This window comes from Macaca thibetana, chromosome 8 (assembly GCF_024542745.1).
Source record: "Macaca thibetana thibetana isolate TM-01 chromosome 8, ASM2454274v1, whole genome shotgun sequence".
NCBI lineage: Eukaryota > Metazoa > Chordata > Mammalia > Primates > Cercopithecidae > Macaca > Macaca thibetana.
This window is the reverse complement of record NC_065585.1, coordinates 122,532,853-122,821,210: the sequence shown is the minus strand read 5'-3', so window position 1 is coordinate 122,821,210 and position 288,358 is coordinate 122,532,853. Positions and strand designations below refer to the sequence as shown.

The following is a 288,358-nucleotide window of genomic DNA, read 5'->3' as shown; positions in this document are numbered from 1 at the left end:
TTAATTAAGGTAGTCTCAGGCTGGGCACGGTGGCTCACGCCTGTAATCACAGTACTTTGGGAGGCCAAGGTGGGTGGATCATGAGGTCAGGAGTTTGAGACCAGCCTGACCAATATGGTGAAACTCCACCTCTACTAAAAATGCAAAAATTAGTCAGGTGTGGTGGCACCCGGCAGTAATCCCAGCTACTCAGGAGGTTGAAGCAAGAGAATCGCTTGAATCTGTGAGGCGGAGGTTGCAGTGAGCTGAGATCACGCCACTATACTCCAGCCTGAGCGATGGAACAAGGCTCTGTCTCAAAAAAAAAAAAAAAAGAAAAAAAAAGTGGTCTCTTCCTCTTTTATCTTGAAGCTAAGTGTCACCATTCTTAAACAAACAAAAACTCTCTTGTCTTTAAGGCTTGGTTTCAACCTCCTTAGCATCCTGGTCACCCTTCCCTATACACATTACATGCTATTCATAAGCAACTAATACTTATTACAGTCTTACAGTTGGCCAAGTATTATGGTAAAGATGTTAAATGAGTTATGTTATTTAAAGATCACAATAGTCCTATAAGAGAGATGTCATTTTAGCCCCATTTTACAAATGGGAAATCTGCAGTTTACAGAGGTTAAGTTGCCCAAGGTTAGTGAGTGTCAGAGGTAGAATTCAAACCTACGCTTTCTACATGCAAAGCCAGGCTCCTAAAAACTACACTGCCCTCTCCCACCAGCCCCCCACTGCCCAATAACAAAAGAGGCTCTGTGGAACCTCCAGACCACCAAGCAACCTTTCTTTTTCTGAACCTCAGTTTCCATACCACTAAATAAAGAGTTTGGACTAGAACCTCTCAAAAGTCCAGTTCTGATATACCAGTAAAAGAGTTTTGTTTGTTTATGTGAATAATTGCAGTCTAATAGGGTCAGGGTAGTAGTAACTACATTCATTGAACTACTCAAGAGTGGCTGAGGACTGAATTCTAAACACTATCCATTCTTAGGATAACCCTAGGAAAAATCTCATTTACCCTCCAGTAGCTTATTTTATACAAACAAAGATAGAAAATAGATCTTGTGGGATAATATGTGTAGCATATTTGAAGCATACCTTAAATTAGATATAATCTTGGACCTACATATACTTTTCTTTTCATGATAATAGTAATAACAATAATAATAATAATAATAATAATTTATTGATGGCTGAGACGAAGGGAAAGGGAAATATGCTTCTGACGGGTACAGAGGAAGAGAAATCCAATAACGTCTTTTACCTTTCAGCACTAAAAGCCTGAATTAAAATGATTGAGTGTAGCACTATAAATAGAAATATAAAAGGGTATGGAAATGTGAGAAAATAATCCCAGCCATGCTGAAAGCAATGCAGTGTAGGGACTGGTTGTGACCAGATAGGACAGGCAGGCACCTCTGGAGACTGTCTGGCTCACTCCCATCTACCTCTGTCATCTGCCAGGGTGAAACGGCCAGTGTGGAAAAGTAAGGCAGGACGGCAAGGTCCCTGCCACAATGTGGTCTCTCATAATCTTTACCCTTGCCCCTGCCTTGGCCAGATCAGTTCCCCTGTAGCCATACCAGCCTAACCCACTGGGTAATATGGTGGAACTCCCAGTCCTGTTTCATGGGTGCCATGCCTAGTCTTCTAGTCTTCCAGAATCTGGATCCAGCCTTCTGACTCTTGGTTCTTGCCTGCACATAAGTATGACAGATCATACTGCTCTTGCAGAATCTGCTGAATTGTATTTTCTATCCTGGCTTCAGCCCTACCCCATTGTTTCATGACCCAAAACCCTTTTGACCATACATAAAGGTTGTCGATTTAGTTGTCGATGTGCTAAATACTCTGCGTAGAATCTGAGTTTGAGTTGAGCTTGTAACTCTGTTTAAGATCTCTCATCCCTGAACTAGATGAATGAGAGAGGAGCCAGGCCAGGAGCAATTTTATAGGCAAGAAAGCTTCTTACATAAGACCAAAAAGTGTGTTCGGACTAAAGAGATAATCCTAGAAGTTGCATCTCAGAGATGATGCTGAAACTGAACATGGAAAATGATCTCAAATTGAGCTGTGTTTCAGGGCTAGATGAAGAGTAGGAGTCAAGGCATAGAACTAAACAAAAGCTTTCAGATAAATAAGAGGTAAAATAAGGAACTGTGAGTAACTTAGAGGTACTATAGATAAATCGCGAGGCTGAGAGCCATTGCCTGAAGCCCTTGGCAGGTACTTGCAGCTGGGGACTTGGGCAGAGGTTCATTCATATTTGATGGGGTCTCTAATTCAGTGGCTGAGATACAGGGCTCTGAGTCAAAAAGATGGATTTGGATCTCAGCTCTACTGTTAGCTATGCTGTGGTTATTCCAGAATTTTTACAACAGAGTGCTTGAGGGAAGCCATCTGGTTGGAATAAGAGGTTGAGAACTTGTCTTGAAGAGACCACTGTAAGTAATATTGAAAAGAATTAAATGTCTATATCTGAGAATGCCTGAGGATGGAGTGGTAGAGCAGTGCTAGTCAGCCATTGTTACAATAATGCTACATAACAAACAACCACAGAATGCCAGTGGCATATAACCATAAGATTTTAACTCCATGCACACCAGTACACGGTCAGCTGGGGTATATCTCATTCAGGTTCAGGATTTGTGGGTCCCTGGAGACACTGCAGGTCACCGTGGCTCAACTCATCTGTGTTGTGCTTGGTCAACTCTCATTTCAAGCAGAGAACTGGGTCCAGGTTTGCTCTACCTGTCTTACAACTTCTTAGAACAAGTGGCTAGCTGGATTATATTCTACTCATGGAGAAAGGCAGCACAAGTGAGTGTGCTGAACCACACAAGCACATTTCAGCCCTTTGCTGAAGTCATGTCCATTAACATCCCATCGGCCAACACAAGCCACAGGGCCAAGCCCAAAGCTGCATGATAGGGAAGCATACACATGCCTTCTGTAGCCAAGTCCAGAGCTCGTACTATGTGCTACATGACAGTGAATAAATCGAGAGACAAGGTATTGGGGCATGGAAAGTGACTGTATTTCAGAGAGCCAGCAGACTGAGAAGATGGTAGACTAGTGTCCTAAAGAACCATAGCTAATTTGGGGCTCCTCTTATGTTAGGGGAAAGGGGAAGAGGGGAGGGGGGTTAATTTCAAAAGGTGACTGATGACCACACACACCTGAGCAGCAGTGAGGGTAAACTTCTTTATCCTTGGTCTGATCACAATGCTCCTATGAAATTTTAACATAAAATTGTTATGTGTGTGTACACCCTTATTTCTCCAAGAGTTAGTTTCAGGGAAAGGACTATTATCATCCTTGCTTTAAAGTTAAACTACAAACTAAATTCCTCCCATAGTTAGCTTGGCCTACGTGCAGAGATAAGCAAAAGGAGTTCACCTAAAAGATATGATGGTTGATGGTTAGAAGCAAAATGAAGTTAGGCTAGGTCTCCTTTTCACTGTTACACTTCCACTCTGATGACGTGGGAAGAAGGCTATGGACAGAAGACAGTGCTGGCAGTGAAGAGTTGAGACCAAGTCATCCTTGGGTAGAGTTGCATAGTATGTGGCCTTGGATAAGTCTTAAAGTTTCTCATGTAAACTTCCATTTTCTCCTTTGTAAATTTAGACTGCTAAAACTTAGAGGAGCACAGAATGCAACCGAGTGGACCCAGGAGCCGTTCTTACTGGGTTCCATTTTTAGTCCCAGTGCCAACTAGCTGTGTGTCCCTGTGCAAATCACTTAATTTGGTTTGTGCTTCAGTTTCCTCATTGGTAAAATAGGCATCATGATAGTGGTAATGATTATTTCATAGGATTATTGAGACATTAAGGGAGTAAATGTGTATAAAGTACCTAGAAAATCGCCTGGCACAGAACCTGCTAGAAGTGGATGTCACATCCGAAATGCTCAGCCACCCTCTGGACCTTCCTGTAGAACACATTTGCTATCCCTCTTGTCCTTTGCTCTTGCCTTTCCTTCTGTCCCACCCAGTAGAATCCTTGCTGTATAGTTTCTGCTTACACATTCCTGCCTGACTCTGCCCTTTCAAGGGAACACATTCCCAGTGAGCTCTATCCTTCTCAAATCTGAGTTTCCTCATCATTTCTCGACTTTGGGACTCCTTCAAGGCTTGCCAAGATAAAAGGGCCTATATGATTTGGGAGCATATAGTAAAGATGAGGAGAGAGCCTGGACTCCCAGAAAGAAGGGAAGGTAGAGGAAGTCTGGAAGTCCAGTGCTAATGTGGGTATATTCAGAGTTCTGTGACCCACTATAGGTCCTACATATGGAGCCAGGGGCTGGGTGGCACCTGGAGCCCCATGAGCTATTGGGGCCTACAAAGCTTCAATCTTGTGCGTAGTGATCTTTGTCTTCATGTTCCTAGTCTCAGTCCTTTACAGTTTTACCAACAATTTTTAAACTAGAGTCAGTATTTTGCATCTAATAACTACTGTTTGTCCAGATCACAAACCCCCACAAAGGGCTAGGAATTCATCTTATATATGTTTGTAGCCACCACCCTTTCCTTTCCTTTCAAACCATCCCCTTCTCCATGCCTACCACAAAGGTTGGGGCATGGGAGATGCTCTCTATTTACTGAATAAAATATTGCACCAACTGGCAGGGAAATCACTGCCAGGGTTACTGACAGAGATGAGTTATCCAAGTCCACTTCTCTACTTCCTAGAATGCCTTCAGTATCCAGAATTGCAGAATAAAACCACACACACACATCCCCATGCTGAAACACACACACACAAACACACACACACCCCACCACACACACACTTAAAGTTTAATCATCCTATTTATTCTCTGGGTTACCAGAATTTGGAAGAAGTAAAATGTGAAAGAGAAAGACTGACAAAAAAATTTCTCATTTTAAACATTGCAGCTAATTCCATTAATTGTGTTGTGATGCAATTAAGCATTTCATTTCAGAGCTATTAAAGTTTAAATTATTTATTAACAATTACAGATCATTACGTGATACTGTTCACTCTGCAGAACAGGTGATGAATAATTTAGCAGCTTTGACATGGTTTTCTCCTTACAGCCCTCTTTGGATGGTGTCTATATTTGTACATGTCAGCTTGCTGATATATGTCCCTGTTTGTGTGAACCTACGTGTTCCTTCTGTTTATGCAGGATCTTCCTAATTTCTGAATATAGCTTAAAACTTTTCACTCCTAAAGTTTTATGACATAGATTGCAGGTGAGATAGCAATAATGGAATGTTTTATAGGTAAAATGTGCATTTTCTTCTTATGGTTGAAATGGACTTCAATTCTAAGAGTAAATGGGAATTACACTTATTCATTACAGAAACGTTTTCCTATTCCTCTCTCCTTCCTTTCAGGATCTTTAATCATTGTTATCGTTGCATTGTTACTATATACAGGCATGAGCACAAATTAATTCTTTTGCTTCAGTACTGTTTAAAGATTGTTTTTAATAAAAATGAAAACAAAATTATTTAATTTTAAATATACAAAAGAATCTCATGATGGAATCAATGCAAGCTGTAATTGACAAGTGGATACTGATGTTGCACAGAGATAAAGACGAAAGTCCAGTTACTATGGAACCTAACCAATCAATTTTAACAGCATGCAGAGGGGTTCACCCCCTGACATTCTACCTGGGAAGGATTCTAACTGGGGTCACCCATTTCCTACATTAGGAAATTATTCAAGACACATATACCAAGAACACAGCTACACTTAAGTGACTTAATAAAATACTATCTATATGGGCATAAATATATTATTATCTATTTTAGGAGTTTAAAGTGGAAGCCATTTCTTCATTCAAGAGATATTTTTTGAGTCTCTAAGTGGTGCCAACATTCTGCCAGATGCTGGAGATACGGCCGTAAATAGGCCGAGGTGGGAAGGTTTACTGGATTCAAAAACCATTTCTAACAGCTTTATAACTCACTCTTTTCCGGTTGATCTTCCATCATTCCTCTATCTTTTGGTGACTTGTCCAGGAATGGGGACAAGACTTTCCATTCCACACTAAAATTGATTTTTGTATCAAAAATCAATTTATCAGAGCATGTTCTCTACCGTTAACTTGTGTATAGATTTGCTGTGGGCTCTTCGAAGCATAGTGTCATCATTATTGTATGTTGTGGATGGATCCAGATTAAGAGTGTTTTTGTAAACATTCTGCCAGGATCTGGTCAGGGATGGTAAGGAGGACTTTTGTTTTCTAAGCAATTATAATGTTTTCTCAAACTCCACCTGCCTCAGACCTTTTATTTCCCACCTCAGGGGTGATCCGCTTATGCTGTGAGGCCGTCTCTTCTGCTCCTGAGTTGTCTCCAGAGACACCTTTTTGAAAAAAACAATGGTGGTAAAATATATATAACATACTGTTTATTATTTTATATAACATAACATACTATTTATCACTGTAACCATTCATAAGCATAAAATTTGGTACTTTTAAGTACATTCATAATGTTGTATAATCATCCCCACTATTTACATTCAGAAATGTTTCATCATCCTCAACAAAAAATGCTTTGTTTTTTCAAAGTCCCCGTTCTCTCTCCCCCCAGTCCCTGATAACCATGATTCTACTTTTGCCTCTATAAATTTTCCTACTCTGTGTACCTCATGTAAGTGGGATTGTACAATATTTGTCCTGTGTCTGACTTATTTTGCTAAGCACAGTGTTTTCAGGGTGTATTCATGTTGTAGCATATATCAGAATTTCATGCCTTTTTAAAAGCTGAATAATATTCCATTTTGTGTTTGTATATGTGTGTGTGTATATATATATAAAACACACATTTTGTTTATTCATTTGTTAATGGACATTTGGGTTATTTACTATTATGAATAATGCTGTTATGAATATTAGCATATAAATATCTGCTTGAGTCCCTACTTTCAATTATTTTAGAGATCTCTCTCTATCTTAGATATATATATATTTTGGAGATATATCTTTATACACATACACATACACATACATACACACACCTAGGAGCACAATTGCTGGTGTTACTGGTGGAGATTCTTGACTACGAATTGTCCAGGTTCTTGGCATGCTGAGCAAAGAATTGTACAAAATGCACAAACAAAGCAACAGAAGAATGAAGCAAGGAAAGCACAGATTTATTGAAATGAAAGTACGCTCCACAGAGTGGGAGTGGGCTTGAGCAAGTGGGTCAAGAAGGCTGGTTACCGAATTTTCCTGGGTTTAAATACCCTCTAGAGGTTTCCCATTGGTTACGTTGTTACACCCTTTGTAAGTAAAGACTTGGCCCATGACCAAGTCTGATTGGTTGTGGAAGGGGACTGATTAGAGTTGCTTTCCATTTTTCATTTGTGACACAGTGGAAAGGTGGCGGTTACAAAAGGAGTAGCCTCTGATTCTTTCCTTCCTTAGGTGGGGAGAGATGGGGATTTCCTTTCCATTCAGTTCTAGGAAGTGAGTGCAAATCGGCTTTAGGTTCTCTGCCTCCAGACCCTATTCTCCTGCCTCCCTGGGTCAAATAGTTCTGTGTTTAATCATTCGTAAAACTGTCAAACTTTTTTACAGTGGCTGTACCATTTTATATTCCCATGAGCAGTGCAAGAAGGTTCCAATTTCTTCACATCCTGTTATTAGGTCCATAAATATTTATAATTGTGATATCTTCCTGCTGTATTGAACCTTTTGTTACTATATGACTTTTTTGTGTCTGTTGTTACCTCATTTGATTTAAACTCTATCTTATTTAATTTTTTTTTTGAAACAGTCTCGCTCTGTTGCCAGTCTGGAGGGCAGTGGTGCGATCTCAGCTCACTGCAACCACCTCCTGGGTTCAAGCAATTCTCCTGCCTCAGCCTCCTGAGTAGCTGGAACTACAGGCATGCACCACCATGCTCAACTAATTTTTGTGTTTTTAGTAGAGGCATAGTTTTACCATGTTGGCCAGGATGGTCTTGATCTCTTGACTTCGTGATCTGCCTGCCTCAGCCTCCCAATATTTTATTTAATATTAGTATTACTACCCCAACTCTCTTTTGGTGACAATTTGCATGGACTAGATTTTTGCATCTTTTCAGTTTCAACCTATTTATGTCTTCAGATGTAAATTGATCCTCTTATAGATAGCATAGAGTGAGGTCATGTTCTTTTTTACTCCATTCTGAAAATCTCTGTCTTTTGATTGGACAGTTTAATCCATTTACACTTAAAGTAGTTACTGATGAAGAAGGACTTCTGCCATTTTGCTATTTTATACATGTCTTAAAGCATTTTTATCCCTTATTTCCTCTATACTGCGTTATTTTGTGTTTAATTTTTTAATGTTGAAACATTTTTATTCTCTTATTTCTTTTTGTGTATGCTTTATGGATATTTTCTTTGTGATTACCATAGAGATTCCATTTAACATCCTAAAGTTATAATACTGATTTGTTTGTGCAACTTTAATAGTATACAAAAACTCTGCCCTTATACAGTTTTACTCTTCACCTCCTCCTGTTATTGGTGTCACAGATTGTGTCTTTACGTATTGTGTGCTCTGTAACAGATTAACAGCTGTTTTTATGAATTTATCTTTCAAAGAATGTAGAATACAAAAAGTGGATTTGTAAACCAAAATTACCATAATAGTAGCTTATGCCCTAACTGCTCGCACTTATTTTTTACCAGAGATCTTTATTTCATCACACAGTTTCCAGTTGCTGTCTAGCTTCCCTTCATTTCAACTTGATGGACTACTTTTATAATTTTTTGAAGGGCAGGCCTAGTAGTAATGTACTCTCTCAGACTTTTTATTAAAATCTGAGAATGTCTTGATTTTTTCTTTATTTTTGAATGACAGTTTTGTCATATATAACATTCTTGATTGATAGTTGTTTTTTTTTTTTTTTCTTTTAAAGCTCTGAATGTATCAACCCACCGTCTTCTGGCTTCCAAGGTTTCTTGGATGATAAATGAATAATAATTTTATTAAAAATTATTTAGATGTAATGAGTGGCTTTCTTCTTGCTTCCTTTAAGATTCTCTCTTTGTCTTTGGTTATCGAGAGTTTGATTAAAATGTGCCTTGATGTGAGTGATTCTGAGTTTATCCTACTTGTAGTTTGTTGGGCTTGTCCAATTTGGGAGTTTTCATCCATTATATATTTAAATATTCTTTTTGCCCCTTTCCCCTTCTGTTTTTCTCCAGTTCACATAATGAGTATGTTCATTCATGAGATGGAGTCTCATAGGTCTTTAGGCTCTGTTCATTTATTTTTCTATTCTTTTCCTTCTGTTTCTCAGACTCAATAATTTCAATTGTCCTCTCTTCAGATTTGCTATTTTTTCTGCTTACCCAAATTGACTTTTGAATCAGTATATTTTTATAACAGTTTTTGTAATTTTCACCTCCAGAATTTTTTGATTCCCTTTTATAGTTTCTATATCTTTATTGACATTTATATTTTGTTAACAGATTGTTTTCCTGTCTTTGTCCAACTCTTTCTTTAGCTCTTTGATATTTTTAAGATCATTGTTTTAAAATCTCTGTCTAGTAAATCCAACATCCAGGCTTCCTTGGATGCATTTTCTGTCAATTTATTTTGTTCCTTTGAATGGAGCATATTTTCACGCTTTTTTGTATGCCTTAACGTTGTTATTGTTGTTGTTATTGTTGAAAGAAAAATATTTGAACCTTATATTGTGGTAAGACTGGAAATACATTTCTCCCCCTCACCCCAGGGTTTGTTATTTCTTTGTTTTTGTTTTTAATTGTTACAGATTGTGTCAGCCTGAGGTGAAAGTTTGTGGTCTTATTTGTATTTTCTGAGCCCGTATCCTTCCTTGGCCATGCACAGTGGCTTTCTGTATTTTCCCATATAAGCAGATGTTTTTGAATCATCAAATTAAAAAATCAGGTTCCTTTACATTCTTTGGAAACCACTTCATCTCGTGGAGATTGAAACCAGGTCCAGCCAGCCACTACATCTGCATCTCAGTAATCAAAACACAGAATCCCAATACTAGGGGGCAAGGTCCTTTTTGCCCACCCTTGCTTCAGTTAGCCACACCAGGAATGTGGGTTGCTGGGCCTAGAGCTATCTACTCTGGGGCTAGGAGTTGGGATGGCTAACCACTATAGAACTGGAGGCTTAACTTGATGGATATTAATTGCAATTTCCCGGCCAAGCTTTCCCCTGGATGCTGTAAGCATTCAAATAGACGCCATCTTTGCAAAATAGTTCAAACAGTTTTTGTCAGTACAATTTTTGTTTATTGCAATGATGGATTCTTGGTGCTTCTTATTATGCCATCTTCCCTGACATCATTACTCTAGAGAGTTATTTTCCAGAAGGACCAAGCACAGAAGGACAAAATGGAGCCAAGCAACCCCAGGAAGCTTCCTTTTTATTCATTTATTTATTTGTTTGAGATAGAGTCTAGCTTTGTCACCCAGGCTGGAGTGTAGTGTTACCATCTCTACTGACTGCAACCTCCGCCTCCTGGGTTCAAGCAATTGTCCTGCCTTAGCCTACCAAGTAGCTGGGATTACAGGTGCCCACCACCACGCCCAGCTAATATTTGTATTTTTAGTAGAGACAGGGTTTCATTGTGTTGACCAGGCTGGTCTCCAACTTTTGACCTCATGATCTGCCCGCCTTGGCCTCCCAAGTGCTGGGATTACAAGCGTGAGCCACCACGCCTGGCCAAGCTTCTTTTGCACAGGGACTATTCCTTCAAGAGATCATCTCCTGAGGACCGTATGCAACAACTGGGCTTCTGTGAACATCTGCAGCCCTTGAAGACTTGGCTGTACCAAACCCATTGAACCAAGGGGAGGGGACCAAAGCCATAATCTAATGAGATTTTAAACACTTGTGGAATATCTATTAAACTATTGTTCTCCTCCGAGGATCCAAAATCTAAGAGTCATTATGGGAGTTACCGACATGTGCAACATAGAGCCCATTCTTTTGAAAAGTTTATCATCTATAGCTTCTTTGCTAGGAGCCTAATGTTGCCTTAGAGAACAGGCATGATAGGTGCTCAAAAAAAAAAAAAAAAGAACAATTTTTGTGTGCTGGGAATGCCATGAAATATGCAAAACATTAGGGATAGGAAGAGGATAAGGGAAAAGTTTGCAGATTGGATAGCAGTGTTAGGAAAACTGCCAGAGAAGAATCCTCTAAGTGGAAATAAGGAATAGTTTAAGCTTATAGGTTAGCATGGCTGAGGTAGAGCGTGCCAGGAAATGAGACTGGAAGAGTTTATAGATGGCCAGCAGTGAATTTTAAGAAGGGCAGGAAGAAGAAAAACTATCAGTGGCCTAGATTAGAGGTCACAAAATACGTTATGTAAAGGTCCAGATACCAAATAATTTAGGTTTTGTGGGTCGTACAGTCTCTATTGTGGCCACTTGACTCTGACATAGTGTGGAAAGCAGCCATAGATAATATGTAAACAACTGGGTGTAGCTATGTTCTAATAAAACTTTATAAAAATAGGCATGGAGGTAGATTTGGATTGCTGGTTGAAGTTTGCTGACCCTTGGCCTATAAAAATGTATTTCAGAGTGAGACTGAGACAGTGGAGTCAAGGATTTCTCAATGAACTTGAACTGATTCTTACCATTTTTATGCTCCAGCTCCTGTTGTTCAATGGAATAACTAATACTGGTCTTTCTTCACATGAGTTATGTGGAGATCCATTACCAGTGAATGACACCTAAAGTCCTTGACTACCATAACACCAACTATCTAATTCTCTTTCTTCTCAAATTGTTTATTTTTGTTCATTAGAAGTTTGACTAAAATGCCAGCTGTGTGTAAATTAGAAATAAAATTCTAAGCTCTGTAGCTGACTGAATGGATTCCCCTCTGAGCCAAAGGGATTCCAAAGAAACCTGAAAAAGTAGTTCAGGCCATGACAGGAAACAATGAGGGGATGGGGTGATCAGACATGCTTCATTATAATCTCTTCTCTTTCGGGGTTCAGACACAACTGACTAGCTTTAACATTAAAACAGAGATCCTAAGATTGACTAAATAGCGTTAAGATACCAACTCAAACCTGACTCTGGTATAACATCACATAGGCTCTAAAGGAAATCAAAGTATTTTACCCCAAAATATATTTATTTGACATTTTTTGGAACAGCCCTGAAAAATCATTTCTGGAGTGGGGGAAAACTGCATTTCGTAGAGAATCCCCTCCCTTTCCAGATCTTTTCCTGATCCAAGATTGATTTAACTAAGTCTCTGGCACCTTTTAAGATCTGATAGGAGACATGTACCATCTATTCTCTCTGAAGCCTGTTATCTGGAGGCTTCATCTACATGACAAGAGCCTAAGAGTCCACAACCCCCTTTATCTTCACCTGAAGCATTTCTTTATGCTGACTTCAACTCTTTAGGCAAAACTTAACTCTCTCAACTGTTTGCCAGTCAGGAAATCTTTGAACCCACCCATGACCTGAAGCCCTTGCTTTGAGATATCTCACCTTCGTGGGCCAAACTAATGTATATCTTATATGTGTCGATTTGTGTCTCTATAACTTCTGTCTTCCAAAAATTTATAGAATCAAGCTGTAACCCAACTACCTTAAGGTCTTGTTTTCATGATCTCCTGAGGCTGGGTTACAGGTCCTCACATTTGGCTCAGAATACACCTCTTCAAATATTTTTTTGAATTTAGCTTTTCTTGTCAACATATGTATAATGCATTTTCCTTATCAGTATACCTAAAGGAGCTATTTTACTTCTGAACATTATACAAATTAACGATTACTTTCAACAGCATAAATACATATAATGTTAGTTTCCCCTGGGTCATATCAGTTGAGAGCATAATCATGGGAAATTGGTCACAATGACAATATTCTCTGGTTTATAGTCCTTTCGAGCAAAAGAGCTGGAGAAACAGCTCTACAGATGTTAATTTTTATATTTACAGAGTGCTGGGCTTGTCTGCAAGGTACCCCTGAGTACCTATTACAATTGTCCAACTGGCCGCCAGGTCGCCTCTTGTTTTCTTTTCTTACTCACCTCTGATAATATACCTTTTCATATTAGAGCCCTATGTCCATCTCTCCAAGAGAGCTTGGTTCAAGACCCAGAGGGGCAGAATGAGAAGATAATGTCGGCAACACTGAACAGTGCTACTTTTGAAATCTTCCTTCCTCTAAACCTCTAGGCAAGGTTCCTGGATGTGGTAGGTAAACCTTAAGACCTACCCAGTGTCACAGTGGAAGGCAGTTGACACATTCAAAGGGGAGAAGGGAGTTTAATAAAGGCATTGTATTAAAATGTACAAAGGGGTAGGGTTAAGGGACCCACGAGGGATAGTACAATACTGTCAGAACTAGCTCCCAAGCATGCGACTTAAGGAGCAGAGGTAGAGAGTGGTTACCAGGTCCTGGAGCAGGTAGCTGTATGACAGAGCTGCCAGGCAGGAGCACAGACCTTCTAGAGGGGATGCAACCAATCCACAATGACCCAACAAAGGGGGAACTGCAAACCTCCCCTTGTTACCACTGTTGAAATTTGGGTGCCTTTCATTGGTAATAAATCCATATGCAGTTTAATTTGGCCTCCCCTTGGCCAAATCTAAACAGAAAGCCGGAGGACAAGAAACTTGTTGCAGTTCATACATGTCAGCTCTCTGGTGACCCTGGGGAAGCTAACATTATCTGTATTTATGCTGTTGAAAGTAATTGTTAATTTGTATAATGTTCAGAAGTGAAATAGCTCCTTTAGGGAATATGTACTGATAAGGAAAATGGGTTATACGTAGCTGGTCTTGTAGTCAAAATTTTGACGAACCAGGATAAACAATTTGAGAAGAAAGAAAATTAGACAGTTAGTGTTGTGGTAGTCAAGGAATCGAGGTGCCTTTTATTGGTAACAAATTCCCACATTGCTTCATTTGGCCTACTGTTTACCAAGTCCAACAAGAAGCTGAGATGAGAGAGAAAGTTGTTGCACTTCATACCATTCAGTTTTCCAGAGCACAGAGCTGGGTGGATAAGGGCAGAGAGCAGATCTGGAGAAGCAATAGAAGTCCAACCTATCCTCCCTCTAGGTTTCCCAAAGGGTGAGCTCTTCTCTTGTCTTTTACACCGTCTGGAAAGCTAAGCAGTGTCCTTCATTTACAGCCTTCAGCTCCTTTATTCACCACTCCACAAAGAGGTTCATCAGAAACGTATCTCAGCATAGTTTTAGCAGCATGAATTCCAAAGCTGCACATGTATAAATCCTGGCCATACCCTGGTCACCCTAGCTGGGTGCTTGGGCAAGTTATTTAAAGTTTCCATGCCTCAATTTCCTCATTTGCATTGTGAGGATAATAATTGGATCTGCCTCATGAGGTCACTGATGATACGTAAAGTCCTTGAACGACTGCCTGGCACATAGTAGGCATTTACACACAGGTTAGCTCTTTTTTAATATCATACCCAGGGTAATATAATAGATTGCTGTTGAGATACTCACCTCATGGTAAACAGACATTACAGTTTGGTTTTGGGATTCTTGCTATATGAACCACACACTTTAATTGATAATTAGACATAAGTATAGTGATACTCTGGTTTTATTTCTAATTCTTCTCACTTAAGATTTTCTGGAATTTTGTTTGAATCCTTTCCTTTTGCTTCATTTTTCAGCCTTAGATCATGTCAATACATACTTAGCCTTGGATTGGGGCTGTTTAATTGTAGAGAATTCAGTATTTCTGTTTTCTGTGGTACACGGGCCAAACTCAGCAATGCCCATGATGTTAAATATATACATTTTCATAGCTCTATATATTTCCTTCTTTTTTGAGACAGAATCTCACTCTGTCATCCGGGCTGGAGTGCATTAGCACATCTAGCTCTCTGAAGCCTCTACCTCCTGGGCTCAGGTGATCCTCCCACCTTAGCCTCCTAAGTAGCTGGGACCATAAGCATGTGCCACCATGCTTAGCTAATATTTTTAAATTATTTTTGTAGAGATGGGGTCTCTCTATGTTACTTAAAGGTGTGAATACTAGGAGTTGGGGATCACTTGAGACCATTTTAGAGGCTGTCCACTAGAAGTAGTATAAAGTTTCATATGGATTTCCATGTCTTTTGGTGGAAGAGAACCCCTTCCAGGTTGAGTTCTACTAGAAAGAGTTCTCTGATGATTGAAAGGTAATTTCTCCATGGCTACCTCTTATTTTATATTGAACACTGTCTGGCTAAATGCAGTCATTTGGGGTTCTGTTGCTTAACCATTTTATGGTCTCTTATATGTGGGTCACAAATACAGTTTGCAAGCTATAAACTATCAATGTTGGTTTTGTCAGCACTGGAAAGTTGAACAACTCCTACAACTTTAGTTATCACTTCTGTAAACAACTCTGAAAGTCTTCCACAGTTTCCAAGCTCATGCTCACCTCAAGCCATAACTTTCAAAGGTTTAGTCAGAATCGGAAAGTGCTAAGTCCAGAATCACCTCTTCTACACCCTATCCTTGTTAACCTCACTACCTCCACCAGGGGCATTACCGTTTCCTGATTTCACTCCATGTGAAGATTCTGAAGCGACCATCAAACTGGTCTTTTCTCCCACTACCCGTGACTAGTTGTCAAGTTATACTGATTTGGGGAGCTGGGTAGTATGGTAGAAACCATCTAAGCTTTAGAGACTGGCAGGGTTGGGTTAAAATCCTGGATCCATCAATTATTACTTATTACCATTTAAGTGTTTGTGTAGGGGGTTGGGGAGCAGTGTGAGGGAATGTAACAGAAGAACAAGTTGGAAAACTTTGAATGCCATCTAAGTTATTAAATATTGTGTAGTGGAGGATCAGGAGCGGTGGCTCACGCCTGTAATCCCAGCACTTTGGGAGGCCGAGATGGGTGGATCACCTGAGATCAGGAGTTTGAGACAAGCCTGGCCAACACGATGAAACCCCATCTCTACTAAAAATGAAAAAATTAGCTGGGCATGGAGGCAGATGCCTCTAATCCCAGCTACTCTGGAGGCTGAGGCAGGAGAATTGCTTGAACCCAGGAGGTGGAGGTTGCAGTGAGCTGAGATCACACCATTGCACTCCAGCCTGGGCAACAAGAGTGAAACTCTGTCTCAAAAAAAAAAAAAAAAAAAAAAAAAAAAAAAAAAAAATTATATATATAAAAAATGTAGTGGAGAGTCACTAAAATACTTTTATGAAAAAAGTATGAATCTAAAAAGCTAAAGTTGGCACAATTTTCTTTTGTCTCCCTTTCTGCCTGCACTCCTACCTTCCTTCGCCTTTTTCTTTCTTTCTATCTTTCCTTTCTTCCCTCCATTCTTTCTTCCTCTCTTCTTGTTTGTGAAATGGAAAGAGTGAAGGACGGTTTCCCTCCTCCAAAGAATCCCTTCATTCCTAGGGTCACTGGGGCACCGTGTGTTCCTCTGCTGAGCACTCAGACTAATTTTGGGATGCTTGTGGACAGACTCATCCTTTCTCACCCATACACTTGGGCCCCGTCAGGGAAGTAAGGAGCTCTGTTATTAAGTGTGGAATTTCCCATGGTACTTACCGCAAGCATTATGTGTGGTAGATGTTCCATAAATTACTGTTAAATTAGTTAATTAAGGAAAGAAAAAAATAAGAGGGTAAAATCCAGAGGTCCATTGAGTTCTTGAAGGTCACTATGGTGGGCAGCCTCTAAGGGTTCTCCCAGTGGTCCCACCTCCGGATATTCACGTCCTTGTTCAAGCCCCTCCCTCTGAGTGTGGGCAGGAGCCGGTGACTGGCTTCTAACAAATAGACAATGGGAAAAGTGATGGGGTATCACTTCTGAGGTTGGGTGACAAAGTGAATGTGGGTTCTTTCTTGGGCACCCTCTCTTATTCTCTTCCTTATTGCTCAGCTTAGGAAGTCAGCTGACCTCTTGTGAGGCAGTCCAGAGAGAAGACCCTAGAACGAGGTACCAGGGTTGACCACATGCCCACCTCCACATGAGTGAACTTAGAAGTAGGTGCCCTGAACTCAGTCAATCTTCCATGAGTCTGCAGCCTCCAAGAGCTTGACTTCAACCTCAGCCTCCTAAGTACTGAGCCAAAGACACTCAACCAAATTACCATATTTCCCTAACACATAGCAACAATGAGATAATACATGTTTGTTGTTTTAAGATGCTAAATGTTGGAGAAATTTGTGACACAGAAATAGTGAATAGAGTCGGCAAAAAGAACCAACCCATTCCCACTACCATTTGTCCTTGTCTTCCTTGCTAATTCTCATACTGTCAGCTTCTACATGTACCAAGCATTTTACTGGCTCTTTGGGAGTGAGGGCTGTGGGTGGTGGGGTAGAGAGAACAGAGGACCTTGTGATTCAACCAGGCAGTTTCCCAGTGACTCACAAAGGCAGTGGGTGGGAGAAAAAGCATTGGTTTTAGCACTTGATACCAAATTAATAGTAGCTCTCTCAGACCACAAATTCCTCTTAGCCCCATCACCAAGGCAAGGAAATAGTTGCAGTTCTTACAGGTATCACTGCAGAGTGCACTTTGTGACCCCTGTCCTCTCTAGGGCTGTCTTCAAGGAACATCTGACATAATTGCACTTGAAAGCAGGTACTGTAGGCAAAAAGCTTGGTGAGAATTGCTTAATGCCACCCCTTCCCTTGCAAAACTGCCTGCTCCTGACTGTTTTCTGCTTGCACTAATGTTCCTCTGCAGCCCACATCTGTGTCCCTAGTGATAAGAACCATGTCTATGGCATTCTTGGGCATGAATGCCATGAGCGATTGAGTGCTGGAGAAAATGTCTTTTGAAGTAGGGACACAATCTTGGTGTAAGCGGAGAGAGCAGACTGAGAAAGCTGGCATGTGGAATGCTCACGTCCACATCTTTCCAAGCTATTTAGTAGAAGCTGGCCTGCCAGGTGACCCAATTCCAGGGGTGGTAGATATACATGCCAACTCCAAGCTCCCTGCTGGGGCCATCCCTCCCATGAGAAACAGCTCGCTGTAGTAGCTAATGAGAGAGCCAATGGGAGATAAATACCCATTAGGCAGATTTCCTCTGGGCCCTGACCTTTCCTGCAGAAGCTGCTGCAGACTAGTGGGACTGGGAAGAGGGGAGGAGGGAAGGAGTTAGTGGCTGAAAATGCCTAAATAAGTGGGCCTGGCTTCTGCAAAGAGTACCCTGTGATGCCATGCCTTGGCAAACAATTTGATGCTGTTTAAATTTGCAAACTAATGATAAAAAATAATTACTAAATAGCTCAATAACTGACAGGAAATTACCCTTGTTTCTCCATAACAATGCAGCAAGACAATTCAATTAGGGCTACTGTAGATTTTTTTAAAAAAAAAGTTTGTTTACAGGATTCACTTCCAACAATGACAATAGATGAGAAAGATAGGAGGACTGGGGAGAGGAGGGGCTGGAAGGGTTTCAAACCTTCCCTGGTTGCAGATGTCTATCGACACAGGAGGGGCAGGCACCGTGAAAGCTGTTGGATGGAATTCTCCATTCAGGCGGTTGAGCTGGGAGCGTCCCTCACGATAATGTCCCATTGGATTGCTTGATGAGAACAAGCTGAGGTCAGCTGGAAACCAGAGAGAGGAGTCATCCTATTTCACCCTGCCCCACCTGCACCCAGTTGCTCCAGATGGGTAGCCAAGGGCTGCTGGGAAGAGTCCACTGGCCCTGGGACACCAACAGGTAACTGGAGCTGAATGGCATTCCCTTTGGGCATTTGCCCAGACCCTTGTTATTAGTGCATTGTTTCCAAATTTGAGTGTCAAGCTCCCCAGAACCACGCCTTGGTCCTGGGTTTCATTTCTCAGGGACCCAGAATTAACCAAGAAAGGTTTACAGTTTTTGCTTTTTCTAGAGATGTTTGCCATCTGAAAAACAATTCTTCCAAACCAAAAATTATTTTAAACTCCAGGGAATGGTGCTCTTATGATAGAACTATTCACAGTGGTGGGGACATAACTTTGTGCAAGGGGTTTTTCAAGACCTCAGTCTCCAGCCGCTCTGCCTCAGTGCAATGAAGAAGAGCAGTGAATCCAGGAGTGGGGGAGAAGAGAGGATTCTAGAGCTCACTGCAGAAGCCATGGGTCTGAATCTCCTCAATATATCTGAGTCTGACTCTCCCTCCTGGTATATACCCAATTCAACAACAACGACAACAAAGTACCCTTATAGGTTAGGCAATTCTCTGTGGGCAAAATTGTCTGCAGAAATCAGAATTTATTCTTCAATCTCTCCTGGTGAATTACCCCAGTACTTAAAAGGCAGGAGAAAAATGGGGAGGCAGTACAGTCTCGGTAGGGAGATTAGCTTTTTAAGGCAAATATCTGCTCAGAATCACCCTCTGGTCCCTTAGTGCTTTGGACGTCAGATGCCAGGAGCCCTCCTCAGCCCCGTGGTTTAGGGGTATCCCCCCTACCAGTAAGACCCAGAGGTTCCAAGGAAATGAGAGGCAGGCAAGAAGCTGTACAAATGTTGTCATCTTTAATATGGTCAGTTTCCCTGAGTGATCCGGTGCACAATTTTCTTCCCCTTATAAATAAACCCAGCTGAGCCTGCGTTTGCAGCTCCTCATCACTTACAGAAGCAAATCAGCATTGCAATGTATTGTTTCTTACTGCAGGAGTTTTCAGAGCAGAAAGTTAAACTTTTATCTGCACATTCAAGCGAGGTTCCATCCATTCTCCCTTCCCACCTCCCTCTACTCCCTCCCTGCTATGTCCCCTCCTCCACCCAACCCCACACCAGAAAGGCAAAATCTGTAGACGAGAGGGCTCTGTTTTTCTGCCTGGGAACCCAATTACAGTTGGCTGTTGTGAAATTAACGTTCACAGCCATGAAATTATGCTATAGACGCTTTATAGAAATCACTCAATCAAACAGAGTGAAACCTTTTTTATATGGTAATCATTTCCCACCATCAAATTTCATAGGAAAGAACAGTTTGATTGAACCACCTAGTTAAACTGTGTATGAAATTAGTCATTCTCACCATAAACAGTGTTCTGCTGCCTTCCCAGACAAAAGCTAACAGAATCAAGGTAGTAATTGGTTAGGAAACGACAGGTCCTGATTCTGCCTGAGTGGTATTCCTGCTCTTTTTATCATTTAACTGGAAATCCTGAAGTCGTATGCTGCTGCTTCCAGAGTGGCCCAACCTAGTGGGCAAAAACCTAGTTGTTGAACCCTTTTCCTATTAACTGGCAATGTGACCATGGGCAAGTGACTAGACCTCTTTGAACCCATGAAATCAGGAATCAGACTTAGTCTCACTTTGGTCTAAAGTAATGTTAGTTGATGGAATCTGCTTCTAATTCTGCTCCATGAAAAGGTTTGCTGTACGGGAACACTTGAATGAGCCTGTTCTCTCAGATCAAAGATAAAGAATAGAGCGGGAGAAAAAAATAAAGATATGATGATGAAATCAGCTCCTTTCTAATAAGCCAGTATTGTGGGTTAGTCAGTGGAAAAAATTAAGGTCTCAAAAATGAGTGATCTCTAATTTTGCATTAAAGAAACACTGAACCGTTTCATATGCGTGATATCCGCAGTCCTTTCCATTTCAAATAGCTGTTTTGATGTTTACTAATTTTTAATCATAAGGGTCTCCTTTCTCTCTCCTGCTGAATTTCAGTGGTTTCTCTCTGTCTCACCTGAAAGTTATAAACCCTCGCTTACCCTGCTGACCACAGGGCATTTCCTGGAGAGGGTCTTAGGTTGTACCGAATCATGCATAAAAGCCTGTAATTTTGATGTGTTAAGGATTTAGACATAATAGCTCCTGGCTGTGAGCTCTCTTTATTTTCCCTTCAGTAGTGCTGTCAGTTAGTTTACGAAAAACTCTTATAAATTCTGATCATGTGATCTTAGTGTCCTGTGGTAGTGCCAGGCTTTTCATTTCTATATGGTTTAATAGTTTATAAATCATTTCCATGTGGATTATCTCATCATATGTTCAAAACTATCCCATGAGGTAGATAATATTATCGGCCACAATCTACAAGTAAGAGAGTAAAGGCCCAAGGAGCTGAATTGGCTTTGTTGACTCCCTCGACTAGACAATGGCAGTGCCAGCATGAGGACTCAGGAAAGGGTAGATGCAAAGTAAGGCCTGACGTATGCTTGTCAAAAAGCTTAAAATAGCAAAAATCATAATAACAATAAAAAGCAGGATATAAGTCAACTGAGGTTGGTCTGTGCTCATCTCAGATGGCTTTACCTACAGGCCTGGGGACTCAGCTGGACCTTTCTGTCTCTATGGTCTGTCTCGGTCAATGGGTCTCTTGTCCTTCAGACATCCTCTCATCCTTCTTCAGAGCATGGTGGCCTCGGGTTACAGGAAGGTAGAGATTGTAAGGCCCCATGATGCCTTGGTTCTGGGGCTTCTATAACATCACCTCCACCACATTCTATGGGTCAAAGTCACAAGGACGACTTAGATTCAAGGAGTGGGAAAACAGACATTACTTCTTGATAGTAGGAGCTGCAGAAGACTGTGGCCATGGTTTTCAATCTACCACAAATGGTTACCAAGCGGTAGAAATTGGACACATTTAATATATAGGCACTGTACCTGCTGAGACCTGGATATTTTGAGTAGACAGATGAGCCTTTGTAGGACAGGAATGAGTTCACTGGACATGTGCTAAAATGCAAGGCAGGGCTTTTGAAACATTCCAGATTAGTGGAAAGAGCTCTGGATTAGGATATCAGAGACTTGGGTTCTTGCCTTGTGTTTATTATAAACCAGCTGAATTAGCCTGGGAAGTTGAGTGCTAGCCTGTTTTCTGTAATGACAGCGTAATGCTCCTCCCAATCTTGGTATGTCCAGGTGAAATACTCAATGGGCAATCTATAGAGGGCATAAAGCTCCTTATCAAGATCTACAAATTGCAGGGTGCTGGGAGGGAGGAATGGGACAGGGCCTGGTGAGGAAACCAAGGCAGGAGTAATTAAGAATCACACTCAGTGACTTGTTTACGGGATTATCTATGAAGTTCTCATGCTTCCTATGTATGTGCTCAGCTAGATTTTTCTATCCTGTTCGTTTCTTTAGACTCACAAATTGCTTGGCACTTCCTTAAATACTGCTCAGGATTGGCTAGAATGTTCTCCAGGTTTTGATATCAGGCAGGTTTTGGTTGGCTTTGCTCGCTCCCCTCTTATTAGCTGGGTGTCTTACATCGGTTTTCACCTCTTGGAATAACAGTTTATGTCTCGGGAAGGTGTAGACACTTGTCAGGTGAAGGTTATGACACCATTAGCAGCGGCTGGCACAGAATGAGTGTTCAGTGACTTCCTTTCCTTGATTAAACTGTAAGCTTCCTGAGGGATTTGAATCGCCAGAACCAGAGACACAGGAAGAGACCCAGTGCTGCCACCCAGTGCTTTGTTCACCACTGTACCTAGCCAAGTGCTGGCACGACGTTGACACCTAATAAATATTTGTGGAAGGAACAAGATCCAGAGCTCCGATCTCCTGTCCTGTGCCCTCTCTCACACCTGGCACCAAATCTCTTTCCCCTGGGTCTCTCTGTCTCTGGTGCCTGAGACACAAGTGCAGTGTCTAGTAGTTTTCTTCATGTTGTAGGAAGTGGTGCTTTGTCCCTCAGTAAAACTGCCTTGTGAGCTCTCCAGGTGTCAAAAGCAGGAAAGAGCACACCAGCTGGGTGGCCAGGACCTCCCTATTCCTCTCTCTGCTGCTAAGCAACACTCAGTCTCTGGCATATCATCTTACTCCTGTGCTTGGATTTCTGACGGGTATGATCAGGAGCCATATCCCATGCTCTTTTCAGATTTCCCATTCCTTGAACCCACAAAACACCACACATTGTCATCTTCAAAGGGTGTATGTGGGGAAGGGCATGGGGAGGATGGCAGGGGTGAGGTGGGCAGGGGTCATCCCAGAACAGTTGCCATCACAGCCTGAGCCCAGAAGCCAGACGTTTTCTCCAAAGTTTGACATTCTCTTGGCAGCTCCAACCTGCCGTCCTGAGACCCCCAGCCACCCAGCTTCCAGGAGGGAGGCTGCATTCAAACCCTTCCAATTCTCCCACTTGATCAAACAGCCCAGGGCCCTGGAGACTTTTTCTCCTGTTTGAAAAAGCATCCCCAAATCTGGTCTCATCCCCTGTTTGAAAAAATATTCGCAAGTCTGACAGTGCCCTCCCCAGTTTGGTCCCAGTTTCCCAGAACTGTCACGGTGGCTGCTGACATGCCAAGAGGGAGCAGTGGTGCGATGGTCATCCCTGCTCCATGGGCGTCTTTTGGGGAATTAACATTCAGGGCCTCTGGTCACTTCTGGCTGCTGAGGTGAGGACATGGCAGGTCTGAGGGAGGAATGGAGGTGGGGCAGGAGTAGCAGTTGAGAGTCAAGGGGGCCAGAGAATAAAGAGAAAGAAAGATATAAGCACTGAAAAGCATTTCGTTTAGAGCAGCAGTGACCACAATCTCTTGTCTTCCCCGGAGAATCATGGCTTTCCAGAGTCATGTAGCCTCTGTGTTTCTGCGAAGCCCCTGCCTGCTCCAACCACAACAGAGGGAAGCAAGCTGTCAGCTCACAGGACAGTGAAGTGTGGCATGACGTGAGGTTGCAGCAGAGGCAGGGTCAGCTCTGGTCACTGGGAGGGTGATTGGGAGGGCGGTGGGCAGGATGTGCTCCTGTCCAGATGCATCTTCCCTGCACAGAAGAGCAGTACCTGCTGCTAGTGCTCTTGGATTATCACGCCCTTGATGCCTACAGATGCTGCTTCTAATGGGAGACAGATGGGTGACTGGAAGCCTGCAAAGAAAGATTCTTATTCATTGGTGCCCTGATGATATAACATTGAACATGAGAGAGTTAATAAGAAATTTCCTTACGGCCTTCCCAAATGGGAGGACTAGAGAACTGGCCTCCCTATTAGGTGGAAACTACAGTGAGAGTATACTGCAAATGGTGAATGAGCGCCATGTTTCTTTTAAGCCCCCTTGTGATTAGAATTAAGCCAGATGCATAGGAGTTCCTAATAAAATTCTTGAGGGACAAGAGGGATGAGGAGGTCTGTAGGGTTTCCTTCAGAAGTGCTGCCGGCCTCACTCTCCTTAGCATGAAGACACCACTCTTTCTTAAAAGTGTCAGTTTCAGGCCAGGCACAGGGGCTCAAACCTGTAATCCCAGCACTTTGGGAAGCCAAGGCAGGCTGATCACTTGAGGTCAGGGGTTTGAGACCAGCCTGGAAAACATGGCAAAATCCTGCCTCTAATAAAAATACAAAAATTAGCCGAGCGTGGTGGCATGCACCAGTAATTCCACCTGCTTGGGAGGCTGAAGCAGGAGAATCTCTTGGACCCGAGAGGCAGAGGTTGCAGTGACTGGAGATCGCAGAACTGCACTCCAGCCTGGGTAATGGAGTGAGACTCTGTCTCAAAAAAAGAAAACAAAAACAAAAAACCAAAAAACCTATTTCTTCATTCTGGACACTCTCAAATGGAATTCCTACTTCTCTTCACCTTGGAGCGAGCCACTGTAATATGACTGAGACCTTGGAATTGACTCCGTGGTAATTTCCCCTGCCTTTTTTACTGTCTTAGCTATTCAACCTCAGCCACTTCCATCTTCAGCAGGAGCACCCAGTGACCCCCCTCCTCACCCTCATATTAACTTTGGCCCTAGAGTACCCATAATCTATGCAAAAGGATTTTCATGAGCTTGCCCTTCTACGTCTACTGCTAAAAGGAACTCTTGTGAATGTGCCACGGGAGGCATGGACAAGAATAGTCATAACAGCACCATTCACAAAAGAAATACTTGGAGACAACCAAATGCTCATCTGTGGGACAATGGGTAAGATGTGCATTCAGTGAAATATTCTATAGCTGTGACACATAACAATATGCATGCATCTCAGTAATCTAGTGTTAACCAAAAATAAATCCCAATTAAACATAGCACAACATCCATATAAAGCTATCAACAAGTAATTACTGTTTAGGAAAATATAGAGATACAATAAAACCCTATAAAAAGAAAACCAAAAGAGAAAAAAAAATGATTCAGAATGATGGTCACTTCTAGTGTGGAATGGGAATGGGGGCCCCACATAGCTGCAGCTAAGTTATTGGTTGTTTTGGGTAGAGGATTTGTAAGTGCTTGTCAGGCTATGAAACAGAACTAGCTAACTAAATAAAAACATGTAATGAGAACGATAGAGTAAAGGTTGCTGCCGACACGTTAGAAGGGGAACATACACAAATGGTTCCAGCTGGTGGCCAGAGAGAATTCAGAGGCATGTTTCTCACCCAGCAAACTGGGTGCTCTCTCTCTCTCTCACTCTTTCTTTGTCTCTCTGACTCTTCATTCTTGCATTTCGTGACCCAGAAATGGACCCTCTTAGTTCATTGTACCCTCCCCAGGTCTGTAAGTAATAATAAATTATTGAACTTATTTCCTACTGTACATTGAATTTGCACCTTCAATCTGAAGAACCAGGGAGTACCCTAGCCAGGGGTTAATTGGGACACCAGGGAGAAAACATGGTCAGGCTCCCAGTGCCAGAGCGATGGTCCGACAGGCATAAACTGGATACCAGTCACCCAAGAACTACAAGGGAGTCTGTCAGTATGAAGAAGTTTCCTGTGTGAGGGACCTCCTGGTCACAAGTTGGACTAGGAAGCATTAGGGCATCTGTTAGGTAAAAGAAATAGCCTATGAAATGCACACTGTAAACATTACGCCCAGCTTTACATCATTTTCTGTTGGACCAGGGTTCCTAGCCACTCTAATATTGAAATCCTAGTTTAGAAAATAAAGAAACTGGCCGGGTGCAGTGGTGCACACCTGTAATCCCAGCACTCTGGGAGGCCAAGGCAGGCAGATCACGAGGTCAGGAGATTAAAACCATTCTGGATAACATGGTGAAACCCCATCTCTACTGAAAATACAAAAAAAAAAAAAAATAAAATAAAATAAATTAGCCAGGCGTGGCGGCACACACCTGTGGTACCAGCTACTCAGGAGGCTGAGGCAGGAGAATGGCGTGAACCCGGGGGGTGGAGCTTGCAGTCAGCCAAGATGGTGCCACTGCACTCCAGTCTGGGAGACAGAGCGAGACTCCGTCTCAAAAAAAAGAAACCACGCATAGGCCAAAAATGAGTGTTCCACGAACTAAGATTATGATTAATTCAATTCTGTGCAGTTTTTTGGGGGAAAATCTCTCTGGAGAGGAGTCTTAAAACATTGCCAAGAAAATAACAGAGCTGGCTGAGTGGCAGACAACTTCCTTTCCACTCCTAAGCCAATAGCAGAATGAGGGCATAGCCCAACACTTACTTTAAATCTTGTGCAAGAGTTGAAGTCGTTGCTTCCTGTCTTACTTTCCTATTGCTGTTGTAACAAATTATCACAAAGTTGGTAGTTTAAAGCCACACAAGTTCATGACTGTACAATTATCTTAATGTGAGACTTAAAATAGTACAAGTTGATTACCATACAATAGGTCAGATTTTTGACTTGGGTTTCGCTGGGATAACACTGATACATTTGCAGGGCTGTATTCTTTCTTGAGGCTCTAGGGGAGAATCTTTTTCTTTGTGTTTTCCCACTTCTAGAGACTGTCCACATGACTTGGCTCATGGCCCCTTCCTCTGGCATCAAAGCCAGCAACGGCAGCTCCAGTCTATTCTCATTGTATCATTCTGACCTTCTGCTTCCCCTCCCACTTATAAGGACCCCTATGTTACATTAGGCCTCTGGTAATCCAGGATAATCTCCCCATCTCAAGACTCTTAATTTCACCTGCACAGTCTCTTTTGCCATGTAAGGTAACACATTCATAGCTTCCAGGAATCAGAAACAGCCACCTCGGGGGAACAATTATTCTGCCTGTCTCTTTCCAGTGAGGACACATCCAATCAGCTCCTTTAAACTAACTCTTCCCTCTCTCCTCCCTCTCACTCCAGTTCTTTTGCAACCAGCTGTGTCGAGGGCACAGTACTGGAGGAAAAGAAAGAGGAATTAATAGACTGGGAAAGCAGGAGCAGGATACATTAAGGGCTTGACTCCATCTCAGAAATCACCAGCCCCTGAATGAAGTCAGTCTGAATCAGTCTCTAACTCATTTCATCTAGCAGGGTATTGGAAGTCTGGGCCATAGTAGCTGGGTGCAGCGAGGCATGCAGTCCTGCTTTGGAGTCAGGAAGCCCTGACAATGTAGGTTTAAGAGGAGAGTCAAGAAATTCAAACTCTCTTATAGAGATATAATATTGGAGCCTGGAAAGCCAGATATCGAGCCTAGATCAATGTGCAGAATCAATAGCCTCTGGCCAAAAACTGGCAGGGACTCCTGTTTTCCCATCATCCTCTGCTTAGTAAGATTCTTAGAGTCCATTTGAGGACAGTGCAACTTAGAGACCTAAAGAGAAGTATGGAAAATACATGGAGGCTGGCAGAGTTCCCAAACTATATAGAAACTATAAAAAGGCTCTTAAAAACCTCCTGAGATTTTTTAGTATGAAGAGACCAAAAAAAAAAAAAAAAAAGAAAAAAGAAAAAAAGAAAAGAAATCCCTGGTAAGTAACATACTCATTTGCTCCAAGTCAAGCTTTATCACACAAAGTACCTGGACAAGTCATTTCCTCTGTCTGGACCTCAGTTTCTCCTCTAAATAATGAGGGTTTTATATAGATCCCTGTGTCTGTGTTTGACAATTGCTGTTTTCTTGGCATACAGTGTGTTTAGCCTGTTCTCCATGGGGGTTCAGGCTGATGCCAGACATCGCCTTTTCCTACAGCACCAGCCTCTTTTCTGCTGACACCCACTGCCTGTGCAGAGCTTTTCAGGGTGTGCCATTAGGGCCACATGACACAGTGACAGGCAGGAGCTGGCTCAGAGAGTTAGTTGAATGTGCTGTTGACTCCACATTCACATTGGTAGCTAGATAATGGCCATGGTGGCCTATGTACACCACAGAAATGGGGAAACACTGCAAAGCAGGGATTTCCCTACCACCACCTGAGCCCATTTAGCAGAACCCACCCACTGGATAGCACTTCTGCTTCTGCTGGTCCCACTCCTGGAAGCAGGAGAGCAGCATCAAGAATACAGGCCATAGAGTCCATCACCCAGTGTTCAAATCTTGATTTGCTATTTTCTACCTGGACTACATTAGACCTTATGTAACAGTGCTTTCTATTTGATAAGGTTGCTGTGAGGATCAAATGTATGTAAACACTCGGCCCGATACCTAGTGCATCGCAACCTCTCAGTAAGTGTGCTCCGTCTGTTCTGTTAAGATCAGCGAGATTATTGAGGAGTTTTACCAACACTGTCGTGAAAGAGGGAAAATACCTCCCTTCCATTTGTATTTTGCATGTCTCATGGGGGAATCAATGAAGAACTCCTGTGTGCCAGTAATTTATAGAGTTTGAAGGGAAACCCTGATTTCACAAATCAAATTTTTTTGTTCCCCTGCCATCAGGATTCAGACAACAGTCTACGGTGGACTGTGTTGGGAGACAGATGTAAAGGGAAGTATCATGTGGTTCTCAGAGTCATTCCTACTCAACAACCTCTAAGGCTTTCTTACTAGACTAAGCTTGTTTGTCCCTTTGTCTCTTTCCTTAGGATCACTTTTTTCCCCAAAGCCTCCTCAGTCCTATAAGAAAAGAGACATCTAAGTGGACAACCCTACCAAGATTTATACAGGCAGCTCCCAAAATGTGCTGGAGATCCTGACACTAACACTGGGATTTTGAGCCCGTAAATAAATAAAACAATCTCTGTGTAAAACAATCTCTGTTCTCATGAGGCATATGTGCCCAGGGATACTCCATCCTCACCGAGAATTATGCAAGAGAAATTCAGGTTAAATGTATCTTAATGGACTGAAGTTTTACATAAAGAGGCATCTTCTCAAAATGAAAGCCATACAATAGGAATTCTAGAGGGAAACAGGGTCTTTTCAAGAGTAACTTTACAGTCAGAAAAATAATTCTTGTTTTGCAGAATAGTGATGTTGGAGAACGGCAAAGATATGGCCTGAGCGCTTAATCTTCCCATGGGTGCTCATGGGAGACACACCTAATTGGTCACAGCCATCTCTCTCCTGGAGCTCATAAGCAGCCTCAAAACACTTCTCAATGAAACACTCTAGGCAGCCAGCGTCAATCAATCAGAGTGGCATGTGATATTAAAATATATTTGCCATCCTGAGTTTAGATGAAATGGGGGAATGGACGAGATGTTATTATGAGGCCCTTTCTAATCCTAGGGTTCCATAACAGTCGGTGGTAGCATCAATCTAACACTGTATCCTCAAACTGCTATTGCCAGATCTGGATGACTATCACAATTAATTGGTGAAATACGCTTGCAATGTCTAGTAAAGATAGCCTGTTCTGTCTAGTAGAGTTTTTATTTTCCTCTGTATATCATGAGATCTCTATTTGCCCCATATTTTCTGCTGATGAAATATTATTGATGGTGGCGGAGATGGTGATTATTATTAAGACTATCAATAATAGTAAGAAGAAGGTACCCTATACTTCCTGGTAATAAAATGAGGATGATTGGTTAGCTTGCTAACGTATGCCATTCATCTTCTACCTCTCTCTTCTTGACCTCCCTAAGGCACCACACCCATTAAGGTAGCTTTTTAAAGTGATATTTCAGTTCGTCGCATGTGTCAATCAGAAAGGTAAGGACCCATTTTTGCACTGATGTCTGTCAATTCAGTTATGAGAGAAAGATACTCTTCCCCATTACCAGTGGGTAAACACATGTAAAGAAGCACTAACCATTCATTCTCTGCATTCATATTGACCTATCTTTGCTAGATACCTTCTTTTCTCTGTTGAACTTTCAGCTCATGACCTTTCTAGTGTTTGCGTCTTTATTTCACAGCTGACAAAACCAAAACCCAAACTGAGAAAGTGAGGCTGAGTCTGTACAGGAAGTCAGTGTCAGAGCACAACTAAAACCCAGATCTCCTGGCTGCTGTGTGCAACTTTAACCACAGGCCGATTGTTTTTCATTACATCACACTTACCAGTGAGATGCAGTCTACCTTTGGATTGAAAAGTTGGGTGTTCTGATTAAATCAGATCTAGTTCTCAGTTACGAATTGAGTTCATCTCTTTTGAAAAAGTCCCTGTGTGTTAGCTGACTCGAGGCTGTGCAGGTCAGGGCGTTTTCAGTGTGGAGCAGATCCCCAGCTATAGATGGGCGTCTACATGTCTGTATTTGCATTCCCTCCCACACACAAATACCCAGCACAGCACACACTTGTTAATTTAATTTATTTATAAACATAACCTGCCAAATTTTGAGATGATGGATGATTTGGGGCTTTAATAAATCCAACATTGAATGAGCCCAAGAAATTGTCTAGTGTCAGCTTTTCACTAAATGCAATTAGTCATGTGGAAATATTACAGATATAAAAAATAATCTTCAGCAGAATTTCATAAATTTGGTAGAGTACACAGAATCTAGGAAAGCTGCTTGTTTAGAAAGTGAAAAAAGAAAAAACATGGGAGAAAGCAAAGAAGGAAGAGAGTGAGGAAGAAGAAAAAGGAAGAGGAGGAAGAGAAGGAGAAAGGAAGAGGGGAGAGAGAAATAAATATTGACGAGAGAGAGAGAAAGACAATGTCACCTGCTCTTGCAATTCCATGACTCTTTTCTGTATACACAAGGCAAGCATTGCTATTCTTTGCAGATCCTTTGCCCTGCATACATTTGGCAGTGAAGATGGAATGGCAGCTCCTCATTTTGGTGTTTGCACTGCCTTACTTTCACACTTATTCATTTTCCCTGCAGTCATCCTTGAGGAGGTTCAGACAAGTTCCCAAAAGAGACAAAGCAAACAATGAGTAGGGTTGGCCCCTGGAGCTTTAGGATCCACATTGGCAAACTGCACTCACTACTAGAAGTCATCCTCCTCTTCTCAGATGGTTCCTGTTCTTGTCGTCTTCTTCTCCAGTATTGGTCCAGCTTCCAGAGTGTTGGTTTCAGGTCCTGGACAGAGCCAGGACTGGGAGAAATAATCCCAGCCATAGGATCTTCTTGAGAACAGGGGATGTGTCTTATACATGACCTGGTCACCAGTGGCTGGCCCAGGACTTGGCAGGTAATAGGTTCTCAATGAATATCTGTTGGATGAATGAATGGTTTTGACTTTCCTTATCTCATCTAAGTTGAGAAAAGATTCACTAGGATCTTATAAATAAGTTCTTAAGGAGGTGTATTCCATCCCTGCCAGAAAGTGCTCTATTCTTAAAGAGTAAACAGAAAGAGAGTAACTTAATTCAGAACCTTTATTTTCTAATAATGAAACTATAAGCTCTGGTGGAGCATGTTCTTGAGCTCATTCTTGAGGTTGACCTGCAAAGTAAAGTGAACTCTAAGCTAAGGTGATTAGAGTTTGTGCTTTACTGTGTGATGTTTGTTTTCATTGCTTGGTCCTGTGATACAAATGTGCCTGAAAGACAATACGGCACAGTGGTTAACATAGAAACCAGCCTAACTCATTTAACCTTTTGTGCCTCAGTTTCCTCATAGAGGGCAATAATACTTACATTATATGATTGTGGGTGAAGATTAACTGAACTGATCTTGGCAGAGCACTTTGAACAGAGCCTAGAACGTAGTAACTACTGTGTAAGAAGGATCTATTATGATGTTTTGATTGAAGAAAAGACAAAAAAGAATGAGCTATTATTTTTCTTAGACTTCATCCTATAAGACTATGAAATGCAAATAGTAAACAACCTCCCTGCCCCATTTCTTATTTGTGTGATATTGATACTAAGCACAACATAGTAAGTGCTGTATCTGAAATAGGGGCCCTATTTAGTGGTTTAGGGAGATGCTGACATTTGTGTTTTTTAAATCTACCACTGGAAATTAGCATAATGGGGAAGACCGTGTGAGGAACATTCGCATCAGGAGACAGACTGCCGTCAAAAAGGAAACAGAGATGCCCATGCAGTCATCCAGATTCTGAGTCATTGAGTGTGGGGGAGAAAATCTCAATAGGAATAAATAGAATTTGATGCATAAACTGTGATTTGAGCAGCAAGTCCTGCAGTATAGTTGGGGCTGGCTTTTCAACTTAATTATGCACATGTGTCTCCGGCAGAGTTTATTGAATCATATGGTGTAAACCATAAACAAACACTAAAAACCTGGCTGGGTTGACGGCTACAAGCTACAAAATGATCTTTAAAGATCAAATATTTATTCCAAAATCCCAGGAGCCAACCTCTCTGCATTAAAGTCAAAAGCAAGTGATCCATTCTTCCTCAACAGTAGTTTATGAATCTTCTTCCTGATTGGAACATGCACAAACAAATTACGGTTCCCTGAGTGCCACGCCGCACGGAGGAGCCAATTTGGGTGACACACAAAATGCATAATCTAAAGGATTAGTAAATTGCCTTGGCAGTGAATTATCTCTGCAGAGCTTGACATAAATCAACCTCGTGATGCGCCATTGAGGGAATGTAAAAGCCTGGGCTCCCCAATAGTTTTCTGGATTCCCTCTGGCAGGGCCTCATTAGGCCTGGGAAGGCTGATACACTCAGCAGGGTGGCTTCTGAGGGTGGCTAATGGGAAAAAAAATGCAGACATTCCATCCTCTGCCTACTACAAACAATCTCATGATTAGCTGCAAAACCCAGGCCGCCTCCTCATTTCTCAGGGAAGAGAGGCCTATATTGTGTTTCCCAACCCCACTCCAAGGCTGCTGCCTCATTGCTAATTTCCATTCCATTTGGGATCTGAAATGCAAGCTGATATCACCAGGCTTTGCTGCAATTCTGGGTTACCCCTCAGAACGTTTGTTCCTTTTTCTTTTCTTTTTATGGAGCAATTCACAAGCCAGCTCAAAGGTCATAACTCTGCCTGTGGCTGGCTGGTGGCTTTGCCTGTGTGTTTTTACAATAGTTATATATGTATGCACATATACATATTGAAGCATAAGTATAAATATCTGTGTGTTATGGCCCATGCGAGGGAAGCCTCCTTCCTGCAGGGAGTTTGAGCTATCTGCAAATGACCACCTGGTCCTGTTCATCTTCCAAGACATTGCAAGTCCAATCAAGCCTCCCAGATAAGGAATGTATTATAAAGATACATACATGTCAAGATGCTGATGCAAGCTATATCAGGGACAGCAAAAATAAAGAATAAATAAATAAAAAGTCATTGGAAGATTCTGTTTGAGGAAGTTGTCTATGATGGCTTTCCAGCATATTTGCTGGATGTCCTCTGCTTATATACTGAACCAATAATCGTATTTTTATTGCTGATGTTGTTAAGACCATCGTTTCCTCGACCCTAATCCTGGTTTGGTTTGTTTCCTTCAATATGACTTTGTGTTCTCTAAATAGATATTGCCAGCTGAGGTCCTGGGGGCCGTGTGCACTTGGAAAACAGATTTTGTTTACCACCACCTATAAATTTTTGTGAAGAGTCAATATTCCAACTTAAAAAAGAAAGATTTGTTACTTCTCTTGCAAAATAAATCAGAAGATTGGGTCTTCGTTGCACCAAGGAATACTGCTGTCCCACCGTGTGGCAGGAGCGAGGTCACTCTGAGAGGAATCTCAGCTTCAGAACATCCAGATATCCTCACATCTCCCTCTGCCCCAGATCAGCTCCTGTTCTCCAGTGGAGCTACTCACTCCAGGTCATCTTTGAGGTTTGTGGGAGTTACTTCAACTCTCATACCTCTGCAGCCAAGGAAGACTTGGGACAAAGAAGATCTGAGACCTCTTGTCTTTCCAGGCCCAGTGGCCATCCTTTAGGCCTCCTGGACTTTGACAGTTCTTTGGCACAAGGCAACCCAAACTAACTAGATAATATCCAGACCCAGGAGCCAGAATGTGCTGGTCCATTTTTGTATTACTATAAAGGAATAGTTGAGACTGGGTAACTTATAAGGAAAATAGGTTTAGTTTACTCACGGTTCTGCAGGCTGTACAGAAAGCGTGGCAACAGCATCTGCTCCTGTTGAGGGTCTCAGAAAGCTACAATCATGGCAGAAGGCAAAGCGGGGGAGCAGGTGCATCATGTGGCAAGGGACAACAAGCAAGAGAGGAGGTGCCATGCTCTTTTAAACAACCAGATCTCATCTCACCACCAAGGAGACAGCATTAAGCCATTTATGAGAGATCCACCACCATGATCCAATTACCTCCCACTAGGCCCCACCTCCAACACTGGAAATTACATTTCAACGTGAGATTTGGAGAAGACAAACATCCAAACTATATCACAGAGTAAGAGGATGGAGGAGAAATACCAGCTCTGGGAACTTCTTCCCCTAGAGAGATTCAGGAGACCTAGCAACCGTAACAAAGGAGATCCTGCACGGGCTCAGGTAAGCACCTGAGTACAATGTTACCTTTATGCGGCATAGAGACACCTTGGAGGATTCGGGGAAGCAGGGATGCTAAAGATTTCTGATGTCAGGGAGGGGCCTTGCCCAAGAGCCTGAGGGTCCCACACTTCGCCATGTATGGTCATGGGCAGTCCACCAGCAGTCTACAAGGCCTATAGTGACTTTGTGGATTCTCTGTATTTTTCCACCAGAAGAGTTTCCTTAAACACAAGGTAAAATTGCACTCTTTTCCCAGTTCCTAAACATCCAGGACATGGTTTCCTGTTCCTTGCCTACCTCCCCTTGCCTGCCCCACAACTTATGTGGATGTGAGAATATTCTGTAAGATGTCCTCCTGGAAATGCTATGCTTAACCTGCACGCTGGTCCTCGTTCATTCCTTCTGCTGCAACCCTTTATAGATGAGGCCCCTTGTCTCCAAGCACTGTCAAGCTGCCTGACAGTAGATTGAAGCCTTGAGTGTGGACACTGGTTTGGGAGAATATTAACCAGAGTCCTTGAGGTTTTTATCTACAACTTAACACTCAGAGAGAGATGAGCACTAGAGTTTGTTTATATGGTTCTAATAAAATACCCTTGGCACTAAGCCTTTACATCACTGATGGCATCGTCTCGCTCACTGCATTCTGGCATGGTACATACCTTTCGTAGCAACAGTGCTCTGCCTCATTGCCGCCTCTCCATTTTCTACCACCATAGGGCACTTTGTTCTGGAAGTTTGTCAGTACCAAAATGATCTGAGTGCTGTTCAGAGAGTCCTGCAGAATAACAGTTGGTGGCTGAAGGCCAGGAGGAGTTGTACTATGATAGGCTATAGCCATGCTGAAGAGCATCTGGGCAAGAGATGCTGCCTGACTCTCAGTCTCATGCTAAAGAAGTAAAGAGATGAAGAAACTCATCACTGCCTCCTGAAGGGACTGCCACTTGGGCTTCTTTGAGATGATGGCACCTGTGCCCTTCGACCCTGGCCCTATAAGCTTAGTATATAAAGCTTATATATAAAGCTTAGTATATAAAGCTCCATAAAGCTTAGTTCAGAGACTCTTATTCCTGGCCAAGACCCTGAAGAATCTGAATATGCGGTGGAAGAGATGCTGGATTCCTACTGGTGGCTAGCCAGGTCCAGCAACTGGTTTCCCCAGGAATAAAACAGGCCAGAACCAGAGCTCTGGAAGTCTTCCTCGCACAGCCATAACATGCCAGAGTGCACTAGAGGTTTTCATGGAGCAAACCTGAAAAAATTGAATTCTGCCCTATCCAGGGGAACTGGTGAAGTGCTGGGAGACGTGGTCGTGGCAATATCATTTGTATCTGAGCATGAGCAGTTGTATTTGTGTTTACATTGCTCAAGAAGCTTCTCCAGTGTTCACATTTCAACTTTCACCTTTACACAACCACCTTTTACCTGGTTTCCCCAACACAGCTTATCCCAACCAGCATAAGCTCATTTGCGATAACAAGTCACTGAAAGGAATGTTTACCAGCTCTGTTTTGGTTAGTCGCGGTGGTAGGAGGATCCATCCTTGCTCCCCAAGCCCTGTCTTGGCAGGCAAGTACCCTTGCCTTGCTCCTTGCCATTCTTTTGTTAATTGAAGCCACTAATGGCTTGATGTTGAGTGCCCTCTCAGCCCCTTACCCACTGTCTGGCCAGGGTGCTAAAGGAAAGAGAAAGCCCCTGCAGCAGGTCACAGGCGGAATCAACTGCTGCGTCGAGGAAGTGGGTAATCCACAAATGATTGCGAGCCAGTGAATAAGCACACATTGATTATGCTCATTTCACTACTAGTGGAACTGCCTATGGGGAGGATGGGCTGGGGAAAAATTGATGAGCTGGTTAATGTGGCTTATTGGCGAGACAGTTTTAACACCATGTGGCTTTAAGAGTCCTGTTTAAAAAAAATTAATGTGGAGATTGCATTCTAATGGGTCTGAGTTCATACGCAGCGAGTTCCAAATATGTGTCTCTAGGGGCAGTTCTTGCATTAGGCTCTTTGTTCCGAAATCCCTTGGGGTGGAAGAGGGTAACGTATCATATTGAACATTTGTTAAGTGTCACTGGTGTTGCGCACACACCATGTAGAGGATGCAGTCGGGTGGGATGTGTGGATGTGTGTCTCCCTAGTGCTGAGCACGTAACAGTAATGAGATGTCCTAACTTGGAAGATGAGATGTCGGGGAGACAAGGGTTGATGAATGAGATGGATGCTAAATGGAACTCTGAAGGGGAAATCAAACCCTAATGGAGTTAGAGAAGACTTAGATGATATTGAATGTATCAAGAGCAAAAGAGACTGAGGGCAAGAGGAAAGAATGTAAAGAAGGAAGGAAGGAAAGGAAGGGAGGGAGGGAGGGAAGGAAGGAAGGGAAGGAAAAAGAAAAGAAAGAGTGAGAAAGAGAAAGGAAAGGAAAAGAGGGAAGGGAAGAAAGAAAAGAGGGAGAGAAAGAGAGATAGGGAGGGAAGGAAGAAAGGCAGGCAAGTGAGCTAGAGAGAAGCTAGACAGAAGAAAAGGATGGATGGATGGAAAGAAGGAAAGAAAGAGAAAGGAAAGGAAAAGAGAGAAGGGAAAGAGAGATAGGGAAGGAGGGAAGGAGAGGGAGGAGGGAGGAAAGGAAAGAAAGGCAAGCAGGCGAGCTAGAGAGAAGAAAAGGATGGATGGATGGATGGAAGGAAGTAATGAAGGAGGGAAGGAAGTAATGAAGGAGGGAAGGATGGATGGATGGATGGATGGATGGAAGGAAGTAATGAAGAAGTTTAGTTGAGAGAGGGGGAGAGATAGGGAGGAAAGAAGGGGAAGGAAGGTACTAATGATTCTCATCTATTCTTCTATCACTAAAATGCATCGTGGCCTCCACCTCATTGCTCACTCCATTGTTCACACTGGATTTAACTCTAAACCTTACTCAAGTCCTTTAGTAAATCATTCCTGGGCCATTCTAGCTCACAAAGATTTCTATCACTGATGATCTCATTAAGTAGCATTTCATGTGTTATAATAGAAATTTACTTTTGCTTTAAAATGCTGTTTAATTAAGCTCTTTCTCCACTGTAAAAAAATTAAAAAATAAAAATGTGGCTCAAATATTTAATTTGCTCAAATATTTTATCAGCTCCTTTAGAGCACATTTTATCACTTACTCATCTCTGCACCTGCCATAGTTTTTGGTACAACATTGGAACATAGAGGAGGCAAAGTTGGTGATTATGGACTGCACTTGATTTGAAATTTGAGTCATGCAAATTAAGAATTCTCCCCACCACCTTGAAAAGGCTAAAGCCCTTTGCTGTTTTTGCCCAATACCTAGCAGGTTGGTCCTGATGATATTCTTCTCCTTTTTCCCCTCTGCCTTAGTTTCTACTCCTTAGGATCCTCCTTTCCTTGATCTCCATGTCCCAACCCTGAAGAAAGTGAGCCAGTGAGAATGTCCCCCTCCTGCCATCTTGGCAATGATCTTAGCCAAGCCTGGTCACAGTGGCAAGTCTTGACCTCAAGACTCCCTTCCTACCCAACGGAAGCCCTCCACCACTCCATTGAAAGCCAATGCACAAGTTTTTCCTGGTCAGGAAGTCCTACTGGCTTTCTCTCCTGGTTTCCTTATTTTTGCACCATGTTCTCAAACCTGGAGACCCCTCGTTTCATGGTTCCTTCAAATGGTCAGCTCTGTGGGAAGCCCTGCCTGGTTCCGGTTTCTCACGGTGCTGCTACTCACTGGGATCATCCCTTCAGCTTCTTGTGCTGAGCTCACAAGCAAGTGATCCTCAACCTGGTGCCACATCCTCTTCTTAGACACCCTGCTTATCACAGAGGGAGATCTGGACAAGACTTGTCATTGAACTACTTGCCTGAGCAACATGATTCAGATTGTTTTCTCATGTGACCACCTTGCTTCTACTCAGGGACACCAAGGCATGAATGGCTGGTGCCCAGCATCTCATCTCATCTCAGGGATACCATTAGGAAGGTGCCCAGCATCTCATCTCATCTCATCTCATCTCAGGGATACCATTAGGAAGGTGCCCAGTGTCTCACCTCATCTCAGGGATACCATTAGGAAGGTGCCCAGTGTCTCACCTCATCTCAGGGACACCATTAGGAAGGTGCCCAGCGTCTCGTCTCGTCTCGTCTCGTCTCATCTCATCTCATCTCATCTCAGGGATACCATTAGGAAGGTGCCCAGCATCTCATCTCATCTCATCTCAGGGATACCATTAGGAAGGTGCCCAGCGTCTCACCTCACCTCATCTCATCTCATCTCATCTCATCTCATCTCATCTCATCTCAGGGATGCCATTAGGAAGGTGCCCAGCATCTCATCTCATTTCATCTCATCTCAGGGATACCATTAGGAAGGTGCCCAGCATCTCATCTCACCTCATCTCGTCTCATCTCATCTCTGGGATACCATTAGGAAGGTGCCCAGCATCTCATCTCACCTCATCTCGTCTCATCTCATCTCTGGGATACCATTAGGAAGGTGCCCAGCGTCTCATCTCATCTCATCTCAGGGATACCATTAGGAAGACCCACCTTGTTTCAGAGATATGGAAAACACTCGATTTCCTTTTTACCTCCAATTTCCCCTTTCCCTGAGTACTTTTTAAACCCTGAGTTCCTTTACATCTGGCTTAAAAGAAATCCCATTTAAACCTCCAGAGCTTTTAACTTTTCAAAACTTTTTCTTACTTTTAGTCTCATTTGATCGTTACGATATCCCTGCGAGGTAGGTAGAGCGAGCATTATTCAACCCATTTGAATAATGAGCAAAAGAGACCCAGGAAGATGAGTGTCTTGCTCCAAGTCCCCTGAGAAAGGACCTTTGTCTCCTGACTCCTGGGTCAGTGTTTTATTCGTCATTCTAAGGACCTAAGTGACTTGGCCATCCTCTTTTCAAGCTCACTAGTGTCCTGGGTCCATCCAGCAGGAGAGGGAGGGGGGATGAGGATGTGTGGGGACAGGGCTGGGGGTGGTGCAGCAAGGAAGAAGGTTCATAAGGGGAATAATGCTTACATGGCTTACATGTCAATGGCTACTCATTAGCAAGGAGAGGTCAGGGCACCTGCCGATAATGATGTCTGCATTATGGTACTTAATGGAAATGGTGCAGTATCTGCCCCATCAAAGTCTAATCTGCCCAAGAGACACCCAGGCCCAGCACAGCAAGAATGAGATCCCTGCTGGGGATAGCTCCTGGAACTGAATCCAAAGCCATTAGTATCAGAAGTCCCCGGCCGTGCATTTAGCAGGCCCTGCTGATGCAGATAGTGCAAAGACTACAGCCATTATTGAGGCCAGGCGGGGACTGGAAAAGCAGCCCTGGAGACTGGAGGCTTAGATTAATCTATCTGCCTTGAAGGATGCTGAGATGCCTGCAAGGAGGGGCTGAGGAAGAATGAATGGAGGGTCTTTGCTGTCCCCGGTTCCATGGGGGTCTTGGCATGAACACTCTGCCCGTTCTTTAAAACACAGCCAAGTAGTTCCTCTCCAGACTCTGTCCCAAGCACAACCATGCCCAGGTCTTACTCATGGCATCATGAAGGACTGCTTCCCTGTTCCTTGTCTAGCTTCCTCCAGGGAAGCCAGGGTGAGTGGCTCAGCCTCCAGGCCTTGCAGAGCCACCATCAGCAACATTCCTGGTAGCCATGTCTGAGACAAAGCAGGAAGGTTGCTGTGGTACCCCACGCTGCAGCACTGTGAGCACTGGACCAGGACTCTGGGCACTTGGAACGGGGGTTGCTAAACCTGTCTCTGCATTGGCCAATGTGTGGCCTTGGCAGAGGCTCTTCCCTCATGCATGACTGTTTTATCTGACAATGGAGGTACCAATGGCTGCCCACTGGGTGGCCATCAAGACTTGATTTCATTTTGGAAAAGAGGGAACAAGAGAGGTTTTAAAAGTAGAAAGAGACCAGGCATGGTGGCTCATCCCTGTAATCCCAGCACTTTGGGAAACCAAGACCTGTGGATCACCTGAGGTCAGGAGTTCGCGACCAGCCTGGCCAACACGGAGAAACTTCATCTCTACTAAAAATACAAAAAGTATTCAAGCAAGGTAGTGTGTGCCTGTAATCCCAGCTACTCGGAAGGCTGAGACAGGAGAATTGCTTGAACCCAGGAGGTAGAAGTTGCAGTGAGCCAAGATTACACCACTGCACTCCAGCCTCGGCAAAAAAGTGAGACTCCATTTCAAAAAAAAAAAAAAAAAAGTAGAACTCTAAAGGCAAAATATTGCTCTTCTGTAGATGAGAGCAGCCATTCCTTTTTTTCCTCCCTGAAGGTAGCACTGCCAGCTGGCATCCCCAGGGGATTATCAGGTGAGCAACAGGCTTGACACATTGGATATCTCTCGGGGTCCCATTGGTTCAGGCAGGGCACAGTCTCCAGCCATTAAAGGGGCCAAATATGCAAAAGAGAAAGCCCCTCAGGGCCTCTGCATTCACTTGTAGCCTGGCCCTCCAGGTGGCCTCAGAGACCATCCTGTGCAGGTAACATTTTTATTACTCTTCTCTTCCTCTGGCCCTGCCCTTCCCACAGTAACAGGTTTTTTTCTGACTCATGGCAGCCACAGCATCAACACCTAGCCCTCTAGCTTTCTCCTGATTTTGTGTGTGTGTGTGTGTGTGTGTGTGTGTGTGTGTGTGTGTGTGTGTGTGTGTGTGTTTTTCTTCCAAAGGCCTGTCTCTCATTCATCCATGTTTCCTTAGGGTCCACAGGTAGTTAAGATTGAAAGACCTCAGCAAAATTAAACAAGCCCCTGGCTTTTTATAGAGGAAGAAAATAAAGCCCGGAGAGGAGAAGCTGCACTCAGAGCCAATTAGAGATGAATTCCAGAGTAGAATCTCATTCTTCTAAAGTCAGGAGGCCTCATGTAGAACTAAGAGACAAAATGGAGAAGATGAGATCATATGACCTCTCAGTCCAGCCAAATATCTGCGCCTAAGTTATCATAAAACACCCTTCAGATGACCCATATAACCTTACAGATATAATTTAGTTATTTTATTCAACAAGAAGATCCAGATTGATGCCGTCCTGTATGGTAACCACCATATGGCATTTCAGTTGCATGTGTCATTTCAGTTATTAATTAACATTTAGTTCATCAATCTTATTTTAATTAATTAAAATAATTAATTAAAACAATTAATTAAAATTTAGTTCATCGATCTTATTAATCCCATTTTAAGTGATTCCAGGGTGCAGTGGCCACCATATTGGACAGTGCAGATACAAAACATTCCATTAATCAGGGAAGGTTCTACTGGACGGTGCTGGTATAGGGCTGGGATTCGTTCTCTCATTTTTCAGATGGAAAAATTAAGGCTTAGAGAAGGAAGAAGACAGTAACTTGTCTGATTCCTGTAGTCAGTAACAAGAGGGACTTTACTTTTTGTTACACCAATTTCCACACCTTTGCCTAGAAAAGGCAAAAATTGCATCCCATTTTGAGGTCCTTGGGAGTAGGGGCTCCTGAATTTCTACAGCAAGTGGTTTAGAGAAAACAGCTTGATTGGAATGAGGTTCTTGACACTGTTTTCATTTTAATTTATGTAAATAAGATTGAGAAAATGTTGTCTGTTCATAGCAAAGATTGGGACAGAATAGATAGAGATGTAGGATTTTGGCTGAACCCGTCCTTCATGGCATCCCCCTCTGTAAGCTGCGTTTCTCTTTGTTTTTATACAATAAAGATAATATTTATAGAGGCTTACTTCTCCTTCCCCCCAAATGATAAAAAGAAACAACTTTACTTAATATAGTAAAAATTGTCTTACCTTGTTTGGTAGAAATTATCCTATTTTGACCATATCAGTAAAAGCAGATACATGCTATGCTGTTATTAATAGAAGTCTAGTATTAAAGGAGAGAAATTAAAACCTCTATCTACAATAAATGGCCAGACTACATCTGTGTTATTCATGGGACCTCATTTGAGGAGGACTAGAGATAAGTAAATGCATATTGTAAATTAGGTCATGAGACCTGGAACAAGAGAATGGACATATTTAATAAAAAGGAAGACTCAAACGGAATATATATGGTCATTTCTAAATATATGAAGAGTTGTTGACTGAAAAAAATATATTTGTTATGTGTTTGCCTATTGGATGGAACATTGGCTTATTTTCAGCTTTTTTATTTTATGTTATCTCATTTTCTTGGCCAGGCATAGTGGTTCATGCCTGTAATCCCAGCACTTTGGGAGGTTGAGGCAGGAGGATCACTTGAGTCCAGCAGTTCAAGACCAACCTGGGCAAAATAACAAGACCCCACCTCTACAAAATTAAAAAATATATATATCAGGCATGGTTATGTGCTTCTGTAGTCCCAGTTATTTGAGAGGCTGAAGTGGGAGGATTGCTTGAGCCTAGGAGGTTGAGGCTGCAGTGAGCTGTGATTGTGCCACTGCACTCCAGCCTGGGAGACAGAGTGAGTCCCTGTCTCTAAACAAACAAATAAAGAAAAAACCCTTTCTGTCTTAAAAATAAAAATCATATTTTTAGAAGTTCCCTGGGAGCTGCATGTTAAAGAGAAGCTGATTTCATCATCATCATCATCATCATCATCATCATCATCATCATCATCATTATCATCACCATCATCACCAAGGTCAATAGGTCCACTTGCTCTAGACCACATTTCCAAATAGTGTGGGGGCTGAGCCAGAAGATCTCACTGCTGCCTCTTCATATCAAGGCATTTTCATGGGGCTGGGAGATATCAAAGAAGCAGTGTCATAACCAGCATAAGAGCCCTGAACCAGTAATTGTTTCTCCTGAAAAGTCTCCCAGATTATCACAGGCATGAGACATTAATAGACAGTTCTAATCTGTTTACCCAGAAACAGCAGCCATCCAACATCACTTTGTGTTCATTATGTTATGTTGTCTTATTAATGTTGGTTTACAGTTCCCTCCCTCTTCTATATTAGGGTTTTCTCTTCTTAGCTTTTAGACTGAGTATCACCCTATCAGGGGTTATTTTGCCTTATAGAATATTTGCCCTTATGGGGAATCTCAGAGATCATGCAATGCAAAGCATACATGATCTGTGTCCACTGACAAGCCAGCTCTTATGACTTCCCAAAAATTGTTAGCTGGTAAGCTAAGAATTTCTCTATTTTCCGTTTAAGAAATGGGGTCCCTGGAAAACCATAAAGCCACCGAAAGTGGCCATAAAGGAGTGAATATATTTGAGCAGAAGAGAATGACCAGTAATCTTGAATTTCACTCAGTACATGATCACTCATGATATTCCCTTAAAAATCAACCAATAATCAGAGAATGTAATCACCATTTTTATGGGTTTGGGCTCTAATCTCATATGTTAACTGGCGTATTGGATCATTGCTGGAGACTTCATTAGAAGACCATTCTTCCAGTTGGTTTTGGGCAAAGACAATGAGGCTTCCCTGAAACTGTAGGTAACTAAACTACTTGAATAGAGTACAAGACTCTTTCACCATGTAACATAATCCCTAGTAGAAGTTTAAAGCCATTGTAATGTTCTCTACGTTTAGCAAAGAGGTGGAGTCTACTTCTGTCTCCTACACAGTGTAGTTAGAAATCTGAAATGCACAAGTGTTTCTTCAACATAATTCATCAACCCCTGAGATGAATCTACATTCATAACCTGGAGAGCTATTTTGAAGAGTATCTATATCCTTTAAGTTACTTGTGTTTTATTAAACATAACTTTCCATTACCTACCATACTATGTGTTCAAGTAACCATCCTTCCCCTGCAGTTTCTGCTAAATTGAGAGTTCTCTGTGTTCCTCAAGTTCTATTTCTTTTCCTACTGGGCACATAGCTAGACCTCATTTCCCAGTCTCTGCTGTGACTGAGTCTGGCCTATAGAACGTAGGCAGATCAAATGGATGTAACCTCCAGGCCTGGCTATGAAACACTCTGCACATCTCATCACACTTTTTCTTCACCCCCATCTGCTGGCTGGATATGAGCAAACAGCACAGGACTGCAAGAGATGGAAAGGTCACAGATTGCAAGGATTCTGGATCCCTGAATCACTGCATGGAGGAGAGCCACCCAGGAGAACTGCCTGACCAGAAACATGTACAATGGAGTATTTCATCAAACGGAACTAAAATTGTACAGTGTTAAGTCAGTGACCTTTGAAATTGTTATAGCAGTTAGCCTCCCCTTTACTAATACATTATTTCACATAAATTACAGTGTTTATGTCTAGATTGCAGTTTACACAAATGCTAGAAATCAGAGGATACATGTCTATAGTATACATACCATAACATACTTTGCTATAAAATACTAGAAGTGGGATGGATAGAGCAGAAAGATTTTCTGGTTCTGTGGAATTTGGTCAGTTGAGCTAATGCTAACTAGAGGTCAGACTGTAACTGAAGCACAGATGTGAGAGGTTTTGAGGCCAGGTTGTTGCAGAAAGGGATTTTACCCAAGTATCCTCTGGCTGTGTTATGAGGGTTATCAGAGGTGGACATACGTGTTCATGATAGACAAGACCGTAGTCGGGGAAACAACAGTGTGAGTCAAATCAGAAGACATAAATCAGCAGTAGGCCAGGTGTGATGGCTCACACCTGTAATCCCAGCACTTTGGGAGGCCACTGTGAGCAGATCACCTGAGATCAGGAGTTCGAGATCAGCCTGGCCAACGTGGTGAAACATCGTCTCTACTAAAAATACAAAAATTAGCTGGGTGTGGTGGAACACACCTGTAATCCTAGCTGCTTGAGAGGCTGAAGCAAGAGAATCACTTGAACCTGGGAGGCAGAGGTTGCAGTGAGCCGAGATCATGCCACTGCAATACAGCCTGGGTGACAGAGCAAGACTCGGTCTCAAAACAAAAAAAAACAAAAACAAACAAAAAATCCAGCAATGAAACTGATGAGTGTGATGAGATCAGCAATCAGTCCTAGTCAGGAATATTGAGGGTGGGGTGGGCTGGCTGCCAGGAGTAAGTTGAAGTAAATGGTTCAAGGTTGAGTATATACAGATGGCACATGTATGCTGGAGATTTATGGTTCTGGTTTTCTTTGGAGCCAGTCAACCTGGTGGCTTTGAGGGTAAGCTGTTTATGAGCCAATCAAGAAATAATCCCAGTTAAATATCACTTATGCTATAAGACTTATTTTCTGTACAGTTTTGAAGTAAAAAAAGTTTGAAATGCTTCATCATTCAATATAAAATTATTTACATCTTTGGGCCAAAGAAGCACATCATCCACTGAAAAAAATGTGTCACAGATAAGAAATCCACTTTAAAGAAGATATTCTAGAGAAAGAATTCTAGAGTGTGTATTAGATGTTCTAGAGAAGAAGAATTTTAGAAGGTATACTATAAAACATACTGGCCAAAAAGAGTTGGAAGCTCTGGGGTTGAATTTTAATTTGGCTACTAACATGCCGTGTAACCTTGGGCAAATCAGTCTTATTGGTTTCAGTTTCTTCATCGGTAAAACAAGCACATTATACCCATTACAAATCGCAAGTCATTTCCAACTCTGACATTCTACGAGTCTAAGATATTATCTTTCCTAAGTCTGTTTCTATGATGCTACAGAGGTGAAGGGAAGGGTGCCTGCCTTTCTACAGAAGACCGGACCCTGACTACAAATTTTGGTTGACTCTGGGCACAGATTGTCACCCATTAGAGGGTGCCCCTCATTCCAGTGATCTGGACAGTTCAGCCCTACCGTGCAAAGGGGACTCACACGGCAGGTGCCTCAGACAGTTTCTCCTGAAGCACATACGTCAGAGAAAAGATCGCAGGCTTTAGAAGTAGACAGAAGTGGCTGTGGATGTCCTTCCCTCCTCACCTTTTTGTATCTCGGACAAGTAATTCAACCTCTGTGATCCATTAGGGTTCTCATGTGTCAAATCGGGATATAACCAAAGTCTCTTAGGGTTTGAGAACAACACAAACCACATCCATGTTCTGACTCTCTTTGTTAATTAAGCAAATGAAAAAACGTTGAACAAGTTTAACAAAAATCAGACCATATTTTATATATCTACATTGAATAAACTAATATTTCAATTACGTAACACACAGGTAGAATATCATTTAGCAACACTGAGGTCTGTTATGAAAGTGATGGTCAGATAGAATGGCTCTTTTCTCCTTTAAACTCCTACCTACCTGTGTTCTCCTCTGCCGCACATCTTCTGTGTGATAAAGGATTCAATGAGAAAATGTTTGTAAACTGCTTGGCATGACACGGCGAGCAGGCACTCAATAAATAGTAGCTATTACACTGATGATGATGTATGGGCAAACCTGAAGTTCAGCAAGCCCTTGCAAGCACCTCTAAGTCACCCTGGGGAGTGTGGTGTAGACTGAGTATTTGCCTGGTGCAACCCCCTTCTTGAGTCTCCATCCTGCTCTCCTTTTAATCCTCCTGGCAGCCATAAAGCATCCTTAAACACAGCCTCTTTGAGCACAGATCTCTGGCTCTTTGGCTCTGGAGCCAGCCTCTACCTGCAAGGCCACTTGAGTCTTTAAGAAAGTATGCTAAGGATCCCTTCTGTTCCTCGGCATTTATTTACTGTGGATTATTTATTGTGGAAATATGAGATGGATGGTTAGGAAAGGAGAGAACAAACAAACTTACCTTCCTCGCTTGCCTTAACGTGTTTGAGTTCCTACTTGTATGCACTGAAATATCTATAATTTACTTTTCAGTTTTGCAATGTTTATGGCTTTCATGTCATTTGAAGGTTATTTATAACAATTATATAAGGAAGCAAAGTGCCATAAACTGAAGTAATTTACTGTAAAATATCTGAAATGCTAAAATATCAAATGGTGCATTACTGGAGTGCTAGCATTGCTCTTGGAAAAAGGAAAAGGAAAAAAAAACTCTAAAAATATAGCCTGTACCCCATCAGCCAGTCTGTTAAATTCATCTTGCAGATTTATAAACTAAAGAGCAACTGGCAAGTATTAATTTAATTGCTTTGAGGGAGGGGTTGAAGTTGAGAGAACATGGCTCCCAATCCAGTGCTTATAAACTTAGATGGATTATTTTGGAGCAAAGGGATACAAAGGTGAAGTCAAGCACTGTTGGCATCAAGCTGGCCATGACCTTCTGCTCCTTCTGCTAAATCCTGACATCCTGAATCCAGATGACAGGCATCATATTGCTGGTAGCAGAGAGAGAATTAGGGAGCAATGAGCCTGAGTCTAGTTTCTACTTCCAGAAAGCCAATTAAGTAACTTGAGGACATCAGGTCAGTGAGTGATTCAAGTCTGGCCTGTGGTCACTCCAGGGAAATGCAGGAGCCTCTCCTACCAGGGGAAAGGCCTTTAGTCCTTCTCAAGGCTATGTCCTAATAAAATGACTTTTTTCTCATCTCTCCTTTTATTCATTGATTCAAGAAAGGTTGAATACCTACTATGGGTCAGGTTTTGGAAACACAATGGTGAGCAAGACAGTAGGATCCTTCATGGAACTGAAAATCTGGAGCCTCAATATTAAGAACTATGGAGATATGTTCACTGTAAATCTGATAATCCTACAGATTCTAGTCTGAGTGCAGAGGGAGTTAGCTTATTGAATACCCAAAGAGATGATGCCTGTGTTCTGGGAATATGGAAAGAGTGCTGCTTCTAGAACATGGCAGTGTGGCTTGCTTTCTGATTTGTTGCTGGAGACTGGGGTTGGTGAGGAGAGAACACTCCTTAGACAGCTGCCGCCTTACTTTGCTTCAGCTATGGGAAGAGTTGTTGTTGGGAGTAGTCTTGCAATTCTTTCCCGAAAGTAAAACTGCTTTGTGGGCATTTATCAACCTGAACTAGCCACAAGAGACTAATGAATTTCAGGTTAGTCTCCTCCAAGTGAACCAGGGCACGTGGGCTCTAGGGATCATCCCTCAGTTGTAAACCCTTTACTGGAACTATGGAGGTGGTAGAAACATGGAGATTTTCCCTGTTTCTCAAACAGGAGGGTAGGAAGCAGACATGGAGGCTTGGCCGTATATGCAGGCGACTTAGACTTTCTACTAAACATCATTTGGTGAATGATGAGGAAGGCAGCTCCTCTGCCCCCAAATCTTCCCCGTTTCTCTTGTGCTATAATTCCCCCAAATCCTCCCTTATCTGCATTCCATGAAGTCAATTTTAGCTCCTCCCTGTAGGGCCTTTTGGTGTTTGTTTGTTTTAAACATAAAAACTACATTAATAAATTTTTAAAAATTATTTTAATAAAATATTTAAGCATATTTAAATAAATAAAAGATTATTTATTAAAGTATATATCTAAAAAGGAACATACATGAAAATAGATTGAATTACCACAAAGTTAACACGCCCATTTAAGTACCACTCACATAAAAATAAATAGAACATTTCTAGCCCTCCTTCAGACCCCTCATGCTCCCTTCCAGTCATAACCCCACTTCCTTTCCACAGATCATTACTATCACAATAATTACAGTAGAGGACATACCTTTTTGTTTGGTTTCACTGATTCAACATTATGTTTAAAAATTGTGGTTGCTAGTAATAGTAGTTTACTCATTTTCATTGCTGTATAGTATTTCATTGTAAGATCGTATCACAATCTTTTTTTTTCCCCTCAGGAAAAGCTGATTTATTACTCAAAGATTGGCATCAAGGATGAACAGAAGCTTAAGATCCATGGTAAGCTACTCCCTCAAGGCCTAGGAAAGTGCCCAAGGTGGTTGGAATCTTGTCTGCATGTACTTCACAGTGGACCACAGCTGAGTGACCCTAAAAGTACTTTGCCCTGGGTTTTATATAGCCTGGGCACCACTTGTCTCGATGAGCACAAATGTTTCAGAATAAGGAGATAGCTTAGATTGTTTCAGACGCTTCCTCCTTATCTCAGGGTGTTAAATTCTTAGTGCATTTTTCAAGGAAGAATGGGAAGAACTGGGTTGGCCAAGGTCATCCTTGGGATGGAAAGGCCAAGGGGACCTTTCCTCCTACAACCTCTTTACCTCCATTTTTCCTCCTTAACTCAGTTGAGTAAGGCTTTGGGCCCTACCACGTTATGAAACAGCTTTTTTTAAGGCCACCAGTTGCCAAACCAATGGCCACATTTTTGTCTCCACTTATTCTTTCAGCAGCACTCAGCACAGTTGATCATTCCCTTTCTTGAAATGCTTTCTTCATTTGGTTTCTGTTAAACTTTAACCTTGGTGTACTTCTTCCTTCACTGGCTGCCTTCTCATTGTTTCCTTTGCTGGCTGGTTTGTCTTCTTGCATCTTTAAATGTTGGGTTTTCCCTGGGCTTAGTACCATGGAAAACTTCTCCTACGGTCCTCATTTCCCAGATGATCTCATTCAGACCCAGGGCTTTGAATTGTATCCATATATTCATGACCCCAAAATTTATTCTGGTGGGGACTCCCCCAAATTACAGACTTGTGTATCTAGCTGCCTGCATTTTACTTCCACTTGGATGCCTAATAGGCATGTCAAACTGAGCTTGTTCAAAACAGAACTCTTGATACACCTCCCATGCAGAAACTGGTTCCAGTCCCAATGTTACATCTCCCTAAATGGTAGAACTAAGACTAAGAATGTTAAAATAGCTGCAGCACTTAGAACAATACTTGGCACATAGATGGTTAACAATAAATGTTAGTTGAATGAATTAATAAAATTAATCTCATAAACCAGTTTCTACCTGATGTGATGGAATGCAACCTTGCAGGATATAGAAGGTAGGAACAAACCTTCCTCCTACTCTAACAGCTAATACATTATATATGTATGTGTGTGTGTGTATGTATATATATATACATACACATATCAATACCCACACATATATATATACACACACATACATACACATACACAAACATATACACACAAATATATACACGTATAGCTATACACACACACACACACACACACAGAGAGAGAGAGAGGGGGAGGGAGAGGGAAGGAGTCCTTTCTATGTGAGTGGAGATCAGCAACCATTCTCATTCCATAGGCCATCTGCCAAGTCTGTGTATGGGCTGAGAACTGTTTTTTGCCATAGGCAGAGGGATTCTGCTAAGGAGACAAAAAAGTAGTAGAACTTTTAACAGCCTTGTGGGCTGATATGAAGGATCAGAATTTGGAGGAGCCTCAAACTTGCAGTCAGGTCTCACCTGGGTTTCTCCCCATTGGCTTTTCTTGAGCACTGGAGTGGCATTGGAGCCTAACAGGCTGGGCTGGAAAGTCGGAGATAAATCTCCTGCAGTCTTTTGATTTATCAGAGACACAGTCTGGGTAGAGACAAGGTTCTCTACCAAAAGGGAAGAATCTGTTTTTCCAATTTTGTGCTAAAGACTTACAGTTAGAACTGAATGAAACTAAACCCACAGCCCAGTGCCAACTTAGCTCAATGTCTAGTTGGTTTGAAGTGATTACTCCTCACCCATATTCATGACAAAAAAGAGCATGAACCACCTCACCTGGCTCTGACTACTTTTACGTTTTTCCTTTTATTGTCCTTTGACCAGGATATGCCTAGGGATGGCTTTCTTATTTTTATCCTGCTTGGGATTTTCTGAGATTGTTGGATCTATGGGTTGCTGTTTGTCGCTGCTTTTGGGAAATTATCAGCCATTATCCCTTTGAACAGGTTTTTTTTCCTGCCTTATTTTCTTGCTCTTTTTCTTCTGAGATTTTAATTACACAAATTTCATATTGGCTGACAGTCTCCTACATAATTCTCGTGCTTTTTTCTCTTTTTTCCATTATTTTTTTCTTTATGTACTTTATTCAATTGGATAGTTTCTACTGCACTGTCTTTGAGTTTCCTATTCTTCTCTTCTACTGTGTTCATCCCACTATCAAACCAATTCAAGGAATTATTTTTAAGTCAAAGTGAAATACACAAACATAAAAATAATTTTAAAGTGTACAATTCAGTGGCATTTAGTCCCATCACAGTGTTGTCCAACCACCACCTCTAGTTTTACATTTTCATCACTGCAAAAGTAAACCCTAATCCATTAACTATTCATTCCCTATTTCCTTCTATCCATAGAGTTACCCTGACAACCACCAGTCTGCCTTCTGTCTGTATAGATTTGTCTATTCTGGGTATTTCATATAAGCAAAATAAAAAATAAATGACATTTTGTGCCTGGCTTCTTTCACTTAGCATAATGTTTTTGAGGTACAACCATGCTGCATCATGTATTAGTACATTCACTATCTGGACCACTAGACGGTCTACTTCTACTGACTGTTTTCCTTTTCATTATAGGTCATGTTCATTTTCCTGTGTCTTCATTTGTCTCATAATCTTTTTCTTTGCTTGTTTTGTCATGGGCAGGGCTATGCAAACCTGCCCCAAAGTTTCAAGGCTGAAAAAAAAATGGTTGACAAATCCAGTTTCTTAGAAAGAAACATTTAACAGGGACTTATGAACAGAAGCTATCTCTGTGTCTCAGGTGGCAGTGAGACAAGATGGTGAATCCCTATGCCACTACCCCCCAGGACTTGGGGCTTATATACCACAGGGGAGGGGTCATTCAGAAGGGATGTGTAAGACAATGGAAGCATAATAACATCTAGGTTGTTTAACCTAAGGGTGAGATTTATGGTAAGTACCTGCTCTTATACAAGGCACAGCAGATAAACAAGAAATCTTGGAGGCCTTCCTGGAACATCGGTTAATCAGAAGCCAACAGGGCAGATTAGCATCCAAGGTGGAGTTGCTTTAGCCTCCACAATGCTAAAAATTGTGTATAAAATGACTATAGAGTCTGATATACCACAATCTTTATCCATTCTACTGTTGATGGTCTGTAGAATGATTCTTGATCTGTAGTTATGATGAACAATGCTGCTATAAGCATTTTTGTATATATCTTCTGGTCTAGATGCATTTCTGACAGGTATACATGTAGAAATGAAGTTGCTGAACCATTAGGTGTGCATATGATCAGCTTCATTACATACTGCCAGACAGACGGCATGCTGTCCCAAGTGGATCGTCCTGCCTTTTATCCCCCACAATTCTGAATGAGCATTGTTGGCTTCATATCTTTGTTGACCTTTGATATTGTCAGTCTTTTACATTTTATCAATTATGGTGGATGTGTATTGGTATTAATATCTCCCAGTATTATTTTAAAAAAATCAACTTTCTGAGAAATAATTTACATAAATGTTATATTATTTTAAATATGCAATTTGATAAATTATTGACAAATATAGTATATACTTCTTGGTAGCCATCACCCCAATCAAGATAGAAAACATTTTATTATCTCAGAAAGTTGTTTCCCCTTGCAGCCAATCTTTACCCCTTGACATCCAGATACCCTTCCCAAGACAACCACAGGTCTGATTTCTATGACCACATGCTAGTTTTGCTGTTTCAGAATTTCATAAAGATGAAACCGTGACAGTCTGTACACTGTTGGGTGTTGTATTAATCTGTTCTTACGCTGCCAATAAAGACATACCCAAGACTGGGTAATTTATAAAGGAAAGAGGTTCAATGGAGTCACAGTTCCACGTAGCTGGGGAAGCCTAACAATCATGGCAGAAGTGCAAGGGACGGGACATCTTACATGGTGGCAGGCAAGAGAGACCTTGTGCAGGGACACTCCCCTTTATAAAAACATCACATCTTGTGAGATTTATTCACTATCACAAGAACAGCACAGGAAAGACCCACCCCCATGATTGAATTACCTCCCACCAGGTTCCTCCCACAATACGTGGGAATTGTGGAAGCTACAATTCAAGATGAGATCTGGGTGGTGACACAGTCAAACCATATCAGGTGTGGATTATTCAACTCAGCTATTACTTTTGAGATTCATCCATATCATTGTTATGTGTATCAGTAGTTTGCTCCTTTCTACTGCGGACGAATATTCCCTTGTTCATATATCACAATTTGTTTATCTATTCATCCATTGACAGACGTTTGGGTTGTTTCTTATTTGGGGCTATTATGCATAAAGCTGCTATAAATATTTTTGTTGAAGTCGTTTTTTGTGAGCTTATGTTTTCATTTCTCCTGGATAAATATCTGAGAGTGGGATTGCTGAGTTTTAGGTGAGGCGAATGTTTAACTTTACAAAACACTGAAAATTGTTTTTCAAAGTGCTTCTGCCATTCGGCATTTTACCACCAATGTATGAGAATCCCGGTTGCTCCTCACCCACCTTTTATATTGTAATTTTAAGCATTTAGGTCACTGTGGAGGGTTATCGCCTTGGGGGTTTACTTTGTATTTTCCTGATGACCTATTCATTTGAGTGTCTTTTTAGTCTGCTTGTTGTCCATTTGGATATCTTGTTTGGTAACGTGCCTGTTGTGCCTTTTCCCATTTTTGAATTTTGGGTTGTCTGTCTTTTCACCTATTGAATTTTAGGAATTACTTACACATCTTGGATACTTGCCCTTTGTTGACTGTACATTACAAATATTTTCTATCAAACATCTTTTAAAAGGCAAATCCCATGGAAATAGAGACCCTGCTGAGTCACGGCCACCTAAGTTAATGTTTAAAATTCATTCTGTTCTTAGTGGAGGAATTGTAGGATTTACTGAGCAATGAAGAAAGGAGGAGGAGGAGGAGCAGATCTTACCTGAGCCATAGAGATAAAAGAGCAAACATGACACCGCAGAGGAAAGGCTTTGGGTGTCGCCATGGCAAAATACTCCAACTCACATGCAACCATCTGTGGTTGCCTATGCTCTGAAGATTAAAGTTGAATTTGGGTTTAATAGGAATTAGTCTTGAAATTGATTAGTAAAATCTGTCATTGACTTTGTAGTGGTGAAGTGTGTGTCATTTGACAAACTAGTAAAGAACTTAGAATTTCAGAACCCCCCAAAAGCTGGGAATTGTCTATTCCCATCCCCCACATTTTGCAGATGACAAATTGAAAATCCAGAGCAATGTGCCCAATGTCGCAACATCAGGTTTGTATTCTAAAGACTGATGTAATCTACTTTGTGTCTGAAAGATTGGAAAATACCACAAGTGCTTAGCATCTTGATGGATAATTTGTGACAATTATCAGAGAAATGTCATATGCAATCTTCAAGAAAATTCCAGTTGAATGAGGAGGTAACATCCTTCCCCAGAATGATATAAGAACAGTGAAAGGGGCTTTATTTCAAGTGTAAACACAGAGAGTTGGACTCAGTTCAGAGAGCTCTGACAGTGACCAGCTTTGATAGTCTTGGGGAAGGCCATGGCAGGTTTGAGCATCAGAGTCTCGGCCCATCAATGATCTTCAGAGCCAAACATACTACTTCTTTTCAGAGGTCAAAATATGTATTCACCTGTTGATCAGCCAAGTTCTTGAAGACCTGCCCTGGAAGTGGGTTTGCAGGCAATTTAACAGGAGCAAGTGCTTGATAAACATGTCCATTGATAGATGGATTGTGTTTGCTGAGAAAAGAGGCTGGTAAAGAAAGTTCATTTGGCTTCAACTCTATTCCCAAGGGCTGTTAGTCTAGGAGACCCCATCCTGGAACTTGGAGGAGAGGAGGATGTACTGAGACAGGTCATTATCAAGGGGCACCAATGCTGCAGGTCAGCACTCAATAAATATTTCCAGCACTGCTAGCAGGTTTGCAAGAAGAGCAAATACTCCTGAAGAACAAGCAATAAAATGGATATTTTTATACTACTTTATTTTTATTAATGATCATAATAACAGGTGCTGCTTGTGAAGCAAATTTTGTTATAGGCAGAATTCTAGATACTTTGTAGTTAACAAAACACATTCACAAGCTTTCCTCATTTCATTCCACAAATACCCTGTGACTTAGGCAGAAAAAATAATAATGTTTTTGTATAACAGATAATGAAATGGAGGCAATGGTTTTCTTTTATAAATGGCATAGAATTTGGAAGCAGACAAGCCCATGCTTAAATATTAGTAAGTTCTTGTTTTTTTCCATAGTTCATTTCACTTAATACTCTGTTGGCTTAAGAAATAGGTATTCTCAGGAATAGAATGTGTCATTTCCAGAATGAAAAGGGAAACTGAGGCTCAAAAAGCTTAAAAGCTTAAGGGTGTATAAGAGCAAGTTTATAGCAAGGCTTGAGCTAAACCTAGGCCCCTAACTTTCATGCAGCCCACCGTCCTGATATTGTGTATTATTATCATTATTTTGATATCTTTAATCCATTTTTTTTAGTGTGTATACTTTTCATACTTGTAATCCAGCTGTGTATATGGGAGTAGAGTAGGGTTAGGTCTGTGGGTATCTCTTATGCACACTCAGACTAAAGGACAGCAATATATCCATGTATCAAAACTGCACTTGTACCCCCCAAATTTACACAAAAACATAGAAAGCATTCCTGAGTGTAGAGAGGAAATAGTTAAGTCAGCTCTATTTTGGATGAACCCTGTCCACCACTTGACTCTCTGAGATTCTCTTTCCTATTATAAAAAATAGGATTTGTTCATTTTCTGAAGGGATTGGAGTAATGAAACTGAAGGAGAAACAGCACCTATTGTGTGTTGGTCACTAGGGAAGTCCAGAGACAGGCCAAGCACCACTTTTGCCTTGGAGGAGAGCTCTTCATTGCAGATGCCTGAGTCCAATATCCTGTTAATCCTCTGCCCCTCAAGTTGCTCAGGATTCCCTACTGTGCATTCCTCAACACTAACATCTCTATCTCCTTTTCTCTGGGAGCCTTGCATCTGTTGGGCCAATCCAGTCTATTCACTGGTACCAAGTTATGGTAGACCAGTGGTTACTTGTGAGGTTGCCACAGTGCAGTGAAGACTGCATGGCCTTGAAAAGCCCAGCAGGAGAAGGTTTCCATCCAGCCTTATCATATTGTGTGTCTTTCAGCAAGTTATTTGGCTTCACAAAGTCACCATTTCCCCACTCATTATCACACAGATAATCATTTCTAAGTCTCGGTGTTTTGAGGCACTTTGTAGGTACTAAAACAGACAGGATAATTATTGTTCTTGCACAAGATGACATTTGCAAAGATGGTCCTACGGAGCTGACTTAGCATCTGCAGCCAGCCAGGGGCACCTAGTGCCACTGACAAATTTAAGATAATGAGCTGGCTATAGGGCAGCCTCTTCTTGAGAAAGCAGTGCATGGTGACAATTCTCTCTCTCTCTCTTTTTTTTTTTAATTCAGTGGAATGTCAGTTTCTGCCTTTATGAATGGGAAAAGACATGGAATCATGGTAGAAACGGACATTCCACTAAGAACTTCAATCCTTGGATTGTTCAGACTTAGTACCTTTATGGGAAGCACAGGAAGTGAAATCTAAAGCATTACCACAGCCCTTCTTCTGGATCAGTTGTGATGAGAGGGAAAAGAGAGTATAGGTGTCCCGTAATTATATAGAGCGGGGCTGGAAGCTGAAGGGCTCTGTTCAAGCCAGCTGCTTGACTGAAGGACCCTGAGGCAAAGCACACCTCAGAGAGACCATATCCTAGCTCTGTTGCTCATACGGTGCACGCCTGTGTCACTCTGGGCAAATTATATCACATATTTAAGCTTACTTTGTCCCATCTATAAAATGGGGTTAACAACACCACCCCATCAGGGCTCTTGTAGGAAATTTTTTTTTTTTTGGGAGATGGAGTCTCACTGTGTCGCCCAAGCTGGAGTGCAGTGGCATGATCTCGGCTCACTGCAACCTCTGCTACCCGGGTTTAAGCGATTCTCCTGCCTCAGCCTTCCGAGTAGCTGGGATTACAGGTGCCTACCACTATGCCCAGCTAACTTTTGTATTTGTCGTAGAGACAGGGTTTCACCATGTGGTCTAGACTGGTCTCGAACTCCTGACCTCAGGTGATCCACCTGCTCGGCCTCCCGAAGTGCTGGGATTACAAGCATGAGCCACCACGCCCAGCTCTTGTAGCAAATTAAATGGGGAAAGATATAAAAACTTCTTTGCATATGCTTCAGTGTGCAGACCACCCACTGCCTTGCGCATGGAGGGAACGGAAGGAGGAGAAAGGGAATGCGATTCGTGATTCCTGCTTTGGAGGTGCCAATGCCTTGCTTCCTGGCTGCCTAGCTCTGCTGTCTGGGAATTCCCATCTTCCTCTAGGCACACCCATCATGGGCAGGTTCTTTTCTCTACAAAGAAAAGAACTCCCAGGCTTTATCCCTGAGCTCTCTTTCCAGCCTGTTATGATTAACGTGTGCCTGGTTTCCAGGAGGGAGCATCTCTTAAAAGAGCATTGTCTCCTCCTCTCCATATCATGAGTCACAGGCATCAAGGAAAGCCTGGCCTCAGGTAACTGGGGCTCAGCACCGGCTATGGCACCCAGCAGCCCTGTCCCAAAAGATCCCCTTCCCTTTCCTGAGTCTGTTTCTCCACTGTCAAACTAGGGTTGATGAGATGACGTCTGAGGGCCCCTCTGGCTTTAAAACTCTATGACTTCTTAAAGGCTAAGCAAAACAAAATAAAACCCCAGGAACAGATAAATTCATCAAAATGAAAAACTATAACTCAGTTATTAGACGCAGGCATTGGAGGGAAGCCAGAAAAGGCTGACACAGCTCTCGCTTGCAAAGGCAATCTCTCCGTCAACCTCCCCTCTCCCTCTCTGGCCCCAGCTCACTGCTCACTCACCATGCTCAGGAAGAACCAGTCGAAAGCACAGGCCCTCCACGGGGAAGCCAGACTGTGAGGTCTCCAAAGTAGAAGGGGTGCCTGTTTAATGCATTGCTGAGCTGCAGAGTTCCACCTTCCATGACAGTTGTAGGAAATTTTGTGGCCTGCCCACCTGCACCAATGGGTTCCTGAGTCAAGGGATTAATTTGATCCACCTCTGAGATGCAGCGTGATAGAAAAAAGAGCCTTGCCCTGCAATTGGAGAGGGAGCTGTGGAGAGTCAGTTTCATTACCTCCTAACTGCACGACCTTGAACGAGTTATGTAATCCTTTTCAGAATCTCACTGTCCATAATACTAAAATGGGAGCCTATCGCTCTGCTTATCTCCAATGCATTGTGCATGTCAACACTTTTTAAATGGACCTGAAAGTCCTCAGTTAGGGCTAAAGCACCATGCAAATGTCAGGTCTCATCACTACTGAGACCATGTCCATATTTAAGGGTTTGGCTAGGCTGCTCTGGTGCAACTACTTTGATATTGGCACTGATTCTAAATATTGTTAGAGTATCCTGTGCTTGGCAGTTGTTGGAAAGGACCTGGGTATCCTCGTTCCCTGAGACACCTGGGGGTAAAACTCCTGGATAGAAGGCTGCACAGGCAGTGCCATTCATCCCCAGGGCATCTCAGCACAGTCCTCAGAGCATCCTACAGCTGGGCACATGGTTCCTCTCCTGTGCTGCCCAGTGGGAGGAAACTGCATTTGGCAGTGCAGGTCAGGAAGCCAGGGAGGAAAAGGCAAAGCTCTCCCTGAAGATCCCATTGTTTCCTTTTCCTCCCTCCCCACCGACACCAGTGGGATCTCAGATCATCTCAAAGGTGGCATCCCATCTGTTCTTGTGCACAGGCTGGCTGCTTCCCTAGGGATGAGGGCTTTGCTAGAAAACAGGAGTACCTTTGCTCTCCCAGTTTCATATCCTCTGCCCAAATTATTCAGAAGCACAAATGATCCTGAGATGCAAATCAGGCTACATGCAGAAGCATACCCAGTTGCTCTGGGGGGTTTCAGGAGTCAGACAGTCATAGCCAGTGTCCTGAACCACAACCTATGTGGTGCACCCTGCAGTCTACTGAACAAGTGCCCCATAACAGTCTATTCAGTGTCAGGCATTTTGGTGGGTTCTGGGCAGAGGAATAGGGGCCATTAATATCTGCTAAGTTGACTTTGCTTGTCAGTGTCAAGCAACCAAATTATTCTCCATCTGAGAGGGTTCATTTCCGACACGGTGTTCATGGATGTCTCTCGATAAACTGAGAACATTTGAAGCCATTAAGAAAAATGATTTCCTAATTATTCCTGTAGTTAGAGGGCAGGAGCACACAGCAAGCTGATGAGCTGTCTCTCTCCATCTCTCTCCAAGTGCCCCACACTTGTAAAACTGGAACCACAGTCCAGCTACCTTGGAGGACGTTCAAGAGCTGAGTAGCCAATAAGAGGCTGTAGTTCTTATCCTGACCAGGTATTAAGAGGGTAGAATGTTGCTGTTTTCCCTTCCTTAGGGTCACGTGTGGCTCAAGGTCTTCCTCCATCCCTGGGGTGATTCTGCAGCTGCTGAGAGGCCATTGCTCTGGCTCTCGACAAGGGTTGCCACTGCTCTCCTGAGCCATCAGATCCAGCCCCCTAGGGCTTGCTGTGCAGAACTTTTTCTCCTCCTTTATTCTTTCAGACATTGCCAAGCTTCTGGTCAGAAAGTTGATGCAGGGTGGAGCTGTGGGGAGCTTTGGAGCAGTGGGGAGCGTTGGTATGGGTCTCTGACCCCAGAATGTAGGCTCAGGGAATACCACACCCAGGCAGCAGTGCAGTGTGGGAGCACAAGTGTTTGGTGGTTAAGGCATTGTCTCCCCAGGACAGCAACAGGTGTGGTACAAAATGCTGCATGTCAGTGCCGACCTTCCTGTATTCTCTCTCTCCTCTCACTTCAATCTCTTGCTAGCTCCTTTCTCAGACATCTTCGAACACACCCATCTCTTTATAACACCTGGTCATACACTCATCATTTCCCTCTCTGTTCCTCCCATCTCTACCTGTAAAATAAAGAACATGAACTAGAGTTTCTCAGAAGGACCTTTTGCTCTGAGAGCTCATGACTTGATGATTTCACATTTTCTTTCTTTAAACTTCCAGAATGGGAACTGAAAAGCATGTGAACCAAGTGCCGATGATCCTGGAAGCTCAAAATCCTTTCTTAAGAGGGCTTTTGCTGGGGAGGGTTTTCCAGGAAATAAAGTTTCCTTCCTCTTACTCCATGACAGGGTGACGGGTTTTCTTGGGAGGACAGTGCAGGCCCTGGAGCCAATTCGCTTGTGGAACTATTACTTTCAGCATGGCAGACAGCTGTCTTCCCTTTTTTTTTTCTTTTCTTTTTCTTTTTCTTTTTTTTTTTTTTTTTTGAGATAGGGTCTCACTCCATCACCCAGGCTGGAGTGCAGTGGTGTGATCTCAGCTCACTGCGACGTTTGCTTCCCAGGCTCAAGCGATTCTCTTGCCTCAGCCTCTCCAGTAGCTGAGATTATAGGCACCCACCTCCATGTCTGGCTAATTTTTTTTTTTTTTTTTTTTTTTTGTAATTTTAGTAGATACGGAGTTTCACCGTGTTGGCTAAACTGGTCTCGAACTCCTGGCCTCAGGTGATCTGCCCCCCTCAGAGTCACAAAGTGCTGGGATTGCAGGTCTGAGCCACCATGCCCTATGCTATCTTCACTTTTGAGTTATGGGGTCATTCTACTGTTTTCTTCCAGCAGGCTGGGTGGGCCTCTGTCGGTCGGTACTGCTTGTTAGAATTGTTCTGGAAGAACACAGCCAAGGCATGGTACCTTATGGCCTTGACAGAGAACACCAGCCGTGCTCGTCAGCTCATTTTGCTTCATGTTAGCTAGGAGCTAGGATAAGGATGGAACAAGGGTCTGGTCAGGAGATCGTTGTTCTCTACTCATGGAAGGAAGAGGAAAAACATCTCTTTCTGTTACCCAGCAGGTGCCAAATGAACAGGAACAAGACACTGAATGGAGAAGCATAGCTTGATTGCAGGCAGCACCTTGAAAATTCCCTTTGGCTGTATGCAGTGGTATTGGCAATGTGTATGTCTTTCATTGTCTATATGCCATTTTTAGACTAGACATAGAAAAAGCAAAGCTGTTAAAGGAAAGGGAGGCGGCAAATAAGCTATGCCCATTGACTAACATAGATAAAGGAATTATATGTCTAGAAGCTTCCTTTAAGGCAAAGCAAAAAGGGGAAGATGATGGGTTTGGATAACTTTTATTTGATAGGAGGAAAAAAATAGCATTTTTCTGGAGAGGCAAGTCACTTATCTCCCATGACAGAGCCAATGACTGATTGGAATGTATCTCGTAGCACATTTGCAGAAACAATAAATGGCCAGTGGGCAATGTCTTCCAATGAGATTGTGGATTATAGGAGCAGGAGGGTAAAATCTGGGGAACAGGGTGTTTGTACTGGGCAACAACGTGGAGGTTGCTGACAGGGGACGTGTTGGGGAGTAGGTTCTGTGTCCCCCGCCCTTCCTTCCTTCCCTCTCTATGCCTCCTCTGCTATCCCAGCTTTCTGGTCCCCAATGCTTAGTGGAGGGAGAGGGCTGGGTGTGGAACAAAGTCAGGTAGGTAGTGCAGAGGCTGAACCGAAACAGCTCGGAGATTTGAGAGAAGCTTGGAGAGAAGTAAACTGGATTTCTATTTCTTGTTTGTACTGTTAAAACATTCCTTTAATGTGAAAGCCTTTCTGTTAAATGAAGGGGAAAGGGAACTCTACGACAAGTAGCAGCCGTAAAACAAAGGGAACAAAAGGAGGAAACTGGTGAAATGGGTTTTGTTGCTATAGATATATGGAGACACATGGCTGGGCTGATGAATGGATTGAGGCAGCATTTGCAGCAAAGAGCCTGAAACAAGAAAACGGAGACAGCGAGTGAGAAGAGGAAAGGGGCTTGTCTCAAGAGCATCCACTGGGAGTTAAGCCAAGTGGCTGAAAATAAAATAGCCAGCTCAGATGCCCCTTACCTGGGAAGTGAGGGAGGAAAACAACTAAGAATAGATAAAAATTGAAAATAAATTTTGGCCTATCTCATTTAATTTGCAATTGCAAGTCCGCCTGGGTCAACCACAATGACAGCAGGCAGCAGGGACAGTCTAGAAGACAGGGCAGCCTTAAGTCACTGGATGAGAAATACAACAAACTTTCAGTGAATGGATCTGAGAACCGCTTTCCAGGTTCAGTCTAGGGTCTCAGACACACACGTACACTCACACATACAACTTACACACACAACTCACATCCCTTAGAAATGGAACAAATAAGTTACAATAGCAAGAGATGCTTAGAAGTAAACCTGTCTTGCTGCAGGTAGAGAGGAGTGTAAATTTCATGCAGGACCAATAAAATGAGGCCACTCTCCTCCAGGAACGGTACCAGTTATTGCATCACAGGTGACCTATAGGCACAGAAGGTCTATAAATTGCAGTGTTTATAGAGTCATTCCTCATTTGTGCTGGTGGTGATTAAATTGTGGGGGTATGCGTAAATTCCAGGGACTTCGCCATGAAGTCCACCAACCACCAGGTTAAGAGCAGAAAGATTCAGTCAATAACCCAGGGCCAGGGCTGAGGGACCTACTCCCCACTTTCGGCCTGCGACGAGGTTCTGTGTTCATTCACTCCCTAACTTCATGGGCACGCCTTAGTGCTGGGCTGCCTGGAAAACTGGGACAGACAGAGGGTGATGCTCATGTTTCTAGAGAATGGGATTTGGAATGGAAGTGAACCCTCCTGTTTCAACCCTTCTTCTCCTCTGTCCTCTGAATAAAATTCACATGCTTGGTGCACAAGCGTACTCTTAGACCAGCCTTAGTCCTGTTTCAAGGTAAAATCCACTCATCCTCTGCTGACCTCTCACAGCTTCCTGGACACCACCTGTGTCTTTGCCAATACATCTTCTCCTGGAACGTCCCCTTTGCCCAGATGTCCACTCATCTGGGCCGATTTGCTCAGTCCTCCACCTGATAGATCCAGTCTCCCCTTGGCTGATCCCAATCCCTCCCCTCAGTCTTATCACCTGGCATGGGAAGCAGAGGAGTATCTTCCCCTCTAAACTGGGAGGTGCTTCAGCACCGGGCAGTGTAGTTCCTCTCAGCAGCCTTGTATCTGGTGGCTCCCACAATGCCTAGAATACGGAAAGTGATCGCTAAGTGACTGAAAGAAGAGAGCAATGTCGGGAGCCCAGGAAAATCGAGAGCTTCACCTGCCTTCTGGGTCACATGGCCCCTCTACAGTGTCCCCATCACTATGGGCAGGAAAGAGAGGTGGTTCCAGCCAGTGTGGCTCAGGAGAGCCCCAGCTATCCCCATCCAATATTCACCGCTCACCTCCACCCTCTGCCTTGGTTCCATCAGGACAAAAGCCAAGTCTCCTTTATCCCTTTCTTCTTCTTTACATCAGCTTTTGGAGGAGGTCAGGATGCCAGGATGACCACTTCCTGTCAGGGATAATAATCCTCAAACAGCTCTCTGGGCCAAAGGACGTTCTCCCTGCACCCCCTGGCCCCTGTCATGCTACTCTGCCCTGCTTTTCTTTGCAGTGCTTGTCACTACCATGAGATGCTATGCAGCTTACGTATTTATTTTATCATTATCCTCTTGCTAAAAGGTTAGCTCCTTGAAGGCAGATAATTCTGGCCTATTGTTTACTGCCTTACACTGGGATATGGGAGGGGCCTAGTCAGGGATGCTGAAAGAGTGAGTAGATGCAGGTGGTTCTCAGATTGGAAGGTCATTAGTTCCTTCTGGGTTAGACCTGTAGCCCCATCTCCATGCAGCCAAACTGCTCTTATTTTTGAGACAGAGTGTCCCTCTGTCACCCAGGGTTACTGCAACCTCTGCCTCCCGGGTTCAAGCAATTCTCACGCCTCAGCCCCCTGAGTAGCTGGGATTACAGGCATGCACCACCACACCTGGCTAATTTTTGTATTTTTAGTAGAGACAGGGTTTCACCCTGTTGGCCATGCTGGTCTCGAACTCCTGGCTTTATGTAATCTGCCTCCTCACCTTGACTTCCCAAAGTGCTGGGATTACAGGTGTGAGCCACCGTGCCTAGTCAGCTCTTATTTATTGTGTATGGGGAGTATCTAACAATTCTCCCTTTGCTTTCTACCGATTGGTCCAGGCAACCCCGGCCCCCAGCCCACTAGGTTCTGATTCTTCAGCCTGCTCTGTGACGGCACCGGTTCTCATTGCTCAGCCTGCAGGGGCTGACCCTGGACCCTCCTCACACCAGGTGATGCAGCTGGGGGACAGGTGATTGGACCCGCCCTCACCCCAGTGCTCAGGATTCTCCTGGCTGACTTATATAAACAGCTTGCTTGCGGAAAAGAACGCTAAGCAGAAGGGTAGAAGCCAGCATACCTCGGAGCTAGGTGTTTCCATGCACCTTATCTCACTGACTCTTCACCGTGTTCTTCAGAGGTCAAAATGTCAACCATATTTTTAAAATCTGGTAAGTGAGGCCAATCAGATATTGTGCCCAAGGTCACACAGCTGGTAAGAAGCATAGCTTCAAATCTGGATCACTTCTGATGCCATAGGCCAGTCTCTTTAATGGAGTCATGATGGCAAGAGGCATCCTGAGGAATGGGAAAGACTATTGAGGGCATTTATTTTGATGTCTGTTTTGAGTGTGACTTACGGTGTGACAATTTTTGACATTCAATTCCTTTGGAGATAACAGTCTGGCTGAAATGACAAAGATATGACTCCCAAGAATCTTGAAACAGAACAGGGCCTCCTGAATGATCATGTATTGTCCAAGCCACCCACTAGATAGCTGGGGAAACTGAGGCCCAAGAGGAAAATGGTTGCATACAGATTCTTGCAAATAATAACTAGAACAGTGCCTGGAACCCCAGGCTTCAGTTTTCTAGATTGTGTGTTGACCACCTAAGGCTGCTTTTTTTGTGGTCTTAGCACAGCAAAGGGAGATAAGTCTCCAGCCTTTCCCTTTGGACCATTTTTAAGCCAGGAACTGTGCTCTTGACCAATGCATGGGTTGTGGAATTCTCTGAATCCAGACAGGTGGTGCCCAGAACGTCTGAGATGGGCTAGTCCACTGGAGACCTAGGGCCAGAGGCTGGCGGTGGGTGACACTTCCTGAAAGTAGAGGGAGGACAACCTGAAGACCACCCTGGGCCCAACCAGAATCCAGACTGAGTCTAGCTTTTTATCTTCCCTAAGGGATGTCTCACCTTCCAAAGAGGGGCAGTGACTTAATGGAATGTGTCTGGCAAAAATCATGCCATCTCGACCTCTTTAACTCCACCAGCCGGGACACAAATCAGGTGGTCTCCAGGGAACCAGCCTCGGGATGGGATATTTATGACCCTCCTTTGGAAATCTGGCTCTGGGATGGCATCTGCTTCATAAGCAGACCTGCCCACGTAAAGCCTAGACAGCTGTGAGGTTGATTTACGCCTTTAATACCACAAGCTTCATTTAGCCGATCTGAAAAACACATTTCGGCGTGTGAAGCTAGAGTCTTTCTCTCCTCGTCCATCCTCACTAGACATTAATTTCGACAGTGGGTTTTGTCGTCATTGTTCTTGCTGTTCCTTTTCAGACAGGTCTATTCTTCTGTCTTGGATGACATCCACGCTGATCGCAGCTCACCATGGGCTTCTGTGGAGCCAAGGGGGCTGGGAGCTAGAACTGGGCAGGGGGGAAAGGATCAGGCATCTTCCCTATTTTTGAATTTTCCATAAAAAAGAATTGTCGGAAGTAGTCATTACCTTCCTCTGCCCCAGATCAAAACTACAGCACCCTAAAATTTTTAACTATTTTCATTTATCCAAATAAACACACTGTTTACACATTTTCAATGAAGCTCCCATAAACTGTTGAAAACGGCTTTACTCAATATTGCCTCATTAGTGGAAAGGTACTGCTCTTGGTAGTGAAGTTCTTGGTCGTGAATTTTCTTGTTTGGTGGAAGGGCAGAGCAATAAGATTTTGTAGGTTTTTTAAATCTCTCAATACCTTTAATCGTTTGCCACAGGAACAGACAGCAGAATGGCACACGGGCTAGCTTGAGAGCATCATTATCTCCACGTATCCCCTGGGACCCTGTTCATTTTCTTTTCATGGATTCTCCATAAGTTATACATCAAACCACATTCTTCGGATGCTTTTAGATTTCCCACTTTCAAGTTGTTATGTCTTGGTTTCACTGTGTTTCTTCTATTCTTTTTTTTCTTTTTCATTGGTTCTTTTCATAAGACATTGCATCCCTCCTCCCTCCACACACAAACACACGCACTCAACTGCTCCAAAGCAGCCTTTTGTATCCATCTGTGCCGGTTTTTTCAGTAATGAAATCATTTATCCTGAAGGGGTTGTGTTCTTCGGTGTCCATGACACTTGGTGGGGATGAGGATGCTTGATTAGGCCAACACTCTGAGGGAGGAAAGTTCACTCCCTGTCTCATCCTAAACAAGAGGACATAATATCTGAGCAAGGCTGGGACTTGTTCAAGGTGACACATGGTAAGGCAGGCCACCAGTCAAAGCCTAGAGACTTCCTCGCTCCAGGCTCTGGCCCAGTCACCAGCATGGTTAGGTGGATGCCAGCGTCTCCAGGTGGAGCCCTCAGGGACTTTACAGGAATAAGAACGGTCTGAGGTTGATGAGAGGAGGAGTGAGCAGTGATGGGACAGGGACAGGGTAGACAGGATTTCTGAGATAGTCCAGGTAGATGTCTACATTTGGGTAACTGGGACCTCGTGTTTTCCTAGAGGCCTGAAGCCCGCTCTAGGTACTGTGAGAAATATATTCACCTGTCCAAACCCAAAGAATGGACTTGGAGACATGAAGAGCAGCCAAAGTGAGACTTTTGATGGCGGTCTTGCAAGATCGGGTGTCTGGAAGGCAGGCACACCCGGGGTAGTTACAGCAGGTAATTTATTTCCTAGGATGCAAGTCCCTCCCCCACTTCTTCACTGGTCAAGTACTATGGGGTAACAATCTTCCCAGACATTGCCTAAGTTTCATTATCCCCCTTATGAGGTTATACCCTGGTCCTCTTCCCCACTTAAGTTTTGATTTCCCAATAATGAAACTTTCTCCCCTTCCATGGGCTGACCACTCCTCTACATTCTGTTTACTTAGCGTGACTTTCTAGCTGCACGAGCCATGTGGCTTGTCACATCCGCAGGCTGGCTGCTGGTATTTAGATTTATCATGCCGTGAAAATGGACCATTTAAAATATTTTCTCACAGTACCAGCACGATGAAATATGCCTCCCATCCCCACACCTGAGCACAACCCTTTCACAGATTGAGGGTGAGTCCAGATATGAAGGCTTGCTGGTAAAGAAATTTCCAGGACTGAGATGTCTGCAGCAAGCAGCCCACTCCTCCAGGAAGAACCTCTGAGGGCATCAAGGGAATGGGGAAGTGGAGAAACTCTGGTAATTACCGTTCGCTCCCTGCCTCCTCCCCCATGCCCCTCCGGTCTACCAACCAGAAAGAAACTGGGCTGAGAAGGGCGAATTCTCTTACTCGTATTTCATGCGATGTGGGATTTTTCTTTCTTTTTCTCCTTTCTCTCTTTCAACTCTCTTATAAAGACAGAACAGTTCTCTTGTCAAGCAGGCACCCTCTCTGCCCCCATCCTGGTGCCCAATCACAGTGACAAATGACACTTTTGGGAGCCCCTGCTCAAGAGTTTCTGCTCCTAATGAGAAAAGGGATGGCAGAGTGGTCTGGGCCTGGAGTTGCGAAGGGGTGTCCTGCAGTCCAGATCCACCAAGCCTTTCTCACCTGCCACCCCAACCTCTGCCAGCTTCATTCCTTCTGAAGACCCCAGACAGCCCACCCTGTTTATTCCTAGGGGAAAAGGAGGTTTGAAATCATCTGTGACCAGGGCAGTGGGCATGGGGGGAAACCAGGTGGCTCAGAGGAGTGGGCCTCAGAGATAAGGAAGGAGTAAGGAAACGAGAGGACCCAAAAAAGAGAACACGTGGGAAGAGACACACGGAGGGATGAATATGAAGAGAGGCAGAAACAGGAGAGAAGACAAAGACAGAGGAGAGGAAAGAGCAGTGTGAGAATTTCTGCGCACGTTGGGTGCAATGGGAGGAGCGGGGAAGCTGACATTGCAGCTCACTCATCAAAAGGATTTGAGGGCCAGTCTCCTTTAAATCTTACTCTCAAGGGAGGAAGAGAAATACCCTTATCCCCCCTCAATTCCCAGCAGATCGCATTCCATTTCCTCTCCTCTCCAAAAACACTGCAATTGCTATTTTGCTTTTAGTCAAACGAAGTCTGTCTGATTAAAAATAGCTTTGTAAGTAAGTGTCAAGGGGGGAAAGTATGCGCTTGCCCTTGTGGGCCTGGGTACAGCCTCCAAACCCACCATGCCTCATTTGGGTAGGAAGGTCGTTTTTGTTTCCCCAAGGAAAAATGTCCTTTTTTTTTCTCCCCACTGTTTGCTTTGGCATGAAAGAGAGAGAATTATCTGGATGGAGACTCGGCAGGGAGTTGCCTTCTATCTGCTTTGCATGCTGTGCAATGTGAATTGATACTGTACTGATCATTTGGAGGAAGGGAGGGGAGTGTGTGGGGAGAAAGCATTCAGCATTGAGAGCATCTGCAAAAATCACTTTGCTAAGAAATGATCTTTTTCCTCTGCACGATGGCAAGATGTCACCCTCGGAATCTTCTGACAGTGGTGGTGGTGGCTGAGAGTGAGCATAATTTCCCATGTCTCTGTTGGGGTAGTTATTTATACAATTCTGCACTGAAGTCAAAGTCTTTTTTTTTTTTTTTCTTTAACTTTGCTGGTTGCTGTGGTGGCTTTTGCAACAAAACAATTACTTTTGTGCCAAGTACTTAGGTAACAAGATAAACAAGAGGCAACATAACTGCAGTGTAAATATGGAACAAGTGTCTGTGAAGGGAAAAGCAGCCTAGGGCAAGAAAGAGCTTAGGGCTGGGTGTGGTGGCTCACGCCAGTAATGCCAGAGCTTTGGAAGGCCAAGCTGGGAGGATAGGTTGAGCCCAAGAATGTGAGACCAGCTTGGGCAACATAGTGAGACCCATGTCTCTACAAAAAAAACAGCAAAAGATTAATTAACTGGGTGTGGTGGCACTTGCCTGTGGTCTCAGGGATGTGAGAGGCTGAGGCAAGAGGATAGCTTAGAGCCAGGGGGGTCGAGGCTATGGTGAGCTGTGATTGCACCACTATACTTCAGCGTGGGTGACAGAGTGAGATCCTGTCTTCCTCACTCCCACCAAAAAAGAAAGAGCTTGCCTTGGTTTTCTTCATCTCGTAAATCCCCAGGAACCTGCAGAAGCTTCCTTTCTGTGCCCTTCAGTGGGTCTGTGACTTCCCAGGGAAGGGCCCATGGCTAGTGCCCAAATCTCAGGGTGATAGGAACTTCTCTTTTGTGATATGGTAAGGGTTATTCATGGGGAGGGCTCGGGAAACAGGATTTGCTTTGTCTCGTGGACAAGATTTATGCAAAGCACAGTTTGTAAACCCAGAAAGCTGAATCTGGGTTCTGGCTCTGACCCCAGTATGTGAGTGACTTTGGGTCAGTCACTTCTCTTCTCTGGAGTTCTGCATACTCATTTCTAACATGGGGAGTGGAACTGGGTAAACTCATGGATTTCCCACCTCTATGTGACTTCTACCCAACATTTCTATGACTGAGTAGACTTTGGAATCCACAACTCGGGAGCTAGGAAATGTGGAATCTAAATTCTGAGTCTGAATCTTTACCTGGTCAGGCAATTGTTATTTGATAATACCATTTGTAGTAGGTTGACTAGTGATACCTTTATCGAGGTCCCCAAAGATGTGTCCTTTGAGAACCTCCTGTGATTGTCTTGTTAAAAGGGTCATTAAGTTAAAGATCTCAAGGTGAGATTATCCTGGATTAGGGTGGCCCCTAACTGCAATGACAAGCCTTTGTAGAAGCAGTGAAGAAGAAGCAGACACAGACACACAGGGCAGAGGCCATGTGAAGACAGAGGCTGAAATGGGAGTGATTCAGCCACAAGCCAAGGAATCCCCAGAGTCACCAGAACCAGGAAAAGGCAAGGAAGGGCTCTGCCCTGGAGCTCTTCCTAGGGCAGAGGGAGGGCATATGATCCTGGTAACACTTAGATTTCAATTTCTGGCCTCCAGAACTCACAAAGAATACATTTCTGCAGTTTTAAGCCACCCAGTTTGTAGTAATTGGTTACATCAGCCCTAGCAAGCTAATACACCATCAATAAGCCTAGAATGAGGACCCATCCTCTCTGTTGGGTTTCCACCCGTCTCTTAGATATCAGAAGATGATAACCTGTCTGAGTGGGTCTGATGGGGAAAGCAAAAAAGGAGAATGTATTAGTCTGTTTTCACAGTGCTGTGAAGAAATACGAAAGACTGGATAATTTATAAAGGAAAGAGGTTTAATTGACTCACAGTTCCACGTGGCTGGGGAGGTCTCAGGAAACTTATAATTAATGTGGAAGGCACCTCTTCACAGGGTGGCAGGGGAGAGAATGAGTGGCCAGTGAAGGGGAAAGCTCCTTATAAAACCTTTAGATCTTATGAGAACTAACTCACTCTCATGAGAACAGGGCAAAAATGCTCCCATGATCCAATCATCTCCACCTGGTCCCTCTCACAACACTTGGAGATTACAGGAACTACAATTCAGGATGAGATTTGGGTGGGGACACAGCTAAACGGTATCATTCCACCCCTTGCCCCTTCCAAATCTCATGTCCTCACAATTCAAAATATAGTCATGCCCTTCCAACAGTACCCCAAAGTCTTAACTCATTTCATCATTGACTTTAAAGTCCAAGTCCAAAGTTTCGTCTCAGACAAGGAAAGTTCCTTCTGTCTATGAGGCTATAAAATTAAAAGCAAGTCAGTTAATTCCAAGATACAATGGAGGTACAGATGTTAGGTAAATGTTTCCATTTCAAATTAGAGAAATTGGCCAAAACAAAGGGATTACAGGCCCCATACAAGCCCAAAATCCAAAAGAGCAGATATTAAACCTTAAAGTTCCAAAATAATCTCCTTTGACTCCATGTCTCACATCCAGGTCATGTTGATGCAAGAGGTGGGCTCAAGGGCCTTGGACAGCTCTGCACCTGTGGCTTTTCAGGGAACAGCCTCCCTCCTGGCTGCTTCCACATGCTGATGTTGAGTGTCTGCAGGTTTTCCAGGTGCACAGTGCAAACTCTCAGTGAATCTACCTTTCCGGGGTCTGGAGGACGGTGGACCTCTTCTCACAGTTCCACTAGGCAGTGCCCCAGTAGGGACTCTGTGTACAGTCTCTAACCCCACATATCCCTTCTGCACTGCCCTAACAGAGGTTCTCCATGAGTGCTCCATCCCTGCAGCAAACTTCTGCCTGAACATCCAGGCATTTCCACACATCCTCTAAAATCTAGGCAGAGGTTCCCAAACCTCAATTCTTGACTTCTGTGTACCTGCAGACCCAACACCATGTGTAAGCCAGCAAGGCTTGGGGCTTGCACCCTCTGAAGCAACAGCCTGAGCTGTACCTTGGCCCCTTTTAGCCATAGCTGGAGTGGCTGGACACAAGGCACCAAGTGCCAAGTCTGCACATGGCATGGGGTCTCTGGACACACCCCAGGAAACAATTTATTCCTCCTAGGCCTGTGATGGTAGGGGCTGCCGTGAAAGTCTCTGACATGCCCTGGAGACATTTTCCCCATTGTCTTAGTGATTGACATTTGGTTCTTCATTACTTATACAAATTTCTGCAATCAACTTGAGTTTCTCCCCAGAAAATGGAGTTTTCTTTTCTATGACATCGTCAGGCTGCAAATTTCCTAGACTTTTATGCTCTGCTTCCTCTTGAATGCCTTGCCACTTAGAAATTTCTTCTGTCAGATACTCTAAATCATCTCTCTCAAGTTCAAAGTTCCACAGATCTCTGGAGCAGATGCAAAATGCTGCCAGACTCTTTGCATACCAAGAGTCACACTTACTCCAGTTCCCAACAAGTTTCCCATCTCCATCTGAGAATACCACAGCCTGGACTTCACTGTTCATATCACTGTCAGCATTTTGATTGAAGCCATTCAACAAGTCTCTAGAAGTTCCAAAGTTTCTCACATCTTTCTGTCTTTTTCTGAGCCCTCCAAACTATTCCAACCTCTGCCTGTTACCAAGTTCCAAAGTCACTTCCACATTTTCAGGTATCTTTATAGCAACACACCGCTCTCTGTGATACCAATTTACTGTATTAGTCTGTTCTCATGTTGCTGTGAAGAAATTCCCAAGACTGAGTAATTTTAAAGGAAAGATGTTTAATTGACCCACAATTTCATGTGGCTGAGGAGGCCTCAGGAAACTTACAATCATGGCAGAAAGCACCTCTTCACAGGATGGCAGGAGAGTATGAGTGCCTAGTGAAGGGGAAAGCCCCTTATAAAACCATCAGATCTTATGAGAACTGTCATGAGAACAGGATGTGGAAAACTGCTCCCATGATTCAATGATCTCTACCTTGTCCCCCACCATGACACGTGGGGATTATGGGAACTACAATTCAAGATGAGATTTGGGTGGGGACATAGCCAAATCACATCATAGAAGATATGAGTTAGAAGAAGGTGAAGAGGTCTCACCAAGTCCTGTGCCTGCCTTGGCAGACATTGCTCAGAAGTATGGCACAAGGAGGGTTATAGTTATCGGAAAGGTGTTCTCGGTCACTTTGAGAGGTGAGACATTGTGACAAGTCCACTGAATCAGCAGTGAGGAGGCTTGGTTTCTAACCCTCTCTGTTCTAGCCCTCTCACTGTTTGACCTTGAATAAGTCTCTACCTTTTTGGACTTCAGATTATGTACGATGAATATGAGAGTATTGATCAGTGGCTTTTTACCATATTGTAGCAAATATTTTGCAATGCCCCATAATTATTCCAAACTGAAATTCAAAAACAAAACAACCTGTCTATACTTATAATTTGCAAAGTAAGTATAATGTACTATGAGTGATATAAAGGAAGAATAAGGAAAAAAGTGATTTATAGTAATGTAAGTTTTTCAATATATACGTGATCTGCATATTTATACTAGAAAGTACCATAAGGTAGAACTTAAAGGCTGTCACTATATCTCAGGTCACAGTGAAAGAGAAAAAAATGTGGACGGTACTAGGTGGGTTGTATTGATTCAAACAGCACAGACCACAGTGCCATCAATGACATGCTTTTCCCAAATGGTAAACAATTGGTAAACTTCTAAACAACACATTCTTTCCTTGATTTTCAAGGAAGTCATTTCTGGAAGATACAATCTATATTAAAACCATATTTTAAAACATACTATGGTTTTATGTCATGCAATGAAGTTAAGTTCTGGGCCTGGGTAATTGTAAGCAGGTTTTTCACCTATAGAACATTCAGATATCATGTGGGGTGCAGAACAGTTCCACCTTGGGAAGACTTCCCCACATGTTGCAGGGTTTCTAGCCTTCCATCTTACCTTGAATGCCAATAATCACCCCCCTCCCCATAACTGTGATAAATGATAATGTCTCCTCAGATTCCCAAACTTACCCCTGAGGAAGGCATCAACCCCTTGAGAGACACATTCCTCTAGGGCCCCTTCTAGCCCTAGGCTGAACCCCCATCAACTCATCTTCTTTTGTCAAGACCTATCCTGTCAGTCAAAACAATATTTATGGCGCCCCCATTCCTTGCTCTGTGTTGTGCTGAGGCTAGAGACGAGGTGAATTATGTATATTCTCAAGCAAGGCTTGGGATGATCTGATGGCTTGAACCGAGTTCCTCTTTCTCCCCTACCTCCCCTCCTTCTTTCCTTCCTTCCATTCTTCCTTCTTTTCAGTTTTTAAAAAAGTTTGATTAAAAAAATGCATTATTTTTACTAATGCATAATAATTGTATGTTGTTATGAGGTACATATGATATTTCGATATATGCATGCAATGTGTAAGGATCACATCAGGGTAAATAGGATGCTCATCACCTCAAACATTTGTTATTTCTTTGTGTTAGAACATGTCAAATCCTCTCTTCTTGTGTATCTTGAAATATACAATAAATTATTATTAACTGTCGTCACCCTACTGTGCTGTCGAACACTAGAACTTGTTTCTTCTATTAACTATATGTTTGTACCCTCCCTTCCTCCATCCTTGTTCTTCTTTTGTCTTTTGTTTCTGCTGCCAAGTGTTTCCTAAACATTAGGCTGGTTAAATAAGAAGGACCAGGGGTCGGGTTCACATTTAGATTGGTGGCTACTGCTCCCAGAGGCTCAGATTTGGAAGGTCTGTGGTATTCACACAAATGCTGTTTTCAGACACGACACAACAGAAGTGAGCACCTGTTGTCAGCTCATTTTTAGAGGACGACTCTCTGTTTTGGAGTCTATATCTGGAGATAATTTCAGCCAGACATTGCACCTAGAAGATGTTCAAATTATTCACTTGTAAAAATATCAGAGTCAAATAATGCAGCCTTGGTGCAAGAGCAGTTACAGAAAACTGCTCTCCAGGGAATGAACATCTGGGGCTGGATTTGCAATCAGTTGAGGCCACACGTGCGCTTAACCAGGCAGGACACAACAGTGTTCTGATCTGACGCACAAGGCTGTTTGCTTGTGTCAGCTACCAGGTCCCCCACAATAGTGATATGGCATTGAATAAGCAGTAAAGATCAGTTATAGAGGTAAATTATAAATTCTAGTGATTAAAAAGTAAAAGATAAGATGCATCCATCACAAATGGGTCTACGTGTGGGAGAGATGGTGACATGGACACACTTTTAACCAGACAGAAAGATGGAAGAAGGCAGCTTGTGGGGAATGAAGCTTGCCCTCAATGTGCAATTTTGCCGTGGTAACTGGCTTTTTAGGTGCTACTGAAGAGCTGAGCCCAGAAAGGTGGCTGGAGCAGTGGGGAGCAATTGAGACTGGCTCACTTGGGTTGGAATCCCAGACTTCCTCTTTCCTACTGCCGGGAATATAAGCAAATGACTCAACCTTTTTCATAAAATGAGAATAATAATGTGAACACTCTGAGGCTGCCAGGTGAGCAGTTGGGGTGATGCACATTGGAGACTTCTGACAGCTCTGGCAAGTTGCACATACTCAGTAAATATGAGTTCTGTCCACCTATCAACTCTACTTCACCAACAAAAGGCCAAGTAATAGGAGAGGAAATTACCAAACCAGAAGAGCCCAGAATTGCCTGGAAGAATGAGAATAAGCAAGGGTTTCTGAGAGCCATTTCGCGCCTGGCCTGGAATTGGATAGTGTGATCCTAAAGTCAAGTCAGGCAGAGCCTGGCATTAGGTGGGGGAAATAGAGTTTCTCTAGTCCAAGCTCCTCTCTTGGAAGGAAAGCTTGAGAAGAATTGAGCAATGTCTTACAAAGGTGCCTTGCAGCCCCAGAGCACCTGAGGTCATCGCTTTTAATTTGCCAGCCTGAACCCAGTGTGCTCAAAGGCAGAGATTCCCTCAGGAATCCTCTCTCTGCAGAAGAAGATGGATCAAGAAGGCCTTTTGCTTATCTTAGCCACAGCCTTCCAAGAACAAAGGGATCAGTATCGGCAACCTACAGTGATCACACCACAAGCACTTATTGGGTTTCTTCTAGGTGCTTTATCTTCCTAAATGCAAAGCTGATCATGTCACTTCCTTGCTTAGAGATGTCCATTGACTTCCCATCACCTACAGGACACAGCCTGAGTCTCATCGGTGGTAGAAAACGTCCTTCCATCTGACCACTTGCCACTGCCTGCCTCCAAATCCCTGGTCCCCAGATGGCCACAGAGGTGCCACATGCCCACACACCCTACAGTACTGTCACGATTCCTCGCACCTGGGAGATACCCTGCTTTCTCAAGTCTCTATGTCTTTAGGTATATTTTTCCTCTGCTTCCATTACTGTCCTTTCTTTGTCACGAAGCAGGTCTATATCAAACATCGCCACCTGTGTCGTGCCTGCTCTAGCAACCTCCAGGAGAGATGGGCCACCCTCTCAACCAGGGATGATTAATTATAGATCCCTCATCCTTTCTCATCTCTTCCCCTATGACTCTCACCATATGCATGTTAGACTTCCTCATTCTACCTTCATATCACGAAGTCTTTTCTATTTTTTATCTCTCTGTCTCTCTGTGCTATATTCTGGTATTCTTTAGATCTAGCTCCAAGTTTATGATTAAGTGAAATCTGCTATTTATTTTGTTTCTAATTAGGATGGTTTTAATTTTCAGAATTTTTTGGTTCTAGTAAAAATGAGGGGTTGATTTTATTTTAATAATATCTTGCTTAATAAGTCACACCTGCAAAACCCACTTTTATTTATTTAAACATGTTGTTACTGGTTTCCCAGGGCTGCCATAACAAAATACAACAGACTGTGGACTTAAATATTAGACATTTATTTTCTCAGAGTTCTGGAGGCTGGAAGTTCAAGATCAAGGCGGAGGCAGGGTTGGTTTCTCTTGAATTCTCTCTCCTCAGCTTGCAGATGGTCATAGGCTCTCTGTGTCCTCATACAGTCTTTTCTTGGTGCACATGCATCCCCTGGGTCTGTGTGACTCTACATTTCCTCTTCTTATAGAGACACCAGTCAGATTGGATTAAAGTCCACCGTGACAGCCTCATTTTACATTGATCATCTCTTTAATGATGACTCCAAATACAGTCATATTTTGGCCAGGTGTGGTAGCTCATGCCTGTAATCCCAGCACTTTGGGAAGCCGAGGTGGGCGGCTCACCTCAGGTCAAGAGTTTGAGAACAGTCTGGCCAACATGGTGAAACTCCATCTCTACTAAAAATACAAAAATTAGCTGGGCATGGTGGCGGGTATCTGTAATCCCAGCTATTTGGGAGGCTGAGGCAGGAGAATCACTTGAACCTGGGAGGTGGAGGTTGCAGTGAGCCGAGATCATGCCATTGCATTCCAGCCTGGGTGACAAGAGCAAAACTCTGTCTCAAAAAGCAACAACAAAAAACAAGTACAGTCATATTTTAATATGACTCCAAATGCAGTCATATTCTGAAGGACTAGTAGGTCTGCCTTCAAGATATGAATTTTGGGGGACACATTCAGTTCATAACAAAATTCAAATTGTATATTTCTGTTTGTTATAACTATATTCTTCACTTGTCTGACACTGCAGTTTGAATTTTTCTGCTGATTCTTGTTGTCTTGCAAAATGAGTGTTTTTCTGTTGGGAAAGTATGTTCTTTAGAACGTACATGTAGAGATTCTTCGTGGCCATACATCCCTCTAGAGAGAATTTTCCTTTGCTTCTGGGAGACATCTGGGGTGTTTCTAATTTGTGGCCACTTAATTAAACGTTGAGTTTGGATTTTGTGGGGTTTCTTTGGTGGGGGTGGAGGGGGTTATACTGCACAGAGTTTGCATGAATTTCAGCCCTTAACTCATAGGAAGGCAAGTTGGTAGTTAAAAATTCTCTGAAGAAATTTTGTTTTTTGTTCTAGCCAAATACAAGGTCAGGAAAGCCCCTGATCCTCACCATTGTTTCTGCTTAGCAAATTTGTATTTTTGAAGTTTACCCTCTGTGGCCAATTGATTGTATTCAGGGCCCCAGTTCTTCATCCTTACTGAATTAGTTTTCCCGGAACTATGGCAACAAATTATCACATAGCTGGTGGGTGAAAACAACAGAAATGTATTTTCTTATAGTTCTGGAGGCTGGGAGTCTGAATCGAGGCATTGGGAGAGCTGTGGTCCCTCCAAAGGCTCAGGGGAGAACCCTTCCTTGCCTTTTCTAGTGGATGCCTCTTCTGGTGGCTCTCGGCATCCTTAGGCTTGTGACTTCATCACTCTTACCTCTGCCTCATGTTTTTCCCTATGTGTCTGTCTGAATCCTCTTCTCTTATTATAGGGACACCAGTCATCGGCGTTAGCCTCTCCTTTCCCCAAATCTGGGATAATGTCACCTTGCAACCCCTCACTAATTATATCTGCAAAGATCCTGTGTCCACATAAGGTTCTGTTCTGAGGTTGCAAGTGAACATGAATTTTGAGGGGTGCTCATCAACCCCTCACACCTTTCCATATACATATCCTATGCCCTGGAACTTTGTAGTGACCTCCCCCTCTGGTGTTCATTCCAGCTGTGTGACTTTCTTTAAACAATAGAATGTCTCTTGCTATGGTACAAATAGAGACTTGAAGAAGAGCAAGGGCATCTCCACTCACTGTTCTTGACCTCTGCCACTGTCCTGAGAGGGACCTGCCCCCAGTTTCAGGCAGAGGCTGAAAGAAACATGGAGCTGAGCAGAGTCATCCCATCATTTCATCCATCAGCCATCAGTGTTCATGTGGATGGCCAGATGACGGGCACAGGTGCAGGTGAGCCCAGCCATGATCAGCTGAACTGCCTGGCTGCTTGGCTAGATGTGTGATTTAGGAGCAGTTAGTCTTGCATGTCACTGAGGAGCTGTGGTTGTTTCCCACACAGTAGTGCTGTGGCCATAGATACCTGACACCCCTGCTGATTGAGTGTCCTTTTGAGGGTCCTGGCTTTATGAGGGGTTGCCTATTGAACCTCCCACCATGCGCAGGCCCTAGTCTTTGTCTCCTGTGCCCTGGTGCTCCAGTGCCTATTAAAATGGATACTCTGAGGCTGGGCACGGTGGCTCACACCTGTAATCCTGGCACATTGGGAGGCCGAGGTGGGCAGATCACCAGAGGCTGGGAGTTCAAGACCAGCCTGGCCAACATGGTGAAACCCCTGGCTCTACTAAAAATACAAAAATTAGTCGGGTGTTGTGGCACATGCCAGTAATCCCAGCTACTTGGAGGCTGAGGTAGGAGAATTGCTTGAACCTGGAGGCAGAGGTTGCAATGAGTGGAGACCATACTACTGCATTCCAGTCTGGGCAACAGAGTGGGACTCTTGTCTCAAAATAAATAAATAAATAAAAATAAAAAAGTGAAATAGACACTCTGGGACAGCAGGGATCTGCCGGAGGAAAGGCCAATGCCAGGGCACACATACCTTCACTCTTTCTTTTCAACTTCTGGCCTCCAAGGAATTCCCTTCCTTTCCTGACAATCAACTATTTAAGAAGTATTTTAAATCTGGAATACACAGAAATGCACTGGTGTGAAGAGGCTACTGAGCCCCCAGAACTCTCTTTCCTAGCTAGTTATCTTATTATACCTGTTCATCAAGCTGTGGTCATCCAAATAGTAGAGACTCTGAAAAGTGCCTTGCTCCAAGTGTCTTTTTCTACTGACTCCTGAGGATGGGCCATGGGTCCTCACCTAGACAGGCATTGTTCTGTGGCCAGAACACTCTTTGGGATCTTACTGCAAGAGTATCTGCAATGACCCCGAGTGACATGCACCAGAATCTTACCTGCTTTGGTGCACACACATGAAAGTTCTCCTCTTGGCACCTCCTTCACCGGTTCCATAGCCACAAACTGTTCTGGAGCCCAGGGTCAGCGTTCCATAGCCCAAGGGGCACTTGTGATTTTTCCAGAGTCAAGGACGCTCATATCACTGAAACTGCCTCAATTCTTATCAGTGAAGTCCAGAACCATGATCATTCCCTGCCACCAACTCAGAGAGGATATTTTTCTATTTCAGCTCACACGGCAAATATTTTTCTTCCTTGTAAAGGTTTAGCATCTTCACAATATAGGCACTGATGTTTTATCATGAATAAATCTGTTGTAAGTACCACTGGCTGGGTTCTTCTGTTCAATCCTGAAGCAAAAGGAGGTGATAAGCCCTCCTTTCCAGTTCAGGGCTGCATCCTGCTCTTTCCAACTCTTATTTGCAACCACACTCTTTGCCTACCCCTGCTGCTCTTAAGCTGCCAGGAAGTAAACACAGTGATGAAACTGGAAGCAGGTTTATCCAGGAAATCCATAAGCCCCTAGCATTTACCACTGGGATTCTCATATTGGCTGAGTCTTTGCAGCGTTTCCCCGAGGGGTTGAAGTGGAATCTTCTTGGGGCTGCTATGTAGACTCAGTTGTGTTTTGGAGAATAGGGGGGAACAGCCACCTTCTACCTGGAAGTCAGGAGGCCTACAGGGCTGGACACTTTCTCTTTCTCCAATGTGACCTAATAAGCACTGACTGAAGGATAAAGTGCCTGGCCGTGTGTCTGAGAGTAGAACTGAAATTCATTGTGAAGAAAAAGGAGAAATCAAATGAATTTTTAAGTCAAGAGAGGATGCCTTAACAGAGGCCTTAACTGTAGTCAGTGCAGGATCCCATTACTGATTTGTTAGGGGTTCTCGGGGTAACAACAGAAGATTGCAAAGAGGAAAAACAGCAGCCAGCTTCGGAAGACAAGGCCTTTCAGATGCAGTCCCTTTGCCCAGCGTGCACAGTGTTGTCCTCATCCCTGTCCTCCTGAACCAGCATGTGTGGCTCATTTCCCATCACAGAGTGAGTGAGTCAGGCGTGACCCGTGGAAGGAGGATTCTTTCTAATATGCCATAGGCTTCACATCACCCTCATTTGAAAAGCAGTTGCATCCAATAAGCTGATATCTGTAACAAAAATCCCAAATGATTGACTTACAGTAGTACGAAGTCACGTTTCAGGGGACAGCAAATTACAATGTGACTGTAATTGTATTCATTTACGGCCAGAAATATAGTTGTTCCAGAAACTGCACCTGTTAGTAAACCTGCATGTGAAGTCAAATCAAAATAAAAATGTCTTGAGAGCTTAGAACCAGAGGAGAGAAGTTCATCAACAGGATGGTCCATTCAGTGGCTCAGGCGACTGCAATCTGATCACTGTCACCTGTTAAGCTTAATCAGGCCAATGCTCTGGGGAATACAGAGACTCCATTGAACTCAGCTCCTGGCACCCATTTCCACGTTAGGATGGCCTTGCCATTGGGAGGGGATACTCTATTGGCCTAGAATCCTCTGTCCCATTCACGGAACTGGCAGTGCCACTGCTAGATTTAAGGGATCTGGTTTCTCTGTGACTAATTTTCTTCAGATCGACATACTCTTTCTTTTGATTTGTTCAGGCCTCCACTGGAGTTACAACAGTCATTAGCCTATCATCATTAGGGAATGCTCTTAAGCTTAACACTGTCTCTCTATAACTCCTTCCCACCAGTCGCCCAGGTTCTGCTCTGCATGGATACACAGAAAAATTCTACACCATCTTCCACAAGGCAGCTCATCAAGAATTCAAGTCTTGCTATATTCAGGGTTGCCACATACAATTGTGTAAGTTGTGCACTGAACAAGGGAATATGGCCATGCAGAGTAGTGTGAGTGGAAAACCTGATGTGAGGCTTCCCCTACTTGTGGACAGCAGCTTTTCTCTTTTTACACAAAGGCTATATATGAACTAGCAAAGGGCATGGCTATTATGGTACTCCAATCTCAATATTTTTGGATCCCATAACGATTTTTCAACACTTGGTTTGAATCAAGCCAAGATTCAAACCCAATCCCATTTATTTTAAATACCAAGTTGTTTCATCTTTCAACTTGAAGCTCCTGAAGTCATTCTGTACAATGCCTCACCAACCAGGATGAGAGATATCTGGCATAACCTAGTGTTCTTGGTCAGAGAATGTTTAATGTCACTAGGATCAGGAAGCCACAAATTGGATTTCCATAACAGGAGATGCTCACCAGCTCAATGAAAAGATGGGCCCCCAAACTTTAGAACACAGAACTTAAGGTTTGCCAATGTCAGTATAGCCCCCTGATGCCTATTTTGAGTTCAGCTCTATTCTTTTCTCTATAATTGTTATGGTTGAACTCACACTAGCATTTATCTGTGTTCTCTCTTTGAGGAACTCAGCCAGAGAAAGCCGTAGACAAAATGGGATTTTTTTTTTTTTTTTTTTTTTTGCCTTATCCCATTCCCTTGTGAGCAATTCAGAACAAAATAGAATATGAGGGAACTTTAAAAAGTTTGTAGAAAAGTGGAATTAAAAGACAAAACTGAAAATATAAACTATTTTTCAACACAATCCCTATCAAGTTCAAGACACTTTTTTTTGTAAGTGATGAGATCAGTTATTTAGCCCATTCCTAGAGAATTGAGGCTCCTGGGAATTTAATCATGTCAGTGCAGTCTTTTTTACATTATTAATTATTAATAATGTAACTATAATAATATAATTATTTTATATTATTAAGAAAACCTAGTATGCTTTACATCTTCTAATTTTAGGAAACAAAATGAAGTCATAAAGAGCCAAATCAGGACTATAAGGAAGATGACTAATGATTTCCCATCAAAGCTCTCACAAAATTGCCTTTATTTGATGAAAGGAATCAGCGGAAGCATTGTAACAGTGGAGAAGGACTCTCTGGTGGAGCTTCCCAGGGGGTTTTCTGTGAAAGCTTTGGCTAACTTTTTCAAAGCACTCTCTTTCTAAGCAGATGTTATTATTCTTTGTCCCTCCAGAAAGTCAATGAGCAAAGTGCCTGAGTATCCCAAGAAACGGGTCCACTTTTGCTTTGACTGGACCATTCCACCTCTTGGTAGCCATTGCTTTGATTGTGCTTTCTTTTCAGGATGGTACTGGTACAGCCATGTTTTATCCCCTGTCACAATTCTTTGAAGAAATGCTTCACAGTCTTGATCCCACTTGTTTAAAATTTCCATTGAAAGCTCTGCTCTTGTTGGCAACTGACTGGGCACTCATCAAGTGAAAAGCTTGCTCAACCTTAATTTTCCAGTCAGAATTGTGTAAGCTGAACCAACGGAGGTGTCTATGGTGTTGGCTATTGTTTGTGCTGTTAATCATTGGTCTTCTTTAATTAGGGCATGAATAAGATGAATATTTTCCTCGCAAATCGATGAGGATGGTCTGCTGCTGTGGGCTTCATCTTCAACATCATCTCTTCTTAAAATGAGTTACCCATTTGTAAACTGCTGATTTCTTTTGAGATTTGCCCCCAGAAACTTTTCATAAAGCATCAGTGATTTCACTATTCTTTTACTCAAGCTTCACCATAAATTTGAGGTTCATTCTTGCTTCAATTTTAGCAAAATTCATGTTGCTCTGATAGAGATTCTTTACAAACTGATATTTTCTCCTCCTTGGTACCTCAAACTAGATCCTGTTCAGACACATTATAACAAATTAGTATGAGTTTGGGTGCAAAAAAATTTTTTTTAAATCCATGCATGGTGTGTGTGTGAATTTTTTTTTTAAGTGGTCAGCAGCTACCTTTATTTGGATTAGACATGTGAGTCAGACCAATATGGCTTGTGAGCAAAATGGGTGAAAATAGAGGAAACTGACCGGGATGTTTAAATGTTAAACTATTTAAATGTTAAACTGTTTAAATGTTAAACTATCGTCTAACATCATTTTAAGGTCAGACTTGAGTACAAACTTAGAGAAAGCTGATGGAATGCCAAGCACCAACGTGAAGACACCCTATATGTACACAGTGGCTATGTTATGCCTGGCAGCTGCCACCTTCCCTTCTTAGAACAAAACGGGAATGATTGAACTGTATTAGAAGAATGAAGTTAGTCACTAGGGAGCACACTTCCAGATGAGGCTTGAGATGCTAGACTTCAGATAAAGGGACTTATGTCAGGTAGCCTCTGCAAATGAGGAAGACTAAGATTTAGAAATAGAATAAACAAAGTAATTTTTTTTTTTTTTTTTTTTGAGATGGAGTCTTGCTCTGTCACCCAGGCTGGAGTGCAATGGCATGATCTCACTTCACTGCAACCTCTGCCTCCTGGGTTCAAGTGATTCTCCTACCTCAGCTTCCCAAGTAGCTGGGATTACAGGCACCTGCCATCATGCCCGGCTAATTTTTATATTTTTTAGTAGGGACAGGGTTTCACCATGTTGGTCAGGCTGGTCTTGAACTCCTGACATCAGGTGATCCACCCACCTTAGCCTCCCAAAGTGCTGGGATTACAGGTGTGAGCCACTGTGCCTGGCCAGCAAAGTAACTTTAATTAAAAAAAAAAAAAAAAGTATTCTGCTAGGATGATCTGTTTGCAACAGACACAAAAACATTTTCCAGTTTAACCCATTTCTGACTAAAAGTCATTGTAGGGCTGAACCTTAAGGAAAACTAAGTTTAAACTTCCTTTGCATAGTATTTTGTCTTTTCTCCTTGGGTTAGAGGTGCAGACAAGAAAACATGATACAGTTTTGAATTAATATGAAAGAGGCAAAATTTGACATTTTAAAATGGCCCAAGACATCCCAGTGTTCATTTTGCTGATAGGTGATATACTCTAGAGAACCGGGAGTGGAGGGTTTAGTCATAATAAGCCTATGTGCTGTGGGTCAGGTGACTCATGAACTTGTCAAGCAGGCCAAGTTCTTTAGCAGTTTCTGGTTTTGTCCTGCTTTTAGTAATGTTGCAGTGGAACTTCGGCACATAGGTATTTGGTACCTCTTCCCTATAACCTAGCCCACACCTCTTTGCCCATTCTGAAGTCGGTCAGTCCGTTCATCCCAGTGCCCTTAGAAGGTGAAGGTTTGGGCTGGGCCCAGGGATTCGCGTCTGTAATCCCAGCACTTAGGAAGACTGAGGTGGGTGGGTCACTTGAGCCTAGGTGTTTGAGACCAACCTGGGCAACATGGTGAAATCCCGTCTCCACAAAACAAAAACAAAAACTGAAAAAAATTAGCCATACATGGTGGTGCACGCCTGTAGTCCCAGCTTCTTGGGAGGCTAGGGAAGATCGTTTGAGCCCAGGAGGCAGAGGTTGCACTGAGCCAAGATCATGCCACTGCCCTTCACTCCAGCCTTGGCAACAGAGTGAGACAGTCTTAAAAAAAAAAAAAGAAGAAGAAGAAGAAGGTGAGGGTTTGATGTGGTTTCTGACACCGTCTTGCTCTTACTCATTACTGCCATTGTTTCAAATGCTGCTGAGGATGTGGGTTCTGAGCAGTGTTCCTTGTATTGTATCCAACAAACAACCTCCCTGCAGGCATCTCTTACCCTGGGGCCAGTGGTTGTTTCTCTCATTTTTTTTTTTCTTTTCTCCTCATACTTGTAGGGGCTCTGCAACATGAACATTAAAAGGACGAATGGTATGAGTAAGTAGAGGGCATAGACAGATACAGGGCTTAACCGTTCATGCAGAGTCTCAGGTCTTTGTCCTTTGAAACCACTGGCTTTGGAAAATCCTCAAACAGAAATGTGGAGAGTATTGGAATTAAAGTCGTCATGGTGGGAACTGAGTAGATGATTTGCAGGGGTTCAAATCCACTTGCAGCTTCCTTTGAGGAAGGCATAGGTTGCAATGGGAAAGAAAGGTAGCTGAAACACAAGCTTGTAAAATAGAAAGGACTTAAACCAGGCTGATGGCTCCCACAGCAGCGTGTCTTTGAACTCCTTAGCATACCACTTCAGGACGTTTCTAAACTCTACTGGGTAGAGCTCTTGCAGCAGCACCACCTGCAGGGCCATGAACAGGGTGATGGGGACGCGGGTGAGGAAGAAGAGGCCCAGCAGTGACTCCATGCCGTGGCATTGTCTGTCGGTCGGGCCTGGACCTGCCAATGTGAGAAGAGTCAGTGTTTTCTTAATACACATTTTTCATGAAGTTTTTGAGAACCCCTCATATTTGAGTTGGAATCCTGGAGATCATTTAGTCCAGTTCTATCGTTTTAGAGATGAAGATGCTAAAACCCAAGAAGTTAAGCGTCTCTTTAGCCTGCACCGTAGGTTACTAGAGGGTTCTTGTCTTTTAATTTTTAGCCAGGAAAACCTCCCATCACAGCACACTGCCTCTCTTTTTATCTCAAAATGACAGTGAATTTTCTAAATCAGTCTATAAATAAGAACATCTCTTTCACTTTTAACCACCTCTGGTAAACAGTGACTGCTTTGGCCCTAACTGGCATTCTAGAGTGTTTTCAGCGGCCTGGTTTTTATCCAGGCTGCAGTCCAAGCCCAGGCTCACCCCTGCCTTCCTCTCTGTGCCTGTGGTCCTCCACCCCTTTTTCTCACCTGGCGCTTGTGCAGTACTCCATGCATGACAGCAATCAATAACCTCCTTATTAATTAAATGACACTTTATAAAATCTCTCCTCCAGGGGCTTTGAGAAAGCCAGCTTTGGCTAGCCGTAAAGTTTTCAGTAATCATTTAAGAAAAAAAATGTTATTTATCATCTTTATGTCAGATCACGGCCGCCACATTCTCCCCAGGAGTTCAATCCATCAAGCTCCTCAATGCAAGAATGTCTAACAAGGTCCCTGTCACTTTTGGTGAAATATACAAGCCTCACCAGAGGCTCCTGACTCCCACCAGGATCAAAGTTGTAGGCACCACTCCAGCCCAGCGTCCTCCACCCCAGAAGCCAGCAAGACAGCGTTGCCTTCCTTCCTATCTTTATTTGTAGAATACCAGTGGAAAAGAAGGAATCCTTCAAAGTTTCATCCTTTCATGAAAATGGGTTCCTGTGGGCAAGATATCTGCCATTATGCACCTAACCTTTTATATCTGAGATTTTCAAGAGAAAATGGTTTGACTATGGTAATAGGTCAGCTTTTTGAGATTTCCAACTCTCTTGTGCACATTCCACATTTATAACAACTGTCATAACTACTAGCTATATAATATTTAGCAAAGCGATTTCAGTGATGCTATCTCACTTGATCCTCACCTCAACCTTATAAAATACACAAGGGGTTATTGACATTCTCATTTTGCAGATGAGTAAACTGAAGCATATGTATGGTCACTTGGGTTCTGGTGGCATTGTAGGGTTTGAGCTCAGATTTCGCTTCAAATCCCATGTGTTGCAAACTATTATATCACCTTGCTTTCTAGCCTCACCTCCCTTGCTGCTTTGTGTGTAGCACAATTGCATTTTGAATTAAGCTGTTGTTTGTAGTCCTTTCTGTTTACCTGTATCAGGAACACTTTACCTGAAACAAAATGCTCAAGACTGGCTGGGCGCGGTGGCTCACGACTATAATCCCAGCACTTTGGGAGGCCGAGGTGGGCAGATCACGAGGTCAGGAGATTGAGACCATCCTGGCTAACACAGAGAAACCCCGTCTCTACTAAAAATACAAAAAAGTTTGCCAGGCATGGTGGTGGGCGCCTGTAGTCCCAGCTACTCAGGAGGCTGAGGCAGGAGAATGGTGTGAACCCGGGAGGTGGAGCTTGCAGTGAGCCGAGATCACGCCACTTCACTCTAGCCTGGGAGACAGAGCGAGACTCCGTCTCAAAAAAAAAAAAAAAATCCTCAAGAACAAGACAAGATGCCATGTTTGGACTTTCCAATCAACTCAGAGTGGAAAGAAGACTTCATGTTGTTCCAGCTCCTATGCTGAAAGCTTCAGACTGGGTGGGGTCCACTCCCCTGAGCTCTGGGGCTACTGTGAACAAGGCTGAGCTTGTCTCTGACCACTGGTGTTTGGGCAGGGGTGAATCACACCATCATCTGAGGAGCAACTCATGCTGTCTGTTTCTCCAGCAACTAAAATGAGATTGGAGAATATCTGAACTGAATCCAGGTCACACCTAGAAGGTGTATGTGTTCGTGAGCTCATGTGTGTGTATACGTACACAGTCAATAGGACATATCCAGTTTCAATTCACACTCAGTACCTGCACTGTGTTGAGTGTTTTCACATGGGTTGCTTTTATTGAATTCGAATCCCTCGAAGTGAATACCATTGTCTTCATTTTTTTCAGACGAAGAGTTGAAACTCAGAGAGGCTGTGACTCGACATTTGATGTTGACATACCTTCCTTTCCCTTCCCCCACCATAGAGTCCCTGGGATTACGGGTCACACTGCTTCCTCCTGGATGGATGTTTTATCAGCATGTCCCTGTGAGCTGTCGCCTGATTCTTTTCTTATTACCATCAAGTCTAGTCCTGACCAACAGGACCCAGGCCATTGAAATTGTATGATGTTCACTCATTGCTCAAGAATGGGAATGGGAGGAAGGCTACAGTTCTGCCCTGAGTGAGGGCCTTGGCTTTTCCTTCCACGGATTTGGCTGCAGATCCAGAGACCTGAGAGCTGGAGGCTTCTGAGTGAGCATCCGTGATTTTCTGCTCTTTTTCTTGTTTTTTGACGACATGCTGAGCCACTGTGACTGATTTACTGGCTACCCCAAGGCTGAAAGCCAGTGTTAGAATTCCCTGCAATGGAAATGGTTTCTGCAGGCAAAAGTGGAGAAACATTAACTCATAAGAACAGGTGTTTGTTCAGAATGGTGGTTACTGGAGCCTGATGTGTTCCCCGGTACATCCTCCTGGGAGGTGGTGGGCAGAGAAGAAAAGGACCCAAGTGAGGTTAGAGAAAAACAAAGTAAGAACAAAGGAAAAAAAAAAAAAAAAAAAAAAAGGAACGAGAGCCTTGTAGGACTTGTAGGAAGGAACATACAGTTTTTTTTTCATCTGTCCAGTTTCCATTCCCTTTGAGTTCTTTCTATGCCCCAGAAACTTCCCTTTCCTCTCCTACAGATAGCCCATGGCTGTAACTACTGCCAAATTCACAGAGGCACACTAGTGCCCAGCTCTCACTCTCTTGAGCAATCTTGAAGAATTACAAAATCCCTTCCCTCTCAGCTCAGCTGGAATTGGTGAAACTCTCAAAAGAACATTAGATTAGGTAGATAGATAGACAGACAGAGAGACAGTTTAGATAGGTAGGTAGGTAGGTAGGTAGATAGATAGACAGACAGATAAAAGCATCAATGTCTACAGATACATAAAAATGAGCAAGTTGATGAGGTCCTGGTGCTTCAGTCAAATTTAACTAAAGACTAGCCACAGTAGAGAATGCAGGCTACGCAAGCCCAGCTACTTTGAAACTTCAAAGAGCTCCCCCTTTCCAAATCTTTCATATTTTTCCATCCCACTTTGTCCTTGGCACATTCACCCTTCCTAAGGGAGAGGAACCTTTTGAATGCTTACTATGTGAAACCACTTGTGTTCATCAAACACCTTCTTGTTACAAATGAAATACTAACTCAAAATAGCTCAGAAACAAAAAAGATAAACGTTGATCCTTCAGCTACAGCTTGAAAAGGCAGGAGGGATTGCAGCCTCCTGGCTCTGCATCTGTCCTCACACCTGAGTCCAGGTTGGGGCTCATTCTTTTGGGTTCCTTTGCAGGGAGAGCTGAAGCCACCAACAGTTCTGGAGGCCCTGGTTTTAGGAGTGGTGAACAAAGAGAAAAGGGGACAGGTTGTCAGCCCAGCTTCAGAATGAAGATCTTGGGGGAAGGACTCCAAGAGGCTGGACATGGACCATGTACTTTATCCTGGACCAGCATCACAGCCAAAGACCAGGATGAGTCAAGTATGTGAGTCCCTGCCCAGGTCTGCAACCAAGGAATGGATGGATGGATGGATGGATGGATAGATAGATAGATAGACAGACAGACAGACAGACAGACAGGTAGGTGTCAGATACATAGGTGATAGACAGGTGATAGATAGGTGTTGGGTGGGCAACTTTGCAAGCAATAATAATGAGTGTGGAGGTGGATTTACGCACAAGAGGAATTGGACATAATAGCACTCAGAAAATCGGAACATGAGCCCCACAAACGTAAAGCAACGGATGTTCACTGAAGTGCTGGAATGCATCATTTCATGTAATCCTCAGGCCAAGACTACCATTTAATAAGCTCGGTGAGGCAGGGCTCTGGGTGTGTTTCACATCGTATCCATGGTAGCTGGAATAGCACCTGGCTCATAGCAGATCCTCATATATGTGCTGAGTGAAAGTGAGCTTCCTGCTATTATGAAGCCCATTTTATGAGGCTTGGCGGGGTGAAAGAACGGGCAGAAGGAGAGGATTTGACCTCAGGGCTGTCTGGCCTGCTTCTCCCTCCTTGTACCCCATGGAACCGCCCCCTGCTGCGCAGTGCCATGAGCTCTCTGACCAGCACAGGTTTGCATTTTGCAGCCAGATACAGGCTTCACATGTGGGCCTGTCCAGTAGAGCCCTTCCTTGTCTCTGACAAGGCAAGGGAGAAAAGTGTGGCAGACGAGACCAGCTCAGATAGGAGGCAGGCCAGGCAGGAGATGGAGGATGGGGAAAAAAATTAGAACCAACCCTAGGGAAACCTGCCTGGTCTCCTGAGCAGGTGCCAGGCAGGCCAGGGCATGGCATCTGGGGCTGCTGTTGGATTCAGAAGGAGTCCAGGTAGCTGTCAGGATCCAAGTGACACAGGGAGGAGGATGGGTCAGCTGGTGACACTAGATGGCAGGTTGATGGAGGTGTGTTTGGAGCATAGGAGTTATCTGAGGGCAGGATTTTAGCCACATGAATAGGACCCAGGCATGGTGACCAGGCCCCAAGCAAGTCAGCCGGGGTCCAAGTAGGACTGGCCAATGTCAGTGAGACGCTGAGGTGCCGGGCAAGACTGCTGAGGCAGAGGCAGCATGGTAGGACAAAGCCATGGATTGTCTGTCAGTGGGTGCCCAGAGTGCACCCCGATATACTATTAGGAAAGTAACAACCAGACTCATTCCAGACTCTTCCCCCAACTACACACACACACACACACACCGCAGCTCCTGTTGGAAAGGCTGGGGAAAAAAGGGACTGACAGAAGAAAGCAACAAGAAAAAAAATTACCTTGGAGTCAAAGGAAGCAGGCAGGCTGGGCGTAGTGGTTCCTGCCTGTAATCTCAGCACTTTGGAAGGCCAAGGTGGGCAGATCATTTGAGGTCAGGAGTTCTAGACCAACCTGGTCAACATGATGAAACTCTGTCTCTACTAAAAATACAAAAATTAGCCAGGCATGGTGGTGTGTACCTGTGAGACTGAGGCAGAAGAATTGCTTAAACCAGGGAGTTGGAAGTTGCAGTGAGCTGAGATCGTGCCACTGCACTCCAGCCTAAATGACAGAGTAAGACGCTGTCTTAAAAAAAAAAAAAAAAAAAAAAAAAAAAAAAAAGGCAGGCAAAACCCACCCTTCTGGGTAGTGGGGTAGTTTTGGCTGCTTCTGTGTCTCTTTCTTCCCCCAGCCAGGCCTCTGTGGAACTGCCCCACCCCATCCCACCTTTTTCCTGTTGCCTACCTCATGGCTGACATTGCACATCTCAACTTTTAATTTTTCAAAGTCAGACACTGCGGTTGCCCTGCAGCTGCGCATCTGAATTCCCTCCTGTCCACAGCCAGCTCTGCCCAAGTATCAGTCTGGGGAAATCTGGAAACCGAGCCCCTGATGCTGTACTTTTTGGCCAAGCCCTCGCTGGCCCGAGACTGCCCCTGTGCAGGTGCACTCTTCACAGTGAGGAGTGCTCTGTTGATATCCTGGGGTGTTGTGGAATGGAAGAGTCTCTGAGGTCAGCTTTGGAAAAAAATCAAGAAGCTGAAATATCATTAGTGTTTAACTCCTCTCTCTCCACTACTAGCCGTTAAACCAGCGAGAGGACCCAGTGTCCATGTCGGCTCATACTTTAGAAACGATTCAGCCACCGAGAGTGGATAAGTGCTGATAATTGGCTGCCCCGGAGGAGCTGTGGACGCTGCTGCTTCCCAGGAGAGCTGCCCCATAGCTCTCAGGGCAGGAGGCCCTGGCCCTAGCCCTGTGCCTCCTGGCCTGCTGTCCCTAAGGGCCTGGCCTCTGGTTGACACAGAGCCGATGCTGGCCTCGCACAGCAGCGGACTCCCTTGCCTGCAGAGCTATGCCTGCTGAGCTAACAGAGAAGCAGGGGATGGGGAAGCAGAGCTATTAGCTCGTCTGGAGAATGCTCCCTCGATCAAATAAATGAACTGCACTGTTTACTGTGTAAACTTGGACTGAAGCAGCCGCAGTGAGGGGCTTCATCATAAGGACTGTTAATATTTATGGCCGACATCAGTGGCTCCTAGCGACACAATAATGAGCCCATTACCCCCTGAGCTGGCGTCGCCACCACCTTCCAGCAGACGCAGAGAGGAGGAGGGAGGGGTGGGGTGGTCGGATGGGTGATGGGTGCCCAGCAGTACTGAAGGCCTTCCTGATCTGCATCTTAGAGTCCATGCAAGATGTAGAAGTGTCTGCTGAGTACCCACTGTGCACAGATCATTGAGCCAGTGCTGAAGATGTAAGGGATTCTAGGAAACCACTGAGTAACCAGAGGAATGAGTGCTACCAGAGGTTTGACATTCAAGCTGCAGTTGGCCCCTTGTCCCTGGGTTAGGCAAGGCTTCCCAGAGTAGAAGGATATGGCTTCCCAGATGAACAGCCTCAGCTCTGGGAAGCTAGGGTGATCTTTACATAGAGAAAGTGGGCTCCCAGGACCAGGGGGCTCAGTGTCTCTCCTGCAAGACTGTCTCATTCTTCCCTAAAGGCCTCCCTGAGCTCTTCTCCAGCTCTCTCCTGGAGCAGGAGCTCCAATTTGAAGCCCTCAAAGCTGGTGAGAGTGGGCTGGCAGGAGAGGAGGCAGCAAAGGGAGACAGTGAGAAGACCCTGAGTGAGCTTAGTGGCTGCACACTGAGGCTTTGGTCCTCCCTTGAAGTGGTTGACTTAGAGCCCCCAGGGGCAGCTGCTCTCCCTGGGTGGGCCAGGCACTGATCCTTGGCACCCAGGACACTTCCTGGCCTAAATGATCCACCCTGGCTCTAGGCCTGCTCTGCCAGTCCCACTAACTGTGTGACGTTGGGCAAAGAACTTTCCTTCCCTGGCCTGATTCCATTTTTGCACAAGAAGGGATTTGGGCCAGAAAGGCATCATTAGCTTGCCCTAATCTAACCTGAACGGCTTGAAGAAGCCAGACCCAGGATGTGTACATGCATGGAGAAAAGCAGAAAGGGGGAGGGGGTGCCAGCCAAGGCACTTTGGTCCAAGGCTAGGCTTCTTGGGGTCCAAGAACCCCCAAATTGTAGGCCACAGTGTATGTGTGCGTATAGCATTCATTATTCTTAAGTAGCTCAGAAACAGTTCAGAATCACTGCATGCAGCCATAAGGTTCTTTCAAATTCTGAGATCCTCTAGTTCTAAAACTCCCACACCCCATGGAACTCTCTCCCTGAGTTACGTTATGGACGGGGTTGTCCGAGTCTCTCTGGATGCACAGTGGGGCAGCCTTCAGGAATGGAGAGATCACTGGGGCTGGCACCCATGTGGTGTATTCACATATCACAAGGGTGAGGGCACAGCTTTTGGAGTTGGACCTTATTTGGAATCTGAGCTCTCTGATTACAGTGATGCCTGTAAGTCTTAGTCTCTTCATCTGTGAAATTGGCATCATAATGCAGGGTGAGTCTAGGTCTGAAAACACAGGTGAATACATAATGAGCCATTTATAGATAGTACGTTACAGTCCATGATAAAATAATACTGTGTGTTAAGGTTGCATGGCCACTTCCTAGTAGCATCTACATCAGAGGGTGGTTTAGAGGATTCTATGCAATGATGAATATAAATTCCCTGGCACAATGCATGTGCCAATAAATGTTACCAATAATAATGATTATCACAACGTTTATCTCTGTGCCATGCAGATCAGTGTCCTGTGCTAATGTTCACCTCTGCCTCCGCCAGGTGGTGCCTCTGATTATGAGCACACCCTCGAGTTCACCCAAAGTGCAGTGTGGAGGGAGGATTCCTGAATTTGGAGGCCTCAGTGGGAGCAGATAGACCCAAGAGGAGACAAACTAGGAGTCCAGTCAAGCCACTGGAGGCGCAGAGGATCTTGCAAGGACAGCAGACATGTGGTTTAGAGGAACAAAGGGCAGGCAGGCAGCAGAGTCCAGCAGTAGCTGAGACAGTGGTACAAGGGAGGCTGTCTATTTATAGCACCCGATGGTCCCCAAGTGCTGATTGTGGCCCCAGAGGAGCCAGAGACCAGCAGGTGAGTTCTATTCTTGATTGCTGCGAGTTCGGGTTCGCAGATGCTGTGATTACTTCTCAGCAGGGCGGTGGGAGGGGTGGCCAAAGTAAAAGCAATGCAAATGGTGTGGGCAGCTGAGTAGCATTTTCCAGAGCAGAGAGGACCTGATTCTCTGCTAAACCTGGGTCTGCAGATGCTGCTCTTTCCCCATCATTCTTTCATTAAAGTGGAGCCAGGAACTTTGAGGGGGTGGGGCATAGTAGCTGTTGGGTAGAGATGCTTATAGCGAAGCTAGAAGGTCTCTCCTGAGTTCTTCAAATGAAAATCAGATCCCTAAGGGTTCAGGATGAAGCGTAGTTTGGAAGGAGGGGAGGCTGTTTGATGGATGGAAAGAACAAAAAAATCTATTAGCAGTGCTTTGAGCTCCTTAGAGAACAGTTCCTGAGGAAGCCAAGTAAATAACTTCCTGATACCCAAGATTTGTTAATTAAGCACTTTGAACAGGCTTTGGGAGGAGGGGCAGACAACTGTAGAATCCGACTTCTGAGTCTCCTGGCCTCAGGAGAGAGGGCATGTGTCTCAGTGGCCAGAGGTGTCTCCCAGCCTCCCTGTAAGGGATGGAGCTGCTTCACTACAGGAGGGAGAATTGGTGCATGGTGGAACCCCATGTAGAGAGGACAGGGCAGGGCCTGAGTGGCACGGTGGCACATGTGTTGTGCTGTCCTTCTTGACCCCGTGAGCTGTGTGTCATGCAGAGCTAGCAACACCTGACATGTCCAGGAGAAAAGCCACCCGGCCTCACCCAAGGGGACTCCGGGAGGAATGTCTGCCCGTGGATCCCAGCATCTCTGCAGCGGTGCATCATGAATCTGGTTTAAGCCCAGGAGACCCTGGGCTCCCCTTCTGATGTGCACATGCTCCTGGGAAAAGTAATGCATGGAATCGCTGTGTCTTCTTTAAGGGAGGTTGTTCAGATCTGAGAGTTCCTTGATTGGAAAAAGGGGGCCAAAGAGGAGAAAGAGAAGGCAGCACTAAGAGAAAGAGGAGGGGAGGGAGCTGGAGGCTGCTCCTCCACCCAGCCTGAGGGAAGCAGACACCAAACCTCACCCCAGAACTCCTTAGCCTGCTCAGGGGCCTGAAGCTTGCTCCAGAAGAGGCCCAAGGAAGAGAGGAAAGAGGATAAGGAGCTGGGGACAGAGAATAGAACTCCTGAGAGCTGATACCAAGAACTTGTTTGCTTTTTTCTCCCCAAGGGGTCTTCAGGCAAGTCTAATCTGGGTCACTGTCCTGGTTCTAGGGAGTAGACCTAAATGAGACGCTCATTCTCCTCCAACACCCCTCCCGTCTTCGTCAGGTGGTTTTCCTGTGTGACCTCATCCACTTGGTGTCATTCCTACAAAGGGCCTATGAAAAATAAATGTCTGGTCCATGGAATCTTCATCTGGAGGAGTCCTGGAGGGGGAAGGAATCCTAGGTGGGCCCCTTGTATGGGAGAGAAAAATCCTTCAAGTAAAGTGAATGTGTCCAGCTTGGCTGCTACCCCAAATCTCCCAGGTCTAATTCAGCCAGCCCTTCCCAGACAGTAGGCTGAGTCTCATCCCCATGCAAGAATCATGAGTTACCCTGACTCCAGGCTTGTGGGAAATTCCCCATGACAACCAGGTGGTAACCTAGCCTCTCTATCGCAGCCTGAGAAAGAGGCCTCACACCCAGCACCACATCCCACAGTTCTGCACAAAGCCAGCCCAGTTTGAAGACAAAGAGAAGGAACTCTCCTTTCTTCATGTGGAAGACACATGCACACACAAGTCTAGCTGAGGACATGATAAGGAAAAGCTCATGGACGTTCCAAGATGGGCTTGGCCATGTACAGCTGTGTCATGCTGAGTCCCTGGGCACTGAGGAGGGTGGTCGGTGGGAGAGGACTCTGGTAGCTGGGAAGACCTGGGTGAAATCTGAGTTGGCGATGGGCATTGTCCCCGTCTTTCCACACTCTGTGCAGCGTCGTCCCCAGTGAGGCCCAGGATGGAGTTCCCCCATAGCAGATGGGCAGAAGAAAAGTGCGGAGGAAGCACACAGAGCCAGGGGACTCAGGAGGGAGGGCGCCTATCACTGCCTCACCCATTCCTTTCTATGTGGTTCTAGTCCAGGCTGTTGATGCTGTCCTTTGTGTTTCTGGCTGAGAGGGAGGGGGTCTGTCTCCTGTCCCGCCTTTGCTTTCTGCACCTAACTTTCCCCCAGCCTCAGCTTCCTCCTTACCTCTGCCAGCTTATTTATTCCAGGTAGTGACTGAAAGCTACAGATGTTTATTTCCTTTTTATTTTTTTGAGAAGGATCTCGCTCTGTCACCCAGGCTAGAGTGCAGCGGCGTGATGTAGCTCACTGTAGCCTCTGCCTCCCGGGTTCAAGCTGTCCCTCCCGCCTCAGCCTCCCCAGTAGCTGGGATTACAGGCACGCACCAGCACCCTTGGCTAAGATGTTCATTTCCTTTGGAAAGATAAGGAAACAGGCGCGGGGTTGTGGAAGACCACTCTGCCTGGGAAGTGCAGAGCCTGGATGTGCACGCAGTTTCCTGACAGGGCAGCCCCCGTTGTTCTGCTGTTACGCACACTGCACTTGTTGGTACACTCTGGAAGATCCTGCCATTGCGCCTCATCTAAATTTGTCCTTCCACCACTGCTGCCCAGGTCTCAGACTCATAATTTCACTTTCCCTTAAAGGTAAGGCTGGCGTTTAGAGTAAGAAGCAAAGTGGTCCGGATGGGCAAGTTCCACTACCCTATCTGGGAGAGGAGGACCCTTTTGTGTGTGATGTGCCCAGGAGTACTGCAGAATCAATAACCATGGACTCCTCCAGACCTCCAAGACATAAGCCATTCCTGTTGTTTGAGGTACCATGGGCCATAAGGATGGGCAGAAGGGCAACCTCTTTAAAACCATTAAGAGCAACTACGTATCATTCCAAGACTGAAAGAGCAGTATGCCTAGGATGTAAACCCTCTCAAATTCATCTGTGGATTCCACACAATCACAATCACAATCACAATCAAAATTCAAGCAGAATTTTTTTAAAAATAGAATTTGACAAGCTGGTACTAAAATGTGTATAGCAATGCAAAACATCTAAAATAGCCCAAATGATTTTGAAAAAGAACTGGGTTGGAGAACCCACCCTCGCTGATTTTAAGACCTACTGAAGAGCTATTTTACTCATGACTGCATAGCGCTGGCATAGGGTGGACTTATATATCAATGAGGCAGAATAGAGAGTCAAGAAATAGACCCATACATGTATGTCTAATTTATTCTCAGAAGAGGAGGCAAGACAGTTTGTTGAATGAAAGGAAAATCTTTTCAACAAACTGTTCTGGAACAACTAAAAAGTCCATACAGAAAGGAAAAGAAAAAAAAACATGAACCTTTATCCTTACTTTATTCTCACCATACCGAAAACGTGACTTGAAGTGGATTTTAACCTAAATATGAAAGCCAACTGTAGACTTTTAGAAAAAGCTGTAGGAGAAAACCTTCACAATCTTGAGTTAGGCAGATATTTCTTAGGACACAAAAAGCATAAACCATTAACAAAAAACAGTGATAAATTGAACTTTATCAAAATTTAGAACTTCTGCTCTTTGAAAACTACCATTAGGAAAAGACAAGCTGCAGATCAGAAGAAAATATTTATAATAAGTATATCTGACAAAGAACTTACATCTGAAATATGTACAGAACTCTTACAACTTAAGAGTTCACAGACACCTTCCAAAAGAGAATATAGAAATGCAAAATAAGCCCATGAAAAAATGCTCAGCATCATTAGTTCATCAGAAGAAGTGTCAATTAAAACTGTGGATATTATTACACACTCCCTGGAATAGTTATAAAGACTAATAATCCTTAGTATTACTTAGTATCTGGAGCAATAAGCACACAAATGATGCTGCTATGGATGTAAAATGGTACAACTACTTTTGAAAACAGTTTGGTAGTTTCTAACAAGGTTAAACATAAATTTACCATATGAGATGCCAACTGGACACTGAAGTATTTAGCAAAGTAAAAGGAAAACAAATGTCCCCACAAAGACTTACACAGGGAGTACAAAACACACAGTAGCTCCAAACTGCTGTGTCGTAATAGCTTCAAACACATGTCAATCAACAGGTGAATGAATAAAAAACCTATAAGCTTCACAGCTTGACTTAAATACAGCCATGTCACGAATCATCTTTTTAAATTACAAACATAGGTTTGTAATGTCATACTAGCAGTTTAAAAAGATGAGCTCATGATGCATTCAGCAATATGGATTACTCACACCACATTCTGCTGTGTGAAATAACCAGCATAAAACAGTACACATCATAAGATTCTGTTCATATCAGTCTCTAGAAAAGACTGATCAACTGTTACAGCAATTATAAATAATGCTGCAATGAACATACATGTGCATGTATCTTTGTAATAGAATGATTTCTATTTCTTTGGGTATATACCCAGGAATGGGATTCCTGGATCAAATGTTATTACTGGTTTAGATGTTTGAGGAATCGCCATACTGTCTTCCACAATGGCTGAACTAATTTACATTCCCACCAATAGTGTAAAAGTGTTCTTATTTCTCTGCAGCCTCACCAGCATCTGTTGTTTCTTGACTTTTTAGTAATGGCCATTGTGTCTGGTGTGAGATGGTATCTCATTGTGGTTTTGATTTGCATTTCTCTAATGATCAGTGATGTTGAGCTTTTTTTCATGTTTGTTGGCTGCATGAATGTCTTCTTTTGAGAAATGTCTGTTCATGTCTTTTGCCCGCTTTTTGATGGGACTGTTTGTTTTTTTTCTTGTAAATTTGTTTAACTTCCTTGTAGACTCTGGATATTAGACCTTTGTCTGATAGATAGATTGCAAAAATTTTCTCCCACTCTGTGGCATACATACACATGGAATACTATGCAGCCATGCAAAGGAATGAGATCATACTCTTTGCAGGGATGTGGATGGAGCTGGAAGCCATTATCCTCAGCAAACTAAACACAGGAACAGAAAACCAAACACCACATGTTCTCACTTATAAGTGGGAGCTGAACAATGAGAACACATGGACACAGGGAGGGGAACAACACACACTGAGGTCTGTTGGGGGGCAGGGTGAGGGAGGGGAGAGCATTAGAAAAAAACAGCTAACGTATGCTGGGCTTGATACCTAGGTGATGTGTCCATAAGTGCAGCAAACCACTGTGGCACACGTTTACCTGTGTAACAAACCTGCACATATACCCTGGAACTTAAAAATAAAGTCACAGCAAATAGATCAGGGTTGTCTAGAGGCCAGGAGTGGAAACTGATTGTGTAAAGGCACAAGAAAACATTTTGATATGATAAAAATATCCTACACTTTTTTAAAATGTATTTTTATTTTTCATAGAGACAGAGTCTCACTGTATTGCTCAGGCTGGCCTCAAACTCCTAGGATCAGGCAATCCTCCCACCTCAACCTCCCAAAGTGTTAGGATTACAGACATGAGCCACTGTACCCAGCCCTGATATTTTATGTATCTTGATTGTAGTGGTGGCTATAAAGACATATACATTTGTGTGAGTGTATCCATGTATACATATATCTGAATATATATTTGTATTATGTACTCATCAAAATGAACATTTAAAGTGAGGGCATTTTATTGTATGTAAGCTATAACTCACTAAAGTTGCTGTAAAAAGACAACATATATCAGGTCTTTCTGACCTGCTTACTTCTAACCATTACAGTTCCCACTGCACTTAAAGCCCTGACTCCTCACCGCATTCTACAGGGCCCTGCATGCTCTGGTGCCATCTCTCACCACTGTTTCCAAGGTCATTGTCTTCTAGGCACACTGGCCTACTATTATTCCCTTCTGTGGCCCTCCGCACAGGTAGCCCCACTGCTCTACGCTCAGCTCTGTGTCCCTGTGCCTATAGGGTCTCCACCCCAATAGTTCTCTACTTAGCCTTTACTGCGAGTCATCATCATTAGCTCCCCAATTTAAATGTTGTCCCTCGACTATATTTGTCTATGACACTCTCTTCCTACCTAGGCCTTATCACAATTTATACGTACATGTGAATTAATGAGGTGTCCTCTTTTTAAACGTTTTTCCTACCCTAGACTGTAAGATCAAAACAGGATCAAGTTTGCTTTGTCCCCTACTGCATCCCTAGCATCTAGCAATGTCCCTGCAGATAGTCGAGTCTCCATAAATATTTGGTAGATAAAAGGATGGGCAAATTGATAAATCAACGAATCAATATTTTTCTTTAGGAAGTTGTTAGGAATCAGTGGATCACCATGGTGAGGGCTACATGTGGTGGAATAAAGGACTCAGCCTTGGGTGTGAGGCCCTGGCTCTCTCACTAATGCACAGACCAGACTGGATTCACTAGGTCAGGGTTGGGGCCCAGGAATTCTAACATTTAACAAGGGTCCCAGGGTAATTATGATGTAAGAATGTATGATAATAACTAGGTAAGCATATATATCTATAGCATATATATACACATATATTCCTATAAACACTTGCAAATCCATATGTAGAGATTTTTGAGCCATTGTTTCAAAAAATGCAATTCCTTACTCATTTAGCTGTATCTGTATTTTCTCATTCAACAATTCCTGGTAGAATCCCTCTAAGTTGCTTGACATGTTATTGTTCTTTCCTCTTTATTAATAGATAAAGATACAGTGCAGGGTATGTGGTGGTTGTTAGTGCTATTCACCAATATTGTCTTCTTTTCCAGACACATGTACATAGAATTGTACTTCCTGGCTCATCTTTGGCTGAATAGGGCCATGTGACTAGTCATAGCCAAGGAATTATGACTTCTGCATTGAAGCATTTAATCATCTGGTTCAAGGCCCTCCAGAACTCATTTCCCTGTGGCACAGCAACTGGAAATATTTAAGGTAATGTTCGTTCCATCAGCCTGGGTCCCTGAATGACCCCGGGGAACAGAGTCCTTTACTGGCTTGACTTGGACATATAGTATGAGCAATCAATCCATTGTTATTGTTTTAAGTTATTGAGCTTTTGGAGTTACTCCATATCAACACGCAGCCTAGCCTAACTGAAATATATTGTTGTACCAGAATTCATTCAATCATTCTTTGCCACTAACAACAGTACTCCAAGAACATCCTTTCACATATATCGTTAGACGCTGGTGTGAGTCTAGACAAATAGAGAAAAATATGGAAGGATACATAAAAGGCTGACATAGGTTCCATGGTTTTGTGGAGGATTTGTGGCTGAGAATTATTAGTATGGAGGAGGTTGGAGAGAGGAAGAAGACACAAAGAAAAGAAAGAAAGCAAAAAGCTATGTACAATGTAATCACATTTATGTAATTCTGTAAAAGTATAAATCTTTATGCAGTCCTACATAAACATATCTATATCTATGTTTGAATTTTTAAAAAATAAATACTTAAATTACTAATTTTTAAAAAGAAAGCCACCAGAGCATTTAAGACCCTAATGAAAATGCAAATGTTATTTTGGATGCTCAAATACTAGGGGATTATGGAGCAGTTATTTAGGCTTCTGCTCCGGTCACATTAAGGGATTAGTAACTGCGTGCTGATGGAGAAGTGAAAGCACAGCATTCAGGGCAGCCTGGTGTTGATGCTGGGGAAGAGGATGGGTGGCGTGGGGGAGGGAAAGGGCTGTGATGCCTTTCGATATCAGGTCAAAAAGGGTGCTTCAGAGGGAGAAGGAATAGCAAAAGGGCTTTGGGAAAGCAGGTGAGGATACTGATTTGAAGGAGGGAGGTGCATAAGCAGAGCTAGCAAGAAGAACCTAGTCATCAATATATACCTGTGAGATCACCTGGTCTGTCATCATTTGATAAGAAGGAGCTATTTTCTTTTCAGATTATCTCCTGTAACTAGCACAATGCCTGACTTGTCAGAGTAAGAACCCACAAGCATTTGATGAGAGAGTGTGTGTGTGTGTGAGAAAGAAAGAAGCAAGGAAGGGACTTGATTACATAGCTTATCGGTTGCAGAGCCAGGAGTAAAATTCAGATGCAGGCTCATTTTAGCTCCAGATTCTTCTAGGAGTACTTGAAAGAGATCCACAGAGAGATAAGAGGAAGGGAAAGAGAGAAGGGAGGGAGATAGTGCTCTCTTTCTCTCTCTCCCTCCCTCCGTCTCTGTTTTTCCCCCTTCCCCTCTCTCAGAAGTGGAGGTGCATTGTATTGAGGGGAACACCAGTAGGCCCTTCTCCAGTAATTCAGGTTGTGTAACAGAAGGACACCCCTCCCTCTGTATGTGCTCCCCAGTGTTAGGAGCCTCTTAACTCATCCATGAGCATTCGCCCCCTTTGGTTTTAACAGCCCACCAGCCATCTCTGCCTTAGTTTGTCACTTCCAATAGGCCCTGGAATCTGACCTCGTCAAGTACCCCGTGGGGTCAGGCAGTCTCCCAGTCCTCTCTGGACTCAACTATCTGAAAAGGATTGGCCTGTAATTCGAACAAAATAGACTGTGAATATGTTAATGAGGGAGTGCTTTTATTTTCTGTAGCCTTTCTGTAGCATGTGCATTTTCCTGAGAAAGAGGATCTTTGGAGCAATCCACATGTCTTTTCCCTGGAAAGAGATCCTCAGAGCTATCTTTTCTACAACTGACCACATCCTGAAGATAATATCTCCTGGTCTGGTTATGCTAACTCTTCATGAAATGTAGAGAACTGGCCAAGGATTCGAAAGTGGTTAAACAGAGGATCTGATAAACTCATCTATATCAAGGTGTTAGGGTCTGATAACCCCTTAATGTGTTATCTTTCCAAGCAGACTTGCATTATTATAGAGCACAGAAAAAGCAAATTGTTATGCATTAGCTGATAAGGCAGTAGACGCTGGCTCAATTTTCCAAACATGAATATGTTTGATGTAAGTGGATCATAGAAACTAGGTGGTTGAGTATTAGATGATTCGGGATGTGGTAAGATACGGTGGATACAGGTTATTAAGAATTGGGTTTGGATTGTGTATCAAATGGTATGCTTTTAACCAGAAATAATAGATTACTGAACTAAATGTGGCTGAAAGATTGAGGAAATTTTACTATATTATATAACAACTCCAGTTTGGTTAATTCAACAGCAGGAAATGTTTCCTCTTTCTGTTGAACCCCATATGACTGAAAGGTGCTGTAGTTGTTCTATGTACTATGTGAATATGACAATCTTAATTATAGAAAATATCTCTCCCTTCACTCCTTGGGCAACTTTTTTTCAATAGAGAGAAGAGCCTTTTTCAATAGAGAGAAGAGCCTTTACAGAATCCCTTTGTATTAATCAACATGGACTTACAGCCATAACAAATATCACCAAAATTCTAATGGTCAAATACAATTAAGGCTTATTTCTTGCTCAGGTCATTCTGGTTCAAGCAGACCAGAGTGAGGAGAACGTTCTGCTCCATGAAGACATTCAGGGATCCAGCCTCCTTCTATTTAGCAGCTTCAGCATCTTCTGGGATTTCAGAATAACATGCTGGGATCCTCTGCACCTGCCCTGTGGATGGAAGGAAATGTAAGACATCCTCTTAGTTCTCATTGGTGATGTATGAGTTACTGTCAAGAAAATGAAAATCATCAGACTGGTTTATGTTGTGCACAAACCCTAAGGTGGCCCCCAATATTCCCTGCCTTCTGGTATCCGTGCCCTTGTATAATCCCTTCTGCCTTGAATGTGAGTGAGATACGAGACTTTTTCCAACCAATGGAAGATGGCAAAGGTGTGTGAGTGAAAACATCCTTGAGTATGTTTTGTTAGAATGTCACGTTTGTGATTACATTATGTCACTTTATATAAGGCTCTGTCTCCCTGAGATTTCTGCTTGCTGGCTTGATGAATTAAGCCAGGTGGAAAGGTTTTAAGTGGGCAGCCTCAAGCCAACAGCCAGCAAGGAACAAAAACTCTATATTCCACAATCACCCTGTATTCTACAACCCCGAGAAAATAAGTAAGCTTGGAAGCAGATTCTTCTCCAGTCAAGCTCCCAGAAGAGAACACAGCCAGGCTGACTCTTGAGTCCAGCCTTGTGATGGCCCAGGTAAGCCATGGCCAGGCTCCTGACTGATAGAAACTGTGACATTACATGTGTTATTTTAAGCTACTAAGTTTGTGATAATTTGTTGTGCAATAATAGCTTAGTTAAATCATGATTAACCACTGGAAGAAGAAGGAAGCCAACATATCTGATGCACTGGAGAATGAACATCCATTCAAAATCAGGCTCTTCCAGAAAAGACAAGGGACACTTGGCTATAGGTAGACCACAGACAGTGTTTGGCATAGTGTCTGCATTCAAATATATATATATATATATTTACATATATAAATGGAGGATCTTATATACATTATTTTGTTTTAACAGAAGTACAGAGAAGTTTTCTGTAAAATGGAAATGAGTATCATGAAGTTTTCAATGAACAGTGTGAAACAGAAAAAAACATCAGCATTCATTAGGTCCCAGACCTCTTTGAGAATCTGATGAAATTCTGGACAACCTCTCCTCCCACAAGCAAGATGTACTTGAATACCTACACATAAAATGTTGCATTCAATTTTAGAATGTGAAGAGATCACTTGAGGCCTATCCAGAGGGCTCTAAGGTGGGTACGTACTACACAGGGCTTGGAGACCTGGACTGCTCTGGTCACGTAGATGTGAGAGGGTGATATCAGCGGAGAGTTGTAGTGAGTAAGAAAATGTTCTCAGGAAACCTCAGCTTGTCGTTATATGGCAGAAACATGTTCAGATGTGTGACTCAGGGATTACTTAAAATAGTTGGGGCTGAAGACAATGAAGAGAGTATCCCAGGCGCCAGGGCTGATGGGTAAGGATGTGAGTTAAGGAAGGCACTGACACACTGCAAGGAGGAGAAGGTGAGAAAGCAGAGGAATGAGGGTGGAAGGAGCAAGAACTGCACCTTCCAGGTGCACTAGGGTATTACCACCTCCGCTTTCCCTGTGCTGGGGTGAGGAGGAGGAAAAAGAAAGGACTAGTAGAAGCTGTTTCTAAGAGATCTCTGGCTTCTCCATGAGAATTGCTGAACTTTGTTTCCGATTCAATGGCAATCCAAAAAAATTAATATAAGCATTTTTCCGGACCATATAGATAACCACCTTAAAACCAGCCACTGATTTCATTGTCCCCATTTGCCTTGGCATTGTGGTCCTGTCTGTAACAATTAGCACTACAATAATTGACGCAGTCTAGATAGAAAAGAACAGAGGGGAAATTGCAATGTAAATGGCACACTCCTGCCAAGTGAAAACCAAATGACTTCATGGATGCTGATGTGTTCGTGGGAGAACTGAGTTGTCACAAGGCACGTGGAAGCAGAGGCAAGCCAAACTCAGAGGACCTGTTGGATGTGCTCATGTCCTGGGTGGTTGACTGAGTTTTAGCAAAGCAATACTGACTGTAATAGTTTGGATTCTGTCATCTTCTTTGTATTTAATCTGTAAATTTGTTTTGGGTTTGTGGCTGCCACAGACAGCCTGTTCTTCTCTTTCTGGACATGTGGTAAAATGGCACGGTGAGCAGGACACATGATTAGTTCTGGCCGGTGAGTTATGAGTACGAAGTGACGCTCCACAGTATTTAGCTGCAGTGTGAGTCTCTCCAGCACTGCCTTTGCCTCTCGCATTATCTCCCTGTGTGCTGCTCCAGGTGCGTCCCAACTCCTCTGTGCCTCCTCTGGAAGCGGGTCTGTAGAAACTGGGTCCATGGTCTCCCTTCCATTCTAACTTCCAGTTGGATTTGCCCCATGGAGTGTTCTGGCAGGAGACTGCAGGGCAGGAGGTGAATGGGGTCCAAAGAGTAGGAATAAGTCCCTTGGCTCCGTGTGCCAGGTCAGTCTGGGTTGGCTGCATCCCTCTGCCAGTCACTCTCCAGGTGCTGGTAACTGCTTCCCCACCTTGTGTCTTCATGGAAAGGCTGGCTAAGCATTTCTAGCCTTCTGGTAGTAAACTGTAACTTAACCGCTTTCCCTAACGCCTCCTTTGCCTTGTAAATAGTGCAAATAAATAACAGATAAACTGCTCCTCAAAGACTTCAGTTTAGGTGTCCTTTTTGTCTCTTGCCAGGACTTGACTGGTGCAGTATTGGTGGCTGCTGGGTCAGATGAGCTCCCTGCTACTCAGAGAAACAATCAATGTTTGCAACCACTAAGAGGGACTTTTGTTATTACTGCCTATCCTGACAGATTCAGGCTATGACTATTTAAGGGGGTAAGTATAATAAATTAATAACTAGTTTTATGTTTTCAGATGTCTTAAAACTATTTAAGGGGATCCATGCAAAATGTTGTTCCCTTAAAAGAGGGCACATTTCTCTCAAATGGAGAAACAGTGGTAAGAGGTAAAGACTTTGAAGTCAGCCAACTTGTTGTGGTGTGCAGGTGCTGCAATTTACTTCAGACAATGCATCTATAAAAGGAAGATAAGAGCTCAGCAGGCGATGACCAAATAGGAACAGCTCCCAGTGAGATCGTTGCAGAAGGCAGGTGATTTCTGCATTTCCAACTGAGGTACCTCAGTTCATCTCACTGGGACTGGTTAGACACTGGGTGCAACCCACAGAGGGCGAGCCAAAGCAGGGTGGGACATTGAGCATCAGGAACCATGCACTCCAGCCCAGATACTGTACTTTTCCCATGGTGTCTGCAACCGACAGACCAGGAGACCCCCTCCGGTGCCTACCCTACCACCCTGGGTTTCAAGCACAAAACTGGGAGGCCATCTGGGCAGAAAATGAACTAGTTGCAAGAGCTATTTTTTTGTTCATACCCCAGTGGCGTCTGGAACACCAGCATGGCAGAACTGTTCACTCCCCTGGAAAGGGGTGCTGAAGCCAGGGAGCCAAGTAGTCTGGCTAGGCAGGTCCTACCCCCGTGGAGCCAGCAAACTAAGATCCACTGGCTTGAAATTCTCACTGCCAGCACAGCAGCAGCCTGAGATCAACCTGGGACACTCCAGCTTGGTGGAGGGAGGGGTATCTGCCATTGCTAAGGCTTGAGTAGGTGGTTTTACCTCAACAGTGTAAACAAAGCCACCGGGAAGTTCAAACTGGGCGGAGCCCACTGCAGCTCAGCAAGGCTGCTGTGGCCAGACTGCCAGATTTCTCCTCTCTGGGTAGGGCATCTTTGAAAAAAAAAAAAGGCAGCGGCCCCAGGCAACTTATAGATAAAACCCCTATTTCCCTGGGACAGAACACCTGCAGGAAGGGACAGCTGTGAGCACAGCTTCAGCAAACTTAAACCTCCCTGTCTGATGGCTCTGAAGAGAGCAGTGGACCTCCCGGCACAGCATTCGAGCTGTGCTAAGGGTCAGAATGCCTCCTCAAGTTGGGTACCTGACTGGGAGCCACCTCCCATTAGGGGCTGACAGACACCTCATACAGGAAAGCTGTGGCTGGCATCTGGCAGGTGCCCCTCTGGGATGAAGCTTCCAGAGGAAAGAAAAGGCAGCAATCTTTGCTGTTCTGCAGCCTCTGCTGGTGATACCCAGGCAAACCGAATCTGGAGTGGACCTCCAGGAAACTCCAGCAGACCTGCAGCAGAGTGGCCTGATTATTAGAAGGAAAACTAACAAACAGAAAGGAATAGCACATCCACTCAAAGACCCCATCTGAAGGTCACCAACATCAAAGACCAAAGGTAGATAAATCCACAAAGGAGGGGAGAAACCAGAATACCTCTTCTCTGCCAAAGGATCACAACTCCTTGCCAGCAAGAGAACAAAACTGGATGGAGAATGAGTTTGATAAACTGACAGAAGTAGGCTTCAGAAGGTGGGTAATAACAAACTCCTCTGAGCTAAAGGAGCGTGTTCTAACCCAGTGCAAGGAAGCTAAGAACCTTGAAAAAAGGTTAGACAAATTGCTAACTAGAATAACCAGTTTAGAGAAGAACATAAATGACCTGATGGAGCTGAAAAAACACAACACGTGGACTTCATGAAGCATACACAAGTATCAATAGCCAAATTGATACTTGCCAATCTTCTACTTGAAGAAGTAGAAGATTGGATATCAGAAGTAGAAGAAAGGATATCAGAGATTGAAGATCAAGTTAATGAAATAAAGCAAGAAGACAAGATTAGAGAAAAAAAGAATAAAAAGGAACTAACAAAACCTCCAAGAAATATGGGACTATGTGAAAAGACCAAATCTACATTTTATTGGTGTAGCTGAATGTGACAGGGAGAATGGAACCAAGTTGGAAAACACTGAGGAGAATGTCCCCAACCTAGCAAGGCAGGCCAACATTCAAATTCAGGAAATATGCAGAACACTACAAACATATTCCTCAAGGAAAGCAACCCCAGAACACATAATCACCAAATTCACCAAGTTTGAAATGAAAAAATGTTAAGGGCAGCCAGAAAGAAACGTCAAGTTACCCACAAAGGGAAGCCTGTCAGGCTAACAGTGGATCTCTCTGAAACCCTACCAACAAGAAGACAGTGGGGGCCAATATTCAACATTCTTAAAGAAAAGAATTTTCAATCCAGAATTTCATATCCAGCCAAACTAAGCTTCAGAAGTGAAGGAGAAATAAAATCCTTTATAGACAAGCAAATGCTGAGAGATTTTTGTCACCACCAGGCCTACCTTACAAGAGCTCCTGAAGGAAGCACTAAACATGGAAAGGAACAACTGGTAACAGCTACTGCAAAAACATACCAAATTGTAGAAACCATTGACACTATGAAGAAACTGCATCAACTAACAGGCAAAATAAGCAGCTAGTATCATAATGACAGGATCAAATTCACACATAAAAATATTAACCTTAAATGTAAATGGGCTAAATGCCCCAGTGAAAAGACACAGACTGGCAAACTGGATAAAGAGTCATGACCCATTGGTGTGCTGTATTCAGGAGACCCATCTTACATGCAAAGACACACATATAGGCTCATTTACCAAGCAAATGGAAAGCAAAAAAAAAGCAGGAGTTGTAATCCTAATCTCTGATAAAACAGACTTTAAACCAACAAAGATCAAAAGAGACAAAGAAGGCCATTACATAATGGTAAAGTGATCTATGCACCAAGAAGAGCAAACTATCCTAAATATATATGTACCCAATATAGGAGCACCCAGATTCACAAAGCAAGTCCTTAGAGACCTACAAAGAGACTTAGACTCTAACACCCCACTGTCAACATTAGACAGATCAATGAGACAGAAAATTAACAGGGATATTCAGGACTTGAACTTAGCTCTGGACCAAGCAGACCTAATAGACATCTACAGAACTCTCCACCCCAAATCAACAGAATATACATTCTTCTCAGCACCACATCACACTTATTCTAAAATTGGTCACTTAATTGGAAGTAAAACACTCCTGGGCAAATGTGAATGAATGGAAATCACAACAAACAGTCTCTCAGACCACAGTGCAATCAAATTAGAACTAGGATTAAGAAACTCAAAACCACACAACTACATGGAAACTGAACAACCTGCTCCTGAATGACTACTGGGTACATAACAGAATGAAGGCAGAAATAAAGATGTTCTTTGAAACCAATGAGAACAAAGACACAATGTACCAGAATCTCTGGGACACATTTAAAGCAGTGTGTAGAGGGAAATTTATAGCACTAAATGCCCACTAGAGAAAGTAGGAAAGATCTAAAATTGACACCCGAACATCACAATTAAAAGAACTAGAGAAGCAAGAGCAAACATTCAAAAGCTAGCAGAAGGCAAGAAATAAACTAAGATCAGAGCAGAACTGAAGGACATAGAGACATGAAAAACCCTTCAAAAAATCAATGAATCCAGGAGCTGGTTTTTGGAAAAGAGCAACAAAACTGATAGACCACTAGACAGACTGAAAAAGAAGACGAGAGAAGAATCAAATAGATGCAATAAAAAATGATATAGGGGATATCACTGCTGACTGATCCCCCAGAAATACATACTACCATCAGAAAATACTATAAACACCTCTACACAAATAAATTAGAAAATCTAGAAGAACTGGATAAATTCCTGGACACATATACCCTCCCAAGACTAAACCAGGAAGAAGTCAAATCCCTGAATAGACCAAAAACAAGTTCTGAAATTGAGGCAGTAATATAATAGCCTACCAACCAAAAAAAGTCCAGGACCAGATGGATTCACAGCTGAATTCTACCAGAGGTACAAGGAGAAGCTGGTACCATTCCTTCTGAAACATTCCAATCAATAGAAAAATGAGGCCAGAGTCATCCGGATACCAAAACCTGGCAGAGAAGCAACAAAAAGAAAATTTCAGGCCAATATCCCTGATGAACATCAATGCCAAAATCCTTAATAAAATACAGGCAAAAGGAATCCAGCAGCACATCAAAAAGCTTATCCACGACGATCAAGTTGGCTTCATACCTGTGATGCAAGGCTGGTTCAACATACACAAATCAATAAATGTAATCCATCACATAAACAGAACCAATGACAAAAACCACATGATTATCTCAATAGATGCAGAAAGGCCTTCAACAAAATTCAACACCCCTTCATGCTAAAAACTCTCAATAAACTAGGTATCAATGGAACATATCTCAAAATAATAAGAGCTATTTATGACAAATCCACAGCCAGTATCATACTGAATGGGCAAAAACTGGAAGCATTCCCTTTGAAAACCAGCACGAGACAAGGATACCCTCTCTTACCACTCCTGTTCAACATAGTATTGGAAGTTCTGGCCAGGGCAATCAGGCAAGAGAAAGAAATAAAGGGTATTCAAATAGGAAGAGAGGAAGTCAAATTGTATCTGTTTGCAGATGACATGATTATATATTTAGAAAACCCCATTGTCTCAGGTCAAAATCTCCTTAGGCTGATAAGCAACTTCAGCAAAGTCTCAGGATACAAAATCAATGTGCAGAAATCACAAGCATTCCCATACACGAGTAACAGACAAACAGCCAAACCATGAGTGAACTCCCATTCACAATTGCTACAAAGAGAATAAAATACCTAGGAATCAAACTTACAAGGGATGTGAAGGACTTCTTCAAGGAGAACTACAAACTACTGCTTAAGGAAATAAGAGCAGACACAAACAAACGGAAAAATTTGGTACAAAGATAATAAAATACCTAGGACTCTAACTTACAGGGGATGTGAAGGACCTCTTCAAGGAGAACTACAAACCACTGCTCAACGAAATAAAAGAGGACACAAACAAATGGAAGAACATTCCATGCTCATGGATAGGAAGAATCAATATCGTGAAAATGGCCATACTGCCCAAGGTAATTTATAGATTCAATGCTATCCTCATTACACTACCATTGACTTTATTCACAGAATTGGAAAAAAGTACTTTAAAGTTCGTATGTAACCAAAAAAGAGCCTGCATAGCCAACACAATCCTAAGCAAAAAGAACAAAGCTGGACCCATCATGCTACCTGACTTCAAACTATACTACAAGGCTACAGTAACCAAAACAGCATGGTACTGGTATCAAAACAGATATATAGACCAATGCAACAGGACAGATGCCTCAGAAATAACACCACACATCTACAACCATCTGATCTTTGACAAACCTGAGAAAAACAAGCAATGGGGAAAAGATTCCCTATTTAATAAATGGTGTAGCAAAACTGGCTAGCCATATGAAGAAGACTGAAATTGGACCCATTCCTTACACCTTATACAAAAATCTACTCAAGATGGATTAAAGACTTAAACGTAAGACCTAAAATAATAAAAATCCTAGGAAAAAACCTAGGCAACACCCTTCAGGACATAGGCATGGGCAAAGACTTCAGGTCTAAAACACCAAAAGCAATGGCAACAAAAGCCAAAATTGACAAATGGGATCTAATCAAACTAAAGAACTTCTGCACAGCAAAAGAAACTATCAGAGTGAACAGGCAACCTACAGAATGGGAGAAAAGTTTTGCAATCTATCCATCTGACAAAGGGCTAATATCTAAAATCTACAAAGAACTTAAACAAATTTAGAAGAACAAAACAACCCCATCAAAAAGTGGGCAAAGGATATGGACAGACACTTTTCAAAAGAAGACATTTATGCAGCCCAGAAACATATGAAAAAATGCTCATTATCACTAGTCATTAGAGAAATGCAAATCAAAACCACAATGAGATACCATCTCTTGCCAGTTAGAAAGGCAATATTAAGTCAGGAAAGAACAGATGCTGGAAAGGATGTGGAGAAATAGGAATGCTTTTACACTGTTGGTGGGAGTGTAAAGTAGTCCAATCATTGTGGAAGACAGTGTGGCACTTCCTCAAAATACCATTTGACCCTGCAATCCCATTACTGGGTCAAAGGATTGTAAATTATTCTACTATAAAGACACATGCACGTGTATGTTTATTGTGGCGCTATTCACAATAGCAAAAACTTGGAACCAACCCAAATGTCCATCAATGATAGACTGGATAAAGAAAATGTGGCACATATACACCATGGAAAACTATGCAGTCATAAAAAAGAATGAGTTCATGTCCTTCGCAGGGACATGGATGACTCTAGAAACCATCATTCTCAGCAAACTAACACAAGAACAGAAAACCAAACATGACATGTTCTCACTCATAAGTGGGAGTTGAACAATGAGAAGACATGGATACAGGGAGGGGAACATCACACACTGGGGCCTGGTGGGGGATGGCTAGGGGAGGGATAGCATTAGAAGAAATACTTAATGTGGGGGACAGGTTGATGGGTGCAGCAAACCACCATGACACATGTATACCTATGTAACAAACCTGCACATTCTGCACATGTACCCCAGAACTTAAAGTATAATTTAAAAATCCAACTCTTAGGAATGTTGTAAAGTTTAGATAATGCATCTAAGATGCTCAGTGGATGACGTGGCATCTAGCATTTGCTCTATAAATGATGGCTAATATTAACTCATCAGTGATAGCTACAATTAAATTGTTACTAACAATAACCTAAAGGATTATTGCCTAGAAAGTAATGTATAGAGTAATCGGGCAAGGGATGAGGAAAAAGAAAGAGTTAGCCAGCAAGGAAGGGGTTGACTATGGAGCAAGTGATCAGGAGGCAGGAAGACCTTTGGAGAAACAGGAGGAGGGACTGTGATTAGGCCAGCAATGGCAGAGTGGAGTCAGGCCAGGCCCAGAGCTGATGGCTAAGGCACTCTAGAAGCTGCTAGAGTATCTGTGGGAAAGCCTGGGATATAGAGGTGAGGTAAGACTCCCAATTTTAAAAAATGTTTTTTAGTGACAGGATCTCACTCGGGCACCCAGACTGGAGTGCAGTGGCATGAACTCCTAGACTCAGATGTCCTCCCACCTCAACCTCCTGAGTAGCTGGAATTACAAGAATGAGTCATGATGCCCAGCTAATTTTTTTTTCTTTTGTAAAGACAAGGTCTCATTATGTTGCCCCGGCTAGTCTTAAACTCATGGCCTCAAGCAATTCTCCTCCTTCAGCTTCCCAAAATGCTGGAATTACAGGCATTAGCTGCCACACCCAGCCCACGGCTCCTCATTTTTGACCTTCATCCCCGTATCTTTGATGCAAGACACCCAAAAAAAGCAGCATGGCAACTATCCCAAAAATAGGCCACCCAGGACCAGTGCACAGCCCCTGCCTTTGTTAAGATCTGATAGAAAGAGCTCAAAGGCAGGCCTCCCTGGGCACTGCCAGCTACTGGGTCCTTCTAAGCTTTGGAATCCTCACACCTGCCAAATGCAGTGTGGAGCAGCTTAAGGGCCACCTATAGGTGAACTAGCCATGCATCATGGGCCTTAGTCTTTCTCTTTGACATCTCCATTGTTCCCAGGTAAGGCATGCTCAGAGCTGGCATTTCCTCTAATAAAGCTGCATCCACTGTCATATGGTGAAAAGAATTCTGGCACCCCACAGCCACTTTTCTTATTGATGATGATGGTAATAATAATAATTTTATGGTACTTTTATACAACATAAGCTACAAACAGAAAATAGTGTCTTCAATCAGGAAATGTGTCACACTTTTTTTCTGTCAGAGCCCCACACTTGCATATATACAATACACATATAGAGCTCACATTTAGTGTTCTCAATAATGCTGTAAGATAGTTGTCATTTTCCTCATTCTCAGGCAAGGCACCTGAGCCTCGGGGTGATGAAAGAGATTACTTAGATGATCAGAGACTGAGAAAGTGCTCATGTTGGGACACCCAGGGAGGTCTTATTGGAGCAGGGCTAGGCTCGAATCAGGGAAGGAAGCTGAGAACCTGGAATCCCAGGCTAAGCCTGGCCAAGTGTCCACCTACAGGGAGTTCCAGAGGTTAGGGCACTAAGTCCAAAAAGCTGTGAGCAGGAAACCAGAGTGAGAAGAGCTGGCCAAAATTGGTGAGGTGGGGAGAATACATGAAGGCCTGATTAGAGATAAAGCTGAATTTGAAAAGTTAAGGCAAAGAGAAAGTGAGATAACCAGAGACTGAGGAGACCCAGGACTTTCAGAGACGAGTTTCAGGCAGACTTCTCCCGAATGCCACTGGTAAGACACTCTCATTAGGATGGGTTTGGTCCCTAAAGCAGATTGACATCACTGGACACTTTGACTCTAATTCCAGGCCAGTGCTATATCCCAAGATCCTTATCCTGAGGTTCATGTGTGTACAGAATTTTGTGTCTGTGTGTTTGCAGATGTGTGTGCCCTTGGGAAGATGGTTCATAGCTTTTATTATATAGTCAATGGGATCTTTGTGCTCTCCCACATAAGCAACTCAGCTGCCTTCACCACATATGCTTGCCGCCAGCCCCTGAACAACTTTGTTCTGAAATTTAATGTCCTGCCCAATCATTTCTATGAGCCACTCTTCTAACTCACCTTCAATGAATTGATTAATTGATTGATAAGAACTTCTTTGGTGTCTAAACCAGGACTAGACACCACAATAAATATAGCAATTACTTAAGGCACAGTCCCACTCCCAAGATTCCCCTTAAGATCTGGGCTTGGAGACAAGAGACAGCATGAGGAGCTGACTAAAAGACAGCATAAAAGTCAGACATAGAGACATTACCAGTCAGAAGAGGAGAGATGAGTGAGAGGTGGGTTACCAGATGGCCACACGTGTTGGCTGTGGTCAGGTGGGAGAAAATTGTGACCTTGGACCCAGACCATCTGGGTTTTAGTTCTCACTACCACCTGCTGCACTGTTGGGTGAAGGATTAATGTCTCTCATTTGCAAAAATAGGGATCAGAGCATTCATGCTGTAGGTGTTGTTACGAACACAATGGAGGTTTATTTAAGTTCACGTGGGTGCAAATGCCACATGGGTGCAAGTGCCTAGGTCAGGCAAATAGTCCACGATGCTCCAAGCTCATCATGAGCACCACAGGTATTTATTTTAAAAGTATATATTGTTGGATTTTCCTATCTATGAATGTCTTATACATTGAATCACATTTTGCAATCTTTTTCCATCCCAAGTATATTGTAATGGTCACCTATGTTAATAGAGGGAGTTCTGGTTAATTCTTTTGCACTTACTATACATTGCAACACTGTATTTATACCTTATGTTGGTAGATTTTCCCCCAAAATATTTACTATTATAAATATTTCTGTTATAATCATACTTGCAGATGTGCAAGAGTTTCTCCTGAAGTGGATTTGCTGGCTGGTAGAGTATTTGCATTTTATGCTTTGTCAGAAAACCACATTATTTTCCAAGTACTTGTACTAATTTACACTGTCATCTCTGGTGTATGAAAATTCCATTGCCTTGCTGATATTTGATATTGTCAGACTCACGAAATTCTGCATCTGATTTTGATGGCACTAAATAGTAGATGGTTTTCATTTCCATTCCTCTAATAACTATTGTGAATAAGTATCTTTATTATAATTGTCTTGGCTGTACCAGTGTTGTTATGTTAAATGCCTCGTGATATCTTTGTCCTGATTTCTTATTGACTCATAAAAGTTCTTTATATATTCTGAATACTAACCCTTTCTGTTTGTGTAGCAAACATCTTCTCACAGTTTTGGCTTGTTGTTTGAATTTCTTTATGGTCTCTTGATGAACACCTGTAATTCTTGAAATGAATTACTATTTAAGGCAAGGCTATGAAGACCCAACTTGTTGGTTACCTAATAGACTTTGATAATAAATGAGAACATCAAGGATGGTAAGGGTGGGCTGAATACATATGACTTAGAGAAAGAAAATGACAAGCTCAGTCCTTTAAATTCTCATTCAAGGTAACGTCAAGAAACCAGATGTTTCTGTAATTGCACTAAAATATTATCTCATCGACCATAGCTATATAACCAAGGTACCTAAAAACTCATTGCAAAATTTGATCTTGTAGCTTGAGAATTGCTACACAAATTGAATTTATGACTGTCCTAAATTTCTTAAGTAAAAGTGAGGGCACTGATTAAGGAAGAATGGGATGTGAGCATTGGCAGGTGGATATTTTGGTAAATTTGGATGAACTTAAGCCAAGATGCTCACTCCTTAAAAATTTCCACTTACCAGCAGAAGCAGCCCATCTTCCTCTACCCAAAACATCAGCCTATCCTTGCTTAAAGGTCAGCTAAAAAACCCCGACTGAAGCAGTAAACTTGCATAGGTGGACTGATGTCTTTTAACACCCACCTTCACCACTCCCAATTGCCTACAGGGCTCAGGGAAATGGGTATTTTACATAGTGAAAGAATTGCAAGGTCTAGCTAATTCAAATGATAAAAAAAAAAAATAAAAGAGGAGTATGTGTGGCAATAGATTTCAGGAGTGCCAGATCAGAGAAAAAGAAACACTGTGTAGAATCGGGTCAAATGTATTGATACGAGTGCACTTAATGAAGATTATAGATTTGGTGTGTTAGTTAGAACAGCTGAGAAGTGCCCTTACAGTGTGCTTGGAAGGTTGATTGCAGCTTGAAATCAGTGAACTACAGTGAATGATGAAGCCACATTTCTTTGGTATAATGCAGAGGAAGAAATCCAACCTCTGCAAAGACGTGGGCAAACTGGAGTGGATGTGTTGTATGTGAGACCCACTCATCCTCACTCTAATATCTTCCTGGAGGGCTCAGAGGACACTTTCTTCACCAAAAAAAGCAAACAAATAAATAAAAACCAAATACCAACAATAAAACAAAACAAAACACACTGGGAAATAGATTGGTGAAGGGGAAGCCAGCCTCCTTGAAAAGCTCTATAGGGCTTGTTCTCTGTAGGAAGGATGGGTCATGGTAGATGGTTCTGTAATTTTGATGGAGATGATGGTACCCAGCAGTGGTAGAAGCCAAGGGGCAGCCCTTAACCAACAAAACCACAATGGGCACTTTTGCCAAAAAAAAAAAAAAAATGCAATAGGGCCTAATGAGCAGCTAATATCAATGAATATTTATTAAGCATTTATAATACACTAGGCATTGTAAAAAATGCTTTCTGTGCATCCTCATTGCATTGTCACAGTGACAATGAGAGGGAAGCACTATAGTATTTTCCCATTTTACAGATGAAGCTCTTGGGGCTCAGAGACGTTAAATAACTTGCCCTCTCTCACCAAAGAAGGTGGGAGAGGATATTTAACATCTCTAAGGTTGACTTATGGTAATCACAATGGGTAGACTTCAAAGGAGTCTTTGGTAGAACCTAATTCATTTGTGGAATGCTTAGTAATGAAATTAGTTTGTTACTAACTCAGTCTCTAGGGCTGAAAGTGATGTTTTACTTGATATAAATAATTGAAAAAGTTCCAAGACTGATGACCCAAATCTTGGCACCAAAAGTTGTGGCCCTTCGCCTAATTCTAAGAACTGAGGCAGTTCACCAACCCAGAGGCTCTTGATTAAAGGAGAGACTAGGTGACTCTAAAGAAGGACTCTACATCCCCAATGCGAGTTTATGCTGCATATTTGTTTTCCTAAACTTCACCCACAGAGACCTATAGCCCATTTATCATGATTCGTATGCCTGGAAGAAAGGGAATTAACCAGTCTTTGGTGAGGTAGATTACTAAATATTCGCTGAGACCTGACACTAATCCCTAATCCCCGAAGATCACAGACATTACTATGGTCTACCGATTAGAGCAAGGCCTGATGGAGATCAGAGGCCACCCCACACAGCATGGGTGTGGCCCATCTTACATTGAGGGAGAGATCACTCAATGTCTTGGCTCTGTGTGGAGGTCTCTAACTCAATTCCCCCAGCCCCTTGCATGGATCCAGATTTTGTCTCTTGCCTCTGTACAACTATGGAAATAGAGGTTCCAATCACTGGGGATTGGCAGAAGCCCAAGACTTGAGCATAGCTTCACAACTGCTGTAGGTGAGGTCTTTAGCTGGTCTTTAAGCAAGGATAAGTTGGTGTTTGGGATAGAGGAGAATGGGCTGCCTCTGCTGGCAAGTGGAATTTTTTAGGGAGGGAGCATCATTGTATTTACATTCATCCATATTGACCAAAGCGTCCTCCTTCCAATTCTCAGATTTGTGTTTTTACTTCATTTTTTACTTCTAGGGATTTCTCTTTTTCTCTTGTCAATTTAGCACATGTATTAAAAAATATGGTTACTTTTCTCAATTTTATCAGCACTTCTAGATGCTTACAAAGAGGAGGAATTATATTACCTACTCTGGGAGATTTTTTTTTAATCATAGTACCAACAGCACTTAGCACTTTTGATTTGTGCCGTAAGTAGATACATACATATGTTTTCCATTCTACCAGATGCTAAGTTCCTGGTGCAGGTCAGGGACTGACTGTCTCCTTTATTATTATTATTATTTTATGAGCTCAGTTCAACAAACACATAAGGAATGCTTACTCTGTGTTAGGCACCATGCTGGGTGCTGAGGAAGCAAGTTTGGGGTTCTTGTATTTAATGTTTTCTGTAAGAACAACTCTCTAGCCAGCACCCTCCATTTACTGGGATCTCTCTATGCTAAGTGCTGAAACATCCCATGTGCATTCTGTTTTTGCCTATGCTGCTTTTTCACACCTGAAATACCTTCTTCTCCACCCTTTTCCTAGCCTACTGCTACCTGCTTTTGAAGGATACTAAGCCCCACCGTTTTCATGAATCTTACTCGATCTTGAATATTAGAGAGGCTCTGTCTCTTCTCTTTCTTTGAATATAATATTGCCATTTGTGCTGATCGATGTAAAATGTGAGTACTTATTTCTTCATGTAATTTAATATTGTCAACTTCCCCACTCCAATCCCCTGCTAGATTTCAAGCTCCCTGAAGATGAAGGCTGAATCCTACACCTCACTTGTATCCTCCATGGCTCATTGAACAAGTGCTAGCTACATGGAGACTGCTCAATAAATATTGAATAATTCACGAGGGACTCAATAAATAACGATTGCTTAATTGATTAGCTCCATCAATAAATCTTGCTTTGAACAGAGGTACAGCCATTGAAGATACTCAAAAGGCAATCTGGGTCACTGTGCCTCCGGATAGGGGAAAGCTCCGTGAATATAAGGTCTGGTGGGAGAAGGCAAGTTATTTAACCTCTCTAAGCCCCAGGAGCTTCATCTGTGAAATGGGAAAATATTGTAGTGCTTCCCTCTCATTGTCACTGTGACACTGCAATGAGGATGATGCACAGAAGGCATTTATCACATTGCCTAGTCCATTATAAATGCTTAAAAATATTAATTGATATTAGCTACTCATTGATCTTAAGAACTGGATTGAAAGAAACACCATGAGAAAAATTTCTTTCCGTGGCCATAGTACCCAACAGCTTCATGTTTTAGAAGCATTGTACCACTTTACTCCCCTAATATTCTTGTGAGGTCACCAAGAGTGTAAGTAGTCTGTACAAGTGAGTGGGTCGTAGGGTCATTTGGAGACTGTCGTTGACTCCTGATACATGGTCCCTTCTGTGATCCTGACTGTGATGGGAAGGGTCAGGGAAGGAGTGGTAGATGCATTTACACATCTCATTGTTCCACACGCATGCCCTAAGAACTTACTAGGTACCAGGCACTGTGCTGGACACCAGGATTTCAGCTGTAAAAGTACAGTCAAAGTCCTTACAAACCATGGAAAGGGGCCATCAGGAGCTATGGATGCTCATGACCAGAGCCCGTTACTCAGTCTGTTGGAGGAGAGGCTGTCAGGAAAGACTTCCTAGAGGAAGTGACACTTGGGATGAGACCAAATAGATGAGATGGGAGTGATGTGGGACCCCCCACAGCAGCTGCCGTAGGGGTGTAAGATGGAGAAGACAGTGTGTCCATGGCTGTATTAGACCCAGCCCGGGGACTAAGCTACAGTCATGGATGTTCTGGCTGTGCCTCCTGTGCAATGGAATCAGGAGGTCAGCAGCTCAAAGAAATGCCTCCACTCAGGATCTCTGCATCCCCTCTCTCTCCTTCCTGGGCCACTCAGCCACCTCCTGGGAGAGAGAATACAGAAAGCTGATTTCTCCCCACCTGATGCTTGAAACGGGAGGAGGGAAGAAGAGAAGGTGACTGCCTGGATCTCTTACTTGGGATGGAGTGTTGTCATGGAAACAACTTTTCACCCTAGGATTTTTGGGGGCTGTCAAGAAGTGACAACCAGATCTGGGACACTGGCTGGAGAGGCCACGAAAGGCCATGAGAGGTGATTTCCCACCTGCCTTCTTCCTCCAGAGCTTACCACTTGCAGCAGTCTCTTCTACCCCACCCTCAACCCACATACATCCTCTTGTCACATAAACATCTCCTTCAGTGGTACCTACTGACTTTTAGCCTTCTAAACCAGAAAGAAAAACAGTGATGAGTTACCAGTCTACAGCATTTCACCCACATTTATCTCATTTAATACTCTTAACGACCTTGAAATTCATTCATTCATTCCTATAACAAATATGTATCAAGGACCAACTCTATACCAGGTGTAAGCTTTATTATGCTATTGTCATCTTATGAATGAGGGTATGCAGCCTCCGAAAGGTTAAGTGACCTACCTTGGGTCACACACTGAGTAAATAATAAAGTCAATGAACAGATTATAGAGATCAAGTCAGCTGAGCTAACTTCAAATACTTTTTCCGCTATAGTGGAAAACACTTTTCTAATTAATTGGTCTTTGGATTATTCCATATGGAGTTTTATGGAAAAAAAAAATAAATTCTGGGCATGCCAAGCAAACAATGGCTAAGTGCTTTCATCAAAGAGTTCATTGGCAAATTACATTCATTACCTATCTACCCTATTGGGAACCAAACAAAACAAAAACGTGAAGTCAAGTCCTTTGTCTTTCTCAATGCCTACTCCCATCACTCTTTCCAAGAAAGGCTCTGATACTTACACAGAGGTATAAGCAACAAAAATACCTTGATCAAGACCAGCCTGGCCAACATGGTGAAACTCCATCTTTACTAAAAATACAAAAATCAGCTGGGTGTGGTGACAGGTGCCTATAATCCCAGCTACTCAGGAGGCTGAGGCAGGAGAATCGCTTGAACCTGAAGGGCAGAGGTGCAGTGAGCCGAGATCACACCACTGCATTCCAGCCTGGGCGAGAGAGTGAGGCTCCATCTCAAAAAAAGAAAAAGCTTGAAATGCTACCCCATCGTGGATGAGAATTGTGAGTATTATATCCTGCAAGGGTGAGGCTAGAACACTTGCTGCCGTTCCCACAGTGGAGGTCTGCTTTTGCAAACTCAGCAATAATGGAAAGCACCTGTTCAGTCTTAGGCATAGTAGAAATTTGTGAGGGAGGGAGAAATGCAGAACCCACAAGCCATGTTGTGTTGGAAGAGAGAGAAAGTAAAAAGTTTGAAACACTGTGGTGTCATAAAACCAGCCAGAAGAACTGATTTTGGGGATTAAGAGTGACTAAATTGTTGGCCAGACACGGTGGCTCATGCTTGTAATCCCAGCACTTTGGGAGGCTGAGGTGGGTGGATCACGAGGTCAGGAGTTCAAGACCAGCCTGACCAACATGGTGAAACCCCGTCTCTCCTAAAAATACAAAAATTAGCCAACCGTGGTGGCACATGCCTGTAGTCCCAGCTACTCAAGAGACTGAGGCAAGAGAATTGCTTGAGCCCGGGAGGCAGAGGCTGCAGTGAGCTGAGATCACGCCACTGCACTCCATCCTGGGCCACAGAGCGAGACTTTGTCTCCAAAAAAAGAGTGACTACACTGTCACATTCGCTTTTTCGTTTTCTAACCCCCTCTGTGCATGTGCAAACCCATTAGAAAAGCAACAAGCAGGGCTGGTGAAGGAATCGGGGGAAGGCTTCTCTCATACTCTGTCTCCCACATAGGAGCATGGTCCCCAAGTTTTAAGTCTTACTGCTGCCACTTTCTGATTGAGTGTCTTTTAGCAATTTATACTCTGAGTCACAATTTTCTCATCTGCAGAATGAGTGTAATAATAGCAGCCTTGCAGAGTCATCATGAGGACCCAGTGTAACCATCTGCACATGAGACAGGAGCAGCCAGCACCATGGAACAAGGTAAGGTTTGGAGGGAAAGAGCCCCTGCTCAGGACATGCCTCTACACACTGAGCTATGTGACCATCAGAAACTCACCACACCTCCAGCCTCATCCACCTCACTTTTCACATGAGAAAAGTAACAAACTTATACTTTGTTGGAATCAAAGGCGATAACAAGTAAATGTAATAATGCTGTTAAACTGTCAAGTCCTATTCAGATGAAAAGATACACCAACACCTTTCTCCTAAGCAGGGCATTGTTCCTCCGTGAATACCTACAATCAAAGTTTTCCCAGGCCCCATGTATGCACTGCCAGTGCCAGTGCTGGGGTATTACAAAGGAGCAGAAGTTGTGGGCCCCTCCTGGCTGGAGAATAACATCAAGGTAACCCTAAGCAGGAAGTGAGGACGGTTTAGACTGCACTGTCTCAGTGACATGCTAGGGTAAGGAGGAGGCACAGGATGTCAGAAAGGCCTGTAGATGAGGCCATGGAGGATCTGAGGCTGCGACGGGTCCAGGAGGATGAGCATCCTGGGTGTCCCAGCCTGAATGCCTCCAGAGGCAGACAAAGGCTGGGCAAAAGGAGTTCGCATGAGAGATGTGCAGATGTTCTTATCAAGCCCAAGGGAGAGTAAGAATGTGAGTCAGGACAGGCAGCAAGGCCCAGAAAGCGTCCATTGTTGTGCAAGCCACCCCTGTTTGCAACTGGGCTCAACCCTGCCGAGGGGCCAGGAAGCTGCGGTGTATATCTGCCCATTCCAGTGCCGCAAAGAATTGACAGTGCTTCCTGCCAGGAGCTTTCTGACATTCCCTTGGCCAGAGAATGTCCTCAGGCCAAGAGACACAGAGAGCTGAGGACTGCGGGCTGGTAGGCCGAGGGGATACGAATGGGGCACCGGTAGCATCTGCTAGCTTTGGCAGATGGGAGCTAGGGCCACTCCATGCTAAGGGACAGCATGAACAAAAGGAAGAAGATGGGTTCAGTGAGGAGCTCGCCACGCTTGGCTCCAGAGGGAGAGAGTATTTGAAATTGGGACTATCCACAGAAATCACCAAATATATGAGGGGCAGCAAGGAAACTCTAAGAGGGTAAAGTGGGCAGCAGTGTGGAGCTGCTGGGCACCACTGACGGTGGGAGGTGTTACAGAGGGAAATGCCTCTTGTTCTGGGGTGATGAGCTTCTTGCAGCACTGGCTGGGGCCTGCAGTTGGACAGTGGTGACCGGATGAGTGGCCAGGCATGGTTCCACTCAATGCTGGTGAATGAGCTCTCCCCTGGCAGTTTGCAAAGCTCAGGCCCACAGCTCACTGTGGAACTGGAAGTGCCACAGCACCCACCCCTGCCGCCAAGCCATGCCCCACTTCTGCTGCTAAATGGAGAAAGGACGGAGCCTACATTAGAAACCAGAGACCTGACAAAGTGGGCGGGACAGGAGGTTCCTGGCAAGCAGACAGACAGAACTACAGAATGCCACGAGAGAAAGGAAGGTGGCTGGTCTTTCGGTCAGAAGTGCCGGCTGGATGTGGAGCACTGCTACAGTGACCGGCGCTGCCACCACTCTGAGCAGCAACTCTCCCAGACCCTCCTTCACCTGCAACTCATCCCAGTGGCTGCTCCTCTTGAATGGCCGGGGCGAGAGGGATACTGCATGCGATGGGACTGATAAACCGATTCAAATAGCAATAGACTCACTCACCGATACTGTCTCATTGAAACACATTGCTCATTTATTCCCCTTCATCAGCCTTTGAGACACAGTCATTATTTTCCAGATGAGCTAAGGGAAGCCCGGAGAGATCAAGTGACCTGCTCAAGGGTATTTGGCTGCTGGGGGCTGAACCCTCTCATTGCAACCAGGTTCATTTGGCTCCAAGTCCGTGTGTGCACTTTATGAAGTCATAGCAAGGCCTGGACTAGGGTGAGAAAGGACAGGTGTCTAAGAGGCGGGACTTAAGGAGGCGCTGGCCCTCAGGGGCATGCGAGGGCAGGGTGAGCACCTGAGAGTGAGGGCCTCCTTAAAGTCTGCGGTCCAGGGTCCTTTAGTCCCCTAATCCCAGAGCAGAACAGAAAACCTTCAAAGCCAGCTGCTGCCTGAAGAGCCTCAGACTTACTCCCCTGGGGCGGCAAAGCGGTTTTCTTTACCCACAGGGCCCTGGAGTGCTGACTGGGAGATGGGGCTGTCAGGGACTCATGGGGAAGAATAGCACATTTGCTACAAACTCATTCAGCTTAGTTTTACCCTGTGGCTGCCTCTGTAGTGTCATTTGTGACACCAGGAATGTGTTCCATACACACTGAATAGCTTCTCTTCCCATTCGTGCCTGTGCCTGGAACTATACAATCATTCATTCATTAATTCATTCATTTATTTGTAGCCTTCCTCTTTATATAGCCTTAGAGAGCCACAACTCCAAGTCAAGCCTTATGTCAGGCAGCAGAGATACTGAGGTGAGGTTGAAGAAAACACACGTGTTTCTCCTCTCATGGACTCCAATGACACGGTAATTAGAAGTCATTAGCAGATTGCTCCCAGCAAGTGGAAAGCAGTGAGAATTCTGAACCAAGCCTTCTCTGGACTTCAGGGAAGTCCCTCTAAGGAAGTGGCGTCTAAACTGGAACTCCACTGCCTCTTGTATGTCTACCCTGCAGTTCCTACATTTAAGGGTTTCTGGGAACATCAAAATATCTAGTGTGAGTGGATTTGGCCCTCTCTGAGCCTGAGAGAGTAGGTGTGCAGTAAAAGTTAAGGCTTGCTAGCTTGGAGTCTTATGGCTCCTTATAGGACTGAGACTTGACCCTGTGACTCCAGCCTAGGGTTATGTAAGGATGTGGCTGACCTCAGAGGAGTCCACGGGAACTGTAGCTGTGCATCTGGAACCCATTTATTTGCTGACACTTCTCATTTCCTTTCAGAACAAACCTACATTCCTAGGCCTATACTTTTCTTGAGAAAATGGTTTATTATAAGTCACTCGATAAAACACCCTACCTTGGCTTCCCAGTACAAACCCTAGTTTCAATTAAGTCTTATTTTCTTGTTTCCTGAACTGATGATCCCCAAATCTATCTATCTGTTCATTAGGATCACCTGAAGACCTATGAAAATGTCCAACGTCCAGGCCACACCCCAGACCAGTTAAATCAATCACTGAGGCTAAGATCAATATGTTTTTAAGCTTCCCAGTCGGAATTGGAATTTCAACCGCTGGTCAGTTTCTCCTGCGCACACAGGTTGATATGGGCGCGATTGTGGGGCTGGTGTTGCCGTCTCTCCCTCCCTATAAAACTTCTCCTACTAGAGCTACAATACTTTTAGGCCCTCGGATAGCTGTGCTTTTCGAATTCTTATCCTTCCACTGTTCTACCTCTTTTATTCAAGGCAGCCTTTCATACATGCATTTATTCTTTCATTCACTTACAAGAATATACTGAATGTGGATTCTAGGAACTAGGAATGAATTGTTGACCTTGGGCTAGGGTGAGAACATTTGAATGGTTCTTCATGGTGACCCCCTCCCCTGCCCCCATAAAAGCCTCTCTCCTTCCTTCCTTCCAGTCCATTGATGCATGGGCCCAGGCAGTGCCAACTGTTTCCTTGCTTGTAGTCAGTGTCCCGCCTACCAATGCCTGCCTTCCCCTCCTGTTGGAGGGTATAGTAGTCTGTTTTCACGCTGCCAATGAAGACATATCCCAGAGTGGGTAATTTATAAAGAAAAAGAGGTTTAATGGACTCACAGTTCCACATGGCTGGGGAGGCCTCACAATCATGGTGGAAGGTGAGGAGGAGCAAAGTCATGTCTTATATGGTGGCAAGCAAAAGAGAAAGACAGCCAAGTGAAAGGGGAAATCCCTTATAAAACCATCAGACCTCATCAGACTTACTCACTACCATGAGAGCAGTATGGGGGAAATTGCCCCCATGATTCAATTATCTCCACCAGGTCCCTCCCACAGCATATGGGAATTATGAGAGCTACAATTCAAGATGAGATTTGGGTGGGGCACAGCCAAACCGTATCAGAGGGTCCAAATGCAACTCTTCTAGAGTTAACTACCAATTCCCAAAACCTCCTGACTGTTTGTTTCACAGAGATATTTTTTTGAGGTCGTAGTAAAAAATAATTTTAGAAACATGCCCTGATAAGTCTGGGTTCCTGAAATTGAGGGGGTGAATCCTTCAGCCCTAGTAGCCCTGAATGAGTTCTGTCTTCTGAACTTGACTCCAAGCCTCCCTAACAGCAGCAGTGATGTCCTCAAATGACACAGTCAAAACTCTCACTAGATGCTTGTTGAGTGAAATTTAACAGATCATGTGATGATTGGAGAAAGGGAGGGAGGAAGAAAGGAGAAGAGAACAGGAGGGAGAGGAAAAGGGAGGAGACAGGCAGTAAGCCAGAGATGAGAGAGACAAAGAGACACAGAATGGAACCGATTTTGAGATCCTACCTGTCCTGCCCATGGCCTTGTGGAGGACAGAGGAATGGGGCATCTGAGCTCACTCACACTGCCAATTTGAACTGTTCTGCCCTAGCCTCCCTCCCTACCCACCTGAGAGCATTGGGAAGCTGCCCCATGAAGGCTTTATACAAAGCAACACCATAGTAACTGTTTTCTCCACTAAAAGATGCCTATGCAGTGAAGCTCTGCATTCTTGTCTTCCCTCTCCGCAACTGGGAGAGTCTTCCACTCTCTCCAGCAAACCACTCGCCAGCCACCGAGTGACTGTATCTCATATTGTCACGACTGTCTTTACCAGCATTAGTATTTTCTTTGTTCTTTCGCATTTCCCTGGCTCTGCTGGTCTAAAAGGGGCTTTCCGTGACTTTAATTGGCTATCATCAGCCTTGAGCTCAGTGAGGCAGTCACAGAGTTCATTTGACTAAGGCACAAGCAGAGACGAAGTCTGAACAACTTGCTCAGGGTCTCCAGCTCCAGAGTCCTGCAGATGAGGGCTCACACTCCCTAAGTTTACTATCCTTTCCTCAACCCCATCTTGTCCTTCCCCAAGGGGGAAATCTCCTCTATAGTTATCACAGTAGGAGAAATTATACCTCCCTGAATTGTAACCTGGGCATCTGTGTGTCAAAGCAGAGAGGAAGTCAAGGAGGTAGCTTGTGTCTTGGAGGGGTGTGAGGGGCTGGCCTGGGTGAGCAGATGGACAGAGCTGAGCTGCCGGGTTCCATGTCAACAATGGCAAGTCCATGAGGAATTTCTGTAGAATTAGATATATTGCTGGACGTGAATAATTAAGGATTCTGATGTGGTCAGGTAGATTAATGTCCCTCTGAAAGCTCTGGATCAATGTTGGAAGGGAAAAAAATAAAAGACATGCATAATTTAAAAAAAACCATCAGAAACTTTGCTTGACATGATGACATTACTGATTTTTTTATGATCTTCTCAAATATACTCTATAACCGTTATTAATTTAGTATCGTTAATAGCTCATCCTTCAAATGTCAGGCAAGAGCCAAAGCTGAAAAACAGAACTATTTAGGGCTGGAAAACGTCCAGGGAGGAGAGGCGGAAAGCTCTAGGAACATGAGGCCCTGGGCTGCCTCCAGCTTCCCGAGAAACTCCCAGCCCAGCTCTCTGTTGCTGTGACTTCTCCCTCTTGGGCTACTTTGTTTGTGGTTCACAAAGACGGCCAACTCTGGCCCATTCGCTAGGCATCTGCCACCTTGGCTTGCCTGACCTTATGCACAGTGTAATGCCAGGGATCCAGTGCGGGAGAATGTTGAGGTGCTCCAATAAGTCTCTCCTCTGAAATAAAGACCTCTTGATGGTGCCCGATACCCAAGTGCTCATGATCAGGTGTGGCATCCTGTTGGGTTAAGTATCACCTTCTCACAGCCAGATGTCTCTGAAAATGCAGGTGCTTCTGCAGAGGACAGTATACTAATACAATGTACTAGTATTATTTGTAAGGAATGTTTACAGGATGCTTACTATGTGCCACGCCCTGTTCTAAGTACTTTACATGCATTATTGCATTTAATCCTCATAGCAACCAAGAATATTATTACTTCCAATGTTATGTATAGAAAAATAGATTCAAAGATACTAAGTAACTTAACTGGGGTCACACGGCCAGTAAGTGTTGGGGCTAGAACTCAAACTGGGTCTGACACCAGCAGCTGCATCTTTAACCACTTTGTTACATCTGTCATCCTGGTAGATTCCTGATGTATTAATCAAGTGACACTGGATTTATCCACAAAGAAGAAAGCACCTTGCTCTTCCAGAAAAAAGGGGAGCGAAAAGTGGTGAAGTTGTGGGTGGGTAAGGAAGGAGTTACTGGACAGAGGTGAAAGAAACATTTTCCCCGGCAACAGTCTCATCTCCTCTAAACGACTCTGGAGGGGAGGGGCTCACATGTCACCCCACTGAGCCCCTGAAGTGGCTCAGAAGACCCAGCCTCCTGGATGATTCTTAGTAAGAAAGGTTGGAAGCATATGTTCTCCAAAGACTAGAGGAGACTGAAAAGTCCCCCCAAATTCCAAACCTTTCAACCTAGAGTGGACTTGACCCTAGAGAGCCAAGGTGGGGCATGCCAGGAACAGATTTCTTAAGGGACAGCAGCTTGGGAAACAGAGCTAGCTTGAAATCAGAAGCCTTAGATTGAGGTATTGATGTTGGACAAGCTTGCTTGCTCTCTCTCCCCTCAGTTTTTGCATCATAAAGTAAGAGTATGGCTCTGAAGGCTTCTACCAAGCCTGTGTTCCTGTGACATTGAGTTTTTCTTAAAAGGACAAAGCATGACCATATCCCCCAGAAGCCTGGACCCTCAGGAGCCAGGGTGCAGAGATGTCTGAGAGGGTGCAGAGATGTCTGAGAGGGTGCAGAGACGTCTGAGAGAGAGCAGAGTAGGAAGGTAGTGTCCTCACCATCGGGCCCTCAGCATGACTTGCCTCGCACAGTGGGATACCCAGCAGATTCTCCAAGGACCTCAGAGTGCTGTGTTCTTATTTCTTTAAGGACTGTCTTTTCTTAGACAGTCCTTAAAAGAAGGGAAGGGATGGCTACTCCTACATTGAGCCAAGATACAGATTTAATTTTTCTGCTCAGTTCAATGGCTCAGGAAAAGCAAATCCAGAGTTGTTTGACTGCTCTAATGAGTCTTCAACATAAATGAGCGAGCAGGGTTGCCCATGTAGACACAGGCTGAGCCAGCAGCCAACAGTTTGCTCAGCTGCCTGCGAAGGTGGCTGGATGTCTCCACAAATCACAGTGTACCTGTGCACGTACACACACACACAGGCACAGTTTCTTACTATTAAATTAGCCAAGTTGGATCTCAGCACTGGGAAATCTGCATTTTAATACCGAATCAGTAATTAATAGCCTAGACACTTAGTTCACTTTCCTTTGATTGGCTTTACGTAGATACAGAATGGACAGAGGTGTCCTTCCTTCCAACCAGCAAGCTGTCTCTCCCTCGCCACCCCTCCTGCCCCCCTCCTGAGAATGAATATGTTCCTGTCTCATTTGCATCCTATTATTACTGCATTGAAGCTATAGTCACGTACAACCTCTTTATATTCACTTGAAAATTAAATTATAAAAGTTTTTCTGGGTTGCAATTTATGTTCTGGTTGGAGCCAATTGTTTTTTGTATTCCGGCAAATATCACAGTCTCCAGGACTTAATGAATTCATAAGCATTGATTCCTAGGGGGAATAGTATGCATAGTATATTGGAAAATAGAGAAGCTCAGCCTAATGTCAAAATGTTTTACTTTCTCCCACCCAAGCCTTACATACACTTGGGAAATTCTTGTGGACGCCAGGCAGCTTATGTCTGCAGGCACCTGTCAATACTGCCTGCTGTACTGAGGGGTGCCTGCAAAAAGCTATGCCTTCTGAATATAGCAAGCAATGGATGCTATAGAATCTAGATGTTTTTATGCCATCTGTTATTTTAGGAAAATCAGTAATCAGCCTCAACTCCTACCTTGGCCACTCCCTAGTTCCTAAAAGCCACAGCCACTGCCTCTGTCCATGATGGAAGTCACACACTTGTAGCCGACTGACATATTTTGTATGTATTTTATGACTTTTTTTTTCTTAAAAGCCAACATTTAAATATTTGGAGATTTCACCTAAAAATCCAAATTTTGACCTTCTTAAAAACATCTGAAGGTCTGAGAGCATTGAGCCGACGTTCAACGTGATGGCAGTCTAGAGGTGTGGAGTAACAGCAGTCAGCTTCCTTTAAACAGTGTATGTCAGGAGACAGACTCTATAATTTGATCCTCACCACTTGTGGATAGCGGCCCAATAGGATTTGCCATTTTTTCAGAGAACGTGTATGCTTTTGTCTCCACAATCTCTATTAAAAGTGGGAAAACAAAAATAGACCTAGAAAGCAAAGATCTCAATCCAGGGGCAAGAATATATTTTTTTGAAGGAAGTGAAACAATGTTGCTGCTTAATTTCCAAATAGAGTACTCAGGAATTTTTCCTAAACCTAGCTTACTTTATGTAAGGACATCCTAGCCATTGTTTTATTACTTGCCTTGCCCCTGGAGACATTTGAATTTTAGACCCCTTGACCTTGGTGGTTTTTAGGGAAACTCTATATCAGGCAGACCCTTTCAAGCTGACATGGCTCCCCATCTAGGGGTCTCAGTGTCAGCCACCCTTCCAGACCCGGGAGCCTCTGCCCTACTCCTTTGATGCTCTCAGGCTGCTTTGGCACTTCCACTTCCCTAAGTCCAGACGCACCAGTGCTTGACGTCAGGCTGATATCTGGGCCTCCGCTGTCTGTAACGACTTGTCTGCCTCACCCCTGAGTCCCTTGGTGTGAAATAATAAATATATGTATATATTGGTCCCTGTCCAGTTCTTGACATAGAGCTCCTAAAACTCTTATGGGTAGGGAAATTGGAAGATCTTTTATTCTCATATTTGGCCTTTGGCCCCACATCCTGACACAGAGCTCCTAAGACGTTTGTAATTTCCCGAGAGACAGGAGCGTCTAACACAGAGCCCCTGCATCCCTCAGAATTTCCTGGGTGATAGGAACATCTCTTGTTTTAATGAGGTAACTTCCGGTGGGTTCCTGGATAGCTTTGGGAACCAGCCATGTGATTAGAGGGTTGGAACTTTCGATCCCACACCTCCAACCTCTGGGGAGGGAAGAAGGGCTGAATGTTGAATTGCTCACCAATGGCCAATGATTTACGCAATCATGCTCACATAATAAAGCCTCCATCAAAAACTAAAAGAACGAAGTTCAGATAGCTTCTGGATTGCTGAATGCATGGAAGTTCCTAGACGGTGGCACCCTTTGGATAGCTCCAAGGTGTGCAAGGAACTATTCATGTATCCATGGAAGCTCCATGCCCCTTCTCCCCTACCTCGCCCTGCGCATCTCTTCCACCTGACAGTCCATCTGTATCCTTTGTGATATCCTTTATAATAAATGAGTACACAGAAGTAAGGTGTTTCTTTACGTCTGTGAGCCATCCTAGCAAATTAATTGAACCTAAAGAGGAGAACTCTGATTTATAGCTGGTCAACCGGGGACTCACGACAGGCATGTGAAGTGGAGACAGTCTTGTGGAATTGAGCCCTTAACTTGTGGGAACGGATGCTGACTCCTGGTAGATAGTGTTAGAATTGGGCTAACTTTTAGGACACCCAGTTGAGGTCCATTGGAGAATTGCTTGGTAAACCCTGACACATCTGGTATCAGACTTGAAGTATTGTTTCCAGTGTTGAGTGCAAGAGTAGGAAAAATAGTTTAGTTATTCCTATCTCTTTCATTTGGCGACACCTTTAGATTGGCACTCACCACTTCCTCTTGGATTCAAAACCCTGCATTCTTGTCTCCTGGGTCATTACGGAGCTAATATTGCACATCTAACCTCTTAGCCTGTCCTAGTTCACTGTGCCTCCATTCCTCTACCTGTTGGGCATTGCCAAAAAATTATGTAAGGCAGAAATTCAGTGAGGGAAAGAAGGGCAATGTCCTGGAGACGGAAGGAAGCATCAAGGTCAAACCAGAGAGGCAAAGTTACTGGTATGGAGACTCTCACAGGTAACCTGCAGAGCTCAGACTTCCTCCCTCTCTTTATGGTGCTCTCTCCATTATCTGGCATCCATCTGTGCTCATGTGGACAATATTTGTGCATAAGCATTTTTAATGAGACCATCTGCTGCCCTTGAAACTCACATCACAGGGCCCATGTTGTAGAAAAGGCTCTTTAGCTAGCAATGATGGTGTCCAGGACAATTCTATGTTTTACCATACTTGGAGCCATTGAGAGGGACTTGCAGGACTGACCCATCTCATCTTTCTTTGCATCTTTCAAGAAATTGATGGGTAATCTAAAAGGTGTATGTTTACAGACCTGCAGTTATAGTATCAGAGTTTCCTCTATGTGGTGGAGATTATGGGTCTGAGACCTGAAAAGAAGTGATCCACTAAAAGGATAGGTTGTCTCAGCTCCTGGTGCTGACTCAGAGAGGAGCCTCTGGGCTGACTTAACCTCTTTGCTGTGCACTCTCATTCTGTCTCCACCCAAACAACATGGCAGACATCAGCAGTACTTCCCATAATTCCCGATGAGGAGGCTGTGTGCAACAGAGTCATCATAGGCTATTCTGAGAAATAAACCTGTCAAGGCATAATTGCTCACTCATCTTAGCCCCATGCATCGTGGAAAAGACCACGTGCCAGAATTGGTAGTCTCTTTTTCTTCCTGTCTAGCACCATCTTTTCAGGAGCAGCAATTCCAGAGACAAAACCTGGGGAGATTTCAGCACCACCGGGTGTGCCTTCTGAACAGCAGGAGTGGGCTTCCAGCTGGAGCCCAGATGAAGGTTAACTACAGGACAATTTACCAGTAAGTGGGAGTGGTATTAGCAATTACATTCTGGCTGAGAGTGACTAATTGCTTCCACCTGGGAAAGCAGATCCAGCCCCAAAGGAAGGTGAAGGTCATCGCTGCTCCAGGGTTAGAGCTACAGGAACGGCTGCTCCACAATGCCACACATGGTTCTTGCTGCAAGGTATTTCGCAAAGAACACTGACTGCCTACATCTCTTGTCTGGGATGCAGTTCTCTTTCTCCCCATTCTCCTAGTTTTGTTTTGTTTGCTTTTCCTGATTTCTAACATCTGACCTTGTCTGTGCTACTTTCTGCATCTCTCTTTGTCTTACTGAGTCCCCTGGCATATTTCCTCCCTCCTATCTGTCATGGACATGTGAACTAGTGCTGGCCAATGAGGCAGAAGTGAGTAGCTCCGGGCTGTACTTCCTGTAAGTCTGTTGTATTATATATGTACCTATCAATATATTTGTATATACAAATAGGTATACAACTGCTGACTCAGCTGACACATAGCTTTTGCTTTATTCTTACCCCTTCCTCCTGACCAGAATGGACAAGAGATTCCCAAGGATGCAGCATTCATATTCTGGCCTCCAAAGAGAGTCACACGAAAAGGATGCCAGGGCAGAATAATAAAAGGAACCAGGCCCCTACAGGGCATTATGGACGATTCAACCAGTTCTGGACTTTTCACCTGAGATTTACTGTAAGGTGAAAAAAATAGCCTCTATGTTGTTAAGCTACTGCTGTTGGCTTTCTGCTATTTGCAGCTAAACTCAGTCCTAACAGATACATAAATCCTTTTCATTTTTCCAGAGGGTCTTCAGAAATACTGCCTTGGGTATCTAACTATTACTGACTGAATTGTGCCCCTCTAGAATTCATATGTTGAAGTCCTAACCCCTGATAAGGGAATGTGACCATGTTTGGAGATAGGGTCTTTAAAAAGGAAATTACATTGAAATGAGCTCATGAGGGTGGTTCCTATTCCAGTGTGATTGGTGTCCTTATGAAATGAGGAAACTGGAGCACAGACACATCCAGAAAGGGAAAATGATATAAAGAGACATAGGGAGAAGATAGTCCCTGAGAAGAAACCAACCCTGCCAACACCTTTATCTCTGACTTCCAGCCTCCAGAATCACAAGGAAGGTAAATTTCTGTTGTTTAAGCCACACCCTCCATTGTAGCTTATTTTAATGGCAGCCCTGACAAACTAACATAAAGACCTATATTTCCTGACCATGGGATCCTCCATGGTCAGGAAGGGGCTTAGCAGTTGGACCACCTGTATTAAAAATGCGTGAGATTCCTGTTAAAAAATAGGGTAGAGTTCAGGAATCTTTATTTTAACCAGTTTCTCTGGTGATTCTTAAGTGCTCTATAGTTTGAGAATCACTAGTTCAGTTCTTTAAGGTCTTACAGAACACAAATGAGATAGAGGAGAAGTTGACAGGCCAGTGACAGGCTGGGGAATAAGAAGTATTTGAGGGACAGACAAAGACTGATCTGAGACCAGGAGAGAGAGAGACACTTCAGAGGAACAGTATGAGCTAAGACTCCAAGGTGGGAAAGAAATAGGTGTGTTTGGTGGCAATGATAATAGTAATAATGATAGTAATCTCAACTAGCATCTTCATGATGTCTTATAACTTACAAAGCAATTTTAATTATATTATCTAATTTAAATCTTCAACTGTAAGGTGAGATTTATAGGTAAGGATTACAGGTGGAGATTACCAGTGAAGTTGCATGTCACCTCAACCCAGTGAGGAAGTTAATATTTTATTATCTCCATTCTGCAGGGGGAGACGCCAAGTCTACATACTAGAAACAGTATATGCTAGTTGTCAAGGTCTCCATGGTTTTTTGGGGACAACCAGGAAGCCCTGATGTGAGCACGACTCCACTTCATGCTGCAAGTGGCCAGAAGCCATGATCCCCTAAAGCACTGCAGCTCTGCCTGCCTTGACAATGGAGTAGGGAACAGAATAAAATAATCCTATAAAATGATCTCTTGAGAGAGTGATTGGCTAGAGAGAAGATAGGAAACAAAGGAAGAGGGTAGCTTCCTCTCTTGCACTTGTGTATTTTGGACCTACTTTTAAAGGGTCTATACTGAAGAGAGCCCATCAAGCAGGTGGTGCTGATGAAAAGAGATGGGACTTATCACTCATTCTACCCCATTAAGGAGGTACCCTCTTTTCTTACCACCTTCAAACAAGCCCACTTGGGAATTTGGGGGTAAGGCAGGACTTCACCTTACAGACAAGCATTCTTCCCTTCCAGGTATGTACAACAGTAAAAAGGCAACTGGGGAATGATGATTGAGCACAAGGCATCCTTGTCACTGTGCTGAGGCCATGGCATTTGGACAGAATAGACCCCAACACTGCTCAAGGGATAAGTCCACTTGTCTTTCTGTTTGTCCATCTATATATCCATTCTTGATCCTTACTATAAGTATTTGATGTTGTGTATAAATGCCCACAATATAAAAGAATGAAATAAATACTCAAGGGAGTTATTAGTTAAGGAGACTATGAGAGGAAAATATGGCAATAAAAATAAAGGAAAAACTAACATACACACCATTGAATGCAGACCATTAGATATGGTACTGTGGCAATTGAGTGCTTCAAAATGTGACTGGGTTTTCCAAGAGCCAAAACAAAGACAGGATAAAACACATGGTTACAAGAAGCAAACTGCCTATAATAGGAAGAAATTTTATTAAAGAATGCCAGTTGTAAGCAGAAAAGCAGAACTCAGCTCTTCCTGATGATGAGGCCCAAGAGGAATTTCTCCCATGAGTCCTCATGAAGAGGACCCCATGCTCTAGAGGAAAACATTCTTAGCAAAATCCCCACAATGACATTTGTTAGACTATTAATCTGAGCCTCTCAATGGCATAATGCCAAAGCATAGTACAGGAGAGGCAAAGCGGCCTGCATGGGAAGCATGGTGATGGTGTTTTGAAAAAGGGTAACATTTACAGTTCCTAGAGCTGAGAGTCTTAACTTTGAGAAGCTATATGCCCTTGGAGACTCTTGTAAAAAGTTTATAACCTGTACAGATAAACACGTATATGCACGAACTACAAAACTTTATATATAATTTCAGAGGGAGGTTACAGACAACTCACACTCCAGAAGAAGAGCATTTATGGTGCATGAGTTAAGAGGCACTGAAAAACGAGGACTGCCTAAAAAGATGATGCCAGGAAGACAATTGAAAATGTTGCTGGGTTGATAGATTTGATCCTATATTTCCTGACACTATTTTATGCATTCCTAACGAAGTTTTCCTTTGAAAATTCACTTACCTAAATGGAATTTCCCTCTGATACAACAGCAGTGATAAAATATATATCTGGGATTTCCATGGACTAGCCATACTTTTCCTTATTCCTCCCACAAAGTAACTAAAAATCCTGCATGTTATATATAAAACAGATATAAGAAAACTCTGAAAAATGAAGAAAAGAAGGGAAACTGGCTAGGGACTTCAGAACCTAAGGAAGAACATGGGGGTAAGTTTCGTGAATTTCCTTTTTGCTTTGTACACTCCTATTTGGAACTGAAAAACCAGCAACCCAGAAATACCAATAGGTAGGCGAGGATTAAACAAAAGTCTTCTTTTTCTAGCCAAACAAGTAGGAAAAGAACAACCTAGAAAGACATAAAACTTTCAGACAATAACTGCTCTACTTCAGTCAAACACTACAAAAAAGACTGTAATCCCACCTCCACCCATGCCAGCAACAGTAGAGTAGGGAGCCTAGACTTACAGTCTTGTTAGAGTGAGGAACCCCAGCTTTTCTGCTGGGGTAATAGCAGAGAAGAGCAAGTAGGGGGCCTGAACATCAACTCAGCATTACCTACCAGGGGATAGTAAGCCACACTCTGCTGCCCACTTAGTGTCAGTATAGAATATAGAAGGAATAGTAATGAGTTGCTCCAACCCCTCCCAACCAGAGACTTATCAGTGGAGGCCTAGCAGGGAGCAGAACTCCCATCTCTGCAACAAGAACCACACTCCTTGGGTGTAGCAAAAGAACCCAAGTTGGAAACCTGGACTTTTATTTGTAGTCAGTAGCAGCAAGATGGCACAACCCCTTCTCTACCTGGATGGTATTAAAGAAAGCTGGCAAAAATAGGATGTTTAAACAAAATTCATAGTCTCATAACCCAAAATATCCAGGTTTCAATAGAAAATTACTTGTCATACCAATAATCAGGAAAACCTCAAACTAAATGAAAAAAGGCAACCAATGGATGCCAACAGCAAATGTGGGAGAGATGTTAGAATTATCTGACAATGATGTTAAAGCAGCCATCATAAAAATACTCAAATAAGCAATCATGAGCCCACTGGAAATGAAATTTACATAGAATGTCTCAGTAAAGAAATAGGAGCTATCAAAGAGAACCAAATTGAAATTTCAGAAATGCAAAATACAATAATTAAAATAAGCTTAATAAATGGGCTCAGAAGAATGAAAGAGTCCAAGGAAGGAATTCATGAAATGAAAGATAAAACAATAGAAATCATCCAATCTTGACTGGGCACAGTGGCTCATGCCTGTAATTACAGCACTTTGGGCGGCCAACATGGGCAGATCACTTGAGGTCAGGAGTTCAAAACCAGACTGGCCAACATGGTGAAACCCTGTCTCTACTAAAAATACAAAACTAAAAATTAGCCAGGCATGGTGGTGTGCACCTGTAATCCCAGCTACGTGGGAGGCTGAGGCAGAATTGTTTGAACCCAGGAGGTGGAGGTTGCAGTGAGCCGAGATTGCACCACTGCACTCCAGCCTAGGTGACAGAGCAAGACTCTGTCTCAAAAAAAAAAAAAAAAAAAAAAAAAAAAAGAAATCACCCAATCTTAACAACAAAGAAAAAAAAGTATACTGGAAGAAAAAATCTAACAAACAAACAAAAAACCTACAGATACTCAGGAACTTGTGGGACTATAGCAAAAATCTACATTTATGTAGGGAGGAAGAAAGAACATGGTAAACTATATATATTTATATATGGGCAAATACAATACAGTTTCATTTTCTTCTTGAGTTTTCTAAACTATATTTGATTGTTGAATGAAAAATTACCATCTGAAGTCGTTCTAAATGTAGAGAAAATATTTAAATTATATTTCAAACAAGGGAGGGTACAAGGATATAAAGAGAGATAAAGCTTTTTCATTTGGACTGATAAAGTGATTCAAGTAGACTGAGAAAAGTCTATTTAACTTATTACCTCAGACAACCTCCAAAGAGCCCATACATTTAAAAGCACCACAGATAAATGAAAAATGAATTCCATAAAATGTTCAATTAACACACAAGATGACAAGAAAAACAAAACAGGGAAATATAAACAAGGAACACAAGAAGAAAACATAGAATACAAGCAAAAATGCAGGCTTGAGCCCTAGCATATAAATAATTACATTACATGTAAGTGATCTAAATATACCAGTTAAAAGAGATTGGTACAATATATTAAAACATGACCCAACTATAGACTACCTATAAAATTTACTTCAAAAATAACTACATAAATAAGTAGAATGTAAAAGGATGGAAAAAGACATATCGTGAAAGCATTAACCAACAGAAACAAAGGATGACTATATTAATATCCAATGAAATAGGATTCAGAGCAAAGAAAATTACTAGAGTCTAATATATATAATAATAAAAGGGTCAATCCTGCAAGAAGACATATCAATCCTACATGTGTATGTACCAACAACAGAGCTGTAAAATATGTGAAGCAACAACTTATACAATTAAAAGTTGAACTAGTAAACCCACAATTATAGTTTGAGACTTCAATGCTCCTCTTTTAACAAATGATTTAAAAACTAGACAGAAAATCAGCAAGGATATAAAAGAAGTCAGCGATATCATCAACCAACAGAATGTAATCAACATTTTAACATTTATAACATTCCACCCAACAACAGTAGAATATGCATTCTTTTAAAGTTCTAATGGAATACACACCAAATGTAAATCATATCCTGGGCTGTAAGACAAACTTCAACAAACTTTAAGTATTGAGATTGTAAAGAGTACCTTCTGCTACAATGGAATCAAACTAGAAATCCATAGTAAAATTATAACCAGAAAATTTCCAAACACTTGGAAACTAAACAATGCACTTAACAATTTTTATTTTATTGTGTTTTTTGTAATTTTTTATTTTTCATTTTTGTGGGTACCTAGTAAATGTATATATTTGAAGGGTACATGAGATATTTTGATACAAGTATGTGATGCATAATAATCACATCATGGAAAATGGGGTATCCATCCTTTCAAGCATTTATCCTTTCTGTTACAAACAATCCAATTATACTTTTAGTTATTTTAAAATGTACAATTAAATTATTGACTGTAGTCACCCTGCTGAGCTATCAAATACCAGGCCTATTCATTCGTTCTATATTTTTTTGTGTGTGCCCACTAACCATTCCTACCTCCCCACCACCCCAAACTCCCCTTCCCAGCCTCTGTTAACTATCATTCTGCTCTCTATCTCTGTAAGTTCAACTGTTTTGATTTTGATTCCACAAATAAGTGAGAACATGCAATGTTTGCCTTTCTGTGCCTCGCTTATTTTACTTAACATGATGACCTCCAGTTCCATCCATGTTGTTGCAAATGATTGAATCTTATTCTTTATTATGGCTGAATAGTACTCCACTGTGTATATGTACCAGATTTTCTTTATCTGTTTATCTGCTGATGGACACTTAAGCCAGTTTCAAATCTTAGCTATTGTGAACAGTGATGCAACAAACATGGAAGTGCAGGTATCTCTTCAATATGCGTAGTTTCTTCCTTTTGAGTACAAACCCAGCACTGGGATTGCTGGATTGCATGGTAGCTCTATTTCTAGCTTTTTAAGGGACCTCCAAACTGTTCTCCATAGTGGTTATACTAATTTACATTCCCACCAACAGTGTACAAGGGGTCTTTTCTCTCCACATCCTCTCCAGCATTTGTTATTGCTTGTCTTTTGGATATAAGCCATTTTAACTAGGGTGAGATGATCTCTTATATTATAATTTTGATTTGCATTTCTCTGATGATCAGTGATGTTGAGCACCTTTTCATATGCCTGTTTGCCATCTGTATGTCTTTTTTTGAGAAATGTCCATTCAAATCTTTTGCCAATGTTTTTGATCAAATCATTTGATTTTTTCCTACAGAATTGTTTGAGCTCCTTATATATTCTGGCTATGAATCCCTCATCAGATGGGTAGGTTGCAAATATTTTCCCTCATTCTGTAGGTTGTCTCTTCACTTTGTTGACTGTTTCCTTTGCTGTGCAGACGCTTTTTCTTGAGACAGAGTCTGTGTCGCCAGGCTGGAGTACAGTGGCACGATCTTGGCTCACTGCAACCTCTGCCTTTTGGGTTCAAGCGATTCCCCTGCCTCAGCCTCCCAAGTAGCTGGGACAACAGGCACACACCACCACACCCAACTTTTTTTTTTTTTTTTTTTGTATTTTAGTAGAGACAGGGTCTCACCATGTTGGCCAAGTGGTCTCGATCTGCTGACCTTGTGATCCACCCGCCTGAGCCTCCCAAAGTGCTGGGATTACAGGCTTGAGCCACCGCGCCTGGCCCTGTGCAGAAGCTTTTTGATTTGATGTGATCCCATTTGTCCAGTTTTGCTTTGGTTGCCTGTGCTTATGGGGTATTACTCAAGAAATTTGTTGCCCACACTGATGTCCTAGAGAGTGTCCCCAGTGTTTTCTTGTGGTAGTTTCATTGTTTGGTGTCTTAGATTTAATTATTTAATCCATTTTGATTTAATATTTATATATGGCAAGAGATAGGTGTCTAGTTTCATTCTTCTGCATGTAGATATCCGATTTTTCCAGCACTGTTTATTAACAGGCTATCTTTTCCCCAGAGTATGTTCTTGGCACCTAGGTGTGCGGATTTGTTTCTGGATTTTCTATTCTGTTCCATTGGTCCAGTACCATGCTGTTTGGGTTACTACAGCTCTGTAGTACAATTTAAAGTCAGGTAATGTGATTTCTTCAGTTTTCTAAACAATGCACTTTTAAGTAACCCATGAGTCAAAGAGGAACTGTCACATGAAATTGAAAACATATATTGAGCTAAATGAAAACCAAAATACAACATACCAAAAATGTTTGGTACATAACTAAAGCAGTTCTGAGAAGGAAATTTATAGTACTAAATATATATATTGGGAAAGAGGAAAGCTCTCAAATCTATCATTTAAGCTCCCACCATAAGAACTTAGAAAAGGAAAAGCAAAAGAAATCCAAAGCAAGCAGAAGAAAATGAAATAACAAAGAGTAGAAATCAATAAAAACAAAAATAAGAAAAATCAATAAAACAAAGAAGTGATTCTTTGACAAAATGAGTAATATTGACAAACCTCTAGCTAGACTGACAAAGAAAATAGAGTGAAGACTCAAAGTGTCAATGTCAGGAGTGAAACATGGGCTATCACTATAGACTCTGCAGACCTCAGAAAATAATACAGAAATACTGTGGCCAACTCTACACATATTAATTTGATAATTTAGATGAAACTGACTGACTCCTGTAAAAAACCACAAATTACCACTACTCATCTAATAGGAAATAGGAAATTTAAATATCATGTAACTAGTAAATAAATCAAATTCATAATTGAAAAACTCGTAAAAATAAAATCTCTAGGCCTAGGTGGTTTTATTAAAATGTTCTACCAAATATTTAAGAAAGAATTAACATCAATTCTACAAAATATTTTCCAGAAAACAGGAGTGAAACAGTGAGGGGGAGTCATCCCAATTAATTTTATAAGGATAGTTTTACCCTGATAGTAAAACCATGCAAAGACAGTATAAGAAAGAAAGGGAGAGAGAGAACTGTATAATAATATCTTCTAGAAATGTAGACAAAAAATTCCTAGCAAAATATTAGCATATAGAGTTCAGCAATATATGAAAATTAATGCTACACCATGGCCAAGTGGGGTTTATTTCAAGGATACAAGATTGGTTCAATACTTTGAACCAGCCTTCTAAGCCAGCTAAAAAGGAACTACATTATTAGCCAGATAAAGAAGAAAAATCATATTATCACATAACTCAATGCAGAAAAAGAATTTGATAGAATATTTTAATAAAACAATCTGATAAAATAGAAGGAGACTTTCTCAGCTTCATAATGAGTATCTACAAAAATCCACAGGTAACATTATATTAGTGGTGAAAGACTGACATCTGCAAATAAGGTCAGTTTTATTTCTTCCTTTCTAATCTGTATGTCTTGTCTTTTCTTACCTTACTGTACTGGCTAGAACATCTAGCATTATGTCAAACAAGAATGGTGAGAGAATACATTTTTATCTTGTTCCCAATCTTGGGGTAAAAGACTGACCCTATTTGCAGATGACACAACTATCTACACAGAATTCCCAACTCCCCTTCAAAACAATAATGACAGAAAAACTTACAGAAGGTCCCAGAATATAAGATAAACACACAACATCAATTATATTTAATATACTAGCAATAAACACATGAACAACAAAATTAAAAATGCAATAGCATTTACAATCTCTCAGAAAACATGAAGCCCGTAAGTGTAAATCTAGCCAATCATGTTGAAGACCTGTATGCTGAAAACAACAAAATGCTGATGAAAGAAATCAAAGAAGATCTAAATAAATAATAAGGACATACAATGTTCATGGGTCAGAAGACTTCACAATGTAAGGATATTAATCCTCTGCAAAATGATATGCAGGTTTAATTCAATTCCTATCAAAATCCTAGCAAGATTTTTGTAGTTGTAGATGAGATTATTCTAAGATTTATAAGGAAAGGCAGAAGAGCTAGAATAGCTAAAACAATTTTGAGCATGGGAAGAAATTAGTCTACTCAATTTCAAGACTTGTTATATGGCTGTAATAACTAAGACTTGTGGCAGAATAGATGTATAAATAAATGAAACAGAATACAGAATGCAGAAATAGACCTACCCAGATAAAGCCAATTGATTTTTGACAAAAGTACAAGAGCAATTCAATGGAGGAATTATAGCCTTTTCAACAAATGGTGCTAGAGCAATTGGACTTCCACAGGCAAAAAGTAATAGTAATAAATTGAACATTATTAAAGTTGCTTTTGCTCTGCAATATGCCATGTTAATACAATAAAAATATGGGCTAGTGACTGGACAAGAGTATTTGCAAACCACACATCCAACAATGGTTATCTACAGTATATGAAAACATCTCAAAACCCCACGGTTAAAAAAAAAAAATCCAATTACAAAATGGGCAAAAGTCATGGGCCAGGCACCTTGGCTCACACCTGTAATCCCAGCACTTTGGGAGGCCAAGGCAGGTGGATCACCTGAGGTCAGGAGTCCAAGCACCAGCCTGGCCAGCATGGTGAAACCCTGTCTCTACCAAAAATACAAAAATTAGCTGGACGTGGTAGCACGCAAGTGTAATCCTAGCTACTCAGGAGGCTGAGGCAGGAGAATCGCTTGAACCCTGGAAATGGATGTTGCAGTAAGCTGAGATTGCGCCACTGCACTCCAGCCTGGGTGACAGAGTAAGACGCAATCTCAAAAAAAAAAAAAAAAAAAAAAAAGTCATGAAGAAACATTTCACCAAAGAGAGTATACAGGTTGCAGACAAGCACATGACATGTTCAACATCATTAGGCAATGGGGAATACAAATTAAAACCACAATGAGACATCACTAGATACCTAACAGAATGGCTAAAGAGAAAAATAGAGACAACACCAAGTGTTGACCATGACACAGAGAAACTGGATTATGCACACGTTGGTAATGAGAATATAAAAAGCAACATACAACTACTCTGGGAAATATTTAGGTAGTTTCTTAAAATAAAACATGCAACTACCATACTCCTGGACATTTATCCCAAAGAAATGAAGACTTCTGTTGACACAAAAACTTGTACATGAATGTTCATAGCAGCCATAGCCGTAATAGTCAATAACTGGAAACAACACAGATGTGAAAGACATCTGCAAATGATTGCTTAAACAAACTGATACGTCCATATCATGAAATACTCCTCAGCAGTAGAAAGGAACAAACTATTAATATATGCAAAAATCTGAATGAATTTCCAAAGAATTCTGTTGAGTGAAAAAAGGCAACCTCATTATGGAACATTCTTGAAAAACATTATGAAAATGGAGAACAGATTAGTGGTTGCCAGGAGTTAAGAGAAGGTCATTAGGAGGAAGTTAGTGTTTCTGTACAAAGGCATGATGGATCCTTGGGGTGATGCAAAGACTCTGTACTCTGCCTTTACCAATGTCAATACCCTGGTTTTACTATGTACTGTAGTTACATGCAGTGTTATCATTTGAGGAAACTGAGTAAAGGGAATCTCTGTATTAGTTCTTGCAACTGCATGTCACTCTATAAGAATCCCAAAATAAAATGTTTAAAACAGCAAAAAGATACGGCCAATTTGATGTGTAATGCATCTAATGTGATGATTACTAAAAGAACCTTGCCTGCAGGGGACAAGGCATGGGTATAAATTCCTTCTGTGTCTACAACAGGCCATGCTATCTTAAGCAGACCCCTGGCTTTTCTGGGTCTCAGTTTTCTCATCTGTTAAGTGACATATTTGAGCTAGATCATCTGTAAATGCTTTTCTATTTAAAGTAGAACTGTGTAGATGGGACAGAGAATAACTGATAGAGATTGATCTCAAAGTGACCAGAGTGCAAGGTGCTTTATGGCAGTGCACCACTTCCCTATGAAGCCATAAACATCTCACTGAGTAAGGAAGCAAGCTACCTGTGACTGAGATCCTGAAATGAACCAGGTACAACAGGAAGCAGGCCACACATGTGATACTACTTAGACAAAGCACCAATAATAAACATGTACATATTTTTATTTCCATTTTTTTCAGGGAAGAAACTGAGTCTTGAAGAGATTGTGTAACTTTGCAGTGAATGCAAGCACTGGTAATTACAAAGTGTGAATTAAAAACCCAAAATGCTGCCTGCTAGCAGAATGGTAAATTATTTAACCTCTGTAAGCCTATGTTTCCTTACTTGTAAAACAAATAAAACAGTTCCTGTTTTTCTGCGAAGAGTAGTTGGTATTATGCATGTAAAGCTTTAACATTAAATTTACTATATGATGAGTATTCAAAATTTTTTGAGATTATCATCATCATCATCATCATCATCATCACCACCACCACCAGAGTTTCAGCCTGGATGTTCTGTTTTCAAAGTTCACATTCTGGACCTTCAGTCCTGGCAGCTGCTGCGTTCTCCCTGGGCAACTCCGTGAAGTGCTTTCTGATGAGAAAGGAGAAGGTAGAAAAGAAAGCCCAGCTCTAGCTATGTCAGTTCTCAGCAGTTGTTTTAACTTACCTCAGAGATGATGCAATCCTAGAAATCAGCAGTTTTGCATAGCTTCTCCCATACCTCCTTCACCTACATCCCTGACTCTCAGTCATCCCCCACCACAGACAAAGCTACTTATTTCCTAGATGGGAAAACAGGACTGGTGGAGTGGAGAGCTTGATCCAGTTTACACAGCTGGTCAGAAATGATGCCCAGGACTAGAGCCCCAGCCTTCCATTTCATTTCCATGTTCCCTCCCTCAACCAGGAACTGGTGCCCAGACACATCTTTTCCTGGTGCAGAATGTCCCCGTGGTATCAATGATGTTCAGGAGAGTTCAAGAGAAAGGAAGATAAATGGACACCATGTAGTTGAGGAAGGCCTTTTGGAAACAAAGACTTGAGTTAGGCCCTGAATGAACAGAGGATGTCTGTAAGGGGAGGGGAGTGGGGAAAGCCATTCAGACCAAAGAGTGACTGGAGGGAAAGTATGGAAGTGGAGATGCCTATGCTAAGGATCAGACAAAAGAATCAGCAGATATGCATCTCAAGCCTGCTCCCTGCTCTTATTCTGATGACCTGACCTGAGCAGTCTCACCCCTTGAGCTTTCCCATCTTTAGAATGAGAGACTTGAATTCCTAGCGTGACTTCTCTCATGGTGGTGCTGAAGACAGAATGAGATCAGGACTAGGGTTCTCTATAAACTGTAAGGAGATAGGTCCAGGTACAGGGTCGCTGGCGGCAGTGGGGAACCTCAGGAGGTAAGTTTAGAGAATCCTGAGGATCAGGCTGTGGAGTTTGGACAGCAACCTCTAGAGCTGGGAGAGGAAACTGCTCCCTGTAGGCATGGCCAGCTCCATTCCTACCAGCAAGAACAGGGACATCAAATACAACGACCTGCAAAGTCATCAGTGGGTCCTAGAGGCTTTGATTTCCAAGCAAGCGAAGCACCAGCAGTTCTCCTGCCAGGTCCTCATGGAGAGCAAGACATGGAGGTGAAGGCCTGTGGGGAGCCCTGGCCCCTATACTCATTGTTGTATTTCCCACAGGCTCTCCAAGGCTCCCCTACTGGCCTTCCAAATAGGAATAAAGACCTGTGCCTTTGCAGCACATTTGAATGGACTTAGGAAACTGTAAAGTGCCGTCCCCACGGAAGAGCTGGCAACTTCTGGGAGCAGAGACATCTGGGCCTTTGACGGCAGGTATCTGCCCGTGCCAGCCCTCCTGGTGCTTCTCCTGGGCCCCATGCTTTCCCAAGTCTCAAAGGGGATTACACTGCAAAAGAAGGCAGAGTGCTGCTCAGGCTTAACTGAGCTCGCAGACTGGTATTCTCTCCCCATATCTTCTAATTAATAGTCAGGATTAACAGCTGCTGCTGCTGGGCCTAAGCCATCTAATCAGAGCCGCACAGGCTCCTGGGTGCTCAGACTTCCCCGCACTCTGCAGCCTCCCCCAACCCTTGGAGAAATGCGTTCAGAAATTAAAACAACAACAAAAAGTACAAGAAATCCATCCCCCCTCTCCAGCCCCAGCGCCTCCTGGAATTGGAATTGTGCCTGCCTCTCACCTCTCTGAGATGAAAGCAAAAAGTGTCACTTCCCTGGGGCCCCTCTGGGTTGGGAGGGCTTCTTGAAGCTTTGCTGAGAAGGGACAAGATGCCTGTCATTCCAGCCCACAGGCAAAACACAACCCATAAAAGCAAATCACCTGTATGATAATAATAATAATGTTATAATTTTTATGCTAACATTTGATTTCTAAGTGTTTTACATGAATTAAAATATTTCATATGTACAAAGCCTAAGTAATATATACCATTACCATTCCTCTTCTATAGACCAGTAAGGGAGGAACAAAGAGGCTATATCACTAGGCCCCAGTCACACAGCTTGTTAGTAATGGAGCTGAAATTTGAAAACCATGCAGCTCAAAGAAGAAAGCCTGTAAGCCCAGGTATACCCATGCTCTCAACCAACTCACAAAACCATACTACTGTGGAAGCAGAAGTTGGGAGTCCAGAGACCTGTCTTTCAACTTCCCTTTGTAGGGGTGACTCCAACAGCACCTGAGTCACCTCTACAAACCCTGGGGCTATGAGGCACACACTGAAAACTCTGGTAGAAAGCCCTCTGCTAGTCATGTTGGCAGGGCCCAGAGCTGGGTCCCAGGGTCAATGACTGACATCTCTGGAGACACAGAAGACCATGAATGAGTGGCCAGGGACCCTGGGAAGCTACTCAGCCTGCACTAGTACCTGCAGAGGCCTGCCCTTGGGGAAGGATTCCTGCCCTCTCCCATGGATCTGGCCCACTAGGGCCACACCTTCAGTGTGGGTCAGACTTTGATCTGCTCCCAATGGGCTCCACCTCCTTTTCTAACATACCTACAGCCCCTTCTCATTTTATGCATTTGTGTTTGCTCCCCAAACATGGAAGGACCATCTACTAGACAGTCTGCTTGGGGGCTGATGGTAAAAAGATAATGTAGTTTTCTGCCCTCAGTGGATACCCCTGTCAAAAGCTCCTCTTCCTACACTCTGCTGCCCAGAGCTCCCACTGGACCACTTCTCAGAGGAGGCTTTCATGCTTCTCATCTGGTACTTTCCATTTCTCAAGTGGCAATGATGCTCTAGAGTCATGTGACGCTGAAGCCCTGTTTCCAACCAGAACCAAATTCCAAGTCACACTCAGCAAACAGACCTGCGCTCTGCTGGATCAATTTGATAAGTTAAATGGAACTGAAGTGTTACCTGTCAATGGTGAATCCATGAGGGTGCTGAGAGCAGTAGAAAAACACATAATTTGGTGTTAAATGGAAAAAAGTTTAAAGCCTAGTGAAGGCACTTCCTAGCTCTGGAGCTCTGACAGGCAGCCTCTAAGAGGGCCCCCACTGGTATTCACACCCATCTGTAGCCCCTTCCCCTGGAGTGTAGGCTTTCCCTTAACTTGCTTTAATGGGTGGAAGGCAGTAGAGTAATGGGGTGTTACTTCCAAGATTAGGTTATAAAAAAGCTGTGGCTTTTATCTCAGGCATTCCGTTTCCTTGTCTCTAAGAGCCCCCACGTTACAGGAAGTTAGCTGCCATGCTGTAACATTATGGCAGTGATCATGTGGCAAAGAACTGATATCTCTGGACAACAGCCAGGGAGGCTCTGACATGCATGAGTTTACAAGCTGATCCTCACAACCCCACCTGAACCTGGAGATGACTGCAGCCCATGAGAGACCCTGAACACACAACATCCAGCTAAGCTGAGCCCAGATTTCTGATCCACAGAAACAGGGAGATAATCAAAGTGCAGTGTTTTAAGCGGCTAAGTTTTGGGGTCATTTGTCATGCTGCAATAGGTAACTAATACACTAGCTGAGTGATAGTGAGCAGCTTTTTTCCTCACTTTAATATAGAACAAACTGAAACATATTTAAAAATAGTATAATAAATCCTGTGATGGTTAATATTAAGTGTCAACTTGATCGGTTGAAGGATGCAAAGGATTGTTCCTGGGTGTGTCTGAGAGGGTGCTGCCAAAGGAGATTAACCTTTCAGTTAGTGGACTGGGAGAGGTAGACCCACCCTCAATCTGGGTGGGCACCATCTAATCAGCTGCCAGCAAGGCCAGAATAAAAGCAGACAGAAGGTGGAAAGATAAGACTGGCTAAGTCTTCTGGCCTTTATCTTTTTGCCATGCTGGATGCTTCCTGCCCTCGAACATCAGACTCCAAGCTCTTCAGCTTTTGGACTCTTGAGCCTACACCAGTGTTTCGCTGGGGACTCTCAGGCCTTTGGCCACAGACTGAAGGCTACACAGTCGGCTTCTCCACTTTGGAGGTTTTGAAACTCAGCCTGGCTTCCTTGCTCCTCAGCTTGCAGATGATCTATTGTGGGACTTCACCTTGTCATCGTGTGGGTCAATACTCCTTAATAAACTCCATTTCGTATATACATCTATCTTATTAGTTCTGTACCTCTAGAGAACCCTGATTAATACAAACCCCCATGTGCCCATCACCTAGTTTCAACAATTATGCACACATAGCCAATCTTGTTTTATCTCTATCCCCAATGTCCAAATTGCTTAACCTTCCTTGGCCTCTCTTTCCTCTTCTCTAAAATAATATGGTTTAAAACATTTGCCTATCAGTGATCGCCTGAGTGAATGCATACAGAGTGACTAGTATGGTGGCTCCTACACAGTACAAGATTGATGAATGTCTACTCTTGCCTTTCCTTCCTTTCACATCTTAGAAAACCCAATTTGTACTGCAGTTTAAAGATGTGACCCATTAAATTACAGGTTGGTGAAGACAACCTTACAATGACACGATGGCAAGGGCTTGGCATGAAGATTTTGTTCAGACTCCTTATGTAGGCATCAGCAGGAAATTACCATGGAAATGCCATTCTTCTGATCTTCCCTTCATTAAGTAACAACACATTTTCTGAATGCCTGTCTTACCAGAACTAAATACAAGGGTGACCAGGGTAGGGTCCCTTGCCTTCAAAGAACACAACATTCTAGAGAGTAGAACCACACTTGAGTAACCATGATAGCACTTTTTTGTTGTTGTTGAAGTATAGAGGTGCATACAAAGTCCTATAAGATCTCCAATCACATGTATGGGTGGTGGGGGGAGAAATAGTCTTTACTGATACACTTTGAAGGCATATGGAATATTTGACCTTCTACAAATAGTGTCTGCAGGTCAACAAGCAGATACGGGCTGGCCAAACAGCCCCATGGAGGTTGAGAGGGGGCAAAGTGGATGGCATTTTAGTGACATGGCAGGGATGGAAACAGGAAAGCAGAGGCAGTAGGCAAAAACCATTCCAGCAGAGGCTGGAGGCTGTGCTGAAGATCAAATAAGAGGGAGCCAGGATGGGGTGGGGATTTATTTCTAGGACGGGTGTGTAGACAGAGAAAGACCAGAGGAGAGAGAAAAATTCAAAGATGCAGGAGAAAGAAGATAACTGACAGAGCCAAGTCCCGAGGGGATGTGACAAATTAGGATGAGGTGTGAGGTGTGGCAGAGCAGGGGTCCTCTTCTCTGAGATTGGTGGGAGGACCATTGGCAGCACTGAGATCTTTCGAGCTTCTTGTTTAAAGAATTCTGTTTCTCGATTACTGAAAGTGAGGAAGCGGTTGGGCAAGGGTGGGGATATCACAGAGAAGTATTCACCATAGACAGAGAATGTGAATCACTTCATTAGCTTCCATTCTTCTGGAAGAGAATGGGCAAAGAGAAGTGGCAGAGAGACGTGGCAGATTCAGTGGACAAGGAAAAAGAAACACGTTATGCACTGAATGTGTGTGCCCTCTCAAAATTCATATGTCAAAACCGGGGATTACCCCAGTGTGACGGTATGTGCAGGTGGGGCTTTGGGAGGTAAGAAGGCTTAGATGAGGTCGCGAGGATAGAGCCCTCCTGATTGAGATTAGTGTCCTTATAAGAGGCACAGGAGAACCTACTTCTCCTCTCTATTCTCTGTCATGTGAGCGTACTATGAAAAGTAAGCAGTCTGCAACCTGAAAGAGGACCCACCAAAGTTCTATCATGCTGGATCCTTGATCTTGGACTTTTCAGCCTCCAGAACTATAAGACATAAGTTTCTGTTGCTTATAAGCCACCCAGTCTATGGTACTTTGTTACAGCAGCACAAACTAGGACAGAAAAGGTATGTTAGGAGCCTGAGAACTCCCAAGGAAAGGTATTTAGGGGAGAGTGACAAATTGGACATTGTTGGGGATGGGTAGCAAGAATAGTACTAGGTTGAAAGGAGAAAGATGGTGCTATGGCTGAATGTTTGTTTCTCATTCCAAAATTCATATGTTGAATTTTCGTATCTATGTTTATACGTTGAATATTCATATTTATATGTTGAAGCCCTAATCTCCCGTGTGAGGGTATGTGGAGGTGGGGCCTCTGGGACATCATTAGGCCATGAGGGTGGTGCCCTAATAAATAGGATTAGTGCCTTCTAAAAAAGGATTCTAGAGAGATCCTTCACCCCTTCTGCCATGTAAGGACACAGCAAGAAGGTGGCTATGTGCAAACAAGGAAGAGAACCCTCAACCAGAATCAGCTGACACTTTGATCTTAGACTTTCCAGCTTCTAGAACTGTGGGAAATGCATTCACATTGTTGAAGACACCCAGTCCCTGGTATTTTTCATAGCAGTGCCAACTGACTCATGCCCATGAGTAGAGATAAAGAGGCACTAAAGGCAAACTTTGTTTTCCCCAAAGAAAGGTGATGTGAAAACATGCTTTAAGAGTGAGCAAAAGGAAAAATATTTGACATTTCTGGAACTTATGAGCCCTGGGGAAAACAACCAATCCCAGGTGGGTAAGTTGTGTGCTACACGAGGAGGGGGTACGGGGTGCAGGACTGGGTTCATGTAGTCCCGGGCATTGACTCGTGGGTTGGAGACGGGTGCAGCCCATCTCCCACAATGCCTTTCCTCTAGCACTCTGGCACTGATGAGCCCAAGATGCTTTATAACTTTCAATCCTCTTTTTATGATCCTCGGAACTTGTCGCCATCTGCTATGCAGGGCTTTAATGCAAATCGGAGTTTGCTTTTATGGTTTCAATTAACCTAATAATAAAGCGGGGCAGGCAGGCTCCGAAGCATCTTCCCCTCCCACCCACTTCCAGGCAAGCTTCCCACCCTCCTCCCCCAAAAATAACAGACCATAATGCCTTCATCCTGCAGTTAGAAACCCTTTGCCACATTAACCATGTCCTGTCTGCACCAAATTAACCACCTCCTGATCGTACCATAGTTGCTGCTGGGAATCCCTTCAGAGGAAACAGATCTAGGGTCTTCTGTGACAGATGCTACTTGAGCACAGAGGCCACTCAGGACAGGAGGTCTTTCCCGGAGCCCAATATAAAGGGAAGACCATGACTCTGAGAACGAGAGACACTGATTCAGATCATCCCTGTTCCACAGCCGGTCACCTTGGGCATCTGATCTGTTTGAGCCTCACTTTCCTCACCCATAATAAGAGGGCAATTGCATACAGCATGCATGGTGCTATGAGGACAATGCATCTGCCTCCTAATAAGCCCCCTTTTGCTTTTGGTAGGAACCAGGAGCAGGTTAGGAAGATAAATCTAGGATCACCGAGGGGTGTCAAGACTTTCAAGACTTTCAAAGCTAAAACTTGGAAAGTCCTGGGCAAACAGGAAGGAGCTGGTCACCCTAAATGTGTCTTCTCTCCAAGGTCTCTTTAGTGGCACTCCACAGGTGGATAGGTAAGGCAAGGTAGGTACTTCACAGATAAGGTAGGTAAGGCAAGATAGGCGCTCCACAGGTGAGGTAGAATCCCAGTTCCCAGTTTTATTCTTTTGCTCATGACTTGCTTAGAAATTTCACAAAACCTTGGGGAGTCAAGTTTCAAAAATATAAGTATCACCATTAATTTATTCTTAAACTACGATTGAAAATAACATAAAGATTATTAGCATTTGCCTAGTAATGTATAGCATACAAGCTGCACTTAATACATAGACAATCTCTGCAAGGTAAGGAAGTTATCCAAGGCCATGTAGCAACAACATCATAGGGGTCCCTGGTCTTGAGCAGGTCACTTAATCACTCTTCCTCCCTTTTCTCAACTATAAAATGGAGTTAAAATATTTAGCTTGGTGAGAGTGAAAGATAAAGCATTTAAAGTGCCTAAATTTTGTAGGTGATCCATTAAATGGTGGCACTAGCTCATTGTTGTTTTAAACCTAACAAAATTGCTGTGTGTTTCTATAAAAAAGAAATCTGGCATGTGGCCTTAGGTGCTCACCCATCCTTTCTTTGGATGTGAATGTCCTATATTTTCTGAACTTGGTTGATAAGCTGGCATCAGTCGGCATTTTTTAAGTAAACACAGACTTTGATTATAATTTTTGGATTTTCTTCTCTTGAAGCAAAGGTGAAATGTACAATCCTATTTAAACCATTCACTCATTCATTCATTCATTAACTCTATGAATATTTTATTGGGCTTCTGGCTCCCAACTGGATTTTCCTAGGCTAGACATTCCTCTACTCACCCAGAATACATTTTAGTTTTCAAGCTGAAATCACCTTTAGGTTCAGAGGTTTCTCCTAGCTAGACAGACAACCCTTCTAGAAAGGTGAGTGGGAGTACTGTTTGGATCTGGGAGCAGAGATCAGCTTTAGGACTGTACTTCTACTATAAGCATGAAGGCAAAGGCCCACAATACTTTTGGGGCCCCCCCAAAATGTGTTAATTATTTTTAATCAGAAAAAAATAAATATACTCCATCCTGGTTTATATTTATACCATCACAGTTATAAAATATTTTACACACACACACAAACACACAGAGTTTGTAATGGATTAAAAGGGTCTATGAACATAAATGCCTATGGCCCATGAATGTCAATACAGCCCTAAGCCAGTATCTTTCAGAGCTGGAGCTTTCAACTATATTGTGGTTAGGAGAGTGGCCAGCTATAGGAACGATTCCCTAAAACTTCTAATGCGAGGCTTCCTGCAAATGAAAGGGACATGGAGGCTACAGAACGACTGGATGGATGGATGCATGGATGGATGATGGATGGACGGACAGGCAGATGGATGAAAGAACAGATAATTACGAAGGTACAAAGATGAGTAAGTTATCAGCACCAGAAGGAGGAGACTTAGTGACCTGCAAATTCAGAGGGAGAACTGACCTTGTGTTCTGCCTAGACCCAGCTAAAAAGGACCCCATGAGTCTTTATCCTTTTTAACCAGACTTTAAAAATCTTACTGTAAAGTTGGTATTTAAAGCACACATACAACTCCCATTGAGTGATTTAACCGGGTTTTGTATATAACTAACTCAAATGCAAAGGACTGGCCCTAAAGCTAGTAAGTGCCATATCCAAACCCAGGGCTGTGGCTCAAGTCCTATGTTTTTCCAGAACCATGGGCTGCCTTTTGGGAGATATTGCCTGCTAAAGTTTTATTTCTTTAATACTACACACTATTTCACTTGGCTTAAAGATAAGAACCAGTTTCAACTTAAAAAAAATAAAAAAGAAAAAGAATAAAAGAAAAGCTATAACACATAAACCAAAAACACCACTGACATTTTCTGATACATATCTTAAATTTCACAGATGCTTCTTGTAAAATGATTTAGCTGAGAAACAACAATGAAGGCATTTAGTTTCCAAGCAGTGATGGCACCAAGACAACTGTCAGAAAGTGTGTTTGGCATGAAGACAAGAGTTGGTTTTCATTCCTCTTTGGATGTTTGGGGCATCTTCTCCATGCTCTCAGAGAATTCCTGAGAGACAGCCCTTGGACTTGCTTGCCCTCCACCAGTCACTGCCAGGGACCTCCTGAAACACCAAGATCCCCAAGGGACCAAGGTGTCTATTGCAGGCTTAGCTTCTTCATTTTGCCCTCTTCGTGCCCTTCTCTCCACATCCACAACCCCACTCCCACTGTCATAAACCATATTTAATAAAATGTAGACACCCAGGATACTACAGTGAATGATTATAACATCTCTGATGGTAACTAGACATTGAAAGGGACCCATTAAAACTAATGAATAAATGGGCCAATTCGCACTGAAACGCAATTGTAAATAAGCAACCTCAGAAGTGAGAAGGGCAGGGGCTGTTCGTTCTCATTCCTAGTAAGAGGCAGAGATAAATTGGGTGCAAATGGAGATCCAATAGGTGCTGACAGTAACAGATGAAGATCTATGAAAATTGGGGATACTTTAATGAGTTATGTTGAACAGATGCAAGAGAAATTGGTCCAGGAGGGTGCCCTTGGAAAGCTCTGTAGTCCTCCATATGCTTGGGTTTGTAGTTTGTCTCTCAGTCACGTCATCTTGATAAATGAATGCTCAGCTCTCCTTTTAGGTCCTCTTACTGGGTTAGAAGCTGAGGCCAAACTTGTGGTTTTTCTCTGTTGCAGTGTGCAGTATCTTAAGCACACCATTTTCTCTCTGTGTGCCTCACTTGTGTTATCTCTACAATGGGAGTAATTATAATTGTGCGTCTTGCCTCAAAGTCTTGTAAAGGGGATGGATGTGACAATGAATGTGAAAGTGCCACACACCACACACACAGTGGGGAGGGATTCAAGAGACAGCTCTAACACAGTCTGGCCGTGTGGCCTACCATGGACTACTGTTTCACCTCTGGAGGCCTAAAGTTTCCTCATCTATAAAATGAGGAACTTGGATGCGTCAGTGGTTCTCAAACCTGGCTGAACTTCAGAATCACTTGGGGAGTTTTTAAAAAAAATAGTGATGCCTGGAAACTTCCTCAAATTAATTACACTAGAACCTCTGGGGTTAGGCCCCAGACATCAGTCTATTTTAAAGCTCCTCAGGTGATGCCGTTGTTCAGCCCGAGTTGTGAACTGCTGAACGAGATGATCGCTAAGGGTTCTTTCTCTCTAACATTCTGTGACTCTCTATAATTTGTTTTATAATTGCATGAGACATATTAGCTTTGATCCAGAGCCATTTCTACCTTAAGGGGAGACACCCCCCAAATAACAATGACAGGGTGGCACAGAAAGGCAAGCCAGGTGCTGAAGCAGTGGATTCCATCTGTTTCAGAGCCATGGTTCCTATGAAAAGCTGGACACGATGGTTGGCATGCTTAGAGCAACATTTTTTAGTATTTCCTCCTGAAAGTGGTTGAGATTTTTTATAAATGAAATCACACTCTATGTAACCTTTTGAGGTTAGTTTTACTCACTGAGTGTAATGTTTTTTGAAATCCATCCTAGTGATGTACACATCAAAAGTCTGTTCCTTTTGATTGCTGAGTAGTAGTCCATGATAGGCATGTACACAATTTAATTAAACTTGCCCATTGAAAAAAACTGAAGTTCCAGTTTTTGACTATTATAAAGAAAGACGTTATACACATTTTTATACAGGTGTTTGCATGAAAATAAGTTTTGCATTTTGTGGGATAAATGCCCAGGAGTGCAATTTATAGGTCATGTAGATAAGTACATGTTCAACTTTGTAAGAAACTGCCAAAACCATTTTCCAGAGTGGCTGTGCCATTTTAAATTCCTGCCAGAAGTGTGTGAGTAATCCACTTTCTCCGCATCATCACCAGTATTTGGTGTTAGTCACTCTGATAGGTATGTGGTGATATCTCATTGTGATTTTAATTTGCATTTTTCTCATGTTTAATGATGTTAAATATCTTTGATGATTTCAATTATTTTAGTGTTGTCAACTTTTTTTTTGGCCCAGGATATAATTTATCATGATGAATTTTCCATGGTTGCTTGAAAAAAAATTATACAGTCATCCCTCGATACACACAGGGGATTGGTTCCAGGACCTACTCCCCAGTCCCTGACTTCTACTAACAAAATCCACTCATACCGAAGTCCTGCAGTCAGGTCTGTGGAACCCACATATAAGAAAAGTCAGCCCTGCATATACACAGCTTTCATATCCCACGAATACTGTATTTTAGAAAAAACAATCCTTGTACAAGTTGACTTGTGCAATTGTTCACCACGTTGTTTGAGTCAACTGTATTCTGCTGTTGTTAGATAGAGTTCTACATAGGCCAATTAGATCATGCTGATTGGTTGTATAAACTGAAAATAAAATTCTAAGTCCCACAACCATCTAAATGGACCCCTGCTCTTGGCCAAGGGCATTCCAAAATTAACCTGAAAAACTAGTTCAGGCCATGGTGGGAAGTTGGGGTTTGACATGCCTCATTATACCCTCCTCCCTTTGAAAGTCGGGCACAATGAACCAGCATTAACATTAAAACAGAGCTCTTAAGACGTTTTGTAGCAACAAGACACCAAATTCTGGTGTGACATGACTACAGCATCATATGAGAAATAGCCGACCCTGAAAGAAATCAAAGTATTTTACCCTAAAATATATTTCTTTGACATATTTTGAAATGGCCCTGCAAAGCTGTCTCTTGTGGGAAAAATCTACATTCCATTGAGAATCCCTTTCCCTGCCCAGGTCTTGTCCGTCATCTAGAAGAGAACTAACTAAGAGTCTGGCACCTTTTTAAGTCTGATAAGAAACATTTATAATCTATTCTCTCTGAAGCCTGCCACCTGGAGGCTTCATCTACATAATAAGAACCTTTGTCTCCACAATCCCTTATTTTAACCCAGACAATCCCTTTAATGGATTCCAGGTCTTTAGATGAACTCTTTCAACCAATTGCCAATTGTAAAATATTTGAATCCACATATGCACCCATGATCTGGAAGCCCAATCCCTCTCAACCCTCCACTTCAAGTTGTCCCACCTTTCTGGACCCAATCAATGTATACCTTATATGTATTGGTTGATGTCTTAGGTCTCCCTGAAATGCATAAAACCAAGCCATTTTGGCACCTGTCATCAGGACCTCCTGAGGCTATGTCACAGGCATGTCCTTAACCTTGGCAAAATAAACATCTAAATTGATTGAGACTTGTCCTACAAACCTTCTGCATTACAAAAGGTTGTTTGCATTACAAAAGGTGTTGTTAATTTCTTCTATATCCTTGCTAATATTCTCTCTAGTACTCTATCAATTGCTGAGAATGAGGCACAGAAGTTCTCAACTATAATTGCAGATTTTTGTATTTCTCCTGTCTTCTCTAACAAGTTTCTGCTTCATGTATCATGAGGTTCTGTTGTCTGGTGCATACACATTTAGGATTTTTATGTCTTCCTGGTGAATTGATCCTTTTATTTATTTTAAAGATATAAATTAAAACTTTGAAGTTAACAATTTATTGAAGTCAGAAATAAATTAATATGTTAACTGTAAAAACCTAGAAGTCCCAGGAATTTGCTTTCAAAGGATTTGATTTCAAAGAATTCCTTATAAATAAGGATTGATTCTTTTATTAATATATAATGTCCCTCTTTGTCTCTAGTAATTGTATTTGAAGTTTACTTTTTAATATTTTATATAACATACCAATACATTTACATAATGCATATATTTACATATTAACATGTAAATTTATATAACATTCTTAAAATATTGTAATTATAGAGATGGATCATAGAGCAGTGGTTTCTAGGGATTAGGGAGGATAAAGGAGGTTGATGTGGATATAAAATGATGGTATAGGGGATCCTTGGGATAGAACTGTTCTGTATTTTGGTTCTGGTGGTGGTCACACAAATCTATGTATGTATAATTTATATGCATTATAAATTGCATAGAAGTAATATGTACACACACAAATGATCATACAAAAAACTAGTGACCTCTGAGTAAGTGTGGTGGGTTATATCTGAAACTGCCATTGCAAAATTATAGCTGAGACAATTGTTATAGTGAAAAAGATCTGACATAACCAACTTCATCCTCCTTCTAAACTCTAAGCTGTTCTTGTTCATTCCTGGGTGTCGGCTGAACTAACTTTGAGAGGAACTTAGATTACAGTTTAACTTGGAAACAGGAAAACAGTCTTCCCCAAAACAAACCTTCCTGCCTGGAGACTAGACTGCCTTTGCAGGACTAATTATGATTTAGAAGTCATGCAGCTGGAGGCTACAAGATTCTGACCCTTCCCAAATTGCTTCTGGGGTTATCATTTCTATTGTAAAAACCTAAGATCAGTGCTTGAGATATTTTGCAGGCCCTGCTGGATCAGCTGGCACCACCCAGATCCATAAACTGCCTCATCTGGTCTTGTGGCCCTCGCCCAGGTATGACTCAGTGCAAAAAGACAGCTTTGACTGCTTACTATTTCATCTGACTCAACTAATCAGTACTCCAAACTCACTGGCCCCTACCCACCAAATTGTCCTTAAAAAACCCCAATCCCCGAGTTTTCAGGGAGACTGATCTGAGTAATAATAAAACTCCAGTCTCCCATACAGACAGCTCTGTGTGAATTACTCTTCCTCTACTGCAGTTCCCCTGTCTTGATAAAACAGCTCTATCTAGGCAGCAGCCAAGGTGAACCTGTTGGGTGGTTAGATATCAATTCTAATTTCCTGATTTTGATTTTATTCTATAGCTTTGCAAGATGTTACTCTTTGGAGAAGCTGGATGAAGACTATACAGCACCTCTCTGTTTTACTTCTTACAGCTTCATGAGTCTACAATTATATCAAAATAAAAATTAAAACAATTAAGAGCATTCTTACTTTTATATATTTTTGAAATTTTCCATAGTAAAACATTTGGAACAATGTATGAGAAATTAGCATAAATTCTGCTCCTTTACACATTCCTGATTGTCTTTTCCCCGTTTGCTTGGTGTTACAGACACTGCATGAAGACAGTCAGTCTGGGACTTTGTATGTTTACCCCTTGATATCACTGACATTTTGATGTTTCAGTCTAAAATCTGACTTGATCACATATTAAATCTCAAGGCTTTCTCAGCCTGGGCAGGAGGCCCACTGCCTAAGTAAGCTGAGGTTGGAAGGGAACTTGCTTGGGGGCCTCACATGGCTATGATCACTACCATTTGGTGCTGTTCTTATGCTTGTATTCTTTCTTGGATTTGCTGTCCTTCTCTTCTCACTGATTTATCTGAGTAAGGGGGAAAGGGCCTCAGCACTTGGAGCCCAAAGGTGTGGACTCTGCACCAAGCCTCACAGCTGAGTCCAGATTTGGGCAAGTCACTGGCCCTTACAGGGCCCTCGTTCCCTCACCCATCAAATGAGGGTTACTGTACAACAACCACAGATGACTGCAATGAGAAACCAATGAGAGGGCATGTTAAGGAATTTATTAACCACATTGTGTCATGCAAATGCAAACTGTGATTGCCATTAGTTCCTTCTCCTGACTCTTCACAAAAGCTCTTTAGCACTAATTCTCTTAGGACACAAAGATTGCTTGCACAGTATTTATTTAACTTTGGGTCATTTGGTGGATGTTGCATGCTTGATTCAACTTTGGCAAAGCACATCCTCCTGTAAGCCATGCTTAGAAGTTAAAAGAAGGATTTCAGACCACGCCAACCTGGAAGAAGTGAGTGCTGACCTTCCAGGGACCTCAGGACTTACGCAAGTGAACAAAGAAAGTCCAGGATGAGGTGCTCAGGCAGTGAGCAAAGCTAGGAAGAAGAAGATGCTCTCAGGAGAGAACCTATGAGTTTGGAGTGATACTTAGAGAGTTAATTCTTAGTGGAAGTCCTGTTTGTGCCCCTGGGCTTAGGCAGTAGGAGTGAGAAAGACTCAGGAGACATTTTCTCAGATGCCTCATCCACTGTACTCATCAGGGTTCTGCAGAGTCACAGAAGCATCAGAATATGTACAGATACATAAAAAGAGATTTATTATGAGGGATTGACTCATATGCTTGAGCAGGCTGAGAAGTCCCAAGTCTGCCATCTGCAAGCTGGAGGTCCAGGAAAACAGTGGTATAGTTCTCACCCAAGCCTAGTGGGCTGAGAACCAGGGCACCGATGGTTTAAGTCCAAGTCTGAGTCTGAAGGCCAGAGAGTGAGGAACACCTATGCCCAAGGGCAAGAGAAAAGGGGTTCCCCAGGTCAAGCAGAGACAGTGAATTTTCCCTTCCCTGGCCTTTTTGTTCTAATCAGGCCCTCAATAGATTGGATGGTGCCCACCGGCATTGAGGAGGGCCACCTTCTTTACTCAGTCTGCTGATTCAAATGCCAATCTCTTCCAGACATGCCCTCACTGACACGCACAGAAATAATATTTTACCGGCCATCTGGACTCCCTTAGCTCAGTCAAGTTAACACATACAATTAACTATCACATTCCCTTCTGCTTTCCTCCACCAAAAGCAAGGTCAACTAATGCTTGTCTCCCTCCTCTTTCCTTTCTCTCTGTCATGGCCCCTTGCTTCTCTGGGTTGCAGAACTGACCACGCCATGTGTATCTTTCTGCGCTTTACTTTATAAGTGCCTTGAGGACAGACGCTCTAGCTTTCAAGGCTGCCTATCCCTTACCTGGAACATAATAGGTGCCCCATAAATGTCTGTTGAATGAGGGTATGGATGACAAAGTGAAGAAAAGGGCAGCAGAGAACAGAGAAACAAAGGCAGCAAAGAGGAGTGCGGAGAGTTGCAGGGCAGGGCTGTGGAGGGTGGACAGGCCATAGAGGGCAGTGCAGCTGGGTTCTGGCGGCTTCTGCACATCTCAGCTGTTGCTTCCTCTTCAGCTCCCCACAGGCAGGTAATGGTGCCCCTCACCTGCAGGCACAGAACTGTGGGATCGATTGGACAACCATCCTACTGCACAGACTGAGACCATCATTAACAGCTGCAACTGCTCATTTCTCACACCTGAGGTTTGAAAAACAGCCACTCACAAACCCTGAGTGTCCACTTGCTTCCACCCCACCTGCTGTTTGCTGTGCTCTTTCTTCAAGGTGCTGTGTCCTCCCTGCCTGTCCTGCTGTGGGGTCACCCTCCAGCCTGGCACCTCAAGTCTCCTCCCTTTGCACCTTGTAACTGCCACTCTATGTTCTCTTCATGTGTGAGGCTCCTGGTCCTGAAACAGAGGGGGAATTCCTCTTAAGGGCTCTCTGCTAACCCTCCCCGCCCCATACACCGCTTTGCAAGCATGGAAGTGAAGTAAAATCTTAGTTCATTCAAGGGAAATTCCAGACACCTAGCTAGCCCTGGGAAGTAAATAGGCAACATAATAAGCAAGAAGGCAACAGCAGCTTAAAACAATAGCCAAGGAAGTTAGAGTCACAGGATGTTTGGTTCCTGACAGAAACTAAAGGTAACATCTTAACGTATGTTCCTGAGTTGTTTTTCAGAAACCCTAAACCCCACCCAGTGGATCTGCTGGCACACAGACCTCAGGTAGAGGAGCTGAGCCCTGAACTCTGGTCATCATTCTTTGTTCTAAATTTCTTCCAAAAGGGCCTGGGGGAAGTCACATCCACAACCCAGAGCTAACCTTCTTTTCTGCTGATCCCAATTTTGAAGCAAAACTTCTCTTCCTTAACGAATTGCAAATCAGAAAATCTTTTAATCTACCTATAACCTGTAAGGTCTTACTTCAAGATATCCCACTTGTTGAGGCCAAACCAGTGTAAAATCTCCATGTACTGATTTATGATTTTGCCTGTAATTTCTGCTTTCCTGAAATTTTCCCTGTCTTTAAGAACTCTTGCTTGTATGCCATCAGTGAGGTCGAGTCTTAAGTGTCAGCTGCTCAGTTCTCCTTGCTTGGTGCCCTGCAAAGGAATGCCCTCATTCTTCCCACTGCAAACATCAGTGTGGGTGTTTGGTCTTACTGTGTGGACAAGTGGACCCCAGTTCAATTAGGACACAGAACTTCCACTGGGGATGTTCAGACCTTATCCATGTCCACTCAGATTCTTTTTTAGGGACTGGGTTGGGTTGCTCTTCCCCAAGCTATGGGTCTGTTCACATGAGTGAACATAGTGGCTAAAGGCATTGACCATACAGTTCGAGGTTCAAATCCTGGCCCCAGCACTGGCCATCTTGGGACCTCAGGCAAATTAAGTAAACTCTGTGGGCCTGCTTCCCTCCTCTGTGACATGGGGTTAATCATAATACCTTGTCATGTATAAGGTCAGGAGGCCATGAGGTCATGCAAGTAAAATACCTAATCCGGAACATTTGAGCTAGTATTAGACAAACACTGGCTGCATTATTTTCATTGTTATTGTTAATTGGCATATAGTCCAGAGCCATCGCCACCGCCTGCCTTGACCGGAGTCCTGTTGGGATGGTGATTAAACATGGCAGAGTTGATGACCCTGCTGTCACCTAGGATGAATGAATCATGCCGGGACAACCTCCCCAGCGATGCGAACTCTGGCTCATGGGCCTCTCCACTGATGCTGTGGTTTCCAGATTCCCCAAATGTCGCTTGCTGACCCAAATGACACTGAGGTTGAAAAACTCAGACATCAGACCCAGACAAGGCATAATTCAAAATATTTAGCACACCCTTTCCCCACCCCACCCACAAACACACACAGACACCCAATTCTATGGAGCTCGAGGCCTCTGGGATGCGGATATGAGAAGATCAGATATATAAGAACAGAAAATAATGCAATGGCCATGTCAGATGGCTGATTCCCTCTTAAGGAGGCAAATCGGCAGATGGATTTTAGGTAGAGGCTACATATGCCAAGATGGTGCATACATGTGGTATGCAGAGGAGAGAGAAGCTGGGTTCACTCGCCCTGGTCAGGGTGAACTGTCACCAGAGAACAAAATGATTGGAAAGGCTGTGCACCAGGGGAGACTTCTCTTTTAGGAAGCGTATGCAGGAGGAAATTCGTCAGAGGAGTCTGCCTGCTAGACCCTTAGCAAGTGAACAGGAGTGCGGGAACAGAGACACAGCTGACCCCTTAGACATCCCGAACGCCACCTTCGGAAGGGGTGTGGAAGAGCACCTCCCTCCCTGCACCCTCTCCTTCCTCTGGATAAGGTGAGGTCCTGGGCTGGTCCCCTGACAACAGGAACTGCTTTCCACGGCAACCTAAGATGCTGCTGCTGCATCCAAGGGAGAATTGCAGTCAGGCTCGCATTAGCCTCAGGCAGTGCGTAAAAGGGGAATCAGCACTGCATTAAAGGGAAATGAGTATTTGTTTTGAAATGTATTTAAAAGCTCTGGCTGGTTAATTATTTAAGGACCAGCGGGTATCTCAGCTGCCATGGAAACCTCTGGTTATGCGATTCCTTCCTGGAACCCTCAGACACCGCACACATTCACACACGCAAACACACACTCTCATGCACACTGACACACCTACACTCACCTAGGCACACTCATACACATATGGTCACACACACACACACATTCGCACACATGCATTTGCACACATACAGTCACAGAGACATTTGCTTAAACACATAAATGGCCACACACACGCACACTCAAATTTGTACACATTCACATGCTTGTATACATTTTCACACTCACACATACTCAAATGGTCACATTCACACACTCGCATGCATTCACATTCACACAAATGCAAACACACACGTATATACACTCACACGAACACATTCACACTCACTCTCACACACACAGGACTCTGTTGGAGCCCTCATATTTTCCTGCTCTCACTATCCATGGGGTACTCAGAGACTGCCCCAGGACTTGTGCAAGATGTCCTGGGTTATCCCTTCCAGCTCCTTTGACTCCAAGCAGGCTGCCGCCCTCTGCACACGGAGCCAGGCACAGCGTGTCTCCCTTTCTAAATTACAGTCAAGCTGGCGCCATTGTGAACAGGTGGGGCCACTAACTGACTTTGCTCAGAGTCCACCACCAGGCTTAGGGGAAACAGCAGGCCAGACACACAAGGGACTAGAATCATGACTGACATCACTTGCTGTCTGTGTGATCTTGGACAAGTTCTTTCGCCTCTCTGAGCCATAATTTCCTCATCTGTCAAACGGGGATCATAACAGCAGAAACACCTTTTATTTGGATGATCTTATTTGATCCTCTGGGCCACCCTTGAAACAGGGGTCATTTCTATCCTCATATGCTAGATGACGAGAAACCCCTGGTTCAAAAAGAATGACAAACTTCCCCAAAGGTACATAAATGAACCCAGGTGGTTTCCCACCACAGACCACTTCTCTGCACTCTCCCCTCCTTACCAGTGAATTGCTATGAAGATGACAGGAGATGTGCATGGCATCAGAGAAGGTGAGTCTCCCCATCCACACCTCCTTTGCCCTGAAGGATCTGGATGGATGCCCTGCACTCAGGCCTGAGGCAGGTGGAGTTTCCTGCTGGCTTCGGGAGCAGGGTCCTCGCCTTGGAAGATTCAAGTCCAAGGGCTCAAGTTTCCTTTCGAAAGAACTTTTCCAGAGCTGGAGTGGCACCTCTCATCCCTCCCTACGCTGCTGTGGCGCTGCACCACTGAACTATATAATTGCATATTTGTTCCTGTTGAGTCTTGAAATATTAGGGCCCAGTGTATAATTCCAGGGCTCCTGCACTGAAGATACTGCCATGTAACTACCAAATAAAAAGACAAATAATGTGGCCAGAGCTGCAAGCCCATACTGCCCTGCTTAATTAATGGAAACTTTTATTAAGAGCAGGCAGAAAAACAGACCAACCTCTGACACCAAGCCTTCTCAGAGGATCCTTAAAGGGATAATAATGGCTCCTGAATAAATCCTGCATCAGAATCTACGAAGAGTCTTTCATAATATCTTGTCTGTGTGCAGCTTTGATGACTGTGTTTGTGATGGGGCAGGGACGGGGTCACACTGGCACAACAAAGGCTAAGACTCTGTGGCCAGGAAGATGTTGAACATGCAAGCTGGTGGGTCTCCAGATGCCAGGGACCCTCACTGCAAGGGAGAAAACACGTTTGGGTTAGGACAAATAGATCAGAATCCAGAGAAATGTAAAAAGATTGTTGTACACGAGGACAGATGAGTCCAGATAAGCAATTTGTCAAAAATCACACAGGCAGAAATTTCTTTGCAGAAAAGAGACTCTGAGAGTATAAAGATCAGAGGAAGGAAAGGAGATGAGGTCTGACCAGCAGGAAAGGGCAGGTGGGCCAAGACCACACAGGTGACCAAGGGGATGGAGTGTAGGACAAACATTGTGCTGGCTGAGGAGTTCTTTGTGCATTCCCTCCCAGAGCCCCCAAAGGATTCAGCCCTTAGCTTTTCAAAGACCTGAAATAGGAAGGCACACTTTGGTTTCCTCTGACCAAACGGACTGTATACCTGGGAAGTGACAGCCAGTGCCCAGGAAAGGAAGCCCAGGCCAAGTGTGGGATGCAAGTCCTGTAGGGCAAGGCACCTGGACACAGAGGGTGATGCATTTACCAGTCCTTTTCCTGGCCTGTACTACACACCAGGCACTGCGCCGAGGACCCTATGAACATCAGCTCTGTCAGCACGATGGCCCCACCGGGTGTTTCCATCTCCACTGCACAGGTGAGGAAGCTGAGCATAGAGAGGTCATGCAATTTGCCCAAGGTCATAGAAGGAGGTGGTGATGCTGCCTGGGAGCCAAACCAAGGCATCTGGCTCCAGAGCCTGGAGATCAAAGTCCAGAAAGGACCCTTTGGGAGATTCTAAAGGGGAAACAGGGAGATTGAAAACATGGTCCCTCCTGCTGACAGCAGTCTGCAAACACAGGCTGGGGGTCAGCACTGGGGCAGGGAGAAGTAACAAAGCCTCCCTCTCCTGATTTCTCTCTCTCTCTCTTCCTCATTCTGTCTCTTTGCCTCCTTCTCCCTCTCTCTCCCTTTCTCTTTCTTTCTGCTCCCAAGTCTCTGCCTTTCTCTGTCTGTCCTTCCCCCTCCGTACGTATCTCTGTCTTCCCCTCTGTCTCTCCCTTTTTCCCTTTCCCTGTCTCTCTCCCTCCCTTCCTCTCCACCCCTCCTTTGTCATTTTTTTCTTACCCTTTCTCACTGTCTCTCCTTCATTCTCTTCACCTCTGCCCCTCTCTCTCTGCCTTCCTCCCTCTTTCCCTCTCTCTCTCTCCCCCACCTCCTCACTCCCTCCTTCCATCTCTTTCTTTGTGTGCGTCTCCCCTCTCCTTATCTTCCCCTTGCTAGAAATAGGAATAAGGAGGGGGAGAAGTAGAGGAAATATATGACAAATTGGCAAATAACTGTGTCTAACTAGCATGTTTCTCAAACTCATCTGGGATCCGTCAGCGGTTCCTTCAACTGTCTATATTTTCACAGTGCCATGTAATGGTTATCTCCGTCAAACAAGTTCTTATATGCAGCTCTCCTCCCTGAGACCACCTGTGGGAAAAACGGGTTAGGCACCGGAGTTTAGATTTTGCTGCCACTTCTGCCTTGGTTGAAAATGTATTGAAAACACGAGACACTTTTGTTCTGAAGACAGTGAATTTAGTGCCAGGTAATGAGGTGTCAGGAGAGGGTTGACAGGGGCGTGTATGGCACAAAGTCCTCGTCTCCTGGATCTCTCAGAAGAATCTCACCAGCCCCAGCTTTCCTTTGAGGTCCTAAATTCAGCTGCTGCAGGGCATGAGGGTTCCAGGTCACAGCTCTTTAGTGACATTAGATTTCCAGTGAGCTGGCAATGCAAACAGTGGGGACCCTTGCCCAGTGACAATCACAGTTTCTCCTCCTTCCTTTGCTGGTGCGTGGATAGGCCTGAGATGCAGCTACCTGTACACCCATCCCTCTTACTGAATTATGTGTCTAGAGAAAATCTTTTGGTCTCTGAAGCTTTCATTTCCAGCAGTGTCAAAAAATAATGATGCAAGCTCTCTGCTTTGGGGATGCCTTCCAGGATCTTGCGAAAATGAATGAAGCAACTGGTTGTCAAGGGCCAGTGTCTGCCCATGACTCCCATTCTACCAGTCAGGGAGCTCCTCATGAATGAAAGCACTGAGGCCATTTTTCAGACCTTTCCTGATGTCCAGCAAATGGGCTCCCGGGGATCCCCAAACTCTCTTTCAGGCATGACGGATAAGCAGAAGAAAAACTGGATGCAATTTTTAACACCACAATCGAAAAGCAAAGCATAAGGGTTTAAAACTCCCAAAGTCCACAGCCCTCCCCACTGTCTGCCTCTGAAACCCAGGAATTGGCATGGTGCTAGCCCTAGGATCACAGTCAGAGGGCTGGGTGCAACCTCAGGCCCCTCCTAGGATCTTCTTTCTTTTCATTCATCTTATCTCCACTTAAACCTTTCAGACACCTCTGCATATGGTCTCCCTTAGGGTAATTATCTCCTTTCACCATTTCTTAACTTGTAGATTCAACTCTTCTTTCATTACTTCCAAAGTTGCCTCTTTCAGTTACCCGAGAGATGTCCTTCATTCTGTCCCTGGTGAAACTGTGTCCCAAAAAGTTAAAGAAAGCAATGACTAACAGAAATTGAGTTTGCAGGATGGCAGATAAGAAAAGAAGGAACTTTCTGAAACATGTACACTCCCTTGCTTATAAGAAAAAGGATTTGGCCGGGCGCGGTGGCTCAAGCCTGTAATCCCAGCACTTTGGGAGGCCGAGACGGGCGGATCACGAGGTCAGGAGATCGAGACCATCCTGGCTAACATGGTGAAACCCCGTCTCTACTAAAAAGTACAAAAACTAGCCAGGCGAGGTGGCGGGCGTCTGTAGTCCCAGCTACTCGGGAGGCTGAGGCAGGAGAATGGAGTAAACCCAGGAGGCGGAGCTTGCAGTGAGCTGAGATCCAGCCACTGCACTTCAGCCTGGGTGACAGAGCAAGACTCCGTCTCAAAAAAAAAAAAAAGAAAAGAAAAAGAAAAAGGATTTGCCTAAAATGAGTCAGAACCAAGATGGCTGACTGGAGTTTGCACAGAGCGAGCTTGCTGGTGTCACAGCCTGAATTTCCACTGCATGTTTCATGCTAACTCTCTGAATTTGCAGAAGCCACCCATGGGTTAGGATGAAGAAATAACTGTGCATGCCCAAGGACTTTCCAGACCTCCTCCTTCCCTCTGCAAATTACCTACTCATCTCAAAATCTACCCCTTGAATCTTTTCTGATATAAATATTGCCTTGAAGCCAGTGTGGGGAGACAGAGTTGAGCCTGACTCCTATCTCCTTGGAAATTGACATTAAACAAAAAGCTTCTTTTCTTAAAAAGCTGGTGTCATAGTACTGGCTTCTAGCACATCAGACAGGGAGCCTCCTTTGCTCTGTAACCCTGGCAGAGACCATGCTCTTATGTTTGAGAAGCTCAGATCATCTCCACCTGCAGCTGAAATCTTTAAGACTAAAAGGGGCTTCACCAAGGCCCACCCAGAGATCTCAGGACAGTTCCTGGATACCTGAGGGAAGATACCCAGAATACAATCTAAGATGGGTACAAACCACCTTGACGTGTTTCATGGACCCAGGGCCTCCTGTTCTCAGCTTTGTGTACAGATAATGTGAATAACAACAGCACCGAGACATCACAAATGTATCTGTATTCATGGGTAAACTGTGTGTGTACTTGTGTATGTACATGTGCGTGTGTATGAGAACACACACGTGACAGTAAAAAACAAAAACAAACAAACAAACAAAAAACACTGGGTTCTGAATGGAAAGATGCAGATTCCAGTTCTGTGTGTTGTTTATCATCAAGAAATGATTCCTTATGCCCATTTTCCACCTTGTGAAGTTAACTCTCCTTTTATTAATACTGTAAAATGCCTCATGTAAGTTTCTGGGAGATAATTCCAGTAGAACCACGACATAATCATGGAACTGGGGCCATTTCCTTATTTTTCTTTAACTTCTGTGAACATACCTGTAAAATGGGGCTGAGACTCTACCTTGTAGGACTGTGGTGATGGATAAAGTAGACACAAATGTGCTCTGTTCATGATGAATCATGAGAGAAAGGGCAGCCTGAACTCTGCACATGTACCCACACAGCTCTTCCATGAGGCACAATTAGGTCTCAAGAATTTCTTGCAACTTAAAATTGCAGCATCAGGAACTCAGGAGCGATTACCAATCCTTAGGTAGCTTCGTCTCTATGAGCCTTCTAGATCAGAGAGTTGGCATCTCCTAAAGCCAGTGACTTCCCATTAGGGAACAGGGATCCTGCTTTCTAAAACTGCATCAAGAAGATCCCCCTCCTCAGTTATACTCAGAGGGATCTCTCTTCTAAAGGGAGAAACAAGCAAAGAAACTAGTGAATGGGAAGCATCAGATATCTGTGCAAGTTAAGGGGAGGCACGCAAAAGGTTCCATCAGTTTTTATGGAAATTAAAAATATGGGTTCCCATTCCCCAATCTGAGGACCCAAACTATTTCCGCCCCACTTTTTAAATGGGAGTCCTACCCCTTATATATCTCTGTTTTCATCATCTCAGATCTTGTTGGCTCCCTCTCAGAATCTGGTAGTGCTCTCCAGTGAAAAGACATGTACAAGTAACTAAACAAAAATCCAGTTAAGCTGCTAGATGAGAAATGTAATTGCTGAGAACGAAGCTTGTCTAGTATATGAAATGCTGTATTTTAAAAAGGCCATTGCTATAGGTTTCCACGCAGAGGCTTGGCACACCACAGCTTTGAAGGGTAACAGGCACTATTCTTCCAGGAGGCTGATATTGTAAAGGTCACAGGTTGTTTCTGTTACAGGGAAGGGAGGTAGATGCTTGGACGCTACAGGAAAATGCATGGCCAATAGGGCCCTGAGATGGTGGGGGTGGAATCAGCACCTCTCCTCAATCAGACATAGCCCTGCCCAGTTTACACCTCAGACATCGACCTCCATGGAGCAGACACATGTGGAATGAGGGCATCCCAAATTATGTGTAAGGTCAGTTACATGAGGCCCTCGGAATTCTTCATCCCACAGACCTTTTGAAGGTAATGTGTAGATTTGAAAAATCAAATGAATAATTAAACGCTTTGTATTGAAGCTCCCTGTTCCGCATCGCTTCAAACACTTTTCATACGTGTTAATGCTCCCTTGAGTCTGCACTTTTCCTTGGAGTGGAGGTGAGACAAGAATAGATATTATTAACTCCATTTTATAGGAGAGACTGAGGCACAAAGTGGGATAGCAGAGGGCCCACAGGGAACCAACAGGGAGCTAACCAGAAAGCAGGGTCAAATGGACGGATCCTTTTCAGGTCTGAATGCATTTGGCTAGGGAGAGGGAAAAAAATGTAAATACACAATGCAAACACGGGCAAATTGGTTGTGAACCCCAAGTGAGGAGTGGAGTTGGACCCTGGCCTCTAAAAGCGATGAATGAGGGCTTCCTTCCTCCATGAGTAGGAAATGTCCCAAGGAGGCAGGCCTGCTCACTGCTGCCTCACCGCCCTTGTTTTAGCCATTTTTCCTCTTACGGTTGGCCTCCCAGGTCCTCTCTTTGCTTATTTTATTTTTGAGACATGGTTTTGCTCTGTCACCCAGGCTTGAGTACAGTGGCCCGATCTTGGCTCAATGCAACCTCTGCCTCCTGGGTTGAAGCGATTCTCATGCCTCAGCCTCCCAAATAGCTGGAATTACAGGTGCGTGCCACCATACCCGGCTAATTTTGCATTTAGTAGAGATGGGGTTTCGCCATGTTGGCCAGGCTGATCTCAAACTCCTGACCTCAAGAGATCCACCCACCTTGGCCTCCCAAATTTCTGGGATTACAGGTGTGAGCCACCGTGCTCTGCCTGCTCTCCTTGCTTATTGGACTTCAAAACTCAATCCAAGCTTCACAGCTTCCAGGAAGCCCTCTTCAAAAGAAGTGGGGAGCATTGGCCAACTGTGTAGCTGCCTGAACAGCTGCAACTCAATCCTCTGAGCTTGTGCCATCCACCACAGAGGCCAGTAGCCACAGGTAGCTCTAAAGCAAATGAAATGAGGCAAATTTGAAATGAGATGTGCTGTAACTGTGCAAGACACACCAGACTCCAAAGAGCTTGTGTGAAAAGAAAAACGATGTAAAATTGATATTTTTTAATACTGATTACATCTTGAAATGATATTCTGAATATATCAAGTTAAATAGAATGTAATACTATTAATAAAATTAACTTCACCTGTCCCTTTTTACATTTTAAAATGTGGCATTTCGAAAATTTAAAAAGAGTAGATTTTAAGTGTTCTCACCCCACACCCAAATAAACATAGCTAGTGATGTAATGCATATGTTAGCTAGCTTGATTTAGCCGCCTCACAATATATACATGTTTCAAAATACCATGCTGTACACCATGAATGTATATATTTTTGGTCAATTAAAAGATAAATATTTAAAAAATAAATTCAAATGCACATGTGTAGCTTGCCTCTACAGCTGGCATATTTCTACTGGATGGTACTGTTTTCAGATACTTCTACCCAGTCGCTAAGAAAACAGTTGTGAGACCTCCCCAGAACGGAGTGGGCATGTCTGAGAAGTCCATTTTTAATCTATGTGACAACCTTGTGTTCTGCATGGAATAATCCCCTATATCCCATTAAAAAAGGAAACTGGGGACTGAGATGGGAGGACTGCTTGATGCCAGGAGTTCAGACCAGTCTGGACAACACAGTGAGACCCCCATTTCTATAAAAAGTTTTAAAAACTCAACCAGTCACGGTAGGGTGCACCTGTAGTTCTAGCTACTCTGGAGGCTGAGGTGGGAGGATTGTGTGAGTCCAGGAGTAAGAAGCTGCAATGAGTGGTAAGAGGCTGCCACTGAACTCCAGCCTGAGCAACAAAGGGAGATCCTGTCTCCAAAAAAATGAAATAAAATATTTTAAAAAGAGGAGACTGAGGCCCAGAGGGACTGAGAGGCTTGCTCAAGACCACAGAGTCCCTGAGAGTCAGACCTGCATTGGGGCACACATTTTCTGACTTCCAAACCTGTGCTCTTTTCCCCATAGGATTTCCTTTCTGTTAGAAACTCTGATCTTAACTTCCTCTCTACAGTGATTCCACAGCAGGACATAGCTCTAAGCTGTTCCCAGCAAGGATCAAATGTCCCCATTGCCCTGGGACTCCAGAGAAGCCTAATCTCATGCCTCAGGTTTAGTGCATCTGTCCAGAATTATAGCTCTTTCTCTCTCCTTCTACCAACATATCCACACCTTCCTCCCAAGCTCCCTTACTTAGCATGGAGTAGAGGGATAAAGCAGGCCACCTTCATGCATACACTGAGATTCTGATGTGTGTGCCAGTGTGGTGCACAGGCCACCAGCCTGCCATGGCTGAGCGGACATTCTGACAAAGGGGCAAGGAGCCAGCATCCTTTGACCTAAACCTTTGCCTGGCTCCAGGGAATCTGGATGCTCTGAAAAGAGCACAGATGATGCCCTCCACCTAACCATGGCAAGGCGTGGTGGGAGCTTAACAAACTTCTCCACAAGCTCCAGGAGCTTCTCACAAGCCACAACCGCATACATCCAAGGATTTAAATTTTAATTGGTCTCCCTTGTGATGAGTCCTATCTTAGTTCCCAAAGCAACCTTGGTTTTATGCTACCAAGACTTGATGTATCGGTTCTCTTTCTAGGACTACTGCTCCCTCGTGGACTAGGGCAGAGATGGTGTCATGCTGACTTCTGTCCTTCTTCCAAGAATACCTCTCACAGAAACCACCTGCAAACAGAAGCCTCATCTCTTATACCAGCTGTTACCTTTTCTACCATTAAAAATTACCATTCAGGACTAGACTGAAGACCTTACTCCATTCCTCCCTAACTACAGGACCGCTTTCTAGGGATCTCGTAACAGGAAGGAATCATCTCTACTCCTCAATTCCACAGGGAGCAGATGTCCAACCAGGAGTTCATAGAGAAACAAGCGCTACAGTCCTGAACTCCTTAATGATTAGAAGACCGGGAAAGTCATTGAACACCTTGGGACTTTATTTTGTCCATCTGTAATTGGCAAAATGCACTCCACGTCTACTTTGTAGCTCCTCTCCTCAGAGAGAGGGTAATCAAAGAAAATGAAATGTGAAGGAGACGGACGCATATCCTGCTAGCGAGTGGAGTACCCGGGAGAAAATAAACAGGCTCTCAAGTGCCAGGCTGAATGTATCAAAGGACCAGTGAAGTATCACAGAGAGAAATGAAGTAAAAGAGGAACTGAGATATGTTAAGTCTCTGAAATTGACAGAAAGAGACAGAACAATCTTGTCGGGGAACCTGTTGAAGATCCAGGAGTTGAGAAATATGTTTAGAGATTCTCAGGGCCAAAAATGTGCTCAGAAGTCAAATACGGGAAAGAAACTTAGATGACTTCAAAGATGAACTCCTTTGTGACCGTTTTCAGGCCCCAGGAAGAGTGAGTTGCTGCTGCCTCAGTGCCCACAGGCTCTCAAAGTGCCTCTTCCTGCCTGGACCACAGTACCCAGCACACTGGTGATGAACGCCTGACCCCAGGTCTACTCCTCCACCAGAAGGTCTGGAGACACGGAAGAGTCTCCAGAGCAGAGGCCAGGGCTAATCTGTTTTCATACTCACAGTACGTGGCACATTGGAGCTGTTCAATGCATGCCTTTTAAATTGCTGAGAGAAATTTCGGGAGTGACCTCCTCGAATAGCCAAGGCTAAGAGAGCCAAGAAAAGAGTATGGGGTCTCCCAAACAGGCAAGGCTGGGAGAGGAAAGGCAGCTCAGGGATTGATGGGTGTGTTTGGGGAAAGGTTTTCGGTGAGGGAAAATGGGGCAGGCAGTATTTCACACTGGGCATTCCTGGGAATTATCTAGACCATGAGATCATGGCTTTCAAGGAAGGTAACAATAACTAAAAGGAAAAAAAGAGGGAATCTAAAAAAAGAGGAAAGACCAAAGTCAGAGAATCTCTGATCAAACTTCTGCCTTGAAGGTTGGCAGGCAGCAGGAACATCACTCAAAGTCTGGCAAAGATGTGCTAGAAGGGAAGCGTTGATCCATTTTTTTCCATGGCTCAGGTGAGGTAGCAGCTGCCACCCAAACAGTATCATCTGAGAGAAAATACCTGTCTCAAGCATCCCTTTCTCCCGGAACATGGTCACTGCTCTCTTCTTTATGTCAAAGCATGCATATTATATTGGTCCATTCTCATGCTGCTAATAAAGACACACCTGAGACTGTGTAATTTATAAAGAAAAGAGGTTTAACTGGCTCACAGTTCTGCAGGGCTGGGGAGGCCTCATGAAACTTATAATCATGGTGGAAAGGGAGGCAAGCATGTCTTTCTTCACATGGCCACAGCTAGGAGAAATGCAGAGCAAAGGGGGGTGGAAAAATACCCTTAAAAAATCATCAGATCTTGTGAGAACTCACTCAATATCACAAGAACTGCCCTCACGATTCAATTACCTCCCATGGCATGTGGGATTATGAGAACTGCAGGTTCAAAATGAGATTTGGGTGGGGACACAGCCAAACCATATCCAATATATATTAAATGACTCTGTGGGTACCTAGTATTATGAGGCATCATAGGGACAAAGAGAAAGAGGATGGTCCTTGCTTTAAATTGCTTACAAACCCCTTACTTAGCCATAATCCATCTATGTTAAACAAAATAGGGCACCTTGCTATCACAATGTCACTTACAGAGGAACAAGAAGAAACGGAGTCTGCTCTCTCCTCTCACTGATATTTTCTCCATTAGTTAAACAGAGGCTGGGTCTGAGTAGGTATAATTTGTGAGAAAGAACCCACTAATGACAATTCCTGTTTGGTAAGAATTAATAACAGACATTAGAATGGGAAGGGAAGGCCCTAGATGTTAGGGTAGACCCAGGATGGGAGACCGTGAAATCAAGATGAAGCGAGTGTTGTTTACTCACAGGTACAAAAGGGCAATCTCACATGGTACTCTGGGTCTTCCTGCTGTGATCCCATCACAGAGCAGGGAAGGAAAATGCTACAAACTGTCTCTTTATTCCAACAATTCCTGTGTATAGTCTTATGTTTACTCAGCATATGTTTCATGAACACCTGTGATGTGCCATGTATAGTAATATTCTAGAAGCTGGAAACACAGGAACGAACAGACAAAAATGCCTGCCTTCATGGAACTTACATTCTAGCAAGAGGTGACAGACAATGAACAAATAAACAAGGGAAATACTTATAATAGGTGACAGGGTGATGGGTGCAATAGGAAAATAGCTCATGGATCATGTAGACTGGGAACAGAAAGTGTGCAAATTAAAATAGAGTGGTGAGGGCAGGATGTACTAATGGCATGACTTCTGAACAGGGACCTGCAGAGGTAAGACAGCAAGTCACAGAACATCTAGGGAAAAGAGTATTCTACAGCAAGAATAGCAAGTGTAAATGAAGTACCCAAGGAATGATCTTCTGTGAAAAGGATCTGGGTTGGAACAAGCCCTTTTTCAGGTGAAAAGTCTGTAATGAGTCCCTATGCTCTTTGGCAACAAATCTAAATTATTCAACCCAACATTCCACGTTTTCCCAAAATAATCAGCCTCGCTATCCTATCTCCCTAGCACAGCTCCTCTGACGTAACTAGACCAGGCTCACTAATATTCCCTGTGCTAAGCTCATTCCATCTCCAGGTGGCTATCAGGTCCAACCCAATGCCTGTCATGAAGCATTAGTTAACATAGAGTTGGGCTCTGATATAAGGGACAGAGATTGGGTCATCAAGAAACAATGCCATAGGAGGAATCTGTCTCAAAAATTGACATGAGATCCAGTTCCTCTCTCAGTGAGTCTGTCTATGCCCCGACCCCATTCACTATATGCCCAGCTGCCTCTCACTCCCTGGCCTCCACTAGGATTTACCTGGTCTACGGAGTCATCCAGCTTCAGTGCTCTTGGCTCCTCAGCTGGGATTGAACTAGTTCCCCATTTTCTCCCCATCTCTAGGATGTAATCATTTCTCCCCCATCCCGTACTAATCCTAAATTGTTCAACCAATTCTACACTTTGATCTTTATTTTCACTTTCATGACCCACTTTGATTCCTCTTGCTTTCAAGGCTGTCCTATCATAAACCACCTGTTAATTCTGCCTATGTACACTTAGGAAGCCACTTCCTCTTTCTGTACCTCACATTCTCCATCATCTCGGAGAATGTTGGACTTGAAAATGTACAAGGTCTCTCCTGTTCCTGGCATTCTGAGATCTTATGTCTCATTCCCACCTTCATGGCCCTACTCATGCTACTTTCTGATGTTCATTGCTCAGTCCATTTTTATGAGGTCTCTGCCCTGAACCAAGTGCTGTGTCACGTCCTGGATAGAGAAAGATGCAAAGGACATAGTTCTTGCTCTGAGGGAACTCACCAATCCAATCAGCCACCAGTGCCATGCAGTGCAATGAGGGCTCTGACAAGGGTGGGAACACCTGTTAGGAAAAGGATGGAGCAGAAGGTGTCTGGGTGGCCTTGTCCAGAGACACACAAGCTGCACCTTGAAGACTATGTCAAAGACAGCTAACTAAGGCATGTGGAGAAGTTGTTCCAAGCAGAAAAAACAGTGGTACAGGACAGGCACAAGAGAACACAAAATATTTTAAGAACCTCCAGTAGAACAGAAAGGCTGAGGCACCAGGTGGGTGTAGGTGCATAGCAAATAGTGAAGTTCAGGAGATAGGGAGGAGTTAGACCATGAAGACACTTGAATGTCACTTTTAAGAGTTTGCTTATCGACTTACAGAGAATGGGAATGTTTAAGGGATTTAAAATAAGAGACTAACAAAAACACATTTACTTTCCAGAAAGATGGCTTCAATAGCAGTGAGAAGGAATCGGAGGTGTGTGAGGCAAGCATCAAAGAGAGCAGTTAGAAGATGTTTGCAGTTATCCAAGTCACCGTGATCAAAGTCTGGGCAGAGACAGGGGCCAGGGAATCAGACAGAAAGATCCACTTCTAGTGATATTTTAGAGAGAATCGATAGGACATGGTGACCACTTGACTTCGGGTGAGGTAGAAGGAGAAATTAGGTTTCTGGCTGGAGTGACTAAATAAATGGTAACTGCCTTTAACAGAGACATGGATTGTTATAGAATAATGTCTGTAAATTTGAGTGGAAAGGGTTGAGGTCAGACTCAACCATGTTACATTTCAGGTACATTTCCCTGCCTGTAAGCTTTCCTATCTGTTATTTCATAGTCTCTGACTGTCACTTTATGGGCACATTGTGGTAAATATCCTTATATCTATTCCTTTAGCATTTCAATGTGATTTTTTTTTCAGTATTTCCCGTGGTTTTGATCCCCTATGTATATGCATCTTCAATCTTTTTTTTTTTGTGAGATGGAGTCTTATTCTGCCACCCAGGCTGGAGTACAGTGGTATAATCTCAGCTCACTGCAACCTCCACTTCCCAGATTCAAGTAATCCTCCTGCCTCAGCCTCCTGAGTAGCTGGGATTACAGGCACCCACCAGTACACCCAGCTAATTTTTGTATTTTTAGTACAGATGGGGTTTCTCCATAGTGGACAGCCTGGTCTTGAACTCCTGATCTCAGGTGAACCACCCCCCTTAGCCTCCCACAGTACTGGGATTATAGGCATGAGCCACCGCGCCCGGCCTGTGCATTTTGAATCTTATTGGAGAGTTCAATATCCATTTATGCCCCAAGCCCTCTACTTTTGGGTACCCTCTGGTGTCCAGCACTGTGCTCAGATCAGAGAAAATGCTATCCCCACCCTGTTGTCAGGGCCGTAGGAAGAGCCAGCATCAGAAGCCTAGGAGATGATATAGGCGGGAGAGACAAGACGTCCCTCTCTCCTTCACTTCAAGAACATGTGTCCCCCAGCATGGAGGGCAGGATCGAGCTGCTCATTTCATGTTCGCCCTTTTATGTTTCTGTTTTGAAATTTGATGTTCAAAAGCTCACAGGCTGTAGTAGGTAATCAATCCAAATGGAAACGTGTAAGGGCCAGCAGAGCAAGGAGAACGTGTTTCTGAAGAGGGGGGAGTATTTTTCTTAGGAATTTCTTTGTGCCACACAGAAAAATCTTTCTAATAACAAAGAGAAAACTCGTGAAGATGAATAAGGGTAATGAACTCCACTTGTTCTGTTCTATGCAGGGGAGTGGAGCTGCTCGAATGTGAATGTCCTGGCAGGAGGGGGCAGCTGTGCCCACAGTGAGTGGGATGTAACCTTGAGGGGTTAGCGGGAGGAAAGGGAAGAAGGAGAAGGGAAAAAGAGGCTGACCCTTTTTCAAAGGAAAGAAGGAGCATTATGAACGACAAGAAAGAGGGGGAGTGTTTTGATGAAGTGTGTGCCCTCCCAGAGGGAAAGAAAGAGTGAATTAACATCTGTTGGGTAACTATTATGTGCCAAGACCCCTTTTCTCATTTTGCTTAATTCTCTCAATATCTCTGAAGTCATTTTTGTTATTATTGTCATTATTATTATCATCCTAGGGGCATTCTTAACTACTCCTTCCTGCAGAAGGTCTCCAGCAGGTTTAATTCAGGCACTACCTCACCCAATGTGAAGTCCATCGTCCCACTGACCTTTGCCATGGGCTGAGTGTGTGTCCTGCAGCGTCATGAGGCTGGGAGAAGATGTCCACATGAGTAATTCATTCAAGGACTGAACAAAATCTCGTGCTGATCTCAGATGAGTCACTCCCTTAAGCAGTCATCAAAGGAGGTTCTGGAGGCCAAGAAATGACCGATTGGCCACACAGGATCCCAAGGGAAAGGACAGCCAAGCTCCGGGGCAGATAACAGGCTTTCCAATGGCTTGTGGGAACCTTATGGTGGTCCCTGTGACCTTTAGGTCTTGCTGGGCACTTGCAGCAGGCCAGGGGCTGTCTCTCTCTTTCTCTTTTTTCTTTCTCTTTTCTCTCTCTCTGTCTCGCTCTGGCTCCCAGTCTCACTCTGGCCCCCAGGTGCCATCTTGGCACACTGCAACCTCCACCTTCTGGTTCAAGCGATTCTCCTGCCTCAGGCTCCTAAGTAGCTGAGATTACAGGCATGTGTGCCACCACACCTGGCTAATTTTTTTGTATTTTAGTACAGATGGGTTTTCAACACACTGGCCAGGCTGGTCTTGAACTCCCAATCTCAAGTGATCTGCCCACCTCAGCTTCCCAAAGTGCTGGGATTACAGGCACAAGCCACTGTGCCTGGCCTGGCTGTCTCTATTTCTATTGATGACCTCATAGCCTGTAGACCCGAGGGTCTTACACCACATACATTTATTCCCTCTCCCATCCCTCCTGCAGCCTGGGAAGCTGTAAAAACAATGCTAGCTCTACTCTCCCTGGCACTTCTCCAGGACACTGGTTTGTACCCACCAATCCCATCTCTGTTGTCTCCTTGGCAAAACCCTCCTTCTCCCTTCTCATATGCTCTCAGTTGACCTTTGGTGAATTGTTTCACTGGCAATGGTGACTCAGCAAAGGCATGAGAAGATGAAGGCAAGAATACTCCAGAGTCTAAGTCTACATATTACACATCACAGAAGGTTTCTCATGGAGAATATTTGGTCATGATACCTGCTAGCAGAGGGTACACATCCCCAGCCTTCAGATTTCCACAAAGTCATGCTGCTGCTGTGGAAACCGTGTGCCAGTAGCACAGGGAAGAAGCTTCCTCTACCCTTTTTTCAGAGCTTTTATCCCATTGGCCTTGCCATGGCTTCTGCAGACTCTGGCTGTCTGCCTCACCGCTCACCAGGGACAAGCAACGAGAGCCCTAACCAAGAGAATGGGCAGGTCACAGGTCAGTTTTCCAAGCTCAATTTCCAGGCTGCCTTCCCTACCCCGCAGACCTCAGCTCCAGCTTTCTGATGTGAAGCCCAGGGCTCTACTAAGCCTAAAGCTACTTTTCCCTTTTCTTCAAAAACAAGGAAGGATTTAACTTCCAAATCTTCTAGTGAAGAACAGAAAGGGGAGAAAAAAGCCCAATCATGTTTTGTTTTTTTTTTTTTTTTTTTTTTTTTAATTTATTTTTAAAGCATTCTTTACATTTTTCTTTGTTCTGGCAAAATATACATAAAACGCAATTTAGCATTTTAACTAATTTTCAATGTAAACAGTTCAATGACATTCAGCCATCACTACCATCCATTTCCAGAACTTTTTGATCATCCCAAACTGAAATACCTTTTTTTTTTTTTTTTTTTTTTTTTTTTTTTTTTGAGACAGAGTCTCACTCTGTTGCCCGGCTGGAGTGCAGTGGGGCGATCTCAGCTCACTGCAACCTCCGTCTCCCAGGTTCATGCCATTCTCCCGCCTCAGCCTCCCAAGTAGCTGGGATTACAGCTGCCTGCCACCATGCCTGGCTAATTTTTTGTATTTTTAATAGAGATGGGATTTTGCCGTGTTAGCCAGGACGGTCTCAATCTCCTGACCTCCTGATCTGCCCACCTCGGCCTCCCAAAGTTCTGGGATTACAGGTGTGAGCCACCGTGCCTGGCCCCCAAACTGAAATTCTATACCCATTAAACTGGAACTCCTCATAGACCCTCCCCCAGACCCTGGTAATGACTATTCTCTTTCTGTCTCTATGAATTTGAACATTCTGGGCACCTCATGTAAGTGGAATTATGTAATACTCATCTTTTTGTGTTTAGCTTATTTCACTTAGCATAATGCTTTCAAGGTTCACCCATGTTGCAGCATGTGTCAGAATTTGTTTTTGAAGCCAAACAATATTTCATTGCATGCATATACTACATTTTGTTTATCCATTCATCTGTCCATGGGCATTTGAGTTGCTTCCACCTTTTAGCTATTGTGAATAATGCTGCTATGAATTGGTGTGCAAGTTATCTGTTTCAGTCTATGCTTTAAATTATTTTTGGTACACACTTAGAAGTAGAACTGTGGGGCGAGGGCAGTGGTTCATGCCTGTAATCCTAGCACTTTGGGGGCCCAAGGCGGGCAGATCACTTGAGGTTGGGAGTTCAAGACCAGCCTGGCCAACATGGTGAAACCTTGTCTCTACTAAAAATACAAAAAATTAGCTGGTCATGGTGGCAGGTGCCTGTAATCCCAGCTACTCACGAGGCTGAGGCAGGAGAATCACCTGAACCGGGGAGACAGAGGCTGCAGTGAGCTGAGATCTCACCATTGCACTCTAGCCTGGGCAACAAGAGTGAAAGTGTCTCAATAAAATAAAAATTTCTTTTTTAATTTTAAAAGTAGAATTTCTAGGTTGTATGGTAATCTAGAGACATCATCATACTGTTTTCCACAGTGGTTGCACCATTTTACATTCTCACCAGCAATGCAGAAGGGTTCCAATTTTTCTGCATCCTCACCAACACTTGTTATTATTTTTTTTCTTACAGCCATTGTAAGCAGTGTGATAAAGTGTTCCTAATGGTCATATTTTCCCATGTTAACATCATCTTACAAATCAGAAAAGTGAGGCTCAGCAAGGTTAACTGGCTTTCCTGCAAATGTAAAGTTGCCTAAATGACAAGAACTCCTTGTGCCCCCTCCCAGATCCCACCTGACTGGTTGATTCTCCTCTCTCCATAAGCCTTAGTTGAAAGTTTAGAGGGTCTTGGAAAGTGTTTGAAGCAGACGTTTCAATACGATATGCATATGCTGTGAATATAATATAAAGATAACATATGTATTATTAATACACCTCAAGCTGATCCTTCTTCTGAGCAATGCTACCAGTCAACAGGAAACATGACCTTTTCCAAGCCAAGGGGAGACCTAAATGTGAGTAAAGGAGAGAAAGAAAGCCCCCACCTCTCACCTAAGCACCACAGATGCCATAGGCTTATCAGGAACATCAAATATACACAGAGCTCCTCCCCAAGGAGAATGAACAGCAGCTCCAAACCACCAAGACCCAAAAACTAGAGGGCCATGGACATGATCTGCTCAGCACAACAGTGGACCCATAGTAGCTGCTGGATGACGAGGGCATGACAAGCCATAAGGAGACAACCGGAAGAGTGCCAGTTACCCAAGTCCTGTTAAGGGACAGGCACCTCACCCGACTCTGACAAGCATGATTATCTCTGATTTACAGATATTGAGAAACTGCAGCTCTGAGACAAAGTCACAGAACTTTCTGGCAAATGGAGTCAGGATCTGAGCTCTAATCCGGCTGGTTCTAACCCACATTCTTTCAACTTCGACCATTCTCACTGTGGGATACCTACATAGAAACCCAGGAGCACCAAGCTGTGGGCCGGGAGGTAGGCCAAGCCAAAGGGTGAGCATAGCATGACTTCTAGGAGCATCTTTTTTTCCGCAAAATGTTGAGAAAAATGGCCAAAATCAAAACATTACTTTCATGTTAAAAATATACATTGTGGAGTAGAATGCAAAGTTCACAAAAATTTTCTTTTTTTTTTTTTTTTTTGAGACGGAGTCTCGCTCTGTCGCCTGGGCTGGAGTGCAGTGGCCAGATCTCAGCTCACTGCAAGCTCCGCCTCCCGGGTTTACGCCATTCTCCTGCCTCAGCCTCCCGAATAGCTGGGACTACAGGCGCCCGCCACCTCGCCCAGCTAGTTTTTTGTATTTTTTTAGTAGAGACGGGGTTTCACCGTGTTAGCCAGGATGGTCTCGATCTCCTGACCTCGTGATCCGCCCGCCTCGGCCTCCCAGAGTGCTGGGATTACAGGCTTGAGCCACCGTACCCGGCCAGTTCACAACAATTTTCTAAGATAAAGCACACGGCTTCAAAGAAAGTTCACACTGACAGCTAGCTGCCTTAGGCAACACTCCCAGAGCCCTGGGGTAGGTGTTCCTGCCTCTGCTGTTGGGACTCTGTCCAAGGAAAGCTCAGCTGTGCTGTCTTATATTCGGCCATGAGATCTCGGGCTTTGGAGACCTACTAGCCTAGGTCTGAATTCTGGTTCTCACTTGCCAGCCATGGGAATTTCAGCTTTTTCTTTTTCCTCAGGCAAGTGATTTAACATTTCTGGTCCTCATTTTTTCTTATCTATAAATTAGGAAAAAAAATAGCACACCTATTTTATAAAGTTACTATGAAGATCAAACAAGTAATAAACATAAAGCATTTATAGTTGTGCCAGGCACACGGTAAGAACTCTACAAGGGTTTTTTATCTGATCATTATGTACTCTGAACCTGTTTAATTAAATATAAAATTGTAAAATTTTATCTATATAATCGCATATACTATATATACTAATACATACCTTGTAAGGGTGTCATGGGCATTACATGAAATGTTACGTATACAACACAGTGCCTGGCAGGTAGTAAGTACTCCACAAATACTACATATACTGGTAGTTATTATATCAGCATTGTGGCTATGGCATCATGACACCATTCCCAGGAGAAGCTCAAGTTATGACCTTAATCTGTTGATGCCAGTTTCATGCATTTCAACTTCCTGTATATTTTACCTATGGAGGCCAAGGGCCCTCTGAAATTTTGCTGAAAAATCAACTTGCAAAAGGCAGGTTAATTGGAGCAAAGGCATACATATTTATTTAATGGGTGTATATGGGAGCCTTCAGAAGGAAGACCCAAAGATACATGAGAAATTGTTCATTTCTATGCTTAGGTTCAAACAAAACATGGACAGGTGTGTAGAGATATGATTGAACAAAAAAGGTGTGATCTAATATTAATAGACCAAGTGTGGAAACCCAGAGAGGCCTGTTTGTCTAGATTCTTCTTCGCTTCTCTGAGCAGCATCCCTTCTTTCTGAGTGTGGGGCAGGCCCTCTCTGGAATGGAGAGGGTTTCATGACCTACGGTCAAACAGGCAGGTCAGATTATTTCTTTTTCTTTTCTTTCTTTCTTTTTTTTTTTTTTTTTTTTTGAGACATAGTTTTTTTCTTTTGCCCAGGCTGGAGTGCAGTGGTGTGATCTCAGCTTACTGCAACCTCCGCCTCCTGAATTCAAGCGATTCTCCTGTCTCAACCTCCCCAGTAGCCGGGATTACAGGTGCCCACCACCACACCCAGCTAATTTTTGCATTTTTAGTAGAGATGGGGTTTTGCCATGTTGGCCAGACTTGTCTCAAACTCTTGACCTCAGGTGATCCACCCTCCTTGGCCTCCCAAAGTGTTGGGATTACAGGTGTGAACCACTGCGCCTGGCCAGATAATTTATTTGTGGCCAGTTTTTAAACAGAAAGGCCCAGGGAAAGTTAGAGACATATTTTTAGGTTTTCTGGCTGGCTGTGAAAAAAAAGAGGCTCTGGTTTCTAGGAGCCACCACTGGGGAAAGGGATTCTAGTTTCTGTGGGTACCCTCAGGGGAGAGTGGGACTGGGAGACAGTAGGGAAGGAGGAGGACAGAGAAAAACTTCTGCTTCAGGGGCTGCTTCTGAGGCTTCCATTGTGGGGTGTTGTTTACTGAGCCATAACACACACACCCATTTTCTTTCTTTCTTTTCTCTTTTTGTTTCTTTTTTTTTTTTTTTTTTGAGATGAAGTCTTGGTCTGTCACCCAGGTTGGAGTACAGTGGTGCAATCTCAGCTCACAGCAACCTTCACCTCCTGGATTCAAACGGTTCTCCTGCCTCAGCCTCCCTAGTAGCTGGGACTACAGGTGCATACCACTATGCTCGGCTAATTTGGGTAATCTTAGTAGAGATGGGGTTTCACCATATTGGTCAGGCCGGTCTCAAACTCATGACCTCAGGTGATCCACTCTCCTCGGCCTCCCAAAGTGCTGGCATTACAGACGTGAGCTATTACACCCAGCCAACACACCCATTTTCTAAACAGGTATCTACAGAAGACAGAATCCTGGGCTCTTTGAGTCATATATTTGAATCAGTTTGGTATTTCTGAAATCGTTAGGAAGGCTGTTGTTTTTCACTGTGAGTCAAAGAAGGAATGTCCAGCAAGCCATATTCCTAGTCTGATATCTTTCCGTCTCAAAGCATCCATCCTCCTTCAATAAGGCCGACAGCACAGCCTCATCCCTCATCACACACAGAATCTTTGTAAGCAGCGTACAATCAAGTGTGCTTTCCTTTGTGTCCATCTTGTTTCTTCAACTAGATTGTCAGTTCCCTGTGAAAGGGACAGAATTTTCACCCGTGGTATGCAAACCATGAGGTCTGTTTCTAATTGGTCCGTCCAAATAAGGAGTCGCGTTTGTAATTGAAGGCATCATTTTGCCATTTTTTCTGGCCCAAGGGGGTACCTTGTTCTAATGTGCACCTATCCATGGCAGCCAAGACAACCTCCTGTACACCCCCCAGGGTAGAGGATGTTGGGAACCCTGGTGGTGCTTAATAAATATCTGAAGATGGATTCTATCATTTCTGAGTCTGAGTTTGGCGTCCCTTAGGAGAAACCAAGAAGCTCGTGAACTGACAGTGAGGATGCAGGCTCAGCATATCCTTCCTTAGGCATGATGTCTATGAACAATAACAATCCATAACTGAGTGCCTGAGATAACTGGTATCACCACTTATGGGTATAAGCGACTGGGTCCTGTCAGTAACAATCCCCGAATGGCCATGGTGGTTGGATCCTGAGTGCAGGGCAGCATCAGCCCTGCTAAATGCCCCCTGAAAGTCTTCCCGGTCACATCTGAGAATTTCTAGGCACACTGCCCACGCTACAAGAAGCCAGTTTCAGGCCTCCTGGAAAAGGCACTGCTCGAGAGCCTGGGTTCCTGAGAGAGCTGCTCGAGAGGCCCGTGCAGCTCTGGCCTGGTGCCTCAGAGCGTCTCTCCATCCACAGCATCAACACTGAACCCTAAGGGTGCCAAAGCCACTTTTGATTTGAGAGGACCAGGGAGGGATGCCTCACACCAGAACCTTTGGCCCCTAAGCAGAACCATGTGGACACAGATCGACCAAGTCTAGCTCTTCCACTTCTGAATCTGCCTACTCCTTCCTCCCTTGCTAGAAATCAGTCACTCTGCGAGGGCAGGAGGAAACTGCTGACTGCTCTTCTCATCACTTCTGATCAGTCCCCAGTTCAGCCACAATAGCAATAAGAGACGCAAACAAACAAACCTCCTGGGATCTAAAAGAGAGGGTAAAATGTATATTTTATAAAAAGGCTTAATACAGAACAGGTGTGCAAATGGCAGGCTCCCTTGGATCCTCATCTCAAGATTTACATAGAGATCAAATGAACTGGGGCTCAGCTAGGACACTTGGCTGCAAAAATTTATCTAGCCCTTTACACACCAGAAAACACACTCTCAAATACTATCTCAGTTGATCCTGATGAAAACTGCATGTTGAGCTCAGAGTTTTTATCCTATGTATGTTTCTCAAAGCATAGGAAAAAGTTTCAAACTAAGGAACCTCAAGGACAGAGGAAACATCTTAGAGGGGAAGCTGGAAAAGTCTAATGCTTAGGCAGAAATATCAGCAAGGAAACAAAGCATTTGGCTCCTGGGCCTGACAAATATGCACCTGCATGTGAATGTGTGTGCATGCACGTGTGTGTTCATATGCTTGTGTGTGTGCCCATGTGTGTGTGCCAGTATGTGTTTATGTATGCGTGTGTGTGTGTGCCTGTGTGTTTGTGTATATGTGTGTGGGTGTACATGCATGTGTGTGCCTGTGTGCCTGTGTGTGGTGGGTGTACATGTGTGTGCACACAATCACAGGCATTGAGAACTGACTGCAATGCTCTCTTGGAGGTCCAGGCTGGGAATGGAGAAGGCAAACTGCCAAGAATCCAGGGCTGAGAGTGGTTTCATTGTCTCGTATCATAACAAGGGCCGTCGGAAGCTCCTGGGCGCTGTGCCACCCATCCTCTGGTCCGGGGACAAGCAATCTTGGCATGGTTTACCCACCTTCTGGTGAAGGTGCCAGGAACTGTTTCTTCACTGACCATCTTTCCAGTTTCTGTCCAAGGGACAGGCCAGATGGAAGAGGTCAGTGGAGGAGCAGCCATTCCCTGGGCTCTCCTCCAGGCTGTCAGCCCGGAATGATCAGCACATAGATAGCAGTTTAGCGAAGGTGATGTCATGTGCAGGAATAGAATGGTGACCATGGAGAGGAACTAGATGGGGAGTAGTGGTGGGTGGGTTTGCGTCCTGCTTTGACAGGGGTGCTGGTCACCATGTGAAGATGGGTCCAAGGACAGGGAGGGGCGTCCCGGAGCGGCAGGCCAGCAGTGAGGATGATACCTGCTCCTGAAATGCCCTGGAATCAGGTATCTTCTCCCACAGCATTCCCAGGATGGGTCAGAACCTTCTAGTGCCAGATTGCTGACCTTCAGGACCAGCTGTGGGGATACAAAACACAAGAGATGATTTGAGTGACAGGAAAAGGAAGGAAGTGGAGAGACAAGGAAAAACATGGGACTGAATGACTGTCTTGTACTTTCCAGCCCCATCTTATCTTCCAGCATTTGTGAGGCACTTAGTGAAGGTGGGAATAAAAGGCAGTGAATTGGATATCAGGGAAACTACAGGAAGGAGGATGCAGGATACAAAGGAAGAAAGGCAGGGAAAGGAGAGAAGAAGGAACATGTTGAAAAGGTTGAAGGAAAAGCAAGGAAGGAGTGGAGAAAGGGGAGTAAGAACATCCTCGACATGGTTGGGATCTGCTTCCCTGCCCAAATCTCCTGTTGAAATGTAATCTTCAATGCTGAAAGTGGGGACTAGTGAGAGTTGATTAGATCTTGAGTACAGTTCTTAATGGTTTAGCACCAGCCCCCTAGTGTGCCCCCTAGTGCTGTTCTCATGATAGAGTTCTCACGAGATCTGGTTGTTTGAAAGGGTGTGGCGTGTCCCCTCTCCCTCCTGCTCTGGCCATGTAAGGCATGCCTGTTTCCCCTTCCCCTTCCGCCACGATTGAAAGTTTCCTGTGGCCTCCCCAGAAGCCACCATGCTTCCTGTACTACCTGCAGAACTGCGAGCCAATTACACCTCTTTTCTTTATAAATTACCCAGTCTGAAGTATTTCCTTATAACAGTGCAAGAACAGGCTAATGCAATCACCCAACAGGTGAGCAGACAGCAGACGCGCAGAGCAAGTCTTGCCTTTAACCTTACAGAAAAGGGTACTCCAGCATAACACTGTCAACAGATGAAGAGAGAAGGTCAGGTAGTAGAGGAAGGACAGATGTTTGAATTCCAAATGGAGCCTTCACAGCTGTGGACTATGGCCCACTAACCCTCCAAGCCTCAGTTTCCTTAACCATAAGATGGAAATCAAAGAACCTGGTTTTCAGAGTTGCCGTAAGGAATATGAGAAACAATTGCTATGCAAGCAGTAGCACAGGGCAACATAAAGGCAGGGGCTCAAACTCGGCCCAGCCATTGTATTAGGCTTCCAATAGGTGCCACCTAACAAATCAGTGCACACGTAGAGGATTAAAGTAACCCCTATTCCTTATGTCACAGTTCCTGTGGGTCCAAAGTCCAGGCCCTTCGCTCAGTCCCCTGCTTAGAGTCTCACTGGGCCACAATCACGTGTCAGCCAGGGCAATGATCTCATCTGAAGCTAGGGGTGCTCTTCCAAGCTCTCCAGGTGTTGGTAGAATTTAGAACCCAGTGGTTGCAGGTCTGAGGCCCTCAGCTCTGGCCGCCCACAGCTCCCTGCCATGTGGCCCTTCCCATATATGCCAGGACCACATAGGACAGCATGTCTCTCTCCAGTTTGCTCAGACACAGTCTAATATAATGTAACATGACCACGGAGGGACATCTCCTCACCTTTGCTGGATATATCATTGCTTAGAAGCAAGTCAGAGGTTCCCCTGCCCTCAAGGAGAGAGGACTATACAAGGGCTTGACTCCTTCACTGTCACCCTAGGGTATGTCCCTGGGCAAATGGGTCTCCTTGGTCTTCACTTTCCGTTTGTGTAAAATGATTATTCGCAACAATGCTTCTTCCATGACAGCAGTTATGATGCTTAAATTAATCAATTAATAACTGTAAGGCACTTAGAATAATGTCTGGTCCATAGTACACATCATATGTGCTTATGACATGTGTTTTAAATGAATGAATTTGGAAAAAAAAAATCTATCATGCAGTAAGCACTGAATAAAGGAGCAAATGTCTGGAGTTGGCTGGCTAGTGCTAAAGGCAGGCCCAGGAACTGCCACCCTGGACCTGAAGGTGCTGGGTTTTTTATTGTTGTTGTTGTTGTTGTTTAAGATGGAGTCTCGCTCTGTCACCCAGGCTGGAGTGCAGTGCACAATCTCAGCTCACTGCAACCTCCACCTCCCAGGTTCAAGCAATTCTCCTGTTTCAGCCTCCCGAGTAGCTGAGATTACAGGCGCGCGCCACTACGCCAGGCTAATTTTTGCATTTTTAGTAGAGACGGGGTTTGACCACGTTGGCCAGGCTGGTCTCAAACTTCTGACCTCAAGTGATCCTCCAGCCTTGACCTCCCAAAGTACTGGGATTACAGATGTGAGCCACTGTGCCCAGCCTGGACCTGAGGGTACTCTTTCTCTCTGTGCTGTATCTCCCTTGGGGAGCAGAGAGATGGCAGTTAATGCTCTGGGCGGAGGCGTCTGCAGCAGCAGCCCCCACGCCCACTTCCTGCTCCCTGGCTCTCTCGACTTCCGGAGGAAGATGGGGTGTTCTGGGGAGCCAGGACCTGGACTCTCAGCCCTTGCCATCTCTCCAGCAGAAACCCAAGACAGCTGCCATCCCCATCCATCTTTCCCTTTCGAATCTAATTTATGCATAGTTTTTCTCATATTTGCAAACCATAAGAAACCCTTAAAACTAGAAGACTGTTTTCCATTTCTGAGGTGGGTTCCGCTGGCTGCCACTCCGCTGGCTGCCACGCACACTCACACGCATATATTTGAACAAGTTTGATTCAGTGTAGCTGACACAAAAACCACTTAGTCGTTTCTCCTCCATCATCCTAAGTTAATACTCCTGACAGGCTGCAGGAGGCTTTTCAGCAATTTTTCTATTTCAGCTTTTTTCCTCTCTGCCTCCTGCCACCTCCCACCTCCCCCTTCCTTGCTGTAAAATTTGCTTTCCGCTCAAAAGCTGACCAAACCTTTGCAATTTGTATCCATCGCATCTTAAGACCAAATTGAAAGGCAAGCAGCAGCTCTAAATGGGAATGGGCCAGCCCAGCCTTGCAGGGATGGATTCCATTTGTGCTTGATGTGGGGGAATTTAACTGTCCACGAAAGATAAGAGATGCGCTTGCTTCAGTCCCTTCATCAGGGAGCTCCGACTTGGAGGGGGCGCTGCCACCCTGGGCCGTCTCTGCCGTTCACCTGCTCAGCCTCCTGCTTCAGATGGTCTGGCTTTTGTGTCCTGTGGTGGGAACTAGGCAGGATCCCCAAAGCCACAGGCTGCCTCTCAGACCGTGGAAGCCCGCGCCCAAAGGGGAGTGGTTGGCGTGTGCCAAACAACTACAGATATTCTCTCTCTCTCACTCTCTCCCTCTCTGTTTCCATCTCTCTCTATTCCAGTTTTTCCATCTCTAGCTCCCTCTCATTCTCTGCCTCTCTGTCTCTGTTTCTCTGCCTCTGTCTCGGCCTCTGTTTCTAACTCTGCCTCTCTCTGTCTCTGCTTCTTCCTCTCTGTCTACATTTGTCTCTTTTTGTCTCTGTCTCTATCTCTGTCTCTGCCTCTGTCTCTGTCTCTATTTCTGTCTTTGTCCCTGTCTCTACCTCTGTCTGTCTCTCCCTCTCTCACCTCTGTCTCTGTCTCTCTGCCTCTTTTTGTCTCTATCTCTGCCTCTTTTTCTACCTCTGCCTCTTTTTGTCTCTGCCTCTTTTTGTCTCTGCCTCTGCCTCTGTCTCTGTATCTCTGTCTCTTTTTGTCTGTCTGTCTCTCATCTCTGTCTCTGCCTCTCCCCCTCTCTCACGCGCACACACACCCACAAGCCTGTGAGCCTGAGGCCCTGATGTAACCTTGGCCTCTCCTGCCTCCGCCCTTCACCTTGGCCTCCACGGCCCCGCCCTCTCCCCTCTCCCAGGGCACCACACTGCCCTTGGGGTTCTTTTCAGCTGGATAATATGTGGGGGGCAGGGGATCTGCAGGCCGGCCGCCAGGAGCTCTGCTTCCCCCCAAGCACTAGCATTACCTAGGAATGTGACCGCAGCTCTACCCACCCGCCTCGCCTCGTCCTAGATCTGCCCCCACTTCGGCCCCGGCAGGAGGCAGACCTCCAACTCCAGCCCTTCAGCCTGGAGACCGCCCAGCCAAGGCCCGCAGCTTTCCAGGACCAGCTGGCCAGCAGGGGGCATGCTGTCCTCGCAGCTGGCAGCCCAGCCAGTGACAGGCAGCAGGGAGGGGAGGGGCAGGGGAGTGGCAGCGGCTAACCTTGCAGGGGAAGCAGTTATTTAAGGCCCAAACTTCTCTGCTGCTGGCATCGTATTTCCTGAGCAGGAGCCCCAAGACTCAGGGCCAGCCAGGAAGAAGGCTGAGCTGGGGGAAAACAATTAAATGGGAAGCACAAAATTCGCACAACCTGGCTCTGGGTGCAGTGGCAGGCTACAGTGTGACCCGGGCTGCTGAGGCCACCCCAGAAAAACAGCAAAGTGAAAAGGACGGTGCTGCCATTCAGTCCAATACCCCCACGTGCTTGACCTCCCACCACAAATGTCATTGGCATTGCTATCATTACTATTTTGGAGATGAGAAAATGAAGATGCAGAGAGGTTAATTAACCTGCGGAGAGTCACGTGGCAGAGGAATGATCTGATCTAGAACTGGCCGCAGACTGCCTGCTTGCCACAGCTATGCTGCCTTCGCTGTGATGACCTGAGACATCTTCCTGGCCAATGGCCCTCAGCCAGCCCCCTAGCACCCTGCTAGTTTGCGGCACAGTCAAAGGGGTGACCCCTTCAGGTATTCTCATTTTCAGAGGAAACAGGAGGCCTGTAAAGGGTTCAAGACCTAAGCATTTAAGGAGGCCTTGGAGAAACACTGGAATGGCCGGAAGGAAACTGTCTTGTCCTAACTCTCGCTCGGCCATTACTAGACCGTGTCACACTGAGCAAGCTGCTTGTCATCTTTGTGCCTTGTCTAAGAAATGTAGAGCTAGAGACAGATCCAAGAATCTTATCCAGGGCCCATGAATGGGCTTGGAGGGCCCACAAATTCCCTAAAAATTATATGTGAGAACTCCTGTGTATGGGTATTAGTTACATGGGCATTTATCAGGGAAAAGAGTCGCAATTTTCATCAGCTTCTCAATGGGGTCTGTGAGCAGAGAAGGTCTGAGAATGGCCGTATCCGATGACCTGTAAGTCACTTCCAGCTCTGATATTCTCAGACAGATGACTGACCCTCTAATGAAAAAATTTCAGGTCTGAAACCATGAAGTTTATGCAAGTGATCTGTGGGACCAGCTGTGGAGAGAGCCATGGTCTCAGGGGGTCACTCCTATGTCTGAGTCCCCCTGCTTCTCACCTGATGACAGGTGTTCTTATGCAGGTGTGTATGGTTAAAATACCAGGAGAAAGGACAGCCTGTAGGTGACTCTGGTGAAAGGAGGCCCTGGAGGCCCCCCCAGACTCAGCCCCTGGGGCAGTACCTCACTGATCATGTCACCAGGTGTCACTTTAACTGTTTGTCAATCTCCCGTGAACCAAGCCAGGGCTTCCTCTAGGTAGGTCTCTAAGGATAGTGACAGGGTCCTCTGTAGAGGTTCTAGACAGTGCTGGAAAATTGGCCCAGGTCTTCCTGGAGAACCCGAACACCCTACTGTGCTGGGTGAGAGGGAGGAAAATCTTACTCTTCTTTATCCCATTTGGTTCTTATTGCCCACACGTCTGTTTTAAGGTCAGATCAGGTTAAAATAGCCATCATCTTTATCCCTGATGAGAAAGAAGAGGGAGTTGTCATAAATTAACAATACAAGCTGTAAGAGGGTAAGAAGTGGTCATGGAAGGAAAGGACTTCTGTCTGCCTTGCACTGTGACAACAAAGATGCTCGGGGTTGGTTCCAAGTCTAAGAGTCTCAGATGTATTTGGATTGGCTGGCAAGACTACACTCTTCACCCCAGACTGCATCCCTAGTCATTGTCAGAAATCTGGTGATTCAAAGCCCCAGGAAGATAGCCCACCTTCCACCACCCCACCTCCTCTCCTCCTTCCACCACCCCGCCTCCCCCACACACCGTCTCCCCCACACCGTCCACCACCCCGCCTCCCTCCACACCGTCCACCACCCCGCCTACCCCTACACCGTCCACCACCCCGCCTCCCCCCACACACCGTCTCCCCCACACCGTCCACCACCACCCCGCCTCCCTCCACACCGTCCACCACCCGCCTACCCCTACACCGTCCACCACCCCGCCTCCCCCACACACCGTCTCCCCCACACCGTCCACCACCCCGCCTCCCTCCACACCGTCCACCACCCCGCCTACCCCTACACCGTCCACCACCCCCGCCTCCCCCCACACACCGTCTCCCCCACACCGTCCACCACCCCGCCTCCCTCCACACCGTCCACCACCCCGCCTACCCCTACACCGTCCACCACCCCGCCTCCCCCACACACCGTCTCCCCCACACCGTCCACCACCCCGCCTCCCTCCACACCGTCCACCACCCCGCCTACCCCTACACCGTCCACCACCCCGCCTCCCCCCACACCGTCCACCACCCCGCCTCCCCCACACACCGTCCACCACCCTGCCTCCCCCTACACCGTCCACCACCCCGCCTCCCCCACACCGTACACCACCCCGCCTCCCCGCCACCGTCCACCACCTTGCCTACCCCCCACCGTCCACCACCCCGCCTCCCCAATACCGTCTACCACCCTGCCTCCCCCACACCGTCCATCCCCCAACCTCCTCCCCACTGTCCACCACCCCACCTCCTCCCCACCATCCACCAAAGCTACCTTCCACCATCCCACCTCCTCTTGCCTCCCGCCTGGTTGGATTCTTCAGCTGATGGTGCCTGGAACCTGTGCCAGGTCTCCTCTGCACCCCTCCAAGCACAGAGTGGGAGCTGGAGATGTATTTGGGTACCAGGTAGCGCCACCAGGCAGGCTGGGGCAATGTCTGGACCAAGAGGAATGACTTTATGCTGTGTCACTTTCATTAATGTAGGTTAATAGGATATCATTTCATAATGACTTGACTTTCTTACTTTGCAAATACTAGCAGAATATGAAATTTGCCCAAGTTTTCCTAAAATGTGTGTCTAGATCACCTGGGATTTGAAATTGAAATTCTTAATAGGTCTCCAGGTCAGCCAATGCCCAGCAGTCCAGGGAACCCGGTCTGGCTGGCTTATGCTGTTGGCTGATGTTGAGAACAGGAGATTTAGAGATCTGTAGCCATGCTCTGAAGCTTCAGGGTCCACCCAGGATTAAGCAGGCAAGGAGAGAGGGCTTGATCCTAAAGGGTATGATGAAAGGAAACAGACAGTATATGGTAACAGGCACTGCCAGGGTCAATAAGCAGTGACCCACAAAAAAGGTAGGTGAGGGGATTCAGAGACTGTGATATGGAAAGGTGAGAAGACAAGTAGGTGACCATCGCTGTGTCAGTCCATTTTTGCATTGCCATAAAGGGATACCTGAGACTGGGTAATTTACAAAGATCTTTTCTTTGTTTGGTTTATTTTGTTCGCAGTTCTGCAGGCTGTCCAAGAAGCATGGCACCAGCATCTACTTCTGGTGAGGGTCTCAGGAAACGTTTACTCATCGTGGAAAGTGAAGGGGGAGCAGGCTTGTCATATGGCAAGACAGAGAGCAAGTGAGAGAAGAGGAGCTGCCAGGCTCTTTTTAATATTCAGATCTTGTGGTAACTAATAGACTGAGAATGTACTCATTACTGTGAGGATGGCACCAAGCCATCCACGAGATCCACACCCGTAACTCAAACTCCTCCCACCAGGCCTCACCTCCAACACTGGAAATCACATTTCAACATGAGATTTGGAGGGGACAAACATCCAAACTATGTCAACCATCAACTCCAAAGATTGGTAAAGAAAGCAACGTGGAAACTCAGCCCAGAGGCAGTGGAGTACTGACTGGACAAATAATCCAGATAAAGCTCCAGTCCAGGTGCTGGAGCTCATGTATACCAGCGGAGGCTTGGCCTTAGAAATCAGAATGAAAAGCAGTCCTGAACCAAGGTAGAAGGTCTGAGCAATGCTGGCAGCAAGTCTACCTTGAAGCTGAATTCTCTTAGTTGACTCCAAGGGCAGGAGAGTCCTGAATGTAAGTTGGGTGTTAAACTATAGGTAGGGCTCACATGGCTCCTGAGAATGGTCCTATAGCCTCAGATTGAGGATGAGGAGGGAAGTAGAGGTAAGAGCATTGTGCAAAGAAAAAGAGAACAAAGTGAACAACTGCTTGCTAAACATGGAGGTGGAATCCAGTGCAGTCCTTTTGTGGGCCATTCTGACTCCCACATGGCTAGAGCCAGATTATCAAGAACGCCTGACAAAGATGCCCTCCATGATGCCCTGCTGTGTGAAGGGTTACTGGAAGACACAGACTTTCTCTCCCCAAAGAGAGACACTACAAATGTCAAACCCCAGGGATGCTGCAGATACTGATTCCACAGGTAAGAAAGGGGAGCTCTCATTTGGTCCCTTCTGATGTCAGCCAGGTCCAGGCTGACCCAAGAGGTACCTGCTGCACAGGGGTAGAGGGGCCTGGCTGTATCTGGTTGAATGTGCTGTCTTCTTAAACAGCTCCCCAATCCATGGTGGACTTCTCAGCCAATATGGTGATGACTTCCTAATGAAGGTGTGTATGAGTCAGAGTTCTCTAGAGGGACAGAACTAACAAGATATATGTATACATGAAAGGGAGTTTATTAAGGAGAATTGACTCACACGATCATAAGGTAAAGTACCACGATAGGCCATCTGCATGCTGTGGAACAAGGAAGACAGTGGTGGATCAGTCTGAGTTCCAAAACCTCAAAAGTAGGGAAGCCGACAGTACAGCTTTCAGTCTGTGGCTGAAGGACTGAGAGCCCCTGTTTAATCACTCGTGTAAGTCCAAGGGTCCAAAAGCTGAAGAACTTGGAATCTGATATTCAAGGGCAGGAAGCATCTAGCACAGGAGAAAGACGGAGGCTGGAAGACTCAGCAAATCTGCTTTTCCCTCTTCTCCTGCCTGCTTTATTATAGCTACACTGGCAGCTGATTAGATGGTGCCCACCAAGATTGAGGGTGGATCTGCCTCTCCCAGTCCACTGACTCAAATGTTAATCTCCTTTAGCAACACCCTCACAGACATATCAGGAACAATACTTTGCATCCTTCAATCTGATCAAGTTGACACTCAATATTAACTATCACAAATCCACCCCTTGTCAACTTGAACCCACACACATCACCTGAAACCATACATAATCTTCAAATAGACAATAATGTCATAATTATGCCTAACATAATACAGCTATCTTTCATACAACCAGAAGTGCACCAATTCTTAACCCAAATGCTGTTATAGAAGTTAACAGCACTTAAATTCTGATATGAAGTCAAGAAATCTTATGTCACATGATAAAGGAAAAATAAAGGAAATAAAATGAAGATATTTTCTTAGTGCAAGTGTATAATGCACAAACACGTTCTTAACAACATGCGGAGGAAATACTCATGACAATTACAGTCCTCATTTCTGCAACTGGTCACATGGTCATAGCTGGTTTTGATGACTACCTTCTTTGATTACCCATTCTGTATTTCCTTTGCCTTCAGCAAGCACCTTAGCAGGTTGTGGTTTTTTACCTGGTGGAGGGACCCAAACCTTCATTCCTGAAGGATCTGGGCCATTTGCAGTCCTGCCTGGATTGAGTTGTTGTAGTTTCATGTTGACTTTAATCACAGGGCATGGGATTGATGCCCTAAGGGATCTCCTGTATTCCATGCATACTCTTCCTTACCTCCATTGTGGAGTAGTAGACTGATTTCATCTCGATAGTCCAAGTCAATCACCCCAGCCAACACTGTAACTCCCTTCTTAGCCTGTACACTTAGAGGTAGGAGGAGCCCAAAATGGCCAGATGACAATCTTAATTTCCAGTTTAATTGAATCATTTTTGTGTCTCCTGGTGGCAGCATTCCTCCCTCTGGAACTAGGACATCTAGGCCACCAGAACGTAATGTTGCTGGAACAGAAAGTAAGATTTCTGCTAGTGGGTCACTAGGGGTGATGGTGAGTAGTACCACTTCCACTTCCACCCCTTGATTCCAGAACCTGTGAATCCTGGCTATAAGATAAACAGTACCATATATTGGATACTGATTCAGAGCATACACAGCCTTCTGTAGAACTTTACCCCAGTCCTGCAAACTATTGTCACCTAGTTGGTATTGTAATTGTGACTTCAAAAGGCCATTCCACCATTCTATTAGTCCAGCTGCTTCAGGATGGTGGGAAACAAGTAAGACCAGTGAATTCCATGAGCGTGATCCCACTGCCACACTCCTTTAGCCATAAAGTGAGTGCCTTGGTCAGAGGCACTGCTGTGTGGAATACCACGATGGTGGATAAGGCATTCTGTGAATCCACAGATGGTAGTCTTGGCAGAAGCATTGTGTGCAGGATAGGCAAACCCATATCTGGAGTGTCTATTCTGGTGAGGACAAACCGCTGCCCTTTCTATGATGGAAGAGGTTCAATATAATCAACCTGCCACCAAGTAGCTGGCTGATCACCCAGAGGAATGGTGCCATATCAAGGACTCAGTGTTGGTCTCTGCTGCTGGCAAATCAGGCACTCAGCAGTGGCTGTAGCCAGATCAGCCTTGGTCAGTGGAAGTCCACTTTGCATCCTTCAATCCAATCAAGTCGACACTCAATGTTAACCACCCCAAGGTGCTTACAATTAGGTTCTGATAGCAGGAGTAAGGAGTGGATGAGCAGCTCCTCCCCATGCTTAGTCCTGGCACCTCAAACTTTCTGATGTTTCTTGGCTATGATCCAATAACCTTTGTCCTCGCCTGGCAGCTTATCGCTCTGGCAACAGGCATGGTGGGCAAAACATGGGCTTTAGATTCAGACCCAGGTCCAAATGCTAGCTCGCCACCGACTAGTTGTAAACTCTTGGAATAATAATATAACCTGTCTGAGCTTCAGTATATTCATATAATGGGGATAATAAAACCTATTTCATTGAGTTTTAATAAAGATTCAATAATAATGACAATGTTTATTTAGCACTTACTGTATTCCATGCACTGTGCAAGTGACTTACATAAATTATCTAAATGGAGCTTAGGCTTCATTTCAGTTTCTTAGTTTCCTTTGCCTGTAGGGCCATAAATTGGCACCTGGGCTCACCAGTTCATAGCTACACAATTGCAGGTATTGTTTCCTTGAAGAAATGAACAGTCCCTAAATGGGCTGGTCTGGCAAATCTGGTTCTCTTCAAGAAACCCAGATATGATGTCAAGCAGGGGAAAATTATTTTTCTGAGTTTCAGAAATCTTCAAGAACTGCACTGTGCCTTAAACATGGACCCTAATCCCTCATCCAGTCACGCCAAGACCACTATGAGCTTGTTCGGATTGTCTTTTCATTCCTAGCTTCCACCACTCTCCAGAAATGAGTCATCACTGCCTTGTCCCATTTGTCACTCCATCCATATTGTTTACTAAGCCTGAAGACCCTTCCTCTTCCCTATCTGGAAGTCTTTCCCAATGTTAAGGTCTTCCTTAATTCATGTGCTTTCATGGGGCCTGTTCCTTATGTGCTTTAGTCCTTATCCAATTTGATCTCAGCCATTTGTGGATGAATCTGCCTCTTATAACCTTCATCTCATGGACAGAAAAAGTAATGCCTTATTTATCCTTTTATCTTACCCTCTTCCCTATTAAAGGAACCTATCAGAGGATACAACACATTTTGTGCAGTTAGGTGAGATCAGTCTGCACATCTCCTGACAGGTCATAGAGGCTAGAGATGGAGGAAGGAAATACTTTGTAAGGCCCCAGGACTGGAGGGGCAGGGACCTGGGAGCCTTCGCAGGTCCACTGCTTCTTCTGGGAGGTAAAGGCCAAAGATACTCTCTCCCAGGTTGGCTTTGGGCAATCAATGGAGTGGACTCATCACTGGGAGGCTCTACCCTCCTTTCTAGGTCCATGTTTCTGACTCCAGGGCCCCTGCCACCACCTGATTCTAAAACACCTCTTCCCACAAGGTCTCCCACTGCACAGTTTACTGAAAACTGGTCTGTTCTGAGTTGTGTGCCCTGAGGCATTATTTCATACAGAACTGGATCTGATAAATGAGGCCAGCCAGGTGGCATCTACTGTCTAGATGGAGCACTCTAGACATGTAACACTCCTGCAAGAAACACCTTGGAGGGACCTGGGCTCCCTCTCATGGTGTCCCCTCATCTCTAAGCTCTCCTCAACGGGTCACAGCAACTACCACATTGGAAGAACAAGAGGGGACAGTCCCTGTATTTGGATGGCAGAGCCTCCCTACATGTTGAGGACAGGGCTTTGTCCTGCAAACTGTGACACAGACTGTTCTGTCCCCCAGTGTCCCAGAAAGCAGCTGGGGCACAGTCCTGTGCTCTCAGACACACAGGCACTCAGCCTGTGGCTTACTCCTTCCTCTCTCAGCTGGTGCACTGGCCCTCTCCCATGGATTGGGTGGAACTACCATGTCCGCTGCCATGACTGTTTTATAGAAGAGAAGAAAGTTGGTTATAAACCGCACCAACCTGTCTTCAGACAATGACAGCCTAAACATTACCCCCTAGGTAAAAAGCATATCTGCTTTACAAACCAAGTCTCAAGAAAAGTCCCTTAGCCACAGTCTTTCCCATACTTCCATGCAGACGTCTGTCCCTAAACTTCTGTTATAGGGACATTCTGTAGCTGGCCCTCAGATCATTGCAACCAAATGGCAACATCAGGCAAGTGAGTAGGGTGTATATTTCCAACCTGAGACAGACTTGGTGGGGGCATATAAGAGGGTTGCCTGAAATTGGGGACAAGGTGCTAAGGAGGGATGAAATGTGCAAAGAAAGGGAAACTTCAACAAAGGCAACAAACTCAGTCCCTCACAGCTTGCCTGGACCTGTCTTGGCGTGCACAGTGTCCTTGGGGGGCCACCCAGCAGGGCTGGTCAGCCTGCAGCCCAAGCTGGAAGGATGCTCCCTGAGGTTCCATGTCAGTCTCTTTCCCTCTGCCCGTCCCCCTCTTCCCCTGGGCAGCTCGTTTGCTTGGAGCAGCCTCTCATTTCCCTGTGTTGGTTTAGTCTCAGGCCCAGACCCTGTTCAATATTTGTTTCCCCAGCTTCGCTATTTGCTCTCATTTCCATATGTTTAACATACATATTAACTACCTCCTGCCTCATCCCATAGTTGTCACTGGTTTTTCCGGCCTCAGTCTGAGTCCCAGGGCCACTGAGCACCTGTTATCCCAGCAGGACGGTGCTGAGTTGCTGTCGCCTAAGCACTGGTGCCACCCTCCCTATTCCCCTACCCACTCAGGGGACCCAAGTCTGGACAGCAGGACCTCAGAGCTCCCTCTCCCCTTTGCTCGCCCCATCCCAAGTCACCCTTTCTTCCTTCTGGCAATGTAATATTGATTGATATTCTAGAACTATAATTTCTTCCTTAATGAGAAGTCAAGGTAAGAATACAATTAAAAGTTCTTAAAACGGACTCTGAAGCTTTCTTCATATTGTCCCTTCCCACGGCCATCATCTCCCGCTAAACTTATTTTATCTTCCTCACTCCACATTGGCCAACCTGCCTTCATCATAAGCTTCTTGATGAATCCTAGTGATCATCTAGCCCAACCATGGAGCTATGGCTTAAACGGTCCTTCGGTTATCCACCCCGCATTCCTTTCATGCACCTGGCACTGGGCTAGGCACCAGAGATTCAGACATGACAGGGATAAATAGGAAGAAGCTGGAAGGACCTCACATTTAGTGTGGGAGGTGGAGACCCAACTATAACACCGTGTGACAAATTTAAGACAGAGGTGGAAAGGGGTTACCGGAAGAGGACCCTAACTCAGCCAAAGGTATCAGCAAAGGCTTCCCGCAATCCTTTCATGATTGATTATTCCACATTTAGGGGAACTCACTACCTCCCAAAGCGTCATCCTTTCCCTTTCTGAGTTCTTGACACACATACTTCTTTCTGTGAATATGTCCCTTTTGCCTGCAATCAGCAATCTAAATTTTTTTTTTTAGTAAAAAGCTGCATTATCCTTGAATGAACCATGTCCCTCTGCCTCAATGTTTCTCCAGCTGTAGAAAGAAAAGGATAAAGCTCAGTGATTTCTAGAACCCCCTCAATCTTGTTGGTTCTACAGCAGATTGGCTCTCAGGGAGGCCTCTCCCCACGTCCTCACTGCACCTTCTAAAAAGATGCCACGGGTCACCTTCCCTGTCTTCTCCACAGCCTCTGGCGTCTTCTCCATTAAGCCCACCTGCTCACTCTGCTAGCTGGCTTCCTTAAAATCCTGCTCGTCATGTTATCCTGATTCCTTGCTGCCTCCAGGAGAAATCCACATATCTTGGCTTCAGATGCATTCAAGATATTTTATAATTGGCCCCAACATACCTTCTTCTTCCTGCCCTCTGCCACCATGGAACTGCTCCTGCTGTAATGCCTGTCTCACAGTTCTCAGACATGAGAGTTCATTTCAACTCTGTACCCCTGGATAGGCCTCCCCATCAACTTGAAAATCTGCTCCCTGTCTTTATCAATCAGCAAACTCCTATCTATACTCAAAGCCTGGTTCACAGCCTAGGGGTAATAAATCTATTCTTCCTCTGTCCCCATGAAGCACACTGTTCATGCTTTCATAACGCAATCCTACAAGTCTGTCCTCAGTCCTACTCATGTCCTGGAATTTCTGCTCTTGTCTGGTCCTGTCTACACTGAATAAAGATAACCTATGCAGCCAGTAGGATAGAGCTGTGACAATGTGTGACTTCCAGGACTAGGTTATAAAATGCATTGCAACTTCTGGGGAATCCAGCAGCCACGGGACCTGCAAATAGCCTAAGGGGAAGACCAAGACCAAGGGGACAAAGCTGAAGCCTCCTGCCAACACTCATGTATTAGTCTGTTTTTGCACCATTATAAAAGAACACCTGAGACTGGGTAATTTGTATGTGTGTGTGTGTGTGTGTGCGTGTGTGTGTAAAGAGGTTTAATTGGCTTGCGGTTCTGCAGGCTGTACATGATGCATAGTGACTTCTGCTTCTGGGGAGACCTCAGGAAGTTACCAATCATGATGGAAGGCAAAGGAGGAGCAAGGCATCTCACCTGCAGGGAGCAGAAGCAGGAGCAAGAGAGAGTGAGCAGGGAGGTGCTGTATACTTTTAAACAGCCAGATCTCATGAGAACTCATTCACTATCACAAGAACAGCACCGAGAGGATGAGGCTAAATCATTCATGAAAAATCCACCCCCATGATCCAAGCAGCTACCACTGGGCACCACCTCCAAAAATAGGGACTACAATTCAACATGAGAGTTGGTGAGGACACAGATCCAAACCATATTAACCACATCAACTTGCCGGCATGCAAGTGAGCCATTGTCTCAAGTGAATCCTTCAGCCACAGTCAAAACTTCAGATGACTGTATTCCCAGTCAACGTCTTGACTGCAACCCACGAGAGACCCTGAGCCAGAGCCACCAAGCTAAGTGGCTCCTATTTTGGATCCATAGAAACTGTGAGAGATAATAAATGCTCATTGGTGTTTCAAGCCATTAGGTGGTGGGGCACTTTGTTACACGGCATTAGATAACATGAACAACAGCTTTTACCCTATTGCACTAAAATGTATCTTTTTACAGGCTTCTCTGTACAATCGGTCAGCATCTTTGAAAACATGGGCATATGTCTTTCTCCTCCAAATCTAGTGTCGAGCAAATTGCATGATGCAAAAAAAGCAGGCTATAAATAAATCCTTGTCTAACTTATTAATTAGTAATTAATTTTTTAAAGCCCTAAAGATCTGGTTTATGTTTCTCCTTGTTCAACTACTTGATTCTTTACTTTGGCTTCCTTTAGGCATCAATCTGTGCCATACCCCCACCTCCATACTCTACAGGGCTCTACATAATATTTGCAGTTTGCAAACGACTTTTTACCTGCCTGTTCATTCTTACAATGACCTTCTGAGGTTGGCAGAGCAGGTACAATTAAGCATATTTTACATAAAACAGGTTAAGCTTCTTGTCCCAGTTTGTCAAACAGTTCCAATTTTCCTAGACTTTCCCAGTTTTCCTAGGAGCTCAGTTCAGTGTCCCTTATACCACCCTTTCTTGGATAGGTGAGCTGGATATTATAGATGCTTCAGCTGCTTCTCTCTAAAGACCCATCATTGGGGGCTTCTGAAGGAGCTGAGCTTCCTATTTCAAGATAATGCAGACAATCATTCACACATACAAGAATTTCCGGCCGGGCGCGGTGGCTCAAGCCTGTAATCCCAGCACTTTGGGAGGCCGAGGCGGGTGGATCACGAGGTCAGGAGATTGAGACCATCCTGGCTAACATGGTGAAACCCCGTCTCTACTAAAAATACAAAAAACTAGCCGGGCGTGGTGGCGGACGCCTGTAGTCCCAGCTACTCGGAGGCTGAGGCAGGAGAATGGCGTGAACCTGGGAGGCGGAGCTTGCAGTGAGCCGAGATCGCGCCACTGCACTCCAGCCTGGGTGACACAGCGCGAGACTCCGTCTCAAAAAAAAAAAAAAAAAAAAAAAAAGAATTTCCTACCTGGCTACCCTTCTCTCTTTCCAAGGCTGGAAGCTCAGTCGCCCTCGGCCACCCTGGACCACCCTGGGCTATGATGACACAGAGTCTGGGTGTAGTCTGTGCCTTGGTTTGGTGTTCTATCTCCTGATTACCACAAGCTAATGCCACTCACCCCTGTTAGCTGCACGCACACACTGCAGACTTCCTGCGAGAGCCATGGTGGTGTTTGCTTGGAGAGATTGTCTGAAAAATAACCTCTTTCCCTAGCATCCAGAAATAGCTCTTGATGTTATCTTAAAAAAACAATTTTGGGACCAAAATTTAGAATAAAGCTAAGTGCCAGTAAATGCCTACATGACCGCTTCCAAGGGAAATCAGAAAGGATTTCTAGAGCCACTAAAACCATATATTATTGTAAGCCTGTGGAGCTGAAAAGCTCCTGGACTGAGTGTCAGAAGACGTTTTTTTTTTTTTTCAAATCCCAGCTCTCATCACAGTAGCAGTATGAGGCACTGAACCTCTTTGGAGTACAGTGTTTTTGTCTGTAGAAACACAGTCATCCTAGTTTCTGTATTAAAATCATGAGATCAGGGACAAGGTGAATAAACATCATACTCATGATGTACCAAACACCTAGGATGTGCCACATGCTATATTAGGCACTTTGCAGCTCTTAACTCATTGAAGTTTCACAGCAATGCTATGAAGTAGGCATTTTCCCTACTTAAGTAACAACTAAACCAAAACTTAGAATAGTTAAGTAGGATGCTCACCAGGCAGTAAATCAAGGGTAGAACTAGGATGCAAACTTCAGCTTTTTCCACTTTGCTGTGATGACAAGTAAGAGAATACATCCTAACATGCTCTAAACATTCCTTTTTAAAAAAATCAAATGACATGAAAACAAAGAGGAAAGAACCCATCATTTGGAGACAGGCCCAGTGATACATGCCATTCTCCTTGGTTCTCCTTTTCTGACTTCCCAGGGCAAAGACTACACTCTGGAAGCATGGATCCTGGACAGCCCATGTTCCCAAGCTTCTGCAGATGAGGGTGAGGGAAGGGTGGGCACCCCACACCTCCTGCAGACCAACAAAAGTTCTCTCTTACCTGCCAGTCTAGACTCCACCTCATCCCTACCCTGTTCAAGGAACAACAGGGTTTCGTCGTCTCTCTGGGAAGCTGCAGATGGCTCATTTTTGCATTCTTCCCATTTCTTAAAAGTACTGCACATGAATTTTTAAATTTTTAAAAGTAAAATTGATTTAAATTGATTCTATTTAAATTTTCTTTTATTTTAAAGGTTTCACAATGCCTCCCAGGATAACTTCAGCCTTTCTGTGTGTTCAAAAACAGACTTTGGAGCCTATATTGAACTCACATACAGCTCCTTCCAGGTCACAAAGGCTGCTCTTTTCAACTCTAGAATTCCACATTCTGTGAAGTCCTAGTTCTCCTCTTCTGCACTTTGTAAATGGCACCGAGGTCTCAATTGCTTAATGCTAAGGACAAAACCCAGAACTTGACATTTTTCTTGCCCAACATTTTTCTTCCGACCCAGATTCCACAGAGCTCATTTGTACCTCTTTTTGCCCATGAGTCCCTAAAATAGAGCAACCTCTCTTTAATTCTATTGCCATTCAACTGCCTGACTTTGAGCACATGACTGAGCCTCCTCTGTGACTCAGTTTCCTCTTCATGATCACTGCTCTATGTCCTTCCCGCAGCTGCTGTGACAATGTTGAAGATGCCCCACAGTGACCACACCATCCTTGTCCCTTTTGGTCACTGTGCTGAGAGAGGCACTTGGGATTAGACTCTTCTTTATCCCTCAAAAGATAACCCTGGGGAGGAACTCATTTGATCACTCTAATTTTCCATGGCTAGTTACACATACCAGCCTCCAGCCCCATCCTTCACTTGGCTAACTCTAGCTCTTCATATCCTGGTCCTCTGCAGAAGTCACTTTCTCTAGGAAACTTCCCTGGTCGCACCCAGTCTTGGTTAGGTGCCCTTCTTAGGGGGTCTCATCACATCCCATCATAACCATCACCATGTGGTGTAATTGTTTCTCTGTCAGTCTCATCCACCAACCTCTAAGCTCTGTGACAGTATCTCACCCTCCTTGTTCATCACTATATCCAGAGCCTAACAGAGTGGCTGGCACACAGTAGGTATGAAAAAGCACAGAATAAGCCTGTCTGTCCTGCTGCTTCATGGAACTACTATGGGAGTGTGTCTTTTAGCAAGCCACTTCATGTCTCCTGGCTTCAATTTCCTCCTCTTTAAAAAGCATGGTTTGAACTAGCTGTTTTCTATCATTCTCTCCTGCACAATAATCTGTAATTCTGTGATTCTAAATAAGGTAATGCATTGAAAGAACATGGAAAACTGTAGCACTTTATCCAACATAAGGATTGTGTTTAACGTTACTATTATTATTCCACATGGTTTTCCTGATCTGTGCATCCTGGCAACTCATGCTTCAGAATAGATGCAGCCTTTCTCCCGCAGCCAAAAGACTGGCCTTGCCCAAGACCGCCCCATAGGTCAACAGCAGTATTGCCACGGGGGTATGGATGGGTCTGACCCTCCTTTTCTCTTTCTTCACAAGAGCCTTGGGAAATGTGTGAGGATCCTTTCTTTCCTGCCATCTGAATATTGCCTGGGCTGAGTGGATGGGACCTTGTTTTTGCAGACAGTCTGTGATGACCTTACTGAATTTTTTCATCTGGCCATTTGGTTTTGAGGATTTTTTTTTCTTTTTTAAAAAAGCAAGAATTGAAAAATCAATAATGAAAAAAAATGAAACAAAAAAATAAAGGAGAAGACAAGCAGACAGTCAGTGCGCCTGAAGTTTAAATTAGAATACAACGGTTTAATGCTCCCAAAGACCAGACTATCGTTTCTTATCAGATTTCCCCTTGAATGAGCAATTGTGAAGCCAACCTGTCCAGAGGAATGAGTTGTCATTCCGCCAGATGAGCAAACACCATCGATTTTAATGTGTGTGATAGAAACAAACAGCACCGAGCTCTCCCACTCCACACCCTCCGCTGGACACTATTCAGTGAAAATAGATGCCCTGGTTTTGTTAAGTGTCCAGTCCAGGCAGAAGCACTAGGAAGGAAGTGGCAATGGAAAGTTCAGGACTGGATGCAGGGAGATTCTTCCAAACAGACTGGGCCCCAAGAGCCTCCCAGTTCAGAGAAAACACTGAGTCATGAAACATGGACCCCCCAAGGGGTCCTTCCCCCCATGGGAAGGACTAGAGAAGGGGATCACAGTTCCTTGCCAGGACTGGAGAGGGAGGAGCCAACACATCACCTCCTGGAAGTCTTCAGACAGCTGCCACTGGGCCAGGGCAGGCACAGAGGACAATAAATGGGGCCAGGAGCAATGGCAAGACCTGCTACCGGGCCTTGTCGTCAATGCCCAACCTAAGCTGCCTCCAAACCATGAGAACTGACTCAAAGAGAGTTTGCCTTTGAGATTTTGCTGGTGATAATCTGTTATCAGAGGCAAGAAGACTACTCAGTAGAGAGGAAAAGAGGAGGCCCCCTGGCAACCTAGGAGCTTGCCCCACAGCCCCCTAAAAAGACTCTGTGGCCTACTGTCACTTGCAATGTCTGCTGACCAAACACTCAGGGATTTTCTCTTCAAAGATCATGACTTCTGGTCTATGGCCTTCTGTGTTTATCTGGTTAATGAGTAGGCATCAAAGAAATATTTATATAATTCACTGACTGATGTTCAGTACCAACTGAGAAGACAGTTCCTCAGTTGGAATAAACCCACCACATTAATGCTAAAAGCAATGGGCAGTTAACAGATATCAAGATATCAGCTTCATAAGAGGCCTATGTGAGACCAAACAAAATCGAGACAGAGAATATTGGACACTGATAGTCAGGCAAGTGTTCCCTGCACTTCTCTAATTAGTTTACTGTCCTTATACCCAGGAGAGAGAGTCCCCAGTCTGGAAGCTGAAATCTGAGGTCTGACTTGTTATTAACAACACAAAATGATGACACACCCCAATGTTTCAGTAACAATAACCCTTGGTTGTTCGGCTCTACTTCTACATTTGTAGTCTACAGGAAGGTAATCATGAGATAGGGAGGACCCCAAGAATTCAGTGATGGCGAATGCCATCTTCCCCTGCTAGCTAAACCTAGGAAAACCTACACACAATGAAAGTGATTTGGCAACTGAAAAAGTCAATGCAGAGATTATCTGTAATTGGGTGACCTGAGGATTTATAAATACCCAGAACTCCAGTCAAGGTGATTTGGGAGCAAACTCAGAGAGAGAATATTGGAGTGAAATTGTAATTTGGCAAGCAGAACCCTAATGAATCGTATTGTGCCTTCCTAGGAGAAAGTCCTCTTCCAAGCCTTCCCCTCCAGGCTGCTGTGAGTATCTGTTCATCTGACAGGCAGGCACCTGCCATAAAGATACATGCTTCAGTCCGACAAAGCCAGTTGCCACTGGAGTCATAGAATTCTTTTCTCCGGTTCTAATTCTATGATCCTCAAACATTGCTCTGATAAGCTTTGGACCCATATGGCTTGCTTGCAGAGAAAGAATAGACTGGACAGCCCACAGCAACTTACATACAGTCCATCTCATAATACCATTCCAACATATGCCTCTCGAGGATTTTGTTAATGTAAACGAGTGGATCTGAGTTCAACTGACAGCACAGTTCTGAGGTCCAGGACCCAGCGCTGAGGTCCAGGACCCAGAAAAGGGGGAATTTATCTAGAAAACTAGCAGTCAGATGCTTGAGACCCTGCCTTCACAGACCACCCTCCCAGGGAAAAGTAGGTATTGAACTGACCTCTTCTTCACAAAGGTGGCATTCAGGCATTTAATCCCCACATGTATGACATAGATTTTTTTATTACCCTTCTATTTGTCAATAAGGAAGTTAAGATCCAACGGCTCAAGGTCACAGAGCATGTGGTGTTTTGACTTCACACAATCCTGAGGCTTCCTCAGCAACATAAAAAGAATCACGGAAGATTTCCAAAGATCCTCCCCTCACCCAATCTGAAAAGGCTAGGCATGTGCTCCCCTCAATCCTATGTAAAAGGGCTGGCTGGCATGGGGTCAGATTGTCTTTGGAAAGACAGAGATCAAAAGGAGGAACATTTGATCCCATCCCGCTACACCTCCCTATTCCATTTGCTGGCTGCCATAGCCTCCGGCTTCCTTTCTGGGTCACTCATAGGACCCTCGGCATTGGGTTCCTCTTGCTGAGGCCTAAGAGGCGTGGCCATAAGAGAAATGAGTCTGCTCCACCTGGGGGGGACTCCCATAAACATGCATTTTCACCTACAGACCCCGAGCCCCGAGCCCTGTGTGTAGAGAACAATACAATGGTGTGGTGCCTATGCTGTAGTGGAGGATAGGCAGGGAGGAGGAAGGCCATCCAGTGGCTCCCAGGCACTCTGTGGTATAAGAAGCAAACTCGCCCTTCTCCTCCTCCTTGCCGCTGGCTGAGGGGCACCGCTGGGGAATCTCCCAGGGAGATACAACCACAGAGTCACATCCTTCCCCATTCCCTGTAGCTCTTCTCTTGCATAATTAGCCCATAGGGACTGTAGCCACAGTCCAGGCCTTCCAAGGGCCAGGGGACCCTGTCACAGTGTCTGTGGGGCCAATGTGGGCATAGGATTTTACACAGTAGAATAGACACAGAGCTGTGCTTTCCAACTTCTCTCTCTTGGTCACGGTCCTCTCTAGACCCTATTCTGTTCTTTATTCAGACCAAGATTCTCGTTCCCCTCCCTAAACAGCCTTTCTCTCCCCGAAGAGTCTCTGAAACCTGTATCTTCTCTCACTGTATTAGTCCGTTTTCACACTGCTGATCAAGACATATGAAAGATCGCATAATTTATAAAGAAAAAGACGTTTAATGGACTCACAGTTCCACGTGGCTGGGGAGGCCTCACAATCATGGTGGAAGGCGAAAGGTACCTCTTACATGGCAGCTGCAAGAGAGATGAGAACTAAGTGAAAGAGGCTTCCCCTTATAAAATCATCAAATCTTGTGAGACTTATTCAATACCAGGAGAAGAGTACGGAGGAAACCACCCTCATGATTCAATTATCCCCTGCTGGGTCCCTCCCACAACATGTGGGAATTATGGGAGCTACAATTCAAGAAGAGATTTGGATGGGGTCAGAGCAAAACCATGTAACCTATCTCAGCAACCTTATCCAGTCTATCACCTCCCCTCCCTCCTTCCCTCTTGGGCAGTTTTTCTCTTTTAAATGTCTCTCACCAGCTCCCATTACTTAAAGCCCCTGTTAGATCCTCAAATCAAAACTCCAACCAACGTTTCCACTCCCTGCGCTCCTCCTTTCCTCCCATCCTGGCCTCAGCATGACTCCACAACCTCTTGCAGCATTTATGCTTGACCTGCAGGAGAACTTCCCCATTATTGATTTATTTATTTGTGAAAAATAAGGTTCCAATTATGGCATATCCATATAGTGGAATGCTATGTAGCCATTTAAAATGATAGGGTAGAAGAAAATTTAATGAGGTGGAAAAATGTTCACAACAATGTACTCAGAGAGAAAAAGAGGCTACAAAACAGTGTGCAGGGAATGCTTGCATTTTTGTTAAAAAAAAAACATGTGTGGATTTATTCCTATGTGACTAAGAGTATATGAGCCTAAATGTTCTCAGTGGTCAACCAGGCGTCTGGGCAGTGTGATGATTGCAAATGATATCTTCTTCCTTGTGCTTTTTATATTTTCTAATTTGTTTTACAATGAGGAAATATTACCTTTGAGATGAGAAATAAACATAGTAAGTGTGTGTGTGTGTGTGTATGTGTGTGTGTGTGTGTGTGTGTGTGTGTGTGTGTGTGTGTGTGTGTTTCCTTGAGACACCAGTAAAATGCCCTTTCCATCCTCTCTCTCTCTGGCCTTTCTGTTTTTATCCACATTGGCATATGTACTTGTTATTCTGAGCAAATGAGCCAATTGAAATAAGACTCCATTTATGCAAGCAGACTGTGGCTGTTGGTAGTCCAAAAATGTTGTCAGCACTAAGCAATTGCTCCTTTACTTGTCTGAAATGCACCATATTCTCCAGTTGTGCCCTGCTCCAAACTTAGGTCAGCTCAGCTGTTCCAGAAAGCACGATGGACGCCATTGCCATCTGAATTCTTGCATGCAACTAGAATCGTCTCTTTGCCATGGAGAGGCAGCGACGTACAGTGTTTAAGAGTGTGCATTATTTTATTACTAGATTGACAACTTGGGTTTGAGTTTCATCTCTGCCACTTGCTATGACTACTAACTATCCAAGCCTTGGTTTCCCCATCTGGAAATGGACAACAATAATGGCAATATCCAGTAACAGGATTGTTTTGAAGACTAAATGACTAAAAATAATCAAGTGCTTAGCATAGTGCTTGGCATATAGTATTTAACAAATAGGAGTTGTTATTAACCGTGGACAACCTTATTTCTTGGAGGAAATAACAGTTTGAGTCTTGTATTTTTAGTCTTGTATACTTGGCTTTTAATTAAAGACATAAGAACAGATTTCAGCATTTCAGAGAAGATAAAGAGGGGATGAGGTGAGGAGGGGAGGAGTTGAGGTGGAGTATTCTGTTCTGTTGCTTGCATCTCAGAAATATTTACAGACATGGGCACGACATATGAACAGGTCACAATCTTTCAAAAGTGCTCTTCTATAAAAGGGCATCCTTCATTCTAGCTTTGCTGTGCCCTGAGCACAAGACCATATTTTAATAATGACCTGCTTAAAATCAACAGAAATACTAGCTTTCAGTTCAGTAAAACAGGATCTGAGGGCTGAAAGTAACCTCGATCCTCATCCAGTTCAATGTCCAAATGATAGATTTTGAATCTCTCCCTAAACACACACATGATGTCATCGACTGGTCTATGCTCTGCTGTCTCAAGTTACCAGGAACTCATACCTCCTCGGACAGCTCACGCCATGGTAGGGCACTCAAAAAGTTAAATCCGAATAGAGAGTCTTCCTTATGTTGAACCTAAATCTATCTCTCTGTAGGTCTCTACTTATGGTCCCATTTCTAATGCTTGCAAAGAAAGAACAAGAAAGACCTTTCCTCTGATGGCATTCTTTCAAATATTTGCAGCCAGGGACCATGTATTCCTCTCAGCTTTGTCTTCTCCAAGCTAGATACCATCAACGTCCAAAACAATTACCAATATGCAAAGTTTTATGGCCCTTCATTGTTCTAGTTCCTCTCCTCTAAATTTGGTCTGGTCAAGTGTGGGGTCTAGAATACATTTCTTCTTATGTGATTTCACTTACTCAGAATATAGCAAAATGACCACCTCTTCCACTTTAGACATTGCAGTTTTATTCATGTTGCCAAGAGTCTATTTGCTCTGGGTGGCCACCACCAATTTACTCCCAACTAAATCCCAGGAAGAAAGGTATATATTCCTTCACAAGTACTGCTTCTATTTTATAATGATCTTATTCTGTAATTGTGAGATTTTCTTAAAACCCAATACAGAATGTTATATTCTCCTTGGTTAAATTTCATCGTTTTGGATTCATTTCATTCTTTCAGCTTGTGAAGAACTTGGGGGGACCTGATTCTGTCATCTAGAGTATTTGCTAACAGTCCCAAATTCTTGTCATCCACAAATTTGATGACTCTGACTTCTGTCTTTATAAGTCATTCATTAAAACTTTAACTAGCATCCAGCTGAAGTCAAACCCTGGAGAAGTTCACTAGAAACTTCTCTCCAGTTCATCACCAAGTTCAGATTTTTAGATCCTTCACTAAGTTATCTGCCTAAGAGTCCTTTGATCCTTTCTGAATACATCTTAAGATATGGTGTAATATGGTATGATTTTTTTTCAGGATGAAAATCAGAAACACACTTTCCTAATCTACCAATCTAATACCTAAGAAACAAAACAGACAAGTCTGATATGGCATGCTCTTAGAGAATTCTAGGTCTTAGGATTCTCTGCTTCTTTTTCTGGATATTCTCAAACTATCTCTTCTTATAATTCATTTTGGAATTTTATTTTATTTCTTATTCCCTTGCTAAAAATGGACCTGACACTGGCCTTCTGGTCTCCTGACAATTATCGACAATCCAGGATTCCCCAAAGGTCACAACAGCAACCTGGGGAGTGAAAGAAGAATAATCGTGAAGTGTAAGGTGATTTTGCCCGTCAGGATCTGAAAGAAGTAAATATATAAACAAATAAAAGACAATATTAGAAAATAAATCTGTTTCCTTGGGTTTGGAATAATTTCTTCACTATCATTCTAAAGGCGCAAAAAGCAGAAATTGAGAGGCTGATGGATAATTACTACATTAAAATTAATTTGGGACAACTCCACAGGGGCATCTCATCTCCACACTCCCTGTGGGGTTGGCTGAGGTTTTGCTGCAGATGCATTGCAGTCCAACCCCTTCTTTCAGCCCAATCAGGCACCCCTCAGTTCCTTACAGGTGTGGCTCCTGATGGTGTACCTAATAAACCTCCTCCACACAAATCTCCAAAGTCTGTTTTCAGAGAACCTGACCTAAGACAGTTGGTATCAAGAAGCAGATTTTTAAATGGGATTTTGGAGCAGTATCACTCCCACTGTAGAGTAAGCTGTACGTGAGTGCTTTATCACTGGAAACTGCTGGAGTCCTGTTAGTCCCTGGCATGCTGTATTGGCACGGTTGTTAGAATGTTTATTTGTGTTGAACTGGGATGAAATATCAGTGGAAGGGCAAGTATGGGCAGGTGAGATATTTCAAATATTTGAGAAGTATCGGTAAATAGTAAGTTTCAAATTTATGGAATTGAATGCCGTTGCTGAGTGCTATTGATGCATTAGAGAAAGACAATAAAGGCTGAGGGGGATTATTCATGAAGTTAAAGCTAAGCATGAAAGTCAGAGGGTCTCCTTAGCAGCACAGAACAAGAACCCCCTCTCTTGCAGCAGGAGGCAAGAAAAACTGAGGGTCAGGCCAAAAGCTGAGTTACAAGGGGAGCAAAGCCTTAGAGGAATTTGAATTCTCAACTTGAGCAAGTCTGCTCCACCAAGGTGAGGGCTGTGACTGAGAAGGAGGGAACAGGACTATCGAGATGGGGACATCTATGTTGATAAATTCAAGGACCTTGAAAGCCCAGATGTCCACAAACTCTCTATGGAGGTGCCCCATCCTCCCTCTTAGAAGCTGATGCTCTCTCTCCTGTTGCTTAAAAGTGTTGCAAAGGCATCTTATTTGAAAAACATGCATACTACCCTCCGTATGAAATGCTACCCTAACTTGTATTCTGTTTGATACAAGATCCATAGTTAGTGTAACATCAACTGGAGAAGTGCTGGGTCTACCAAGGGAGAGGGACATATGCCAGGGACTATGGGCTGTAGCTCCTGTGCAGCAGCAAGAGATGAGAGAGCAAGCACTAGACCAACTCCTGAGGGTGTTGGGTCAAGGGTGGCAGGGCACAAGGCTGGATAAGTGAGAGTTTACTGGTATGGGAACACCGTTCCAGGACACAGAATAAATACTCTGGCAAGTACTGTGAGAAAGGGTGCTAATATGCTAAAAGGGTATCTCTTGGAAGCTGGGAAAAAGGGATGGCTCTGCCAAATGAAGTAGAAATGCCAAAACTGTAGTAGCAGATGATGGAAGAACAGGTATTAAAGCTCAGCTAAGTTGCCATGCTGGAATGCACATACTGCACAGAGCCAGAAAACCTGATCAGTTGACCATGTTCTATGGGACAACCTGAACGACACTTCATTCATCAAAGCGATGAGGAATGCATGGGTGAGGCGATACTATGGACTAAACTGTATCCCTCCAAAATTCACATGTTGAAGCCATAACCCCCAGTGTGACTGTATTTGGAGCCGGGGTCTTTAGTACGTAATTGAGGTTAAATGAGGTCATAAGAAGGGGGCCTTAATCCCATAGGATTATTGTCTTTATAGGAGAAAAAAATGCAAGAGAGCCCATTATCTCTGTCTGTCTCTCTCTGTCCCTTCCTGCCATGTAAACACACAGTGAGAAGGCAGGTATCCACAAGCCAGGAAGACAGCCCTCACCAGAAACTAAACTGGCAAGAGTCTTGACCTTGGACTTTCAACCTCCAAAACTATGAGAAAATAAATGTCTGTTGTTTAAGCCACCCAGTCTGTGGTATTTTGTTATGGCAGTCTGGAACTGACTAATAGATAGTATTACCAAAATTCTTGAAAAATTCAGTGGTGGCTGTCCTCTGTAGGCTAGAGTTTATAAGAGGAGAGGCTGTTCTAGTACTAAATTCCCTAGTAATAACAGAGATGACAGAGTCATGAAATAACAGAAGCCAGGTGGTGGCATTTAACCATCCAAAGCAAGGTGTATGCAATGTCATAATGATTGACAAAGTCAATGTGGCAGCCAGGTAGAAGCAGCCTGACCTGCAGAGAGTTAGGAAGATTAAGGGACTTGTAACATTAGTGAAAATGTTAGGGGTCCAAGTGTCTGGGGCATGCTAGGACATTTCCTCCAAGGTAAAGTGCAAATTATGGCTTCTCCCATATCCCAGCAATAAAAAGGAAGCACAGTGCTTAATACATTTCTTCTGATGCTAAAGGAAGCATATGTCACACTTGAGAATACTGTGCCAATCCACTGCACGGCTAAAATGGAAGGCACCAGGTTTGAATGGGGCCCAGAGCAGGAAAGGGTACTTCAACAGGTCAGTCAGGTATGCAAGGAGCCTTAATGCTTGTGCCATAGACCTGGCAGACTCTATGGTATTAGGGATATCTGTGAAGGGAAAATATACCATGTGGAGGTTACAGCAAATCCTAATAGGAGAATCAAAATGTAGACCACTAGGATTCTGTAGCAGGGCCATGCCGTGTACAGGAGAGACTAATATACCATTCAAAAAATGACTACTAGCAGCTAAACGGCACAATAGAAACTGAACATCTGACCAGAAGACATCAAGTGGCTATGCAGCCAGAATAGCCCTTCATAAACTGAGTTCTACCAGATCCACCAACTAATATATCCAGGCAGGCTCAGCAATGACCCAGTGTTCAGAGAAAGTAACCCCAGGGCCAGGCACAAGTAGAACCCAAGGGTTTAAATAAGCCACATCAGCAGGTGGCCCAGACCGTTCTGTTTGTACCACAGTTACACTGGCATCTCTCTTTCAACTCACCTCTGGACAATAACTACCCGATACAGGAGAAAGAGATTCAACATGGGCATGGATGGGTTCATTTGATGTGTGAGCAGAAACTGAAAGTGAACTTTCGCTGCACTATAGCCCCGCTCAGGGGTGATCCTCAAAGAGCAATGAAGAGAAGCCCTACCAGAAGGTGAGACATCTGGTTGTCCACATTGAGTGGAAGTAGAAGTGGCCTGAAGTAAGGCTCTATATGGTCTCCTTGGAAGTGATAAGTGTCTTCGCCAGTTCATCGGGGCCTGTAAGAAAACAGATTAGAAGATTGGGACAAGAAAGAACGGAGAAGAGGCAAATGGATTGACCTATGGGACTGGCCCAAAGTGTGAAGATCCTTACATCATATGTTAATATCCTCCAGAGAGCATCCACCCCAGAAGAGGACTAAATAAGCATTTAAAAGAGAGCAACTCAGCCAGCTGACACCAGCCAGGCTCCAATAACTGAATCTTGACTTGCACAGTGGGTTTATGAAACGGAGTGGCCACAGTGGCAGCAATGGATATGATGCACGGACTCAGGGGCATGAGCTCCTGCTTATCACGGCTGCTCTAGCTCTTAACGCTGTCAAATGTCCAACCTACCAGCAGAGACAAACGCTATGTCTCCCATATGGCAACATCCCTAGAGGAGACCAATCTGACGTTTGATGGCAAATGGGTTACATGGAACTTCTTCCACCCCAGAAGCAGCAGAGGTTCATTTTGATAAAGAAACACATATTCCAGGTATGGGCTTACCTTCCCTACCCACAGGCCTCAGCCAGCACACTATCTAAAGGCTTCATCAGTGTTTAATCCAGCCACATGGGATCCTGCACAACATCACATTAGACCAGGAAACCGACTTTACGGCAAGGGAGGGGAGATGGAGCACATGACCATGAGTTCGCTCATCTTATTACATGCAATGACGCCTAAGAAAAGAACAGCCTGATGGAGCAATGGGATGGTCTTTTGAGGGTACAGGTGAGGTGCCAGTTTCGATGATTCTCTGAAAGAATGCAGAGCTTCTCTTCTAGGATGCAAAACACTGACACACTTCCTAAATTCAAGACCATTATACATATACTACATGTATTTATATAGAAATAAATTCAGATACTGAAGAAACGCAGTTGGGGCACTCCTCTTTAACATCATTCTTAGTGACCTCTTATATTTCCCAATGTAAATTTTCCACTGGGAACAGACCAAGAATGTCATTAAAACTTATGCTATTGTTGGCTGGACCCATTGGCTCACGCCTGTAATCCCAGCACTTTGGGAGGCTGAGGCAGGCAGATCATCTGAGGTCAGGAGTTTGAGACCACCCTGGCCAACAAGGCGAAATTCTGTCTCTACTAAAAAAAAAAAAAAATAGCTGGGCATGGTGGCGCACATCTGCAGTTCCAGCTACTCGGGAGGCTGAGGTAGGAGAATCACTTGAACCCAGGAGGCAGAGGTTGCAGTGAGACAAGACTGTGCCACTGCACTCCAGCCTGGGTGACAGACCAGGACTCCGTCCCAAAAAAAAAAAAAAAAAGAGAGAGAGAGAGAGAGAGAGAGAGAGCAGCAGGCACAGAAAGCACTCACCCTCCTGGCAGGTTAATTTCCCTTAACAATCAGATGGAGTTTGGGCTATTCTTTATACAACGCAGGCAGAGAGAAATACACTTGTTTCTCCAGTGATCCACTGGAGTTTTTATTGGCACTGTTCTACCCAGTTTTGACAGTAGCTTGGTATATGTGTAGCAGCTATAGCCCAAGAGGAGTTTGGTGACCGGAGCTCAGACCCCTCAAGGATAAGCATATGAGTCACATCACGAGGTAAGTCACACAGGCTAGCAGAGGTGCTAGCTCAGGGAAAGGGAAATCAAAAATAGATATAAAGTAGGAAGTCAGGAGGGCATAAGGTTTTTCAGAAAATGAGAACAGCCAGAATCTTGGAGAAGCTGTTCACATATAGGGGTACTGCAGGAAGAACACAGAGCCAGGCACTATAATGTTTATAATGCAGTGGGTTCTATGCTGCTTCACCAAGACCCTGCCTCAGGACCTCCCAGCCATGTGAATGTTGGCTGCTGGTGGCTTCAAGATGAGTCACTTCCCAGGAATTACTTTTAGCCAAGGGTTCAAGGTAACTACTCCCCTTCCCAGAGGCCCATATCCTTAATCAGGGACAACTCTGAAGAGCCATGTTGGTTCCAGAGCTTCTTATGAGGTTGGCCAAAGCCTTTGTTGCAACAGTGTCATAGGTCAAATTCTCCCTCTGCTCACTCCCGCCTTTCTCCCTCTCTTTGAGATATTCCGGAGACCATTCTCCAATAATCCTCCTACACACAAATCTCCAGCTCAGAATTAGTTTCCAGGAAACTTGACCTAAGACAGTGTTCATTATTTTATAGCCATATCTATCTATCTTCCTACTTCTATGATGTTTTTCTCCTATGCGCAGCTGCTCAGGTGTGGAGAAGAGAAAGTGGGTTGTTTCTGTCAGAATTAAGATTTTTCAAGGTAAAGTGAAATGGAAAAAAAGTAAGCAAAAACTGATTTGAAGTTATTTTAAAATAGATTGACTAAAGTTATGTAATAAGCAAGCAAAGATGGATAAAGTGGGAAGAGAAGACGGGGGTGACTGATGGATGGAAATGGGATTCAATGAGTTGAAAGTTTTGAGGTCAGCATATTCATGCAGTGGAAGTATTTGGACAACAGAGGTAGAAGGATAGAAGCTTTTAGTACAACCACAGAAGTTCATTATTTTGGAGGTGGAGTTGTTTCTGTGGATGATGTGGTTTAGCATCTCATCATGGAGTGAATGGCTCAGCTGAAGTAAAGAAGGTCACTGAATATGAGAAATTCAAGGAACCAGGAAGCCAGGACTTTAATGTGGGGTCCATAAGGATGTTGACTTTGCCTAGGATGAGAACTGGAGTTGAAAAGAAGAGGACAGCGAATCAGCACCGAGTCGTAATGCATAGGGACACATGGCAAGAGGCTCCTCAAATGATTATTAGGAGAAGGGGGAGAAACAGGTAGGCTGATCTGGTCTGAGCCTTAAAAGCTATAGGCTTTTACAAAAGGAAGGGAGAAGGGGCAATGGGTGGCCAAGAGAATACTCTTCGTACCTCCCAACTCTGAGATACAAGGGTAATAAGGATAAAGATCTACGTTTGATAAAAGTCAGCTAAATTTTGGCTAGAGCAGGGACAGGAAGAACTGAAACATAAAGGTTAAATGACTTGTGCGGAATCATACAGACTGTGATAGAACCAGGATTCAATCCCAGAGCATCCATCTGCCTCCAGAGCTCATACTCTAAATCTCCATGCTAGAGTGCCTCACAATAGCTGTGTCACAGAAGCGAAATATCAACAAAATATACACATTATATTCAGCTCTTGTTGATGCTCATCAGTTAAGTCCATTTTTCTAAGTGCATGATGGTCAAACATGTTTGAGACATGTTGATACAAGCTGTTGTGCCATGGATTCAGAAAAAGACACTACTGCATAGATGATAGGGGCTTGGCATCATAGAGAGGACAGATCAAATACTGTACAAAGTAAGTATACAGTTCAAGGCCTCAACCTCAAAAACATGCAACACTGTCAGCAACCTTAGACCTCCTTTTCCATTCTCAATCCCCACTCTCAGGCAGCCAAGAGCCTTCAGACTGTTTGCCCAGGGTCACCCACTCTGGTCCCCAGTACAATGATACCTCCTCTTCATAGCACTCCACAGTTTGAGTCTGTCTTTTGATCCATCCCATCAACACTGAACTAGCCAAAGTCCATATCTTGGGGTATTGCCAGTGGACTAGCCAGCTAACACTGGATTTCCTCAATTTGATGTGGCTATCTATTTAATAGCCACTTGTTTTTTAAATGGGAGAGAACCTATATTATATATGTAATATATATATAACAATTGTAAGACATCTAATTTATGATTCTTTAACATGTGCAAAGAGTACTTTGTTGGAGGAAATAAGGCATTTAGTAAATTTGATCTGTTCTTTTTTAAAATTTGAGACTTATGTTAATATTTCTTAGGACTGTTTTAATATTAAAACTTATGTATATGCAAAGGGTAATGTGGATGTTAAGTGACATTATTAACTAATAGCAGACCAGAAAAAAATATGTATATAGGATAATTTAAAAGACTTAATGTGTTATCCCACCTGGAGGAACTTGAAAAGATGCCACTTGTCACCTAGTGACCAAAAATGCAATTTCTCAGAGCAATGGACGTGTGCTAGTGGGAATTTTAGGTCCACTTAAGAACAGAGAGGATTTACGTTTGGGCAGGTCAGACATTTATTGTTGCCTTGAAATCTTCGCATGTCCATCTGCATTTGAGACCCGCTCTGCTCTTTGCTTCCCCACAGTCACTGTATCCCTTGAGATGACAAAAGAAGCTTCTTAGGGCTGCAGAAGTTAGGTTCCACCTGGGGTCACTTTCATTGTATGCTTATTTATGTTTATGACATGGCCACTGCCATATCCTATCATGGGGTGAGGCCCAGGGTCTCAGCATCCCTCATTCTGCACCATATCTGTGATGAGCAGGACAGATGAGCATCCCTCGTGCACAGCCAGCTGCAGCCTTCATCCACCGTCTCACCAAGGAGGCTGCAGCTGGGGGAAAGGGGCTGTGCAGTGTGGCTGTAGGGATTGATGGGTTGTTAATGCAGTGAGGCAGTTACATTGTCTCATCCTGACAATGCTGCCATTTAACATCCTCATGGGCGGGCACCGTGACCCAACCACAAAGCTAATGAGGCTTGGCACACCCCAGCTCAGTCTTGCCCTCTGAATATTAGTTAACTTCAACATCTGCAACATAAATGCTCAGTCAGTCCATGGTGGTGCAGAATGGAGCACAGTGCCTCTTGCACATGGAAGTCAGGTCGCTGGAGCATCTGTCCTTTTGGAGATTAATCCATGCTAGGCATGGGGATAAGAAGGGATCAGAGAGATGCGTATTTCTCAGGCCTTTGTCACACAAAATTCTATATGAAGATGCAGGAAGAGACTTTTCCAAAGTGCATTTTGCCAACTGTCTTTGCCTTACATAGAAAGAACATGAAGCCTGTAGGTGGGAAGGTGACTTGGCTAAAACTAAAACAGAGGTAAGGCTTCAGCCCAAGGCTTCTGGACCTCCCAAACAAGACATCCCTTCACATGGAGCCTGGTCCCAAGTGAGAATAACTTTGACTCTATCCAAGCTTAATCCATGATATCTCCCTTGATACTTCCCTCTCCCTTCCCTCCATAGAAAGTCCCTGGGCCTGCTGTTAATATTTCCTGAGTTGGGCCTTGCCCATCCCTTTTTTTTTCCCCCACCTTCACCTTGGTTGAGTGCTCATGACTTCACTCCTAAATCATACCAATGCCTTCCTAAATGATCTCCTTTGTCTTAGTATTGCTCCACTGCTTCCTCTGCTTGCCATTTGTAGATTCAGTTTCTGAAAACTCCTTTTCTTACAGGCTTTCTTTGCTCAAGAACCTGCTGTGGCTTTGCATAGCTATTGGACTAAGGTTTACACTCTAGTTAGCATTCAAGGTCTCATTGCCTTTTCTATCATATCTTCAACTGTTTCCTGCGTGGTTCCAGCAAAAATGGGCTTCTCCTCATCCCCTCAACACACTAGTAGCATTCTTACCTCCACGTTTAAGTAGTTCCACCTCCTCTCATTTAGAAAATCTCTACTTCTTTCTTCCCAAGAGCAATTCTATGCATTTTCAAGCTCACCTCAAGCTTCCCTCTTGCATCAAATGTTTCCTGAATACCACAGCTGATTCATCACTCACACCTCTGACATCCTATAGCTTTCATTGTCTCCAGGACTCACTTGAGCCTTTGTTATAACTTACCTGCATTGCTCTGTGTATCCATAGAGCTGAATCCTATGTCCTTTCAAGCAATTTGTAAATTGCTTAATGAAAGAGATTATGTTTGTACTTTGGTCTCCCATCATAGATGACTAGACCACAATGTCTGCCTAATACATTCCCATTCAACTGAGTTGAAAGCAAAGTTTAAGTCCACTTTGCCTCCAGGCTAGGATTTATTGACACCTTCTCCATGACACACCCTCCAAAAGATAGTACTGACTTCACAGAAAAACATCCTATAACTCCTAAAACAAATTATAGGTACCAAATCCCTATTAACCCACTTATTGCAAACAGTGCAACATACAATCAAAATCCGGAGAAGAATCAAGATACTTCTCTAGAATTTATCACAAAATTTGACTTATGTAGGGGAAACACTTTATATTTTAATCTAGGACTAAACAACCTTAAATCATAAACCTTAAATCAACCAAAGCTCAGCCCTTTACTAAGTAAGTTATACATTTCTAAACTTTGATTGCCTTATCTTGGAGATTTAGTAATATCTTGCTTTTCACAAGGAGGAGGATTAAATGTACTAGCATATGTGAAAGTATTTAGCACGGTACCTGGGCTACAGCACTTGTTCAGGACATGTTTTAGTTTCTTCCCTGTGATTCATCACCCAGTAAGAAGCACCAAAAGCATGGCGCCAGGCACCATCAGTGGCCGCTCCATATTGTGTGGTGGGGTCAAGAGTGAATACTAAATACCGAGGTCTTTTCAGAGGCACAGAAGGGTTTGTCAGCCTAGAAATGTCTTCACTAAGGTAGCACAGAATAGGCTTAAATGGAAATGTTCCTTCTACATTTTCATGACCGTACATCTTACCCTGTCCTCTACTTTGCAAACTCAGGTGGAACATCCTTTCGCCACCGGCAGCCCAGCTACCTATAGCTCTCCCTGTCAGTGTTGGCTTCTGGGCTGTAACGTCCGGTGCATGGCTGTGGGAGAGGCAAGGGAGCAACCAGCCGGGCAGAGCATTTGAATTTCTCCCCTGGCCTGGTGTCCCCTTCGAAGGCAGAACTTCATGCCCACAATGGACATGGCTTGAACATTATGTTCTGTTAATTCATGGCTTATTCATTGAGCTGTTCTAAGGCAGAAAAAAAATTATAATGGGTAGAAACAATTTAGAGATTCCAGGAAGAAAAAGGGAGAGAAAATATGCCCCCACTTTTTTTTTTTTTTTTTTTTTTTTTTTTTACCTCAGTGCAGCAATGGGTCTTTCTGGGGATACCTGGGGCCCAGAGTGGTAGTGCACTTTTGGGGAGCTCTATCTATGCAATGGCTTTTTCTTGTCTACTCTGTGACAAGGCAGGAATAACACATGCCATGTCCAGACCATTCACCACCATTGCCCCTGGCACCTCACAGATCTTCTTTCTGCAAGAAAGATGGCATTTCAGTGTTGACAGCTTCTCTTTCAAGCTATGTGTCACTTTGATAAATGAGAAAGTCAGAGTTCCCCCAAGGACGGGGCATTACAAGCAAGGAGTACTCAAGGCAAATCAGAGAAGTCTCGCGGGAAGAGAGGGTGCAGTAAGGGAGCCTCTTGGCCCACCATCTTCCCGACAAGCATTGCTAGGAGAATCGTGGCAGAGCAGGCCCATGCGGATGAAGGAAACCGAGGTGTCCAAGTTATAGGACACTGGGGTAGAAACAGAGCTTACACCAAATCTAGTCTTCCTCTGCCTACTCAGAAGGTCAAAAGCATTACAGCCAAGAGTTCTGTAAAGCAGAGACCCCCTCGGCCGTTGTCTGTTCTTTCTTACTACCACATGAGCTTATGAGCTAGTAGAAAGTAGTATTCTGCTCGTCTCCACTGAAGCTACTTAGGATGAATCACTCAGAAAGTTCAAAAGCCTGACTTTCACAGCAGGTGTGACCACATCACTACAGCCAGTTTAGGGGGGGGGGGGGGGGGGTGGGTAAAAAAAAAAAAAAAAAAAAAAGCAGGTTTCAGCAATGTTTTAGGAAAAACCCTAATGATCGTAGCTGCCTAATAATAGAGCCAATTATCCAATAAGGCAGTGAGATCCCCATCAATGGAGGTGTTTAACAGGAGTCTGGCAGAGTCATTCCTGAGAGCACTCTCCCCTGGGTGGGAAATCGGACTAAGTGGTCTCTGTTTCACGCATCTTCTGACTCTTATCTTCTACAGGAGGAGATATAGAGGATAGAACAGACTGGACTCAGTTCCTGTACTAAACTTAGGTCTACGTGCAAATGGCACAGAGCTTAGTCTTGGAGGATCTGTGTCAGACCTCCCTCCTCATCTCCTATCTCCTTCTCAGATCTTCTTAGTTGGTTCTAGACCATGTCCCTATCTCTTCGACTATCGGAGGGTAACATTAAATGCTAATGACATCCTTGTGGGAGGCTTTTCCTTTGGACTTCTCTTTTGGAGCTACTTGGAATCCGGCATTTAGACAGAAAGAGGGAAAAGATGACAAATTGTCCTGACTCTAGCCCTTCTAAGTCCCGTTTCACTTGTGACCCTTGCAGGAATCTGCAGGATCTTTGATGACATACCCAGTTATTCTCCCAGAGACCCCAGCCTAAGGGACCACAGGCTCATCCCCCACAGAAGCCACAGAGAGCAATGGTCACTATTATGGGTTCTGGAGTAGGAAAAATGTGGGCTTGGATTCTGGCATTTACCAGTTGCCAGCCATGGTGTGACCTGGGGCAAGTTATTTTCATTCTCTTAGCCTCAGTTTCCTTACAGGTAAAATATGGAGGATAATTACCACCTCATTGGGATTTTTGATATTAAGTGCTTAGCACATTCTATTTATGTAATAAAAAATGGTGTTTCTCATACCACAACATTCTCCTCACCAGCAGCATGCATCTGTCTCCACATACTGTCTTCCTGCCTCCTACCAAGATCTCTGCACCACCTCAAGCCAGCCTCTCTGCACTCCTTCCCATTTCCCTCTTGCATATCCAAGGACATTACTTTAGCAATATGGCCCTTCTCTATCCTTCCTTGCATCATCAAATTTTTTTCATTTTCTACTAGAACAGTTTCATCAGCATACAAAATATCCCTATATTGCTATTTCTCTCATCTTAAAAAAAAAAAAAAAAAACAGCTTCTTAGGATTCTCACTTCCCTCCCAGTGACTAATCTATTTCTTTTCTCCTCTTTGCAGCAAAATCCTTGCAAGAGTTACCCTCATTCACTGTCTTCAATTCCCCTTTTAGCATTCTCTCCTAAACTCACTCCAGTAAATCCTTTGGCCACACCAATCCACTGAAACTGTTCATATCAAAGTCACCAACAACTTCAGCATTGTTAAATCAGCATTGTTAAATCAATTCTCTGTCCTCTAAATTGACCCTACAGTGAACTCCGACCCGGTTGATAACGCCCTTCTCATTCATACATTTTCTTTACTTGGTTTTCAGGATATCACCCTCTCCTGAATTTCTTTCTGCTCCACGGGCCACCCTTCTCAGGCTCCCTTGCCGATCCTTTCCCTTTACCTGTACCTGTTCCTGATGAAAGGTCAGAGTTCCATCCTTGGTCCTCTTCACCTCTCTACCAGCTCTCATCATGTGTGATCTAGTCTTAGGGCTTTAAATAACATCTATATTCCAATAGATTCCAAGTTTACATTCCCATTCCGGACTTCTTTCCAACTAGTATTCCACTAGCACACTAGTATATCCAATCTTCACGTGGATGTCTACAGATGTGTAAAAATTAGCATGTCCGAAATTAACCCCTTATTTTCGCTTCCACATCTGTACCTCCCAGAGTCTTCTTCAGCTCTGGAAACATCAATTCTGTCCTTTCATTTATTCAGGCCAAAGACCTTGGAGTCATCCTGGACTCCATTCTCTCACATCTTCCATCCAAACCCGGGAAATACTGTTATCTTCCAGCTTCAAAAAATATTTCCAGAATCTGGCTACAGGTCATAGCACCTACAGCTGTTCTGTATTTGCAATTGCAATGCCCTGTCTACATGTAGCACTTTCAATCTCCGATTCTCATGTCTACCTTTTTAAATTTTTCTATAACTCTTACCTCTTTCTAACATGCTATATAATTTCCTTTTTTTTTTTTTTTTTTTTTTTTTTTTTTTTTTTTTTGAGGCGGAGTCTCGCTCTGTGGCCCAGGCTGGAGTGCAGTGGCCGGATCTCAGCTCACTGCAAGCTCCGCCTCCCGGGTTCACGCCATTCTCCTGCCTCAGCCTCCCCAGTAGCTGGGACTACAGGCGCCCGCCACCTCGCCCGGCTAGATTTTTGTATTTTTTAGTAGAGACGGGGTTTCACCGTGTTAGCCAGGATGGTCTCGATCTCCTGACCTCGTGATCCGCCCGTCTCGGCCTCCCAAAGTGCTGGGATTACAGGCTTGAGCCACCGCGCCCGGCCTAATTTACCTATTTTATATCTCATGCTTAACATCTGACTCCCGCATTCCCATGCTGCCTGCACGTAAACACCATCAGTGCAGGGGTCTTTGTTTTGTGTACTGACCTATTACAAAAGCATAACACAGTGTCCGGCACATGGTAAGCAAGCAAACAGCAAATCTCCGCTGAATGCAATAATAATTATTAAACCATTTCAGTTCCCCTTACAGTAACACATTTAGACACAAACCTGACATACAGAGCTATACATAGCATCCATTTCTTCAGAGACCCAAGCAACCCAGCAAGGACGGATCAGGCAGTCAACGTCATTGTCTGACTAGTGGGTCTAAGAATGTCTCCGCAGCATTCTCTGTCTTCCAAGGGGCAGAGATCCTCCTCCTGGTAAGGATGGCTTCTCGATCAATCAATCCACTGAGCAACTGCACTATTTACTATGGGAAGACAGGAGAAGTTAACACAAGGTCCCTGCCCAAAAGGCAACACTTAGCCACATAAAACAATAAGCAGACAGTACTAGGCAGTATATCATCAAGTGCTAAATTGGGTGTTATTGACTCTAAGTGCTGTTAGAGTTCAGAGAGGGGAGAAATCAATGAGTAATGTAGCCGTGGAGAGCTCTGGGCCATCACTCCCCAAGTTGACTGGGCCATCTTTTTCTTTTCTTTTCATTTATTTTTCCTTTTTCCTTGCCTCTCTTCTTCTTCTTCCTTTCCATAGATCCAGTAGAGTAATGCACCCAAAAGAGATATATAAGAACTGCTCTCTTTACATTTTCCCTAACTTCTTTCATAAAGGATTTGAAGTAGCTTAAGGGGATATAAAATAAATAAATAAACACACTTTAAACAAAGGTGGCAAGGAAAAAAGCAAAACAAGGGTAGAGACAGAAAATGGAGCTAGGAATGAGGAAAACAGTATAAAATACAAGCCAGAAAAGACCATGCCTTCACAAGTGATGAACCACACATTTGGCTCTAAGCTTTTGAATGGACTATTTGAAAAGAAAAACCTGATTAATTATGCAATTCGTACTCTCTGTATGACAAAAACAGACCAATCGTTTGGCAGATACAAAACTATTCCAGACACTTATGCCTTCCATGAATTTCTCCCCAGGGTCCCCATAAGGCAGACACGTTGGGATGTAATGAGAAACACCCGGGAGGAGACTTGGAGAGCAGACTCAGCCCTGAGTTTCATGGGTCTGTTAGTTCCACACACGCCCTCCACCGTCTGGGACTACTTCTATTTTGTTAATCTTGGGGATTATGGGACAACCGCACCATTTAACTGCAGCGTGAATCTATAAATTTACAAGGTATGAGAGAGCAGGACAAATTTAGGAGGGAAACTGCTCCTAAAACATTATAGGATATAAACAAATACTCGGCATGCACACACACACACACACACACACACACACACACACACACACACACACACACACAGATGAAGCTAGAAAGAATCTTGCCATCTACTGCATATGCCACATTTCTCAGGTAAATAATCTTATCTCCTGAACACGCCACATTTCATATGTAAATAATCTTAACATATCCTGAACACATTTCCCATGTAAACCTTACCATCTCCTGAGCATGCCACATTTCATATGTAAACAATCTTAACATATCCTGAACATACGTTTCCCATGTAAATAATCTTAACATATCGCGAACATATGTTTCCCACATAAATAACCTTACCATCTTCTGAACATGCCACATTTCATATGTAAATAATCTTAACATATCCTGAATGTTTCCCATGTAAATAATCTTAACATATCACGAACATGTTTCCCACGTAAATAATCTTACCATCTTCTGAACATGCCACATTTCATATGTAAATAATCTTACCATCCCCTGAACATGCCATATTTCATATGTAAATAATCTTACTGTCTCCTGCACATACCACATTTCCCATATAAATAATCTTACCATCCCCTGAACATGCCACATTTCATATGTAACATTGTAGCGATGTCTGTATTTCATTATTTCTCTTGCTAGATTTTAAGTTCATCCATACCAAGTACAAAATGGCATTTTGTGGATCTCTGTAGCTCTCATAGTGCCCAACACCGATCTTGCTCTAAATGTTTTTTCACTCTATAAATATTTATTGAATGCCTACTAGCTGCTAGACACTCTTACGGCAATCAACAAAACATTTGAATTTTTACCTCTAATGGAATTTACAATCAGGACAGAGATGGATATGAGACAGACAATATCTGGAATAAACAAGTAAATTATATAACACATAAGAAGGTAAAACTTACTGTGGAAAAAATGTAATACAGTGTAAGAGGGATGTGAAATGTGTGTGTGTGGGGGGGGATGGATGTGTGTGGGTGTGTCTGTGTGTGTAGTGCAGGTGGTAGTATTAACCAGGATAGTCAGTATAGATTTCATTGAGAAGTTGAGATGTAAACAAAGAGTTAAAGATGGTAAGGGAGTTAACCAAGCAGATATCTAGGGAAAGAATATTTTAGGCAGAGGAAATAACTCAGGCTTCAAGACAAGATATATATACATTCATTGAACATTCCCTAGCCCCCAAATAATTGTGATTTATTGGGACTAGTGTTAGAGATGACAGTATAGAAAGAAGTACAAGGACTAAGAAATGTGGAATAATAAACATTTCTACATTCTTAGTAAAATAATGAGTTGTTTAAAATGTGGAGCTGTATATTTTCAATGAAGAATAATATTGACTGTGATGCCCAGCTTGGAAGGAAAAGCTCTTAGTCAGAATAAGCTAGGTGAGGCTGCAGTAATAAACAAATCCAGAAATCTCAGTAGCTTCATGTGAAAAGAAATATTTCTTCTTCATGCAAAGCAGATGCTTCCATCTCTCCAGGACAGCTCCCTTTAAATACTGGCTCAGGGACCCAGGCTCTTTCCATCTGTGGCTCTCCGATCTTGATATAGGTGCTTCCATAATAAAGCAGAACATCAGAAGAGAGAATACGTAGAAAACTTAACACTGTTCCTTTATCCTTTGGCCCAAAGTGACTCATGTCACTTATACTAAAGCTCATTGGCCAGAACTAGTCACATGCCTCAATCTAGCTGCAAGAGATGCTGAGAAATGCAGTATTTCTGTGTACTCAGGAAAAGGAATGAAACTTAGGAAGAGGGTAAGTCAGACTACATTTGAGTTTGTGGAACTGCCAGACAGGTGAACACTGATTTAGGTCCCATTCTGAAATAAGTCTATATTATGATTGAAATTCTCAGGCGGTGGGTAAACCCTGTCAAGATTATAATCAATAACAATATCTGGAGGGCTTTGTTTTATTCTTTAGATCTTAAAATGTTAATAAAATGATTAGAGAATGATTTAACCCATATTTTCCAATAAGAGAGAGGCATACATTCCCCTACCCCACTATTTCTCTAATGAAATTAGATAAAACAAAGCACATATCTCCCACAGAAGATGTCTCTATGTTCTGAAGTTGCAAATGTTCTGAAAGAGATTTTAAATTGTTTATATCTAAGGAGTCACAAATGTTTTTTTAGCATCCAGGTGCAGCGGCTCACGCCTGTAATCCCAGCACTTTGGGAAGCTGAGGCAGGAGGATTGTTTGAGCCCAGGAGTTCAAGACCAGCCTGGACAATATAGTGAGACCCCATTTCTACAAAAAAAGAAAAAATAAAATTTTTATCAATATACACTGGAATGAAAAATCTCTAACGTGTAAAACTTTTTCTCCTTCTTATTCTTCTCATGTTTCTGTGACCTGTCTGTTGTTGTCTTACATTGGTCTGAGCCTCTATATTTCATTTTTTTCAGATCCCTTTTTGCTAATTTCAGATATTTCTCAGGCTCTGTTCTTAATTGCTCAATGTTTGGATATTAAAAAATGAGGCCAGGCGCGATGGCTCATGCCTTTAATCCCAGCAGTTTGGGAGACCAAGGAGGCTGGATCACCTGAGATCAGGAGTTCGAGAACAGCCTGGCCAACATGGTGAAACCCCGTCTCTACTAAGAATGCAAAACTTAGCCAGGCATAGTAGTGGACATCTGCAATCACACCTACTCAGGAGACTGGTGTGGAAGAATCGCTTGAACCCAGGAGGCAGAGGCTGCTGTGAGCTGAGATCATGTTACTGCACTCCAGCCTTGGCAACAGGGTGAGACCCCACTTCAAGGGGGAAAAAAAATCAAGTAAAATTATGTATTTGGAATAGTTCTACAAAGATGCTTTCCACCTGTTTCATTTGTTTTGCGTATTAACCAATGGTGACTTTACTTCCTGCTCATATGTTTTTCTACCTTTCCATATTTGTGCATCCTCTGTTTCTTCTGGTTCCTAATCATGAATAATGGTTTTAACCCTATACATCAGGGATAGAAAGAGCCTTATAAACTTGAATAGAAAGAAGTCTAGACTGGGAATCAGACTTGCCCTCTGAATAAAAGCATGATTTTGGACAAGTCTAGAATTGGACAGCCTGGCTCATGCCTGTAATCCCAGCACTGCGGAAGGGTGAAGTGGGTAAATCATCTGAGGTCAGAAGTTTGAGACCACCCTGACCAACATGGAGAGACCCCATCTCTACTAAAAGTACAAAATTTAGCCAGGCTTGGTGGCACGTGCCTGTGGTCCCAGCCACTTGGGAGGCTGAGCCAGGAGATTCGCTTGAACCTGGGAGGTGGAAGTTGCAGTGAGCAGAGATCTCCACTGCACCCCAGCCTGGGTGATGGAGTGAGACTCTGTCAAAAAAAGAAAAAAAAAAAAAAACACCAAACAAACAAACAAACACCATGATTTTGGTTTCTGGTAAAGTCCCTGACCCTTCTGCAGCTATATCTTTTAAATACTCGGGAGTTTTATGTCGCAATGACTCTAAAACTCGGACAGACGGAGCACATTCAAGACTTTGTTTTCGAATAATCTAGCTTTGGAAATGCTGAAAGAGCTATGATAGTTCCAGCACAAGATTGACCTGGCTTCAGCTGCTGGAGAATAGGCTCAACCAGGGCAGCCGAGATGGAGACACATAAAAAGAAACAAAAGCAATGAGAAGATTTGGTTCATGTATGAGATGATAAGATAATTTCAGAAAGTAACTTAAATTTTCTCCATTCCTTTGAATCAGACTATGAAGGTTGTCTTTTCGAGTTCATTTTGATCAGTGTTTCTTACTTGAAAGTCATTCAGTTCATTGAAATTTTCTAATGAAATAAAGTAGGTTGAAAATTATATCTTTTTGAGTTTCAAGAATTACTCTTAGAATTTCATGATACAGGCCGGGCGCGGTGGCTCAAGCCTGTAATCCCAGCACTTTGGGAGGCCGAGACTGGTGGATCACGAGGTCAGGAGATCGAGACCATCCTGGCTAACACGGTAAAACCCCATCTCTACTAAAAAAATACAAAAAACCAGCCGGGCGAGGTGGCGGGCGCCTGTAGTCCCAGCTACTCAGGAGGCTGAGGCAGGAGAATGGCGTAAACCCGGGAGGTGGAGCTTGCAGTGAGCTGAGATCTGGCCACTGCACCCCAGCCTGGGCGACAGAGCAAGACTCCGTCTCAAAAAAAAAAAAAAAAGAATTTCATGATACATCTTGAGTGTGTTTATGTTTAATCTCATTTTTTCTTGTTCTTTATTATAATTGCCAGATATTTTTCAGACATTTTTAAAATGGCTCTTGGATTTTTATTTCCAATTTCCAATACTTCTTCATTTTTCTAACTCATTAATTCCCATGCTACCACTATGATGTATAACTTCTTGTTTTTCTACTGATTTTTTTATTTTTTTTTCTATTCTCTTAATTCTTGGATTCTTAATTTTTTATTTTTACTCTTTCTTATTTTATAAAAGCAATTGAGATTCGAGTTTACTTTACTACTTGGCAATTCAAAGATACAATGATAGAAATCTACTTTTAAGAATTTATTATAGATTTTGTGACCTTGACTATGAATTATTTTTTGTAAACATGTCATGACTATTTGAAATAAGTATATTTCCTCAGGTGACACATTTTGATACACAATATGTAAAATTAATCTTGCTTGTTGTATTTTTCAATCATTACTATCCCCATTTATTTGAGTCATTTTGATCTATTAAAAGACTGAGAGTGCTATGTTAAAGCTTCCCTTTCTCTGTGATGGCATTATTCATGTGTTCCAAAGTCATTTTAAAATTTTCAATACTATGATATTTACAATAGAAACATTAATGACTATTATATCTTTATCATGATGAACGATCTCATTAACCTAACTGCTTTCGTCTTGAATTCTCCTCTGCCTGTTATTAATAATGACTTTTTCTCATCTGTATTTACTTGATGTATCATTTTACATACTTTTGTTTTTAAATTTTATATGTAATTTTGTCATACATAAGATATGTATCTGTATATAAAACATATACATGAGATATAAGATATACATATACAAATATAAAGATATAAATAAGATATATATCTGTATATAACATATATACATGAGATATAAGATATACACATATAAACATATATAAAAGATATAAATAAGATATATCTGTATATTTTTTATATATATATATAAGATATAGGTGGACTCTACAATTTCATGGGTTTGATTTTTCAATGTATCTAAGAATCCTTATATTTTGATGTATTTCCTCATCACTTTTTTATAAAAACTTTTTATTTTAAAAGTTTTAGATTTACAGAAAATTTGCAAAATACTGATTTCCTTTCCCCTCACCCTCATTTTCCATTAACAACATCTAACATTATTCTGTATCAGTTGTGTATTTGTCACAACTGAGCCGATATTGATATATTATTAGCAGCTAAAGTTAAACATTTTTTTTTCAGATTTATTTAGTTTTTACCTAATATCCATTTTCTATTCCAGTCCCCATTCAGGAACCACATCACATTCCACTGTTCCATCTTCTTAGGCTCATCTTGGCTGTGACAGTGACCTTGATGATTCTGAGGAGTACTAGTCAGGTTTTTTGTACAGTGTGCCTCAAGAGGAATTTGTTTGATGTTTTTTCTTAAACTTAGATTATGGGTTTGAGGGAGGAAGACCACAGAAGGAAAATGCCATTCTCATCACATCACGTCAAGGGTGGGAACTACCACCATGACTCGTCACTGTTGATACTGACCTGGATCACCCGGCTGAGGTAGTGTTTCCCAAGTTTCTCCACTGTGAAGTTACTCTTCTGCTCCTCTTTCCATACTGCTTGCTTTGGAAATAAGTCTCTATGGGCAGCCTCCACTTAAAGATTGGGTAGATATGCTTTACCTCCTTGAGGGTGGAGCATCTACTCAGATTATTTGGAATTCTATGCCATTGATTTGTCTATTCTTCTCCACTTATTTATTCAGTTATTTCTTTCTACCAGGATAAACTCATGGTTATTTATTTTATACTTTGGGCTAAATACAATACCATTTTACTTATGTTTTTGCTCTGGTTTTTGCAGTTTTGCCCATTTAGAGCTCTTTCAGTTGGCCCCGTGTCCCCCGACATCATCTTTCCACTGTTTTGTGTGTTAGTTTAGTACTTCCTTACTTTCTGGCATAAGATGCTACAGACTCATTTTGTATATTTCCTATCTCAGTCCTAAAGCCAACCACTTCTCCAAGGAGCTTTAGTTCTTTTAACTGAAGAATGGCGTTAGAACAGAACATCTGCACAATTGTGGCTAGTGGGGTGTCATTGCTTCTTGAACCTCTTAGCTGAAGGAGCAAGGAAATACATGTCATTTATTTATTTTTAATTTTTTCAATAATTCTGAAATAATTATAGAATCACAGGAAATCTTTTCAATGTTTATCTGGCTTGCTCCAATGGTGACAACTTCTACAACAGTATGACAACAAAACCCAGGAAATTTGTATTGGCACACTACTACTAACTAGACCACAAACCTTATTTAAATGTTACCCATTTTTGCATGCATTCATCTGTGCATGTGTGTGTGAGAAAAAGACACGGCAAGAGAGAGAGACATCTATGCAAACTGACCTCAAGTATAGATTTGTGAAACCACCACCACAATCAGGAAGCAGAACTGTCCCATCACCACAAAGGAACTCCTTTGTACCACCCTTGATAATCACATTCACACCTCCCAACTCCATCCTTATCCCTGGCAACCACTAACTGGTTCTTCATCTCTAGAGTTTTGTCAATGTGAGGATGTCATATGGAAGGAATCACATATTCTGTAACCTTTAGAGATTGCCTTTTTTTTTTTTTTTTTTTTTTTTTTGCTAAGAATACCTTTAAGATTCATTCAAGTGATTGCATATATCAATAGTTTGTTCCTTTTTATTGCTGAGTAGTATTCCACAGTATGGATGTACCAAACTTTGTTCACCCACTTACTCATTGAAGGACGTTTATATCATTTCCAGCTTTTTGGGTATTGCCAATAAAACTGCTATGCACATTCATGTGCCACTTTTGTGCGAGCATAAGTCTTCACTTCTCTGGGATAAACGTCCAGGAGTGCAATTGCTGGGTTGTATTGTAAGCGCATGTTTAGTTTTATAAGCGACTCCTACACTATACTCCAGAGTGGCTGTAGCATTTTACATCCCCACTAGATCCTCCTTTTCTGCATCCTTTACAGTATTTCATCATATCTTTTTTACTTTTTTTAACTCTAGCCATTCTAATAGGTATGTAGTGATATTTTGTGGCTTTAATTTGTATTTCCCTAGAGATTGATGATGTTGAACAGCTTTTCATGTGCCATCTGTATCTCTTCTTTAGTATTTGTGGTTTTTATGGTTGAGTTGTGAGTCTCCTTAGTATATTCTAGTCCACTGTAAGATGAGTGGTTTAGTAATATCCGCCCCCCACATCTGTAGCTTTTCTTTTCATCCCCTTCATAGGACATTTCACAGAGCGAAAGTTTCTAATGTGAAGAAGTCCAATTTATCAATTTTTTATGCATCATTCTTTTGGCATTTTATCTAAGAACTCTTTGTATCCAAGAATTATGATTGTATGCTTTACATGTAAATCCACTATCGCTAACAATTATTATGAAGACTAATATATTTTATCTTTCTTCTGTTATCTTGCTTTATACTTCATTGTATTTACTTCCTTTAAGTTCCTTTTATTTTTTTCTCCTCTTTTCTCCCTCCTATGATTTGGCTTATATACACTTTACATTTGGGCTATATAGTTGTAATGTTTAAAATAATTCAATGAATTTTCTTAATTATTAAGATTAATAATGAAACTAAAACTACTGACTTTGTTCTGTATAAAACTTAACCTGCTCTGATTTTTTCTCTCCCCACTAAATTATTATTCATATTTTGCATCTTATTTTATAAGAATAGACTTTTTGACATTCATATATTTCACAGCTATAATGATAACAATTATATAATTCTATATTTACTTGGTTTTGTTGCTCATTGGTAATTCTATTGTAAAACTATCATTTTTAATCATTTCATTTATTATTCATTATTTCCTCAATTCATTGAATAATTTTAATTCATAAGAGATAAATTGTTGGTAACATTTCTGAACCACATCTAAAAATAACTTTTTGTGACTCTCACATATGAATGCTAACCCTTCAACATATGGGATTCTTAGGTCTCTGTTTTCTCTCTTGGTTTGCTCTTGGTTTTAATATTCTGCAGGCACTCTATGATATTCTGATATTTGGTGATGTGGAAGAGAAAACTGAGGATATGGAAAGAGTGTCAGATGAGAATTCTTAAGTAAGTGAGAGAACCAAGTGCCAAGAAATGAAAGGAAGCAAAGAGTTTCAAGAAGAAAAATTAAATCAATAATTAAATGTTGCCCCAAAGGTCAAGTAGGTTGATCATTGAGAAAAGTTATTGGATTTGCAATTAGAAAATAATTGTAACCTTTGAAAGAGCAATTTCAGGAAGACAGTGAAGGTAAGAGCCTGTTTCTCCGAGCTGGGAAGGGCCTTAGAGAATATGAAATCTAAAGTCTTCAACTTCCTGTCCAGAACATAACAGAATTGATATGTCCAAGGTCATAAAGTTAGTTAACGACACCAGTAATAGACACCAAGAATACAGAGTAATAGACTCTCCTGGATCAGTGCTCTTTTTATCTGTGACAATACCAGAAATGGAGAATAGAGGCAAAATGATCTGGTCGAGGGAAGGAAGTTGTGATGAAGAGTAGCTGAAAGGGGTAAGTCCAGTAGATGTGGATCTTTGAAGGAAATGGGTGGGCAAAAATGAGAGAGATGGGGGTGAGGGAAGAGAGAGAGGAAAGAGAAAGAAAGGGAAAAATCTGGAAAGGTAAGCATGTCTTGCAGACGTTAGCTCAGAGGTACACACACACGAGTCTGAAAAGAGTCTACCAAAATGGACATGGCCTCACTCTGCCAGGGTCAAATGGAGTCTATCAATTGCTTTCCTGGAAAGCAGAAAAGGAACATGAAAACAGGCTGTACCTGGAAAAGCCTACTTTATACTTAAAATATGTGCCCTTACCTGTGGAAGCATTGGTAACACTGATAAGTTTCAGCCAGTACTGAGCTGACTGTTTCTGATCTACGCACTGCATCCTCCACTGGATAAGACACACATTCTGAAAAGTCCTCTCCTGCCATCCAAACCAAGCAGTGCACCTAAACTGTGGATTGGACCACAGTGGGACATATGAAGAAAAAGGAGTGCTACTGAAGACACAGAGTGAAAGTAGGGTCAGAACACAGAGAAGCAACTTTCAGTGAACAATATATTATACACATACATACACACACACACACACACACACACACACACACACACACACACACTAGATGCAATGGAACACAGAGCTAAACTCACTTCCAGCTAGAGTAGGTAACTTAACTTAAGTGCTTGGCAATGTCTATTTCAACATTCTTTTTGATATTTTACTATTTAATTTTCTCATTTTACATCATACTTAATTTTATATGACACTTTAAGTCTCATGGAAAGTAGTAAAGCTTTAATCTCTTCCCCATCCCCACCCCAACACACCCACACCTGTAAAAGCAGAAGTTAGAAAGTACGTCGCAAGGGAGCTTGACTATTTCCATTGCAGGGCCCTTGACAGTGATGGATCTGGTGCTATCCTGCAGGCCACAGAGGGCCTGGGGTCGGTGATCTTCTCTGCTGACTTTCCAATCGCTCCAGCTTTGAGCAGCTCTAAGCCAGCTAGTAAGCAAACTGGGACTGCCATCCATTAACATTTTTCAGTCTTTTGCACTGTACTGTAATTTATCCCTGTCATTTCAACTCAGGCAGTGGTCTTTAGCTTATTTCTGAGATCTTATTACATTTTTTATTCATAGAGAAGTAAGATTTAGGTATCGAAGATCAATAGTAGCCTCCATCATGCTTACATTATTAATAAGAAAGACATTGTATGAAGACAGACTGGTGTCTTGGATTTGCTCAGCAGCTGGGCTCATTTCAGACAGGCCAGACACACTGCTGCATTTCACTCTGTTCTCTCCTTCAGGCCATGTGCTATCTTCACCCCTTCTAGGATTGTGGTCTCTGGCACTGGCACACCTTTTAACACCTTGGTTTGGTACAGCCAGACTCAAAGAGGGGAAGAAGTCTAATTATCAGAAGAAGTCCTGAGAAACAAGAAGTCTGTACTTTTTCTGGTGCCTTGGATTCCTGTTGTGGTACAGGCTGTCTTGGCTCAGTCAGAAACAACATTAACAGGAGTAACAACACTAGTTGAGTGCTTTTCCATGGACAAAGTTCTTTTTCATATATATTCAAGGTCAGGATTTCCTTTTCCAAACTTCAGTTGTTATCTAGCACCAACAGCTATAGCTTGATAGCCATGCTTCTCTCATACCCTGAGTTATATTAATACATGAAGCACTCCAGTGTTCTGTCCAATGGAAGCAAAAGTTTATTATCCCTCTTCCTCCAGCACTTGCCAGAGGAAGGAAATGGAAACCTCAGAAGCTGAGAGCAGTCTGTGCTTCATGGGTAAGAAGGGTAAGGGTCAGGGACCATGTGACTTCTGTGTTCTCAAATTTGCTGTCAAGCAGCAGGACTGACTCCGTTATTGAGCTGTAATGACCTGACTGTACAGTTGAGGTAAATTTTTCAGAGTCATTTACAATTCTCTCACTGGCCTGGGACCTAGACCAGGACAATGGACAACTTTCTCAGTCCTCCTGTTACATTATTTATGTGGCATTTGACACCAATGACCACATCCTTCTTGACACCAACTTCTAGCTTCTGAAATCCATTCTCTGTTGGATCTTCTTTCACTTCTCTAACCCACTTTTCTTTCTTGGTCTTGTTTTCACACATCTTCTCCACTGCTTAACAGTTGGCCTCTCCAATTTTCTATTCTTGGCCTTTTATAAAAATCAATCCAACATGCTCTTCCTATGCAATTTCATTCTTTCTTCAGTTTCCACTACTCCTATAGGGCATTGACTCCCGAAGCATTACTTTAAATAACTCAGACCAGTCTGGAGCTCCAGATGGAATATGTCACTCTACTTGACATTGTCACTGAGATCTCATAGTCATTTCAAACCTATTATGTCCAGAACAACTCAGATTTCTCCCTAAAACCTCTACTCTTCCCCGTTTCTAAATGATTGGCAGCACCCAGACACACTCTCTTCCACAATCCCCACTTTTAGTCTTTACCCTCTGATATGGTTTGGCCGTGTCCCCTCCCAAATCTCATCTTGAATTATAGCTCCCACAATTCTTATGTGTCATGGGAGGGACGCAGTGGGAGGTAATTTAATCATGGAAGTGGGTCTTTCCTGTGCTGTTCTTGTGATAGTGAATAAGTCTCATGAAATCTGATGGTTTTATAAGGGGGAACCCCTTTCGCTTGGTTCTCATTCTCTCTTGTCTGCCTTCATGTAAGATGTGCCTTTTACCTTCTGCCATGATTGTGAGGCCTCCCCAGCCACATGAAACTGTGAGTCCATTAAACTTCTTTTCCTTTATAAATTACCCATGCTCGGATATGTCTTTATCAGCAACATGAAAACAGACTAATACACCTTCCTTCTGTCATACTTGCACTGCTCTTTTCCAGGTTAACCCCCAGCTTTGTCTTGTCTGCCCTGCTTTAAGAGCCTCATACCTTATTTGTCTCCCTACTTTCCAACTGACCTTCCCAGAGTGATTGCACCAGAACACAAACAGGATCCTGGTATTGCCCACAGCTGGAACCCTTTAGTGGCTTCCTGATACTGTGAAGCAAAACTCAAATCCCCCATTTCAGTTTCAGGGCTCTCCCCAATTTCTGCAGATCTCCCCACCCCCACCCCGTCAGCATCATATTTTAAGCTCCTGTCACACCAACCAGCTTGCAATATCCAAGCCTCCTTGATGTTTTGTGCCTTTAAGCCTTTATTTTTACTTTTCCTGCTTCCTTGGCTGACCCCATCCTCCAACTGGCCATCACTCCCTTCCTGTGCCTCCCTCTTGAATCTTTTCCTCATTACCTCACTCCCTCCAGGTGCAATAATATATTTCTCCTTTGTAAGCCCAGCATATCCTATGTAGGCCTCTGCCGTAGCACTTACATTTTATTACACACTTTTGTTTATAGAATCACATCTTAATTTTCTTTGCATCCTTAGAAATAACGATGGTAATAATCGTAAACATTTATCAAATAGTATGTCCCAGGAGCTGTTTAAACCATTTTACAGGTATTAACTCAATCCTCACAGCAACCCTATGAGGTAGCCTGATTTTAAAGTTGAGGAAACTGAGGCACAAAGTGTTTGTATCACTTGGTGATATGTTATATCACTCAAGGTCACACAATCAGTAAATGGAAGAGACAGGCTTCGGACCCATTTGCCCTGACTCCAAAGCCTGTGATTTAAACCACTATATTTTACTACCAGTGCCAAGTCTATAGTAGGCACTTAGTGAGTGCTTACTGGATGAATTAATGGGAATAGATGCTTGGGAAAGGGAGAGCTAGATGTAAAACCCCGTAAAGGGGAAGCAAATCTATGGGCTGAGCAGGGTCAAATAATCCATCAGGACGATCAACCTAGGTTGGGCAATTGCAAGAATCAAAGTCTGTGGGTACATTTTTTTTTTTTTTTTTTAATGGAGTCTTACTCTGTCACCCAGGCTGGAATGCAATGGCACGATCTTGGCTCACTGCAACCTCCGCTTCCTGAGTTCAAGCGATTCTCCTACCCCAGCTCCCCGAGTGGCTGGGACTACAGGCACCGTTCACCACACCCAGCTACTTTTTGTATTTTTAGTACAGACAAGGTTTCGCCATGTTGGACAGGCTGGTCTCGAACTCCTGACCTCAGGTTGTCCACCCGCCTCGGCCTCCCAACATGCTGGGATTAGAGGCATGAGCCACTGTACCCAACCACTGTGGGCATATTCTAAGACCCAAGAAGTGATTGCCAGAAAAGTGTGGGGGTCCTGGAGCAAGGCCGCAACAGACCACATGACCTCATGGGGTCCCGAGCCACCAGGACAGAGGCTCCTTTGGAGATCTGGGACCTGCCTCTGACAGCCTCAGGGGCAAAGCCACCTGACCACATGCCTAAGCAGGGTAGCAAGCCACAGAAGAGACTGCCCCCTACCTGTGCACACCCTATTATGTAAGCTCAAGTTCTCTCCAGACTGTGAGCCCATGAGGGTAAGATGATTTCCTATGAGACTTTGAACTTTCAAGCCTGGCAGACAACACATGGTAGGTACCCATTAAATGTTTATCAAATGAATCAAAAGAAAGCCACAAAAAAAAATCCAAGACAGAGTCCAGCCACCCTGTTCTTCTCTTGCTTCCTTCACAAAACCTGTCACAAGGCTAGTCATATAGATGTTCAATAAATTATAATTCCTAAACATCATCCTTTTAGTGATTATCCCCCTCTTCCACCATAATCTATAATTAAGTTTCTATTCCTTTACTATCCCTTTCTCTCCAATTATGAACTCAGAGTCCAAAGAAACAGCAAGAATCCAGCAGCTTAGTGGTTACGAGAGGCCAACCTTGAGTAAGACCTTCTTGTCCCAGCATAAATGATCCTAACTTCTGGACCACTCTTTTCTCCTGTGTGGATATTGACAATAAAAATCATAGAGAAAACGCAACTCCAGAATATCCTAATAGCAAAGATAATAGCAATTCCCATCTTGCATTGCCTATGTATTTTTTTTCTATCTCAACTCTTCTCATACCTAACCTTATTTTTTCCAAAAGTTCCTTACAGTTAGGTACCGAAATCTCTGTTGTTTGATCAATCTCCAAGGACTTATTAAACATAATCTATGTTCTTAGCATTGAGAAAAGTTGGATAGAAGAAACTTCAGACATGAGTCCTGCTCACAACTTCACTTGCAGAGAATATTACTATTTCATGATTATAAAGACAAGAAAACAGGCTTTTAAAATTCAGTAACTGGTCCAAGGTCAAACAGCTAGCAGGAGCAGAATAGGAACTTGAATGCAGGTTTTACTAACTTAAATCCTGTCTGTGTTCTTAATGAAGCTACTCCACTGTAGTAACAATAGAATCCCAGTAGAAAGACTAGTTGAAATTACGGTAGTTAAGAAAGGCTTCCTGGAGGAAGTGGGGTCATGAGCTGGACTGTGGAGATCCTTGGGTTTGGGCTTGATAGAAAGGCAGGAGGAGGGCATTTCAAAGGGAGGATATCCCGTGAACAAATGCACAGACTTCTTCTCTTGCCTCCTCCAGAAAATCTATCATGGGGCTAGTTATATAGATGTTCAATAAATTACATTTCCTAAATCATCCTTTCAGTGATTATCTCCCTCTTCCACCATAATCTATAAGTTTCTATTCCTCTTACTGTCCCTTTCTGTCTTTCCAATTATGAACTCAGAGTCCAAAGAAATGGCAAGAATCCAACAGCTTAGAGCTGGCAAGAGGCCAACCTTGAGTAAGCCTTTCTTGTCCCATCACAACTGTGTACAGGGTGTAGGGGAAAATGAGGGGAGAGGAGTAAACTGTAAGCAAAGTTAGGACGGATGCAGATTGGCAGCCCAGGGAAAGACGGTCATTGCCAGGAATCTTCCTTCCTTCTGTGGCTGAGCTAGTGCAGCTCTCACCACTGTGTCTGCCTAGTCTGGACAGATGAAGCCTGGCACTTCCCCCACTTCCCCCCCACTCACTTCTCCCCTTCTGAATGCCGACCAATGAGCAGCCCAAACACGTTTCTCAAAGTCTAATTAGCATCAACAATAGTTCAAGCTAATCGCCATAATTAATGGAGAGACAAGGCTGTGACTGGAAAAATTATAAATGGGAATAATCGAATGCAGTTGAATCTGGAGCAGCCTCTATTCAGGAAAGCTGGAGGGGGAACAAGTCGACTCACCCTCTATTCCTTTCATTTTTCCTAACGGGCTCCCCACCACCCTGGCCCCCGACAGACAGCATGAATACAAGAAGAGACAGTCTCATCAAATCAGATTCCATCCATAAGGCAGGCAATGACCTCTCCCAGAGAATTACTGTTATTAGACTTAATTATATAATAATAGTTGCACAATGGCCTGGACCCCCTCCTCTTCTCTGACAACACCCTCACGCCTGCAGTGACAATGTTGTTAGAATGGAACCATGTTTTCTCTCCCCCTACTTTTCTTTTTGTCCTTGATTTCCCCATATGTCTTTTCTCTTACCACCTATCTCTTCTTCAACATCCCTTTCTTCATCTTCCTTTTCTTTTCATCTGCTCATTCTCTATTTCTTTTAGTTTCTCTCTCTTTTCTCTTCATTTTCCTTTTCAACCTTTGCATTTCTTATGTAAAGACCAGGCAGACATCTGCACCACTCTTCTGCACCAATCTCCTCTCCAAAGGGCTTTTCTTGTCCCTGGTCCCCTTTTAGCATTTGTGCTTTAAAAAAAAAAAAGTGATATGCCGTCCTTCTCTGTAAGGCTTTCTTTTCTTTGGGCACTACTTTAGCAGATCTCCTAATGTTCTTACCCTAACATGACATCTCTAAGTCTTCATGAAATGACCTTCCCTTCCTTCCTTTCCTCCCTTCCTCCCTCCCTTTTTTCCTTCCTCCCTCCCTCTGTCCCTTCTACCTTCCCTCCCTTCCTTCTTTTCTTTCTTCCTGTTTTAACTTTCAACATTTACTGAATCCCTAAGGTATACCAGGCACATGTAAATATGAAAATGTAAGACCATGAAGCTAAATCAGGTCCTGCCAGATGATTAAGATAAGTGGTTCAGATACCCCAATGGGCTTTACACATTGAAGTCTTCTCATTTCCTAGGTAGAAATTGTCAACAAGTTAGACTACAATACTTCATTTTTCATTTGAAATCTTCCTAATATTCCCATTCTATCCAGCCTCATGTCCACTAACCAATCCTGTCTCATCCACTCCAGACCTGTATTCTACCAACAGGTTCCTGGAGACTAGGGACCCAAATCCCAGCATTGACCCCACAGCCAGAGTGGCCAGCCAAGTTCTGAGAAATCCATAGGGTGGGACTTTGTGCTCAATGCAGGTGAGATGATTGATAGTTGTTGGGTTTTTTTTCTGCTCACTCTGAAGAAAATTCCAGAAAAGTGTCATTGTTATTATACAAAGCCAAATGGCATACTTTTAAATGCAGTCTATTCCAGTTTGCCCCCACAACAGTGACATGGATTATAATCTTCGTAATCTGGCCCCATCTCCAGACTCATACCCAGACATGCCCTGAGAATAATTCTATTAGGTGTGTAAGGGTAGCAATTGGTGGGACAGAAAGGAATCCAATCAAAAGAAACAAAGAAAAAAACCAGCCAGGGTGACACAGACTCTGTTTCAAAAAGGAAGGAAGGAAGGAAGGAAGGAAGGAAGGAAGGAAAGGAAGGAAGGAAGGAAGGAAGGAAGGAAGGAAGGAAGGAAGGAAGGAGGGAAGGAAGGTGAAAGGAGAGGAGAGGGGAGGGGAGAAAGAAATCAAGAAGAGAGAAAGAGAGAGAGAGAAAGGGAAGGAAGGAAGGAGGGAGGGAAGGAAGGAGGGAGGGAAGGAAGGAAGGAGGGAGGGAAGGAGGGAAGGAAGGAAGGAAAGAGGGACAGAGAAAGGAAGAAATCAAGAAGAAAGAAAAAGAAAGAAGAGAAAGAGAAAAGAAAAGAAAAAGAAAAGGAAAGAAAAAAGAAAAGGAAGGAAGGAAGGAAGGGAGGGAGGGAGGGAGGGAGGGGGAGGGAGGGAGGGAGGGAGGGAGGGAGAGAGGGGAGAGAGGAAGGAGAAAGGAGAGGAGAGGGGAGGGAAGAAAGAAATCAAGAAGAGAGAAAGAGAGAGAGAGAAAGGGAAGGAAGGAGGGAGGGAAGGAAGGAGGGAGGAAAGGAGGGAGGAAAGGAGGGAGGGAGGGAAGGAAGGAGGGAGGGAGGGAAGGAAGGAAGGAAAGAAGGACAGAGAAAGGAAGAAATCAAGAAGAAAGAAAAAGAAGAGAAAGAGAGAGAAAAGAAAAGAAAAAGAAAAGGAAAGAAAAAAGAAGAAGGAAGGAAGGAAGGAAGGAAGGAAGGAAGGAAGGAAGGGAGGGAGGGAGGGAGGGAAGGAAGGAAGGAAGGGAGGGAGAGAGGAAGGAGAAAGGAGAGGAGAGGGGAGGGAAGAAAGAAATCAAGAAGAGAGAAAGAGAGAGAAAGGGAAGGAAGGAGGGAGGGAAGGAAGGAGGGAGGGAGGGAAGGAAGGAAGGAAAGAAGGACAGAGAAAGGAAGAAATCAAGAAGAAAGAAAAAGAAAGAAGAGAAAGAGAGAGAAAAGAAAAGGAAAGAAAAAAGAAAAGGAAGGAAGGAAGGAAGGAAGGAAGGAAGGAAGGAAGGAAGGAAGGAAGGAAGGAAGGGAGGGAGGGAGGGAGGGAGGGAGGGAGGGAGGGAAGGAGGGAAAGAATCAGAGAGAGAGAGGGAGGGAGAGAGGGAGGGAGGGAGAGAGGGAAGGAGGGAGAGAGGGAGGGAGGGAAGGAAGGAAAGAATCAAAGATAAGGGGCCAAGTTTAACTCTTACGTAACTCTGTAACAAACAATGGAGGAAAAGAAGGAACAGAGAAAAAGAGGGGTAAAGTTTGGCCAATAAGAAGGTTAACCTACAAGACTGTGCTGGCACTTCATTAAGATGAGTAAATATTTGGAGTTTGGTGCTTTCATAGCAGAAAGGATGATTTATTTCCTCTTTCATTTATACATGCAACCCAGGGGTCAGCAAGACTTTTTGAATTCACATTACATACCGTTTTAGATATTTCAGCAATAATCTTCAAACAGCACACCTCTGCTCGCATGTATTTGTAAGAGGCAGAATAGAATTGTGCAAAAAGCACAGGAATTAGAATCCAAAGACCTGGCTTCAGGACATTACCAGTTAATGTGGCTCATGGATTATTCTGTAAAATGAAGGTTATAGTAAGGAAGATTAAAATAATATGTAAGATTATATTCATATTAATATCTAGATTTTGCCTGACCTTATGGGTTATGAGGATTGCATAATAAACTATGAACTAAAATGTTCCGAAAACTGTTAATTACTGGACCTGTCAGTAATCATGTTGGATCCCCTACAGAGCTCAGCCCTCCAGGCACTGGGCACATATAAAGTGCATAGTGAATAAGTGTGCACTGATTGATACCTGCTTCTCTCACATAATACAGAAAAGAGTCATTATGGATCAAGCAACTTTCTACTCTCATTAAGCTTACATCCCCTAGAGAATGATGAAAAGGTCTGGATCCCCCCTAAAGTGTGGCCCTGAGAAAATCAGTGTAAAGTACAGCATGATAATTAGGGCTAGGCACACCTCTGCCTGCAGCAACCCCACACTGACCTAACTCATTCAGCTGAAATGTCCCCACTCCACATCAAGTCTTGTCCTATTTAATCTGCACCTTATTCATATAATGTCAAAATTATTAGCCTGTTTTAAAAGTGAGGAGACTGAGTCTCAGTAAGATTAACTTGGCAAAGTCACAGAACTAATAACTGGCCAGGCCAACATCGTGTCTCCAGATGCCATGTTACCTCCACCGGAAAGCTGAGTTCGGTGGAGAGGGAAAGATGAAGAAAGGTCTCTAGCTAAGCAGAAAAACAGAAAGCTTGGAATCAGAGGCACAGGAGCTCCTGCTTTTGCCCCGTGTCTCAGTTTACCTCCAGCTCTCTGAGGGCACACGCCTTCCTCTGCAGTGTTTGAAACTCCTGCACATTTTCTGGTATGTGCACTCCACAAAGGAAAGGTAGAGTCCTGTTCTTCTTTGCATTGACTTTGTGTCTGGCCTGAGGTGTGCTACGGCAGCACAGGGCCCTGGTCCGTAAGTGTGGCATTGAGAGAAATAAAGGTTATCTTGGCAATGAAGTGCGCTAAACAAGCTATGAAGAGGGGTGGAAACTCCTCCCTTCCTTGAGGCCTGGAATGACACGTTGTCCTTGTGACGTGTGCTGGGAGGAGTGGAGTTCAGATGTGACTGTCTGTAACTTACACACACAGACCACACATTGCCACCTTTGGGAGCCAGGGGGCCGGTGACTCCTTCCTTGGTGCCCTCACTGCAGTCTGTTCTGCCCTCTCAGTTAAGGCTGACCCACCATACTGCTTATACACCTAACACTCCTACTGGTTGTAGCCCCATAGGTTGGGGGGTGCAACTTTTCCATTCCAGAGGCCACTCAATCTAATCTCCTGCTTCCAGGTGGGGTCAGGTGTCCATATACCTCCAGGCTGAAGAGTGCCTTCAAGGTACAGGGGCTGTTGAAAGTTGCCTAAGAGATCCTCTTGTCCCTAAGGTCCTCCCAGAGGTACCTGGCAGCCCCTTTTCATGGCCCATTCCTCTGGGAAAGGCGTTGCCTCTCCATTTACTTTAGAAGGGAAGAGAGTGGAAAACAGGAAGGCATTAAAAAGTGACTAAGCACCTGTTATACGCTATGCACTTGACTAGCTATTTTATGAAATCTCTTCAAATTCTCATAGCAACTCTGAGGTGGCTAGTGTTATGCTCATTCTACAGATGAGATAACAGAGGGCCACTGTGGTCCCAGGGTTAGTGAGAAGTAGAATCAGGACTGGACCAGCACCAGAGCTCCTGTTGTTTGTGTCATCCCTATTGACTCCCTCACACAGAGGAGGCCTGAGAGTGTGGGGGGACTGACAGCATGAGCTCCTGCTTCGTGACCTGGAAGTTGGAGGTCAGGACCCAGGAAGTGTGCGGCTGTGTCTTTCTGAGGGACAGAGCTCTCTCAGGGCAAGGACATGGTGCCCAGGTCTCTGCTGACTGAGCACTGGTGAGTTATTCCATCTGGTTGGAAACTGCCCAATATTCATCCTGGAATATTCTCCTCTAAAAGCCCCCATTTGGCTCTAATTGTCTCTCAGAATTTAAAATTGTTGATACATATATATATGTTTTTTTTCCCTCCACTAGAAATAAACTGAGTTCCTGATGGGCATGAAATAGAGAACTGAGAAATGTTAAGTACTTTAAAATACACTATTTATTATGCCATGAATTGTATTTTGTTACTGAGATTCTTCTGTCATTATGTGATTTTGGAGAGGGTTGGGTTCTTTTCACATGTGTGTGTGTGTGTGTTTTTTTTCTCTTCCTGTTCTCCGGGGAACTTGCAGTACTTAAAATTGTGTTGTATAATAGATAGTATAATCACTGTAAATTAAATGTGCCTCTGCCGAGTTGTGTTTTATGTTAATTCCATTGTGTGGTGGCAGCTGCTTGGGAAGGAAGCTATGGATTGGCAGGGATGTGGGTTTCCAGCTTAGCCAAGAACCCACAGCTACAGGTTCTGTGCTACAAGTGGTACATTATCCTAGGAATAAGCTAGTGCTTCAGAAGAAGGCATAGAGGTTAGGAATGGGATAGGTGCCATAATCTGGGCTGGGAAAGACTAACATCGATTCCCAGGACAATGGCCACAGAGATCTTTCCTAAAGTCCACAGAAAAAAAAAAAGGGTCAGGTAAGGATCTCGATCTAGTCAAGCCCAGACCCATGTCTTTAAAAGCAAAATGTCCCCCTTCGTGTGGGACACTATTGTCCAGCTACCCTACAACAATTGGCAGTGAACTGTCAAGATCCAAAGGTCCTGTGAATTTGTTTAAGGAACTGTAAGAAATATGTAAAAACAGGGTCTCTGTCTGTTCAATAGCCTTGGAGGCTGAAGAGCTCTGGAGGGCAGCAAGGACAGCAGTGGCCGGGGAAAAACAAGCCCCGGGGACAAAGGAAGGTGCACTGCAAACATATTGGGGAAGGAGGAATGGGCCAGACCAGGTCTTAGCCAGCCAGGGACCCCAGATGAGGCCCAGCATGGTGGGTCACAGGATGCTAAAGACACCAGTGCAGAGAGGACACTCTGGAGGCCAGAAAGTCACCATTTTAAAAAAACTGAACTTCTATTTCCTAGCCACTGTGCTGGTAAGTCTTGTCCTATTTAATCTGCACCTTATTCATATAATGTCAAAATTATTAGCCTGTTTCAAAAGTGAGGAGACTGAGTCTCAGTAAGATTAACTTGGCAAAGTCACAGAACTAATAACTGGCCAGGCCAATATCGTGTCTGCAGATTCCACGTCACCTCCAGTGGAGAGCTGAGTTAGGTGGAGAGGGAAAGATGAAGTAAGGCCTCTAGCTAAGCAGAGAAGCAGAAAGCTCAGAGTCAGAGATTTGTGAGTACAGAAACAGCATGATGAAGTATGCATGCTAGAGAGACATGTATGATACATGAAAGTAGAAATGGTAGCAAAAGTAGAATTCTATGTAGAATGTGTATTAGTCAGCTTGGGCTGCCTTCAACAGACACCATAGCCTGGGGGGCTTAAACTATAGATGTTCATTTCTCACCATTTAGAAGGCATAGAGGTCCCAGATCAAGGGGCCAGCTATTCAGTTGCTGGTAAGGGCTTTCTTCCTAGCTTATAGATGGTCCCCTTCTCGTTGGTTTCTCCACATGGTGGAGACAGAAAGTGAGAAAGAGAGAGAGAGGGCCAGGTGCAGTGGCTCACACCTATAATCCCAGCACCTTGGGAGGCAGAGGTGGGTAAATCACCTGAAGTCAGGAGTTTGGGACCAGCTGGCCAACATGTTGAAACCCCATTTCTACTAAAAATAAAAAATTAGCTGGGTGTGGTGGCGCACGCAGGCAATCCTAGCTAATCAGGAGGCTGAGGCAAGAGAAAAGAGAATTGCTTGAACCCAGGAGGCAGAGGCTGTAGTGAGCCGAGATTATGCCACTGCATTTTAACCTGGTCAACAAAGTGAGACTCTGTATCAAAAAGAGAGAGAGAGAGAGAGAGAGAGAGAGAGAGAGAGAGAGATCTGGTGTCTCCTCCTAACAGGACACCAATCCTATCACATCAGAGCTCCATCCTTGTGACCTCATATAACCTTGATTACACTCATAAAGGCCCTGTCTCCAAACTCAGTCACACTGGGGGTTGCAGAATTCAACTTAGGAATTTGGAGGGACGCAAACGTTCAGTCCATAACAGTACAATTTTATTTTCATTGAAAATGTATATGATGCCAGGCACAGTGTCTCATGCCTGTAATCCCAGCATTTTGGGAGGCTAAGGCAGGAGGATTGCTTGAGCCCAGGTGTTCAAGACCAGCCTGGGCAACAAAGTGAGATCTCATCTCTACAAAAAATTTTTAAAAATTAGCCAGGCATGGTGGCACACACCTGTAGTCACGGTTACATGGGAAACTGAGGCAGGAGGATTGCTTGATCCCAGGAAGTGGAGGTGGCCGTGAGCCGTATTTGTACCACTGCACTCCAGCCTGGGTGATCTGTCTCAAAAAATGTGTATGTCTCTATATATTATATCTATTTGCCCTGGGAAGGACAGACAAAGCTACAAGCAGTTCTTATGTCCTCTTTGCTTATCGGTGTTATCTAACTCATCTGCAGTGAGTATATTTTAATGGTCGATTAAAGAACAAACTTGAAAATCAGCCCATTTGCCTCGGGCCCTGGTGCCTGGCAAAGGCTGTGTATACAGTGGCTGTACTGAGTCCCATCTGCTCAGCTATGCCGGCTGACTCCAACACACTCCTGCTCGGAGGGGCGCCCAGAGGAGGATCCCTGCGACAGACTTACACCTTAACTCCATCCAATGCCTGCCTGCTCCCGTTAGTGGTCCCTTACCTTTTGGTATCCCTCCTTCCCTGTAGTTTTCAGACATTGATGCCACATTGAGACCAGGGGCAACTGCTTAAAGGGCGGGACTGAGAAAAGCAACAGGCTACCAAGCAATTGATATGCAAGAGACAGCCGCGGCAGCCTTTGTATCAGAGCCTCACAAAAGCAATTCTCTGCAGTTGATATAAAAAGGTGTCAGTTCTGGTTTAAGTACTGTATTACCAGCAAAGATTTATCTGCCTCAAAGCCGAGCCTCACGCCACCGAGGGAATAAACAGCTCTTCTGCTTATCTGTTTCACAGAGCACAATATTTCTCCAGTTGTTTCTGCTTCCAAAAGGACTTTTTCTTTGCCTTTCCCAGTTGTCTCCAGCAATTTGCAAGCACAAATTACTCATGCCCAGTGATGACGGCAGATGCTCCTATCCACACCCCTGCCTCACCTGGTCTCTGGGGAGGCTGCACAAAGAGGGCAAAGGCAGTAAGAGGGTCTTTTAAACTGGAGGCAAGTGAGAATATCGAATTCTGATGTTGAAAAGCCAAAGGATATAAAGGGGCAAGAGAAACTCCTTTACCCTAAAAGGTTAAGAGATTGGCTGGTTTAGTGAGAAAAAAATCATTTAGAACTGTCTGGCCACCGCGATTAGTAGTATCTTTGTGAGATACCAGACCTGGCACAGAGGAGGATAAGGTCATATGCAGATTTGTCACTTGGAGGATCCTGGCTTCAGGTTGAAGAGGTGGAGACATCTACCATCCCCTGGCTATAGGACTGTCTTTCCAGTAGGGTCATCCCCACTCAAAGTTGCAAAATTATGAAATGCCAAGTCTGGAATTGTAGAAATCTTGGCTGGATTCCCTCTGTGACTCATACAGATTACTTGGCCTTTCTGAACCCCGGTTTCTTTTCTTGTAAAATGAGGATGCCAAGAATATTGCTTCTGTCTTAGGGCAGTGTTGTGAGGATCAAATACTGTACAACTCCCAAGTTTAAATGTTGCAGGTGTGTACGTGTGCGCGCATGTATGCGCATGTGCGTATAGAGTATGTCTACGCACTGAGGCTTGAAACCCGAACAGGGAACAAGGTCTTTCATACCACTAGTAGTAGCAGGTTTAATTGGCAAGTATTTATTCCTGGGAGATGTAATGGGGGGCTTCAATTCACATTCAGGCGTGATGACAAAGATCAGGTCCTGCACTGACGGCAATGTGCTGGCTGGGTGAGACAGGAGAGTATCTGTCTCGGTGGGGAGGAGAGACGGCGTTTCAGGAGAGAGAAAGAGTACAGAAATGGCAGGTGTGGGAAGGCTGTCTGAAGACAAAATTCCCTGCCTATAGACTTGTTTGGTTGCCGCCTGACTGGTTCTCAGATTTTCTGACCCATATTAGCCAAACAGTGTGCTGGAAAGCTGGGGGAGGCCGTATGGTGTAAACCTTCAAGTACCCACCAAGGGGGCAGCCGACTTTAAAGACAAAGTGGTCCCAGCAGTTTTTTCTTATATAAGCTGCTGCAATTGCTTTATTAGTACTAACAGCCCTGTCACAGCAGCCATGGCTGGCTGGACTGGGGACAGTGTGCAAACCGAAGGTAGCCACACCAGGGCAGGGGGGCCTCCCAGGTGCTTCCAGCCTGGCCTGAAAGAGCTCTGATCAATCTCACTGAATAAATAAAGGCAGACTGCTCCCCAAGGTACCTGCTGGGCTACCGAGGGACTTCTATCCTGCTTCACATTCCAACCTATCCCTGCCAGGAGCCCAAGAGCCCGCGTTCCACTTAGGGGTTCAGCCTTAGGCAGTAATGAGCCACAGAGACACGTGCATTCTGCAGGCACCTTTCCCAGACACTTGGACGGAGTCCAGCCCTACATCAAGGCACTGCTCTTCTGAAGCACCCAAAATTGTATCATTAATGTTAATGCTGCTTGGGAAAAAATCCACTCATTCTTATAGGTTCCCTTTATGCTTAAGATACTCTGTGGCTTATGTCATGGACTGTAGCAGTTGGTAGAGTTTTCTTAAGGATTCTGACCTCAGAGAATATGATGAGTGTGAACTTTGTGGAGGATAAATATAACCTTACCAGGGTACCTCCTGATCTGTATTTCACTTATAAGCTTCTTTCCAAATATATCTTGTCCAAATACTATTCTGTTCCTAAGACGGACTTTGGAAAACCCAGGCATCTTCCCTGGGCCCAGTGATTTCAATGGCCTTTGAAGCATCAGGGAAGAACTCTGTATCGGTATTGGGGATGGGGAGTGGGCTGACTACAATCACAGAGGCATAATTTCATCAGGTATAACTATCTCTATTAAACAGTTTACTCATTCTTTGATCTGACCTACACTCATTGAAACCTATTACACGCTGCCACTATGCGAAGCACCGGGCATATAGAAGTTAATCAGCAGGTTTTCTGCCCTCAAAGGAAACACAGTCCAACAGCAACAATCGCACAGAGTGCAATGGAGTGAGGCTTGAAAGATGCCCAGTGTACAGTGGAGATACAAAAGAGGTTGCCCCAGCTGTGATGCCTGCCTCCCACTCCCTCCCCTGCCAGCTTAAGTCTCTGATAAAATGTTGGCACATAGCAAAATAAAGTACCAGATTCCAGGTTTAAAGGACAGTATGAGAATAGAGGCACAGTACTTTGTGTTGAGATCAGAAAATGGAAGTATCATTGCACGATTAGAATAAAGAGAGAGAAAGGTGGTAGGTGTGGGTTGGGATGGGGTTTATGGAACCCCAATACTAGGGATGGGGAAACTGGGAGGGCTTGTTGTTTAAGGGGGTGGTGAGGATGGGCAGTTGACTTGGTTGACTATTCAGCGTCATCTCACTCCTCCATTACTTTTTCATGAACATTCTAGAGCTGCCAAGTGCTTGATTTGAGGCCCAGGCAATCAAGGTCTTTCCAGTCTCCTTCCCAATGAGCACTTTAGACAGGGCATAAGATGAGATTCTATCCAATGACACATGAGTTATCCTGGAAGTCAACTGGAATGGATTTTCCCAGCTCTTGAAAAGAACTGTTTGAAAAACAGTCCCTTTTCCTGCCTTTTGATGCTGCACCTTCACATATCATCTGGAAATGTTACAGTGGTCTTGGGATCCAAAGGAGAACCAGTCCAAAAAATGAACTTAATACCCTCAGGATGGAAAAGTAAGCAGATGGAAACAACCCGGTCCTTTGATGCCACTGAATCAACCGGACCCCAAACTAGTATGTTCCCACACTTATTGGGATGTGAGAGCATGCAATTTTATTATCATTAAAGCTATGTTTAGTTCGGCCTTCCATTACCTGCAGTCGGAAGCATCCCAACCAATACACAAAAGGAGGAGAAGAGGGTGAATAGCTCCAGCCAAGCATGTTGAGTGGGAAGTTGCCTCATGGTAAATAAATGGGTAGACACACAGAGTGAGCAGTGATTCATACAGAACTGGAACTCCACATACATAGACCTGAGAGCATCTGTATAGAGGTGTCATCTGAAACCACAGGTGGTGAAAAGGTGACGCAGACCACACGTCGTACTGGATGAACACCTCTAGGAAGATGGAGCAATGGTGCTTAACACCGCAGGGAGTCTGCAGGAGGCCTGTCAGTTAGCCAATGGTAGGTGGCCATTGGTTACCTTTTGGGGAGTAGCTTTAGTGCAAGGTACAGACAGCATGTTGCAATCATTAAGGAGTTGGGATGAAGGGATAGAGATAAAATGGCGTAGGAAAGAAATCCTTTATTTTCAAAAGTCTGTTGAAGAAGGAAAGGAGAGAAGTAAAATGATAGCTTAAGAGAATAGTGGTTCTGAGGAAAGAGATCTTAAGGATGACATGATCTACACATGTGTGGAGACAGGAAAAGGAGCTGGTGGAGTCCCTGAGTATAAAGGGGATGGGGACTTCTGCCCAGTGGTAAGAGCATAACAGACGGAAGGACAGGTCCTCCTCAGAGCTTGAGGGAAAGAGAAGCAGTTGGTAGCCCTGAAGAAAGATTTTGAGCTGGAGAGGAGGGAAGGCACAGGCACAGCCCCGTGTAGTTTAGAAAGCATGTTGGCATACACAATCATATTTGGTCCCACCTAAATTTTAGAAGTTGGGTGCTATCATCATCTCCACTTCAGAGGTAACGAACTCGAATTTTTTGAAGGTTCACACCAGAAAATCATAGCACTCTCGTGAAACCAAGCTGTGCCTGCTCTCAAATCCTGTGCCCTTTCATTGTCAGGGTTGGGGCAGCTGACTGCTTTCTGGGAAAATAGAAGTGGAGAAGGGCGGTGGTTCCTACCATGGCTTACTGTGAGGATCCCTGTGCGACTTTTAAAAATATAGAGTCCTCGACCCCATCCTTTGATGTTCTGATGCTGTGGACCTGGGCACTGGGCAGGCACTGTAAACTTGGATTGCTAAAAACCTCCACTTTGGTTTAGAGAACTGGCGAATCAATGAACACTGATTCTTAGCAGACTCTAACTCTGCTGCCTTTAAACCTTAGCATGGTACCCCACGCATATGAAATTCTCAGAATTACTTGTGAAAGGGCTAGAAAGAAACAGAAAGGAAGAGGAGAGGGAGGAAGAAGCATAAATAATCTCATCCACCTTCAACACACTATTCTGTTTTGACTCAAGAACCCAGATGTCCTCATCCCTAGGCTATTTTATTTTTGAGACACAGTCTTCCTCTGTTGTCCAGGCTAGAGTACAGTAGCATGATCACAGCTCACTGTAGCCTTGACCTCAGGGCTCAAGCCAGCCTCCAATCCCAGCTCCGCCTCCGCCCCTACCCCCCAACCAAGTAGCTGGGACCACAGGTATGTGCCACCATGCCTATTAGTTTGTTAACTTTTTATAGAAACAGAGCCTCACTATATTGCTCACGCTAGTCTCAGGCTCCTAGACTCAAGCAATCCTCCTGGCTTGGCTTCCCAAAGTTCTAGGATTATAGAACTGAGCCACTGTGCCCAGCATTCCTGAACTTTAGAACTAAGAACAGATTACATTCCAGGCCCAAATCTAAATGGTCTTCTCTTCAGAGAACAGATGCTGTCTGTCCTCCAACCCTCATTCCATGACCTGCTTCTCAGCTAGTTCTTAGGAACAGTTTGATATGCGTTGCCATTTAAGCTTCCTGAATTCCCTTTGACCAAAGAGTAGAGGACATGTTGGGAGATTTCCTAAGGACGATGTACCTTACATAGGGACCAGGTGCCTGCAGTATGCCCCAGTCCTCCCTCCTGGAAGAAGGCTGTGAACTTGGAATACATTTTCATGAGGCCACCTCCAGCAACAGCACTCACAGCAAGTTTTGGAGGGCTGGGGCTGGGATGACGCTATACACGTGTGTGTGCATATGCAAATTAGCATACGTGACTTGGGCTAAATATTGTGAGGAGATACGCAGCCAGACAGACCAAACACTACAAGACTCTAAGGGAGACGTGACCCCATCTCCCGTACCCTCACCCACATTGGAAGCTGGATCCCAGCAAGCCGAAAGCCCAGTCATGGATCCACAAAGTGAAAAAAGCAGCATTTTTAATATGACTATTTCTCCTATTTATTTATTTATTTATTTATTTAGAGATGGAGTTTCGCTCTCGTTGCCCAGGCTGGAGTGCAGTGGTGTGATCTCGGCTTACTACAGCCTCTGCCTCCCAGGTTCAAGTGACTCTTCTGCCTCAACCTAGTAGCTGGAATTACAGGCACCCGCTCCCATGCCTGGCTGATTTTTTTTTCTTGTATTTTTAGTAGAAACGGGATTTCACCATGTTGGCCAGGCTGGTCTCGAACTCCTGACCTCAGGTGATCCACCCACCTCAGCTTCCCAAAGTACTGGATTACAGACGTGAGCCACCGTGCCCAGCGTATTTCTCCATATTATTATTACTACTACTCTTCACACCCATGTGCTCAACTACCATGAAATGTCCAAGCAAGTGCTACACGTGCAGGCTTCTCTGTTGCCATCATCCTTGTTCTCACAAAAAGGACAATTTTAAAAAATCCCTCCACTTTGCTGTCTGCCAGCCCAACAAGCACAAGTAGCCAGGGTTGTACCTTTCTCTGCCTCGTACGTCTGCCCAGTCCCGTATATTTTACATGCCTGCACAGTGCATTTTATGAGACATATAAAAGCCAGATGGGAATTATCTCCTTCCCTTGTACGGGCTGTCTCTTTTTGGGGGAGAGATAACAGAGACCTATTTCATTTTCCTGCTTGCTACTGGATGCTCTGCCATAAATTGAGAAAAGAAGCTCTTTTTGAAAAATGCTTTCTTTGACCCCATTGTCACCGGGAAACTGCAGTGAGAGAAATACCATTCTCTGTAGGATCTCAGTTTAGAGCAGGGAAAATGCGGGAAGAAGCGGTTCTTTTTGGCTCTTGTGTTCTCTCCTCGTGCTCCCTTCGCATTTGTTCAGGGAGGAGGGGTGGAGAGGGGTGAAGGTCTCTCACTGCTAAGCAGACATGAAGAATGCAAGCAACCAAGTCCTGGCTTTTCTGAACTCTCCCCACCTCCAGGCAGACAGGGGTGCAGACCCCCATAGGAATGCATTCACCCCGTCCAAGCTGCATGGCAGACATGCTTGGCACATTATCAAATATACACCACCAATATTTCATTATCGGGTCCTATGCAGCCCAGTCCACGCCTGGGTGAGCCCAGAAATTAAACTGTACTTTCACCTCTGAAGAATGTTGTCCCTGCCAGTGTGCTGAAGGTGAGAGACTGCCAGGCCACTGGGTTATTGAGTGCGGAGAGTGGAGATGCAGAAGCCTCTGTGGGTCCTGGTGGGGAGGTCTGGCCATCGTCCACCTTCCTGGTACACGGCAGCCTCATGTGCAGAGTCCATGGCCACCCTCACCTTTCCACCACAGCAGAGGTAGACCTGCGTCTCCTCACCCCACTGCTGCTTGGAATTTGTTCTTATAAGATACATTTCTTTGTACTCCTCTCTGACCTTTTCAACCATCCTCTGTTAAAACCCGAACACCGCATTCTTTCCTCCATCTACGCAGTTGGCTATCCATGTTGTCGCCAATAACGTAGCGTACATGACTTTATCGAGAGCTTCCCTTTCTAAAGGACATCATCTACAACTGTTCAAGGACCCCATATATTTGAAGGGGATCAGTGAATGCTAACAACAACAACAACAACAACAATCCACAGACAAACCACACATGAGATAGAAAACACACTGGGTTAACATCACAGTTTTACAGGGACTGATTGTACCCACTGAGAGTCGCTTTTGTGCCTGACAGACCCCTGCAGCATGGGGAGAAGAATGCAAAGTTTGGGGATATGGGGTGAAGTGGCTGCTACCCACCATGGGCAGCCAGAGTCAGAGAGGGCTGAGAAGGAGCAGGGGGAACAGAACCTGAGATTTCCAAAATCTAAGTTTGATCATATCACTCCTCTGCTTAGTCTTCCAACGGCTTTCAACCACTTAGAATCTGATCCCAAGCCCGTGGTGGCTTGGTTCCTGGTAACTGTCTGACCTCATCTTCCACTATCCTTCCCCCAGTTGACTGCACTCCAGCCTTCCTGGCCTTTCTGATATGACTCTAAGCCTCCCAGCAAGAGCCTATCTCAGGGACTGTAGTAAAGACATGAATCTGTCTTAGGACAAACACATCTATTTTTAATGCCATCTTCCATGATGACTCTGGGCACATCAGGAAGTTCCAGGGCTGTCATGAGAACAATGGGGCCTGGTTGACAAAAGTTAGTTATCTAACAGTCTGGAAAGAGTTTTCAGGATCAGTGCTCATCAACATATGTTTCTATAGCCCTCATTTATTCCACTGCCACCTCTAATTTAGGATCCCCAGAAGACCCCAAGATATGTATATGTGACAAAGGGTCTGCTCAAAACTTTTCTGGAATATTGAGACTTAAACATGTGAAATTTTAAGAGAAATATATATCTATAGATATAGATATGATGTGTTCTAGAACAGATCATGAGAGATCTAGGCACTCTTCTTGAGTTTTGTTTTCCCTGACAGATCAGGGAGAGATAAATAAGTGAAAATGACCCATTAAATATGGGTAGGATTTAGGTAAAGGGATATTTACAATGTTATTATAAGATCAGGTATGGTTGGGTGTGGTGGCTTCCGCCTGTAATCCCAGCACTTTGGGAGGCTGAGGTGGGTGGAACACCTAAGGTCAGGAGTTCAAGATCAGCCTGGCCAACATAGTGAAACCCCATCTGTCTCTACTAAAAATACAAAAATTAGGCAGGTGGCATGTGCATGTGGCCCCAGCTACTCAGAAGGCTGAGGTAAGGGAATCGCTTGAACCTGGGAGGCAGAGATTACAGTGAGCCGAGATTGTGAAACCGCACACCAGCCTCAGTGACAGAGTGAGACTCCGTCTCAAAAAAGAAAAAAAAAAAATCAGGTATATGTTGCTTGATTTTTCCCCATTTCCCAGATGGGAAAGAGGATATCAAGTAGCCAGGCAGACCTGACACTGTGTTCTGACCTAAAATTCTGAGGATTTGTCCATCTTGTTTTATGCAGTGGATCAGGTCCTCTTTCACTTCCTCCCTGGGCAAGAACCTCTCACACTGAAGCCACACACATTTTCTGCTCCAGGGCTAATCTCAAAGCTGAGAACAGGATAAGCTTCCTCCTTCCCCAGCTCTGGGTAATACCAGTAACAGAATTAGCAGTGATTTGCCAGCTTTCTGGGATTGAGAAGAGGAGGCAATAGAATGGCTGACCCTCGGGCCAGGACAAGGTCTTAGAATCAGCTCTTCTCCACTCATACATCAGAAAAAAAGATCTGCCCTCCTTTCCAGATGGGTCATGATTGCCTGACTGATGATTGAGAGCACTGAGATCAGGCACTCAGTGTCATTCAAACCACCTCTCATTCTTGCACTCAAAAGCCTTGGTAGCTCACGCCTGTAATCCTAGCACTTTGGGAGGCTGAGGCAGGCCGACTGCCTGAGTTTGAGACCGGCATGGGCAACACGATGAAACCCCATCTCTACTAAAAAAAAATTAGCCGGGTGTGGCAGCGTGGGCCTGTAGTCCCAGCTACTCAGGAAGCTGAGCAAGAGAATCACTTGAACCCGGGAAGCAGAGGTTGCAGTGAGCCCAAACTGCACCACTGCACGCCAGCCTGGGCGACGGAGCGAGACTCCATTCCCCCACCTCCCAGTACCCCCCCCCGCAAAAAAAAAAAAAAAGCCTTGGGGCCACAAGTGGAAAATGGAGGGAAATGTTTTCAATCCTTTACTTTGGGAATGCCGATGGAAGGCTTTAGCAGGCCAATATCACAGTGAGCTAAAAGAGGTGTCTCAAATAGTTTCCATATGTATCACATTCATTCCTGCAGTGAAGACTGCTACATCAGGTTATTTTAAGAAAGAAAAGAATGTAGTTAATCATAAAGTGTCCATTGGATCAGGTTTCCTAATAAGATTTTGGTCATGGACCCTGTATTACTTTGTAGGTTAATAGACAAATACAAAGTTAGACAATAGCTATTGGTATTCAGATAGATAACTTCTAGCCATGCTTATGCCGTCAGCATCCCAACTCTGTTAATAGAGCCAGCTTGTGCTTTCTGAACAATTATACATGCCAACACAAACCACTGCAGTAGATGCCAAAAAGATGTTGCATCCCACCTGAATGCAGATAAGGTCTGTAGTCCAAGGAAGCCCCAGTTGTCTGTGTCCACAGAGGACAGTCACTGTTGTGTCCTTGGGTGCAGAACTCTTGGCCCAAGATCTGAGTATGCTGAGCTTCTTAGAAGCCATGGCTGCTGGAGGCCAGGATCTCATTAACAGTTCCTACCAACAGTCTTAAAAGGAAGGACTCCGTGGACTCCCGCCCATGGGGATGCTGTGATTCTGTGTTTATTGACAGAAGCCAGGTATCTCTGCTGACACCTACTCTGGCTTTCTCAGATCTCTTAGCCAGTGTCCACCAGCCCGTGGGGAAACAGCTCCGTTTCTAGGCTCTGCAAACCTGCATGGGATGATGAAAACTCAAGGATTTCTCAAAGCTGGCTGGGTGTATGGCTCCCTCCCTCTCATCTCCTGTGAAGATCATTACAGGGAAGGAAAGGAGGAGAAAAGGAGGCCGAGCAAATTTCCAAGCCAGCTGAAAAATTTGGCCAGTGGCTAGCGAAGAGAAGAGAATGCTTTAGAATAATGGGGATTTATTCATGGACACCTGTCAGGGACTGTCATTCCTCTAGCTGAACTATAGTCTGAATTTTACTATGAAATAAATCAGTCCCTCCTGGACTTAATAACTCTTCTTTATAGGTTTCTTCCCTCTCATAAATAAACCTCATTCCATATGTATATGTTGCAAAAGGCCTAGTTGATTTGCAGCTCTGTGCATCAGGACAGGTATGTGCCAGCCCCATATTACAAAGGGGCTTTTCTGTGGTCATCTCTTTCAGAGAGCGCCTTCCCTTCCCTGGGGCAATGTGAACCTCAAAGAAGAAGGTTTCTTTTTAAAATGTCCTCTGCCGGGCGTAGTGGCTCATGCCTGTGATCCCAGCATTAATGGGAAGCCAAGGTGGGTGGGTGGGTCACCTGAGGTCAGGAGTTCAAGACCAGTCTGGCCAACATGGTGAAACCCTGTCTCTACTAAAAAATACAAAAATTAGCCAGGCGTGGTGGCACGTGTCTGTAATCTCAGCTACTTGGGAGGCTAAGGCAGGGAGAATTGCTGGAACCCAAGAGGCGGAGGTTGCAATCAGCTGAGATCTCACCACTGCACTCCAGCCCAGGCAACAGAGCAAGACTCTGTCTCAAAAACACGATACGATACGATACGATACGATACAAACGTCCTCAATGGGGACATAGGATAAATCTGTCTGTCAAAGGTAGAGAAGATGAGCTAGAGAGATGGAAAAGGGGCATTTCCTTTCCAAGAGCCAGGAGTGACTTTCATGATGGGTCCAAGTGCAGCCAAGCTGGAGGCTCAGATACAAGAGGTTTACGCCTCTCCTTGCTGGGGGAATGTTGGGCCTGGGTTCCATGCATCTGGCCAATTTTGCAGATTTATGAAATTGCAGATTCTGAGGAAATGGGCCAGCTAAGCACAGCCAGAGCCCAGGGCTGCACTGGAGTGCTGCTGCCAATCTGGGGAGTCAAACTAGGCGAGCCGCTTACCTGTTCCACCCTCGGGCTCTCCACATGAGGCAGGAGAATAGGTTCTGGAGACAGAAAACCTGTGGCTGATTCACACTGACTTCTTAGAACTAAATCATAAGGAAAACCCCAACTTTCCACAACTAAGTAAAAACAGGACCAGAGGCTATTCCCTTTGCAAACCGCCCCCACTTTTTCTACATGGCAGATGGAAAATTGAAAGTACCTCTGATTGGTTGCCTTCTGCAACCTACCAGACTGGGGCCAAGTCTTTGTTTGCATGGAAGCGTAACTTTGTAACTTCACTTTAGACTCTGACTGGTTGCTCTGGCAACCAATCAAACTAACTGCAGTCTACTACTTCTTTTGCAGGAAGCCTACACCAAGTGGCCACTGGGAAACCTTTAGAGAGTATTCAAACCAGAAAATTCTGTAACTAGGCTCTTGACCCCCTATGCTCAAGGCCTGCTCCCACCCTGTGGAGTGTACTTTCATTTCAATAAATCTCTGCTTTTGTTGCTTCATTCTTTGTTTTGTTTGTGTGTTTTGTCCAGTTCTTTGTTCAAGATGCCAAGAACCTGGACGGCCTCCACTGGTAACACACAGAGCAGTGACCCTCAACCTTCTGACTTGTAATACCCCATCTTGGTTGGATTTGGGGACATCAGTTCCCATTCTTCTCTATGTAACAAGATAGCAGAATCTATATGCATTATAATATTCTCAGGGCTTTGTACTTTCTCAGAAAGGCCTCCATAAATATTCAAATTCTAATTTTAAAAACATAGTTGGAAAGGACGTTAGCAACCATCTTGCCCAACATCCTACCCAAGGAAGTAAACACCTCCACATCAACCCTCGCAGATGGGCACTCCAGCCTTCCTATTTCTCCTAGATTGAGAATTATAAAGAGATTCAGCTGTTATTTCAACTGCGATTCTTAAACTCGAAAATGAATTACAACTAACTTTGTTTAAACAATATTTTGAAATTTTATTGTTATTAAGATCTGTGAGCACTTCATGAGAATTTATACTTTCTGGAGAAAATGTATCAATAAAGCATTTAATGTTATGAGTTATGTGTCCTGAAATATGCCAGGTATTATAATTACAAAAAAAAAATTACAAGTGGAAAATGTAAGACAAATCCTATAACCTCCTAAGATAAGAACACTGAAAGTCAAAATCTGTGTTCATAAAACAAAACAAAACAAAACTCCAGAAAATAAGAAGTGTTAGCAAGGATGTGGCAAAATTGGAAAACTTGCACATGAATATAAAATGGTTCAGCCTCTGTGGAAAAGTTTGGCAGTTCCTCAAGAAGCTAAACATATAATTACCATATGGTTCAACAATTCCACACCTCGAATATACCCCAAAGAATTGAAAACAGGGACTAAACAAATACATCTACATATACCTTCATAGCAGCACCATTTGAAAAAGCAAAAAGGTGGAAACAGCCCAAATGTCCGTCAACAGACGAATAAATAAACTGTGGTATATACATAGCATGAAATATTTTCAGCCATAAAGAGAATGAAGTACTAATACATGCAACAATGTGGATGGACTTCAAAAGTATTATGCTAAGTGAATGAAGCCAGACATAAAACAGTATGTATTGAAATAATTCCATTTGTATAAAATATCTAGAATTGTCACATCCATAGAATCAGAAAGCAGACTGGTGATTGCCAGGGGCTGGGGTGAGGGGAAAATAAAGAGTGATTGCTTTATGGGGCATAGCTTCTTTTGGAGGCAATAAAAATGTTTTTGAGCTAAATAGATGTGATGGTCAGACATTGTAGATGTACAAACCACCACTTAATTGTTCTTTTTAAAATACTTGATGTTATGTTTTGTGAACTTCGCCTCAGTTAAATTTTTTTTTTTTAAATTATCTATGTTCAGCGGGGTGCAGTGGCTCACATTTGTAATCCCAGCACTTTCAGAGGCCGAGGCTGGTGAAACACCTGAGGTCAGGTGTTTGACACCAGCCTGACCAACATGGTGAAACCCCGTCTCTACTAAAAATACAAAATTAGCCAGGTGTGGCGGCACATGCCTATAATCCCAGCTACTTGGGAGGCCAAGGCAGGAGAATCATTTGAACCTGGGAGGCGGAGTTTGCAGTGAACCGAGATCACGCCACGGCACTCCAGTCTGGGCAACAAGAGTGAAACTCCATCTCAAAAAAAAAAAAAAAAAAATCTATGTTCAAGTCTCACCTTTAAGACTGATCTCACATGTGTTTTGAGCAAGTTCCTGTACTTCTCTGGGCCTCACTTTTTCCATCTAAATGGAACCCAAGTAGCACTGCTCTACCAGTGGCCAATCTCAGCACCGTCTCAGCCATGACCACAAGACTCATGTTCCAAAAAACAATTAGAAAAAAAAAAAAAAAAAAAAAAAAAAACTTCAGTATTTTTGGGTTAAAGCAATCACTTGAAACTACATCTAACATTTTCTATCTCCTGTCCTACAACAAACATTTTTAAAGAGAAATATTCTTGTCTTAGTCCATTTGTGTTGCTATAAAAGAATACCTGAGGCTGAGTAATGTGTAAAGAATAGAGGTTTATTTGGCTTATAGTTCTGCAGGCTGTACAAAAGGAATGCACCAGCATCTGCTTCTGGTGAGGGCCTCTGGTTGTTTCCACTCACAGAGGAAGGGGAAGGGGACTTGGTGTGTGCAGTGCAGAGAACACATGGTGAGACAGGAAGCAAGAAGAGGGAGTGATAGCACAGGTGTCAGGCTCTTTTCGACAACCAGATTTCATGGGAACCAATAGAGCAAGAATTCACTCATTACTGTGGAAACGGCACCACACCATTCATGAGGGATATTCCCCCATGACCCAAACACCTCCTATTAAACCCAATGCCAAAATGGGGTATCAAATTTCAATGAGGTTTTAGGGAGACAAAGATCCAAACTATAGCAATCCCCTTCCCACATACACAAAATCATTAGCAGATGGTAAACAAGGGAAACATACATAAATGGTTCACCATCCATTTTTGTAAATAAAGCTTTATTGGAACACAGCCACACTCATTGGTTGATGCATTCTCTGCCACTGCTTTAAGGCTATAATGGCAGAATTGAATAGTTACAGCTATGGCACACAAGCCCTAAAATATTTGACTATCTAGCCATCTACATAAATCATTTATCAACCCTTGATATAAAATAACCTGATAAGAAATTGTCAGTAAAATGAGAATTCAAGGAAAAGATGATAAAACAGCAAAATGACATAAAACGTGAGATTGAAATTCTAAAAGGGAAAAAAAAAACCAAACCGGGAACCAAAACATCATTTGTCACCAATAAATAAAGTTGAAAAGCAAGGAACACAACAGACATCTCTGGAAACCAAATTACTGCCATAGAAAAGTAGCCTAGATAATCACTGTCAATGGAGAGGACCAAAAAATTAAATTAAATTAAATTTTAAAAAGAGAGACGGAGAGATTAAAAGGGCAAACACCACTTAAGAAAAACAACTCTCACCTCTTAATGTGTTTTAATCTCTCTTTTTAAATGGAAAGTGATCTTTTAAGAAAAGCTCTCCCCTGTGGTGACAATACAATTATTTGAAGTTCAGAGATTCTTAAAGTTTAATATGAGTTTTCTCCCTTCTGTTAAATTATAATAAAATTGTTAAATTTAAAATAGGGACCTATTATGTAACTGTTTCCCTAAAAGTGCAGCTTCATCTACCCCTTTTATCTTTATATTTGTACAGAAAGACATTCAAAAAGATGTTTACCTAGTTAAAATCATGATCACTATTGGGTGGTGTGATTTGAGGGTGATTTTTAGTCATCTCTGTGTTTTCCCATATTGTTTAAAACATAAATCATTTACTTTTTTTTTTTTTAAAGAAGATAATTTTTCTTAAAAACGAAGACTCAGATATTATTTTTTGAATGGTGCCATATGGACGGTGGCTACCCTTTTCCTCTGTATATTTTAAATGTCTCCTAAACAATACTTTGAATAATATATTTATTGATTTGTTTTTTGAAATTGCCCACAGTATCTAGCATAAGCAAGGCACATAATCCATGTTCATTAAAATTTTATTGATTTCTTTTTTTCTAAAATGTCCCAGGGATTGTTCACTATTCTCAATGATGGTAAGAGTTTAGAATATTCTTGACACAAAGTTACTTGTAATTTATTTTATACTTTATTAATTACAGCAGAAATACAATTGAACATCTTTGTAATATTAATAGCAATAAAAGAAAAAAAAACAGTTTAAATAGTTCTAAAATGCCCCAAAGCTTTGCATGTCATGACAAACTGCAAAAACCAAGTCATCACCACCCATCTGTCACCTCTGTTCTCCTCGTTGAAGGAGAGCGGCTATTCTAAAACTTGTGCCCCGGATTCTCAAAACCTCTGATCCACTGTAGCTCTCTGCCAGTCCTGGTTTCTCCCACCCCATTCTCCAGTTTTTCTCGAGCTATTACTTCTTCTCACTCTTTCCTGAGCAGCACTTTGCCTTTTCTAAAGAACAGGTCATGAACTTTCTAGAACTTGTCATTCTGCATTCTGCCAATTACCTAGATCCCCACAACAGAGGAAAAAGGAGAAAATAAGGGCCGGCGGGGGGCTCCAAGTGTTCTTCCAGCTTGACAGTTTTGTGATGGCTGTGCTCTCCCATGAAGGAGAGGGCAACTGATTAAAATAGTTAAGAAACAGGAGATACAGAATTCAGTGATAAAATGGGCACGCTCTTTGTTTAGCGCAGGAGGTGAATTTCCCTAGTGGGCTGGATTAATTGGGGAAGGTGGCCTGGAGAAGCTGGGGCTTATGCTGAATCCAAAAGAAGGTAAGATTTACTCTTAATGAGGAGAGAAAGGAGGAAGAGCCTTCCTTGTGACAGAAATACCATTAGCGAACTGCAGAGGTGGACATGGCTTGCCACACTCTAGATCCAGGGACAGAAACCACATCCCTGCCGGGGAGATCAGAAAAGGTGTGCTGAATTGGGTAAATCAAGAGAAGCTCATCGATTAGTATACATGGTCTTAGGTGGTAGCATGATCTCAGTAAATATGCAGAAACATGTACTAATGATAGGGTCCCCCCTCCATGTGGCAGTGGGGGACCATCCTTTCCTTGTCAACTCCAGCCTTAGGGCTCTACCCATCTTGTGACGGCTGCATCAGTCCGTGGCATCCTGTCATTTACCCCATGAGGATACAAAGATGCTAGAGTGGAGGCCAAGGGGGACAGATCACCTGAGGTCAGGAGTTCAAGACCAGCCTGGTCAACATGGTATAACCCCGTCTCTACTAAAAATACAAAAATTAGCTGGGTACGGTGGCAGATGCCTGTAGTCCCAGCTACTCAGGGGGGCTGAGGCAGGAGAATTGCTTGAACCTGGGAGGCAGAAGTTGCAGTGAGCCAAGATAGAGCCACTCCACTCCAGCCTGGGTGAAAGAGTGAGACTCTGTCCAAAAAAAAAAAAAAAAAAAAAAAGGAAGAAGAAAATAAATAAAAGAACGGGAAGGGAAGGGAAGAAAAGGAAGGGAAGGGAGACAGATAGAGAAAGAAAGAGAGAGAGACAAAGAGACAGAAAGAAAGAGAAAGAGAGAACAAGAGAGAGAGGAAGAGAGAAAGAGAGCGACAAAGACAGAAAGGATAGACAGACAGATGCTGGAGTGGAGAGGGCAACATAAGCTTGTCTGTCCATGTAATGAAACACTGTGGAGCAGAAAGGAAAAGCCGTGTAGGAAAAGGAGAAGAAAGGAGAGGGAAGAAATCAGCTCTCCTCTTTTCCCCAACCTTTTCCCTGCAGCTTGGAGCTTCTAATGGTCGACAGAAGGCTCCAGCGTCACCAAACAGTGCCGTGTACAGACACAGCCACCTATCCTGAAGCCGCTGGCTCTCCGGGGCTCCAGGCTTGCCTCTCCAAATGCCTGCTTTGGAGCTTCCCTTGAACGTCTCATAGGATTTTGCGTCAAGCTCAGCGTGGCCAAAACAGAGTCCATCTTCCCACTCACCACCTGCTTCTGCTCTTGGGTATGTTTTCTTATCATCCTCCTCTGGTCTTTCCAGCTGGTCCCCTCCTTCCCCCTCACATCCCACATCCAGGCAGCTGCCTTGTTATGGCAGAGCCTCCTCCGGAGCATCTCTTCATGCTATTCCCGCTTTTTAATTCCACTGTCACTGTCCATGCCTGCCCCTTGTGGCCTCCCTGGCAGCCGTCTTCTAACTCTTCTCCCTGCCTTGATCCTCTTCCCTGCCTCCTGCACCACTCCCTTGATGATAGGGCTGAGGTTGCCTTTCTAATGCCACAGGCCCGATGATATCCTGTCTCAGCGTTCAAAATACAGATGGAGGGGCCAGGCGTGGTGGCTCACGTCTATAATCCCAGCATTCTGGGAGGCCGAGGTGGGCAGATCACTTGAGGTCAGGAGTTCAAGACCAGCCTGGCCAACATGGTGATGCTCCATCTCTACTAAAAATACAGAAATTAGCCAGGTGTGGTGGTGCATGCCTGTAATGCAGCTACTCAGGAGGCTGAGGAAGGAGAATCACTTGAACATAGGAGTTGGAGATTGCAGTGAGCCAAGATTGTGACACTCAACTCCAAGCTGGGTGACAGAATGACACTCCATCTCAAAAAAACAAACCAAAAAAAAAAAAAAAATACAGATAGATCCCCACTGCCTATAGCAAAGTGTTTAGACCCCTTAGTCTGCTCCATCAAGCCCTCTGAATTCCCACTCTATCCATATGTTTTGCCCCACCTCTCACTCCTTCTCCTCATTTTCCCTGTTTAATAACTAACACACCACTTCATCTACTTCCTTAGCCTTTACCGATGGTGTTCCTTTAGCCAGCATGCACATTCTATTACTCTCCTGTATCTCTTCCTAAGATATTTATTTTTCCTTCCAGGCTCAGTTCAAACATTTCATCCTTCTCCTCGAAACCCTGCTGGAGTGTGCCTAGAACACAGTAAACCACAATGCATTTCGGTGAAGAGATGAATGATTCAACCAATCAATGAATAAAGCGATTAATAAAAGATGGATTTCTTGCCTGGTCTTTGAGGTATTCACTTACATTCCAAGCCATTTCTTCTTGCCTGGGCTGAGCTTCCCCAGAGCCTGCCTGTTCTGATCGATCTGCAACATCTTCTAAAGTATGAATGATGCACCGAGTTAAATATAGGATTTGACTAGTTTTTGTTGCAGGCACTTTGGCTCAGGGCATGTAAGATCAACTACAGCTTGGGGTACAGCATGGTGCTCTGAGCCCTTAGTTTGAAATTCTAGGGATGGGGAAACACTAGCAAGTTCAAAGGCAGACCAAACCTGAATGTAATATTTAGAAGGCTGCTCCGAGACTATACTCCTGGACCAAAATGCTTAATGCACACGTCAGCGTCCTTGGCTCTCCAGAGTGGGTAGGTGCTGGGAGACAGGCTCTAGAAAAAACTAAGCTCTGTGATTCCAGGGCTTTATGTTCACCCTACCTAACCCAATCTGCAGGCACGGAGGACTTCAGGGGCTCTGACCTTCATCCTCCTGCCCCAAATTCCCACACTGACAGCTCCATTTCTTCATAGGAACACACGCTATGAAGTAGCATGTACCCTGAAACGAAGATTATGTCGTGACTGCCTGATTCTGAAGGAGCTCTTCACCCTGGTTGGGGGAGAACCCACCACCTCTAGAAAAAGGACTAGGATAAACATGTTTGAGGTGAGGCATGGAAAATAGAAGCAGAATACAGAGGACTCCTCTACAGACACCCATGAGCCACGTAGGTTGATGTAAAGCAGGCCTGAGGAAGGGAGAGAGGAGAGAGGAAAACAGAAGAGAAGGGAAGGAGACTGACACAGACACCGACAGTGTCTCATGTTTATAAAAAGGTTTCACAGCTTGGAAACAAATTTCAAATGTATTATGTCTTTTGATCCCAATACCACCACTGTGGGTTAGAGCAAGCAGGCATATATATATATATATTTTTTTTTTTTTCATTTCATAGGTGGGGAAACTGAGGCTGGGGAGGTCTGACTCCCTTAGAGTCAAAGAGCTAGTCAGAGGCTAATCCTGGATTTCAAACCTGTCTTCTGACCTCCAGTTGGGCGATCTTAGTACCACAACATCATGTCTCTGAAGGTGGCTTTTCAGAAGCAAGCCTCTCTGTAAATCTAGCAAATATCCTATAAACCTAGCATACAACTGGCTTTTCACAATGGGTACAAAGTATGGGGATGTAAGGGAGCCCCCCCTTCAGGGGCCTGAGGACCCGGGGGCCTACTTTATGGTTCACTCTCTGGCCTCTCAATTGCTAAGATCTCAAACATGCTCAAGGTATGATTAATTTCACTAATCCTTGTGGACTTCTGGCATCCAGGTAAAAAATAACAACAATAATTGTCCTCTGGTGTCTATACGCCAGCAAGCACCCCAGGCCAAAATCAGCCCTGGGTGATTATGAAAGTGGCTGTGGTGAGCTCCTGCCTGCGCCTCCTGCAGCCATATGGAACTATTCAAAATGATAATCTGGCATGTGGTAATAACTCAGACTGGATGGGTCCATCCCTCACACAGCGGTGGGCGCAGCCTCCAGGGTTCTTATGTCTTTTGCCAGGGCCAGCATTTCTTCTCCAAGCTCTCACTCATCTTCTGCACAATTTATTTCTGCAGTGCGCCCTTCATACACATCAGCACTGCTTACTTTACCCTGAGAGTCAATCACCAGGTGCCAAGAGAAAGGGAAGGTTCCTTCAGGGAGATTTAAAGGGAGGCTTAGACTCAAGGTGAGGGGGGCGAGAGCAGAAGAAAAGAGGGACAGCCCTGGTGCAAGAGAAGACCCTGACTGGACCCTGAGATGAGACCCGGGAGGCCACGGGATGGGGAAGGAGGATGAAGTTGGGCCTGGGGAAGAGAGATCAGAGAACTGAACTATTCCAGCCCCTCCCCACTGCACCAAGCAGCTGTTTGCCCTTGATACTGAGTTTCTAGAGACTTTAATTCAAGTTCTGTTGCCCAGGAGTGGGAACTAATTAATGCCACTCCTAGGAATTCTGAATACAAGGAATTCTGGGAAGCTTCTTAATAATTACAATAAAAAAATGACAGGCCAGTCATGGTGGCTCATGCCTGTAATCCCAGCCAGAGGCTGAGGAGGGTGGATTACCTGAGGTCAGGAGTTCAAGACCAGCCTGGTCAACATAGTGAAACCCCATCTCTACTAAAAATAGAAAAATTAGCCAGACATGGTGGGTGCCTGTAATCCCAGCTACTTGGAAGGCTGAGGCAGGAGAATAAGAATTGCTGGAACCTGGGAGGCAGAAGTTGCAGTGAGCTGAAATTGTGGCACTGTACTCCAGCCTGGGTGACAGAGTGAGACTCCATCTCAAAAAAAAAAAAAAAGTTGGGATTGAATAGAATCAACTAATGGTATCTCTTTCTTCCACCCGAGTTCAGAACTGAGCGAGAGGCTCAGGAATTGGACAGATGAAGACGTGTGAAAACAATGTTGTTATTACCAGTAAAGGCAGGGCTAGAGGCTGTATCATAAACAGGTTTGTCCAGGTGGCTTAATTTCACTCTACCCTTGTTGTTGGTTGTCCACCCATCCTCAGACCCCTCTGGAAATCAAGCCTGCCTCCAGAAAACACACTAAGAGAAGGAGAGAAAGGAGCTGAAGTAGCTGCAGGTAGGCTGGCTCGAGAAAGGTGAGAGGAGGGAGCAGATCCACACAAGCTCTACTCCTCCTCTCAAACGTGCCCATCGGAGAAGTCATGAAAGCCCAAGAGCTCCCTTTGTGGACGTTTCCCCACCTGGAAGAGGACAAATGGAGAATAAGTGTCCTGTGCCCCTACACCTGACGTCTGTGTGGTCCTTTACAGATTACAAAACACTGTCGTGCATTCGCAAAAGGAGTCTTTGAAGTGACCCTCTAAGTGACTCAAATTATGATTTTCATGCTCACTCTATCGATAAGAAAAATGAGGACCCCCACTCCCCAGTCAGCCCATGGCAGAGCTGGAAATCAAAACAGATTTCCAGCAAGTGTTTGAAATCAGGTTTAAAAAAATACACCCAACAGGTCAGGGGAGACACTGTTGTAGTCATAGCCCTTAATGACTCCAGGAAAGGTGAATGGGCAGATGGACTGAGGAGTACAGCAGCGGAAGCTCAGGGACACTTCTTACTCTAACAAGCACTTACTGAGCACCTACTGCATACTGTATGCTGTGTTGCACACTGGGGATAGAACTGTGAACAGACATGACCCCTGCCTCGTAAAGCTGGGGCAAACTGGGAAGTGTCTAGGAGTCAAGAGCTTCTTTAGAGAGGGAAGCAGCTGCAGAGGTGATGTGTGTGCACCCCTGGGACGTGCAGGGATATGTCTGGGCTCACCAAGAGGTGATTCAAGATGCAGAATCAGCCCCAACTCAGATTGGCCTTGGGTGCTCATTAAACGGCTCATGACAGGCGCGGTGGCTCACATCTGTAATCCCAGCACTTTGGGAGGCCGAGGTGGGTGGATCACCTGAGGTCAGGAGCTCAAGACCAGGCTGCCCAACACGTGAAACCCTGTCTTTGCTAAAAATACAAAACATTAGCCGGGCATGGTGGAAGGTGCCTGTAATTCCAGCAACTTAGGAGGCTGAGGCAGGAGAATTGCTTGAACCCAGGAGGCAGAGGTTGCAGTGAGCCAAGATCAGTGTCACTACACTCCAGCCTGGGTGACAAGAGTGAAAGTCAGTCTCAAAAAAAGAAAAGAAAAGAAAAAAAAAGGTGGTAGCCAACATGGCCTGACTATAAAAAGGTAAAGCTCCCTGCTCTGTTATTACATCATTTTTTCGTGCTTGCATTTTTACTTTCTGCTTTTGACTTGTTTTTTCTCTGGGTTCTCTAATAAAATTCTTTCTCAAAAACCCCAAACTCTTGTAAGATGAACCAAAATAAGGAGAACTTGCATATGCCCAGGCAGGGACTGAGAAGTGAACCATGACGGTGACCAGAGCCAAGCCCTACAGATGCCAGGAAGGACCAGGAAAGGGTCAGGAAAACAATGTGATAAAAATGCACAGCGGGGAGATCTAGACAACTCCCATGTTTTGAATCTCCTTAGTTTGGTTTGAAAACCCATCTAAATCCAAAACACTGGAAAACATATTCTTCTTTACTAGGTAGCCCAGGTCTTCCACTTTCAGGTTTGCAGAGAAGGAAACAGTATCCAAGGGCTGGGAACTGTCCTTGTATGTTCACACTATAAAGTGGTCTCCAGCAGCATCTACCATTCTCATGCCATTTTAGGGATCTGCTCTCCCATGGTAGAGCCTCAACCCTCAGTCATGTTTTTCTAGGATATACGCAGTTTCCACATAGAGCAGGAAAGAGCCTAAGTAGGATGATGTTCTTCTAGTACAGCTGCATAGCCCTTTTATTATATATGGCTTTCTGCATCTGTCCTATGGATAAAAAAGGCTAGCCAGAGAGGGCAGGGCAACATTTAGCCCACACTCAATACAGAGGATTATTTGTAACAAGTATTTAACGTCTTTTCAAGGCTGAATAATCAGTGACCTTTTCAAGATTTCTCAATTTGCTGGAATCTACCTCAGTCTTGATAATGATCATCTGTGGCTTCTGTTATCCTGGAATCTCACATCTGGTTGGGCTTTTTCTCCCACAAGAGGTTTAATTTATGTGCAATAAACGCATCCAGTCTAAGAGTATAGATAAATGAATGTTTTAAAGCATCAGTTTATTATTTAAATATCAGGTGGAGTGAATCAAGCAATGATTTTGCTGAATAGAGTATCTCTCTAGATGCTTATTATAATAAGCCTCCTGTCTTCGCTATCAGAACCTATCAATCGGCCACATGCAGTGGCTCACACTTGTAATCTCAGTACTGTGGGAGGCCAAGGCAGGCAGATCACTTGAGGTCAGGAGTTCAAGACCAGCCTGGCCAAAGTGGAGAAATTCCGTCTCTACTAAAAACACAAAAATTAGCCAGGCTTAGTGGCAGGCACCTGTAATCCCAGCTACTTAGGAGGCTGAGGCATGAGAATCACTTGAACCCAGGAGGTGGAGGGTGCAGTGAACTGAGATTGCACCACTGGACTCCATCCTGGGCAACAGAGCAAGAGTCTGTCTCAAAAAATAATAATAATACAAATTTATATATTTTTAAAACCTGTCATTTTATTTTTAATTTCTTCAATAGCTTTATTGAAGTATAACTGACGTAAGATTTATATGCAGTACATCCATGAAACTGAGACCACAGTCAAGATAATGAACATAAGGATTGCCCACTCCAGATTTTTCTCACAACACTTTTCTTCCTTCTTGCTCCTCCTCACTACCTTCATCCCACTAACCCCAAGGAATACATGCTTTCTATTGTTATAGATTACATTGCATATTCTATAATTGTACATAGATGACAGCACACATTATGTAGTTTTTTGGTTCTGATTTTTTTTTCACACAGCATAATTATTCTCAGAATCATTCATTTTTGGATCAGGCTTTTGATGTCACACCTAAGAAATTATTGATTAACCCTAAGTCACAAAGACTTTCCTTAGGCCTTCTGTAGAACAGTTTTAGGGCTTACATTTAGGTTTATGATCCATTTTTATTTAACTTTTTAATACAGTGAGAGGTATGGGTCAATGTTTTCTTTTTTTTCTTTTTTTCTTTTTTTTTTTTGAGACAGAGTCTTGCTCTGTCGCCCAGGTTGGAGTGCAGTGATGCGATCTTGGCTCACTGCAACCTCTGCCTTCCAGCTTCAAGCGATTTTCCTGCCTCAGCCTCCCTAGTAGCTGGGATTACAGGTGTGTACCACCATCCCAATTTTTTTTTTTTTTTTTAGTAGAGATTGGGTTTTACCATGCTAGTCAGGCTGGTCTCAAACTCCTGACCTTGTGATCCGCCCACCTCAGCCTCCCAAAGTGCTGGGATTACAGGTGTGAGTCACTGTGCCCAGCTCCAGTGTTTATTTTCTCACACATAGATATCCAAACGTTCTAGCACTATTTGTTGACAAGGCTGAATAATGTGTGACTACGTTATCTCATTTGGACTTTACAACAAAATGTTTTAATTCCTATGCTACGTAAGTGGCTGAAGTGTAACAAGGTTAAGTTACTGACCCAAGCTAATACAGAAAGCTGTGGCTTTTTTACTATAACTCCCTCTCAATATTTCAAGTCTGAGCTTTTTCTGTGTACCAAAATCTTACTGAGAGCTCCAGGCGATCTGGAGAGATTGAGGTAGAGGAGGAAAAAGTACCATGTCTCCAGAGCTGGAGGGCCCAAGATCAAAAGCAATGCTTTCAGTTTCCTTCATATTGCCTCTTTGCTCCCTGGGGTGAGCAATGCTTTGCTCGTCTTCACCCCTCTGCCCTTTCTTTTCTGCACTGAGGGTACCACATCTGCTCATGCATGCCCACAAAGATTCCTGGGTGAGCTGACATCCTCCCAGACCTACTTACCAAGCTATGCTTCCTGGTCCAGGACTGGGTGCACTTGGAGAACAGACGGCACCCTCTTTATTTACCCCCAAATGTCTTATGGGCTAGCAATGGCTTTTCTTTCCTTTAACTTCCTTCCTTTCTCCCCAGGGGCTAGGGGGTACATCTGTTTTCATGATCTCCCATCTTGAATGGTAATCAGTGTTTCACCAGACGTGGCTTCCCATATCCTTGACTTTATCTTAATAAGTAACCCATCATATTTAGCAGAAATCATTGCGTCTTTGTTTAGGGATTAGGACTGGAGATATATTTAAACTGCATTGAGCACTGGCAATCCTGAAAGGGCTGAAGCAATTCTGACAGCACGATGGGGCCACAGCAGTTAATGCATTCACTCAGTTGCAGATGTTATTAAAGCAGCTGTCTGTTCTCAGCACAGAAGAGATAAGCAGAGATTGGTATGCACATGCACATATATACACAGGTTTGCTCTGCCATGCATGGGTGCATGCAAACACACATGCCTGCACACTCCAATGCATGAACTCATGTAATAATGCTTATAAGCCTAAGCAAATCATATGAGCCTGCACATGCACAGTCATGTGCAGGACATATCTCTTCATGCACATGTAAACATATACACCCATTTTCATAATGTTGCAAATAATATGAAGACATGTGTATGTACATATACACAAGTAACCACATCCCTACAATTTTGGTGGTTAAAATATGCAAACAAACAGCTACTCTGTAGCCCTCTGGTACAGTGTACAATGTTCAGGATGTGAGCCTCTGGGTTCCAGATATAGAGTCTGCAAGAAGCTCCAGGTGTCTTATGACTGCTTCTTCCTGCTTGTGTGCACAGCAGTCTCTATCTCCTGGGTGTCTTAGCAGAGCCTTCCTTGGCTACCTTATAATGCCAGGTATTACTTGAAAACCCTTCTAAATCCTGATCAATTCAGCTTCCCTTTGCCCTAGGAGCTGGGACACCACTAATAGCATTAAAGCATCTCAACTACCTGCCCACAGTCTGCCACATGGCCACTGTCCCACCTACTAGTGGCCTTAATGTTTCATTCAGTCATTCATTCATTCTGTCAATAGGTATTTCTTGAATTCCTGTGGAACACACGTATTTCTAGACCTGTGCAACGAGTTGAATAGGATACAAATGCATTTCAGACTTATCTGTCTTTCAGGATCTTGTGGGAATATAAGGCCTTCATACACAAATCAGTTATATAATAGTAAAAGACAGTTACATAATGGTACAACAATGCTAAGTGCTCAAATGAGCATGCATTGGGGTCCCTGAGACTATGTCTGGATATTCACTGGAGGCACTCCTGAGACTCAGGATATAATTGTCCTCACACCTAATATTCATTACAATGATGTGGTGAGGATGCTTAGTTAAATCATAAGGGGAAAAGGGACAGGCATAATGTGGTGGAATCCACATGCAAGATTCCTCACACTCTCTTCAACCTTCAGAAACAAAAATACAGCAACATGTGTGTGATATTTCTGCCCACGGTAGCCCAGTAAGGACTCAGTGCCGAGGATTTTGTTGGGGGTGATTGCATAGGCACAATCTGCCTAGCACGTACCAACACTCCAGCTTCCCAGAATGGAAGCAGGTGTTCAGCATAAACACCACCTAGGCACTGTGAACCACGCTTATCAATTAGGAAATGTATTATATGAGCATAGGAAACTGGTTACATTCCCAGATGCCAACAAAGGGCAACCTTGCCATCAGGCCTTTATAAAGAGAGTGTTGTCAGGCTTGTTCCATTAACTCTTCTCTGCACAGAGCCGCAAGGAGAGGCGAGCAGTTCTAGAAAGAGAAATATGAGCCTGAGCTGGGAAGAGGGCTTTTGAACGGAGTCTTGAAGGATGACTGGCATTTGAGAAGGCACAGGGGGCTAGAAGTGGAGAGAAAGAAGCTTAGCTCAAAGCAGGGTAGCAAGGAGGGACAAAGAAGGAGAACAGGATTCTCCACCTTTTCATCAAACATAAATGCGATATTTGCTGTAAGTTGGAAACTGCTAGGCAGTGAGAACTTAGATCCAGTTCTTAAAGAATTAGAAACCAAGAAGGGAAATAGACAAATATCTCAACAATTTCAGTAGTAGGGTCAAAGAAGAAGAATCCAGCCACATCTCAGGAAGCTCTGGAACATTGAAATTGTGCTGACACCTGAGATATGAGGATTTGCTGGGTGAAGATGGAAAAGAGGGAGAATAGTTCTCTAAGTCTGCACATGCAGAGGCCGAGAGAGAGAACATGGTGAGTCCAACCATCTATACCAAATGATTGCTGCTGGGCAAGCTAGGGCAGTATGTGTGTGTCTTTTGCATGTTTGTTCTGTTTTGCTCCTAAATGAGATTCAGATCAGCAGTGCAGGTTCACATTCAATTATGTAGCTGCTTGTGTTGTTGAATATCCATCAAATATGCAACTACAGCAGGTCCTTGAATAACATTGTTTCATTCAATCTCATTTTGTTACAGTGTTGATGAAAAAGAATCCATTTGCAGCCAGGGGCTACTGTCTGTGTAGAGTTGGCATGTTCTCCCCATGTCTGCATGAGTTTTCTCCTGGTACTCTTGTTTTCATCCCACATCCAAAAGCTGAGCATGTTAGACAAACTGACCTATTCGATTCTCTGAGACTGGGCTAGTGTGGGTGTACATGTGAGTGTGCCTTGTAGGGGGATGACATCCTGTCCAGGGCAGGCTCTCACCTGGCACCCTGAGCTGCTGGGATAGGCTCTGATTGCTCATGATCCTGAACTGGAATAAGCAGTTTGGAAAGTGAATGAATTATTGGAAAATAAAAGTTTGTAAAGTATATGGTAATACTATAAATGTATTACAATAAACAATGCAGCATGAAAATGCTCAGTGAGCCCACCAGATTTGTGATGGTTTCAAACTGTGTGGTGGGAGGAGGTGCTCCTAAAAATTCTCACTTTGCAAACATTTATTCCTTGATGTAACCCACCACCACTATGACTGCTGTCATTCACCAATTCACCAAAAACTGGATGAGTAATTATCCTTTTATAACTCTTTCTTAAGTGTATGTTTGGCTCACATTTATTTCAGTGTTTAATATTAGAGGTGTTCGGGTCTTCATTTAGAAGTTTAGTGATGTTTTCACAACAAGAAATACGCCGTAGGACCTTAACACTCATTTATACCAATGAGCCTATGGGAAAATTGGTTTTGTTGTCTCTTGCTTCACCTAAAGTTGCAGCTTCCAAGGACCTTTGGATGATGTTAAGTGAGGGCTTACTCTATTTTATAGCAGAGACACCAGAGTTCATAAATGTTAAGAGATGTTCTCATTCCCGTGGTTATCTTTGATTCTCTAACTCACATCTAACGTGTTGGCAAGTCCTGCTATCTGTACCTCGAAACCTATCCCCTATTAGACTCCTCTCACCATCTTCACTGCTATCCTAGGAGCCCTAGAGACCAGCATCTCCCTCCTAAGCAGCAGCAAGAGTAAATTAAACCAGGTAATATCTCTGTCCTGTAAAGCCTTACAAATACTGACCATTGCATCTGCTAAAAAGTCCACACTGCTTACCAATGCCTAATGCCCCAGTCATCTGTCCCCTGCCTACCTTTCCATCCTTGGCATATCTCTCTTCCTTTCACCCAGTGGGCTAGGTGCCCTGGTCTTCTTTCTGTCCCTGGAACACACCAAGCTCATTCTTACCCCAGGGCCTCTGCACTGGCCATTCCCTTTGCCTGGAACTTTCTTTTCCCAGGTCACCAGCTCACTGGCTCCTTCTGATGCTGCAGATCTCTGCTGAGAAGCAGCTCCACAGAAAGAACTCTCTCAGCTTCTGTATCTCAAGCTCTCCCTTCATCCCCCCACCCTCCTCTATGACTCACTGTTATTTTCTTTATGTAACTATTTATCCCCATCTGGATTTTTCTCCCTATTTGAATTTTATTGTCTGTCTCCAATCAATGGTGAAGTAAATTTCCTGATGCCAGAGGTCTTACCTAGCTTGCCTGGCATCTTGTTCAACAAGCATATGATCAAATGAATGAAATGTTTCTTGGCTAGTAGGTGGTTGGACTGGGGCATTAACAGAAAACCCCAGACCTTCTCTTCTGCCTGTCTTGGGACAGAGAGCATTCAAATCCCTCCAGCAGGGAGATGAAGAAGAAATATGTGGGGGACATGACATAGCGAGGAGACCTGGGCAGCCAGTGGACAGAAGGACAGTGAACCCTGAGGAGACCCACCAGCATGCTTGCTGGGGCAGAAGAGGGGACTGTGGCCAGTCTATCTACAGGCAGTGCAGGGGGCAAGCTGAGCCAGCAGCCTTAAGAGGAAAGAGAGAGGTGGTACATGAATTCCAAGCGAGTGCAGAAACATTATCCAGACACACAGTGTGTTCTGATTGACAGCAGAAAAGCAAAGCAATGAAGGAAACAGAGGCAGGCAGACAATGTCAGGTGTGGTAGCCAGGTACTAGTTGCTAACCTGGGCTTTAAGGTCACAACTCTCTCCCTTGGGAGAACTGGCAAGAGTAAGGCTGGCCTAACCCTGGAAGAACTGGGGCACCTACCAGAGTGGCAGTTCAGAACCTCCCCATCTGCATGGGCTGCATTTGGTGGAATTCTGGACATGATCAAAGATGGGGTGCCTGAGCTGGGGTGTGAGGAGTACGGATGGACTTGATAGAGAGCCGCTTCTTTCATCCAGCAGGAAGTTTGTGGTTGATGTCAGAGGCCCAGGCACCAGGAGTTGGCAGCTGCTGTCAAGTGGCCACAGCTGTAGCTGTTAGAAGGTAGAGTAGCAGGAACAGGGAGCCAGGAGGCCATTAAACCACAGAGCCAAGCATGAACTTGCCTCATTCACACTTTTCCTATGGACCAGACCTGAATGGGCTTCTCTGGAACCAGCAAGAAAAGAGGCTGGAATAGGTCTTTGGGAGCAGATCTCTTTAGCAGGAGAGAGAATGGTGCCAGCAGCCCCTCCCACCAACATCCAGCCAGGTTGGCTGCACTGAAACACAGAGCTCAGGAACCACAGCAGCTTAAAATGCATTCTGTTCCATCTCTGCTCCCAGAGTCTGCAGAAGCTAAGATGATATTCTTTAAGGGCAAACCATAGACACCTTCCATCTCTGGAGGGTTAAACATGGGGAAGGAGGAACAGAGGAAAGGTCCCTGCACCTGTGAATGCAGCCCCTTTCCACCATGGAGTGAAACTTGACGAAAGATCCCTTCCTGTTGGCACCTCTGGGTCCTGGGTGGGCCTCGGTCCATGCCACTCACTGATGGGGAATACCATGGCTCTGTTTGCATGGATGCAACTCCCCCAGCAGATGGTGAATCAGACCTCGATGTCTCTGTGTGCGCTTTACACATTTTACTTGTTGGTAATGAATTTACAAATCCTTTAAGTATGGAAAACAGAGCCTTCCCACAAGCTGAACAGATGGGAGAGAAGGCTTTCTAAAGGCTCTTCAAAGTGGCCTTTTTTTCCACCCCCTCCTGGCTTAATATCTCTCTCTGTCTACAAATACTTTATTAGCTGGGGGTGAGAGAGAACCTTCCCTGACTCTTTCCTCTGGTTCCCTACAAAATACCAGGCGGGCCTGCCCCGGCTAGGAACGCATTAGCAAGACGGCACTGGGCCCTGGCCAAGAATCTTCATTCAACATTGTATTCCTGGAGTGCAGCATAATTCATGGAGAGAAAAAAGGAGGGAGAGCCTCTTGCAAAGCTGCCCTTGACTTCTCTGGCAGGGCAAGTGGTTCTCTTCTTTCTGCTGAGAGCTTCCTTCTGAGCTGCCAGAGTCGGGGGGATGGAATGGGTTCAAGTTGCAAGCCCTGCAGCAGACTGCACTATGTTTTACCTTTTCCTGATCCATACCCTTTGCCATATCACTTTTCAGTGCACCTTGACGCTGAACTTGGCCATGTGACTTGCTTTGGCCAATGGGATATTAACATACATAAAGCAGGCAAGAATTTGTGATGGTTAATTTCATGTGTCCATTTGACTGGGCTAAAGGATACCCTGATAGCTGCAATACCTTATATTTGAGTGTGGCTGCGAGGGTGTTTCTGGAAGACATTAACATCTGAATTGGTGGGGGAGTAAAGCAGGTGGCCCTCCCCATATAGGTGGGCATCAACCAATCCACTGAGGGCCCACATAAAAAAAAAGATGGGGGTAGGAGGTAATTGAATCATGGGGGTAGGTACCTCCATGTTGTTCTCGTGATAGTGAGTTCTCACAAAATCTGACGGTTTTATAAGGGGCTTTCCCCACCTTCATTCTGAACTTCTCCTTGCTGTCACCATGTGAAGATGGATGTGTTTGCTTTCCCTTCCACCATGATTTAATAAAGGGCACTCTTGGAAATCAAGTCCAGTGAAAAAATGTTAATTGGGCGGAGCAAGATGGCCGAATAGGAGCAGCTCCAGTCTCCAACTCCCAGCGCGAGCGACACAGAAGACCGGTGATTTCTGCATTTTCAACTGAGGTACTGGGTTCATCTCACTGGGGAGTGCCGGACGATCAGTGCTGGTAAGCTGCTGCAGCCCGACCAGCGAGAGCTGAAGCAGGGCAAGGCATTGCCTCACCTGGGAAGCACAAGGGGGAAGGGAGTCCCTTTTCCTAGCCAGGGGAACTGAGACACACAACACCTGGAAAATCTGGTAACTCCCACCCCAATACTGCGCTTTAAGCAAACAGGCACACCAGGAGATCATATCCCACACCTGGCCGGGAGGGTCCCACACCCACGGAGCCTCCCTCATTGCTAGGGCAGCAGTCTGCGATCTACCAGCAAGGCAGCAGCGAGGTTGGGGGAGGGGCGTCCACCATTGCTGAGGCTTAAGTAGGTAAACAAAGCTGCTGGGAAGCTCGAACTGGGTGGAGCTCACAGCAGCTCAAGGAAACCTGCCTGTCTCTGTAGACTCCACCTCTGGGGACAGGGCACAGTAAACTAAACAAACGCAGCAGACACCTCTGCAGACGCAAACGACTCTGTCTGACAGCTTTGAAGAGAGCAGTGGATCTCCCAACATGGAGGTTGAGATCTGAGAAGGGACAGACTCCCTGCTCAAGTGGGTCCCTGACCCCTGAGTAGCCTAACTGGGAGACATCCCCACTAGGGGCAGTCTGACACCCCACACCTCACAGAGAGGAGTACACCCCTGAGAGGAAGCTTCCAAAGCAAGAATCAGACAGGTACACTCGCTGTTCAGAAATATTCTATCTTCTGCAGCCTCTGCTGCTGATACCCAGGCAAACAGGGTCTGGAGTGGACCTCAAGCAATCTCCAACAGACCTACAGCTGAGGGTCCTGACTGTTAGAAGGAAAACTATCAAACAGGAAGGACACCTACACCAAAACCCCATCAGTACATCACCATCATCAAAGACCAGAGGCAGATAAAACCACAAAGATGGGGAAAAAGCAGGGCAGAAAAGCTGGAAATTCAAAAAATAAGAGCGCATCTCCCCCGGCAAAGGAGCGCAGCTCATCGCCAGCAACGGATCAAAGCTGGACGGAGAATGACTTTGACGAGATGAGAGAAGAAGGCTTCAGTCCATCAAATTTCTCAGAGCTAAAGGAGGAATTACATACCCAGCACAAAGAAACTAAAAATCTTAAAAAAAAAAGTGGAAGAATTGATGGCTAGAGTAATTAATGCAGAGAAGGTCATAAACGAAATGAAAGAGATGAAAACCATGACACGAGAAATACGTGACAAATGCACAAGCTTCAGTAACCGACTCGATCAACTGGAAGAAAGAGTATCAGCGATTGAGGATCAAATGAATGAAATGAAGCGAGAAGAGAAACCAAAAGAAAAAAGAAGAAAGAGAAATGAACAAAGCCTGCAAGAAGTATGGGATTATGTAAAAAGACCAAATCTACGTCTGATTGGGGTGCCTGAAAGTGAGGGGGAAAATGGAACTAAGTTGGAAAACACTCTTCAGGATATCATCCAGGAGAACTTCCCCAACCTAGTAGGGCAGGCCAACATTCAAATCCAGGAAATACAGAGAACGCCACAAAGATACTCCTCGAGAAGAGCAACTCCAAGACACATAATTGCCAGATTCACCAAAGTTGAAATGAAGGAAAAAATCTTAAGGGCAGCCAGAGAGAAAGGTCGGGTTACCCACAAAGGGAAGCCCATCAGACTAACAGCAGATCTCTCGGCAGAAACTCTCCAAGCCAGGAGAGTGGGGGCCAATATTCAACATTCTTAAAGAAAAGAATTTTAAACCCAGAATTTCATATCCAGCCAAACTAAGTTTCATAAGTGAAGGAGAAATAAAATCCTTTACAGATAAGCAAATGCTTAGAGATTTTGTCACCACTAGGCCTGCCTTACAAGAGACCCTGAAGGAAGCACTAAACATGGAAAGGAACAACCGGTACCAGCCATTGCAAAAACATGCCAAAATGTAAAGACCATCGAGGCTAGGAAGAAACTGCATCAACTAACGAGCAAAATAACCAGTTAATATCATAATGGCAGGATCAAGTTCACACATAACAATCTTAACCTTAAATGTAAATGGACTAAATGCTCCAATTAAAAGACACAGACTGGCAAACTGGATAAAGAGTCAAGACCCATCAGTCTGCTGTATTCAGGAGACCCATCTCACACGCAGAGACATACATAGGCTCAAAATAAAGGGATGGAGGAAGATTTACCAAGCAAATGGAGAACAAAAAAAAGCGGGGGTTGCAATGCTAGTCTCTGATAAAACAGACTTTAAACCATCAAAGATCAAAAGAGACAAAGAAGGCCATTACATAATGGTAAAGGGATCAATTCAACAGGAAGAGCTAACTATCCTAAATATATATGCACCCAATACAGGAGCACCCAGATTCATAAAGCAAGTCCTTAGAGACTTACAAAGAGACTTAGACTCCCATACAATAATAATGGGAGACTTCAACACTCCACTGTCAACATTAGACAGATCAACGAGACAGAAAGTTAACAAGGATATCCAGGAATTGAACTCATCTCTGCAGCAAGCAGACCTAATAGACATCTATAGAACTCTCCACCCCAAATCAACAGAATATACATTCTTCTCAGCACCACATCGTACTTACTCCAAAATCGACCACGTAATTGGAAGTAAAGCACTCCTCAGCAAATGTACAAGAAGAGAAATTATAACAAACTGTCTCTCAGACCACAGTGCAATCAAACTAGAACTCAGGACTAAGAAACTCACTCAAAACCACTCAACTACATGGAAACTGAACAACCTGCTCCTGAATGACTACTGGCTACATAACGAAATGAAGGCAGAAATAAAGATGTTCTTTGAAACCAATGAGAACAAAGATACAACATACCAGAATCTCTGGGACACATTTAAAGCAGTGTGTAGAGGGAAATTTATAGCACTAAATGCCCACAAGAGAAAGCAGGAAAGATCTAAAATTGACACTCTAACATCGCAATTAAAAGAACTAGAGAAGCAAGAGCAAACACATTCGAAAGCTAGCAGAAGGCTAGAAATAACTAAGATCAGAGCAGAACTGAAGGAGATAGAGACACAAAAAACCCTCCAAAAAATCAATGAATCCAGGAGTTGGTTTTTTGAAAAGATCAACAAAATTGACAGACCACTAGCAAGACTAATAAAGAAGAAGAGAGAGAAGAATCAAATCGACGCAATTAAAAATGATAAAGGGGATATCACCACCGACCCCACAGAAATACAAACTACCATCAGAGAATACTATAAACACCTCTACACAAATAAACTGGAAAATCTAGAAGAAATGGATAATTTCCTGGACACTTACACTCTTCCAAGACTAAACCAGGAAGAAGTTGAATCCCTGAATAGACCAATAGCAGGCTCTGAAATTGAGGCAACAATTAATAGCCTACCAACCAAAAAAAGTCCAGGACCAGATGGATTCACAGCTGAATTCTACCAGAGGTACAAGGAGGAGTTGGTACCATTCCTTCTGAAAGTATTCCAATCAATAGAAAAAGAGGGAATGCTCCCTAACTCATTTTATGAGGCCAACATCATCCTGATACCAAAGCCTGGCAGAGACACAACAAAAAAAGAGAATTTTAGACCAATATCCCTGATGAACATCGATGCAAAAATCCTCAATAAAATACTGGCAAACCGGATTCAGCAACACATCAAAAAGCTTATCCACCATGATCAAGTGGGCTTCATCCCTGGGATGCAAGGCTGGTTCAACATTCGCAAATCAATAAACATAATCCAGCATATAAACAGAACCAAAGACAAGAACCACATGATTATCTCAATTGATGCAGAAAACGCTTTGGACAAAATTCAACAGCCCTTCATGCTAAAAACGCTCAATAAATTCGGTATTGATGGAACGTACCTCAAAATCATAAGAGCTATTTATGACAAACCCACAGCCAATATAATACTGAATGGGCAAAAACGGGAAAAATTCCCTTTGAAAACTGGCACAAGACAGGGATGCCCTCTCTCACCACTCCTATTCAACATAGTGTTGGAAGTTCTGGCTAGGGCAATCAGGCAAGAGAAAGAAATCAAGGGTATTCAGTTAGGAAAAAAAGAAGTCAAATTGTCCCTGTTTGCAGATGACATGATTGTATATTTAGAAAACCCCATTGTCTCAGCCCAAAATCTCCTTAAGCTGATAAGCAACTTCAGCAAAGTCTCAGGATACAAAATTAATGTGCAAAAATCACAAGCATTCTTATACACCAGTAACAGACAAACAGAGAGCCAAATCAGGAATGAACTTCCATTCACAATTGCTTCAAAGAGAATCAAATACCTAGGAATCCAGCTTACAAAGGATGTAAAGGACCTCTTCAAGGAGAACTACAAACCACTGCTCAGTGAAATAAAAGAGGACACAAACAAATGGAAGAACATACCATGCTCATGGATAGGAAGAATCAATATCGTGAAAATGGCCATACTGCCTAAGGTAATTTATAGATTCAATGCCATCCCCATCAAGCTACCAATTACTTTCTTCACAGAATTGGAAAAAACTGCTTTAAAGTTCATATGGAACCAAAAAAGAGCCCGCATCTCCAAGACAATCCTAAGTCAAAAGAACAAAGCTGGAGGCATCACACTACCTGACTTCAAACTATACTACAAGGCTACAGTAACCAAAACAGCATGGTTCTGGTACCAAAACAGAGATATAGACCAATGGAACAGAACAGAGTCCTCAGAAATAATACCACACATCTACAGCCCTCTGATCTTTGACAAACCTGACAAAAACAAGAAATGGGGAAAGGATTCCCTATTTAATAAATGGTGCTGGGAAAATTGGCTAGCCATAAGTAGAAAGCTGAAACTGTATCCTTTCCTTACTCCTTATACAAAAATTAATTCAAGATGGATTAGAGACTTAAATGTTAGACCTAATACCATAAAAATCCTAGAGGAAAACCTAGGTAGTACCATTCAGGACATAGGCATGGGCAAAGACTTCATGTCTAAAAACACCAAAAGCAACAGCAGCAAAAGCCAAAATTGACAAATGGGATCTCATTAAATTAAAGAGCTTCTGCACAGCAAAAGAAACTACCATCAGAGTGAACAGGCAACCTACAGAATGGGAGAAAATTTTTGCAATCTACTCATCTGACAAAGGGCTAATATCCAGAACCTACAAAGAACTCAAACAAATTTACAAGAAAAAAACAAACAACCCCATCAAAAAGTGGGCAAAGGATATGAACAGACATTTCTCAAAAGAAGACATTCATACAGCCAACAGACATATGAAAAAATGCTCATCATCACTGGCCATCAGAGAAATGCAAATCAAAACCACAATGAGATACCATCTCACACCAGTTAGAATGGCAATCATTAAAAAGTCAGGAAACAACAGGTGCTGGAGAGGATGTGGAGAAATAGGAACACTTTTACACTGTTGGTGGGATTGTAAACTAGTTCAACCATTATGGAAAACAGTATGGCGATTCCTCAAGGATCTAGAACTAGATGTACCATATGACCCAGCCATCCCATTACTGGGTATATACCCAAAGGATTATAAATTATGCTGCTATAAAGACACATGCACACGTATGTTTATTGCAGCACTATTCACAATAGCAAAGACTTGGAATCAACCCAAATGTCCATCAGTGACAGATTGGATTAAGAAAATGTGGCACATATACACCATGGAATACTATGCAGCCATAAAAAAGGATGAGTTTGTGTCCTTTGTAGGGACATGGATGCAGCTGGAAACCATCATTCTTAGCAAACTATCACAAGAACAGAAAACCAAACACCGCACGTTCTCACTCATAGGTGGGAACTGAACAATGAGATCACTTGGACTCAGGAAGGGGAACATCACACACCAGGGCCTATCATGGGGAGGGGGGAGGGGGGAGGGATTGCATTGGGAGTTATACCTGATGTAAATGACGAGTTGATGGGTGCAGCACAGCAACATGGCACAAGTATACATATGTAACAAACTTGCACGTTATGCACATGTACCCTACAACTTAAAGTATAATAATAATAAATAAATAAATAAATAAATAAAAAGAGAAAAAAAAAGGAAAAAAAAAAAAGATGGGAGGAGGGCATTCTGCTCTCTGCTTGAGCTGGGACATCCGTCTCCTCCTGCTCTCAAGACTTGAGTTCTCTGGGTTTCGGGCGTTTGGACTTGGACTGGAACTTGCACTATTGATTCCCCCTAGTTCTCAGGCCTTTGGGTTTGGCCTGGAACTACACCACCAGTTTTCCTGGGTCTGCAGCTTGCAGATGTCAGATCACGG

The 288,358-nt window shown here is 43.7% G+C and overlaps 1 long non-coding RNA gene and 1 pseudogene across 1 annotated transcript; both read right to left on the bottom strand.

Moving 5' to 3' along the window:
* Nucleotides 1-66,257: 66,257 nt before the first annotated feature.
* On the bottom strand, nt 66,258-85,443 carry LOC126960717 (sigma intracellular receptor 2-like; annotated as a pseudogene).
* A 17,637-nt stretch (nt 85,444-103,080) lies between these two features.
* LOC126961297 (uncharacterized) lies at nt 103,081-227,208 on the bottom strand. Its single transcript, XR_007728249.1, has 3 exons — nt 227,012-227,208; nt 210,205-210,270; nt 103,081-103,267 (listed from the first exon to the last, which is right to left on the bottom strand). It is a non-coding gene; the product is annotated as an uncharacterized LOC126961297 (long non-coding RNA).
* Between the last annotated feature and the right edge of the window lie 61,150 nt (nt 227,209-288,358).